General features: G+C 34.9%; 37 protein-coding genes, 2 long non-coding RNA genes and 1 pseudogene across 50 annotated transcripts; 20 read left to right on the top strand and 20 right to left on the bottom strand.

Annotated features, from left to right (window-relative positions):
* Positions 1–2005: 2005 nt before the first annotated feature.
* Positions 2006–2826, bottom strand: LOC125224552 (BON1-associated protein 2-like). The gene has a single exon (XM_048127971.1). The coding sequence runs from the start codon at positions 2772–2774 to the stop codon at positions 2274–2276; it is 501 nt and encodes a 166-aa protein (XP_047983928.1). The 5' UTR covers positions 2775–2826; the 3' UTR covers positions 2006–2273.
* Positions 2827–6615: 3789 nt separating this feature from the next.
* Positions 6616–9333, top strand: LOC125220089 (transcription factor MYB3R-5-like). Its single transcript, XM_048122225.1, has 7 exons — positions 6616–7077; positions 7268–7331; positions 7446–7503; positions 7640–7734; positions 7836–7939; positions 8030–8158; positions 8329–9333. The coding sequence occupies exons 1-7, from the start codon at positions 7040–7042 to the stop codon at positions 9068–9070; spliced, it is 1230 nt and encodes a 409-aa protein (XP_047978182.1). The 5' UTR covers positions 6616–7039; the 3' UTR covers positions 9071–9333.
* A 367-nt stretch (positions 9334–9700) lies between these two features.
* LOC125224293 (elicitor-responsive protein 3-like) lies at positions 9701–10954 on the top strand. The gene is made up of 5 exons (XM_048127672.1): positions 9701–9862; positions 10087–10152; positions 10264–10390; positions 10480–10594; positions 10691–10954. Exons 1-5 carry the CDS (start codon positions 9796–9798, stop codon positions 10757–10759), a joined length of 444 nt encoding a protein of 147 aa, XP_047983629.1. The 5' UTR covers positions 9701–9795; the 3' UTR covers positions 10760–10954.
* Positions 10955–11156: 202 nt separating this feature from the next.
* On the bottom strand, positions 11157–14530 carry LOC125224292 (digalactosyldiacylglycerol synthase 2, chloroplastic-like). Of its 2 annotated transcripts, XM_048127670.1 has the most exons (6): positions 14343–14530; positions 14178–14247; positions 13498–13879; positions 13011–13277; positions 12385–12734; positions 11157–11955 (listed from the first exon to the last, which is right to left on the bottom strand). In XM_048127670.1, the coding sequence occupies exons 3-6, from the start codon at positions 13777–13779 to the stop codon at positions 11466–11468; spliced, it is 1389 nt and encodes a 462-aa protein (XP_047983627.1). In that variant the 5' UTR covers positions 13780–13879; positions 14178–14247; positions 14343–14530; the 3' UTR covers positions 11157–11465. The 2 variants fall into 2 exon arrangements, with proteins under 2 accessions (XP_047983627.1, XP_047983628.1); XM_048127671.1 differs by lacking the exon at positions 14178–14247.
* A 3666-nt stretch (positions 14531–18196) lies between these two features.
* LOC125218283 (NAD-dependent malic enzyme 59 kDa isoform, mitochondrial-like) lies at positions 18197–24476 on the top strand. The gene is made up of 20 exons (XM_048119920.1): positions 18197–18337; positions 18474–18695; positions 19268–19364; positions 19857–19975; positions 20058–20225; positions 20305–20433; positions 20782–20842; positions 21081–21184; positions 21268–21351; positions 21465–21571; positions 21688–21781; positions 22050–22163; positions 22334–22399; positions 22934–23006; positions 23091–23177; positions 23337–23391; positions 23476–23547; positions 23676–23738; positions 23833–23947; positions 24146–24476. The coding sequence occupies exons 2-20, from the start codon at positions 18564–18566 to the stop codon at positions 24230–24232; spliced, it is 1827 nt and encodes a 608-aa protein (XP_047975877.1). The 5' UTR covers positions 18197–18337; positions 18474–18563; the 3' UTR covers positions 24233–24476.
* Positions 24477–27928: 3452 nt separating this feature from the next.
* Positions 27929–29837, top strand: LOC125218284 ((-)-isopiperitenone reductase-like). Its single transcript, XM_048119921.1, has 5 exons — positions 27929–28042; positions 28175–28412; positions 28491–28589; positions 28877–29059; positions 29346–29837. The coding sequence occupies exons 1-5, from the start codon at positions 28008–28010 to the stop codon at positions 29724–29726; spliced, it is 936 nt and encodes a 311-aa protein (XP_047975878.1). The 5' UTR covers positions 27929–28007; the 3' UTR covers positions 29727–29837.
* Positions 29838–30252: 415 nt separating this feature from the next.
* LOC125224368 ((-)-isopiperitenone reductase-like) lies at positions 30253–32025 on the top strand. The gene is made up of 5 exons (XM_048127761.1): positions 30253–30332; positions 30549–30786; positions 30870–30971; positions 31228–31407; positions 31514–32025. The coding sequence occupies exons 1-5, from the start codon at positions 30298–30300 to the stop codon at positions 31889–31891; spliced, it is 933 nt and encodes a 310-aa protein (XP_047983718.1). The 5' UTR covers positions 30253–30297; the 3' UTR covers positions 31892–32025.
* A 5046-nt stretch (positions 32026–37071) lies between these two features.
* On the top strand, positions 37072–38422 carry LOC125223518 ((-)-isopiperitenone reductase-like). The gene is made up of 4 exons (XM_048126696.1): positions 37072–37376; positions 37439–37540; positions 37655–37834; positions 37941–38422. The coding sequence occupies exons 1-4, from the start codon at positions 37116–37118 to the stop codon at positions 38316–38318; spliced, it is 921 nt and encodes a 306-aa protein (XP_047982653.1). The 5' UTR covers positions 37072–37115; the 3' UTR covers positions 38319–38422.
* A 2438-nt stretch (positions 38423–40860) lies between these two features.
* LOC125185332 lies at positions 40861–42903 on the top strand (annotated as a pseudogene).
* Positions 42904–43145: 242 nt separating this feature from the next.
* LOC125217908 (bifunctional protein FolD 4, chloroplastic-like) lies at positions 43146–45797 on the bottom strand. 3 transcript variants are annotated; one of them, XM_048119478.1, is made up of 6 exons: positions 45454–45797; positions 45063–45101; positions 44649–44974; positions 44001–44237; positions 43740–43907; positions 43146–43654 (listed from the first exon to the last, which is right to left on the bottom strand). In XM_048119478.1, exons 1-6 carry the CDS (start codon positions 45644–45646, stop codon positions 43484–43486), a joined length of 1134 nt encoding a protein of 377 aa, XP_047975435.1. In that variant the 5' UTR covers positions 45647–45797; the 3' UTR covers positions 43146–43483. The 3 variants fall into 3 exon arrangements, with proteins under 3 accessions (XP_047975435.1, XP_047975438.1, XP_047975437.1); XM_048119481.1 differs by lacking the exon at positions 45454–45797 and adding an exon at positions 45178–45223; XM_048119480.1 differs by lacking the exon at positions 45063–45101 and having other exon boundaries at positions 45454–45795.
* Positions 45798–47459: 1662 nt separating this feature from the next.
* Positions 47460–49261, bottom strand: LOC125224501 (LIM domain-containing protein PLIM2b-like). The gene is made up of 5 exons (XM_048127909.1): positions 49074–49261; positions 48858–48957; positions 48732–48751; positions 48131–48220; positions 47460–48044 (listed from the first exon to the last, which is right to left on the bottom strand). The coding sequence occupies exons 1-5, from the start codon at positions 49212–49214 to the stop codon at positions 47655–47657; spliced, it is 741 nt and encodes a 246-aa protein (XP_047983866.1). The 5' UTR covers positions 49215–49261; the 3' UTR covers positions 47460–47654.
* Positions 49262–54181: 4920 nt separating this feature from the next.
* Positions 54182–56466, bottom strand: LOC125218323 (protein kish-like). Of its 3 annotated transcripts, none has more exons than XM_048119971.1 (5): positions 56335–56466; positions 55561–55608; positions 55343–55449; positions 54875–54909; positions 54182–54428 (listed from the first exon to the last, which is right to left on the bottom strand). In XM_048119971.1, the coding sequence occupies exons 2-5, from the start codon at positions 55561–55563 to the stop codon at positions 54361–54363; spliced, it is 213 nt and encodes a 70-aa protein (XP_047975928.1). In that variant the 5' UTR covers positions 55564–55608; positions 56335–56466; the 3' UTR covers positions 54182–54360. The 3 variants fall into 3 exon arrangements, with proteins under 3 accessions (XP_047975928.1, XP_047975927.1, XP_047975929.1); XM_048119970.1 differs by having other exon boundaries at positions 55561–55634; positions 56335–56422; XM_048119972.1 differs by having other exon boundaries at positions 55561–55630; positions 56335–56422.
* A 445-nt stretch (positions 56467–56911) lies between these two features.
* LOC125222552 (acetyl-coenzyme A carboxylase carboxyl transferase subunit alpha, chloroplastic-like) lies at positions 56912–60607 on the top strand. 2 transcript variants are annotated; one of them, XM_048125221.1, is made up of 11 exons: positions 56912–57142; positions 57391–57753; positions 57878–57952; positions 58050–58157; positions 58244–58404; positions 58471–58585; positions 58659–58813; positions 58961–59012; positions 59097–59165; positions 59260–59337; positions 59411–60607. In XM_048125221.1, the coding sequence occupies exons 2-11, from the start codon at positions 57406–57408 to the stop codon at positions 60434–60436; spliced, it is 2187 nt and encodes a 728-aa protein (XP_047981178.1). In that variant the 5' UTR covers positions 56912–57142; positions 57391–57405; the 3' UTR covers positions 60437–60607. The 2 variants fall into 2 exon arrangements, with proteins under 2 accessions (XP_047981178.1, XP_047981177.1); XM_048125220.1 differs by having other exon boundaries at positions 56913–57142; positions 57388–57753.
* A 304-nt stretch (positions 60608–60911) lies between these two features.
* On the top strand, positions 60912–65481 carry LOC125222553 (DEAD-box ATP-dependent RNA helicase 6-like). Its single transcript, XM_048125222.1, has 10 exons — positions 60912–61464; positions 61785–61845; positions 62443–62677; positions 63154–63392; positions 63882–64133; positions 64243–64423; positions 64652–64740; positions 64820–64893; positions 64983–65108; positions 65225–65481. The coding sequence occupies exons 1-9, from the start codon at positions 61160–61162 to the stop codon at positions 65059–65061; spliced, it is 1515 nt and encodes a 504-aa protein (XP_047981179.1). The 5' UTR covers positions 60912–61159; the 3' UTR covers positions 65062–65108; positions 65225–65481.
* A 460-nt stretch (positions 65482–65941) lies between these two features.
* Positions 65942–67279, bottom strand: LOC125222554 (universal stress protein PHOS32-like). The gene is made up of 4 exons (XM_048125223.1): positions 67029–67279; positions 66834–66943; positions 66610–66728; positions 65942–66126 (listed from the first exon to the last, which is right to left on the bottom strand). Exons 1-4 carry the CDS (start codon positions 67201–67203, stop codon positions 66036–66038), a joined length of 495 nt encoding a protein of 164 aa, XP_047981180.1. The 5' UTR covers positions 67204–67279; the 3' UTR covers positions 65942–66035.
* A 12922-nt stretch (positions 67280–80201) lies between these two features.
* On the top strand, positions 80202–80922 carry LOC125221382. Its single transcript, XM_048123499.1, has 2 exons — positions 80202–80665; positions 80748–80922. The coding sequence occupies exons 1-2, from the start codon at positions 80202–80204 to the stop codon at positions 80920–80922; spliced, it is 639 nt and encodes a 212-aa protein (XP_047979456.1).
* Positions 80923–84175: 3253 nt separating this feature from the next.
* Positions 84176–86085, top strand: LOC125185115. 2 transcript variants are annotated; one of them, XM_048081601.1, is made up of 5 exons: positions 84176–84611; positions 84688–85020; positions 85102–85348; positions 85438–85557; positions 85649–86085. In XM_048081601.1, the coding sequence occupies exons 1-5, from the start codon at positions 84348–84350 to the stop codon at positions 85759–85761; spliced, it is 1077 nt and encodes a 358-aa protein (XP_047937558.1). In that variant the 5' UTR covers positions 84176–84347; the 3' UTR covers positions 85762–86085. The 2 variants fall into 2 exon arrangements, with proteins under 2 accessions (XP_047937558.1, XP_047937557.1); XM_048081600.1 differs by having other exon boundaries at positions 84177–84611; positions 84679–85020.
* Positions 86086–89083: 2998 nt separating this feature from the next.
* On the bottom strand, positions 89084–90088 carry LOC125221381. Its single transcript, XM_048123498.1, has 3 exons — positions 89797–90088; positions 89416–89658; positions 89084–89298 (listed from the first exon to the last, which is right to left on the bottom strand). The coding sequence occupies exons 1-3, from the start codon at positions 90086–90088 to the stop codon at positions 89084–89086; spliced, it is 750 nt and encodes a 249-aa protein (XP_047979455.1).
* Positions 90089–92157: 2069 nt separating this feature from the next.
* Positions 92158–92717, bottom strand: LOC125185166 (copper transporter 2-like). Its single transcript, XM_048081662.1, has one exon. The coding sequence runs from the start codon at positions 92666–92668 to the stop codon at positions 92225–92227; it is 444 nt and encodes a 147-aa protein (XP_047937619.1). The 5' UTR covers positions 92669–92717; the 3' UTR covers positions 92158–92224.
* A 1808-nt stretch (positions 92718–94525) lies between these two features.
* LOC125223852 (18.1 kDa class I heat shock protein-like) lies at positions 94526–95198 on the bottom strand. Its single transcript, XM_048127153.1, has one exon. It carries the CDS (start codon positions 95137–95139, stop codon positions 94657–94659), a length of 483 nt encoding a protein of 160 aa, XP_047983110.1. The 5' UTR covers positions 95140–95198; the 3' UTR covers positions 94526–94656.
* A 6526-nt stretch (positions 95199–101724) lies between these two features.
* On the bottom strand, positions 101725–102513 carry LOC125219212. Its single transcript, XR_007176090.1, has 2 exons — positions 102382–102513; positions 101725–101921 (listed from the first exon to the last, which is right to left on the bottom strand). It is a non-coding gene; the product is annotated as an uncharacterized LOC125219212 (long non-coding RNA).
* Positions 102514–105010: 2497 nt separating this feature from the next.
* On the top strand, positions 105011–108321 carry LOC125219211 (phosphatidylinositol:ceramide inositolphosphotransferase 1-like). Of its 2 annotated transcripts, none has more exons than XM_048121124.1 (12): positions 105011–105313; positions 105400–105467; positions 106380–106466; positions 106550–106618; positions 106713–106793; positions 106890–106961; positions 107038–107098; positions 107196–107298; positions 107381–107476; positions 107570–107616; positions 107714–107832; positions 108022–108321. In XM_048121124.1, the coding sequence occupies exons 1-12, from the start codon at positions 105247–105249 to the stop codon at positions 108091–108093; spliced, it is 942 nt and encodes a 313-aa protein (XP_047977081.1). In that variant the 5' UTR covers positions 105011–105246; the 3' UTR covers positions 108094–108321. The 2 variants fall into 2 exon arrangements, with proteins under 2 accessions (XP_047977081.1, XP_047977082.1); XM_048121125.1 differs by having other exon boundaries at positions 105013–105313; positions 105378–105467.
* Positions 108322–117496: 9175 nt separating this feature from the next.
* LOC125224339 (serine/threonine-protein kinase BSK6-like) lies at positions 117497–120927 on the top strand. The gene is made up of 10 exons (XM_048127721.1): positions 117497–117822; positions 117902–118113; positions 118608–118743; positions 118916–119049; positions 119126–119231; positions 119340–119425; positions 119755–119943; positions 120045–120209; positions 120296–120409; positions 120500–120927. Exons 1-10 carry the CDS (start codon positions 117741–117743, stop codon positions 120740–120742), a joined length of 1467 nt encoding a protein of 488 aa, XP_047983678.1. The 5' UTR covers positions 117497–117740; the 3' UTR covers positions 120743–120927.
* A 930-nt stretch (positions 120928–121857) lies between these two features.
* LOC125224340 lies at positions 121858–123058 on the bottom strand. The gene is made up of 3 exons (XM_048127722.1): positions 122898–123058; positions 122446–122781; positions 121858–122223 (listed from the first exon to the last, which is right to left on the bottom strand). The coding sequence occupies exons 1-3, from the start codon at positions 122965–122967 to the stop codon at positions 122072–122074; spliced, it is 558 nt and encodes a 185-aa protein (XP_047983679.1). The 5' UTR covers positions 122968–123058; the 3' UTR covers positions 121858–122071.
* Positions 123059–127950: 4892 nt separating this feature from the next.
* On the bottom strand, positions 127951–131172 carry LOC125223648 (O-fucosyltransferase 19-like). Its single transcript, XM_048126893.1, has 7 exons — positions 130547–131172; positions 129896–129968; positions 129754–129824; positions 129563–129651; positions 129366–129498; positions 128426–129141; positions 127951–128312 (listed from the first exon to the last, which is right to left on the bottom strand). Exons 1-7 carry the CDS (start codon positions 130958–130960, stop codon positions 128114–128116), a joined length of 1695 nt encoding a protein of 564 aa, XP_047982850.1. The 5' UTR covers positions 130961–131172; the 3' UTR covers positions 127951–128113.
* A 4819-nt stretch (positions 131173–135991) lies between these two features.
* LOC125217777 (60S ribosomal protein L35a-3-like) lies at positions 135992–137815 on the top strand. The gene is made up of 5 exons (XM_048119311.1): positions 135992–136130; positions 136219–136254; positions 136368–136596; positions 137150–137192; positions 137574–137815. Exons 1-4 carry the CDS (start codon positions 136099–136101, stop codon positions 137189–137191), a joined length of 339 nt encoding a protein of 112 aa, XP_047975268.1. The 5' UTR covers positions 135992–136098; the 3' UTR covers position 137192; positions 137574–137815.
* A 1442-nt stretch (positions 137816–139257) lies between these two features.
* Positions 139258–142207, top strand: LOC125218259 (mitochondrial uncoupling protein 1). The gene is made up of 9 exons (XM_048119895.1): positions 139258–139559; positions 140039–140251; positions 140337–140415; positions 140586–140719; positions 140814–140912; positions 141022–141126; positions 141281–141355; positions 141742–141828; positions 141926–142207. Exons 1-9 carry the CDS (start codon positions 139476–139478, stop codon positions 141959–141961), a joined length of 912 nt encoding a protein of 303 aa, XP_047975852.1. The 5' UTR covers positions 139258–139475; the 3' UTR covers positions 141962–142207.
* Positions 142208–142607: 400 nt separating this feature from the next.
* On the bottom strand, positions 142608–145343 carry LOC125223096 (ataxin-3 homolog). Its single transcript, XM_048126069.1, has 2 exons — positions 144978–145343; positions 142608–143338 (listed from the first exon to the last, which is right to left on the bottom strand). The coding sequence occupies exons 1-2, from the start codon at positions 145239–145241 to the stop codon at positions 142724–142726; spliced, it is 879 nt and encodes a 292-aa protein (XP_047982026.1). The 5' UTR covers positions 145242–145343; the 3' UTR covers positions 142608–142723.
* Positions 145344–150232: 4889 nt separating this feature from the next.
* LOC125221379 lies at positions 150233–155913 on the top strand. Its single transcript, XM_048123497.1, has 9 exons — positions 150233–150389; positions 151040–151686; positions 151879–151980; positions 152060–152215; positions 152294–152446; positions 152546–154141; positions 154206–154481; positions 154571–155116; positions 155427–155913. The coding sequence occupies exons 1-9, from the start codon at positions 150233–150235 to the stop codon at positions 155769–155771; spliced, it is 3978 nt and encodes a 1325-aa protein (XP_047979454.1). The 3' UTR covers positions 155772–155913.
* A 350-nt stretch (positions 155914–156263) lies between these two features.
* LOC125224485 lies at positions 156264–157190 on the bottom strand. Its single transcript, XR_007176879.1, has 2 exons — positions 157073–157190; positions 156264–156884 (listed from the first exon to the last, which is right to left on the bottom strand). It is a non-coding gene; the product is annotated as an uncharacterized LOC125224485 (long non-coding RNA).
* A 364-nt stretch (positions 157191–157554) lies between these two features.
* Positions 157555–162711, top strand: LOC125222188 (acetyl-coenzyme A carboxylase carboxyl transferase subunit alpha, chloroplastic). Its single transcript, XM_048124680.1, has 12 exons — positions 157555–157837; positions 158484–158829; positions 159141–159215; positions 159426–159533; positions 159679–159839; positions 160019–160133; positions 160219–160373; positions 160525–160576; positions 160661–160729; positions 161061–161138; positions 161217–162312; positions 162405–162711. Exons 2-11 carry the CDS (start codon positions 158488–158490, stop codon positions 162309–162311), a joined length of 2250 nt encoding a protein of 749 aa, XP_047980637.1. The 5' UTR covers positions 157555–157837; positions 158484–158487; the 3' UTR covers position 162312; positions 162405–162711.
* A 1351-nt stretch (positions 162712–164062) lies between these two features.
* LOC125222779 (mRNA-capping enzyme-like) lies at positions 164063–173989 on the top strand. Of its 3 annotated transcripts, none has more exons than XM_048125586.1 (18): positions 164063–164311; positions 165739–165916; positions 166461–166593; positions 167031–167185; positions 167399–167482; positions 167586–167648; positions 168422–168553; positions 168637–168849; positions 169031–169147; positions 169232–169281; positions 169949–170111; positions 170216–170359; positions 171307–171429; positions 171553–171651; positions 172041–172130; positions 172233–172311; positions 173289–173419; positions 173512–173989. In XM_048125586.1, the coding sequence occupies exons 2-18, from the start codon at positions 165740–165742 to the stop codon at positions 173644–173646; spliced, it is 2088 nt and encodes a 695-aa protein (XP_047981543.1). In that variant the 5' UTR covers positions 164063–164311; position 165739; the 3' UTR covers positions 173647–173989. The 3 variants fall into 3 exon arrangements, with proteins under 3 accessions (XP_047981543.1, XP_047981541.1, XP_047981542.1); XM_048125584.1 differs by having other exon boundaries at positions 165678–165916; XM_048125585.1 differs by lacking the exon at positions 164063–164311 and adding an exon at positions 165608–165633.
* Positions 173990–174602: 613 nt separating this feature from the next.
* Positions 174603–175679, bottom strand: LOC125218843. The gene has a single exon (XM_048120621.1). The coding sequence runs from the start codon at positions 175024–175026 to the stop codon at positions 174688–174690; it is 339 nt and encodes a 112-aa protein (XP_047976578.1). The 5' UTR covers positions 175027–175679; the 3' UTR covers positions 174603–174687.
* Positions 175680–176163: 484 nt separating this feature from the next.
* LOC125220011 (probable anion transporter 3, chloroplastic) lies at positions 176164–178676 on the bottom strand. The gene is made up of 7 exons (XM_048122119.1): positions 178291–178676; positions 177621–177847; positions 177190–177538; positions 177046–177090; positions 176818–176964; positions 176485–176622; positions 176164–176390 (listed from the first exon to the last, which is right to left on the bottom strand). Exons 1-7 carry the CDS (start codon positions 178432–178434, stop codon positions 176187–176189), a joined length of 1254 nt encoding a protein of 417 aa, XP_047978076.1. The 5' UTR covers positions 178435–178676; the 3' UTR covers positions 176164–176186.
* An 11392-nt stretch (positions 178677–190068) lies between these two features.
* Positions 190069–192192, top strand: LOC125223902 (protein OCTOPUS-like). Its single transcript, XM_048127210.1, has one exon. It carries the CDS (start codon positions 190069–190071, stop codon positions 192013–192015), a length of 1947 nt encoding a protein of 648 aa, XP_047983167.1. The 3' UTR covers positions 192016–192192.
* Positions 192193–192304: 112 nt separating this feature from the next.
* LOC125223903 (protein NRT1/ PTR FAMILY 8.1-like) lies at positions 192305–194975 on the bottom strand. Its single transcript, XM_048127211.1, has 5 exons — positions 194857–194975; positions 194462–194573; positions 194154–194371; positions 193515–194071; positions 192305–193186 (listed from the first exon to the last, which is right to left on the bottom strand). Exons 2-5 carry the CDS (start codon positions 194565–194567, stop codon positions 192337–192339), a joined length of 1731 nt encoding a protein of 576 aa, XP_047983168.1. The 5' UTR covers positions 194568–194573; positions 194857–194975; the 3' UTR covers positions 192305–192336.
* Positions 194976–200326: 5351 nt separating this feature from the next.
* On the top strand, positions 200327–203068 carry LOC125220068 (laccase-4-like). Its single transcript, XM_048122190.1, has 6 exons — positions 200327–200491; positions 200955–201106; positions 201184–201428; positions 201539–201667; positions 201751–202680; positions 202792–203068. The coding sequence occupies exons 1-6, from the start codon at positions 200402–200404 to the stop codon at positions 202920–202922; spliced, it is 1677 nt and encodes a 558-aa protein (XP_047978147.1). The 5' UTR covers positions 200327–200401; the 3' UTR covers positions 202923–203068.
* An 86-nt stretch (positions 203069–203154) lies between these two features.
* LOC125220069 (sulfoquinovosyl transferase SQD2-like) lies at positions 203155–207117 on the bottom strand. The gene is made up of 11 exons (XM_048122191.1): positions 206624–207117; positions 206007–206073; positions 205692–205762; positions 205415–205532; positions 205231–205304; positions 204578–204633; positions 204406–204489; positions 204199–204286; positions 204033–204110; positions 203899–203955; positions 203155–203825 (listed from the first exon to the last, which is right to left on the bottom strand). The coding sequence occupies exons 1-11, from the start codon at positions 206962–206964 to the stop codon at positions 203333–203335; spliced, it is 1527 nt and encodes a 508-aa protein (XP_047978148.1). The 5' UTR covers positions 206965–207117; the 3' UTR covers positions 203155–203332.
* A 4916-nt stretch (positions 207118–212033) lies between these two features.
* On the bottom strand, positions 212034–217667 carry LOC125218314 (putative tRNA (cytidine(32)/guanosine(34)-2'-O)-methyltransferase). Of its 2 annotated transcripts, none has more exons than XM_048119958.1 (12): positions 217549–217667; positions 217138–217243; positions 216931–217024; positions 216754–216803; positions 216109–216158; positions 215762–215870; positions 215091–215151; positions 214931–214983; positions 213425–213517; positions 213067–213130; positions 212876–212983; positions 212034–212439 (listed from the first exon to the last, which is right to left on the bottom strand). In XM_048119958.1, exons 2-12 carry the CDS (start codon positions 217162–217164, stop codon positions 212198–212200), a joined length of 951 nt encoding a protein of 316 aa, XP_047975915.1. In that variant the 5' UTR covers positions 217165–217243; positions 217549–217667; the 3' UTR covers positions 212034–212197. The 2 variants fall into 2 exon arrangements, with proteins under 2 accessions (XP_047975915.1, XP_047975917.1); XM_048119960.1 differs by lacking the exon at positions 217549–217667 and adding an exon at positions 217328–217348.
* Positions 217668–221253: 3586 nt separating this feature from the next.
* On the bottom strand, positions 221254–223779 carry LOC125217815 (glycerol-3-phosphate 2-O-acyltransferase 6-like). Its single transcript, XM_048119353.1, has 2 exons — positions 223067–223779; positions 221254–222339 (listed from the first exon to the last, which is right to left on the bottom strand). The coding sequence occupies exons 1-2, from the start codon at positions 223682–223684 to the stop codon at positions 221452–221454; spliced, it is 1506 nt and encodes a 501-aa protein (XP_047975310.1). The 5' UTR covers positions 223685–223779; the 3' UTR covers positions 221254–221451.
* Positions 223780–248148: the final 24369 nt, after the last annotated feature.

Raw genomic sequence — 248148 nt, 5'->3', positions numbered from 1 at the left:
GGAAAGAGAGAGAAACAAATCCTTGGAGTTGGAGTTACGCCACTACGCCAAAGAAAGTCCGGGGAAGTTCGTCTCCTCCTTCCTCAATCGCTTCCGCTATGGATCGCCAAGGTATGTTTCGATCCTATTATGTTTATGGTTTGCGTGAAATACATGTTGTTCGAAGATCTTACTTTATTTATATTCAATTATGTATTCTTGAATATATGATGATAAATAATGTCCAATAGTATCATTATTATGAAAAAATGATGAAAGTAAAAAAATGTAAAATGAGACGGAAAGTAGCTAGTGTAATAGTAGTATAACATTATTTTATTCTACAGATTATATATATATCGTTTAATTTGAAAATGATCTGATATTGTCACACAAGTAAATAATCAAAGTATTGTCCAAGTCATGTTACTTTGAAAATATTAATTGATTGCATAATATGAATAAATTAATCAATGATTCTGTAATTTATAGGAATAAATTCGAATTTGATATAGAAAATCATAAATTTTATGCAATTTATTAATTACAAATTAAACTCCTAAAAAATCGACTAATGACTTGCCATGATTAATAGTGGAAGTGCGGCGGTGAATATTAAATTATTTTAATACTAGAAATCTTTATCTGTCATCGAGCATATACATGTTTTTTTCCATAATACTTGGGACAATCATTTTATAATAAGATAAAATTATGAAAATGACATTCTCTACTATGGACAATTTGACCCTTAAACAACATTGCAAGGAATCTTCCAAATTCCAGATACATCAGCACTCACTGCAGTATCGTCAATGTGGATAATTACTTAGAAACATCCATTCTTTGTTGAAAAAAAAAATGAATTTTGGTAAAATTCTCTTACAATTTAAAAAATTGGCACTAAATATTCTAACTTTTAATATTTGATTTATTTTTTCATGATAAATATTTTGATTTTCTATTTGTAATAAGTTACTGAATTAGCACATGCATGTTTTAAATTAATAAACTATTCTGAATTGGAATTGTACTCAGACATGGTTGAGTTATTTGGTGAGGTAGATAACTTTAAGACAATGAAGTATTCTAATCAAAAATCATATTTTGCCTAATCCCAACTTTCTTATCAAATGGCTATTAAGCTTGTTGGAAAAAATGATAAATTTATGGGCGTAGTTGATGCGACCCAACGTGTAGGACCCATAACAAGGTCCATGGCAAGGCGGCTAAGGGAGGGGCTTTCCACTTTCATTCACAAGATCATGCGGGAGGAGTCCATGAAGGCGGAGAAGCCGGCGATGAGGATCATGTTGAAGAATGAAGGCCGACCGGACAAAGGAACGTCGAGGCAGAAGGAACGCCCGGTCGTGCGTTTTGTCCTCCGGGCGAAGCGACGACGCATTCCAGAAAGAACGCGGGGGCGGGCGTTTCTTACCTTGAAATTGCCCGACTGGGCGAAACAACGGTGCATTCCAGAAAGAACGCCCGGCCGGGCGTTTTGGGGTTACAATTCGCCCGACCGGGCGAATTGCACGGACTTAGATTTTGTGGGCCATTTCATTGAATTTTTGGCCTAGACTATAAATAGCACTTTTTATCATTTTATTCTTTAGATTGTGATTGAATTAAAGTTATCTCCCTAGTGAGTTCCTATTTGAGGATTGTATCCAAATTCCTTCATTAAAGGTTGTTTGTCTCTTTTCTTTGATTGATTCAAGTATAGGTATGCATCAATGGGAGAGTATCCATTGAGTAGTGGAACCAAGGGGTGATTAGAGTTGATAAAAAATGCCTAGAGTTGTTTCTATTATTTTGGTCAAGGTCATATGGTTCTAACTCTAATTCCTCGTCATATACGCAATCTCTCATCTGTTATCTTCCCTGGATCTCGATTTTGGATTTAGTTTTTGGACCTAGATCCACCCTATCTTTGTTATTTTTGTGTTTTGTTATTAGATCTACACTTGATCTAATCAATGAAGATCCTTAGCAGAAGTACATAAAGAACATTTCATATGCTACATTAGATATAATTTCACTTTGATTAGGCTTCTTGGAAAATTGAAAAAATGATTAACATCCATGCTATTTATAAACTACGTTTTAGAGTTACACGCACAAATCAAAATTTAACTAAGTTCCCAACCATATTCTTGATCATCATAATAATCACAATAACAAAAACTAAACAAACGCACCATTGTCCAAGTTATATACTCCACATCATTTCATTCCTAATGAATTAATTATAGATAATCCCAATAACTTTTTTAGGATATATCTATCTTGATTTACACATGATTAATTTTTCCAACCGGAATGCCCGTCACAACCCCGGCCTTCCCATCGGCCGCCACGGGAACCCCGGGCCACGGCTCCGTGGAGCCACTGGGCCCGGGGCGGCGGCTGACCCTAACCGACAAATTGAGTATCCCGTTCTTCCCGCCACGAGCATCCCTGAGCCTATAACTCAAGAAGCTCAAGTGGTTGAGGGGCAGGAAGGCGGCGGCGAAGTCGGAGACGGGTATGTTGGCGGCCCCGACGAGGCTGCTGCCCGAATGCGCCTCGACCGTGAGGAAACGGGCAGTGGCGGGCAGCTCCATCTGCAGCTTCTCGTTCCATGCAGGGTAGCTCCCGCCTTCGCGATCCGTACCCGTTCTCCGGGTGTTGAACGGGTCGGATCTTACGACGACGTACGAGTTCTTTTTCACGGGCTGGTTTCGGCTGAGGCGCAAACCCTCCGCCGAAATGACGGTTACCTCAATCTCGTATGGCGAAGCCTTCTTTGCCATCTTTTTATTTCACACAGTGTGTGTGTATGTGTGTGTGTTTGTGCAAAGTAAAATTGGAGAATGTTTGTTTGTTTGTGGAAGTGAAGTTTATATGCATTTGGAGAGAGGGAGAGAAAGGGAGATGGAGGGAAGGTTGAGAGAAGGGTGGAAGAAAGGGGAAGGGTATTTCGGCGAATTAGACATGGTAACAAATTGTTACCTATTTTTCTAATTTGGCGTGTGCCTTATTTAATATTTGCCCTCCCTCTTTACTTAGATGACCATTCAAATATTTTGAAATTTCTAAATTTGTGTAATTGTCATTTATATATGATTGTAAGGTGCTTACGTTTTTACAAAAGTATATTCTTATTACTTGGACGTAGGAGTGAGAAAAAAAAAACTCAAGAACTAATATTTGATTCGAACGAAATCGAAATTTAAATTAAGTTTGGTTGTTTTTGAAATTCGGTTTGTTCGAGTTAATTATTTTGGCAGATTTTAATTTTTTGATTCGGTTTGTTCGGATGTATGAAAACTGAAAAATCGAATTTATTTTGAATATTATATTATACCTAAAACAAACTCAATTTGTATTGGTTAATATTTGTAAATGTTATAAACTTAGATTTTATGAATATTGTAACCATTTGATTTTGTTAATTGGTCGATACGATATTATTATGATAATTAAAGAAAATTAATTTTATTTTTTGTTTTGTTTTGTTTTGGTATATATTCGTGCAAATTCAGTTTTTTGGGTTCAGATTTTGATTTCTCGGGTTTTTTAGATATATTTGTGTTTGATTTTTTGCTTTATATTGATTTTCAGTAGCTCGGATTTCAATTTTCCAGGTTTGAATTTTCGATATTTCTATTCTATTTGACTTGAATTTTCACAACATTTTGATTTTTTGATATGATTCGGTTTGACAAAAATAAATGAACTGAAAATTGAATACTCACCCATACTTGAGCGATCATGAGACTACAAATAACTAGTACTCCCTCCGTCCCAGAGAAGTTGGCATATTTTGAAAATGACACGGGATTTTAGGAGGTTTTGTTTTGTGTGTTAAATGGAAAGAGAAAATATAATTTTTATATTCATGTGAGAGAGAACTTTTTCCAAAAAGGGAAATGTGACATCTTTTGTGGGACAAACTAAAAAGGAAAGTGTGCCAACTTCTCTGGGACGGAGGGAGTACTTTCTTTGTCCATATAAATAAAATTGTTTTGTCGTTCTCTCTATTTGTAATAGTACTAAGTATTATATACTCCTGTTACTTAATCGGTTAGCTGCAATATATATTTTGAATTATTAATATTCGAATTTATTTTAATAAAACTCCTGTGGCAGCTGATTATACTCGTTTATTTATTTGGACGGAGAGGGAGTAGTATATTGACCTAATTAAGAGAGGTCAACCTTGTAAAAGTCGCTGCACATTAAACGTGAACTTGCGTCGAATACATTATGCAGTTGTTGGTCTAACTATTTATTCAACTTTTCCAACTTTCAAATCACGTTGCCATAGAAACTCTTTCGTGTTTTTCATCATTTATTTATTTAGTCTCAATTTCTTCTTCATTTTACTGTTATCATGCTAATCAGCGTTTTTAATGTGGGCTATAAGAATTTATTTTCTCATAAAAATAAAGAATTATTTTTAGTTTTTCGATCATATAGATTATACTTACTTTTTTTGTCAAACTACAATCCGGTCTCTCCCTATATATTACTACTCCGTATTAATTATTTAGATATTGTATTTGCTATAATTTACATTAATTTTTAATGTATAAAAATATTTATTTTAATCAGAAATATAAAAATATTTATTTTAATCAGAAAAGAGCTAGAAGGTTAATGCTTTTATAAGACATCCTTAGATATTAGCCAGATATGGATATATACATGAGAGATCGGGAGATCGACCGACCTCAATGCCGACGACAAGTGCCGCCAGGAAATACAATTAATCAATTCGTTGATCCTATGACAACTTTGGGACTTGGATCCCCTATTGTGGCAAAATGCACAACAGGGGATGTTGTGCTCATCATCACCCTCCATTTGTTTTTATGAAGTTATATAATTTTCTTTTATTCACAAATCAATGGTGGTGATGTGCACAGTATCCCTTGTTGTGCATTTTGCCACAGCAGGGGATCCAAATCCACAACTTTGAGGTCTCAAAGGGCAAAAATATTCTCCCTCCGTCCATCAATATAAGGGCAAACTTGATCGTACACGGGTTTTAATAAATGTAGTAGAAAATGAGTTGAAAAGGTTGATAAAACGTGAGTTCTACTTTTATATACTTATTAGTTTTATAATGAAATGCAAGTGAGATAAAATTAGTAGAATGTGGGGTCTATTTTCAAAAGTCGTAAAATAGTAAATGAGAAGTTTATTGGTGAACGGACAAAAATAACAGCACGAGAACTTTATTGGTGGATGGAGCCAGAAGGGAGTAATATTTGGAAAAACTTAGGAAAATTTTGAAAATAAATATTTAGTGATTAAATAATGTATTTTATGTATATGTGAAAGTATGCGTAAAAGTTTGAGTGCCCACCTGCCAATAAACTTGGCTCGACCAACCTTTGTCTTTATGTACACAACAATGTTTGATCACCGAATTAATGATGAACAAGAGAGAAATCGGAAATCAAATGAAGTGGTTAAAGCTTAATTTTGAAAGTTTCTTTTTAATAAAGTCTTCATATATATTTATCTAAATTTTGTATAAATTATTATGAAAAAGTCCATATCAATAAGCTGATTCACTTAATATATTTGAAGAGAATATTATGTAATTGTTAGGCTTAGCCATAAGAAATTACATTGCAAATTCAATTTGGCACTCTGTTAATATTAAGTTATTATTAACTAATCTTGGGCGTGTTTCTTATACGGAGCACTTTATAAAAATGATTAATAGTTGAAATTTGACAATTTGTGCCTATAGTGATTATTTGACTCCGCGTTTTGCACGTCAATAATTAATAAATAAATCTATAACAAACAATTAAATGTCAACTATATATACGCCCCGGATGTATAGATTGAATTCGAATATATTTCTAAACTTTTAAAAGCATTATATGATTAAGCTAATAATAAGAACAATTAGAAACACATTAAATAAAAGTTTATTGTGTATAGTAAAATATTACAGTTGCTTCCAAATACTTACTATATCTTGTTTACTAATATGATTTGAGCTAAATTTGCTGGATTTGTATCCGTTATTATAATGAGATTGGAGAAGACAAAATAAGTCAATTTTAAATGATTTAAACTACACCGAATATTAATATTGGTATATATTGGACAAAATCAATAGAATATTTCTATATTTTCCATGGAAGTTGGGTCCCCCATAATAGAAGTGACATTACTTTTAGAGACATTTGCACCTTACAATAAAACGTCAAAGAATTTCAATTAACTCGGCTGTAAATTGATGATCATATATATAATAGAAGTTATCGTTACTTTCGAATTTACTAAATTATCTTCATTTTAATAATATCTTATTATACTTTGTAAATTATTTATTTAATATTATAAAATAGAAAAAAAGATCCGTAGCTCCGAAATTCACTGAGAATCTTGGTATGCCAGTGTTGTAGCTCTACATGATCCATTAACTTTTCTCTCTCTTCAATCTCTCTCGGATTTGGATCCCCTGTTATGGCTGATAGCAAACAAGGATGCTATTCCAGTTAATTATTAAATTATAATATTAACATGTTAAATTTGTTTATTACTCCATAAAACAATTCCTTAAATGTGGGAGCATATTTGGCACAGCCCCTGTGCACAGGGAATCTTGGCCCATCTCTCTCACTCCCGCGAAATTTTCACCGCCTTTTTTATCTCTCTCCTCACCAGTGATAGTCACTCTCTCACTTCCCAGAATATCCGTACTTTCCAATATCCAACAAAATTCTATTGATTTCAAACTCTTAAAGTTGTAATCTTGTGCATATATCCTCTTTCCTTCCATGGACTCTCTCTTCTTCTCGCTCCCTTTTTTCTAGCCGTTGAGCCCTTTCTTTAATTACACAACATGCTGCTAATCTTACCTTAATTATGCTTCATGTTTTTTAACAATCCATTTCAAAATTTGTTCTGCATATTGCATATATATAGCTTCTTGACCGTTGGGCACTAAAAATTTCCAATCTTTTTTATAAAAATTCGATCTTGATCATTGATTAAATCGTGTGTTTTGTTTTTCTGCTAATCAGTTTGATCAACTGTGTGCTTAGAAATGGAAGAAGAAGTGGGTGCCAGAAATGATGATGATAAGTATGTTTCCTTTCATGGGTTTTCTGTTTTTCTTCCTTTTTAATTTTTAATTTTTTTTACAATTTGGAATTCATTTGTTACATTTGCTGATATTGTTGGTGATTTTGCCAGTGATAAACTGCAGCTATATTGTGTCTGTGATTGATTGATTATAAGCCTTTTATGATGTTCATTTTCATGTTTATGATAGTCACTCAAGAAAATTGTCTGGTCCAACAAGGAGATCATCCAAGGCAAACTGGACAGAGGAAGAGGTGATTGATTAGTTTGTTTGATGTGTTCGTACGATGTTCGTTTCTGATCTTCATATTGTACTGGTCTGAAACCTTGTTGATTCACAACTATAATGTCTTGTTTTTGGGAAATAGGATAGCATTTTGCAAGATGCAGTTCAAAAATATGAAGGGAAGTCGTGGAAGAAAATAGGCAAGTTTTGATGGTTTCCATATAAATTGATCTTTGAGTTGAATACAATGATACTATAAATGAAACTGATGCTGCTTCCCTAGTTGAGATTATTGGCTCAATGAGTTTGATTTTATAAAGCGAATTTGTTTTGCAGCTGGATGCCTCCCTGGTCGAACGGATGTGCAGTGCTTGCATCGTTGGCAGAAAGTTATAAATCCCGGCCTGGTTAAAGGGCCATGGAGTAAGGAGGTCATACCATATACCTATATTCTATGCAAAAAAATAATGGAAGGAGTTCTGTCGTTATGTCTTCAAAAGTGTGACATTATCTTGTTGTTTGACTTCTACAGGAAGATGCTATTCTCATTGAGTTGGTTGAGAGGTCCGGTGAGAAGAAATGGTCTGAAATTGCGGAACAGCTTCCAGGCCGGATGGGAAAGCAATGCCGGGAAAGGTTATCTAGTTGCAGCTTTGCACATGCCCTTGATGTGTTAAGATACTCATTTGTTTTATGAGAAATGTAACATTCATGTGATTTATTTAGGTGGTGCAACCATTTGAAGCCGGAGATAATTAAGGCACCGTGGACAGACGAGGAGGAAAGGACTCTGATCAATGCTCATGCTGAATATGGGAACAAATGGTCCATATTAGCCAAGCTTTTACCTGGCAGGTACTTTTTCTTTCAAGAATCTCAAGAATTTAGCTTATGTCCGTTCGATCTTTGGTTATGATGCTTGTGAAATTTTTTTGTAACGCGTTTTGTGGAATGGTTTTGATGAATCTTGGATCCAAACTAGGACTATAAATGTATTTGATTGATTTGTTCTCTGAATCTACTAGGACTGAGAACTCGGTTAAAAACCACTGGAACTGCTCTCTGAAGAAGAGACTCTGTTGCAATCCAGCCTTTAGCTCCGTTGCAAATCATCCTCGATTATATGTACCTCCTCTGCAAGCCAATACTAAACGAGTTGCTCGCGATTCAACAGAAGCAAACCAAACTTCAAGCAGCACTAATTTGGATAGTGGGAGCAACATAGAATTGAGTTCCATGGATTTGTTTCATGTAAACCATAGCAATTTATCATTTGCTTCGGGAAATGCAGTGCCATCAACTTCCAGCAAGACTGTGATCATGGATGACATGTCAAAGGCCTTGAATCATGGTACTAGAAAGACTGAAATACGAGGTTTTACTTCACTATGTGAAGACTATCCGTGTCACATGCCTTCTCTCGTATGTGATAATGGTGATCGAATTGGGCCAAGAGGAGACAGTGATGATAACCCTGCGAGTTCATCGGAGGGGTCATACACGGGCTTATGCTATGAGCCAATTCAGCGGGCGGATTTGGATATCTTCTTGTCGACTGGTAGGTTTCCAAGCACTGAGAGCTACATACGCCAACAGCCAAGACGGGATGAAAAGGAACTGCCAGGTGATGCATACAGCAGAGCTAGGGCCATACTGAGGAGTGCAGCTATGAGCTACCATAATGTGCCGTCTATTATTAGAAAACGCGCTATTCAGATATTGTACGGATGCGTTCCTGCACTGGAGGTAATCAAGTCCCAGAATTAGATGATGACGATGATGTTCATACTTGCACTTTTCTCTCTCAAAGCTTGAGAAGCTTGCAGCCGTTGAATCTGTGGGGATTTGAAACAGAATTTGGCGATGCATGAGATTGAAATGATCTTTTATCAAGAGGGATTGAGAGGGTTTCTGTGATCAGATTTGATGAGAATCCGGCTTTGTGTAGCTCTTGATATTAGCTAATGCTGCAAAACAATGTGATGCTTGCTGCCGCATTATGATTTTTAAGATATAAGTATTTTTCAACATATGATTATGGTGGTTGTGTTTATCAGTTTATGTTTATCAGAAACTTCCAAGTAATGAAGGAGTACCTAACTTACAATAATGTAGGAGATTGACAGCTGAATATTAATGTTTACACCAATAAATTTTGGTGTGTTTAATGAAGATGATTCCTGAAAATGGTGGTTTTTGCATTAACTACTACTAGTTTTCATGTTTTTAGACTTATCACAACCAGCATCTCTCTCTCTCATAGTAGAAGTTATTATGCCAAAAGGAACTTTCATGAGAGTAATTAATAAAAGTATTATTGTTTGGAAATCAAAATTATAAAGTTTCCATTTTTGGTCAGAACAATGTAATTTTAGGATATTCAATAAATATAAAACTGAGAGGGATCCAACAACCTCTCAACCGTATTTTCAAATTCATCTTGCATCTCTCTTTCTCTCCTCTCTCTGTGTATCATATCTGCAGAGTCCAAAATGCCGCAGGGAACGCTTGAAGTTGTTCTTATCGACGCCAGTGGTTTGGAGAAAACAGATTTTTTATGTATGTGAGATCTCTTTGACGTTCATTTGTGATGGTGTTTTGTAAGATTTATTGATCTGATAAAAAAAATATCATTTGGTGATCTATCTATCTTTGATCATCTTTTCTTGTTTTTGCACGGTAATCATGATTTTGATATTACAACAATTTTGACAATAACAACATTGTTCTAACAAAAATATCTCATGCACTAAATTTATTCGTTTGCTTTTGGTGCCTGGCAGCCACCACTGATGCTTATGCCATAATCAAATGCGAAGATCAAGAGAAAACGAGCAAAGTTGCATCAGGTGCATTTTCATTCTCATTCTTGACCTGTGTATACTTATTATTCATTCATGCATTTTTTAAGCTGATGATGAATGAAAACTGTTTGATACACCCAAAATCTTGGCTTGCAGTTGAAGGATCATCCCCCACGTGGAACGAGACCTTCATGTTTTCCATCTCTAGGGATGTTAAGGAACTAAAGATCACGATAATGGATAAAGACACTCTTAGTGCTGATGACATTGTTGGTGAAGTGACGTATGTTTATCGCCTAATTTATCTGCTTCTATATACGTACAAACTCTCGTTCTCCAATGTGGTTTTTCACTCTTTTCTCGGATTCTCAGAATTCCTCTTGGGCCGGTGTTTGAATCGGAAAGAGTGCCATCAACTATGTACAATGTAGTCAAAGATGGGACATTATGTGGCGGGCTAAATGTCAGCCTCAAGTTCAATCAACAGGTTGAATATATAACCATGTAGTCTTAATTGGTTTTTCTTGAAAAGGATATATGATTTTACCATTCTTGTTTGATTTTACCATGTCTGTTGTTGCAGACAACACGGAGCAGGGGATTTTCAAATGAGGATCTGGGAGGGTGGAAGTCATCATCAGCAATGGATTGATTTGTTCAATGATGCGAAGTTTCTGTTTCTACAGCTTGATCAAGATCCTTGTATTGTATTTGAATTTCATTGTAGCAACTGCATTGTTTTAGATTTTTTTTATCAAACCTCAGATTTGAGGAGACCAATGTCATTGCCTCTTAGCTTGTGGCAGATTTAGAGTTTTCAATAAAGTGTTAGAAGTTGTTTGATCAATTTGGTTAATGTTAATAGTTTGACAAATTTTCTTGCATGGTATGGTTTTTAGCTGAGGATTTGCTGTATGATACATATATTTTCATGTTGCTGGGGAAACATAGGTTTATATCGTGGTACATTTCTGAGTTCTGACTGCTTTTTCAGACATCAACCCTGGCCAAACAAATGAAACATATTTCATTACAAGAACACGAGATGATGATTCTGCAGGTCATTATCTGCAAGATGATAATTACAAAAGAAAGAGAGGAGAGATTACAAGTACAGGTCTTTATCTGCATTGACTTGTTATTATAAATAAAATGGAAAACTATCATCCCTTCCAAGGAACATCAACAAAATAAGACATGAAGAGAGAAAGGAAACTTCATACAAGAAATCAGTTTTGTCAACTATCCCTAGATTATGCAATCTTTGTTAACAGTTAAAGCTGAAATCTTGCCAAATCTTAAGTAGAGCAAACTAAGCAGATTGTCAAGGCAGCAAGAACTTCGACATACACGGGCAATCAGAAAGCCCATTTTCTTGAAGGATATGACTTTTCCTTTGAAGGAACTGGCAAGCCAACCTGTTTACTTTGCTCTTCGTCGGGTTCCTTACTCACGAGTGCAGTACCAACATAATGAAGCAATGCAGAAGCATCTTCAAGATTATCCTTCAAACTGAAGGATGTTGACATATAAAGCTTTGAGGGTTTCTTCTCCAATTTTTTTACTGTCTTTTCAAGCTCTGCAGATTCTAGGAACCTTTCTGTAGCTGCATCCCAAGAGAGCTCGTGTTTTTGAGCATCAGTCAGTGGAGCAGGCTGGTCTTGCAATGCTTTGTGTGTTTCCTTCACAAAGCCCTCACTATCATCATACATTCGGCAATTTGGAAATTGCTTGAAAAAATCATTTGAGGGGTGATTTGCGCACACAACTATTTTGCCCATGGCCAATGCTTCAGCTGTTGTTGTGCAGACTACATCCGTTGTGCTAGGATTTAAGAACACCTTGTAGCTGAATATGGGAAAATTTCAGGACATCAGTAGCTAATAGTGTATCCTATTATGGAAGTAGAGACAAAGCTAGTGAACCGGACAACCTACGCATGCAATGGCATTTCACTTAATGGATAAAAATACCATGAAGGATTTAAGACTAAATGGGCTAGCAATATAGACAGAAATAAGGCATCAGAAGCAAGTATGTAAAAGTGCATGGTTTTCTTTGGATACATATACTTAAGCACACTCAAAAGCAATATTCTGGAAAAATTGGAAACAGATAAACATCATCAAATCCCAGATTTAGCAGGCCATAGTCAGTGTACTCCTAGTTCCAGTACTGTATTCTAATTGACCAGTAAGATAGGGACTTTTTTCACTTTTTCAAAAATTAAAAATAAAAAAGTCAGGCAAATTTATATCCAAATAGTTAAATACTTACTCGTGAAACAAGGGATCAGCATGATCACGCCCAGGGTTAACCGTGACTGTTATTTCCAGTTTTTTTGCAGCTTCTTCAACTTGATCAGAGTCCTCCCCGCTGCCGTACAAATCAACTTCAATGTCCGTTAATTCATTCTGGTTATCAGATAGGAGTGTGAGAAGCTCCTTGTAGCCTTTGTGCCAGACCATCTTTCCAATGTAATATGCACCTTTGGTGAAGGGTTGGGTCTCATTCTGTTGTTGCTCTCTCTTTTTCATGCCAATTTCAAGGAACTTTGGATTTACTCCGTGGACATTGCAAATAACAGATCTTGGAAGCTCTTGAGTAGCAGCTGACAGTCGGATCACCTACCATTATGAACCAGACGTGTAATGTAAGCAATTAGCAGTCAGGCTATATTAATTGTCAACAATCAGAATCGTGCCGGATGTTTACTGTCATATACAAACATAGCTTTCATAGCAAAATTATATGATTAGCTAATCGGTATTCAACTGGGTACAAACTTTAAATATCTAAATTGGAAAATTCAAGTATGTATTAGCTGGTAGAAACTACAATAGAAACTATTTCTCCATAAAAGAAAAAAAGGAAAAAAATAAAGCAGTTATGGAGAGGCTTACCCTGTGACAGTATATGTCGACAACCCAATTGTTCATATATTTCAGCAAAAAAGCTTGGAGCTGCCCATTCTTCTCTCTCTTCACATATTCGAGATAATTTGTATGAACAACTCCTACAACCAGTCGAAATTTTATTTTCCATCTCTTCCCATGATGATACCATGTCAGGTGCTCAGGCTCCTCAAGAACTGCAACATCTGCCTCTTCATCAGGAATTACTTCAGTAATGTCTCCTAGAGCGATGATGCTCCTTTTATGTAGGGAAAACTGCAGCATGAGATTAACTTGTGTAAGAATATAAGTTTTCCCGGTGGAATTTGGTGACAGCAGTTAGTTGCAAATCATGCAGTGAAAAAACATGGTGTTGAACTTAAGACTTCTCAATATCTGTGCAGACATCAAAACTATGCAGAATGTGGAACTTTATAATCCACGCTCTTCATGATGAACCAGTACAACCTTATCCACACATTATAGTTTGACTTACTCTTCCTGGGTAAAACCGTATTGAAAAATTTGAGCTGAATCCAGTCCTTTCATCAAGCCACTGGCGCACGTAAGTTTCTTGTTCTGAAGCTGATTCAAATGTGATATTATTGGAATACACGTGCTTTTGGTCCTCCAGTTTCAACCATGGGATAACCAAAGTAACTTTCCACCCACTATCTTTTGAAAGATATGCTGCACGAAACAGAGGGTTGACAGCAGTCCCGGTTAGCCATGGAAGGCTTGCCGTAGTAAATATTGCGATATGTTGCTTCTTATCCATGCATTTATCAGATTTAGCCCCAATAGACTCTTGGAAGATAGGTCACATCCCACAAAAACTGGAAGAGCAAACTTAAATAGGATAAATAGCGACCCCCTATCTGCAATGATATCATAAAACGATATCAATTTTCTAAAGAGTCGATCACCATGTTCTATCTATGACAGCACAAGGGTCCAACAAATTGCCATCAATCAATTTCCATCATACAGCAAGCCGTCACATAATTACAAGACACATTGAAGCCTCATGCAAATCAGAAACTCAACGTGAGATTCCAACAGAGAATATTAAAAATCTAATTTTAAAAAAAAATAAAAATTGGAAGGATAATCATGATCCAACAACAATAAGCAACTATGCTACAATTTTCGTTAACAGCAATACCCAAAACTTACCATATTCCTTCTACGACATCCAAAAAGCGTATAACATAGGCAAAGATATAAAGAAATTTGAGCGTGAAACCTGAACCTCCGGAAAAGGCGAATTAATACCGATTAAAATAGCAATATGAAAAAATTGCTCAACCTCTCTTAAAAGCAAAAATTTCCGTTTCTTACCTCAATAATCGCGTGCCAGGAAACGAGGAACTGTCGATTCCGCTACCTTATGAAATTCCTTGAACAAGGAAACCAGCAATTAGGTTAACAATATAAGGATTAGAGCTGGAAATTAGGGGAAGATTCGAACGATGGAATAGAAATAGAAGAAATTACGGAGGGATGTGATTGGTCAGTTGGTTGGTTAAAGAGGAATATTCCATGGGAGAGGAAACACTTGACGATTAAAATAGCCTTATTTTATGTCCTTGAAAAGGTTATTTTTATTTTTTAACTAAGTTTATGAAACAAAAGAAAATACTACTCCTAGGCAATTATTTTTGTTTTAGGGATCATTTTGTTAATTTCACTTTTTGTTTGTGTTTTTTGCAGTGACGATTTAAATATTAAGATAATAAAATAAAATTGATTTCCATAAATATAATCAAATGGGTACTTATTAAATTAATGCTTCCAGCTTAAATAAATTTCACATCCTTCACCCTTTATAAACAGGCTTGGTCCAAATCATTATGTATTCTACATTGCTAAAATCCTGAGCTAAATGATAGGCTCAATACATTTTGCATTAAATGAGCCCAATCCAAAACTAATCTAATTGACACGTTCTTATGATAACTTATACGTATATTGGTGATATTTGGATGAGGGATAAGGTTTGTAGGTTGTTTCAAACTATTACGGTGGAGAACAATACTAATTCGATTTGGTCGAGTTAAGGGATGTTTATAGAGTGGATTTAGATATAAAAGAATGTATGTATAAACTCGAGTAAGAACTTGATGAACACGTTGAACGTTGGTTCCTCATTTTGGTTACTGCGGTGCTGCTAAAGTGTTTGAGAATTTTGGGTTCTTTGATTGTGGTTCAAAACAATTCGTTAACCTTTAAGGACTTGTTCAATTTCCTTGGTACGAGAAGAGTATAAATAAAACATGGGTTGCAACCTAGTATGAGATCTCTAGCAACTTCGAATTTGTTATACACAAGTGTCAAAGTATGGAAGATATCTTTGTTGTCCGTAAGACTAACTAAGTAGGTTCACGCTAGCTCTTAGACCTAGTTGTTCACGACGAGTTAACTTCCTCTAAGTATAATTCATACTTTGATAACTAGTTCCCTTATGGATTCCTATCAACTAAAACGTGTTAGTTCCTAATACATGGTTAATTATAGAAATTTTGATATCAAAATACTTGAATGATTTCTTGTGATAGTAATTATACTCCTTTTGTCTTACAATAAAATAATTATGTCATAATTATTTTTGAATGTCACAATGTAAATGAATCATTTCCATTTTAGCAATAAAATCAGCTTCTTAATCACTCAGATCCTTTTTATTTATCTCTAATTGTTTTTTCTTCACTGACTATCTATCATCATTGCTAATTCTGATGAAAAAAAAATCTTGTAATGTCACCATAGAATATCTTATAGATATTTCAATCGTTAAGTCGAAGGAGTGTGAGAATTATTTATGTGGCTGAGTGATTATTAATATTTCGATAAAGGTTTGACATTTTATTAAATACTAGTCTACTGTATAGTATTTTAATTTCTAAATTACTTCTATAAAGTATTTTCCATCATAAATATGCATTGCTGAAATAAATTTGAATCGTTCTGATGTGTTCACGTATTCGCTAGGTGAAAAGTCCAACATTTCAATCTCATCAATTTAATTTTGTATGGTAGGCCACCATACATATTATATAATGGATCAAAATAATGGAAATATTAAGTAGTACTTATGATTTTGTTGAATCTTCAACCCTTTTATTCGTATTGAATTTTATTTTATCGGATCACCTTTACGAACAATTGCACACACAATAGAATGTAAAATATGTACAAATTCGAGGGGTCGAATATATTTGAATCCAGAGGTGTAATGTAATGACTCTAAATATTGTACAAACTATAAATTATAATATGAACTGTTAGAAAATATTAATAAATGGTAAAATAACAGCAACTGAAAATGTCAATATAGTGTCAACGGCTGACGCTGTGTTAACATTAAAATTTTGAAATTTTACACTATGTTGACATTGTATTAATAATGTGTTAACACTTTGTTGAAAAGTTTAAAATTTATATAATATATAGAGTTTGCATTTTATCAATATCATTTAAATTTATCTATTAAATAAAAACCCAGCAAGTGAACAAAACATATCTAATTAGTTTTGTGGCTGAAAATGCCCTTTCCACTTAACATGAAAATTTATAGATGACTAGTAAACATTGTAGCTTGCAATAAAATATGTTTTCAATTATTGAAATTGTAATACGATTCGACGTTAAGTAAATTAGATCGCGAGTACACATCCAAGATATTACTCTTTCGATCATTATATACTATGTTAGATACTACTCTTTCAATCTAGTATAAAATAATATCTCATTCTATTATTTTGAAATATTCATAATTTAAAGTCTCAGGTTATTATCTTCGCATTTCTTAAAATTAGACTGAGGATGTCATGATTATTAAAAAAAAAAGGATATAATGTAATTGTAAATATAGATCGATGGGAGGTTATGTTACCTTTGACAATTAACCCTTAGTCATCCTATATAAAAAGAAAATACGCCTATCTAAAATAAAATTGGTGACTAATTATAGCTTGTAGCTTAAATCGCCCAAATTTTATAAAATACTATACATAAAAGCCATAAGTTAGTAAAGATGATTGAAAATTTTGAAGCAAGTTTGTGTGGTTGCTATATATTCCTCGTAAGAGTGTGTTCATTTGGGAACTATTTGCTAATTTTAATTCGATCATATTTAGACAAAGAGGACGGAATACGAACTTATTTTCTATTCACAGACCAATTATATTTGGAAGAGCTCACGATTTTTTAGACTTTTTTTTTTGAACGCTTGTGCCATTTTTACTATTTTAATGAAAATTTAATCTATTTCTTTTATATTTTCATACAAATTGAGCTCATTTACGTTAGAATTTCATGTCATCTTTAATAACTAGTTACAAATTTTGGATCATATACGATATAGTTAATCTTATTTAACTACTATCATGTTCTCCAAAATTAAAAAAAAAAAAATTCCCATTTTCAAGTATGATACTAAGATACTCCCTAGGGATCGCTAAATATGCCGAAATACCGCACTTATCGTACCGAAAAATACCAGAAATGTGGTACGGTATGATACCTTACCGATAAATTTCGGTACGGTAAAGGTATAGATTTTCCTGTACCGCAATATACCACATTTATGATATTTGCCAAAAATTCGATATATATGTTGTATTTAAAATTTATATAAAAAATAGTTAATATGTTAAAATCCCTAACCTTACTTCCATATTTTAGTTCAGCCGCCCCCAACCCCAAAAATACTCACGCAAAGATGCAAATCAAGTCCAATGTATAAATTTGATTGTGGTGTAGTTTTATTTTTGGACATTATTTAAATAGGTGAAATATTATTTTAAATATTTGGCTATAATAGAATTTTTTTGGTATGAAACACATGTATAACGGTATGTATATACCGATATTCTATATGTCATACCTTATTTCGGTATAATGTAAAAGTACGGTATACCGCAATACGATATGGCATACCGCATAGACGGTATGGCAACGGTATGAGAAATAATTATAATGACATTTTCTCATATTGCAATTTGCGGTACGGTATACGGTATGACATTCTCGGTGCGGTACCATACCAGCCCTACTCCCTACTGATCTTACTTCATTTATAGAAGGGTAGTACCGTCATTTAAGAGGATCATTGGCCTAGACGCGGCAGCCCGTATTCAATGAGAGGGCAGCACTTGTAAACTGTACAACTCAGTCTAACTCACTTGGCTTGTCGAGCACAGCACATTCCTTCTCACTCCTGCCCGTTTTCCTCGGGCAGATGCTGAAGTTCGCTTCGCGTCTCATTCTTCACTCTCAACCAACAGAGTTTTCAATTGTCCTTCGCAATCTCCTTTTTCAATCTCCAGCAAAAGGTTCAATTCCAAAATTCTCAAATCTAAATATGCACATGTATTATGCACATTAATATTCTGATACGACTTGACTCAGTCGTTTGAGTGTGTGTTACGTGTGTATATATATAGTATATCTAACTATATATGATTGCAGGGCACACATTGTTGGCAATTTGTGAACGTCTGGAGACTCAGTTCGTTTAGACTTTAGATTTCTGCGATTGTGGATTTCAGGAACGTGAGAATGTGGAGAGTGGCGCGATCTGCTGCGTCGAGCCTCCGCCAGTCGCGGCGACGGATGTCGACAGAGATACCGGGGCCGTGTATTGTGCACAAGCGCGGCGCTGATATTCTACACGATCCTTGGTATAACAAGGTTCGTCTTATCTGTTTCATTTTGTTTTCTAGCTTCATTTTTTCGGTTGCTGACGTCGTTTGATCCTATTGGACGTGGTGGAAATTGGCATGTCTACGCGCTGTTTCAGTCGTTCAAAGAGTGTTTATCGATTTGAGATCTATTTGTTTCGTTTGTTCGTCCTGTGTAATTTTGTGTTCATTGTTTTAGATTATGCTTGAACTTTTCGTGTTGTTGTGAGTCTCTCTGTGGAATATTAGTGAATGCAGTTTTACGTTTTTAATTTATTGTGTTGATTGTATTCTGTTTTAAGAATCAGTTCATCATGGAACATAGTATAAGGTATTGTAAGCTCTAGAGTAGACAAATACAATTGTTTGCTATATATTTGAATTCTGCTGCTATTGGCAGATAAGATGTGGTATTTCCGCAGTGAAATACTAATACCCTATGTAAGTTGATATATCCCTGGTTAAGGAGCATGATCAATCCCATGATGAGGCAAAGAACTAAACATTAAGAAGTCATATATGAATTGAAACCTTTCCCTAGTGATTAATTATATAGTAACTGTTAAAATTTCAAACAATCAGGACACAGGTTTCCCTTTGACGGAAAGAGATAGGCTTGGACTACGTGGTCTACTTCCACCACGAGTGATATCATTTGAGCAACAATATGACCGTTTCAGTAAGTTCTAATTCTGTGCCTCTATTAAATTGGTAGATTTTGACTGCTTGTTCTTCATTTTCATTTTCTGTTGCTGCAGTTGCCTCCACCAATGCTTCTAAATGAAAATTTAACTGATGTAGTTTTTGTTCTTTTATATTAGGACATAGTGTAGTAATGATTCTAATGAATGTTATCTGAACTTTTTTTACTCATAAGTACATTTAATTTTATCATGAATGAAAAGGATTAGAAGTCTTGTGATATTTACATATGCAGTATCCATAGCAACCTTATTGTCTGGGATAAATAATCATATTGGGAAATTTGTGTGGCTGAATTGAATTATGGTTTTCTGGTTTATGAGTTGTTTCTGTATAGGTGTTATTTGTTCAATGTATGCAGTTTGGGGTGATTGATTTTCCATGTAATCTTTGGCTAGTTTTGCTTCGGACTACAGGGGTTTTGACTCTTTAAATTTTTGTTCTCTTCTTTCTTTTCTGGTATTATTAGTGGATTCATATAGATCCCTTGAAAGAAATACCCAAGGTCAACCAGATAATTTTGTTTCCCTTGCAAAATGGAGAATTTTGAACAGGCTTCATGACAGAAATGAAACATTATACTACCGAGTAAGTTTGCGGACCCACAGCTTCTATGGATGATAAAAGTATGGTAAATCATTTCTTGGATGGTCTTCATTCTACCTTGCAGGTACTGATTGACAACATCAAGAACTTTGCTCCGACTATATATACTCCCACAGTAGGATTGGTATGTCAAAACTATTCAGGATTATTTCGGCGTCCACGTGGAATGTATTTCAGTGCCAAAGATAAGGGGGAGATGATGTCAATGATCTATAATTGGCCTGCGCAGCAAGTATCATGTCAAACTTAGATACAATCTTGCTTATGTTATTGTGTAAGTACAGAGTAATCTTAACATGATTTTTATGCAGGTTGATATGATTGTGCTGACAGATGGTAGTCGTATTCTTGGTCTTGGTGATCTTGGAGTTCAGGGAATCGGTATTCCAATTGGGAAACTTGACATGTATGTTGCCGCTGCTGGTATCAACCCTCAAAAGGTATGTCCAACATGCTTTCTGTTTCCATGTGTAAATGGATGACAGAAGACTTAAGTTCACATGCATAGTTGCATACCCAGTGGTTCTGCAAAATTATCATACAGTATTTAGTTATACTATCAAGTAAACTATTATGCAGGATCCTTTTTTATACATATTTTAATTATTAGTGTTTACCTGCATATGTGTTTATCAATTTGTAGGTACTTCTTAGCTATAAATATTTTTTTCATGTTACAGAAGTCAGCATATACTTAAATAAACAATATTAATATCATTAACTGTATGCTTGTTGTATCTTCTGTTATTTGTAATCTTACACTTCTTCTTAATTATATTTGCTTTCAGATATTGCCAGTTATGCTTGATGTGGGCACGAACAATGAGAAGCTACTTGCTGACAGACTCTGTGAGTTTACTTATTTTAAGCTCACTTATATTTCTGTTTTATTTACTTAATTAGTTATATGATTTCCTCTTTTTTTGTTCGGAAGTAATTTTTATCTTCAATGTACTCCATGTCTAAATGTAATTTCCTTACTATGCTTCCAAATGATTATCTCATTTTCAGAAAAGATGCATCAAGACAAGTTAAAGTTTTGTAATATCGAGAGTTTCATTTTAGTTTACCTGAAGATATTTGACAGATTTAGGACTCAGACAACATAGACTGGAAGGAGATGAATATTTGGCGATTGTTGATGAGTTCATGGAAGCTGTTCATGCACGTTGGCCAAAGGCAATTGTGCAGGTATTTGTATTCAAAACATTTGTTTCAAAGATAATCTGGGTCAAATGCACACTTACACTTTATTATTGGAACTTACTTCACAGTTTGAGGATTTTCAAATGAAGTGGGCTTTTGAGACACTAGAACGTTACCGCAAGAGATTTTGCATGTTCAATGATGACGTACAGGTAAACTGCAACCAAATCCACTTTATATAACCACATGAAAATTATATTAAAGAAGATGTTCCCCAAAGAGAAGCTTGAATATATGTTCGTATGCCTGGCTTCAAAAACTACAGGGAACAGCTGGTGTTGCTTTGGCTGGGCTACTTGGTTCAGTTAGGGCACAAGGACGACCTTTGACAGATTTTGCAAACCAAAAAATCATCGTGGTCGGGGCTGGAAGGTAGCTTATGGTATTTGGTTTAATAGATCATCTGCCTGTCTACATACATGTTCCAGAAACTCTATGATTTATTGGCAGGTTTTTCTTTATTTCTTATTCCAAACTCGGAATTGCAGTGCAGGACTTGGTGTTCTTAATATGGCATTACGGGCTGTATCCAGAATGGCTGGACCCGATGCAAATCCTCAATTTTTCCTTCTTGACAAAGATGTATTGACTAAGATCTTTAAGACATGATGAGTTATTGTTATCTCCACTGAAAAAATTATAAGTTTAAATGTTTTGTTGTTGGGGGGGGGGGTGAAAAATGATAGGGGTATCTATATTGTAAAATTGACTGTTAAAAGTAGCGATTACTGGTTAGGGAAATAGTCAACACAAAGAGGGGGGGGGGGGGGGGTTGAATATCTTTATTATGTGAAGTCTGGCCTAAATATTTTCTTTTTTCTTTCATAATTTTCACTATGTACATTTGAAGGGTCTCATAACAAAAGAAAGAGCATGCATTGACCCTGCAGCTGCCCCATTTGCGAAATCTCAAGGAGAAACTAAGGAGCTTGGACTTTGTGAGGGTTCCAGTCTGCTTGAAGTAGTAAGTCTTCTCTGAAATTTTCAGAAAATTTCTAACCTTTATATCCTCTAGAGAAGATTGATGACTTGTTAAAGCTAGTAGCTAGAATAACTACTCTTTATTCTTTTTATGTTTCACCTGCAAATATTTTTGCATCTATTTATAATTGAAGCATTCTGATGATGGTGCAGATTAGAAAGGTTAAACCACATGTGCTTCTTGGTTTATCTGGAGTTGGTGGTGTCTTCAGTGAAGAGGTTGATTCTCAATTCCTAGAATCGTCTACCTATGTGTTTCATCACCTTGGATTGTTTATGTGCCTAGTGCGTTTCATGCACCTCAGATTGTCTACCTGTCTCTGAAATTTACAACTTCGGTGTTCTCCTCGGGACCACTTAGTCGATCTTTATTTGACAAAATGATCTGAAAAGTGATAATGCATCTGCTGTTTGGTTCCAAAAAAACCTGAAAAATTAGCATTATAAGTCACAAATCCTTCTGTTTCACTCATATACCATTACTTCATGGTATCATTTGGCGGCATATGACCACTCCCCATTCAAAGCCATTTAGCTTTTTTGACATATGCTATAATCCACCTCCCCAATACTGATTCATCTCCCGCTTTAATATTTCTCACTTTATCCGTCCAACTTTGTTTCTGCCTGCCCTTTTGATGTTCCTTGTTCGGAAGGATTGATTCTGTCCTTATTAAAGTTAATTAATCCAGCCATTTATATGTTTCGAAAGTAATTGGATTCTTTTTTTTATTTTGTTGATCTTGTAATCAGATTCTACAGGCAATGAAAAGTTCAGACTCCATTAAACCTGCTATTTTTGCAATGTCTAATCCTACATCAAATGGTTTGGTTTTGCTACTTTAAATCTTTCTTATACTCATAATATGTGCATGAAGAGATAAATAGTAGTATTTGCTTTATGGCACAGCTGAATGCACGGCTGAGGAGGCTTTCAAACATGCTGGCGAAAATATTGTCTTCGCAAGTGGAAGCCCTTTCGATAATGTTGATCTAGGTATTAACTTTTGAAATGTATTTAAATCTTTGAGCTAGTTCCTCAACCCCTATGATAGTTGGTTGCACTAGTTTCTTTCCATTGTCTTTCAGGGCTGGTGTAGTAATAATCACTATTTAGAAGTATTGTGATTAGTGCCAATTTGTTCCGATTTTGCAGGGAATGGGAAGACAGGGCATGTGAACCAAGCAAATAACATGTACCTCTTTCCAGGGTATGATCATGTCAGGAAATATGCCTCATATTTTACTGTTTATGAGTTCTAATTCCTAACTTTGTGGTTCTACTACATATCTAGAATTGGCTTGGGAAGTCTGCTCTGTGGTGCTCGTATAATAACTGACAATATGCTGCAAGCAGCTGCTGAGTGGTAAGCTTAGGGACTTGGATCGTTTTTCATTAATTTGGCCCCCTATTGATTTCATATGCAAAATTCTTAATCAGAACAAATGGGATACTGTCTTCAGCCAAATATCTTAATCGAGGTTGTTCTTGCAGCCTTGCTTCATACATCACAGACGAAGAAATTCAGATGGGCATTCTGTATCCGTCCATTGATAGGTGCGCAAGTGTATCAACTTCATTCTATATGCTATATACCAGGGGGGTGTTTCTTTCCACAACTGTTTCTGAATCTATAGTTTTGTGTGGTCAGTATAAGGGATATCACAGCTGAGGTTGGAGCTGCAGTTGTGAGGGCAGCCGTGGCTGAACATGTCGCAGATGGGCGCGGCATGGTGGGCCCCAAAGATTTGAAATACATGTCAGAGGTGTGTGGGGATGAGCCAAAATTTCAACTTGATAATTTTTCTTGATTCAAATTTCTATTTCCTCAACTCACTTTACTGGAGTAAAACTCATCATCCCTACCCAGATGAGATGTACAAGATTAGATATGATTTACTATGATTCAGTCATAAATCAGTGGTCATAATATCTAACGTCGATATAATTTATGTGGGATGCAGGAACAGATAATCAAGTATGTGAAGGACAACATGTGGTTCCCTGTGTATAGCCCTCTTGTGCACAAAAAGTGTGAGATATATGCATAAGTAGCCCAGCCCAAATGAGAAGTCAGCCCAAGAAGAAGAAAAGAAGAGGCAAATTCAAATCTTATGAACTAGCCGTTGAGAGAGTTGTTGAACAGTTAGCTTGTTTTTCTTTTTCTTGTTTCAGCCGTTCGAGGCAGTTATGAAGGGAGGTGTATAAAGTGTATTTCTTCAGCTTGTTTAGAAGAGAGATCACTCTGTAATTCCAGTTCTTGTTGAATAATAAATCATACACATTTTCCCTCAACTCTTCTCTAAGTTCTTAGCCTAAAGTTCCTATCTCTTCTTCGTATATTCTTACCCAAATTATAACAAAAAGTGATGTGTTCCTTTTTCTTTTAGTTTTTAGATGATTATTTGTGCAGCACTAGTGAGAAAATTGACAGCAAATTAGTAGTAGTATCTTATGCATCCATACCAAAAGCCCACAAAACCGTATATATATATACAGTCCGTATCTTACAATAAACACCAAGAACAATGAGTTTATAAATCATATCATACCTTAAATACTAGTGGTCTCAGAACTTACTTCTTAAATCATCATCTTGTGCGCGTTATGTGTACATGTATGCTTGCTTTAATTAATTTAAAAGTATGATTGTGGTTGTGGATGTCCTAAGCATTTACCAAGTGTTATACTAGTAACTTATAATAACACATACTTAGAGCATCTGCAATGGTGCTTAGGCTAGCAATAGGCCAGCCATTCTCTCCCCTGCCACGTCAGCAACACTAAAAAATCCATTTGCCACATCAGATTTAGGCCAGCCATAGGCCAGCCGCAATAAAAATAATTCAAAATATACTACATTTACGGAATTAAAATTACGATTAAAATACGGAATTAAATTTACGAGACATATACGGAAAATTCATTAATTTTATTTAAATAAAAAAAAGTACATTAACTAAAAATCATAAAAATAACATAATAAAAAAAAATTCGGACTTCCACACACGAGCCACCTTGAATCTGTTATAGTTTGCCGCTAGCCGAACGGGGGTCTCGTTGTCCATCGCTAGATGTTGGGCTAGTTGTTGTTGTCCATCGCTAGATGTTGCTCTTGTACAGAAATTTAGAGATAGAGAAAATCGTGTTTATATAGTTTTTCAAAAATTAAAAAAAAAAGAATTTAAAAAAAAAAAAAATTCGGCGTTGGCCGATCGGCTGGCCGATCGGGCCGTCACAATGGCGGTCAGCGCATCGGCCAGCCCACGCCGATCGGCTCGCCGATTTTGCCGCTGGCCGCCTCCAATGGTTCGGCTAGCCGGTCGCTAGCCGACCATTGGAGATGCTCTTAGCTTTTGTGTATAATTTCATAACAAAATGAATTCCAAAAGCTTACATGTAATGTAAGTAAAACCTTTGACAAGTAAATACTTTATGAGTGCAAGATCAAGAAATCGGCTGAAAAATAGTAAGAAAGGAAAAACAAGACAAGTTACGTTCAAAGAATTTTACAAACTATTACTATCTCCGTCCTCCAAAATTTGCTACACTTTGATCCGACACGTATTTTGAGAAATGTAATAGAAAGTGAGTTGAAAAAGTTGATGGGATGTGAGTCCTACTTTTAAAGCATTAGTTTTATAATAAAATGTGAGTAGCAATGAATTAGTGTGAATATGAGGTCCCCTACCAAAAATAGTAAAAGTGAAGTGTATTAAATTTTTAGGGACGAACCAAAATAGTAAACTGTATTAAATTTTCAGGGACAGAGGTAGTACTAAATTACCATTTGCCAACCACCAAGTTGGAATCTGAACATATTAAGCAAAGACAAGTAATGAGAGTTCCAATTCTCATTCCAATTTGACTGAACGGATAAAATTTGATATTTAAAGTACTACAGTAATATTTATCCTAAAATTTTAATACCAGTTGTCACAAATCTAGTGACTTAAATGTGAGTGTTTGTATAATGGAAGCATGGCAGAGTTTTGGAAAATTGTAGAAGCATGGCAGTGTTTTGGATCTGATAAGCAAAGCATGGCAGAGTTTTGGAAAATTGCGACTTCCTCTTTTTAGGAAGAAAAAAATGAGACTTTTGCAAGCTAAGAATTACTTAGCACAAATTGATTGAACCAATAAAATGATTTGTAATTGAAGTTTTAATAATATCAAAATATATTTAAATTGTTTCCTTGATACTAGTACTCTCTTTGTTCCACCGTAATAAAGGCATTTCATTTTGCGCACTCATTTTGAAAAAATAATTATAAATAATTAAAATGAAGAAAAAGTAAAGTAAGAGAGAGAATATTGTAGATAAGACTCTTCTCTGCATTATCATTTCTCTTACTCTACTATCTCTTCATTTTAACTATTTAATACTCCCCCGTCCCACAAAGATTGTCCCATTTTGACTGGGGACGAGTTTTAAGAAATGTAATGAAAAGTGAGTTGAAAAATTAGTGGAATGTGGATCCTACTTTTATATATTAGTTTTATACTCCCTCCGTCCCATTAAGATGGACACGTTTTCCTTTTTAGTTTGTCCCCAACCAAGATGACACATTTCCTTATTTGGAAACTTTCTCTCTCCAATTAATACACTCAACCACTTTTTCTCACCCATATTAAAGTATTCACCTTTCTTTCTCTCTCTATTTTAATACTTCCACCCACCTTTTCTCTCTCCAATTAAACACATTAACCAATTACTCCTAAAACCCCGTGTCGGCTAAGGAATGTGTCATCTTAGCCGGGACGGAGGGAGTAATAAAATGTGAGTAGGAATGAGTTAGTGGAATATGAGGTCCATTACCAAAAATGGTAAAAAGTGAAATGAGACAAATTTTGTGGGACGAACGAAAATCGAAAAATGGGACAATCTTTGTGGGACGGAGGGAGTATCATTTTTTCAAAACAAATGCAGAAAATGAAATGCCTTTATTACTGTGGAACGGAGGAGTACTATTTAATTTTACAAATATAGTAATATTTTAAAATTTAAATTACTAAAGTGATCATGTCCCAAACAAACATGACACTAGTTAGACAAAGAATACTGCATATCAGACATTTCATCAACACAAATACACAATAGTAGTATACAGATTTTTACACAATTCACACACCCGCGTATACTCGCAAAAACTATTCAAAATATACAGAAAAATGTAAAGTATATATTTTAAAATTATATTCGATAACAATTAAGACCAATTTTAGTTAATTTTTGACCGACTAAGAGAAATTTAGAATTAAAATGCAATTTTATGTTAAATTTTCTAATTTTATCTAACAAAGTATTAAATTCCATATAATTTCAATTGCATGTACTCCCTCCATCCACAAAAAATAGAGCACATTTAAAAAGAAAGTTTTCAAAAAATTCTCTTTTACTTTTTTTCCCCTTCTCTCTTACTAATAATACAATCTCACATTTTTCACTAATAACACTATTTTTCTCTTTTTTTTTCCTTGTCTGCAACTTTATTAATTCCATATTAAAACGTGGGTCATTCACAACGCGTTCTACTCCATTTTTTATGCACTGAGGGAGTAGTGATCCGCTCCGACCAATTACTAGTATCACTTTTTCGCATTTTTTTCGGTCACCATAAACTTGTTCCTTTTTTCTCTCTTTTTTTATTGGGACCATGCATACATTATACATAGCATAGGCTGTACAACTTATAATTAGAAACAGCTATGCATATGTCCCGATCACCCCCCAGGCCCCCCTTCCTTGGTCTCATCTATAAAACAAAACCACATATTCTTTCTTGTATCCATAAACAGTATTCCACTTGTAAAAAATTCGAAACAATGGCAGATGCAGTTGACCACCTCGCACCACGACGGTAATAGTAAAATGTTTATGTTGGATTTAAATTAATTAACTAGTAGTAGTAGGAGGAGTATTTAATTTTATTGTTGATGATTGATGAAGTACTACCAATTTTTCCTTTTACAATATTTGACTACTATTTCAGATATGCTTTGGTTAGTGGCGCCAACAGAGGAATTGGATTGGAAATATGCAGGCAGTTAGCATCGAAAGGAATAGTGGTGATATTAGCAGCAAGAGATGAAAAGAGAGGCATTGAAGCAAGAGAAAGTCTCAAGGAATTTGGTAATGTGTTTTTTCATCAACTAGATGTTGCCGATGCTGATAGTGTTGCTGCTGTTGCTGATTTCGTAAGGAATCAATTCGGAAGGCTTGATATTCTGGTATATATGGAATTCGGAAATCCATCATAAATATTCAGATATCGATTTATTGAGACGATCGATTTCGTGTTGATACAGGTGAATAATGCTGCAAGTTTAGGACTAAAGATTGATGGAGATGTGTTGGTTCTTCATGAGCAAATAGAAGCAGATGTTGCTACAGTTTCATCTGGACAGGTTATATTACACTTTATATAGATGTACTCAATTGTAGGAGTGAAAAATTCTCTTGTTTACCATGAATCCATATTTAATTATATTATTTTATTGGGATTTGTCGGAATCTTAAATATATAAAATATAAAATTTAGTGTATTCATTTGTTCATGTCCGAGTAAAAATGAATGAACAAATAATACTAGTACTCCATTAGTATGTTACTGCTTCAAATATTCTTCTAGTACACTATTAAATGTCACATTGTAATTTTGTGTTTACCGTTAAATATCTTATTTGAGTTGCAGCTACAAGAATTGGTGCATCCGAAAGCAAAGGGAACACTTATCGAGACATTCGAGTCGGCACAAGAATGCATCAACACAAACTACTATGGTTTAAAAAGAGTAACCCAAGCCCTCATTCCTCTCTTACAGCTATCTGAATCACCAACAATTGTCAATGTCTCCTCCACATTAGGGAGCTTAGTGGTACACTTTCAAACTCCATTTTTGGTCTAATTCATCATATATATTTGATTTCTGTTGAGTATGAAGCATGAAAATATAATCAGTCCATTATTTTCTAGTATGTAGTAGTAGTATATATTTTAGATTCAATGTTTCCTGGTATAACTATAATTTGTTTAATTATGGTATATTTCCTTATATGGATATAGTATATTTCCTAGTTTGAAGAGCTGATGTAGATGTACATTATATCGAACTGTTCCGTCTCTTTTATATTCGTGATCATTTGTGTTTTATTTCACAACAGCTTCAGCCCAATGAATGGGTAAAAGGGGTTTTGAGCAGTGAAGATGGGCTGAAGGAAGAGAGAATAGATGAAGTTGTGCAAGAATATCTCAAAAACTTCAAGGAGGGTACATTGAGAGACAACAAGTGGCCTCTTCACATTTCAGCCTACAAAGTGTCCAAGGCAGCTGTGAATGCCTACACTCGGCTTATGGCCAAAAAACACGACACTTTCTACATCAATTCCGTGTGCCCTGGTTACACGAGAACGGAACTCACCCACAATCTTGGTGTACTTACTGATGCCGAAGGTGCAGAGGCTCCGGTGAAGCTGGCCCTAGCGCCAGAAGGAGGCCCCTCCGGCTCCATCTTCTTCCGGGCGGAAGTCTTGTCATTGTTCTAGACGTACTAGTCTCTTATTGTTATTGTTATTGTTATTGTTATTGTTATTGTTATTATACTTTGAGTATGTGTGTATGAAAATAAAAGGAGTAACACTTTGAGTGTTATGTTATTATACTCTGAAATAACTACGATGAAGAGCGACTTAATTAGTATAATAGGAGTAACACTTTGATTGCTATGTTATTGTTATTACGGTATTATTTTTTCAAGAATTTGCTTAAATTATTAGAATTTGACTAAAAATTGTAACTATCATATATTTTTTTTTATATTATTGCCACATATCTAGTTAATTAAAAACAATTGTTGTGTATAGGACTGTAGGTAGTGGGCGTGTATCCCTCTATCACATAACACAAGTTGGACCAAATAGTCATAGCAGAGCTATGAAAAATTGTGACTTTGTTTTTTCTCTAGGATATAAATTGCTACTAAAGATCGAAGACTTTTTCATCTCTGGTGGCGTGTTGTAATCTATTAATATCATCACAATATAAAGATAGCACATCTTGTTTGAACTATCACAATTGCATACTCTCATTTCATACACAAAACAAAAAGGAAAAACAATGGCAGATGCAGTTGTCCAACCTGCAAAGCAAAGGTAATTAAGATTTTATTCAATGAAAATTATAAATTATGAGTAAAGTCTGTCTTTTTTGGCCTGTCCATATAGTGCCAAAATTACATTAGAGATCTTATCATCTCACTTGTATCACGTGACTAATTTAATCCTAGAAAAACCTTATAGTATGATTTATCACATATTACATCTTACTATTATCTTATCTATCGAACTGAACGTTACCATAATATACAGGTATGCATTGATCACAGGAGCAAACAAAGGAATTGGGTTCGAAATATGCAGGAAGTTAGCTTCGCAAGGGATGGTGGTGATTTTAGCAGCAAGAGATGAAAGGAGAGGCATTGAAGCAAGAGAAAGGCTTAAAGAATTCGATAATGTGGTCCTTCATCAGCTCGATGTTGCTGATCCTGCTAGCGTTGCTGCTGTTTTCAAGTTCATCAAATCAAAATTCGGAAGGCTCGATATTTTGGTACCCACAACGGTCCAATCAATATGATCATTGCTAATGTCGTTGATTTTTTTTAAGTATGATAATAGATTAATGATGTGCAGGTGAATAATGCAGGAAATCGTGGGGTAGATGTTGATGGTGATGTATCACTTCTTGAAGAGTATATTGCGGCTGACTGCGCCTTTCTCGTTGCTGGTGGACAGGTTAGTAGTTGTCGGAAAAGTAAGGATAATAGACGTTTAAATCACGAATTCTGACCGCATCAATAAGATTTGAAAACAGAATATAAATAAATCACAAATTAAAGTTCATTTAGTCTATATACTTCATATCAATTGTTCTCACAACCGATATGGGAATTGAGTCCGTAGCAATTTGTTACTCCTTGTTAGTGATGTTGAAACTACGTGATTTAATATTATGAAGGTTATGATTTAAATGTGTATTATTGATGTGCAGGCGGAGCCGTTTCATCCCAAAGCAGAGGGAAAGATTGTGGAGACATTAAAGGGAGCGGAAGAATGTATTGAGACAAACTACTATGGTGCAAAAAGAGTGATAAAAGCACTGATTCCACTTCTGCAACTCTCTGATTCACCAAGAATCGTTAATGTCTCCTCCACTTTAGGTTGCATAGTGGTAATCTTCTTCACACTTGATAATAACTGTTTCTTATTGATGATATATTGCTCGTATATTCATAATAGTACATTTTACTATGTACTTATATGTGTATGTAATTCAGCTTCAGCCGAATGAATGGGCAAAAGGGGTGTTGAGCAGCAAAGAGGGGTTAAGTGAAGAGAGAGTAGACGAAGTTGTGCAAGAATTCCTCAACGATTTGAAAGAGAATAAAGTAAAAGAGAAGCAGTGGCCTCCTCACCTTGCAGCCTACAAAGTGTCGAAAGCAGCTCTCAACGCTTATACTTGGGTTGCAGCTCAACGACACCCGCGCTTCCTCATCAATGCTGTGTGTCCTGGTTTTGCTAGGACGGATATTACATACAATCATGGCCCGCTGAGTGAAGCCGAAGCCGCTGAGGCTCCGGTGAAGATGGCGTTGCTGCCCGATGGAGGGCCGTCGGGCAGCTTCTTCCATCGATCGGAGGCCTTGTCTTTGTGATCTCTATCTTGTGTTGATTTAATATACTATACTTGTATCACTTAGAACTTATTACACTATTTTCTTTCTACAGTAAAATTATTATCATACATGTTACATGAAATAACGTAACAATTGATATGGGTTTTTGTACATTGTCAATAGTGTTATTAGTACATCCGCTTACACGTGTTCCCTTTTTCTATTTCGATCTATCTAGTTACAGAGAGCATATTCAAATAACCTTTTACTATATATATTTAGTTAGTTAATATAGTACTATCTCATAGTTTACTAATTTATTTGATTTATATTATTATTATTATAAATTGATATAAAGCTGAATTCGCATTCAACTAATTTTTTACATGGTTCATCGAATAACTTGGAATTTCTCATTAATTGATAAAATGACGGAAGCTGAATAGGGGTGAGCATTCGGATTTCGGTTCGGTTTTGTTATTCTCATAGTTAATTCATTAACTAGGTAGTAATTAATTATAATATTTTTTTTTATTTTTTCACACTAAATTTTTTGTTTATTTTTTCATTATATGTGTAAATATTATTAGTATAAGAATCCTTAATTTAAAAATTGTATTCTTTAAGTATTTCAACATCGACATTGTCATTATATATGTCTCTCGCAACTGCATAATGTGTCGGGTTGTTTTTGAGGTCGTCGACACTAAATATATGCAATAATCGCTAATAATAATTTGGAATTTTGGACCCCCCAATATAAAAATTCTGTGTCCGCCACTGTCTTCATTGATATAGAAATTCACGGAGATTAAAAAAAGTTGTGTTAGGTGAGTTAATAAATAAAGAATAAAGTAGGAAATGAAAAAGGTAGAGAGATGTAGAGAGATCAAAGTAAGAGAGAATAAAGTAAGAGAGAGTAAAGTAGGTGGGAACAAATGTGTTGACTTTTACTAAAAAAGGAAATGACTCTATGTTAGGATCCTAAATTCCTAACGAACTGATTAAACGGAAAATAACAAGATAAGAAAATCCGGCGCCCGTGAGGGTCGGCGGGGATAAGGATCTGGGCGGCTGTGCGTGGGTTCCAACCCGTCGGGCAACGACTACATATCAGATATACGTTTCTGGCTGTGCGCGGAGAGATTCCGTCGGGCAGCCGGTGGCGTATGGAATTTAGGATTCAACTTATCACACATGGAACTTGACCAAAATAATATATTCATTGAATGATTAAAATGATAATAACATCTCCTATTTATAATACTCTAATACTACTACCCTAACTTATTGAGCAAGAAATAAAATATATGGAAGATACTATGAATCAAAGATAACTAACTAAAAGATATGGAAGATATGGTGAATCAAAATATACTAATTAATTGGGGAAACCTAAGATATGGAGATCGTAACAACTCCCCCACGGTTGAAATCCACCTTGAGGACAAGGTGGGAACCACGAAGCAACGAAGAGAGTTGAAATCAGAAGCTTTGGCGAGACGTCTCCTCCGGGATCAAACGCAAAAGATAGTTGTTTTGTACCCCAATAACCAACTATCATATGCTCAATGTAAACATATCTGAGATCGAACGTCCTCTTCATTACATCAGTAAATGACATGTCTGACAAACCATTAACCATTTTTCTCCGAGCATCCTGGAGCTCAACAATATACAAATTCTGGAGTTTCTCTGTTTTCATTGAAGGATACATGAGGAAAAAATGCATCTGCTCCAGTGGCGGATCTAGGATTAAAAAATGGTGGGGGCGGAATAAAATAATAAAATAGTAAAATATTAAATATAATACTTCAATATGTTTTTTTAGCAAGATGAAAGTCTATTACAATTCAAGTAACTCTAGCATCTGTTAACCGAGACAACTGATTTCTACGGGTATCCATATCTTGAAAACGTTTCAAGATTCCTTCATTAGAAACACTAGCAAAAATGGATCTTTCATTGTATACTACCAAACTGTCATTCAACCACTCATCTCCCATCCTATTCCGCAAGTCAGTCTTGACAAATTTCATTGCTGAAAATACTCTTTCAACAGATGCAGTCACTACGGGTAAAATCAATACCAACTCAATCAGACGATAACCAACAAAAAAACTTTATCTTTCTTGGTTCAACAATCTTTTGAGATAGGGTACCCAAATCTTCAATACCATTCAATCGTGCATCTCTTCTCACAACATCAACAAAAGTTTCAAGTTGTTTAAACAATTGAGTATGTTCAATCGATGTGAAGTCCTTTGGGTAAAGAGTAGCAAGATGAACAAGCTTATTAACATTAAAAGCAGCGAAATCATTTTTTGGATCGAGGCATGCCATACAACTTAGCAAGTCTGTGGATGCGGATGCCTCAGAGAAACGATTTTCCATCTCTTGTGCAAGTAAGTCGATGACCTAATTGACACAAGAAAGATTAAATACCAAGATGATTCTAATTTAGTAAATGAATAAGGCGATAATGGTTATTTTTTTCGGTCAACAGGCCGACGTCGGAGGCAACGGTGGGGGCGGATGTGGAAAATATACATCCGGGATAAGAGAAAATTAGTCGCATGGTGGGAGCGACCGCCCCCACCTGCCCCCACCTGGATCCGCCACTGATCTGCTCCTACTCTCTTCCCATATGTCATTGCAAGACCTCCATCAAACTCAAAGGTTGCAATTGTACTTGAATCAAGAAGACCACCAACCTTATTAATTTTATTTAACTCTGTAGCACTTACTTCTTCATCTACCAATTTCTTCTCGATGAGCAGCAAGTCAACTTAATTTAACACTTCAGAATCACCTTCAACTCCCAAGTATTTCTCTTCACAAGAAACAAGCTTCGTAGCCGAGTGGAAGCTCGGTCGATGCAGGCAGGAAGGTGGGCGTTGGAGCAGGGGCTGCTGCACAGTAGTGGGCAATTTGAGGCAGGCCTCGGCTTGACGGAGGTGAGTCGTAGCATGGCAGCAGGATGGTGATCGATGTTGATCCACGTGTAGCGGTGGGGGCGGTGCAGCAGCAGGGGCGGGTGGCGCTGCTGCGCGGCGGTGACTTGGTTGTGGTTGTTGGTCGAGCAGGTGCTGCAGCGGTGGCTTCTGGTCGAGCACGAGTTGCGGTTGTGATGGTGTATAGCTGTGGTTCGAGATGGTGGTAAGCGGATGGTTAGGCGTGGCTGAATCAGCAGGAGGAAAGCCTCGGGGCCAGAAAGAGGAGCGCGTCGTGTGTTCTGACGCGTAGGTATCTGATGTTCCACACGGTGGCGGACCGTACAGATCAGATATACGTTTCTGGCTGTGTGCGGAGAGATTCCGTCGGGCAGCCGGTGGCGTATGGAATTTAGGATTCAACTTATCACACGTGGAACTTGGCCAAAATAATGTATTCATTGAATGATTAAAATGATAATAACATCTCCTATTTATAATACTCTAATACTACTACCTTAACTTATTGGGCAAGAAATAAAATATATGGAAGATACTATGAATCAAAGATAACTAACTAAAAGATATGGAAGATATGGTGAATCAAAATATACTAATTAATTGGGGAAACTTAAGATATGAAGATCGTAACACTCTACTACTATGGAACAGAGGGAGTACTAGTACTCGTGTTCACTTTGCTTTATACTCCGTTCATCCTAAAAAAAATATGCACTTTGAGATCGATACGAGTTTTAATATAAAATTGATAAAGTAAGAAAGATAGAAAGAAAAGGTAATTAAAGTGGAGAATGAGTTTTACCTTATTAGAGAGAGAAAAGTTTTTTATAACTAGAAAGTGCATATTCTTATAAATAAATAAAAAAAAGGTGTATATTCGAACGAAGAGAGTATGGGTTTATTTAAAATGAGGCCCGGTAAGAATTGAGCCATACTGGCCCATGTTTTGAGAATTTGAAAATTTATGTCCATTTAAACAAAAACTACTTTTTCCATGTTCTTGGGACAACTTTCCATGTTCGATGCAGCTTTCAGTATTACCCATTTCAAAAGATTTCAAATTTGCTCATTTCAGCATCCAACAGTACGGGCCGACTACCACTTGTAGGGCCTGCTATATTTGAAACTACGTACACCCACTTGTAGCTAGAAATAGGCCCAATTCTGACTACGTATGTGGCAGCTATTAATTTTTCATTTTGGTTTGTTGGACTTACTATCAACTTTACAATTTGGATTCTGATCGATTTCTTTCTTGTTTTTTTGATAAAAAGTAGTAACACAACTCTTGCCTTATTTACTCTCTTTCTTTTTATTATTATCTCTTTATTACTTTTTTATTTCTTACGATTTTTATATCTCACTTTTTTTCTCTTATATACTCCCTCCGTCCACGATTAAGAGTCTCATTTCTAAATGGCGCGGGTTTTAAAAAATGTTAAGAAAAATGGGTGAAAGAAAGTTAGTGGAATAGGAGTCTCACTTGTATATATTAGTTTTAAATGATATGTGAGTGGAATGAATTAGTGAAATGTGTGGTCTCTTTACCATTTATGGTAATTATGAACCGGAACTCTTATTCGTGGACGGACCAAAATGGAAAAACGGGACTCTTATTCGTGGACGGAGGGAGTACTTTATTTTCTCTACTTAACTTAGTAAATAGTACTCCATACGTCCGCAGATAGTTGTGTCGTTTCTTTTTTGCACTCGTTTCAAAAAAATATAACAATAAATAGTTAGTGTGGAGAGAGAGTAAAGTAAGAAAGAATAATATGGATAAGAGTCTTACGTATAGTATTATATTATCTCTATTATATTACTTTCTCTCCACTTTAACATTAAGTACTATCATTTTTTTAAATGAGTGCGTAAAAGAAATGATGCAATTATCTTTGGGAAAAATAAAAGATTATCATTTTTCTAAATCTCTGCCCAAAAGAAACTCTTTATTTATAATGGGAAGGAAGGAGTAGTATATAATTCAATATCGATAGTTCGAAATAATTTGATAGGAGTATTTAAAGTACATTATCCTCAAATTTAAAAACAAGTGGGAATGGGCGATGCATATGGAAACGTTTTGGAAATTGTGAATTTTCATTCTATTAGGAAGAAAAATCAAACTTTTCTAGTTAGGTTGCGTGTAGCGAAAAATCATACACTAATATTTGTATTTTCTCCGTATTTTCCAAAAATACGACACGAAAAAAATCAATATATAAGGCAGCAGCGCTAGAATAAATTTGAAACAACAAACTGGCAATTACAAAGTCTGATTTGAGAGAGAAAACCAAAGGGAAAACACAATGGCAGATACCGCAAAAGAAAGGTATGCATTGATCACAGGAGCTAACAAAGGGATTGGATTGGAAATATGCAGGCAGTTAGCTTCGAAAGGAATAGTGGTGATTTTAGCATCAAGAGATGAAAAGAGAGGCATTGAAGCAAGACAAAAGCTTAAAGAATTTGATAATGTGGTTTTCCAGCAGCTGGATGTTGCTAATCCTGCTAGCGTTGCTGCTGTTTTTGAGTTCATCAAATCAAGATTTGGAAGGCTCGACATTTTGGTATTCAATTATTGTCATTATTCTTGATTTAATTAAACTAGTACTAATTGATTGGTGTGCAGGTGAATAATGCAGGAAATCGTGGTTTGGATGTGGATGGTGATGCTTCGCTTCTTGCAGAGTATATTTTGGCTGACTGCACCTTTTTCGAGGCCGGTGGACAGGTTAGTTATTGTTGGAATCATAGGGATAATAGACGTTTAAATCACGAATAATATTGACTTTAATAAGATTTGAAATTTGACTAAACTTTGTGATTTAAATTATTCTATGTACAGACGGAGCCATTTCACCCGAAAGCAGAGGGAAAGCTTGTGGTGACATTGAAGGGCGCGGAAGAATGCATGGAAACAAACTACTACGGTGCAAAAAGAGTAACAGAAGCCCTCATTCCTCTTCTACAACTCTCTGATTCGCCAAGAATTGTTAATGTCTCCTCCACTTTAGGGTGTTTAGTGGTAATCTTCTTCACACTTGATAATAACTGTTTCTTATTGATGATGTATTGCTCGTATATTCATAATAGTACATTTTACTATATACTTATATGTGTATGTAATTCAGCTTCAGCCGAATGAATGGGCAAAAGGGGTGTTGAGCAGCAAAGAGGGGTTAAGTGAAGAGAGAGTAGACGAAGTTGTGCAAGAATTCCTCAACGATTTGAAAGAGAATAAAGTAAAAGAGAAGCAGTGGCCTCCTCACCTTGCAGCCTACAAAGTGTCGAAAGCAGCTCTCAACGCTTATACTTGGGTTGCAGCTCAACGACACCCACGCTTCCTCATCAATGCTGTGTGTCCTGGTTTTGCTAGGACGGATATTACATACAATCATGGCCCGCTGAGTGAAGCCGAAGCTGCTGAAGCTCCAGTGAAGATGGCGTTGCTGCCCGATGGAGGACCGTCGGGCAGCTTCTTCCATCGATCTGAGGCCTTGTCTTTGTGATTTCTTTCTTTTGTTGATTTCATAAAGTATTACCAAACTACAATCTTTCTGTTCTAGACATGAATATTTGGGTTTTGAATTGATATTTACTACTCCTTCCGTGATGCAGAGCATACAAACTCAAAATAAAATTAATACTCAATATGTCTTTTTAGTCTAACAATAAGGTCTTTATATAAGCAAAAGCAAATCTAAACTTATGGAAAAATAAAATTAAAAAGAAATAACTAAAATGAAATAAATAAAAAAGGAAACACTAATTTGGTAGAAGGATAAACAATTACAGGAATATTTTTCTACAAGACTTGTATTTTAGAACTGCATCACAAATATATTCTACTCTCCACGAAGGGGGCGGATATACTATTTTCAGCTCAATTCAATGAAATATTTAGACTCTCCGAATGGCCAGGACCGAGCCGTCCCCTAGATCCGCCAGTGCTTTGATCTGCCATGAAGCGCAAGCGCGCTTGTGGGGCGGCCGCTTGAAATTCTAATAAAATTTTACTATATATCCTCTAAACTAAATTAGTGCTTTAATATATTTTCATATTTCAATAATTTTAATATATTTTTTCTCAAAACTAATTTAATGCTTCAATATATTATTTATATTCCAACAAACTTTAATACATTTTCTCCAAATTAAATTAGTGTATCAATATATATTCCATATTTTAATAAATTTTAATATATTTCCTCCAAATTAATTTAGTGCTCTATTATAGTGTTTAGTAGTACTACTTAGTAGAGGGATAGAGAGACCATTAGTTGTAGAATGAAAAAAATATTTAATTTTTTCTTATCAAATACCACGACACATATTGACTCGACTTATTTTAACACAATTGATACCCGCAAGTGTACGGGGCTAGTGTAGCAATTAGCAAGTAAGAGTATCGTATCCCACAGAGACTAATTTGTATCAACTTAACTACCACGAACAAATGTTGACTACTATCTAGAGAATCGAGAAAGGTTTGGTTTTGTTCTAACACTACGAAAAACATATAATGAACAAATAAATAAATAAAAGCAAGTAAACACAGAGTGAAAAGATATATGGAGAAAATTGTAGAATTCAAGGATCCGATGCACAATTCCAAGCTCTTATCCAATCAAATTGCCTTACCTTTTGGTGTCTCTAGAGTTACTAAGTCGACCTCAATTATAGATTAAACCCCCTCCCGATGTGAGAAACCTGCAGATTAGGTGTTAGGATTGAAGTCTCATTCTAATCCTAAAACCCCTAACTCCCAAAAGTTCGATTAGGTCAAAGACCTCACTCAAAACCTCAACTCTCCCAAGTTTTATCATAAGGTGTGAATTATTCTTATTTCCAGATTAATTATTTCATCTCCCGATTTATCTAATTAATCCTACACAATAAAGTGGTGATCAAGCAATTGAAAGGAATAAACCCAAGAATAATCAAATAACTACAAGAGCAAGGTAAGAACGAAATTAATTGGATAAAAACTATGAAATTAGTGCATCTTCACCAAGAATTCTCCAAGTAATGTTTAGCTACTCATGTTCTTCACAAAAACCATGTTTGAAACAAAAGATTCTATGAAATACATGGAGAAAAGATTAAGATACTCGTGTGAGAATGAATATATGGAATGACAACTTCAATCTTCCGATTGGAAGTCTTCAATCTTCAATTCTCTCTCTCCAAGTGTTCTTGGGGGTGTGTGTGAGTGTTGGAGGCGGTAAGTGTTGAATGATATGAACCCTAGGCGTTTTCCCTTTAATCTCCCATCAAAAATCGCGTTTTTGGCAAGAGAATACGCCAAAATAGCGTACCCGGCCGGGTGGAATTATAAAGAGCAAAATTCACCCGCCGGGTGGTCATTTTCGACCACTTTCTGACCCTTTTCGCGCAGAATCGGTGTACCCGGCCGGGTGAAAGTTTCTGGACAGCGCAGTGTTCTTGTAACGGCCATAACTTCTTCTACCGAACTCCGATTGAGGTGTGCGAGATACCCACACGAAGCTCTTTCGAAGATAAAGAGATTGATATGCATTAGGGGCTGATTGGACTTCAAAATCTCCAGTAAATATTGTCTCAAACCAAGGCTGCTGCACATCCACATATTTTGTGTCTTTTCTACACATTCTTAACAAAATGGTTAACATACCAACATAATAGAGAAGTAGATATAAACATGTCCAATAATAGACAAAATATGACCAAATTCACACATAACCACACTCTAAAACCATGTAAAATCCAAGTATGTCACATATATTTATAATATACTACTCCTAAAAAGATATCCTAACTAAAATAAATCAAATCAAATCAAACTAAATCAAATTAAATAAAAATGAGAGAAAAGTATGGGGACTAAAATAATTTTGTCTACGAAAAAAAAAATACTCTTATGGTGTGGTGTTGCGATCTAAACTTCTGACTTTGTGTATTTCTAAAGGATGGAGAATAAGACATGCCATGTAGTGGCGTATTGCACTCTACTATAAAGGTCTTGCTCTTGCAAAGTCTCATTTCAAACAGAAAAACAAAAGGGAAAAAAGAATGGCAGATGCAGCAAAACAAAGGTATGCATTGATCACAGGAGCAAACAAAGGAATAATGTGGTTTTTCATCAGCTCGATGTTGCTGATCCTGCTAGCGTTGCTGCTGTTTTCGAGTTCATCAAATCAAGATTCGGAAGGCTCGACATTTTGGTACCAAATAATATTATGATCATTTTTAATATTCTTGATCTAATTATATTGGTGATGTGCAGGTGAATAATGCAGGAGTTCTTGGGGTGGATGTTGTTGGTGATGTTTCAGTTCTTGAAGAATATGTTGAGGCTGACATCTCCTTTTTCTTTGCTGGTGGGAAGGTTAGTTATACTTACAAAAAGAATGTCTTTGTGGTGGTGTTATTTTAGTAAAACTTGCATGGTGATTTACTATTTCATTTCAATATGCAGGCGGAGGAGCCGTTCCATCCGAAAGCAGAGGGAAAGCTTGTGGAGACATTGAAGGGAGCAGAAGAATGCATTGCCACAAACTAATATGGTGCAAAGAGAGTGACAAAAGCCTTCATTCCTCTTCTGCAACTCTCTAATTCACCAAGAATTGTTAATGTCTCCTCCACTTTAGGGTGTTCAATGGTAATATTCTTCTCATGACTTCGTAAGTAGTAACTGTTTCTGACTGATGACAACATTATATGTATATTAGTATATGGATAGAGTGAGTGTTCTAATCCAGATATATGACTTATCATTACTCATATAAGATTGAATATTCCGTACACACAGTTTTTCCTGATTGCATATGAAACAATGATATTGTATTAGTATTACATAATTGACATGATACGATCAATGAAGCCGTGCGTCAAGGATTTCAACTACAGCTGGATTCAACCAGAAACCGTCCTATCGAGATGATATCCGAAAGCTATAAAACTACTACCATCGTCTTCGTCTTGGAAACAGCTTCGCGAGGGTATCTTGCACATCTCAATCGGAGTCCGAATGAGAGAGTTATGACGGTTTTACAGAAGTCGCGCAGAACTGGCGAGGGAGTCCAGAGAGAACACCCGGGCGGGTGTTTTGCACCCTGCAATTCACCCGAGACTTAGTTTTTGAGGGCATTTTTCCACATTTTGGACCCTTAGTATAAATACTTTTTGGTGTCATTTTTCATTCAAGATAAGATTGTGATGAAGTTATCTCCCTAGTGAGTTTTTCCTCTTTGAGGAATATATCCAATTCCTTCCTTGAAGGTTGTTTGTCTCAATTTCATAGATTGATTCAAGTAGAGGTATGCATCAGTGGGGTGTATCCATTGAGTAGTGAAGCCAAGGGGTGATAGAGCTATTGAAAGTTGCCTAGGGTTGTTTCCATTCTTTTGGTCAAGGTCCTATGGTCATAACTCTTTTATCTCATCATTATACACATGCTTTCCATTCCTAATCTTCCATCAATTCTTGTTTAGATTCAATTTTTGTTGGTTGGATCTTTTATTATCTTTTGTTTTGTGTTGGGAAATTGAAAATAGCATCACAAAAATAGCTTAGGTCAGACATCAAAGGGTAAATTCTTGGGTGATGGATCATAAAATATATGGATCCTTATCATGACACGATGATATTCATCTGCTTCAGTATCAGCCGAACGAATGGGCAAAAGGGGTGTTGAGCAACAAAGAGGAATTGAGTGAAGAGAGAGTAGAGGAAGTTGTGCAAGAATTCATCAACGATTTGAAAGAGAATAAAGTAGAAGAGAAGCAATGGCCTCCTCACCTTGCAGCCTACAAAGTGTCGAAAGCAGCTCTCAATGCTTATACTTGGCTTGCAGCTCAACAGCAGCCAGGGTTCCTCATCAATTCTGTGTGTCCCGGTTTCGCTAGGACGGATATTACATTCAATCGCGGCCCACTGAGTGAAGTCGAAGCTGCTGAAGCTCCGGTGAAGATGGCGTTGCTGCCCGATGGAGGGCCGTCAGGAAGCTTCTTCCATCGATGGGAAGCATTGTCTTTGTGATTTATTTCATATAATTGCTAAACGCTTATTTTACACTATTTATTCCTTCTATGGGAAGCTACATGAATAAATGGATTTGAGTTGATATTTCCATCTGAAGTATAGGAGAGGTTTCCAATTTATTGTGTTATGCTATTCGATGATATAGATGTTCCGACAATCATTGTAAACAAAAAAAAGTTTTACCCCTTTCGTCCCGGATTAAGAAAAGATGTTTAGTTAGTTAAATTGGATGAAAATAAAGTACTACAAGAGAGAAGAGACTTAATTTTTCCCCCATAAAAAAGGAAATGAGTCGATTAATATGGGACGTTTTGTAAAGGAAGATGAATCAATCTGTATGTAATTTGGTAAAACTGTTATAATCATACACAATGGAGGCGATCTGAGTCTTCATGTCAGCACGGGCTTTTCACGTGTCATCGGAAGGCGCTTGTCAGGCAGCCACTTTGCTTCTGCAGAGATCTGATTCAGTAGCCTATAATCTTCACTTGCCTTTCCAAATTCAGTTCGAAGAAATGCGATAATTTGGAACACGGAAAACGCATTACTACTAAATAAGCAGCATTACATCTTTCAATTTAAGAGGAAATACTAAAGCGAGGTAAAGTTCAACCCAAAATTTTGCTCCTTATTCTCCATAGCTGAGACAATGTCATTCCAAATTGTAAGCTCGCTTAGCTGCAGAAAGAGTGTTGGAGAGAAGCATTGCTATGGTCATAGGCCCAACTCCCCCAGGAACCGGAGTGATGGCTGAAGCAATCTTGCTAGCCTCCTCATAACATACGTCTCCAACGAGCCGATATCCACGACTGCAGCTCGTGTCCTGTTGTGCAAAAAAACATGAATTTAGAACGCTAGGAAAAACTAGGTGGCAACGAGGAAAGGGATTCCATGAAATGAAGGCAAACCTCGACTGGATTGATTCCAACATCGATGACAACAGCACCAGGCTTGATCCAGCTACCTCTGACCATGTTTGGCTGTCCCACCGCAGTGATTACAATGTCTGCTTCTCTAGTGATAGCCTCAGGATTCTTTGTTCTTGAGTGGACAACTGTAACAGTGGCATCTTCTCTCTGCAGAGCAAGAAAACATTAGAGTGAAGTCAAGTTTCATCGATTTGGTGGTAAGGTAGTTTTTTTCAGGTTCTGAGTAGAGTATCATGTTACTTGCAAGAGAAGAGCAGCTGGCATTCCAACAATATTACTCCTGCCTATTACAACGGCCCTCTTTCCCTTGATTGGAACACCATATCTATGCAACAACTCTATGCATCCTTTGGGCGTACACGGAACAAATAGTGGTTCTCTATCTCTCATAGCCAGGCGGCCAATATTCAGTGGGCTAAATCCATCAACATCTTTCTCAATGCAGACAGCATTCAAGATATTTTGCTCATTCATATGCTGGCAGAAGACACAAGAGATCATTAGTATAGTGATATTTCATAATCAGGAGGCAATAATGAAGAAAATTTATAAACTCTTCTACATATAGAGCAATCGGAGGAAATGGTTGCTGAGGTTATACTTCATTCACTCATACGAAAGGGGTGTCAAATAAGCTTACTGAATTGCACGTGCCATCAGGAACATCACTAAACATCACTAATTCATCTGAGCCAAATCCACTAGAAGAATTCAATGAGTACTTAGTTGCTATTATACCAATCATATATTCTCTAACTCGGTTGTTTATTATCCAATAGACACACACATGAACCCTCTATGACTCTATGTAAGCAATTTGCATATTTAATGAGGCAAATCAGAGTACAATTCCACAGTAAACATAATTATTCAAATTTGGAGGCTTACGGAAGGTAGAGGCAACTGAACAAGGATACCATTAACTGCGGGATCATCATTGAAGGCTGAGATATGCTCAAGGACTTCTTGTTCTGAGCAATCTTCAGCTAAGTGTACTTCGTATGACTTGATCCCAACTGCTTCACACGCTTTTTTCTTGTTCCGTACATAAGTTGCAGAATCCTTCCTCTCTCCAACAAGAATAACAGCCAGTCCAGGAACAACACCGCTAGATTCCTTCATTTTTGATATTTCAGCAGCTATTTCCTCTCTGATCTCTTTCGCAGTGGCTTTTCCATCAATAACCTTAGCAGATGCCTCAGTGACCAATGCAGCTGTATACCATCCAATGTGAAATAAGAATGCATTCAAAAAAACAACTACTACAGTTACAAGAAGAAACGCAATGCAGTGAATACTCCCCAATTGACAACTTCATATGCCATCTCCCCAATTGAGGTTCTGAAACACAAATAAGCTATGGCTTTACCATCAAGTCTCCAAGAAGAAATTAAGCTATCAACTTTGTTTTATTTACCAGCACCCCTCTCCCCAATTGACAACTTCATATGCCAAAAAATGCTCCCCCAACGAAACCAGAAAATTCAGTGCCGAGAGTTTTTCATAAGGAATATTCGATAAATGATCATAAATCGGTCACACGATCACTTCTGAACACAACACAACACACATGCATAAAGCTCATCCATATGCAAACTCCAATCCAGGCGCAGATGTAATTGAGCACAACCAATTCAAAAACTAACCAATACGCAAAAATTGAGCAAATATGAGCAGAAAAGCATGCGCTCACCATTTACAACGGACGAATTGCTGCAGGAGGCGTAAGTTTTGATAGCTCTACTCGTTCTAAGGAAGGCCGGAGAACTCTGCGAGGCGCGCACCTGGACAGTGGTCGTAACGAAAACTCGGCGTGAGCAGCCATCTGAGGCGGCGGCGGATCCGAACATAGTGGCGGTGGAGGAGGTGGCGGCGGCGGATGCCATCTTGAGACGGAGGAATTGGAGCCGGAATCTCAGCCCTATGCTTGCTCTCCTGCTTTTGCTTTGATTTATGAATGAATGAATGTGTGAATTAGGGTTTAGAAGTGATTTAACCGGGAAATTGCAAGAGTAGGGTACTCTGTCTCTGAGGTTCCTTTGACAGAGGTCAAGAAAGAAGATTTTGAAGAAAACGGCGCCGTTTCATGTCTTTAATTCGTAGCACCAAATTTTAATCTTGGGAGTAATAGATGTGTTCAAGAAATAAAATTACTATACTATACTAGGATTACCCGAATAGCCCTCTAAAATTTATGGGTTAGGACTGTAATTTTGTAATCCGAATACAAAACGTATTCGGAAATGGGTTACCCCGAATGGATTGGCGGGTTAAACAGGTTGTCCGAACGGGTTGCAACTTTTAGTTAAAAAATTTTAAGTTTTAGGGGTTTTCTTTTATATTTTTTAATTTCATGTAGCACGATGATTACTCTTCTTAAATCTTCATTCTACAATTTTTCACTCGATCTCACACTATCAATTTTCAAGTTCCACCTCGATTCTTTGTTCCATCGTCATCTGCCACTGCCAAAATCGATTAAGACAAAATTAAGAACTAACCCTTTAAAATCTTAATATATTTATCATTTTATATGATTCTAAAACTAAGAATAAAAAAATATCTAAAACTTAAAATTATTTTATAGATGAAATTTTTGATACTAGAGATTATTTCCAAAAGTTATTAGGCCCGATTAGCCCGGTGGATTAGCCCAAAACCCGGCGAGGTAGTGTTAGGGCTGAAAATTTATGACCCAAAAAATGCATAACCGAATAGCGCGCATCCAAATAGTCCGGCAACTCAAGTGAGTTGGCCCGTTAGCCCAATTGACATCTCTAATTACTAGTAGTAGTCTAGTGTACTATGATAGATAGATTGCAAAGAACTTCAAAAACCTTATTTGAAAATATTATTCCCTCTGTCCTATTCAAGATATTCATCTTTCTTTTTAGTTTATCTCATTCAAAATGTCTATTTTCTATATTTGTAAATAAATTTCTCTCTCTTCTCTCCTCATTAAAATATTCAACTATCTTTTTCTCTCTATTTACTCCGCCTAACAATTACTCCTAAAATCTCTTGTCGCTCAAGAATTGGACATCTTGAGTGGGACGGATGGAGTATTTCCTTCATCCATAAAAATAGTCTCATTTATGGATGACACGGATTTTAATGATAAATTGGTAAAGTAAAAAAGATGAGGAGAAAAGATAGGTAGAGAAGATATAAACTTTTCATTTTCATAAATGAGTTTTTTTATTGCACAATCCAAAATGATAAAATGAGACTATTTTTTATAGACGGATGGAGTAGTCATGTATAGTTTACTAAACAAAATGCACGACTCAACTTAATATATTTGACACAATATTATAGCTTTGAGATGAAATGGTAAATAGCAATGTTTACACTTTAATTATAATACATACGTGAACTACTTATGTTTTTGTCTCTCCCTCATATTTCAACTAGTAGTTCTTGATTCAAATTAATCGAGTGTATAACACAATATTATTACTACTCTCGCTAAATTATTAACGTATAATGTGTACATATCGATATTCCTCGTAATCGTAGTGAATAATGGAGTAATACAAACTACAAGCTCATTGGACCCTAATCAATTAACAAAAAAAAAGATACCACTAGTATTATTTTAAAATGAAAACTGAGTTTCTTGTTGTATGGGGGATACTGGATACATATATTTTACCACTCACTAAATTATAAAAATAAATAAAAATACAGTGATACATATATAGAATTGAATTTGCGTTATGAATAAGACATACACAATTACATTCCTGGAAAATCCCCCACACAAAGTGAGTGTAATTAATTCGAATTACAACAAATCAAACAACATAACTTGAAAACCTAAACCAAAAAATCTTAGGTGTATAGTTAATTAATTAACCAACCAAAAAAAGAGAGAAGAGCATATCTCTATAACTAGTCTTCCGCCTTCTCCTCCTCAGCCTTCTCCTCCTCAGCCTTCTCCTCAGCCTTCTCCTCAGCCTCAGCCTCGGCCTCGGCCTCATCTGGATCCGCCTTTGCCTCCCCTCCATCCTCCTCCTCACCCCCTTCCTCCGCCGCTGCCGCGTCAGCAGCTGCAGCGGCGGCCGCAGCTGCTGCGCGGTGCTCTTCGTCGTTCTCGGCGGAGCTCTTCCTGCCAGCCTCGATCACGTGCTGGTAGTTTCCCTTCTCCATGAAGAGCTGGTGGAAGTGGTGCTTGCAGTAGAGGATCCCGTCGAGAGCCGCGTAGGACGAGTGCGTCAGCGCGCACCCGCCGTGCGCGCACTTGAAGCACGATTTGTGGAACGACTCTCCCTCCAGCGATATCTGCATTTCCATGAAACAAAACAAAAAAAATTAGGGTTTCCAAAGAGGGGAAATTAAATAAGCCCTACAAATGGAATTAAGATCACCTTCTCGAGTGGATACACAGTTTTGCTGCATGCAGGGCATTTATCTTGGGTCCCACAGAACATACTAGACATTTTGCTTGGTGCCCTTGTCTGCATATTGTCACATATAATTCATGACATCCTTATTCATGATTTTCGATTTGGGGTTAGCATCAAATATTACTATAGCGACTCTAAGTATAAATTTGAGTGAAAATGAATTGAAATGGTAAAAAATAGACTCCTATTGCATGATAGAATGGTAGTTCATGATTATAACATTATATATGGATAAAAGTATATGGGTTGCGTTACTTTGCTAACTAATTTACAGTAATAAGTTACTAATAGTATCTTTCAATTCTGTGAATTAAAATTATCAGCAAAAGACATAATTATATTAATACAACATATAATTTAAATATCAACACAAAGACATAAGCTTATCAACACAAGTAGATTAATAAATTTATGTCTTTCAGTTGATATTTTTAACATACAAGATTGATATTAGTTAATACTTATTACTCTAACTTAGTTAGTATTTGATCACACACCTAATATTTGATAAATATATAATCAGAACATGGAATAACAAAATCAAACATTTTGAGGTACTTACCAGGTCCTTCTCATGTTTTCCTGTTTCACATTCATTACAACAGACAGAAAGGGGAAAATTATCAATAAAAAGGGATATAATCCATAGACAATCCAATATCTATATATATAGAAACTGAATTATCACCTGGTTGAAAATTCTTGCTAAAATTTCCAGACTCCTTAAAAAGCTGTTCAAAATGGGTCTTGCAGTAGAGAACTCCATCCATGGAAGAGTAGTTGCTCATCTACCATCAAAAATTCAAAATTATGATTAACTATTTGTGTAAATATATTAACAAAAATAATCACAACATATGCACATTGAATAAACCCATAATCCTTTTTTTCTCTAATTAATTACCACAAGAGTGCCTTTGCAATGGCTGCATTTGAAGCATGATTTGTGATAAGTTTGTCCATCAGCAGACAACAAATCCACAAAATAAACAGTCTTGTCGCAAGCACTGCATTTGTCCTGAGTTCCTGTGAATGATGATGCCATTCTCTCTCTTTCTCTATCTTCTTCTAAGCCTTGATCAAATTATCGAATCGCAATATTTCTCACTTTTTAATTTCATGCTGTGAAATGGAAAAGATTTCATCCTATTATTGAACTGACACGTGATTGGATATCCAGTCTTTTGAATTCAATGGAGGATTATGATACAAAATAAATTGATGGATAATCCGACCAAATTGGAGGGAAAATAGGGTTAATGTTTTTTTACTTTGTGTCCATAATTAGATAGTTAGTACGCAGTATATATGAATTGAGGGCCACAGTTTTTGGGAGGTAAGTATATTCATTTTTTCCATTTTTTTTGTATTTCATGGTAGTTGTGGTAGTTACAAACTTACATATAGAGTACGCGACTTAACGTAATTTTCCATTTTTCCTCCTATTTTTTATGCAATAAACTCTTAATAATTCTTTGAAAAAAATGGGCTAGGAAATTATTTGTTTCACTGAATTAGATCTCTACATACATGTCTCATTAAAAAAAATTATTTCATGACTTCAATTCCACAGAATTAAACTTGCTAGATTAGTTATAATATAGCTCCAAGATAAATAGTGGAGGTGATATAAAATAAAAATATTGTTACTATAAAACGCCTGCATTCAACGTATAAAAAAATGCATTCTTATTTAAAATCAAATGCATTGGAAAAATGAATTTTCCGTTTAGATTTGAATTTGGGTTTATACTCAGTGGCGAAGCTAGGATTTTCGCATTAGGGGGCCCAAATTATTGTTAACGTTTGTGGTTATTTTTGGTGTCGTCATTGTTAGAATTATCTCGAACAAAAGAAAGATGGATAATAAGGGAAAAATATTGAAGTATAATACTATTATTTTGCTTAAAATTTCTAATTAATTTTCATCATAGATTAAACCAATGTAAATGATAAACAAATAAATAAAAATATAGAATAGATCTTTAAATTGAGTTTACTACAGTAATATACATATATTTACATTTACAAATCTAAAGAATTAATTTTTATTATTGTATAACAAAGATAGTTACTCTGTATTTTTAAATTATACTGGTACTATGTATTACTTAAAGTATGAAACAAAGACAACAATAAATATAAAATGGAACTTAAAAAAAGGAAGCATCCACACGATGGGAGTCGAAACCCTGGGCTAGATTTGAGAAGACAAAACTTGAGACCATCTAAGCTATTGACATAAATAGTTTAAATGTATGTATAATGAATAATACTAAACGGAAAAATTCATGGGAGGACCATGGGCCCCCCTGGCCCATATGTGGCTTCGCTACTGCATGATGTAGAACCAATTTGATTGCTATGTAGTTTTTTGGCGATTGTACGGTTTTTTCAACACATTACTATCGCAATTCTTGGATTATGATATCATTGCTGACCGATTCAATAAGTACTAGCCTTATATAAAACGTACTACTACTCTCTATTTAGGTAAATATTGATCTACATTATTCTTGTATATTGCAAATATAGCTAATATATTGGATGTGTATGTGCAGGCGACGATCTTATCAAGTAGTTATATCACTAAATGCATGATGTAGAATCAATTTGATTGCTAGTTTTTTTTGCTATAGTGCATTCTTTTCAAATCAATTCTATCGTGAATTCTTGGATTATGATATCATTGGTGATAGATTTAAGAAGTACTAGCCTTATATAAAACGTACTGTTTTATGTAAATTTTGATTATCTGTATTATACTTATGTAGTTGCATATATAGCTAATATATCGGATATGTATGTGCAATCGGCGATCTCATCAAGTAGTTATATCAATATATGATAGTACTTATATAGTATTGCATATATAGCTAATATATCAGATGTATATGTGCAGTCGGCAATCTTATTAAGTAGTTGTATCACACTACATGGTATTTTGCCGATTGTGATTTTTTTTTTCAAAACATTACTATCTCAATATCAAACTATCCAAAACATGATGCTTCTTCTCTTGTTTTTGCTTCTCCTAATAATTATCATCTTCTACTTCCAAGCACAAATATATAGCTAATACATATGATGTGTATGTGCAGTCGGCAATCTTATCAAGCAGTTGTATCACTATACGCATACTTAATGATTAAGGGAGACAAGAATAGTAAAAGAAGCGTAATCATTTCTTAAGGTTGTTTTATCAAGCGGTATTTAATTTATTGATATTCATATTATAAATTTAATTGAAAAGTTACAATAGTAAGTTTCTTTTCTTGTGTGCCTTAATTGCGAGAGATATGACTGTACTCATCAAATAAATTTTTCATGAATCGATTATTGAACAAAGTTTTTAATCACTCATATATATATACACGGAAAGAAACGAGGATGTGCCAGTTATGAAGTGGAATTGTGGAAATACATGACACTCACTGAATAACAACCAACAAACTGACGCATGTAGTTTAACTAATGTAATTATATCAATGGAGTACAAAATTGTTATCGTTTTGTAATTAGGATTACAATTGCCATTACGAGGCCTGTAAAATTATAAACCCTATTTACCTCGATGATCGCAAAATGTATTCTTCTAATCATTATTTCGTTGGTCAATATCATAAAGCATGCAGTCATTCAAAGATATAAAGCAATCACATATTTATACTAGTGCTTGTTGAAAGTTACTCAGAAATCAATAAAGTAAAGGAGGTACTTATCTATGTGTTCTTTATTACGGAATAAAATATGATTATAAATTATAGTACTAATATATTTGAGAGAATCACTAATGATAGTTTTACATTTTTGTATTTCCAGATAATCCTGCACCATACATCTCAAAAGTACTTTCAAGAATCGAGCTTTCCTCATAAATATGATTCTTACCTCATAACATAATTCGAGAGTAGTAACTTAGTTGATAAAGATGAATCAACACCTTTTTTTATTTCATGCGTATTCAACAGTTGTCATTCAAACCGAAATTTTTTGAGTCATTCAAATATGATAGTACCAAATCCCCCAAACACCTTGTAAGGGGCAGCCAAAGTTGCAAGTTATGGTGTATCTAGAATTTTCAGTTTGTTGGTGTGACATAACAACTTAGTAAATAAGACATTTCTCCTCCAATAAATATGAGGTTCGAATCATCATGAAATTAAGTAGATAGAAAACAAATAATCAATCAACATCGTTTCTTTCCTTTTCACACTATCTTGATTAATGTCTCACTATATTTTCTTTTCAAATATTCATATATTGAGTTTAACTTGCGTAGCAAAACAAAAGTCAAAAACTCAAATAACAAAATAAAAAAATTTAATTAAATGGACCGACTATGCAAAAAAATTGACTTTTAATTAGTTTTCGGAATACATAATTAGATAACTTGCTGCAATAATAAATACTTAATAATACTAAAAAAATGAGGATGCAATTGTACTCTCTAATTGTTCCCAATCACTACTTGCGACCGCGAGTGGCAAACATAAAAGAAAAAACAAGAAAAAAAAAACATATAGGTTTAATTCTTTAAATACCTCAGATAAGACAACAAAACACCATTAAAGAAAAAGGAAAATGGAAAAGGAGGTATATCCATGAAAGTAATAGAAAATACCTTTAAGTAAACAAGATCAGTAAATTGGACAGACCCCAAGATTCCAAAATAGCACAATCATGGCACTTAGTAACAAAAATGAAACAAATTAAAATATAGTATTACCTAGGAAGTCCAGCAGCATAAAATGCACCATCTTTGCTTGTCATGCGCTGCGACAAAGCAATTATTGCTAAAGTATTCACCCCTCAAATCGATTCTGCTGCGCATAAAAGAAACGACAATCGCACTATAATAAACAAAACTACATAGTTTAACACAATTAGAAACTCAAAAGGGATTGTTAATTTAGTATTTTGTGTAATCTTTTGTCCCTGTCCCCAGAAGAAATGCAGCGCACACACACACACATTGCACCAAAACACCTATAAAAGAGAGTGTCCTGAGTAGGTAAAAACAGATATCAAAGGCATGGAGGGAGATGGGCTGAGAGCAAAAAGTTTCAGGGACGAAGACTACAACACAAGAAGGGTGTTCCTGAGGAGTTATCCGCTTCACTGGGGCACGGAATCTGAGGCTGAACAAAGCGTTGAAGCAGCAGCAACTAAGCGCAGCAAAGAAGAACCTGCAAAAGTCACAAAAAGAGTAAACGGGGAAAAACCAATTAAGAAGATAGTCCTTGCAGTGGTCCGATGGGGAGAACAGAGGATTCTAGTATTCCGAAGGTTCAAGCATAAGATCACTATTTATGTTGTTAACTGTGTGCCTGTCAATTCAAAGTACCTGCTGTACTGATATCAGTTAAATGAATCAATTGCTGAAATAGCTGATGTTTTTACATATGATCTTGAGCCTTGTGTACTTGCATATATAGAGTGCTAATCTTTATACAACATGTCCAAATATATCAACTTGCAAGGAATCATCCCTTGTCTAGAGCTCATTCTATAAGAAAAAAACAAGCACTTCTAAACCCGAAGTTGTAAGTATCATTGTCTGTATTCTCATCACACAGGGAACTATAATAATTGATGGACTGTGCACTTACTCAAATGAGAATCAGCCAACCTTATGAATTAGAGGAGGATGACAATCAGGTCTATGCCCAACAAATCAACTTAGGCAAAAATATAAAAACAACAAGCCCATGTAGTTATATAAAGTTTCAATCGTTAACCATTGTAAGAATGATTTTAAAGGAGCTGGATGGCGAGGATGGGAAGGAATGGAACTCTCAATTACTATTCATACTGTAAAGATGGTTAAATGAACTTCCAATTTCCTCTGCAAACCAAGGTATAGGCTAACCACAGGCAATTAACACCATGATGTTCCCACAAAACATCGCGCATCATGCTGGCTGATATTTTTTTAAGTACCCAATAAACTCAAATTACACACAAAAAAAGAAGAAGCATCTACTCTTAGAAAAGTACAGTTTTGGAAGAAACACCAGAAAAAAGTACTATGCTACATCTTCCATTCAATTATCATACAAATAGTATCGTAATCCAACTCAAAGTAGTAGAAAATACACCATCCAGAACCAAAAATTCCAAGGCGAATCTCATACCATTCAGCTACATGATAGAATCAGTAATAATGTTTAACATACAGTGATGTCTGTTTAGAAGAAAATTATTGAAACTCCCATTGCGAAGCTCCCCACGGCTACCCAAGGACTGAGTCTCTCACCTGTAAATAGGATCAATTATCGCTTGTTCAGAGCCCGAGTACATTTGAGCCTTTGACATGCATAAAATCTCAAGTTATGAACCATAGTTATTAACCTAATAATAGACCAGGTAGTGGAATTCTTAGTTCAGCAGAGTATAACTTTCACCGGTAATAATTAAAAAACAGAATATGATTTTTAGAATCGATCTATTACTCCTATTATATTAGTTTCACACTAGATATACCCTCAAAAAGACATTACATCCCTCAGAAACCAATATCCTCAAATGATCCAAGGTCTTGGGTTCATAAGAAAGCAAATGCTGGGCTTTTGTGTTTAAAACTTGTAGTGGCATTATCAACTTTATAAAAATTTCAGTCCGAGTGATTTTCCACAACACGCTTTTCTGAATAAACGAGTCCTACAACTCAATCAGCATTGGAAATTATTTATTAGAGGATACCTATTCTAGCAGCTTTCCAGAAAACGCCTCGAAACCTGCCATAACAACAAAAAATCAGAATGGAAGCAGCATCATGTTTTCAGAGACATGACATATAACCAGCCCAGATAGCCAATTAAAAAGTATGATGGCATAAAGGTCCAAAAGATGGTGGACCGGATTTAAAACAATACAATCACAATTTTCTCACTTGCCATTTGATTGTACAGATAACAAGCATTTATCTGGAGTCTAGACTAGATCACCAAAGTCAAAATAACTTTTGCACAGAGAGCAGTCAAATAGCAACAATAAAATCAAAATTTCAAGTTTCTAAACCCTGCTGCAGCAATTGGCCTAACATTACATGTGACAAGTTACTATTGTGTGAAGGTGGATAAATAAATAAGAGCAGCTAACTGGACCAAGTCCAACGGAAACCGCTGACCATTTTATTTGAAACTAGCAGTGAACGTGAAAAAAACTTACCCAGTTCTCTGTTCAAGAAGTGCAGGAAACTGCATCTTCACATATGTGCAGGCACAGATGCCTAACAATACTACTGTCAGGAATGAATGGAAATTGAAGAGAGCCGACTGAAAATTCATTAAGCATAACATCAGAACCCAATATTTATGTAGCTATGAGAATGCAAACAAAGAGTGGTACACAAATATCATATCGTCTTCCAGAAATAAGAAACTCACCATGTTTGTACTATCCTTGCTCAGTTATTTCTCTGCCACCCCGTATATCTAAGGAAGGATGTATAAGACACTCACAGACATAAAGAAATTTCAAAAGGCACACATCAATAGCTAAATAAGAACAAATATGAATATGATATACTATAATTTAGATTTCTAATTCTTAAAGAATCACTAAACAAGTCTGCATATCTCAAACGTTTCATCTGTTGAAAATAAGCATCAATTCGAAATTAAAAATTGGATGTCATTGAAATCATAAATGCGTCCCTTAATTTGTACATGTACATATATATGGAAATCATAAACTATAACGCAACGCTTGCTGATACAAGAAACAATGTGATTGAACACTGACATATATCATGGCAAGATGAGTAAACAGAATAAGAACATTCCAATAAGCGCACCATATAAAGTAAAATCTCAGCAAATGTGGATAATATATATAGATCACACGGCACAACTGCTAAACAGGGAAAGAGATACGCAATCAAATTCTAATAAATAAACCACTAATACAATTGATCAGCACTAGATGCACTTTACCACCAAGGATTTTATTCAAATTTATTAGAGCGCAGGCCGAAAATCTCACATCTTCAAATCAAATATTAACAGAAGGCGAAAAGATCTTAAAGCTATTTGGGGGGAGGGGGGAGAAGAATACCAAATTCTAAACTTTATGAATAGTTAAATTAGATAAAAGTTCGTAACAATATTCAGATTGAAATCACTCCAATTCTCCAAATTCGAACTGAAGCTTCCACTTACCACGAAAATCTGACGCTTGCTCCCGAGCTAAGCACCGGAGACGGGTTTTCTGTATTGTGTGTGTGTGAGTGAGAGAGAGAGAGAGAGACGAGAGACGAGAGGGTGTAGTATAGTACGTCATCTAGCGAATTAGGTCTTGCCACGTCAACGGAGAGTAATTTTTATTCTGATTGGAGGCGCAGAAGATTATAAACTCGCCAGCCCAAAAGGTGGCCCAAATATCCCATTTCGGGCCCTTGGTGGAAATCCCGGCTGTTTCTCTCGATTTGGGCCCTAGCTCAAGCATTTCCCAGAAAACAATAAATGAATAGAAAAGAAGAATAATTACGTGGACCAATCAACGTGAAGAAGTCGTGATTGGCCGGTAGTTTGTGGTTTATCCATACCATTTCCATTTCCATATTGATCACATGACAAATTTTGGATTTAATCGTAGATTGATAACAGTATTTCAGTACGACTTTTCAATAATTAGTGGGAGAAATTCTATAATTTGATATAATAAGCATTGGTTTTGCTTAATTATTCAGACGAATAATGTAGAAAGGCCTCAAAAAGCAGAACTTTATCCAAAGGGAAAAAAAAAGGAATTTAATTACTGCAATCATATTATTTTTTGTTTTTTTGCAGTTTAAAATATAAAAATATCAGAATCGGTTACTGGGCTCTCAAACTACCCTGTCTCTGCTCTGTTCTTCTCTGTTGTTCTATGTTCTTATTTGTTCCTGCGAAATAGGAAATAAAAAGTTACTGAAATTATTACTGACTACTGTAGATAAATTTTGCATTTCTTTGGTGCACTCATCTGGTAAGTTTCAGCTCATGTTCTGTTCATGATTTTATTTGCTTATTGCAGCATAATTTCTTAGATAGATTTCGAAGTTTAATTTTGCCTTGCTTCGTTTGCCCCCATTTGCAAACTCTGATTTTTTTCACCTGATTATATCTATTGTTGAGTTCTTTCAGCGGCAATTGTGTTGAGTTTCTTGAGTTCTAAATCACCTACTATTAGAGAAGCTGAAATTTCCTCATTTTCCCCTAAATTATACTCAGCAGATGTGAACATTTAACATGGCTACGCTATCTCTAATATCTGGCAACTGTGGGAGGGGAAGGGGAGATGGCAATGGCTTGATTTGGCATTTCTCGAATAAGTTTTTGGCTGGTGATGTTCATGGAAGGCTGAGACTGCGGAATTTCGAAGCTCCGAGGTTAGGATATCATGGGAGGAATTTTCGAGTGGTGGCTGGTGTTAGGAAGGGGAAGAAGCACGACTATCCGTGGCCGGATAACATTGATCCGAATAGCAACGCGCCGCTCACATATCTCTCCCACTTCAAGCCTTTGGAGGAGAAGCCTAAACCTGTCACTCTTGCCTTTGAGAAGCCATTGATAGATTTGGAGCAGAAGATCATTGAGGTTGTTGTTGTTGCATTCTTGTAGTGACTCTATAGCTAGAATTCTGGTTTTAGTCCTATGTTTTTAAGGTTGGTTTTGGGAGTGATGATGATAGTGATTATTTTGTTTCTTGATTTGTATGTAGGTTCAAAGAATGGCTAGTGATACTGGATTAGACTTCACTGACCAAATCAAAGCTTTGGAAATGAAGTATGAACAGGCAGGTTTTGAATGTGAACTGACTGATTTGGATTCTGTGTTTTAGTTTCTGGACTCTGGACTCAATTGATGTTGTGTTTTCTGCCCTTTTTTTGCAGGCTTTGAAGGATTTATACACACATTTGACTCCGATCCAGCGCCTGAGCATTGCTCGACACCCCAACAGGCCCACCGTGCTTGATCACATCTTGAACATCACAGAGAAGGTGCATTTCTAGATCATTAATTTCCTTGCATTGAAAGTGTGCTGATGTAAAAAATGGAGACTTAACTGGATATGTTGTTGAAAAAGTGGGTGGAGCTCCATGGGGATCGCGCAGGTTATGATGATCCAGCCATTGTGGCCGGTATAGGGAGCATAGAGGGCCGGAGCTACATGTTCATCGGGCACCAGAAGGGACGGAACACCAAGGAGAACATCATGCGCAACTTTGCCATGCCAACCCCCCATGGGTGAGTTCAGATACCACCTTGTTTCTCCTTAAAACTCGGCTACTTACACACCACACAACAATGCAGTTATAGGAAGGCTTTGAGAATGATGAGATATGCTGATCATCACGGATTTCCCATTATCACATTTGTTGACACCCCGGGGGCCTTTGCTGATCTGAAATCTGAGGAGCTAGGACAGGTCTTTGACGTGTATTCATGTATTTATCTGAATGCGTTTTCTGCTAGCGATACTGATTAGATTCTTGGTGCAGGGTGAAGCAATAGCCTACAATTTGAGGACAATGTTTGGCCTTAAAGTTCCAATCATCACAGTAGTGACCGGTGAGGGTGGCTCAGGTGGCGCCCTTGCAATCGCGTGTGCCAACAAGTTGTTGATGCTTGAAAACTCAGCATTCTATGTTGCAAGGTCATAATCATGAATTCTGTTGCACTAATTTCTGCTACTTTCTATTAGATTAATAATTGTGACCTAATTGTGACCTTTGCTACTCATAAGTGTCATCTTCTCTCGCTCTAAACCGTCCTCTCATTCTCGTTCTCTCCCATCTGCCAGTCCGGAAGCTTGTGCAGCTATATTATGGAAGTCATCCAAGGCAGCTCCTAAGGTATATGTTGATGTAAATGACTAAATATCTATCTTGGGCTAAACTTTTTCACAATTATTATCTGAGTAAAATAAAATTAATTAGGCAGCTGAGAAGCTGAGGATTACTGCTCAAGAACATTATAAGCTCAAGATAGCAGATGCAATCATTCCGGTAAGCAACATAGTTCCTATTGCATACTCTCCGGAAAAAAAAAATAATAAGAGAAGATAGAAAAGTGACTAAAATTAAGCAACCAAAATTTCAGGAACCTCTAGGTGGTGCACATGCTGATCCTTTGTGGTCATCTCTGAGGATCAAAGATGCCATTCTCCAGGAAATGGAGGTACCAAAAATAAACCTTTGTATTTTGGCAGTTTAACTGCTCCAAACGCCTTTCTTGAGCTCGTTGGATGCAGGAGCTGACAAAGATGACGACAGAGGAGCTGCTTGAGCACCGGAGGCTCAAGTTCCGGGTCATTGGAGCAGGAGGGTTCAAGGAAGACCCTGATCTGGAGCCTGAGAGGAAGCGAAATATGAAGGTATCTGAGGTGGGTGCACCGAGGTTCAAAGACATAGAATCCGAGATTGATGATCTCAAGAATACCATACTCGAGGCAAAGGGGCCGTCTGATCCAATCACGGTTCAGAAGCTGGAGAAGCTCGAAGAAGATCTTGACAATGAGATGACAAAGGCATTCATCTCAATGGGGTTGGCTGATAAAATTGAGTCCCTCAACTTGGAGTTAGCTAGGTCTCCGAATCCTGATAAGGCCCTGAATGAAGATTTGAAGGAGAGGGCAGATGAGATAGTGCAGGAGATCAAGAGGAATCTGGCGCGCCCTGGCGCATATCTTGTCCTAAAGGGGAAGCTCCAAACACTCGAAATCGCTAACAAGCTCCTTGAGGCGAAAGCAAGCAGTGAGAAATTGAAGATTGAGCTTAACCAGAAGCTTTCACCAGAGATCAAGCAAAAATTTGAGGCTTTGAAGAAGGCTAGGGAGAATCTAGCACGCGGTGATGCATTGGACGAGGATCTTGCATCAGAGGTTGAGGAGGCGAAGGAAGAGCTTGAGGAGGTTCTGAGATCGGCCAAGTTGGAGGTTGTTGGAACGACGAAAAGGGAGGCCTTGAATCCACTTCATGAAGTGAGAGAGGAGATGGCAAGGCTCGACAGAGAGATAAAGGAGGAAATCAAGAATGTGATTGATAAAAAGGGGCTTGGTTTGAAGATTGATGAGCTGAGAGAAGAAGCTGTGAAGGATCCTAATTCGGAGAAAGTGAAGAAGATGGAAGCAGAGATAAGGGAAGAGATTGCAGCTGCACTTGTTGGAAGCCCTCTTAGGGAGAGGCTTGAGAGTTTGAGGAGGTTGCAAGGAGAGTCACCCGACACGGGCGCCGTGCAGGAGCACGTTGCCCACAACAATGGGACTGCTTGGGTCTAGTTGATGGAGTGAACGATCTTAGTTATGAATACGTGCATTGTTGTTGTTGTTGTGTGTGATTCGGGGATGTTGCCGTTTCTTGGAAATTTTGTATCAGCATGAGTATTTATGTTTTACTAAAAAGTTACTCCATATTATGAGAAATTAATTAAACTCGAATGTTTAAAGTTCCTCAGCCTTTTTATTTAAAATGATAATAGAATGCATATTTGTGCCTTTTTGATACATGTTAATCCAATATTCCAATCAATTAAATTTTATTCAAATTTGATTACACTTAATGATAAATAGATTGAATCATTTTGAAAAAGAAAAACACTTTTTGATGCTTTATGTTTTCATATTTAAACTTAAAATACCTAAAAAGCTTAATTTATAAAGTGTAGGGCATCGTGTTTAATAATCTCAAAGTGTAGACCCATTTCAGCAAATAAAAAAATATCTATCTCGCCCTAGAGTGGTCACATCTGTGTAGACTTCGCATTACTCTCTTTCAACGCTCGTTTTCTAAGCCCTAGCTTCAAAAATCTCAAGATTAATTCCTCAATTTAACCTGCAATTTACATTTTGGTAGTTTTTAGAACCTTTTGTAACGTAGATCGTTCTGTAGGTTGAGCTTCTGTACAAATTTCTTAGCAATTCGTAGATTTGTACGTAAATTTTGCCGATTTATTTTGTCGTGTGGTTAAATTTCTATCCATTAGCTACAACTAGGTCCGTGCGATGAGTTCACGAGCGAGGTACCCGCCGCCGGGTATGGGAGGAGGCAGAGGAGGCTCCGGCGGAGGTGGAATGAACCAGTACGGTGGAGGTGGGAGTGGGATGAACCAGTACGGCGGTGCAAACCCTAATTTTCAACCTAGATTTTACAATCAACAGTATGTGCAGAGGAGTCAAACGCAGAACTTTCAGAATAATCAATCGATGCAAAACCCTCAGCCGCAGCAATGGCTGCGAAGGACGCCGCCAGCGGACTCCTCCGCTGATGAGGTTGAGAAGACTGTACAGACAGAAGCTATTGATTCGAGGTCAAAATAAAATTTCGTATTAGTTTCGCTTGAGATTTTGAATGATAATCAGCTGATACTAAACATATGCCAGTGTAGAGGATTGTTGTTAATGATGTGTAGGAAATTAGGCATTGTTAATTCAAGGTAGTATTTTAACTAAGAATAATCTCGGAAGATCGACTTGCTAGAGATGCTCATATGATCCGTAGCGTGTGTTTGGTCTCATATCTTTTTTTGCTCGGGTCATTTACTTGGTTTTTCCCACATTTCTATATGTTGGTATTCTTCTAATGCATAGTTTTATTTAAGTTGCATTACTGGCTTTTTTTCTGAATCAGTTCGCAAGATTGGAAAGAACGATTGAAATTACCCCCACCAGACACCCGATATAGGACTGAGGTAAGGTTTCTGGAATTGCATTGTATGGTTAATGTATTGTTGGAATTGGTAATGTTTCTTCCGCATGAGGCTCTCACAGAGCAAGACTCATGTGTGCGTGCTTACTCCCATTTTACAATAGGTTTATTTATAAAGTTGGTTGTTTTCTACTGGGACTTTTATGATGTCACAGCTGATTCAATCCTGTCGAGTAATAACACTATGCAGGTTGGCTTAGACTAAGACTAGTTATGGGCTCGATCATGACATGATTATAAACCTATAACACTACCTTAATGATTTCCTCACTCTTTTACACAATTTACCTGGTGTTGCCATCTTTTCAAATTATATAGCTTGTCTGTTTGGAGATATCACTTGCTGCCACTTCTATCCTGGCTGAGTGTAATTTAAAAATAGAAGTATGTTGGCTGGACAGAAAAACTTGTACTGTATATCTTTAACTGAACAAGTTTGAGATGAATGTTGTTGTTTAGTTTTAGGTTCTAGGTGATGGCTTATATGCAATTATGCATATATTTTGCCATTTATTTCAGCATTTTGGTACTGTAGTGCTGCATAACTAGTACCCTTATTGCTTTTTTTTTTGTCTTTCAGGATGTTACAGCTACCAAAGGAAATGAATTTGAGGACTACTTTTTGAAGCGTGAGCTACTAATGGGAATATATGAGAAGGGTTTTGAAAGACCATCTCCTGTCCAAGAGGAGAGTATCCCTATTGCTCTCACGGGAAGTGATATATTGGCCAGGGCCAAAAATGGAACTGGGAAAACGGCTGCCTTTTGCATTCCTGCTTTGGAGAAAATTGATCAAGATAAGAACTGTATTCAAGGTTTGACTCGCACTGTTTGGTTTCCTGCAAATGTATATGGCCTTGTCTCTATGACCACAAGTATTTAACTTTGTGCTTTCTAACTGAGCACAAGAGAAATGTGGTGTATGGATTTATAATTTGTATTTTCCTGTAATGTATAAGTTGTTGCAAATGAAATGTTAAGATGCATGAAGATGGATAGTGAATATGTGCAATTTCTTTTTAAGTCTTTGACTCTTTGTTAATACTGGATGTGTCATTCATGGAATCATTGGCTACACTAGATCCCTATTTTAGCAGCTAATTCTTGCATAAGACCATTTTGACATTTCAATTTTCCTTTATTAATGCATATACTATCTTCCAATATATATACTATGTCGTGCCAATTTCCATACGCATAATCAATCTTCAGTAAGCTTTAGTTATATTTTCTCAATATTTGGTTTTAAGCTGTTTTTTACTCTGTTCTTGTTTGTTGTTCTTGTTTGCAGCTGTTATTCTTGTCCCAACCAGAGAATTGGCTCTTCAAACGTCACAAGTATGTAAAGAACTTGGGAAGCACTTACAAATTGAAGTCATGGCTACTACCGGTGGAACTAGCCTAAAGGATGACATAATGCGGCTGTATCAGCCAGTTCATTTACTTGTTGGGACTCCTGGAAGAATTCTTGATCTTTCTAGAAAGGGGGTTTGCCACTTGGATGAGTGCAATATGCTTATAATGGATGAGGTGAGTATTCTAGGAATATTTTTTAACTGTTATTTGCTCATGCATTTTGAATTGGAATACTATTTATTATCCTCTTGGTTTTGGGTTTTGTTGCTACATTTTCACTGCTAAGAGCATCTCCATCCATTTATATCAAACTCAAACCCATTTCAGCGTAAACGTCACATCAAATAGTATTTTACTCCAACCATTTATACACCAAAACTCAAACTTAAAAAGAATATTCTCTATCCACTCACTTTTTAGATTCACAAAATCTCATAAGTGATTTGGGTATGTTATAGTGTAAACCCAAAAATAGGTATACTTATTTGTCAAAAACCCAAAATGAGATGGGTTTTGAGGCACCATTGGAGCTATTTTCTTACTATATTTTGGGTTTAGGAGTATCATTGGAGGTATTATGATCTGTCATTGTAACATTTCAAGCATTTGATTATCAGCATGTATAAAGTGGGTCACTCTTACCCTTGTGCTAATATCTTTCAGGCAGATAAGCTTTTGTCTCCGGAGTTTCAGCCTTCTATCGAGGAGTTAATTAGCTTCTTGCCTACAAATCGTCAGATCCTTATGTTCTCCGCCACATTCCCTGTCACTGTAAAAAACTTCAAAGATCGATACCTACGTAGGCCCTATATCATCAACCTCATGGACGAGCTAACCCTGAAGGGTATAACCCAATTTTATGCGTTTGTGGAAGAAAGGCAGAAAGTTCACTGCCTCAACACACTCTTTTCTAAGGTTCTAATCTCATTTATGTATGCACATATACATATATTACATAGTTATAAAGACATGTTTATAATTACATGTTTCTTGAACTTGACTAGTTTATCATTTTTGCAAACAGCTTCAAATTAACCAGTCAATCATTTTCTGCAATTCCGTGAATAGAGTTGAGCTTCTTGCCAAGAAAATCACTGAACTTGGGTATTCATGTTTCTATATTCATGCTAAAATGCTCCAAGATCATCGCAACAGGGTATTCCATGACTTCCGTAATGGTGCCTGCAGAAATCTAGTTTGCACTGGTTTGTTTTTTAGACCTCAGTTTTCTGAATTCTTCTTAGTCAGTTTTGTTTTGCCTGAAATCATGTTTACCTTTATCTATTCCACTGATGATCATGTCAAAGTACTATTTTTGCTCTCTAACTTTTTTTCATCTTGTAATTTAACCTTATTACTGATTCAATATTTTTTTTATGGAATAACATATTGCGAATGTGCTTAGAATATTAATACTTTTTCTCTTTGTGTAGATTTATTTACAAGAGGTATAGATATTCAAGCAGTTAATGTTGTCATCAATTTTGACTTCCCTAAGAATTCTGAAACGTATTTACACAGGGTATGTTGATTCTTTTAGTTTATCCTCACAAATATGTTTCTGTATTGATTATCTTATTGCTATTATTGCTATATGCCAGGTTGGTCGATCTGGAAGGTTCGGGCACCTTGGTTTAGCTGTGAATCTGATCACATACGAGGATCGATTCAACCTGTATGATTCATTTTTCAGTTCCCTTGAACTAGTTTACCAGGTCATGTTTTTGGAGAGGGCTTTCTCTTAATTATTCCATCACTTTTCAGGTATAGAATTGAGCAAGAACTAGGGACTGAGATAAAGCAGATACCTCCACATATAGATCAAGCTATATACTGTATGTGAGATGTGGTTGTGTCATCGGCTATCATGGTTGGAATGGGGTAAAGCTGGTGAGTTTTCAATCAAACCCATGTCATAGTTTTCTACTTGAGATTATCTGCAAATGTCTGTACTTACGCAAACTTATCTGTCCTATTTATTGATTGCCGTCGTCTTTGTGTGGCAGCGACATTTGTCGTCTTTCTATAGCAGCGACGTTTGTCCCACTATGGAACTTGCGCGTTCAATCAATTGCCCATCGGAGATTTATCCTAAATCGTATCTTATTATTTGTCACAGAAGACTTGCTTAAAAGTTTGAGCTCTATGTCAGGACCTGCTTTTCTGTATGTTCAATCCCTAATAAAAATATTTACTTCGTCTCTGTTAACAACGTTACTGGTTATTTTTCTTAATCAGCAGTATCTCTTTTCTTGTTTTTCCATATTTTTTGTGAGTTCAGATTATCTTTTCCATATTATCAGTTTTTGTTTGATTTTTTGTACTATGGTTATCTGCCAACAAAAATACTACGTTGTCTCGGTGCATCCGTGCATATTTATATCCACTTTATTCAGAGTTGAGTGTTGTTAGATTTAAGGGATGGGAGATGCAAAGAAGAAGAAGAATTGAACATGAATTAGAATGGAAAAAAAGTGCTGTAGTTTAGATTTGATGTTTAGATAGAAATATTTATTTAAATACTATTACATTACTTTTTTTATTTTAAGATATACTGATTTAAGTTAAATTAAAAGGAAAAAATGGTAATGAGGCGTAGGACCACAAATTAAGCAGAGTGCTTTAATAACTAATCAAATTATATAATGGTGCAAAAGGAATAAGAGTGAACAATTAAAATCGAACATGAATGAGACTTAGATTTTGATGATGACAAAGAGATATACCCCATATAAAGTCATAAGCCACATCTTATTAGCAAAAGCGAAAGAGGATGATGAGTTGTTGAATTATTACAATCACAAATATCTCAAAAAATCACTTCTTGTGGAAGTCGGAGTCCTTTACTATAGTGACTGGGCAGGTTGCAGTTGAAATCACGTAGTTCGTCACGCTTCCAAGAATTATCCTATCCATCCACAATTAAACAATAAATCCAACGATAAAGAAATCTATTCCATTCAATCCTTCAAGAATACTATGAGAATAATGTTAGCTTAGGTTAGGTGTATTACAAACATTCCCTCCTTTATTATGGTGGAGTATAGTATTATTATTAAATGCGTGCATTCATTTATTTTATTTGAAAAGAAAATTGTTTGCAATTTGGTAACGATTGGAGTGACGGTGACCTAACAATTTGAAAATCATACAAAGTTACAAACTAGAAAAATCGTGTAATTCCACTTTGTTTCGGCCTAATTTTGTAATTATCTGCCTAAAATATCCAAATTTTGACTTCTACCTACTAAAGAGATACGTAAAGTAATAACCACCGATGCAAGTTCATCAATAGATTAATTTTAATTGAGCTAAAATGTGATAAATCAGAATAATTTTATGAAAATTTCCAAAGCTAAAACATAGGAGTAGTAAATAAAAAGAAAAATACCTCTTGATGGTGCTGAGGCCCCTGCTGCCCATAACCAATGAATCGAGCTTCATATCTTCAGCAGCTTCGCAGATCTTCTCTCTCGCGTCTCCCCAAAACAACTTCGTCACCACAGTTATCTAATCAATTCATCAAACACATTTCATTATCAAAAATCAAGTATTGAAAACTTCAAAACAAAAAAAAATCTCTAAATAGAGAGAGATAAGAGAGAGAGTGATAACCTCTTTTTGCCTAGTAGCAGTGTCCAGCATATCGAGAAGTTCGATATCAGTAGGCACATCGTACTTCTTCATCACCTCAGGCACACGAAACTCCGACAACGGAATCAGAGCTACAATTTCACCGAATTAATGAGGAAAAGAGTCGAAATCGAAGCATATATACGATCTAAGATCGGAGAATGGAAGGAAGCTTACGAGAACCGGATTCCGCCCAGAGCTTGTTGCGCGATTCATCGGAGGAGTGAGATTTGATGTGGATGATGTAGAATGTGTCGCCTTTGTCGGCGAGATTGTCGATCGACCACTGCAGCGCCGCCTTGCTGCTCTTGGAGAAATCCATCGCCACTCCGATTTTCCTGTCTTTCACCATTTTTCTCTCTCTAGATTTGGATTTTGGATGGAATGAAATGAGGGAGGGAAGAGCACAACAATTGCGTGAGCAAACAAAAAAGCTAAATAAACAGATTTATAAGTGTGGACTCGACTTTTCAGTAGGGAATACCGTGTGCTAAGCTCATTGTAATTACTCTCTAATAAATGTCATTATCATTAATATTAAATGCAGATAAGGAGGCATCTATCTAAATGGAGACCGTGTGGGGCCAGTTTTAAGAATTCTTGAAGGATATTTTAATAATTGTATAACATAATTGTATACAGTAGTATTTTTAAATATGATTATTTGATTAGCGAAATTTGATAAATTGGAATTTGTCTCATGGTGAATAACTGATAATCTCACAATTAATTCATTTGTGTTTATAAAATATAATAAATATAATAACATAAGTAAATATTGTTACAATTTTTTATTTTCAAATGAAACTTCCATAAGAAAATTGTGGTTATAAGCCAATACAAATACGTTGAAAAATACACCTTCCATTAAATACTCCTTCCATCCCAGTATTGTTCTGGCTCGAATCCGTTTGATCTCAGTATTGCTTATGGGTCGGATCATGTAATATTTTATTTTGTTGCACTTTCGGTCAAAAAATTTCATGTGACAATGTATTTCAGTTAATCTTCAAGTGCTAAAATTTGGATTCTTAAATTTTGAAATCTATTTTTTCTTATTTTACTTTAACGATGTGAATAAAATTTGGAGGTCAGAAGTCAGAAGTGGGAGAAACCTTTCTAACATAATGAACAGAACTAAGCAAATTGGTTGACACATATTCGAAGATAAAGTAAACGAAGCTTCCTTGCTTCTTCCTTTGTCCATTCCAATTTCTAACTTAATAAACACAATTACACATGCCAAAGAATTTGATCAAGTTTTAGATATTTTATTGTAATGAATAATTAACAATATTATCAACAGATTTAGCTTGATCATGATTACAATATTTAACTATAATTTCATATTATATTCCTATTCGATAAGAATAGGTCTATCCGTCTATAGGATTGGTGAACTAAGAAATTGTTCCTAATAATTTCGCAAGAACGTACGGATAATTGATTGATTTATATTTTTTTTTATGTTGAGATTATATGATTGAAATTAAATGCAAGACCTTACTCGAAATTAATTTGTAGACTCAAGTGAAGAATGTTGTGGGCCGAATAAATTTTTATATAAATGAATGGGCCTTTTGAATTGAACTGGATGCTGTGAAGATTGTGAAGGCTAGCCTTGAATCGATCCAACTACTAGCCCAATACGTAATTAGAGTAATATTTATATTCTATATGTCCCTATCCAATTAATGACAAACATACTAGATAGTAACAAAGGTTAGTGACTATATAATTTGTCAAAGATAATCAATATTTTTAACTATATAGAATAGAGGCAACATCTTTTTTTTTAATAAATTTTGTCAAAGGATCATTTTAGGTCCATGAACTTTGAAAATATCATTTGAGGTCCATTATTTATGGATTAATATCATTTGAAGTACCTTTTTACTATTTTCAAGTTTTTTTTGGATGAAAATACCCTCAATACCTTAAATGGTACTCCTTCCGTCCCACTTAAAATGCAACATTTGAAAATCGGCACGGGATTTTATGTAGTGTTGTTTTGTGAGTTAATGAAGAGAGAGTAAAGTAAGAGAGATGAAAAAGTAGAGATAGAGTTGTTTCCATTTAAGGAAACGTTTCATTTTTAATGGGACAACCAAAAAAGGAAAACTTTGCATTTTTAATGGGACAGAGGGAGTATATATTCTTAGAGCATCCACATCCGTGCTCTTAGCTAAGAGCACGGAAGTGGGCCCGGACCCACTTTTAATCCTTGTCCTTAGCTAAGAGCACAACACCCACATCCGTGCTCTTAGCTAAGGACAAGCTCAAGCCCACCGTTCTATTATTCAATTTAAATAAAAACATTTTCACAATATTAAATTACATTAAAAATTTAAAATTACATAATTAAAATCCTAAAATATAAAAATTACATAATTAAAATCTTAAAAAATAAAAATACATAATTAAAATCCTAGAAAATAAGAAAATACATAATTAAAATCCTACAAATAAAAAATTACACACGTGGAAACTAGTCTTCAAACCCCTATTGCATCTTGAGACCCCGGATCATTTGCTCATGTGTTGCAAGTTAATCCGGAGTCATCTTAGACGTATCGTTCAAATAGAGTTGACCCAAGAGGGTCCACAACTTGTTGCTCGGGGGTGGAGGAGGTACAAAGGGAGAAGGGGCGGGGGCGGATGGAGTCGAGGCGCGGCGGCGGGTGGTTGTCGCCTTCTTCTTTCCCTACGGCCGGCGGGAACTGCTCGGGCCAGCGTCGGGGCTACCCAAGTTAGCTCCGGCAAGCTGGGTAGCCACATCATCGAAGGCGCCGTCGGATTGGGCTACCGACCTTGACCGTTTGCTGGAGGAGCTAGAGGAGAATGATACTACGCCGCCCCTATACTTCGGATGTTGGCGCCCCTCCTGCCAACAATCGAGGTACTTGAACTCCATGCGTTGGTAGGTCGCCAAGGCGGCAGTGAAGATGTCGAGATGGGTGATCGCCGAAGCCGGACATTGTGTAGTGTGGTGGGAATTTAGATAAGAGAATATGAGAAAAAAGTTGAGAGAATGTAAATGATAGAATAGATGAGAATGTGATTTTTTTGTGTTGAAGTGGGGGTATTTATAGATGAAAATGTGAATTTTGGGGAAAAAAATTGAAAAATAAATTAAAAGTGGGTAGAAAACGGATATAATTTTTTGGGAAGTGGGAAAATATATATTTTTATTTAAAAACATTTTTTAAAATAAATTTCGAATTTTTTTAAAAAAAATTAAAAAATTGAATATGCCAACGGCTATGCCGTTGACCAATTAGAAGACGCCACGTAGGGCTACTCAGCGGCACGGACGTGCTATTAGCTAAGGGCAGCGTCGTGCCGCTGGCACGGACGGACAGCTCGCAGCGGTGGACGAGGTCGTCCTTGGCGCTGGCACGGACGGACGACGTTTTGAGCACCGCTGCAGATGCTCTTAATAAACTTATCATATACTCATATTTTTTTTAAATATCTTTACAATATATTTTTGACGAATTTTCTAAATGTGATTTGATCTTCAATATTATCACTTAATTTTGTGACATGCAAGTAAAATTGCTTCTTCAATTTTTTATATTAAAGAATTTTAAAATTGAATAAAGAACTTTTTTTAATAATAAAAAATTAAATAAGGATATTTTCTTGCATGTCACAAAATTAAGTGATAATATTAAAGGTTGAATAAAGAACTTTTTTTTAATAATAAAAAATTGAATTAAGATATTTTCTTGCATGTCACAAAATTAAGTAATAATATTGAAGGTCAAATTACATTTAGAAATTCATCAAAAATATATAGTAAAGATATTTATAAAAAATATGAGTATATGATAAGTTTATTAAAAATATATACCCTTAAAGATATTGAGGGTATTTTCGTCCAGAAAAACTTAGAAATAGTAAAAAAATACTTCAAATGATATTAACTCATAGTTGATGGACCTCAAATGATATTTTCAAAGTTCACGGACCTAAAATGATACTTTGACAAAGTTCGTGGAACAAAAAAAATGTTCCCTCTATAGAATAATAGTAATTATTTTAATAATATATACAGAGTATATCTATATACTTCTTCCGTCCCAAAAAAATATGAACATTTGGGATGACATGAAAATTAAAGCATAATTTGTAAAGTAAAAGAGACGAGAAGAAGGGTAATTAAAATAATGTTAGTGGATAGTGAGATCCACGTTATTATTACTGGTTAATGATGGAGTCTAGTAGTATAAGTTGTAAATAAATTGATGTACATGAGTAATGAGTTTGAGAGAACATTCCATAAATGAAAATGAAATATTTCACTTTTATCATAATGGGTAAGTTGACCCCACATTCCATCAATTTATTTCATTCACATTATTATTAGTTTATTACTATAAAACTAATAGCGGGACTCATATTCCACTTAACTTATTCAAGTCATTTTTCTTCGGTATTTCTTAAAATCAGTACCATTTAACTAAATAAAAATCCTATTGGAGGACGGATGGTGTACTACTTAGTCGTTCGTCCACAAAAAGGAGTTATATTATAGATTTGATTTCATTATTCAGATACTCTTGTACTGATAATATTTCCACTCTTTTTTATCTATCATTTTCATAGTCTGGTTACACATACATGTAATGTAACCACGCTCCCACACTCCCACTTCTCTTTGTTAGCAGAAATATTTTGTTGGTTCAGATCTAACAGAATGGATGGAATTCCATGTGCAATTTCCCATTTAAACCAACAAATGTTTGGCACTTTTTGTAGATTTGTTTGACAAGAATTCATTCCTTCATTCATATAGTATAAGCATACAACGTGGGATGGAGTAAACATTCATAAAACCAACGTGGCAGGTGCAACCACTTCCATTTTCACTATCCAAGAAGATGATGCATGAATTAATGTTTCCATTTATGAAACATTAGTGCTTTGGCAATTCCAATTCCAACTATTGTGCCTCCGAATCCCATCTCCATATATATCATACTTGTATATATAATATGTATATGTATCCTTCCACAATCAATGGTATATTCATGAGTGAGTGTGTATGATATTTCGATCAATTTGAGTTTACATTCTATAAAAAATTATAATTTGGAATCCACTTGGATTGGACAAGAATACGGTCCGATGTATAAATACTATAATCAATTAATCAGTGAAATGGTCTAATTACCTTTCAATTATAAAAATTAAATGCTTTAAAAGTAATTACTCAGTAGCATCTTTTATATTCCAATTGAAGTTTTGCCAGAAAAAAGTTTTATTACTCTCATACCAGCACATCTTTATCGGTGCAAGAAATTATTGTCTCAAAACATCATCGTCAGTTACACACTTAGACTAACATATAGGCAATTATTATTCACATCTTAAAAACCAATAATCAAGGACAATTTAATTATAACTAAGACTATAGTAAACGACATAAATATGAAAAAATATGTAGTTTAGTATTTCCATCACATAAAAATAATAATGGCTCGCTTCAAAAGTTTGTAGATGCCATAAGAAAACGGGATGGGGGCTTTTTTAAAAATCAATTTTACAAATTAATTAATATTATTTGAGCATTGAAGGTCACTTCTAATTTTGAGCACAACAATGAGAACTATACAAAATCCAAATTATAATTTTGCGGCAAAATTCGTTTTGACGAATAAATTAGTGGCACTAATCTTGCAGCCATGCATGTGATTAATGGTCCCTGCAAAATGATAATTAAGGGTGACAAGAGTAATTACATCATGGACAGAATAGAACATTTCGAATCATAACATATGTATTATTGTTTATTACAAATCTAAAAATAGTGTAGCATGGCATAATTAGTGCTTCAAATCATTACAGGGATTAATTTTGTGGGACAACTTAGCTAGCTCTTGACATGGCATAAATATCATTGGAACCCCCACTATACAACATAAGATATGACTCATCAAATATCTTTATCCATTTCAAGTTAATATCTGTCACGTCATGACTAGTTCACATGAAAAATTAGTACTACCAAATTATGGGTTGTCTGGTGCTAAATGGAGTTTATTATATAAGCAAATTAGAGTTACTAATTGGTTGTCTGGTGCTAAATATTACTCCCCAACCATATAAACAAAGCTAGTAGACTAAAAATATAGATACAATCTACACTACTAAACATGTTTGCTTCCCGTGGATAGGTTCTTATTTATAAGGTTATATATTTATAAAAAAATGTAAATTCTAATTAAATTCTAGTCGATAGTAAAAATTAAAATACCATTATTTTTACCATTCTAAAAAAATATTAAAACGCATAAAAATGACATGAATTTTAATGTGCAGTTAATAAGTCAAAGATATAGAAGAAAAAGTGAATGCAAATTATTAGTGAAGATTGAGACACGCATCTTTAAAAAGAAAAGTATTTTCTATAATATAAATTGTTATTTTTATTGGACATCCTAAAATGATAAAAGTGGTCTATTTTTATCAGGATTGAGTATCATTTTTATCAATTTTACTAGATAAAATATTTTAATCTTATATTTGTTATTGTTAATTTGGTGTGTTTGTGTCAAACTAATGACATAATTGAGTTATTTGCTAAATATGTTTGACAAAAATGATAAAATTTGCTAACAATAGTTTCAATGTCACATTAGATGCAACTTCATCCAAAGTAGACCACGCTAGAAAAATGAAAAAATGATTAAATTTTACTCATTTTACGATTAATTTTTAAAATTGAACAATGATAAACTAGAAATTATATTTTTCTGATAATTTACCGGTATTATTTCCAAACCCAGTGTAAACAATTAATATATTATATTATATAATAAAAAAAAATGCCAACCTAGTTTTTTATCAATTGAAATGGATTAGCATTTACAAAGTAAAAGGTGTGCGAAATGATGCAACGGCGGATAATCATAATTCTATTGAATTGGTTGGGAAAAAAATTGTGTTTGCATTATTTCAAATTTTGAAATCATATTGAATCCACGAAGATTATTCAATTCTTGAAATCATAGTGAATCTATGAAGATAGAAATATGGAATCAAATCAAAAATAGTGACCTAACAACCAATATTATTAGGTATTAGTATTACCCTTATCTTGATTTTATTCTACCTTTGCTTTCCTTGATAAGTGCAATTTGCACTTATCCTCTCAGTATAATAATATTTTAAACAAAAATGGACCCGCTTTTTATTAATTAAATCCATAATGTCGTGCAATTTGTCAAGAGAAAAGAAAAAGAAAAACGACATACCAAACTAAGATTAATAAGGAATGTCTCCAATTTGGTCAAAAGTTTAGCATTCATTTTATCACTGAAGATTAGCATAGATTTATGTGAATCTTTTAATCATTGCGAAATATTTTTGTCGTCCACGCTCAAGAAACTCAATTTATTTGCTTATTAATTACTCCATTATAATATTATCCCTTGATAGAGAATCAACATTCACTGCTTGGTGCGTATTTCTTAATCTTAATAAATAGTACAAGTAATAAAATAAAGATTACTGCTGACTTGATTTAATACACAAATATGAGAAAATCTGATTTGCAGGATTACATTTAGTATACATATTAGTGGTATTTTACATAATGACTACATGCACTATAATATTTTATTGATAATGGTTGACCATTTTGATTTAGGATAACTATGATCGATGATTTTCGCTGGGTTAAGATATAAGTAGGAGATTTATAATTAATAATCATCATAGTCGGAAATCGAATCAAAGCTATATAGTTAAGTTATAAGCAATAAAATTATATTTTGCCTCCAACTTATCAAAATTAGAGTTTTTGGATGTGAGGGTGGAGTGTGTAAAATGTAAATTATGACACAAAAAATATAAATATAGAAATTTTTAAAAATGGCTCAATATCACTATTCTCCCATATTGATTGGTAGTGTAAACTTTTATTGGTTCTATATATCACTCCATGATTAACTGCGAATTATATTCGAAGCCAAACTGCTGAAAACTCATATCCTAATTGTATGTGCGATTATTTAGTGTTTAAATATTTAAGAATCAAACAATTCACAAATAACTCAACACATTATATGTTGTAATAATAGTTCACATAAATAATCCTCAGACATCAAGTACTCCTAGTTCCCAATTATATTCTTTTCATAAGTACGTTTTTTATATTCGAAATTTCTGGAAAAGTAAATTGTTGATTGATAGTAATTGTTTTTTTTTCTTTTTAATGATTAATTAGTATTCCAAAGTCAACTGCTGGTGGGTCCCACACTTTGGATGTGGTAGTTTTGTGGCGGTCCATTCTTAACCAAAATTGTGTAGTAAGTTTTCAGTCCGACTTCAATAAAAATCTTATTTTGAAATTTCTAGCCTTAACAATTAAGCAAAAGGGATTTTGGGAATTTGTTGTGGTGAAATTTATAGCCTTAGAAGAAATTTCCAAGAAATAAGACTTAATCGGTGAATGGATAATTTATTTCCAAGCAAAAGTAATCGATATAATTTAACATCGAAATTAACCATGCACGTGAGTTTGTTGTGTCTGCAGAGATCAATACACGAACAACAATTAATAATTTTCATGTAATATATGACCTCATTTTACCTCAAAATACACATAAATCAAATAGTTTTCTATACGATGTACCGCTAGTCCATCTTTACGAATAATACAAAATAATATTTAGAGTTGTCAAAATCATCGAGTTGGTAAGATATTTTTGCCTAATTCAAACACTTATCATCGAGTTGTGTATACTTTCTATTCTCTAACACAAAAGTAGTGAAGGTTAGGTTATTATATGATTTTAAGTGAATACTAGTACTACTACTATATCGTGAGTGGACTCAGAGATGATAGTTATGTATAACTAAGATGTAAATAAGTGGATAACGTATGAATAAATAATACTCCCTTCATTTTTGATTAATTGTCACTCTTTTTTATTTCGATCCGTCCCTTAATAATTGTCATATTTCATTTTTACTATAAATGGTAAGTAGGTCTCACATTCCACTAACTCATTTCACTCACATTTTATTATAAAACCAATATAAAATAGTGGATCTCACATTTCATTAATTTTTTCAACCAGCTTTTTTTTATATTTCTTAAAACTCGTGTTCGATTAAAGGTTAACAATTAATTGGGGAATGAGGGAGTATAAATCATTTGTGAAAAAACAAATAAGTAGAGTATTAATTTATTTGTTAGTAGTTGATTCAAAATGGAAAAGTGTGTACTGTATTCGAAACGTAAGATATTAGTATTATACTACTCCCTATTTTATTGAGTTTAGGCCAACTGAGCCGCACAAGCACATAAATCACAAAGGACCTAAACTGGGTCATGCTGTATGAATACAAAAAAATGATATTTTTTCCTAAACAATTGAAGTTTCGTTAATTTTACATAATTTACATTTTATGTTAAATGACTTTCCAATTTTGAATCATAATACAGTTTCATAAATACTTAAACACCGTTAACTACTCTCTTCGTTCCATAGTAATAGAGTCATTTTGCCATTTTGGTACGTTCTATAATAATAGAGTCATTTCTCTTTTTAGTAAAAGTCAACACATTTTTTCACACATACTTTAGTCTCTCTTATTTTTTTCTCTCTTCACCTCTCTACTTTTTCTATTTTCACTTTATTTTCCCTTTTACTTAACTCATCTAAAATAATTTTTCTTAATCTCCGTGTCGAAAAGAAACGCCTCTATTACTATAGAACGGAGGGAGTATTGAAGTTTGAAAATTCACTTATTTTCGTGTCAATCAATTGGGCTCTCGGGCTATTTTCGGGTTGACCATGTCGGGAATTTTGTTTCTAATCATTTGAGTGTGATTTAATTTTTAAGTTATGAATATTCCACTTTAGTGCATTAGATTGTTACTAATTTATTTAAGATCTACTCCTATAAATGTTGAATAAAATTGACATCTTATCTTAATTATGTAGAGAGGAGGTGGAAAGTTTCTCACAACTTTTTTATTTCAATTTCGTTGCCTTTTTATTTTCCATTTCCATACTGAAATATTATCCCTTCCCCACAACTTTAATATTGTCACGCGGTGTAGCCTATGGCGTGTTTTGTTTTGCCATACTTTGATTAAGCACAAATAAATTAGTAAAATTAATTGTTGTTATATACCCGACAGCATTAAATAAAAAGGCAGAATTAAATTCATTTAATATGGGGTGTTGGCGTCCGCGATGAAAAAGGCGGGAAATCTGGCGCCGACTGACGACGGCAATAAACGACGAGCCGTAAACCATCAAAGGGCGATTGAAAACGACGGGCCGTTAAAACAGACGGAAAAGCAGATTCGCCAGATATAGGTAAGACAGTTGAGCTGCCAGATCCACTGTTGCCGCGTCATCACTTAATTAGAGACAAATTCACTTTTTAGTTGCTGCACTTATTTATAATTTTGATTTTCACATACATTTATTACTAGCAGTATGGACTATGGAGTGTACCATACTAGGTTTTTCTTTTGAACATGAATATGTAGGAGTACAAAATGGATATTACTACCTCCTCTCATTATAGAAGTCAAGTTCAATGTAGACACGAGTTTTAAGAAATCGAAAAAAAAAGTTAATTTTATAATAACATGTGAGTGGAATAAGTCAAAAAAGTTAGTTTTATAATAACATGTGAGTGGAATAAGTCGGTGGAATGTGACATCTACTTACCATTTATGGTACTTCCTCCGTCCGCCATTAGTAATCTCATTTATGACTACACGTGTTTTAAGAAATGTTAAGAAAAGTGAGTGGAAAAAAGTTACTGGAATAGAGGGTCTCACTTGTTTATATTAGTTTTAAATGAAATGTGACTGGAATGAGTTAGTGGAAGGTGGAATCCTATTACCATTTATGGTAAAAGTGAACCAGGACTCCTATTCGCGAACAGACTAAAATGAAAAAACGGAACTCCTATTCGCGGACAAAGGGAGTAAAAGTGAAATGTGACTATTATTGGGGATGGACCGAAATAACAAATTGTAACTCTTATTGTAAAAACGGAAAGTAGAGTAAAAAAAATATACTCCCTCCGTCCCGGCTAAGGTGACACATTACTTAGCCGGCACGGGATTTTAGGAGTTATTGGTTAAAGTGTTTAATTGGAGAGAGAAAAGGTGGGTGTAAGTATTAAAGTAGAGAGATAAAGAAAGATGAATACTTTAATAGTAGTGAAAAAAAGTGGTTGAGTGTATTAATTGGAGAGAGAAAGTTTTCAAAAAATGAAATGTGTCATCTTAATTGGGACAAACTAAAAATAAAAACGTGTCATCTTACACGGGATGGAGGGAATAGCAAGAACTTCTTAATTGAAGAAAATAAAATAAAATAATGAAAAACTAATTGTGTACATTTATAACGAAACAAGTCTCTCTTATGATGTAATGATGTAATTTTTTATGAATTTTTTTTTCAAAATACATCAAACTTCCAAAAAATATTGGCTATGTGAATTTTTATTGACTTGTATTCTATTTTGGATCTTCTAATAAATTGAGTCATTTTTGTTTGATGCATTTTTAATTGCATTTTCTTTTACTATCTATTAGTAGTATATCATTTTTTCATTTTATTCTCCTTTTTATTCATTAGAGCATCCATAATGGATGCCCTAGTGAAAGTCCTAGTAGTTGCCACGTCAGCATGCTCTATCTTTCTGCAATGGTGGAGTCCTAGTGCATGCCCTATCTATTATCCATTTCTCATTTCAATTTTATTTTCATTTTTTTATGTTTACCAATTATAAATAGCAAAATTACACTACAAATTAAAGAACTAGCAAAAAACATACTTTACTTAATTTTTTTTAAAAAAATTACAACGAAAGAGGTACAATTTCAACGACCACTACGTGTCCAAACTTCTTCAATCATGTCATTCATGAGTTGTAGATGAGCTTGCAATCTCTCGCTGACTCCATAGGGTAAACCTCGAATGACCGGCGGGGTTGCATGTCTGCCGTAGTGTCGTACGCCAACTGACAAAGCGCAACCGTGCACTTCGTCAGCGGGGATAGACCCTTTCTGTGTTCCGCATCTTCCCGCTGCTGGAAGTACTCGTCGCGCGCCTCCATCCCGTGAACAATCTGGAGGGTCGCGCGCCTCCATCGCCGCATCCTAAACCGTCGGTGAAAAACCGCCGGTCCCCACCGGGGCTCATCGGCGAAGTAGTCCTCGAACGGACGTTGATGAGCTAGGCCATGCTCTCGACGGATGGGCCTCGGGACCTGCTCTTGGGCCTGCTGTTCGACTTGCTCTTGCTCTTGTATGGCACAAATGCCTACGAGAATTTGGTTCCCGAAAGCAAACATTGCGCATTACATAGACCGACGCATATATTCTCCGAGAAACATTTTGGAAAAGTGAGTGAAAGAGAGATATTGCAATGGAGAGAGATTTGAGAGAGATGTGTGAGAGTTGTGTGAAAAATTTAAGGTATATTTATAGATTTGAAAAAAAAAATAATAATAAAAAAAATGCGTCATCGGGCGCGACGCTGCAATGGGCGCCCGATCTCACGCCCGATGGATCGGGCGAGAGATCGGTCGCAACCAACAGTTGCAATGGATGCCCAACGACGCCCGAGCCTAATCTCGGACAATCGGGCGTGAGATCGGACATCTATTGTGGAAGCTCTTATCTCAATACTTATCTATTTTATTCTCATCCTTATTTTATTCTTATTTTATTTAACAACACCTATCTAAGGTTTCTCCAACATTTTTTTCCCTAATGTTTTTGTTAACCAACTAAGGATGAGGTTTTATTCCTACCAAAAATTTAATAACATAGCAATTAAACAAATTACTAAAAACTAATGTGATAAGAGCATCCAATATAGGGGAGCCACGGTCGGGCCACGCCAGAGCCGCGGCTCCCTATAGTGACAAGGATGGGCGGCCGTGGCGGGGGGAGAGGGGGATGCCCATGGGAGCGCCACGCTTGTGGCCGGGCCGCGGCTCAGCTGCTGCTCCCCTTTTTCGATTTTTTTTATATTAATTCTATAAATATACCCATTTTTTCCCAATTTTTTACACCATTCCAATCTCCACTCTTTTCATTTTATCACCAATTCTACTTTTGAAAAATGAGTTCCGACGATGAGTTCCAACAATTGGTGGATAGGGAGTTCTATAAACTCGTTCAAGAGGTACAACGGGAAGTAGAAGAGGAGGCGGCGGCGGCGGCGTTCGTTCGCCCGTTCTATCATCGGCGGACCATCTGCCGTGACCATGTCGGGGCAGACCAACGGTTGATGGAAGACTACTTTGGTGATAACCCCTTGTTATCCAGCAGAGATTTTCCGTCGCCGCTTTAGAATGTCACAACGGTTATTCATCCGTATAGCGACTACATTGGCGCAGCGGTACATGTGCTTCACATTGCGCAGTGATGCTAGCGGCCGACCCGGGTTGTCAACATATCTGAAGTGTACCGCTGCAATTAGGCAGCTTGCCTATGCCGGACCCGCTGATATGTTCGACGAATACCTACAGTTGGGTGAAACAACTGCCCTAACGACGCTGAGGCAGTTTTGTAATTGTATCCAGGCCATCTTCGGTCCGGAGTATCTACGGAAGCCAAATGCCGATGAGTGCCAGAGGTTGATAGATATGCACGGGAGAGTGCATAATTTTTCGGGGATGTTGGGCGGCATCGATTGCATGCACTGGGAGTGGAGGAACTGCCCGGTTGCTTGGAAGGGGCAGTTCACATCTGGATTCAAAGGGAGACACCCAACAATGATACTGGAAGCTGTTGCTGACTACCGATTGCGAATCTGGCATGCATATTTTGGTGTCGCAAGATCAAACAACGACATCAACGTACTGGATTCGTCTCATCTCTTCAATGATGAGTGTCAGGGTGAGGGAGACACCCAACAAGGCATACTACTTAGCCGATGGGATATACCCTCGTTGGCCCATGTTTGTCAAGACGATCCGGCAGCCGGTTGGGCCGAAACAATCCTATTTCGCGGCCAAACAAAAGAGTGCTAGGAAGGATGTTGAGCGTGCTTCTGGTGTCCTCCAAGCGTGATGGGTCATTCTACGGTGCCCCTCAACAATGGCACGAAAATGATGTCGCCTCCATCATGTATGCATGTATCATATTGCACAATATGATAATAGAGGAGGGTGCAAGTACGAGTCACGGTATTGCAACCGCCCCACTGCAGATGGGTGTACCGCGTAGTAATGCATACTTGATCCAACGGTTCGCCAATATGCGGAGGGAAACATCACATACGACATTGCAGGCTGATATGGTCGAAGAGGTTTGGAATAAGGGGAGGAGGGCGTAGAGCGTGATATGCGTTGGGAATGTAGTTTATGAGAAGTCGAAAATTTTCGTTGTATAATTTTACCCCTTTGTATAATACAACGAAGATTTTGTTTTAATTTTAGTTCTTATGCATTTTTTCAATTATTATAGTCCAATAACCTTTATTTTAGTAGAATTAAAATATAAACAAAATAAAAAAGTTTAAACTTTTTGGTGGCTTGGCCATGTCCACTATAGTGGAAAACATAGGCATTGGTGGACCGGCCACGATTTTATAGCCTGACCACACTTTATGGCTTGGCCCGGCCAACTATAGTGGACACCCTAAACATTCTTAATAAATTTGGCGTAATGGTGGACGTGGGGACGAACCCAAGTTTTCTTCATATTTAAGATAAATACATGCACCGACTTAAAGTGAGAACTTTAGACGTGTGTTTGACAGAAATAGAAATTGAACTTTCGGCCATAGGGACAAGATTAATCCAAACTCGGTAAATATAATTATTCTATTACTGCAATATTTTTTTAAAAATGTATCTATTTATCACGAAATGAATGTAATTAATTAGAATGAGATGCATCACCATACAATTACTCATTGTTTTTATGAAGAAAATAAATTACAGTAATTCAAAATATATTGTGTGGTCGGATGTGGTTGCACTACACTCTTTAATTGACGGAAACAACACCATTCACGACCTAACTATAAAAGGTAAAAAAGATATACTACCAACGGTCCACCCACTGCCCCAGTATGTTGGAGTCCTTAGCCTTTCCTCAAAATAAATGAATTATACTCCTATTTTAAAAATTTTAAAACATATAATAGCTTATTATTTCAGTTTATATCAATGCAAAATATTATTAGAACGCAAAATTATTTAAAAATTTTAGAAACTCATTGTCTAATATCCAATGTATATACAATATTTAGCTTGCATTGTACTTTCAATTGCAAAGTGATGGAATCAACCAAGTTCATATAGGAGTACAATAAATAGCGAATGTTCGACAATATATAATCATATACTATATGAGCCGAAAGGTGATATCATAAGTTCCAAAAGCACTACAAAAATTATCCATCCTATGATGAGTAGGAGTAAGATTATAACTTATAAGTAAAGAAACTTATTTTAATGAATCAAACTGATAAAAATAAAATATGAAAAATTACAAATTAAGATGGCTTACTTAACAATAACTATATTGGAATATCACATAGAATATGAATCAATTACAGTGGAACGAATGAAATACTTATGTTTGATTTAGGTTCAATTTTATTATTCCATTTTGTGTAGTGAACTCGGTCAACTATATCGTATACTAATATCTAATTAAAAATGAATTACCCAATTAATTCAATTTAGGGCTTGTGAGTTTACTTTCATTTTATGGTACCCCTCTTATTCAGTCCAACAACTAAATTTACCCTACTTATCCGATGACGTGACGATACCCACTAACTTCACCTCTCTTTTAGCCGCGATGATACTCATTGATTCCAGTTCTCCTTTCGTCTCGTCCAACGACCACCACAAGAGATATCGGGTCTAGTGCGGATATCCACGAATCCATTTCGATGAATCTCATAATTAAGTTACAATTTTACAGCCTCTTCACAACTCACACAATCCACAAAAAGTCCACTAATCTCTATCAAAAACTTAATTAATTAATACGTCGACTTTAGAAAACTCAAAACATATAATGTTTTAAAAATAGTATACCCAACTTATAGTAAATACGTCGACTAGTTTTGTTCCAGCACTACATCACTTCGCCAACAAAAAGGCGCACGTCGTCGCCAGCTCTGCAGAAAACATTTCCCTTAATCTCTATCAAAAACTGAATTAATTAATAATTAACCCCCAATTATAGTCATTAGGCAGGCCCACAACTGGTTCACATGCAAACCGCGTGAGGTGGTGTCAGACCTGACCCCACCACGCCCCTCTTCTTTTCCACTCATTTCCATCAAATTTTCCATCCCAAAATTCCATCCAAATAATTCCATTCTTCATAAACTTCTATAAATAAAAATCGCCAAATATTTACTGTACTTCATTTATATCATGATAGTTACAGTTTTTTTTTATTTTTATTTTTTAGATACGAGATTTAATGAATTGATGTGATAAAAATTAAAATAGGGAAAATAAAATTAAAAATAATAAAATAAAAAAGACAAAGAGACCGTAAATATTACTTATTATAAAAAAAATATATTTTTTGAAAATAATTAAACTACAACTCAAATGAAATATGGCTAAACTACTTTGGGACATAAAGAATATTAGATTAATGAACTGGGAGTATAAGGAAGTACTGCTAAGTATTACTCCCTCCGTTTCACTATAGTTCAGGCAGAATTTTTGGGTTCGGAATCTAAGAAAGAGATGTTGAATATGTTAAATAAATAGATAAAAAAGTAAGAGAGAGAAAAAGATAGAGAGAATAAAGTATATAGTGAATAAAGTAGAGAGAATAAAATAAGAGAGAGTGAAGTAAGAAAGAAAAAAAAGTTACTATATAATGAAATGACTCAACTATGAAGAAACTTTTCGAAATAAAAAAATGACTCAAATATAATAAAACAGAGGGAGTAATACAATTTGAGCCATCCCTCCATTCGTTAAAAATAGATTAAATTTGGCATTTTGGAATGCCCTTTAAAAATAGACAAATTTTATTTAAGTACTTCCTCCGCCTCACATAATTTTACATACTTTGACTTGACACAAATTTTAAGAAAATAGAAAGTGACTTAAAATAGTATTTAATCAAGATGTTAATTTATTCCACGATTTTATGAAAAAAAAAAAAACTTAGAAACCAATTTATTATTCCACCCGCTTCCAACTTCCCAGCAATCTGAAAATTCTCTCTCCTTAAACGACCATCCATCACTCTCTCTCTTGTGTGCTGGGCCCACAGGGCTATTTCCCACCATTTTAGTGGTCGCTATAATTAAACCTTCATGAGGCAGCAATGCAATTCATAATAATCCCCTGTATCTCTCCCTCTCTCTCTCTTCCGTAATCCCCGCCTTTGATATTTTCCACCCTTCCATAATCGATATATATACACACACACTCACACGCGAAGCCACAGAGAGAAAGAGACAGGATAGTTTGCTTCTTTCTTTTCTCTCTTTTTTGTGAAAAAAAATGGCGCGAGAATTGGACGAATTGGGATTCTGGCTTCCGTCGGAGATTCTCACCGACGACGACCTTCTCACCGACTTCAAACCCGACCGCCTCAAAACCGCGAGGCTCGACGATTTCCCCTACGGATTTGGCGGTTTCAACTCGGATCTGAGTTCACCCGCCGAGTTGGTCACGGAGACAGAGAGCGAGGACGACGACTTACTCCTCTCCCACTTGACTCGGAAGCTTTCTCAGTCTTCGCTACTCACCGACTATGCTTCAAAGGTATGCTTTAATTTAACTCTTTTACTTGCTTTGATTTTTTTTTGATTTTGAATCGTGAAATTTTTAGGGGTGGAAGGTGTGTGGTTCGCCGCAATCGACTCTGTGCGGGTGCAAGCCCAGCCCGGCTGTCAGCCCGAACTCGGTGCACGGCTTCTGCTCGCCTCCGGAAGCGGAGGACTACATGCGCCAGGATTTCCTCCACGCGGCTGCGGAGGAGGTGGCGAGGATGCGGATGGTTGAGGAAACGGCGGCGTTTTACTCGTCCAAGCACTTCCCTGCGCAGGTCAAACCCCGCACCGCCGCCACCCCTGCCCCTCAGATTTTCCCCAATTCCGCCTCTGGTTTCTTCTACCCGAATAAAGCTGGATCCCAACCTTATCTCTCCTCTCAGCTACTCCAAGCACCCAAGGTCTGCGCGGCAACTTTTAAGCCTCTGTTTATTTCCAGAGATTCATTTTTTTTTGGTTTCTGATTTTAATGTTTTAAGCAGATGAAGAAGAGTGAAGAATACATGAGCGGAATTGGCGAGTTTCAGCTTCGGAACGGAAGGGGAAATGTCGGAGATGGAAGGACTCAAGTTACGCCCATGGCGACTTGGCCGGGTTTGCAGCAAACCGGTTCTGGTATGCGGCCGGCTTACCGCGCCGAACCCGGTCTAAAGAAGGAACGGACGGGAACCGGCGTTTTCCTGCCTCAGAGATTCGGTTCACTCCCTGCTGAAAATCGCAAGAAATCAGGTAATTTGGGGATTTTGGAATTTTCACCTCCCGATTTTTTTTCCTGTTTGAACATTTTCTGATTCTTCGGCTGTATTTTTGGATTGCAGTTCCTACAAATGTTTTGGTGCCAGAAAAAGTGTTCCACGCGTTGAACATCAACGTGGACGCCATTGATGCCCAGCTCCACCGCAACGCAAGTGATTACGGATCTTCGAATTTCGATCTCGGTAATTTTTTCGTTTCCTTTTATGTATCACAATCTCTCCAGAGCTCAGTTTACGCAAGATCTAATTTCTTCATTTGATTCGATTTTGACAGACGCCGCATTGAAGCACAGGAAAAATCTGATGATGGCTCAACAGAGAAGAATTCTCGCGGCGCAGCCTGCCATGAATCAACAACTTAGGCTGCCTCGAGATTGGACTTACTGAATCTTCAATTATCGCGGCGGAATTTGGGGGTTAGGGTTAGCAGCAGTAGTAGGTGAAATTCAGCAGTGAAGTAGATGATGATGATGAAAGGGAAATAAAGTGGTTGAAATAAAATTTAAAAATCTGAATTAATAGGTGATATTTTGTAGGTTTATTTTGTGGTGGTTGCTTGCCGCCGGCGAGATTGGCGGTGGAGTATGACCGGTGAGCTGGAGTCTGGTTTTGGTTGTTACTCCACTCTCTAGCTGTGTTTTTCTGTTACTAATTGAAAACTTCAAATATGAATGATAATTATGATATCAAAGATTATTATTATTGAGTTTACACTATTTTTTTCTCTTCCTAAACAAGAAATAATATAGTAATATTAATAAAAGTTTGATTCTTTTGGTAAATTTTTTTAATTATTTTTCTTATTGAAGGTATTGGTAAAATTGACTCTTTTGTGGCTATCTCTATTTCCAAAAGAGAAAAGGTCATAATATTATCTTTGTTTTTATCCTTTCAAAGAGATAAAGTTTGATTCAGTTTTTGCTTAGATAACTATATTAATATTAATAAGTTTAACAGGTACTCCGATTTTGACAAGAATTAAAAATCGGCTTTCGAGGTCAAGTTCAAATTAGGTATGTAATGAAGTACAAAAGGAACAAACTAAGGTTAAAAATATAATTTTATTTACATTGCAAACAAAAATTGAATAATTTTTAAAGCATGTTGCATAACTTACAATTTAACTCGGGAAGCCTAATCTTCGACGTTTTTAAGGGTCAATAGTATTTCCAAAATATATGAAAGCAACATGAAGACTTTGGTTATACATCCAAATGTTGGAAATTCCATGATTTTTTAATATTGGAATTGAATTGTTCTATATCTTCCATTAAATTACTTCTAGCCGTCTAGGTCTTTGGATTTCGATTGTTATAATCGTTGTCCACAAATAAAAACCGTCGTTTCAGAAAGGAAATTAAGAAATACCACTGCTATTATTTAGTTATGATTATTATAAACCTATACAAAAATGGATTGAAGTAAAAACGTAAATATAAAGAGAAACAATAGATATGATAAATTAAATTTTGTTAGAGTTAAGTTCATACTTTAGGAAGTATAATTGAACAAGTTTATATGCATTTATGCAAAAATAAAAATTCTACCATAATATTCATTCCACGACATGACAATTACACCTATCTAGTGTTGGAACAAATCATTCTTTAAATGCATATAACAATGGGTAAAATAATAGTAGTATAATTTTTGCGAAATAAGAAAAGGAAAATAAGGTTTATAAGTTTATTAACGTCGGCAAAAAGAGAAATACTCTAATATGATTCATAATCTAAGTGGATAAATCTACTTGTATGCCTTAAACTAATCATATTTGAAATACTTTTTGACATGTTGGGCTCAATCTCAAACATGGGTCAATTTTATTTTAATTGGGCTGAAAATATTTTTGTTTGTTTGTAGGCCTAATTTATCACCATAAGATTGTGAATGAGAATGTTATCCACATTCTCCATCTTTATTACTAAATAAAGTACTTTATTTAAATAAGAGTGAACTACGTAGATATACATTATATTGCAGTTTCACACATAAATGATACATGATCTTTATTTTATATCGTTTTTAGTACTCAGTGATAAAAATAATCCTAGGTACCAAATATGTGATTTTTTTTTCATGGAGGATATTTTTGAAAATTTCAATTAAATAGTACCAAATATGTGATTATTTTTTCTTCCTTTCTTATTTCTCTTTTTCTTATTTAGTTTCTCTTTTTAGTATTTTATCTTCCTTTCTTTTTTCTTTTTTCTCCTTAGTTTATGTTTCTCCTTCCTTCTTTTTTCTTCTTTTCTTCTTTCTTTTTAGTGTTTCGTACATACATCTAATTGCATTCATAATATAAATAAAAAATTAAATATTTAATTAAATTAATTATTTAAAGTAATTAAATTAATTGAATATTTTTTATGAAATTATTTTATACTCATTTTAAGGTTGAAACACCTAACTAAAAATATTCAATTTTTTATATCATTACAATTTACAATGTTAAGTTTTTATTAAAGCTATATTGATTAGTTACTAATTTAAGGTTAAATTTTTTATTAAAGCTATACTGATATATATATATATATTATTACTATTTGATTCATAATTTATATAATTATATTATAATTATTTATTAATTACTATCAGTTTTTAGTAACATAATAATAATATTATTATAATAATTAAATATAATTATAACTATAAGTATATTTAAGTATATTTGAATGATATTAAAAATAAAATAATTATTAGTTTATAACATCAAAATAATATTATTAATATTGATTAATAATAATATCATAGAGAATGAGGAGAATGAAAGAAGATATTATAATATCACTTTTGATACTAATTTTATGTATGCCCAAAATACCCTCTATGACATAAATGGGAAAATATATTTGTTTAAATGACATTTTGGGAAGAAAATTGCATCAGGTACCAAAAATGTGATTTATAGGTACCAAAAACGATATAAAATAAAGATCAAGTACCATTCACGTGCGAAAGTGAAAGATCAAATACCATTTATGTAGTTCACTCTTTAAATAAAAGCAGCATGAAACTATTTTCTTGCACCTTTAGTTCACCCCCACTCAATGCCTAGCAAAAATATGGAGTAGATAATTTAATTGAACTTATAGAAAATGACAAAAAAACCGCAGAGTACAAAAGCAAATGCATTAAAGAGAGGGAGAGGCTTTTAAGCCCATATATGTATTCTTTTCTATTTTTGAAATTATTGGTAATTATCAGAATATGTCTTTAGCCCTTATCAAGATAATCAATCGAAGACTAAAATGTTTGAAGTTGGATAATAGATTAGTGAGTAAAGGAAAAAGACTATACCAAAAAAGATGAATGAAGAAAAAGTTTAGGAAGAAGAAGAGAGATTTTGAATAAGAAGACTGCAAATTTGATAGTACATCGTTCAATACATATTTTGCATGTAAGAAAAATACTCCATGAGTTAGAGCATCTCCAGTGCACGGATGTTCCATTCGAACATCCACTAGGACTTTCCAAAAACACCTCCTGCCACGTCACTAGGACTTCTCATTCCACTGTCACGTCACTAGGACTTCCCCTGCACAATCCGCCCTTCCCATGCGGACTTCCCGCAATAAAAAAAATTCACAAATTCACAAATAAAGCAATTAACGTTTACGGAAATAAAATTTCGACACGAATACGAACGGAAAAAATTAACAACTTCATTAAAAAAAAACATACATGATTAAAAAAAAAATTAACCACATCAACGTCCACCCCTTCGCGTCCAAACCTCTTCGATGATATCGTGCTGAAGTCGAACATGGGCATCTGTTTGCCGCATGTCGGTAAATGCGCGCATCCGCTCGACCTCTCCATGAGGTACCCCCATATTTACATTCGCGGTGGCCACGTCGTGGCTTGGACCGGCACCCGTATCATTTTTATTGGTCCACTGAGTCAGTTCCGCAGCTTCCTTTTCTACAATCATGTTGTGCATTATGATACATGCGCACATGACATCTCGAATGTTGGGAATATACCACTGCCGTGAAGACCCTTCACTACCGCCCATCGACTATGGAGCACACCAAATGCCTGCTCCACATCCTTGCGCTGCCTCCTGACGGCTCGCAAAGTATGTCTTCTTTTGTCCGAGCGGATGCTTGATCGTCTTCACAAAGACGGGCCAGTTTGGGTATCTCCCATCCGCCAAATAATATCCCATATTGTGCTGGTTGCCGTTGGCGACGAAACTGATGGCGGGACCAACGCCATTGCACTGATCGTTGAACAGGGGCGACGACTGGAGAACGTTGATATCGTTGTTCGACCCGGTGACTCCAAAATAAGCATGCCATATCCACAGCCGGTAGTCAGCTACAACTTCAAGGATCATCGTGGGATGCTTGGCTTTGAAGCCGATAGTGTGCATCCCCTTCAAGGCGGTGAGACAGTTCTTCCACTCCTAATGCATACATTCTATGCTGCCCAACATCCCAGGGAACCCGTGCACATACCCATGCATATCTATCAGCCTCTGGCAGTCTTCGGGGCTCGGACTCCAAAGATAAACCTCCCCGAATATCGCTCTAACGCCCGCGCAAAAATTCTGCAGGCACTCGACGGCTGTCGACTCGCCAATGTGAAGGTACTCGTCGAACATGTCGGCCGCGCCTCCGTACGCCAGTTGCCTGATTGCAACAGTGCACTTCTGTAAGGGCGTGAGACCGGGTTTGCCAACCGCATCCTCCCTAATACTGAAATACATGTATCTTCTCTCTAAAGCACCCACAATATGCATAAACAGCGGACGATGCATCCTAAAACGCCGCCGGAATAAGGTATCCCCAAAACACGGCTACGGAGCGAAGTAGTCCTGATACAATCGAATATGTGCAGCAATGTGGTCATGGGGTATTGTAGTTCGACGACGGATCGGCCGAGGTACCGCCGCTGGGCCCTCTACTGTAGCAGTCGATCTATCTCCCCTTCCACAGTGACCTCCAATTCATCCTCGCTATCACTGTCACTAGCGCCCCCACCACTACCACCCGCACGACTACTAGCCATTTTAGATATAATTGAAAATAGAGATTTAGAGAGAGAATCTTGTTAGCACAAGTGATGCGAATGAAATGAAATTTAAGGAGTCGTATATGTAGAGTTTTTTTTTAAAAAAAATAAAAAATAAAATAAAATTAAACTCGGATGTCCTCGGCGGACGTCCGCCCGCCCGTCGCCAGGATATCCGAGGACGTCCGATGTCCTCACGGGACGTCCGTGTCCGACTTATTTTGTTCCAATGGCGGACGTCCCGGTCACCCGTCGCGGATGTCCAACCGGACGTCCGCCGTTGGAGATGCTCTTAGCAGAATCTCTATTAATATAGTATTCCTTCCTCCGTTCCTTGTTAGTTGAGTTGTTTTTCTGTTTGGAATGTTATAATATAATTCAATCATATTTATTTTTGAGAAAAAGTAACTTTATCTTACTTTATTCTTTTTACATTTATCTTAATTTATTCACTATCCACACATTATTTCTTAATTTTTATGTAAAAAAAGTGTCTCAATTAACTAGGAACAAAAAGAGTATTAATATTTTTTTCTATATCGGCCACTGTTCAAGCCACACACACAATGCATGTGACTATGTGAGTGTGGCGTATGTGAGTCGTAACTCAAAAAACAAAACAAAAAAAGTGATAATTTATCAAATGCACAAATATTCCTCATAGTTTAAATAAATTAAAACTATGTTAAGATGTAGAGATGAAAACGAAATGGCATAATAAAAACACTGGCAAATAGCATCACTAGAAAATCCAACTTTCAATCGCCACTCCCAATCTCATCAGATAAATTTTATTCTAACAAGATAAAAATGATTTCTTCATGAAAACGACACAAATATTCTCCACAAAATATTCTAGGCTAAACTCCCCAATATATTACGATCTTCAATAATCTATCATGAAATGATATTTCTATTTCATTATTCGCACTATATTCATACATAGGTAGATCAAACATGAAGTAATTAGTTAGGGTAGTGATAAAATGCAAACTCATAAAATTTCAACACAGCGTCAATACAACTTCAACACAATGTCAATACAGTGTAAAATTTCAAGATTTTGATGTTAACACAATATCCACACAATGTCAACACGGTGTCAACCGTTGACACTGTGTTGATATTTTCTGTTGCTAAAATTTTATAATTTGTTGACAATTTTTAACGGTACAGATCATAGTTTGGAGTTTGTACAACATTTAAAATTTGCATATGATTACATTCCTAATTAATTAATACTATCCCCTCTCATGAAAAATAGTACGCACTATGTTCCGTAATAATTGTCTATTTTGATTCCGACAGACGTCTAACAAATATAATGAAAAGTGGGTTAGAAAAGTTAGTGGAATATGACTATATGAGTTTTACTTTTAAATAATTAGTTTTATAATAAAATGTGAGTGAAATGAATTAGTGGAATGTGATACTTACATATCATTTATTGTAAAGAGTAAAAGTGGACAATTAACGAGGAGACAGAGGAAGTATAATCTATACAATTTTTAATAGAAAATTCTCAAAATAAAAGAAAGACACAGATAAAAAAAATGATTGAAGACTAATTGTATTGAACAGACAAAAATTTACGATCGAGAAATCTTGATTAATCGTCAATCAATATTTATATAACGAGGTTGATATTTAGATAACTATCATTTATCATAAAAATTTATTTGATCCTTTCACGTAGATAGTCACATTAAATACATTTAAATTTAAATTGTGACCAAAACAATAAATTAAAAATTGACACGAGAATGAGAATTATTCTTAAAATAAATTAAAAGATAATACAAACCGAAGCCGGCCATTTTCCACAAATAAATCAGGGGCCGTCCACCGCACGCGCCACCGCTGCTAGCGCTCTGTATTTAACGGCGAAACTGCCGGCGACGTGGCCGGCCACCGCCACCACTAAAACTCCGACGTTGAATGACATGACGGCGAGCATAACAAAGTAAGCTAGAGTCATCCGAACGCCGTACACGGCCGCGAGTACGGCCGCTGCGGCGGCCGGGCGGACGCCCCGTGGCTTGAAATTCGGAGGCACGGAGAAAACCTCGGCGGCGACCGCCAACAGGAACACCACGGCCAGGGCTAGAATGTACATTCCGAGGCGGCCGGAGCCCGGCCAGCCGGAGAAAAGGACCTCCACGTCTTTGCCCCAGAAGAAGCTCATCTGCATCATGGGCATGTACATGATGCTTTGGTTGTTGTACGGTGACGGCATCGGCATCGGCATCGACATGTTTCCACTGTCATTTGCCATTTCTTTTTTGATACTTGGGAAAATATGTGCGTTTAGAATAATAGTATATGTAGGAAAATGAAGATGATAGTAATAATATTTTGGAATTTTTAAAGATTCTATTTAAAAAGATTTTTTTGAGGAGTTAAAATCAAGGACCCTTCGGATTGGCCTAGGCCAGTTAGCCAGTGTGCGTATTCTTTCTTCCTTTTCTTTTAATTGTAAGAATTGTTTTCTTTGTCAAATGCACTTTGGTTATGTCGCAATGGAAACGTAGTCACGGGGTGAGATAAAGAGTAGTACTATAAAAATTAAAAATTGACGAGCTGGAAATGTCGTATCACCTAGATTTTTCACTTCAGTGTTAATAAGAGAAAATCGATTTTGTGGGTAAGAGCGAATAATCCTTCGTTGGCATAATCTATTGACAAAATTATTTAGCGACAACTTAATTACCAACGTCTGTAATCTGTTGGTAACACTGTTTACCCACAAATTTTTTATAATTCGTGATGGATTTGTCCATCGTAAACAGCAACTCTTTTGTAGTGTATAATGTCAAAGTTCAAGCTTTTATAAAAGATGTTTTTAAGTTTGTCGGAGATAACCGACTATCATTAGTGATTTAAGGTCGGGGTGATAACTCATCTAGTGATAGAATTTTATGAACAAAAATGTTTGTGCTCATACATAATAAAGTATAAGGGTACAATATTTTTGTAATTGCAAAGTTGAAATATGTATAATACATGATCAAAATTCAAATCTTTTGCAAATGACGTTCATAATAAATTAAGGGTTTCCAAATCAATCAAACATACAAATTAATGAGCTTTATTTTGATGATGATCTCACATTGATGCAAAAATATTAGAACTCTTGATTTGCAAAGTTTGGATTGGCAATTTAATCGCCATGCATGTGTAAAGGGAGGCAAGCAATTAAATCTTTTTAATTCTAATTAACAAAAATTAATCCACGAAACACTAATCGACGCACTACTACGAACTAATCAAGAAAATTAAACTTAAAAAAGAAATATTTCAAATGAAAGTACATCCAAATCTAGTAGTCATCTTCCTCCACCGCCGCCAGCACTCTGTACGCAGCGAGCGCTATTATGTACATGCCGAGGCAGCCGGAGCCCAGCGCCCCAGCCAGCCGGCAAAAAGGACCATCACGTCCTTGTCCTAGAAGAAGCTCGGTACAAGTCGTGCGTGTACGTCATGCTTCCGGTGTTGCACGTTGGATGGCAGCGGCGACATGTTTTCGTGATCATTCCACATTTGGTCAATTACTAAAATACTCCCTCCGTCCCACGAGAATATGTATTTTTTAATTTTGGAAAATATTTTCTTTCTAATGAGGTATGACTCATTCTCCACTAAAAATACTTTAATTACTTCTTATTTCTATATCTCTCTTACTTTAACAATTTTACATTAAAACTCGTGTCAAACCCAAGATGCATGTTTTTTGGGACGGAGGGAGCACTTATTTGTTTTGTAACTGTAGAGGTAAAAAAAATGCCATTAAAAATGAGATAAAAATAGTTATTGCAAAGGTAAAACAATATCATTATAATAGTAGGATACAAAATATAGTTGGTTTACCTTTAAAATCTTAATTCATAAAGTATTATCCATTATCGATCAGGAAGCTTCGTTGTTGAAAATTGTAAATTTATAGCTAGTACTCTAGTACTAATAAAGTATATACTATAATAATTAAAGGAGTACTTATTATGATTGTGAAGTGTAATAGAATTAATTCACTACTAACTAAAATGATTTTGCTTAGGATTGATAATAGTGAATTAGGTATCTATACTGCTATACAAATTATGCTCAATAATCTAAAAAATTATAGATCCAATAGTAATTAATAATGATATATTTCCATTATGCAAGGTACAATCATATAACACCAGAAAAAAAATAGTAATACATAATACAAAAATCTATTAGGAATAACACGAGAAACAAGTCATTAACAAACCCTAAACAATCTCAACCTTTAATTTCAAAGTCCTTGACAACAAGAGATTTCTTAGCATCCCTCTTAGGAACCGTAATGGTGAGAATCGCATTATCAAAATGCGATTTCACGCTATCGCTTTTCGAATCCTCCGGTAGGGTGAAAACCCTAGAAAATTTGCCTTTACTACGCTCAACGTGGTGCCAATTCTCGTGCCTATCTTCCCTCTCCACTTTCTTCTTTCCACTAATTTTCAAGAATTTGCCCTCTTTCACCTTCACCTTCACTTCCTCTTTCTTGAGCCCGGGAAGCTCAGCCCTGAGCACGTGAGCTTCCGGGGTCTCACTCCACTCCACTCTCACTCCACTGAGAGGAGGGGCGGTGTTGCCATGAAGTCGCGGGCGTTGTGCTAAGATGGCTTCGTGGCGGTGGTGGAAGTCTTTGAAGGAATCCCACATATCCATGGTGGATGGATGGTGGAGATGGCTTCTAGGGAAAATGGGCAAATTAGACATTGTTGTTGCTTTGTAGTGAAATGAAAGATGTTTTGCTTAGTTTAACAAGTGTTGGAAGATAGCATTAGCTTTATAGAGGGAGAAAGAGAGGGGAATCGGCTTTAGTGAAGATGGGGAATTTAGGATGAAGATAGTTACATGGAATTTGTGCTCAATTTGGACAAGCGTCGATGTAGATTGACGATTCTCAATTGGTGCATGTCTAGGTGGATGATAATGGCATCCACTGCAGCATGCTTAATAGATGCCTTAAGCACGCGCCGTCGAAAATTAAGAGATGAAATGTACTTTTATGTACACCGGTTTGAGCCTTTTATTTATTAAAAAAAATGTATTTTTACGTACACTATATTTTCTAGTTTAAATTATATTTTTCATTCTTTACATTTTGTTTTTTTATGTAAGTTGTTTTCACTTCATGTTGTATGTCCTTAACTCTTTATATATAAACGAACACAATCATGTCCTTCCAAAAATATGTTTTAAATCCGCCGCTAGACGCATCAGCGACACAATTTAGAGCAAAAGCGGGGCCCAATTTTAAAGAGTCGGATTTGCGGCGACGGAAAGCAAAGCCACGGAGCGGTGACCGCACATGGAGCTGGCGGTGACACAGGCGGGGGGCGGGGGCAGTGGTTTTTTCGAGTGGCCTATGCTCTTTTGGGCTTTCCGATGGGCCCTTTGACTGAAATGGGCTTTTGTAAAATTTTCATCTACAAGCAATCCATCCTATACTACTACTACTTTTGTTTAGTTTGAAATATTGGCATTTACTATGTTAAGATTTCGAAGATAGTGCTTTTCAAAACACTTTTGCTTTTTCTATCTCTTAAGTTTTCTTTTTTTTTAGTTATTTATTTTTCCAAGCTCTAGATGACTAATTTCTTGGCTCACTACTCTTTGCAATAAATAAGATATAGACATTTATTTTGATAGTTCTTGTTGGGGTCAAGCATTGATTCGAGTCTGCAGAAAACAAAAATTTACAGTAGTATATTCTTGAAAAACAATTTTCTAATAAAATTGGTGAATTTGAAATAATACTATCATAGTGAAGATAATGTGGTAATCACTCACGTGTAATTACAATTGGTGGTTTAGGTACGTCCGTAGGATTATAAATTCGTTAGAATCCTTGATTAGGTAAATGGGATAAGGATTAAAATCTACTTTAATATTTCTTACAATTTTTAACCTAACTACATTAACTAGTATTTCTAGAAGTCTATGTTTTTCTTGTTTATTAGAATAAACAATGCGTAGAGACAAATATTAAATACTAATAAAAATACAAGATATCATTCCCCCATCTTGTTATTCTCAACTTAAATTTTGTGGGCACGTGTATTAAAGAGAGTTGAAAAGTGTTGTAAAATTGTATTGGAGTTTTAAATATATCTGACCAATAAATTAATATGTTAAAGAAGGAAAATTATTTATGTATGCCGACTTAAAATGAGAAAATACATTATAAATGTTACGACCTAAAATGGGAAAGTAGACTATAAATATTGGAGGTCGCCCCTTTGATGAGTTGGAGTCCGTGATTCTGAACGATTGGAGTGTTTGCTGGCTTGCACTCTAACATCCCTGTTTCTGCTGGAAGATCAAGAACATACTTCTGTTGGCTAATAAAGATTTCTTTTCCTGATCTAAGTACTTCAATGCCGAGAAAATATTTGAGATCGCCAAGATTCTTCATCTCAAGATCTGTAGCCAGGTGTTCCTTGAGTTGTATTTCCTCAACATTGTCCCCGATAATGATCATGTCATCTACATAGATTATCAGACACGTGATCTTCTCTCCTTCCCGTTTGATGAAGAGAATGTGGTCGGAATTGCTTTGTGTTCTTCATTACTTCTGTAAATCTTCCGAACCAGGCCCTTGGAGATTGTTTCAGCCCGTACAGTGTTTTCTTCAATTTGCACACTCTCCCTTGCCCAAACTCTTCTGAGAATCTTGGTGGAGTTTCCATATAGATGGGATCTTTCAACTCTCCATGAAGAAAAGCGTTGGTCACATCATACTGATGAAGTGGCCAATCCCTATTTGCCGCAATAGAGAGGAGGACTCTCACGGTGTTCATCTTTGCAACGGGAGAGAATGTATCAGAGTAGTCGATTCCTTGAGTTTGAGTGTACCCCTTTGCTACCAGTCGAGCTTTGTATCGCTCAATGCTTCCATCTGGTCTTCGTTTAATTGTGAAGACCCAGCGGCACCCAACTGTATGTTTTCCATCGGGCAACGGACTGATCTCCCAAGTACCATTCCTTTTTAATGCCTTCATCTCAACTAGCATTGTCTCCCTCCAATGTTTGATTTTGACTGCTTCTTCAAATGTTCGAGGTATCTCTTCATCATACAATGCAGCATGGAACGCTGATAAGGCTAATTTCATGCATCGGTATGTGCAAAGTAATGTTATAATTTGCTGGGTCTAACACGTTTCCTAAGCCAGGTGTGTGAAGAAAATGGCTAGATCGAGGAAGTTATGGAGGAGATGGTCTAGCAGGAGAATGGAACGAAATGAGCAGGAATTACGAGGAAATTGGCGTGATAAAGGGAGTCTACAGCTGAGGGCAACAAAGTCATTATCAATACCTCGCTGGACCCACTAAAACGCCTATAAATAGAGAGGAGCATGCAGCGCAATGATATATAGTTTTTACTCTTCTTAGCTCATACATTTACACACACACTTGGGAAAAATTCTGGGGATAATCGTGATAGGGGGGGTACTTTCTAATGATCTCGAGTTTGGTAACACCGTCCTAGTGAGGGCGAAGATACAATTGTTTTAATTTCAGCTGTTTTTTTTGCTAGTTTCCACCGTCGAACTTCACTTTTGGGAGTCGACTTTGATGTTGATGATGTTTAACTGCTTATCGCTCATGGATCTGAGTTTAGCTGTTTAATTTCAAGTTATTTTGCTTATATCTCTCTGCTGTTAGCGTAATTCTTAAATTGCTATGTCAATCTCTGCTTATTTCGTTATTGAGGTGTTTGATGTGGAATTTGGTGACAGATCTGTGGTTGATTGAGTGTTCGGAGCTTAAATTTGTAAATCTGACGTGATGGAGAATTTCTTCTGTTTGGAATCCGTGTCGGACGCTTGGATCCGGAGTGGATTTAGCGTCTGAAGTTGGTTTTGGCGTGTGAAAGAAACAGTAGTTGATAGACTTGTTTTATTTCCTTTGTTTTCTATTTCACTTCGTCTAGGTATGCAGATCTGTTAAGTTCTTCGTTATTTATGCATAGATTTGATTTCAAGTTAGTAGCCCTGTTTTTGATTTGCTTATGTGTTTTCTCAAGAAGTTTTATGCGAATTTGGTTGTAGAAGACGATGTCACTGTCAGTTAGTACGAGAGTTAGTTATTCTGCCACTTTCCAGTCGTACTCTGCTTTTTCTTAGATGTGGTCCCACCATAGAATTATCTCCTAGGTCTAGCTGTTAGGTTAAGTTTCTTTCTAATATTCCCAAGTCAAGTTAATTTTAATTTTCCTCAACCCAAGAAAATGCGTGGCAGCAGCCAACACCAAAAATACTCCCAAATCCTTGATTACGAGTCTTACGCATCCTTCTCTGTGGGATCGATCCCTACTTCCCTATACTAGGTTTAGTAAAGTGGTTGAGGGTTTTTGAAGCGGGGAAGTACTTGTGTGTCCGACGACCGGGATTCCGCACAACCTACGAGTTCCTAGACCAAGTGATCTAGTGGACTTGCTGGATCTGGGGAACCTGCCTTATTTGAATATCGCAACACTGCACACACACTACACTTGTACTGTCACATCTCAAGTAGCTTCAAACGCCTTAGCCATTTTGGAGATGTTGGCCTCGACGAATTTTGCTACAAAGTATCTGCTTTTCCGGCTTATTTTTTCAGAAGAGTATCTTTTTGGAGGAATTCCTCTAGTGCTCCTATAGGGAAATATATACTGCCCAGTATCTTGATCAATCGAAGTATCCTCTTTCTCTATCTCAGGGGGATCAGAAATAATAGCTGAACTTTCAAGTGGTGAGCCAGAAATTACCTCGGATTCCGTAATGGCTGGATCATCGGAACACGGCGGAAGCGTCGTTGGGTTCGTTTCGGTAGATAAGGTCGGCTCATGAATAGTGCCAACTTGCTCTGTTGGTCCCACATCAAAGTGACTTGGCACATACTGTTGGGACTACCGCAGCGGAAGACACGGAAAACAAACAGGTCCTTAACGGATCTATTTAGGTGATTATGCATTCGACTCCAATTTCATGCAATAAACATAGATCTATAGATATAACATCAAATAAACACATAATTATGCATATTCGATGTAGATTCGATTGTTACCTCATAATCCATCATTGGATTGACGTTGCTAGCTGCACCACCCGGAGATCCTTGGTTTATCGACCACGAATCTTCCGTACTATTCCCTTGTCCTTGATTCTCCATCCGTGTGGGCGGATCTTAGATTATCAATTAAATAACTTTGAATGGATCTAGGGAAACCCAATACAAACACCAAATCGTCTAGATCTAATCCTATAAATTAGGATAGATTAAGAACAATAATCAAAACCCTAATTCTCCCACGTGCTAGGCACGAAAATCGAGACCAAGTGAGAGAGAAGAGGGAGGCGCCTATTTGCCTCCTAGGGTTAGGGTTTTGTGTTGTCTTGGATTGTGTGCTAGGGTTTCCCTTTCATTCATTATTTATAGTGGACCTTATTGGGCTAGTAAGGGGATCCATGGAATGACTTAAGTGTTGGGCTTACCCATTAGATAAATTACTAATTAAATCAAATGACCCATGATTTAATATATTATCAATGGAATATTATTTTGTTCCACTAAAGAATAATATTGCACTCCCACTTAAATCACCAAATTACAAATAACTTGGGTCCAATTTATTTTATAATATTTCCCGCGTTTAAGATTATCTTGATCCGTCAATTTAATTCTTTTGTTTGCTATGTGACTAGAATTAAATTAATTCTCCAAAGAGTTTTTCTAGTTTGAAACTTTATTTATTATTCGTGGAATAAATTCCAACTGCGCAGTTTTCTGAATAATAAATTCCTTTTTCAAACACCTCTTGGTGATCACCCCTTAGGGATTTAATCATACCACACTAGGCACGCGAAATCTATGAAATAATATTCCAATACCTTCATGTTATTCAATTACTACCACCCAAGATATCATGAACTTGAGTTACGTACAAACTCTCACATATTGATAAGTCAAAGTGGCGTTTGATTGAATAAACAATATTGATATTAATATCATAGACTAGAAAATACTAAACTTTCTGAAATATATTCTTTCAGTAGATAGCAATAAAGAATACATTTCGGATTAGATCCTTTCAGTGCTTTACCACACCGGTGTTACTAATCTCTTCTTAGGTAAGAGAGAATTATCACAAACACCGCAACCGTACCAATAGGTAGCCAAAGCCTATCTAGGTTGTGAATACGTTTTTCTTCTTACTAGATCTGGCCAAGTCCCCTACTGGAAAACTCATGAGGAGATTCATCGAATTTCCCTACTTGACCTTCTTAGTAAAAAGTCTTAGACTTGTTTATTATATTTCAATAATAAACCGTTATATTATATTATTTATTCTCATAAATAGGTAAACAAGTGGACGTGGCATTTCTCGTATACATGCACAAGCTGACTGTACAAAGGCATGTACGCTCGAAGCATCTTTTAGTATACAAACCCCAACACATACCACCGAAGAGAGTCGTTTTCTTGGGTCTCCCCCTGTCTTTCACTCTCCCCCTGAGTCCCAAGGTGGTAAAAGAATTTTGTTTCGAGAAAGTTGCAATTCATGGTGGTGATTACCCGTCTGGTTTTTGGATCGTAGCATCGATAACCCTTTTAATTAATTCCATACCCCATGAACACACACTTAATCGCACACGGGGAAAATTTGGTTCTTTCGTGTTTCGGGATGTGTACATAGACAGTATAACCAAAGATTTTTGGTGGAATGGATAAAGCTGAGGGAACTTGGGTCATAGTAGCTAAGTGATCTAGGGGTGTTTTTTGGTTGAGTATTTTGGTAGGGAGACGGTTAAGAAGGTATACAGAAGTGGCTATGGCTTCAGGCCAGAAGGTCGGCGGGACTTTTGAATCAAAAAGGAGGGCTCGGGTCATTTCAAGGATTATTCGATTTTTTCGTTCGGCTACCCCATTTTGTTCGGGTGTATGAGGGCAGGAGGTCTGGTGAATCAACCCATTATCTCTAAAAAATTGAGCCATAGAATTGTTTACAAATTCCCCCCCGTTATCTGACCGCAAGATTTTAATAGATGCTTGAAATTGGGTTTGGACCATTTTATAGAAAGAAACGAATTTTTCAACAACCTCGGATTTTTGTTTCATAAAATATACCCATGTGGCCCTACTGCAATCATCGACAAATATCACAAAATATTTAAAACCAAAACTGGTTCCAACAGGTGCGGGACCCCACACATCAGAATGTACTAATGAAAAAACAGTGTCAACACGAGTATCATTGGGTTTAAAAGAGTTACGGTGGCTCTTGTCCAAAACACAAGCTTCACACGAGAAATCTTAGGAACAAAAAGTTTAGGAAATAAAGATTTTAGATAACCCGGAGAAGTGTGACCCATTCTTCGGTGCCAGAGCCAAGTCTCCTGAGTGGTGGGTCCGTGAGCAAGCATCGCCGCACCATCTTGTCGAGAAATCTCATCTACAAAATAGAGCCCACGGCGTTCAGTGCCACGTCCAATAATCTTCCCCGTCCGGATATCCTGTAATAGGCAGAAATTTGGCTGCATCAGTAGAGTACAATTTAAATCCTTAGTCACATGACTAATCGACATCAACTTCTGAGATAAGTTCGGAACATAGAGGCAATTTGAAATCTGCACATTCGGGAATAATTCTATAGTCCCTGCTCCTTCAACCGGTGTCACCCCCCCATTTGCAGTTTGTATATGTGACTTAGGGGTCTCATGAAATTTCACAAAATCCATCCCGTATCATCAAAGTCATTACAATCCCGGGCCTCAAAAGCACATGATAAATTTGCTAAGGGGGCAAAAGAATTTCTGCAAATAATGGGGTTGAGTTCGAAATTTCTCCTAAGTTTGGGGGCTGATTTCTGTATATCATCTGAATGGGGTTCTTTGTCATATTTATCAAAATATAGGGACTTAATAGAAATAGTGGTAGAATCAGGGTTAGGTTTTTTATTTCCTAACCCTTTACCTCCATCCTCCGCGCCGTCAAGTTTGAGAGAAGCGACCATTGCCTCGGCTGGTTTCCCGCCGCCGTTGTCGCTGCGCCGGCCACCGCCGGTCTCGAGACCGCTGGATTCCGGCCTCCGTTCTTGAAATTGAGCCGCTTCGCGGTTCCCTTCCCCTGTTAGACTGATTCCTTCTTCCTTCGGCTCCGATGGCTACCTTAGCCTTCGCTGCCTTCTCCTCTCCCCACCAGTCGGGATATCCGACCAATTGAAAGCAGGTCTCCTTCGTGTGTTTGTGCATTCCACAGTGGGAACACCAAAGTTTTGATTTTTCCGGTTTAGAGTTTCCCCGGCGATTGGCGGCTGGGCGCGGCGGCGGTGGTTGACCCTTGTTCTGCGGCTGAGACGGGCGATACTCCCTTGCTCCAAATCCGTACCCACCTCCCGATGATGAATCATTTCCGACGGTGTTGGTGGTTAAATCGGACGCCGGTGGCATGATCTTGTGTCGAGCCGCCTCCCGTTTCACCCATCCATACGCCTCATCGACTGAGGGATATGGGTCCTCTTTGAGTATCTCGCGTCTAACCCAGTCGTATTTTTCATTCAATCCCGTGAGGAATTTGAATAATCGTAACTCCGATTTGATGCTCCGGTATTGCGCGACGCCCTTATCGCAACAATCGATCGTCTTGTGTGGACACCGATCGATGTCCATCCACAGTCCATGAAGCCGACTCTAGTAGGCTTCCAAGCTTAACTCCCCTTGTGTGATTCGGCTGGCCTTTTCTCGCAGGTCGTATATGAGATACGAATCGGCCGAACTTGCAAAAGTTACTCCGAGTGTATCCCACGGTGATTTTGCCGTCTGATGATGTGCGAAATCTGCTATAAGGTGGGTTTCTATGTTGTCGATGATCCACGAGAAGACGATTAAATCAATCTCCTCCCAATCGGTATATCCCTAGTCTCCTGGTTGCGGTGGAGTCGGGACATCGCTGATATGTCGGTAGACTCCTCGGCCTCCGATCGCCACTTTCATTAATCGTGCCCAAAGTGAGTAGTTCGAGCCATTCAACTTGAAGGCTACGGTAACACTCTTGCTGGATCTGATTTTCTCGGCAGCAATTGATTCAATATCTTCTTTGTTCTCTGTCATTTTTGGTTGGGTTGGTTTCTCGCCGTTTCGGTCGAGAAAGGGTTTATAGGGCTATGATGATTTTTCTGAGCCTAACCTGCTCGGATGCCATGTAGAATTAGGGTAAATCTTTGTTATGTTATTCACAATAAAATGATACATCATATATAGGCTAGAATAATGCTATACTCCGTACAAGGTAAGATTTTCCTCAATCATATCTCCCTAATTCTCGGTCATAATATTGTATAATCTTGGCTGATTTTGTGCAATCTTCTTTGTCTTGCAGAACAATCCAGATCTTCCAACAAAAACGAATATTACCTTATTACTCTAAATCTCTTAATAAATACTAAGATTTAGAGATGCCAAATATAAGTACTTTATCTATGAATTAATATATATATATATATATATGCATTAGTATATTTGATTAATTTTCAACCATTAAAAATGCGATAAATTGTAGTAGTTGGAAGTAGCTTATGTAACATAACTTACGTATATTCTTACATAGCATGCGGAGTACATACTATTATCTATGAACTAAAAACGATAAATCATCCATAAAGTCTTCAATTTCATAGAAAAGTTAAAGGATCTTATGTAAAAATTAAATAAATTTATCTATAATTTTAATAGGTATTTAGTATTTTTACCTATTAGTAAAATAATGAATGCACTCATTCAATTTTTATATATAATCTCTAACTACGTATAAATTTGAAGATAACAATTTATAACAAACTATGTCCACATTATGCCCATAACACTAAAATAAAAAATACTATAAAATATTAGGCGATGAATTGATTGCGAAACGACACTGGACAATTCCATATCCTTTAAAATATTTATGTCACTTACTACTATTTATCTTATTTTGTACTCCATATTCTACTACTATCATCTTATTCTAATAGAATGCAATTAGAGAAAAATAAACATTATGAGTGCTTTTCATGGGCACTGATGACATTAGTTAATACCGATATTGACATTTCATAGTTGATCATGCCAAGTAAATAAATTAAAGACGACCCTAGTTCTTAACGTGTAATGCCTATTTTGACATTTCATAGTTGATCATGCTAAGCAAACGGAAAAATTAATGCTAATACTCTAGCTGATTAGAATAACTTCACAATTCCTCACATATAAATATTCTAGAAATAGATACATTCAATAAATATTCTGAGAAAGATGCTTCTTAATTTATTAATTTGAGAAATAAATAATTTCAAGCGAAGAATTCGAGACGAAAGCTTCAAGATTGGTAAATAGCTTGATCTCATTGCAAGCAAATCTATTTATTGGTAGAAATTTTCGATATTTATTAGAAAAAATAGTACTATTTCACCAAATATATTTGCTAATTTATACACACAATAAGTACAAATCCTAGTATTTATGGTTTTAAATATCAATTTATTTTTATTATGGTTTTAAAACTGAATTTTATTTTAAACCCACTTTATGTAATTCCAAGTCTGCCCCTCAGATTCTCAACTGTTCTCCGTCTTCAACTGAATTTGAGGGGAGAGAGATGAAAACACATTCCCCACGAACCAGTTTTGTAGAGAGAGGAAATTTCAATCGTGATCATCCAAATCCCTTCACCGATTGCCAAGTGACCAAAATCCGCCATTATCTCTTCGCAAACTGGCTGTCGATTTCTATGAGCGCTTCCTATCGCATTTGTTGGTGATGAAGAATGTTGATCGGAAAAAGGGTTTGCTTTTGATGTGACATGGCGCTTCTGCTGGCCGTCGTTAATACCCAAGATGTCGCTTTACATTGGTCGCGAGGCTTCAAAGGTTCGCTTTTCTTCATTTTTTATTAATTATTAATTTTATTAATTTTGGGATTTTGGACGTGTAGTTATGGAAGAGAATTTGTACAGAGGCCTCAACAGAAATCGCTCTTCTCGGTGAAAATTGGAAGTATATTTTAGGTGGACTCATATTTCAGGTCTCTTCTTCACCTATTGTTTGTGTTTTTATGATCTGATCATATGTTAATAATTACCTTGCAGTTTTATTGGTTGAATTAATTACTTGTTTTTCCATGAATTTGTTGTTTTTTTCCTGAGCTGTCAACTGGTTTTAATGAATTTCAATTAGCTTAGTAAGTCGTTTTTTCCAAATTTGCCACCTTAATGTGTGAGTTGTATGCAGGGGCTGATGCTGAAAAAAAAAATCGACAGGGCTTTATTTTTTTTAATTTCGAATTTAAGATTTTTAGAATGTGATGTTCCTATGGTTCCATTTGATGATAGTAGTTTTATTTTTGGCTAAAAAATTCTTACAGGGTTGTTTTGAAGGACATAAAACTGACGTTTTTTCTAATCTTATGCAAGAGTTGTTCTAAGCCCTGTTTAAGTATCGTAGTGCATGTAGTATTCGATTATATAGGAGAAAACGTTCTGCTCTAGATATATGGGAAGTTAGAGTTTCTTGTCCAAATTGCTATGAATGTGCAGCAAACCAGTATTTATTAGCTTTGTTGGTTTGGATTTGGCTATTCATTGTATATTGTGTTATAAATGAATTGGTAGTGATATGTTAGGTAACAAGCTGGCATCATTGAGTATCTTTAAGCTGTCAGTTGACGAGTAGTTAAGCTGTTAGTATTTACTTCCATGAACAATTTGTGGCTTAATATGGCATCATTGGACCTAGGGGCCTTTTGAAGTGAAACGGAGTATATTCAGCTTTCTGTTGTATTATGTGAACCTTGCTAATGAAACTACATAGACTTCTGGACTCATACCTAAATTGAGAGTTTATTTTTTGAAAGAAATTCAATATATTAGGCCTAAATTGTTTTCATTCAAGTCTGTGATAAGTAAAATCTAACATTTCTCGTGACTCCATATACCAGTACATCCATGGACTGGCAGCTCGAGGAGTTCATTATTTACATAGGCCTGGTCCGACACTTCAAGATCTAGGCTTCTTTCTTCTTCCAGTGAGTGTAGATTGTTTCGATCTCTTGTTGCTCTGCTGATTTCTAGGAATCATCTCTTATGCTACAAACTTCTCTGACTGTAGGAGCTTGGGCCGGAGAAAGCTTACATGAGTGAAACTGTATTTAGCATTATTTTTTTGTCTTTCATCTTGGTGAGTTTTCCAGCAATTACTTATAATTCTTCATGGAAAACTTTATTTATTGGTGCAAATATATTGATCCTGTTATTTGCAATGCTGCACTCAGTGGACTTTTCATCCTTTCTTCTCAAAGAGCAAGAAAATCTTTACTGTTTTGATATGGTGCAGGGTACTAGCGTTCTTAGTTGTAAGTCGTCAACTTCTTTATTGTTTGTAATGATCAATCATATACTCAAAGCTCAACACGTTTTTCAAAGTGTTTAGTTTCCATGCTTTGCTGCAGGCTTGTCAAACCCTGAGGATAATAACTTTTTATTCGACACAGCTACCCGGTCCAAATTATCACTGCCGAGAAGTGAGATTTTCTTCATTTTCTCTCTCATTTGACTATACCTAGAATTTGTACGTAAAGTTTGTGCTGAATGTTGTAGGGCTCGAAGCTTGCTAGGCTGCCTCGCCCTGATAATATTTTAGAAGTTCTATTAATTAATTGTAGGTGCCGGTTTCCTTTCTGTTTCCTATATGGCAATATGATTATCAACGGCGTCTATGATTGTTCGTTTGCTGAGAAACTGTTTGGGTTATACAGTTCCTCGCGGAGTGCTTTATGGCTGTGGCGATCTAATATTTTCATCCCACATGATATTCTCTCTCGTCTTTGTGCGCACATTCCATAAATATGGCATTCATAGGTGAATTACGAGTTGTTGTAGGAGTAGTTTCCACGAACTGCCCTAAAACGGCTATGGCTCCTTACAATATATCTTTATGCAGATTTGTAAAGAATTGTGCTTGGTTGACTGTGGTGGCTCAGAGCTTATTGATTATTGCTTCGCGTAAGCATTACACCGTTGATGTTGTTGTAGCATGGTAATGTATGCTACTTTTGCTAGGTTTCTGACATATGATGTGTCAACTCCTATACCCGTCTCATGGATTTTGGCCCGCGTGATTTTGCTTCAGGTACACCGTGAATTTGGTGGTGTTCTTCGTAGACAAGAAATTGCCAGGTTTGGCCTTTTCTTATTCCTATACTTTCATGGTATGATTTATTACTGCTTATAGATGCTGATGTCTTGATCCTGACCTCGTTCCTCTCCCCTGAAGAACTGCCCGATCGCTCGAGTAGCTCCATGTCGCAGTTGCTTCCACTGAGCAAAGACACAAGGATAAGAGACGAGCACCATAGACCCTTGAGTGGTAGCTCTGGGGATTCCTCCGACTGGGTACAGAAACACCCGCCCCCCTCCCCCACCCCGTCTCTTGTTATTGAAAAACTCATATTTGTAATTTGTTGTGTTTGGATCCGGATGGCAGTCCGTCTCGTGGATCTTGACCCGTCAGACAGTCTTAAACGAGACACCCTGCCTGCCCCCGTCTTGATATCTCTAACACCATACTTTTCTTGTATTCAGAGACCGCGGACACAAATAAATGGAAAGAATACGGAAGAAGGATACAATGAATCAGATCTAAGCAGTGCATAGTCAACGAACGAGACATTGTTGCAACTGTCCATTTCCTCCATTGGTCCGATTGTCTCATGGAAAGTCACCATAGCTATTCCTCGAGGCCCGATAGCATCACCTGTAATCTTATAGATCATGTATTCTTGGTTAGATTTACAAAGTTTACATAGTCATAGTCACTCAGAGTGCTATCAATTTCACTTGCAGTAACCATAATGCATCAAGCAATTTCAAAGTTTTGATTTTGATCTAAACTTTTTTTTTTCCATTTATCATTTCGTTATCTCAAAGTTTCTATATACGTTACTTTTTCAAAAAACATACTCAAATGCACATTAAGCGACTCAACCCAAACCTATTAGTAATAAGGATGAGTGTTTAACGAATTAAGATGTGATTTGTCATCAATTTTGTTAGACAATGTGGGGTATAATATCGACATTGCCATACTATTAATATTCCTTTTAATTAGTTTATGAAATTGCAGAATGTTTTTGGAAATGGGCTGTACACAGCTAGTTTTGCTAGCCATGTGACATGATCCTTTCTGGATGTGCATCTTTCTTGATACTATTGTTTGGATATTTGTCCCTTAATTATTAGTGTAACAAAATGAATAATCAAAGAACAGTTTTTGATGCATGTCCCACTTCAAAAACCTGCATCACTACCTACGTTGATAATTTTAGCATCCGAATCAATAATATATGGAGTAATTTATTTATGGAAGTATTTATAGTTGTTACATGTTAGTATACTATAAAACAATCGCAATTTCAAACCTACATTTAAAATTTTTAAAATTTAGAGAGAGTGTAATGATTAGAATACAGTAGGTGTGAGAGATAAAGCATTTTCCCTTTTGCATGCTTAGCTTTACCCTTTGTTAAAAAGAGGTCCGTTTCTTGGTCACTAAATGCGGTGATGCAAATAATTACTATCCCCACATAAAAAAATTTAAAAAAATATTAAGAGTATAGTTTACTTTGATGAAAAGGTATTCTATGTACTATATTGTGTGTGTGTGTGTGTGTGTGTGATTTGAATGGTCATCTAATCTTACTAGGAGTATATATTTAAGCATATATTATTACCATTATTTAAGTTGCAGTGATTAAAATAAGTTAATTAAGGATATGGTGGTGATTGGTGGGTTAACTATTTTTATGTTTTGTTTTCATATTTCACATACAATAGAAATATCTAGTTCTTGATATCATATAATATAATCAATTAATTTTATTTTATGGTAAATGATATTTTTTGCATTGTATTGGATATACTTAATTAAGAGCCTCATGTTACGATACTTAATTATATTTAATTAAAGTTTAATATTGCTGTCAAGGTAAGGAATGATATCTTTCGTAAAACTTACATTTAAGCTAGTGAAAAAAGGAATAATAATGATAATTATTAATTAATACTACTATTATTATCAATATCTTTTCAAAGAGTGAAAAATTGTGCCACACACTATTTTCGAGATATGATCATATGACTAACTATTTTAAATTAGAAAGTACCAAACTTACTTTGTTGATTTTGTTTTTTCGAACTCTTTGCATCTACGCATTAACCGAGAAGACTAATACTTAAATAATTTTCAAAACAAATTTGTGTGTCCATATAAAATACATGGAGTATATTGAAATTGAAGGGACATGGCTCCAAAATCTTCATTATTAAACAGGGACCATTTTCTTTTAACATGAGTGCTACTCATTTCATATTATTACACACAGTTCTTATTTTGAGTAGGGTTCAAAATAAATTGATTAATATGTTTTTTATGTTAAAACATAAAGGGAAAAGATAAACGTACAAAATTTCTACATACATAATACCCTTACCTTTTAAATAGGACAAAATCAGTTTTATTTCAATTATTTTTGTTATTAATTATATTGTTTATTTACTAAATTATCCCTATTATAAATCTACCTATAACAAATCAATTATTCAATCTTATGAACGTACAAATTAAAATCTTGAAGCAATGGAATGGGAAATGATGTTTTGTAATTTTATATTATATACGTATTTTATTTTTAATTAAATTTCTAAGTTGTTCATATACCTTATTATTTACTCCTACATTCATAAAACAATTTATTTGTTTATAAGAGTACTAATTTTGGAACGTTAACTATATACGTTTACTTTCAAAAATAAAAATTGTAAATATATCTTAATTTCCAAAATACATGGAGTAGTATTTCAATAAGGTATATACCTTTATTTTTCAAATTTCAATTTATTTTTAAAAAGATAGTAAAATATTAGTTATATATATAAAATGTTAGTTAAATGAATTAAAAAAGTATTTGATTATTTTTTATCGGGGTTCAAAGTAAAGTTCCAAAAAAAAAGAATTCAAATAATTTTAAATTTGATACATATTATATATTATTTATTAATGAAGTTTACAATTTTGATTTTAAGAATTTTATAATTTTGATTTAATTCTTTACATTTTTCTTTTATGTAAATTCATAATTTTTAGGACATTACGTTAACCTCAACTAAAAAAAATTATCAACATTCTTAACTCATCTATCAAATTATCTTAAGATATATAGTTAATATTTCAATTTTTGTTATTCTTAACCCAATTCAATATAACATGTAACAAGTTAAAATTTAATATAAAATATATTAATACTAATTGAGGTTATGATTATTATATTTAAGAATTTCATACTTTTGATAGTCATTTTTTATTTTTCAAATTTTAATTTCTTTGAATTCTAAATTTTCAAATGTTGCAATTGTACCCAAAAAAAAAATCACATATTCTTAATTCGTCTCTTCCATATTAATTTAAAGCTATATGTTAATATTTTATCTTTTACTTTATAAAATATTATAGGTCCTAGCTCAATTCACTACTATATCATGCAGCAAACTGAAATTTGAGATATATTAATATTTAATACTTACTATTTGATTTTAAGAATTTTAATTTTAACTCTTTACTTTCAAATTTTTCATTTTTCAACTTCTTAATTTTTACAAAACGTTGAACCTCAGTCGAAAATATGTTCTTAACTCTTCTATTTAATATTTTCTCTTTTTTTTTATAAAGTATTAGGTTAGTATTAGGTTTCTTAGTTCAATTTACTATAATATGCAAAAAAATTAAAATTTAATACTACTAACTGAGTTTACAATTTTAATTTTTTTTAAAATTTTGTGATTCTGATTTGAATGCGTTACTTTCCAAAAGATTAATTTCTACAAATTATCAATTTTTGAAACGTTACAGTCGAACATCGATAAAAAAAATAACCATATGTTCATAACTCATCTATTTAATATAGTATTTTAAAGTTATATAGTTAGTATTTTAACTTTTTCTTCATAAAATATTAGAGTTCAAGCTCGAACTACTATATGAAGTAACACATTAAAATTTGAGATATGTTATTGAAATCCTAATTGAATATACCATTCTATTTTAAATATTTTCATACACTTTCATGTTATACCTTTATCTTTTAAAATTTTAATTTCATTAAATTATTAATATTTGGGATGCTATAGTTGAACCCTGATAAAAAAAAATCATATATTTTAACTCTTTTATTTTATATTTGAAGCTAAGTATTTAATTATTTATCCTATAATTACTATACCATACTAAATAAACCATACCCTGGCTATTTCTGACTTTATTTAATTTTAATACTTTATTTTTCAATTTTAATATTATTCAATTCTTATTTTTTAGAATTTTACAGGCAAATTCTGTTAGAAAATAATTACATGTTCCTAACTTGTCCAATTATTATTTTAAAAATAAATATTAAATATCTTTTTATTTAAATACCTTAGCTCAATTTACTTGACATTCCAAATTTCAGTTTTCTAACTAAACTCTTAATTTTTGGCATAGCTTTAATATTTTAAATTTATATTTTTAATATTTCTCTGTTTCTTTGTAAAAATATTAGACTTCCTAACTCATTTTAGTTTATCATAGAAGAAATTAAAATTGGAAAATTATGATTTAAAGATACCAACAATTGAGTTTACAATTTTGATTTAAGAATTTCATAATTTTGTTTTAACTTTTCACTTTCCAAATTTTTAGCTCCATTAAATTCTTAATTTTAAGAACGTTACAGTGAAATTTTGATAAAATAATAATAACACGTTCCGGACTTATGTATTTAATATTTTAAAGCTATATAGAGTATTTTATAATTTGCCTCCACTCATCCTAAGGTAAGTGACACATTTTTTTTGCAAGTGTTTTGAAAAATTAATATAAGTAGTTAAATGATGAAAAAACAAAGTAAGTGGGAGAATAATGTACTTTAGTTATTTATTATCATTTTCTCAAAATACACGTGAGGAAAAGAATTGTACTCCTTCTGTTCCATACTACTCACACTTTTCACTTTAACAGCGTAAATTTGAACACGAGTAATTAGTGTAATTTAATTAAAATTTTAAGTGCAATAAGACAACATTTGATAAAGAAAACACGAACTAACTCGAATATCTTAATTAAATACCATAATTTTTTTTAACTAAAATATAAATAGTGCAAGTAGTTTGGGGACAGTCTGAAAATGAAATGTGCAAGTAGCATGGGACGGAGGGAGTATCACTTACTAGAGATGGAGGGAATAAATGAAAATTTGATAGTGTATGAATATTGATTGAGTTTTCGATTTTGATTATAAGAATTATAGTACTCCGTATAATTTTTAATTTTTTGGACTAATTTTAATATTTTAAAGCTATATCAACAATATTTTTTTCTTTTTCTTTGTACAACTATATGACTAACATTTAATTGACGGAAATGCTTTGAAGGAATCTATTTGTAAGATTCATAATGATTTGCATTTGATTTAGATATAATTAAATAGATATACATTAGAAAAGCAAATCTTTTTCCAAATCTATAATCTTTAATTTGAAAATTTAAATTTTTCGGATGTATTATATTAAAGGACAGATATGTAATATAGTAATCTACTTTAAAACAATTAAAAATAATAAACTGATTTTGAAGTGAAAATACCTAAAATATCCAATTATGTATGTAGAAATTCTCTACGTTTATCACTGCTCAAACATAAAATAGATACTAATTAATTCATGAAAATCGTAATTTTGTGGTGCCCTACAAAATTTGGACTTCCGACAATACCTATATAGTTAATTGTCTTTTACGTGCCTATTCGGTTGACAAGATTATATCTCGATATTAAATATTGTATTTGGTCAATGAGATTGATTCCCACAACTCAATCTTAGATAGATAATCATGTGACAATTAGTCATAGGCAACATCTCACAACTCAATCTTAGATTTTATCTTGGTACTATTTTATCTAGGAAACCGAACACCAGGGATGTGATCAAATGAAAACTCTAAATATTATAAAAACTCAAAACTATGATTTGAACCATTGAAAAATGTCAACAGATCACAAAAAAAGCATCAACGGGAAAATGTCAACAGAATTTCAACGGTAGTCAATGATTGATGTTGCGTTGATATTATGTTGATACTGTGTTGACATTAAAATCTTGAAATTTTACACTGTGTTGATATTGTATTGAAATTGTGTTAAAGTTGTGTTGAAGAGTTTTGAGTTTGTACAATATATATGTTCGCATTTTATCACTATTAGAACTAATATTATTCATATATTACTAGATTGAGTTATATTTTCGGTAATAGTACTATTTTCCATGCATAATAATACATACGTTCATAGGGTTGCGCTAGTGCGCTAACTAATTTATAGTAATAACTAATACCTTTCAATTCTGTGTATTAAAAATATCAATACAAAGACATAATTATATCAATACAACATGTAAAATTTAAATATCAACACAAAGACATAAGTTTATCAGTACAAGAAGATTGATAAATTTATGTCTCTGTGTTGATATTTTTAACATACAACATTAATATTAGTTATTAGTTATTACTGTAAATTAGTTAGTATTTGATCACACACCTACGTTCATATACATAAATGAAGTCATTAAGATGGAATATTAATCGCATTGATATAAATTAAATATGTAGAAAAATATCATCTTGCCATCGGTGGGCACCGTTTTCATATAGTAGTTCACATTGACCTTGTTTACTTTGTTTATCTGGGGGCACCATTTTCGTATAGTAGTTGGATTCTAAACAATAGATATGTTCAAGATTAATGTTTATATTAGTATAATATTCTTTCTATATACAATGGTTTAAACGAAAACGCTTAATTTTTGTGAAAATATGATATAATTATATATTTTTATATATTCATGAGTTTATTGTTCATTCGATCATATATAAGAACCAATACTTATATGGAGTATAAGGTAAGGAAGGATTATGCTATAAACTTATTTCAAACTGTACTGCAATTTTGATTTAAATGTATAAAAATCATAATTTTCATCATCTATAAGATTTGAACCTATAACCACGAATCCATACAATATAATGTACTATATAATTTGTAAATGAATAAAGATTATAAGTATAAACTAACTAATACATCCGAAACATAAAGCACAAAATTCAAACAACCTTTTTTGAAAGAGATATTCAAACAACTTTTACTTACGATGTAAAAATTAAGTACTCCATTATGTACATAAAAAGAATTAAAAATACACAGTGGGAATTGACTAATTAGGTTGGTCATATGCTTTTATAAGAAATATAGTGATTTTGGCACTCTCTATTCGCATTTTTTTGAAATTAATTTTATTTCCGATCTCTAATTACGTGTATGATATTTACTGATAAAGTAATTCGATTCATATCAAGATTGAGTACATTCGTGATGTGTTAAAAGCCAAAATTAAAGAGCAACTAAGTAATAGTATAAGATCAATTTAAAATATATAGAAATAATCACAAAGGAAAATGAAATTATTTTATTAAAAAAAAAACACTCTATCACGCGGATACATTTAGTAGGTGATAATTCCACTAAGCACATTCTATACTATTATTTATTAATGGTTGAGTATGTGACGGTGTTTGTGAATAATAAAATAGAGGTGGATTAAAAAATTAAACAAATAAAACTTTGGAATTGGTCTTCCACGTCTGACGAAGAAAACAGCGTAGTCAAATAATCTTACAATAGAATATGAGTATACAGATTATAAAGTACAAATAAAAAGGGACAACAAAAATCTTGAAACCTTAACTTTATTTGGTCACTAACAAGTTTTAGATAGAATTAAGAATATTAATGTAGGATTAATTAATTAATCTAGGTTTCGTGAATCTTTAACTAAGATCGAAAGAGGATTCCGGTTAGTGATTGACCAACACACATGGAATAAGATATTTCTAAAAAGAAAAAATGTTATTTAAATTATAATTTTTTGCTTAACTTCTAGTTAATCTCATAACTTAGTAGTTAATTAAATCATAGTTTTTTTTTCATTTCTCAATTGTCCCATGCAATTAAAATTCTGATGAAATTTATTATAACTTTTGTACTTGTCATTATATATTCACCAACTAATTAATAATCATCTAAACTGACCATCATAATATAGAATAATTCTAATTTATCCAGAAGTTAATAAAAAATTATGATTTGAATAACAAATTTCATCAAAAATTTTAATTGCATGGGATAATCGAAAAAATGTACACAAGTTGTGATTTAATTAGCTAGTTTTATAAGTTATGAGTTGACTAGAAGTCAATCAAAATGTGCGATTTAAATAACAAATTTTTACTTTTGAGAAAATGTAATGTTTTATTTGTTTTTAAAAAATTATGAATTGAGAAAGTACCATTTATTTGCTCTAGAGTTATTTGCCAAATATTTTTTAGGTTACGGATATTTCGTTAAAGAAATACTCCATTCATTAACAAACTAGCCTTGATTGAAGGTATTGTCTCCTCTTATTGCAGGCGAAACATGCCAAAAAACCTCAATGTCGAGTCAATCTATTTAATTTTTTTGTTTTATAGTAGGCAAAAACAATCACATGGTGTGCTTTTGGGGGGGAAATATGATTATATATTTTTATTTAAGAAATATTATAAAATGCTCTTAATTTCAAATGGAAAAATCTCATATTTACAGTTTTGTGACTGCATTATTAGATTTAGAATCCCCTATACTTTATTGGAAGTGAGACTCATTTATTGACTTTTTATGGAGGTAAATTGGCATCATTATAATATTTTATGTAGAACATTATGCATTATTAGAACAAAATTAGACAACATATCCATAAAATATTCAATTATTGCGTGACTGCGTTATTAGATTTAGAATTTCTGATACTTTATTCGAAGGGAGATTCATAAAATTATATTTCAGTGACTTTTTATAGAGGTTAAATGTCATTTTTATAATATTGAATGTATTTTGTATATGTAGAATATTACGCATTAATAGAATAAAATTGGAAAATATCATTATATAAAATGTTCAACTATTGTGTTTTCATATTTCTAACCGCCCGTTTTTGTGACTGCATTATTAGATTTATAATGATCCCCAGTAATTTATTGGAAGTGAGATCCATAAAGTCACAATTTAATGACTTTTGGTGAAGGTAAAATGTTATTAATACAATATTATATGTAGAATATTAGTATGCATTATTAGAATTAAATTTGATAAAATATACCTACGTAAAACTGGATAACATATGCGTAAAATAAAAGTACTCCATATAAACTAAAAATGGATAATCAAGAATGTTTTATAGTTTATGCACCTAATTACTTGAGCAAATAATCAAGCATGTTCATTGTTCATCGCACGTAAATTAAGGCATACTATTAATCTTGATTTTCTTTTACAATGCAGTGTACTGTAGTACCTAATTACTCCCTCTGAATGAATTCACTTTGTTACTTTCATTTTATTAATTTATTTTGTACTATGGAATGAAAGAGTGAGTGGAATGAAAACTAAAACATTTTTTCATATTCATTAATTTATTTTGTACTATGGAATAAAAGAGTGAGTAGAAATCACATTTCATTTTATTCCATTAAATAAATTTCTCTAGCTCAATACAAATTTCATGAAAAGTAAACTAAAAGACTATTTTTGTGAACGTCCTAAAATACTAAAATAAGACTATTTTTTTAAACAAACGGATGAAATATAAATTCCATGAAAAGTAAACTAAAAGACTCTTTCTTAATTTCAATCATACAGGAAAAATAATTCAATGCAGTTTTACCTATATCAAAAAATAAAACCACTAACCTTTCCAACTTCCAAATTACTAAAATTTAACTCAAAATTAATAAAATCAATACTCCATAATTAAATCCTCATTAAACAAACTCAAAAAAATCCGCCAACTAATGCAGAGAACAAGGAAGAAAGGGGGAATGATGAAGAAATTGAAAGACAGCATAAAGCAAGAAAAGCTAAACCTTGGTGCCAAATATTAAAAAAAGAAAACACCTTTTTGAGAAAACACACACACACACACACACCATTCACAAAAACCGACCCCCAAAAAACCATAGCTTGTCTCTAATCCAGACTCCCCAACGCTTATAATGCATGCTTCTCAAATGTGAATTGGCGAAACCCGCGTTGCAATCACGTTTCTTGGATCCATAAACCCCTAAAAATCTCATCTTTTGAAGATATCAACACTCACATTCTTGCGCAGAAGAAGATCTTCAAATGGGTGGGCGCTGCTCCAAGTTTTCACAGTGTTGGTGGCCTTCCCATCTCAAGCCTGCAGCTCTCCAACCATCTGATCCGGGTTAGTGTGATGATCTTTGATTTGTTGTGGGGTTGTGTTAAAAATGACTTCTTTTTTAATTTTTGGTGGATTTTTGCAGAAAATGGGGAGAAGGATTCGCTGCCGAGCTTCAGGGAGTTCAAATGGGACGAGCTGAAGGCTGCAACTGATGGGTTCTGTTCCGACAATATTGTTTCAGAGCATGGGGAGAAGGCTCCCAACGTTGTGTACAAAGGCTTTCTTGAGAATGAGGGGTGGGTTGCTGTAAAGCGCTTCAATAAATCTGCTTGGCCTGACTCTCGTCAGTTCTTGGTTAGTTTTGCTTCTTCATTTCATCTGCTGCAGTTTTGCCTTTTCTCTTCTTTTTTTTTTTTGCTCAAGTGGAGTTGTGATTTGTGTATTGTTTGATCGGATTAGCTGTTTCTGATTGCATATAGTGTGCGTTTGTGTGTGTGAGAGAGTCTTGATCAGGATTAGTTTCATAAGTTTAGAAGAAGTGAAGGTTTGTTCACTTTCCAGTTTATCTAGTGTTCTTTGATGTTGTTTGATCTTCTGTGTGTGTTTGTGTTTGTGGATTAAGATCAGTTTCTCAAGTAAGGAAACTAGGAGAAGGCTTGTTTGAAATTCCATTTCCCTAAGTTCTCTGATTTTGCTCAATCGTATTGTATATGCTTGTTTTTTGAGGATCATGATCGGTCTCTCAATAATACGAAAACGGAATAGGTTTAAAAAAAATTGTTGAAGGTTTGTTCGTTTTCCGTAAAGCTCTGTGATTTTATTTGATCTTGTGTTTGTGTGTGCTGAAGGATGAGGCAAAGGCAGTGGGGAGCCTCAGAAGTGAGCGGCTGGCGAATCTGGTTGGATGTTGCATCGAAGGGGAAGAGAGATTGCTGGTGGCAGAGTTTATGCCTAATGAGACGCTGGCTAAGCATCTTTTTCATTGTGAGTTCCCTTCATTTAGTTCATTCAGGAAATCGTGTCTAAAAAGCGTAGCTTCCTTCATATAATTGTTGATCCACCGTATAACTTTGGTAGATATCGTAGATAATTAGGAATTTAGATTTGATCTTTGAAACTTAACACAACTTTGCTCCTGTTTGGTGAATCGGAACAGGGGAGGACCAGCCTATGAAATGGGCGATGAGGTTAAGAGTGGCCTTGTATTTGGCCCAAGCTTTGGAGTACTGCTCCAATAAGGGACGAGCGTTGTACCATGATCTCAATGCTTACAGAGTCTTGTTTGATCAGGTGAGGAAACGCAATCTCTAGACTTGAGAGAATTGTCAAACTATGTGTTCTTATAGGTCCCGTTGCTTGTGCACAGGATGGCAATCCGAGGTTGTCTTGCTTCGGGCTGATGAAAAATAGTAGGGATGGCAAGAGTTACAGCACGAACTTAGCCTTCACTCCTCCCGAGTACTTGAGAACTGGTAATATGCTTTATGAGCTAGTAATCTTTGTTAGTGATGTTTCTTGATACCTTTCCCCTCTGCTCCGTCTATTTTCTTTGGATTTGACTTTGATACGTTCCTCTGCAGGAAGAGTGACTGCGGAGAGTGTGGTTTACAGCTTCGGGACCATGCTGCTAGACCTTCTAAGTGGCAAGCATATACCTCCGAGCCATGTAAGTCTCCACGCTCGATTTAGAACCATCTAAATCTACATTATCTCCTCACTCTTTGCTTGTGATTCAATCTCTCAATGCATAGTGAGAATAAGATTATGATAGATTGCATTCAAAACTGAAACTTTTAGAGTTTGGAGTTCGATCAATTACGAACATGGTTCTTTCAACTATGTGCCTTATGTGTCTGCTAAATGATCAGGATTAGCCATTTTGACAATTCGGCTTGTTCCACTGTGTTCACATTTCTATAAATGGAATCCGAGAATGAATCTTGAATTATACTTTTTACACTGAAGTATGTTTCCGATTCTCGTGTCATTGTTTAGGCGCTTGATCTCATCCGAGGAAAGAATTTTCTGATGCTGATGGATTCTTGTTTGGAGGGCCACTTCTCCAACGATGATGGAACTGAGTTGGTTAGATTAGCTACCCGCTGTTTGCAATACGAAGCACGAGAGAGGCCAAATGCTAAGTCTCTCGTCACTTCTCTTGTGTCTCTTCAGAAAGAAGATGAGGTATGGATTTATGCTATTCATAACATTTTGTCAATCTGCATCCAAAGGTAAAAATAATGGATTTTGAATTTAAACGTACGGTTTTCATTTGAAAAATGCAGGTTCCTTCGTACGTTCTACTCGGAGTTCCCCAAGGGACCTCAAACAGTACTCCACAACTGCAGCTGAGCCCCATGGGTGAAGCATGCTTGAGAATGGATCTCACTGCCATACATGAAATCTTGGATAAAATCGGGTACAAAGACGACGAAGGGATTGCCAACGAGGTTTGTATTATTTTTTCGTGTTATCTATAGCACTGTGTTCTTCAATCTGTGGAAAGGCCTCAATAATTGTCGTTGTTTCCACGCAGCTCTCTTTCCAAATGTGGACAAATCAAATGCAGGAGACTCTGAATTCAAAGAAGCACGGTGATGCTGCTTTCCGAGCTAAGGATTTCACAACTGCCATCGATTGCTACACACAAGTAAGCCGTTAGAGTACATTGACAGTATATATGATTTAGTATACCCGAAAAAAATTCGATCAAACAAGTTTGAATGGTGGTTGTGTACAGTTCATAGATGGAGGGACAATGGTGTCACCAACGGCCTATGCTCGTCGGTGTTTATCGTACCTTATGAGCGAGATGGCCAATGAAGCCCTTGCTGATGCAATGCAGGCGTTGGTGGTGTCACCGGATTGGCCGACTGCGCTGTACCTTCAAACGGCTTCGCTGTTTGCACTTGGAATGGAGAATGATGCTCAAGAATCACTCAAAGAGGCAACAAAGCTGGAATCGAAAAGAAACAGACAGTAAAGAATTGTATAGAGATCTCTACTTGCAGATGATTTGATGTATTTAGCAACACTTTGAACACCAAGTGATCAATCATATGATATTGATTTCTTACTATCTTTTGTGTGTAATGAAAACTTTAGCTGGTTGTTTATACAGACAGCTTTTTTAATTTTATGGAATGAAAATTGCAATTTTTTTTGAAACTTTGCTACTACTATCTAACAATACATCAAATTGACAAATATTATTACCAGATATATCCTTATTCCAGTTTCATGATTTTTAATCATACAAAATTTCTGAGTTGTCACATGTAATTTGCATAATTCATCATGTAATTCCTTTATTGACTTATATTTTAGTATTAACTTCAAATTAAAAATAAAAATAAAAATAAAACCATATAAATTGGGAAAACAGCCTATTGCAAAGTTGAATTTTTAACTATATATTTTTATTATCAAAGCTTCGTGATTTATAGATTATAACCTCGATACTTGTTTTTTTTTTCTTTTTAATAAGAGGATCAACAATAGTTGATCATCTACCCCGTGATGACTCGAACCAATAGATTATAACCTCCAACCAATAGGTTGGAGGAGAAGCGTTTTACCAACTGAGTTGCACTTCGTTGTCATATACCTCAATACTTGTTTTCAGAGGATCAACAATGGTTGATCATCTACCCCCGTGACGACTCAAACCTCCAACCAAGAAGCGCCTTAGTAACTGAGTTGCACTTCGTTGTCATATACCTCGATACTCGTTGTCTTGGGTGAATTTGTACTTAAATATTTATCAAAACTAATAAGGTAAGTATGAAGTTTGGTATAATTACACAACTATCGAATGATGCATATATCTTTCCAGTATATTTGAAGCGATGATATTTAATTGCCTGGAGCTAGTATGTTAATTTAATTTGGTGTAATTTAAGTATTATATTCAATATATATGTGAAGAAGTAATGAAAAAGTCATAACATTGAAAGTTATAAGAGACTACATTCACTTTTATCGAATAAATTTTTATGAAATGGAGTAGTTAATGAGGCGTCATATTGGATAGGAATAAAAGTACAAATTGGCTGAAAATAAGCATATAAGAATTATTTCGGAAACAAAAGCTTAGACTTATTGTAATAAAAAGATATTAATAAATATTAATAATTGGTAACATTACAAAACCACACAAAAACATGAAAAAAAACCAATACAGCCCTCAATATATAATATCTCCTTCACCAATTACATGCTTGGCTTCTCACATCTTTCTCTCATTAATTTATGAATTATAAGTTCAAAATTATACTTATATAATTATATAAATAATATATATTTGTATATATTAGTAGTAATAAGATGATAGAGCCGGAGCTGGAGCCGGAGCAAAGGAATCATCCACCGTAGAAGGGGCCGCGCCGCCACTGCTAAGAAGCTCCAACATCGCACGGTGTGGGTTCGATCTCTGCTTCTCACATAGTGCCGGCAAAAACACACCTACAAAATTTAAAAACAAGAAATTTGACACTCAACATAACTATTTCATGCTAAGTGAAAATTGAGCATATTGGAGTATTAAATTTATCATTTTGGTCCGTCACAATTTAAAATAATTAAGTCTCAAAATCTACTAACTAAGTAGTACTAATATTTATGTGATGTTAAATTGAAACTGCCATGTAAGTCGAGACGGAGAGAGTATTAATTTAATGAAAATACCTTCACCCGCGGCAAGGTTAAAATAGAGGTCGACGATGTTGGGGCAGTTTTGGTAGCACGACGGCGAGCAGAGGCTGGAGATGAACTCTGGCGCCATGAAGGCGTCGGAGGAAATCCCGACGCTGCTGCGGTCAACGCCGCAGGCGGCCACGCACTGGTCGGACTCAATGCGTCCGGCCAGTCTCTCGGCCACCACCACCTCGGAAGCCATGCACGTGTACTCCACGACACCTCCGGCTCCCTCGTCCTTGTAGCTCTCGAGCGCGCATCGCTTCCCCGACGTCGCCACCGCGAAGGCGCACAGATTCTCCGGCAGATTCTCGCAGATCACATCAGCTGCGTGTTTTTAAAAAAAAAAATTATTACAATGCACGTTTAGTGTGTGTGGATTTATGTGAAATTTTGCAAAATTAATTATAAAGCGTGACTAATTGGAAAAGAAGAATTGTTACCAAAAGCTGCGTGAATGGAAATGGAGAAGGCGAGGGAAAGAAGCAAACACGATTTCATTGAAGAAGCCATTTGATGGTGTGAGGGTATTTTTGTAACTTTGGCTTCTTGAGATCTCTTGGAGATGGAATTAAGTGAATTATGGTTTGATATGGAAGATTGTGATGGGAGATTCTTCTTTATATAAGGTGGAGACTGGAGTGAGATAGAAATATGAGGGTTTGGTTGCATGCATTCTCAACTATATTAGTTTGGTAATTTGGGTGATAACATTTCTACCTAACTAATTTTGTAATTTGAGTGATTTTTCTTAGTAGTCTCGTCCATATACTCCCTCCATCCCAAAAGAATATGCATTTTGGATTCAGCACGTGTTTTAATGCAAAATTATTAAAATAAGAGAGAGGTAGCGAGAACAAAAAGTATTGTTAGTGAGAATGAGTTTCATCTCATTAGAGCTAAAAGAGTTTCCAAAAAATTAGAAAGTGCATATTCTTATGGGACAGACGAGTGCACACCCTAGCAATTTTTTGGGATGCTCAAAATGATTTTAATTGATAAAATAAAAAGGGAAAAAGGAAATAAAAAGCTGAGGCATCTTTGTGTACACAAATGAGAAAATTAAAAAAATTTGAAGCTCGTTGAGATTGGTAGACTTTGTCCAAATTTATGATTTAAATCATCATTATTCATTTTTATGCTGTAATATATAATCAATCTTGATTTTATAGAGGCATAAATGCTCTTAAATCGGCTAATTTTGTTTATTAACCTTCTTTTGGTCATGTGAACGAGTTACTCATATGTATCAAAGCCACATAATTATCCAAAAGAATTGTAAAAGTACTATAGTAAAAGTATGTTTGTGAAGGCAGTTTTATTTTAACTGAATAATTGAAATAATAGTATTGTATAGACGTGTGAGGATGTCATCTCAGCATGTTTAGTTGAAAGTTTCCGATTTAGGTATGCTGAATATATACTTGCTTATAGATTTTTTGATTTTCTCTTGCATTATTAGGTCGTCACGTTAATTGATTTTTATACACGCTTACCACTAATTTAGAGGGCTTGCGACAAATATATTGTAAAGCAAAGCCATCCAACCATCTTCATAAAGTGGGATGCTCCCAACAATAAAATACTATTAAAAAGCTTATGTTTTAAAAATCGAATCGGTCTGACTAGTTCGATTAGAAACTTATACATTGTTCAATCCACTGCAAAAACGCCAGTTAAGTGTCGAACAACAACTTTATATTTGAGTTAGGACACACAATATATAATTTTTCACAATGTTCTAAACCGAATATTATCAAATCGACCCGATTGTTCGAATCATGAAATGGTAATTTTATTGATTTACATGCCTACTCGTTTTTAAAATATTATTATATAAGACATTGAAAAAAGAAAAGGCAATCAATCGTATCCTTGAGATTCTTGTAATTTAAACGGTCTACTTTATATTATAATTATATATTCCTTTAATTTTTATAGTGTTTACGATATAGATTACATGATTACGAAAGAATAAAATTTATTAGGTAGCGATGTATGTAGAAGTAGAACCATAAAATGCCTCCCACGTCTCCGCATAATTCAAGTATGTACATAAATGGAAAAACAATATAAAAATAATTAGATCCGCTTCTTTAATTTTCGTGCTTGGTTGTCGTTAATTAGGTCGTATTTAGTTAATTATTTGTTTTTAAACCCTATCATTTGTCTTGTGGAGTGGAGTACTATTTAATTGTTTAATTTCGTGTACAAATTCAAAATAAGAAGTGTAGTTTCTCGACCTCCAAATTCAACATATAAATTGCTCTCAAAACTAAAGTAATGCTCTTTTTTGCGCTTATTTTACATTGTACTTAAAACATGTCTCAAAATACTTAATTTTAGAATCACTTTGCTGAAATAAATAAAGGGGTATTTGTTAGTAATTTCTAAAATTTTAATATATTCTAATTTTTCATACTAACTTTAAAATTTATATATAAATTAACAAATTATTGATTTGTCTTGCAAAATATTTTAATTGGTGGGATCGTGAGGAAATCGAACGGTAAAAGCGCAGATTTAATTAATTAAAATAATTTTTTCCAATTTAATAAAGGTTTACTATAAATGAGTTACAAAATAAGGATATATTTTTGTAATTGGAACTCAATGATAGGTTTGGCAATTGGGGATGTGACTTCTCGTTTTTTTCAAATCCTTGAGATTGTTTTGGTCATCGAATCATAATGTTGAAAATAATAAATTCGAGTTTTCTAGCCCTTGCCAAACTAGAACGTGCAATTAATTCATGGGACTCTGATGATACGTGATTTAAAATTTTGTTGAGTAGTATTATTTGATGGTTCATAATATTTCTAAGTACTATTTATCCATAAAAAATTTGGTTCATTTTAAACTTATAGATCTTTATTTTTGTATTTTTAAAACATTACTCGTGGTGTGTTGGATTTCTGTATCGCATGATTATTGCCTGAATTTCCCAAATTTAACATTTCAATGCAGCTTGATGAGTCAATTAACTCACACTATACATAGAAATATTTGAACGGACCAGATTGCATAACCCAAAATTATGGGCTTATGTGAAAATTGCTTTTCCAACGTGCATTGATTCAAATGTATGGGTTGTCGTTTGTTAATGGTAATTTGTACTGTTCTTAAATCAATAGTAGGAATTTTGTGTCGTTTAGTGTGTTTCAATTGACTGTATTTCATAGAAACTTCAATCATAAATGTGAAATATTTGGAATATTAATGATCATAGGTTGAGTTCTTGTACAAGTTGTTGGCTTGTTGCTATTAAGGTATGGAAAAAGATAAAAAGTTTACAAGACCATCATATATTAACTTTAAGGCTCTTAACTAGGGCAGGGAGAGGTTTGGTTCCTAACCGAACCGATCGGTCGGTCAACCGATGCTCAAAATTGACAAAATCAAGAACCATAACTGACACCGAATAAGGTTCGGTTCTCGATTACCTGGCCAGGAACCGAAATAACATTAAAAAAAGGTGAAAAATGTTTTTAGAATCCTTATCTCTTATTAAAAATAATATAGCTTCTCTATCTCCATCAGTGTCTTTAACTCTTCGAATATATAAGAAAAACAAATAAAGAGCAAGAGTAATTGTGAATAAGAGAAAAAGAGGAAAAAAAGAAATAAAAGGAAAAAAGTTACTATACAATATTAATTATAGTAAGTTAATAAAATATATTATTAAATCGTTTCCGTGGTTATAACTTCCCGCCCTTGAAACTGGAACCGGGACTGAACCAAACCCGATTAGGTCAGTTAACGGTTACCCAAGAACCAAATTTTTTGGTTCAATTCTTGACCGAATAACCGAAAATTGTTTACCCAACTCTACACTTAGGTTTGATGAAATGACAATAATCCCTTTTCTTTTTGAGAAAATGATAATACACCTTGATATTATTGCCTATATTCTTAAGAAAGGAAAAGCCCAAGTGTACAACAAATTTTCAATTTGTAGTTGTGATGAAACATGATTGGGCTAACAGTAGTTGGGCCAACTTGGATTATAATGGTAATTAATAATAGTCCACTAAGCGAGCAAAACCAATAATTATCTTTATCAAAAAAATTACTAGGGAGACTTTATTTGAGTGATAGATAGATTGATAAAAAATGAGGTAAATTAATATACCATTTACTTTAATGTATTGATTAAATTTAAGCACGTTTAACCATCTTATCCTTTGAATACTCAATCCTTGTTACGCATAATGGACGCTCAAACAAATGTTACTTCAATGTGTATTAAGCAGCTGTTAAAATTAGCATTCTGTGTAAATTATTGTCCACTTAGGTTTCTTTAATCATCAAATTAGCATCTCACTCTATGTTTAATTACTGGGATAAGCTCACTTCTTGAATGCTTAAGTTGTACACTTTCACACTAATTGTTCTTCTTCACCACATGGCTTCCAGCCTAATTTCCTTAAGAACTGTTGTTTAAACAGCAAATCAGTTGATTATTTTACATATTAGACCATGCTTTGATTAATTAGAAACTCCCTAAACTGAGTAGACAAAGTGCTCCTTAAGCTAATACCTAAATAATGTCTTAAGAAATACTACACCATACTTCTTTGACTCTGGTAACCCCCCATCCCATGAGTTAATATAGAGTACTATAAATTTTGTGAATTTGATATTTTGCCCGGATGTGTTGTGACTAACATAAACCTAATTTTGTGAATGCGACTAACCAAAACCAATGGTTAATTCCTCTGTATTTTTGTATAGAAATAAATCTCTTTGCTCCAAAGATTAACATCAACAATTTGTAATTAAACGACGTTTCAAGGGTTTTACAAAATTTATGGTAGGTTTGAGTTTCATATGTGTACCGATTTTTTTAGCGAAAAAGCTCACAAAATAGCATAATCTTAAATTGGACTTCCAACGTGAAATGTCTAGCTCTGTCAATATATTGCCCAAAGAATAGCAACATGTTACTCATAACATGAAATGTCTAGCTCTGTCAATATATTGCACGGAGAATAGCAACATGTTACTCATTTGTTATGTTTCTTGACCAAAGTTACGTTCATGAACATCCTCATCGATTAAACGTGGCGATAAAATCAATTACTTATATTTACTTGTCTAAATGAAAGGTGTTGTATCTAACCTGAACCCATGGCTAGTTCCTCTGTTTTTTTGTATACATTCCTCTTTGAAGTTTGAACCAAGATTAACATCAAGAATATCTGAATATGTAATAAAAGTAGGACTTTTCATAAGTGTGATAATAAAATCAACGTATAATCTACTTGTATAAATGACTAAGTGCTGTATTCCTCTATATTTTTTTTATATATTCCCATTTCCTTCAAGATTAACATCAAAAAATTGCAGTAATAAAAGTAGATTTTCTTTAAAAAAATTATGCTAACTTTAGTTTGAATTTGTTTATAAATTTCAACAGAAACAGTATCGACAAAATTTGCAAAACATCTTGTTGCTCCCTCCAACATAAAATATCTCTGCATAAGTATGTAGTTCTTCTTGTTAGAACGTGTTACTCATTTCTTTTCTCTGCAATGTTTCTCGACAAAAGTTACATTCCTCAACATTTCTGATCGATCAAAGCGTAACAATAAAATCAAATAATCTCTACTCATCTAAATGAAAAACAAAAAAAAGAATAAGCCATATTTCCCCTGCTTCAGTTTAGATACCTATCACATATGCAACCGGGATAAGGATTAGCGTAAAAATTCTCCTCTAATCTCGGCGTCGGCCCTGCTTCTCTCTGGTACGGCGCCCCCACTCTCTTCTCGTGCATTTTCTTCACCTTCCCCGCAAATTCCTCCCACGAAATCTCCCCACTGTCCATTCTATCCATCAGTTTCACAAAACTCATCCTGTCAACGTAACAAACCAAATTAGATCAAACAGCAGAACTCATCCTATATTAAAATAAAAATAAAAAAAGGGTGTGTCGGGAGAACTTATCCCAAAAGACCAGTTTACCCACCTATTAGGATTAATAGTCCTTTTGAACCCTTCGAACCTCCGGTGCCCCTGCACCGCCTTGGCCATGTTCCCGTCGTACGTGTACACAAACACGTCGCTCTCCTGCGCCACAATGTAGTCGAGCGCAGCCAGCCGGTTCTGGTAACCCACAAACGGCCTGAGCTCCTCAGGCGTGGCCAGGGTCGAGTGCGAGTACACGTTGGGGTACTCACGGCGGAGCGCGTCCATGCTCCCTTCGCCGTAGATCTCTCCGGCGACGATGTAGACGCGGGTGGCGGAGGGGTAGCCCATGGCCTTGAGGAAGACGGCGGCCTCCCTGGGGGCCAGGGGGCAGCCCCCGCGGGCGCGCTTGTCGCGGCTGTCGATCTCCTTCTCCTTCCAGTGCTTGGTGGCGTAGCGCATGCGGCGGAGCTCGTTGGATTCGGCGGCGGTGAGGTTGTGGCTGCAGCCGGTGAAGGCGAGCATGTCCTTCTCGTAGCGGAGGTGGAGGGCGATGTAGGGGGAGTAGTCCTCTTCTTGGTCTCGGAGGCGAGCCACGAGCTTGCGGCCGAGGTCTTCGATGGGCGGGGCGTAGCGGAGGGCCTCGTAGTTTGTGCGGCACCGGAGCTTCTGGATGGACGGGGCTAGGCCGTTGTTGGCGAGGCGTGAGTCTGTGTGAGTGAATCTTATCACTCTTTTCTTTTTCAGCAATGTTCCCATGTCTCTGTAGTACCCTGCCTGCACCCAACAAATTCAACAATCCTCATGTTAGGTCTAATTCATGATTTTGATCACTCAATATAGTTTACTAGTAGTAGTAATTAGTTGGTTTCTCATAGGTACACTTCAATAGATGACATTGTATATATCTAGATTTAGGCCTAATTCACACATGATCTAACAAATTTTAGGCCTAATTCACACCCACACAATCAATTGTAGCTTGTAAACTCATTGATTACCTTAGACCAAGAGATGGGAGCTTTGTTGACAGCCTTCACTCTTGCATACTTTTCCGGCAGCTTGTCGACGATCTCAATGTCAAGACTTAGAACCTCAATAAAATGCTTCCAATCGAAGATATCCTTGAAATCACTGCTCCATAAATACATCATCAAAGTAAATCCAAAAATCGATCAATCAGTTTATATATATATACCTAGGATCTGTCCAGAAGCTTGAGTGATCGAGCGAAGGAAGCACAAGAGTCGCATTCATGATCTTCACTATCGCCACCATGTCGCATATCTATTGCAATTCATACTTACTCTTAGATTCCTTTAATATAGTACTAATATAGAAAAAAAAAATTGAAGATTCAATCTTGATTTTGTATAGATGGAGACTCACTCCTGTTCTCATCTGATTCAGTCCCCCGTTTGCTTGAACCAAAACATACCCATTCGTTGCATTTGATGTCTCTGAAATCCAAATTGTAAAGATTCAATCTTGATTTTTGAAAGAGAGAGAATGAGGGGAAAATTTTACGTACTGATGCGATTCTTTGGCCGTACAGTGCAAGGGTATAGATCGCCACTGTAGGGTTTTCTCCATATTTCTGAAATCTGGAGGGAAAATTGAATATTAGTACATGCAACACAAAAAAAGAGACTTTTTAAAAAGATGAATTATGTTTTATTTCTGTTTGTTTAAAAATTAAAATAAAGAAAGAGCGCAACGTTCGGTTAATCATTAGAATTCAACGTTTAAGAGTGATTTGAGTGAGAAAAATAAAATGTGATTATTTTCAACCGTTATTTGATCACACCCACTAAACACCATCGTGGCCAACTACTAACATAGCTCCGATTAATGCTAAATCGTTATTTTCAATAAGCAAAAATACCAAAATAGTACAATATCGTTCGTACAAATTGAATGATCATACACAAATTCATAACCAAATTTCTTGACCAAATGAAGTTATTAGTGGCCGGAATTTAATTTCAGGTTAAGTTTGATTATTCATGTCGCCGTTAATTAATTTAATGCCGCGGCCCACTAGTAGTAGTAAACGTAGTATAGAAAAAAAAAATAGATTAAATATGATTGATTACTAATTTATTGGTAATTAAGTATATTGAACTCGAAGAAAGTAAATTTGAAATCAATTTAACAAAATTGGCCGCAACTTTCGACTCACCGGAATTTTCTTTTTGCGGCGTCGGCGGCGTCTCTCCGCCGCGGGATGCGAGCGGAGCTCCGTCTCGAAAAGCGCCTTGTGCGCGGAGGAGGAGAGATCGGTCTTGAAGAAGCGGACGATCATGGTGTCCCTATCCGCCACCGCCCCGCCGCCGCGGAGCAAGAGGAAGAATCGGAGATAGGCGGAGAGCGCCACCATCAAGAGGAGGATCACGAAAACCGTGCGGCAGCGGCGCTTCCTCGGCGCCAGAGATTTCAAGAACCACCGCGGCGGAGGGCGGAGATTCTGCCTGCCTTCCATGTTGGTCAATTCGTCCGCCTCCGTTTCTGATTCCGATGGATTCTCGTCGGTGGCGCGGCGGCGGTGGTGAGTATAATAGGTGGAGGTGGTGGCGGTTGCACCGCCGGTTGACATGGAACGAGGGAGGTGAAATTTCAAAGAAGTGAGAGAAAGTTGGATGGTGTGGGAGAGAGGGAAGAAGGCATGGATGGAAAAACCGTTTCTTTCTGTTAATTTTGCTAAAATAGACTTTTATTAAATTGTGGGGTTTTAATTTTTTGGGGGGTTTTTTCACAGGAAATTGATTTAAGCGTAATGTTAGGGGCAAAGAAAAGTAGTGAGAGAAAGGAGAGGGAGAGAAAGCACGTTTAATTTCTTGCAAATCGTCTATGCTTTGATCATTATATATAGATAGTATAGGCCAAGGTGGAACAAAGTAGTTGCTCAAACTGTGAAATTAATAAATAGTATACTCCTTACTACAATTGAAAGAAGGAATATTTATATTTATATACTCCATGTATAATAGTGCAAAATTCAAGTGGATAAATGGTCGATTTTGTTCCATTTTCATCTCCTAAAATGAAACGATTCATAGGTACTAATTTTAATCATCTAAACGGTGGAATATTTTTGTATAATTGATATAATGATAAGGCAAAATCAGTCCTTTATCCAAAATGAAAGTATGAAATCTTGCATAATGTCGATATTAACGTCTAAAACATCTAGACAAGAAGATATGACGTTAAAGATCAAAATTTATAAATGAGTATATAACAAAGTGAAATTAACATGATGTGTTTATGTGGCTCTGACACATGTAGTAAGTGAGTAGATTAATATACTAGGATGGGTTAGTAGTTTGATATCCTATATACTATTCATTTTGGCAGAAGTCTCACAAGTTATAATCTGCTACTTTTCAACTTTTTTACTCCCTACATTCCATAAATATATGGACAATGAATATCGCACAGGAATTTAAACAAAATTGATGAAGTAAGAGAAATGAGGAGAATGATAGTGAAAGTAGTGTTAATGGATCGGATAGTGAGACCTACGTAATAAATAAAAATTGATATAACTTTCCAAAAATGGAATGCACATACATTTCGTTCATTAAACTTCCATCTCATTAATTATTAATCGTTTATAGAATGAATTTTACTTCCCTTGCCTAAACTACTCTTTAACAGTTTGTAACATTTATGTGCAACTAATATTAATTGTAATACATAATTTTTGTTTCATCATAACTCACTTACGTATGAGTAATTACTGTCGAAAACGATACATGATCAGAAAATACCTTGTTATTTTTGAAGTTGAAACGATTATGCATCTAACTGGTTATTTTTATTTTTTTATTACTGTTTAATGTGTGTATGTGTAGTGTTGATAAATATCTCAACATTTGTAAAATTAATTGGACCAAAATATATTTCCTACTTTCACGTTCACGTTCCTGAAGGGTGAAAAATTTAGTAACAAATTCCAGAATTTTCTGCCGTATCGTCTTGATCATGGGAATTTCATTTTTCAAAGAATTTTCAACACTTTATTTTTCTATTATAAAAAGGTCAGTTTTTTGGGGAAAATAATTCTGAAACGTTTCACTCAACCTTGAGATTATTTCTGTGATAATATTTTCGTAGCTGAATTGATGTAATAGAAATAGAATGAAAAGAATTTCAAACTTATAATGTATGCCACATAAACTAATAATGCAATGAATATCATTTAAAGTCACGAATTTATATGTTTTTACTTCGTGAATATATAGATAAATTAAATATGTCCCAAAAAACATAAAGAGTGAATTATGATCCGTGTACATTTCATATTTCTCTGGACGTGACATGAAAAAAACAACATTACGACTAATAAGACTGCTTGATTACTGAAGTAGACTTCTTCAAAATTGACAATACATGATAAAAACTGTGATGTTTGTATGTTACTTCACCATAAAAACATATTCAAATAGTGTAATCAATTAAATGCACAAATCTACGACTTAAAGACGTTTTTCTTAATTTGTGTCCTAAATTTTAGCCATTAATAAAAAAAATCCAATTAATTAGATGAATTGGTTGTAGTGCGCATATTATTGCTTATGTGAACATCATCGCCGAATAGTCGAATTATTCTTATTTATTTTATTTTATACTCCATGTATTTATTTTGATTATAATTTTAGACATCATTAACTTTAAAAAAATCATATAATAATCAATCATCAATTTGCATTTTGTATAACTTCAAAAATAATGATGCTAATGTGAAATACATAGCACAGTACTTATGTAATAAGTATTTAATATTATGTTAACATATGTTAATATCGTATTTATATTAATCCTATGCTATATGATTATATAGTTTATTTTAAAAATATAAGCCAGTTTCGCATATACTTCTTCTTTTGTCGGGGAGGCAGGGTCAACTTTGCAAATCATAGAATGATGATAAACAAATTTCATAAAAAGTCCAACACGCTCTCAAAATAAATACCATACTACTATTTTATATAATAATTGCAGGACTTCTTTTCTAGGAATTTGGTTGCATTCCAATTAGGGGTGATATGATTCGAGCCACCTACGACATGTCATCGAATTGGTCCAAGTTTTAATGGAATGATTTAGTTGGTGGTCTAGCAACTAAAAGATTATAGATTAAAAAATATCATCAACACATCATCATATTTAGTTGAGGGAACTAAATTTTCAGTCATTTCACTGATATCAATTTCTAGTTGTTCTTATACTTTAAAACATATTACCATGCGTTTATGAGCATCGATAAATATTGTTGGAAGAAATTTTGCATTTTTAAAAACTCTTTCTTGACTCAAATATCATTTGACTATAGAAACGTTTAATTTATGACTATTTTATGAGAACCGCCGCTTCGATTGCATTTGGTTCATTCATTTATAGTGTATTCTCTCAAGAGAAGTCGTAAAAGTACGTGGCAAATAAATCAAAATGGCGGTTCTCATTCTCATGAAAAAAGTACAAAAATAGGAGTAATTTTTATAGCTTCGAAGATATTTTGGTCCAAAAAAATCATTCTAACGGCATTATATCTACGTTCAAGGATATCTGGAATATTTTTAAGAATAGGGATAGCAAATTATATTAGTGCAATAACCATGAACTAAAAATGCAGTATCTTTTTTTTTAATTGAAAATTAAAAAAAAAAAAAATTGGTGAGAGATAGGAAAAAATTAGAATCGTGGGAAGAGTTTTATGGGGTTGGTAATGGGACAATGTCGATTTGTTTCTGCACGTTTTGTGTAGCTCAGTGCACGACTGTTTTGCAATATTATTATTCTATATTCATTTACAAGATGTCAAAAAATTAGAGGTCTATCAATTAGTGATGCTACATGAACATATTGCAACCTAACACAACTTTATTATTCTCTTTGCTTTTCGTTTTCTTCTTCTTTTGAGGTATATATTCTCTCTCCAATTTGGCAATTCATTATTCTTGATGTTCTAAAACATTGTCGCTGTGATATAATGACTTTGTTTCGACTAAAATGATATACTGACAAAAGCTCTAATATAATGGAGTATATGTAAAAAAAAACTGATCAATTACTTATTGATTTATTTTATTTCCCTTCCCTCCTTGTATTGTCAAAGTTATATGATCAAATAATTGAATAATAAGACGATGTAACACATTCAAAGTGTTAATCAATTCACCAGAACATTGGATCATAATTCGCCAGGATTATTTTTAATTACAAGGCAAATCCAAAAAATCCATGGGGTATGATAAAGACATATTTATTTTAAGCGAAAGTAATTAAAGCAAATTCTTTTTTCATTTTGATTAATTAATTTATCAGTTAATTAATTAATTAATTAATTAATTAATTAATATTGAGTTTATTTTATCATCTTTTACGAACCCATTAGAGCATCTCCAAGGGAGAAGGTATATAGAAAATGTATATCATCTATACGTCTACTCAAAAAGTGAAATATATCATTTTAAAAAAGAAACATACTCCAAAGAAAAAAGTATATAGAAAGGTAAATGATTTTATATAAAATAATATTAGTACAAAATGCATTAAAAAAATATAAAGTGTGATACCTTCTCAAATACCTTCTCCCTTGGAGAATGGTTTTTCATGAAAAGAAGGCAAATATGGTAGCTATAAAATTTACCTCTTCAAAATGGAAAAAGGTATAATACCTTCTCAAATACCTATCCCATTGGAGAATGATTTTTCATAAAAAAAAAAGATAATATGGTAGTTATATTAATTTACCTCTCCTCTTAAAGATGCTCTTTTAGTACTCCATCTATCAGAGCATCTCTAACAAGGAAGGATAAATAAAAGAGGTATATCATTTATATATCTTCTCAAAAAGTGAAATATACCATTTCAAAAAGAAACATACTCCAAAGGAATAAGGTATATAGAAAGGTAAATAATTTTTTAAACATAAAATAATAGTACAAAATGCATTAAAAAATATAAAGTATGATACCTTCTCAAATACTTTCTCCCTTGGAGAATGGTTTTTCATGAAAAGAAGGCAAATATGGTAGTTATAAAATTTTACCTCTCCATAAAGATACCTCTTCAAAATGGGAAAAGGTATAATACATTATCAAATACATCTCCCATTGGAGAATGATTTTTTATGAAAAAAAGGTAAATATGGTAGTTATATAAGTTTACATGTCCATTTACCTCTCCAAACTCCAAAGGGAGATGCTCTCAGTATAGATCCGAAGTAACAAAGTAAAGCTGAAATCTTCAAGAAATCTTCAGGAAATTTAATAACACTGGGTATAGTTCCAAAAGAAAAGGAAAAGTTAAATGATAAATTATTTAGTAAAATTAATATGTGGGTTATTAAGGGTAAAATATAAAATTCATACTACTACATTATTGCTCACTTCATTCCTTAAAAATAAAAACTTTATATTTAAGGAAATTTATTTATCTCCAATAAGATAAAGACTTATTTTCCAGTAACACAGTTTTCTTTTTACCTCTTTCTCACTTATAAATTTAACATTAAGAATCACAGTTATGAACTAAGCAGAAAGTCCAATTTCAATTGGGTATGAGCAACGGCCCACTAAAATGAAGGTTTTTACGTAAGCCCATATCATAGCCCATTTCATCCCCACAGAACCACACCTAAAACCCATATAAAGGCAAGAATTAGGGTTTCCGTCAGTCGTCTTCGTCTTCAGCTCAAATCGATCGAGACCTCTGCAGCCGGCGAAAATGGTGAAAGGAAGACAGGGAGAGAGAGTGAGGTTAGATTTCACGGTTCCGTCTTCTTTGTATGTACAGCTGCTCGATCCTACGACAATTTCTGATTTTAATTTTATTTTTTTTGTTCAGATTGTACGTTCGTGGAACAATCCTCGGCTACAAAAGGTATGAAAACAGATCGCGCTTGCTCTGTCTTTTGGTTAACTGTGTGAGTGTGCGTTTTTATGGGAGGAAAATGTGATGATTTTGCGGATTTACTTATTGATTGTTGATAATAGGTCGAAGTCGAATCAGTACCCAAACACTTCACTGATACAGATTGAGGGAGTGAACACGCAGGAGGAAGTAGCGTGGTACCGCGGGAAGAAGATGGCGTACATTTACAAGGCCAAGGTGAAGAAGAACGGCTCCCATTACCGATGCATTTGGGGAAAGGTCACGCGCCCCCATGGCAACAGCGGCGTCGTTCGCGCCAAGTTCAAGTCGAACCTTCCCCCCAAATCCATGGTATGTTCCACACCAGCCTCGGTTTATGTCTATATATTGGTTTTGACAAACTCATGAATCAGTCGAAATTGTTGGTGGTTCATCTCATTGTGTTTTACTATAAGATCTATAAGTGGCTTAGAACTGAATTGCTGCATAGTTCGCTTAATACTAACTAGGGATGAACTGAGCTAATGCACTAGTGAACCAATCTTTTTTTGACTGCTTATTGTTGTGTTAGCTCCAGTTCTTGTTAGTTCTAGTTTTTGATGAATTGAAAAATCCCCATCTCTTATGGGTATACCTGGAGAAGCCTTTGTATTACAATAATTATTTTGTTATAAACTTTTGGTATGTCTTTAGTGGGAAATCCAGAACTTGTGATGGTTGTTTATGCCGTAATCATAATTTCAGTATACTTCATTACAATGATTCTGAATGGTTTTATGTTTTGTGCACATTATCTGCATTTCATTTAAAAGCTTTCATGGAATATTCAAGCTTTCATTGAATATTCAAGCTTTATTGAAGTGGATTTACTAATAGCTTATTCGTCATACACTTTGTGAAACAGGGAGCTAGGGTAAGGGTGATGATGTACCCGAGCAACATTTGAGGTAAAATTCCAAATTCAAGTCAAGTTGCTTTCTTTCTATATGCATCAATTTATTGAAGTTGGTCCTGTGATTGAAATATGCTTTCTTCAGTATATTGATGTAAATCATCTGAGGTTTATCATTTATGAAATCCAATTTTTTTTTAGAAAATCACATTACATCTACAGAGGGAAAAAATCAGTCTTGCGTCTCTTTTTCTGGTTTTAGGATTGAGTTTCACATATTCTGTCCTCCTTAGTTTATGCTTTGTAGTATAATGATTTGTTTACTCCATATGTTTATGTGTTTGAACTTCAATCTGTTTCATGTAGTTTATAACTGCATCTCTTTGCTTGCTTTGGTTTCTTGGTTCTTTTCTGAATTCATTTGTTATTTCTGCAGTGGTTCGTGACTTGTAGATCACTTGTTGGAGCATTAGGTGACTACAGCCCAGCACTACTCATAAGGATTTTATTTATAGTTTTTTTTTATCTAGGCTTATATTCTGTCTCGTCCCATTTTCTGTTTTTTTGCACTCTGAATTCAAGAATCGATCGTTTTGATTTACAGACATTTGTGTCTACATGCACATTTGCTATTTTCTTATTTCTTTGATGATACGTCTGGAATTTTTGTTTCTTCAATCCTTTCACTTGTTTGCAAATTTATTGGCTTATTGCTTACATGAGTTTAATGAAAAAAATTCTAAGAACTAATCTAATCAATCCGCTTTTGTAAGTTTTACACGATTAAGTTGTATGAATGTTGTTCATTTGGTGGATTTGTTCCAGTGTTTAATCTCGAGGGATTTCACTTCAATTTAATTTTAAATTACTGAATACTCTTCTCATTGTAGTGTTTAAATATCATAAAAGGGAAAATAGGGCTTTGATTGATTTCATTTTGGGATTGTCCGTTTAAAAATGGGACGACTTAAAATACAAAATGTGCCATAATTTACAGTGCAATGAACTTGGGCTGTTGCCTGGACAGATAATTTGCTATTGTGGTTGGTATGTTGGAAGAAATTCTCCTGTATGCCTATAAATGAAATAAATGTGCTCTATACATATAAATGAAAATAATAGTAGTAGTAAGTCAAAAGTGAGCAGCATAGCTATAAAATAAAGTCTCCACTTAAAAAGTACTGGTTACTGTTTTTAATTGAGGTGGAATTTGATTAAACACTTACCAATGATTATAGACAAATGGATCAAAAAAATATAATAAGAATGAATTATTACTTTATTCATGTATAAATGTGAATAATTTGTTTCACTATTATTTCTTGTTATAAAAGTTTTCAGTCGCATCGCGTTTTGTCATTGCTTCATTCACATTAGTACAAAATGCATCATTATTTTGCATTATGTTGTGAAAGAGTGAGTATAAACAAGATGACATTGTATTACTATTATTTATAAATTTTAAACTTTATATATCATTATAAAATAGGGATATTGACACCTAATATCACGAAACTTTCAAAAAGTTGGGTTTTTCCCACGAACTTTAAAGTTGACAAATAATATCATAAACTTTATCCCGGGTTTGTTTTTTTCCACGAATGAAAAAATTCATGTTATTTTAATAGATTGAAGAACAATTTTGGAGGGTGTGCTTCAAGAAAAACTATCTTCAAAGATTGAAAAACTTGAAGATCTCAAAATTGTTGTCGAGAAATTACGAAAAAAAATCCGTATTATAATATTATTTGTGAGAATTTTTTTATTCGTGGGAAAAAATAAACCCGGGATAAAGTTCGTGATATTATTTACCAATTTTAAAGTTTGTGGAAAAAATCCAACTTTTTGAAGGTTTCGTGATATTAGATGTCAGTATTCCTATAAAATAAGATTTGAAATACTTATTTTGTTTTAAAGGTGTAATTACCAAAAATAAGAAGGGTGGAATATTAATCAGTGAATGTGATTGCACTGGAAAAAGCTATATTTATCAATATGACATAACATTAACAATATTTTGGGTGAAAATTTGAATTACCAAAAATAAGAATAGTGGAATATTAAAAAGTGAGTGTGATAGCACTGTAAAAGGCAATAAATTCCGAAATAAATATGGAGGTGACGACTGACAATGGAAGCAGAGGCTCACCAATTTGCATTCCCTAATTCGCGATTCGCTGCCTCTCCTTCGCTTTTCCCGAGATTCTTCTTTGGCAGTTACGCATCGGGCGCATTTTTGCTTTAATCTCTCTATCTCCGCCGCCAGCTATCACTTTTCACCATCTTCGGCCGTGTGATAAGAATTTCTGTTCCGTTTGAGGTTTATTGCTGTTCGGAGATGGTGGGGCACGGCACAGCCAAATCGGACATCTCGTTCGCTGGAACCTTTGCCAGTAGCGCTTTTGCGGCTTGCTTCGCTGAGGTATACACCTTTTTTTTTGTTCCTTTTTTTTTGCTGGTGTGATTCGGTGCGGTGTTGTTGGTTGTTTGATCTGATTGTCTTCCTGAGCTGTTGATTTTAGGAAATCGCTTTTTTAGGCTTCAATGTGTTTGCGATCTTCTGTTTGTAGTGGATTAAATTGAGTTTGAATGTTGAAGTTGCTTAGGTCGATGTGATTAGCTGTTGAATTGTTTGATCCGTAATTTTAGTATTGGATGATTGTATAATGCTCGAAGATTTTTTGAATTTTTTGGATGGATTATTTTTGTATCGAGTTTGATGTCAGTGGATTTAAGATTTTGATTTAAAATTGATGTTTTTCTTATGCCTGGTTGATTTTATACTCAAATTTGTTGACTTGAGTGCTGTGTTCATTTGTGTTTAAGCTAATTTATCTTAGAGAGGCAATAAATTTGGCCACTGATATTTGTGTTTGAGCTAATTTATCTGTCTGTGAATAGATTTGTACTATTCCATTGGACACTGCCAAGGTCCGGCTTCAACTGCAAAAGAAAGCTGTGGCGGGGGAGGCTTTGCCGAAATATAAGGGAATGCTAGGAACTGTAGGAACTATTGCAAGAGAAGAGGGGTTAGCTTCTCTGTGGAAGGGAATTGTGCCGGGTCTGCATCGTCAGTTCTTGTTTGGAGGTCTAAGGATTGGCTTGTACGAACCTGTACGTTTTTCCTTGAGTTTTGTATTAATTTTGCTTTATCTGCTTCGATTTTTTTTTTTTTTACTTTTGTGCCTATGTTTGACAGGTTAGGAACTTATATGTTGGGAAAGATCATGTTGGGGATGTGCCATTATCAAAGAAAATACTTGCTGGTATTACAACAGGTGAGAACACACTGCAGATGATATTCCATTTTTTGTTATGCGTTTCGTTTATAGTTTCAACATATAAAGTGGAGTATTTTTATCCTGTTAAATGCTTTATTGTGGATGCTCATGGTCTTGGATTAATATTTGCTTTTGAAATATTAACTGAAAGTTTCAAACATTATCAGGCGCCTTAGGTATAATGATTGCCAATCCTACTGATCTTGTTAAAGTACGACTTCAGTCTGAGGGAAAGCTGCCTCCTGGTGTCCCTAGGCGTTACTCTGGAGCTGTCAGTGCATATTCTACGATCGTGAAACAGGTTACAATCACTAAATCCATGTCTTTGTACCTGCTCCCTGCAAAATCCATATCCAACTTGGTGCCTCATGGTTATACTGTTGTTGAAAATATAGGAAGGAGTTAAAGCTTTGTGGACTGGACTTGGACCCAACGTTGCCCGCAATGCTATCATAAATGCTGCTGAATTAGCCAGTTATGATCAAGTGAAGGAGGTATTTTCATACTTAATCATCTTCCTGTTTAACATTTTATCATCTTTAGCTACAAACCGGTTGGTGTCTTGCGTTGTTGACTTGTTGTCTAATTTTGTATTTTTTACAGACAATTCTGAAAATCCCAGGTTTCACAGACAATGTTGTCACCCATATTCTTTCTGGTTTAGGAGCTGGATTCTTTGCAGTTTGCATCGGCTCTCCCGTTGACGTGGTAACTTAATACACCTGTTTAATATAACATTTTGTACTATTGCAGAGATTATTTGATTGCTTCTCTCCTGGAAGGAGAACTATCCGTGGTAAAGAGCTTTTTTGCATCTTGAGTGAGGCCTGCTAATTGTGACTCAACTGGCTTTCTCTGATAGGTGAAGTCTAGAATGATGGGAGATTCTTCATACAAAAGCACATTGGACTGCTTTGTCAAGACTCTGAAGAATGATGTAAGTTCATTTTCTTAACCACCAAAAGTGTTGCTAATAGTCCATGGATTGAGGATTATTTGGTTAGCTCAAGAATGAATCAGCCATTTCCTGCCATTCATATAGTTGTCTTAGATTTGTCATTGTCCACTGCCTTTTAAATGTTCACAGCCTAAATTGACTTAGAAACCTTCTTAAGTCAGTTGTCTCTGAAATCTGAATAGATTTTTATGACCTTACTTCTCTTTGTCAAATCTCCACATATTTCCCATGGTTTTACTTTCTATACTCTCGAAGAAGAGATATCTGCAGTTTCAACTGATATACATGAAATGGAATAGTATTTGCTTGCATGCTACTAGCTGTTTGATAAATCGATCCATTGTAATCAATGTTATGATCCACAGGGACCTTTGGCATTCTACAAAGGCTTCATCCCCAACTTTGGACGGCTCGGATCATGGAATGTATTGATGTTTTTGACATTGGAGCAGGTAAATACTGCATCAATATGACCTTGTGACTTGTGAGCATCTGCAACATATATAATGCATACATTAAACTAATTCCCTGCTAATTGTTTGATTTCAGGCTAAAAAGTTCGTCAGAAGTTTGGAGTCGTCTTAAAAGCCAGAGAAACTAGAGAGGTGAGAGAGCCATCAGATGCTTCAAGCGCCATTCTTTTCAATAAATGAGACTGAACTACTCACTGGGAAAGAGTTGGAATGCACAACTCTTGTCTCAATTCATTTCTGACTGTCATAAAAATTAAGTTGGATGAAACTTCTTGAGAACTCTCTTGGCCTCTCTCTTCTTCAATATCCTGTACTAATTCTTAAAAAATTATTATTCCATTCTCTAGAGTTTAGTTTATGAATTACGTGCCCGAAATAAATGTGTTGACACATTCATTGTTTATGTAAAAGTCTACAAGATTATTACATTCGCAAGCTTGTGAACATTTATTTATGGATTACAAGAACTAGATGATAAAATTATTGTCTTAATATACGAGTATTTGTTTAAAAATCAAATTTCACTCACTAATATGATGTCATAAACAAAAAATAATTGTTCATTCGTAATGAAAAACTGATAGTGATATGCTAGGAAACCATGAATTAATTATTGAAAATGTTCAGCAATGATAAAAACAGTAACCGTTATAGACTTGTACCATTTCGTCATAAGCAATCACTCAAAATTTTAGCAAAAAAAGCTAATGAATTATTTTTGAAAATGTTTATGGCATGTTAGTCTCCAGCCAGCCACAAAGAATATAATCAAACATATATTGATTGTTTTGATAGATAAAGTTTCTACAGTTCCCTTTAAAACAAACATAGAATGCACGCAAGACATTCAACAATGATGAGGATCTCGCCTCTCTCATTCTTCCTTCTTTTCCTCACTGATCTTGTTCTCATTTTCCGAGGAGCCTGGTTGCGTTTCACTAGCAGTAGTCGCTGCTGCTGGCTGAGAGGATTCCATCAGGCTGGCAGCTATTGCAGCTTTCAAATCCTCATCTTCATCATCAAATAACATTTGTCCATCATCATACTGAATGTAGGGATCAGAGAGCTGCTGCTGCTGCTGCTGCTGCTGACCAACTCCCTTCTGTGTTCTTGATGCAATGTTGCACGATTTGGTAATCCTCTCTGCGTCTTCGGGTAAAAGCCACTGCCCGAACCCGTTGGAGGCCTCAGAGGATGCAACGGACCACTCCTTTGGGAAATTTCCTCTCACCAGAAAAATGCTCCACCCGGAGTCCTTCAGTGAGTCAAGGTAGGCTGAAAGGTAAAACTTCGAGAGGTGCTCTGGCGCTGGATAGAGGCTGTCGAAATTGTACCACTCGCCGTTAACTTTCCTGATACAGAACCAATGGTCCTGCAAGTGACAGATAAAGGCATTTTCCTTCTCTGGGTCAATCTGAGCTGGCTCCGCAGCAGGGCTATCGAGGGGGATGACTTGCAAATCCCACACTTCCAAAGCTTTTTGTAGAACCTACAAGCAGAGAAGGCCATATACACAAAGAAAGTAATCATTATATTTGCAATTCTTGTACATAACTTATATACTACTCCCTCCGTCCCGCTTAAGATGACACGTTTTCCTTTTTAGTTTGTCCTAACTAAGATGACACATTTCCTTTTTTAGTAACTTTCTCTCTCCAATTAATACACTCAACCACTTTTTCTCACTCCTATTAAAATATCCATCTTTCTTCATCTTTCTACTTTAATACCTACACTCACCTTCTCTCTCTCCAATTAAACACTTTAACCAATAACTCCTAAAATACCGTGCCGGCTAAGCAATGTGTCATCTTAGCCGGGACGGAGGGAGTACTATCTTGCTTTTGAAAATTGGCTAGGACAAATAAGCAATTCTAGCATCTATGAACAAAAAAATATTCTATACAAGTCTAAAGCCTAAAGTTATTTGGTTGGCTCCTTATCTATCTTCTTGGGGTCTAAGGTCAGATATTCTAGTTTGGCATGAAAGAAACATTCACTTATGGTTCATTGCTGGCAACACTTTTGTAACTGATTGTTTGAAACAATGGACAGTTTAAATTTATAACTAAGTACAAAGCAGAAAACAAATCAGGCAGCTGGCTAAGAACGTGGGTAGCGCATATACCAAATCCAGGGCGTTATATTTACTAGTCAGCAAATCATTTACATAAGATCAGCTACAAGGGCGTACCACTCAACTCTATATCTTCATCACTCTCGTAATTAAAGAATAAAGATACAAACAAACAAAATGTGCATAGAAAGTGACATAAAAAACGCCACATCCCACTAGAAAAGTGGATTTCCAAATTAGAAATGGAAACTATAACAGCTAAAGTGCCAAATATCACCCCAGATTGTCATAATCACTCATCTAAAGATTAAAACAAGATTAGAGTTCCAAATACTACTGTCCCATTATTAACTTAAAGCTTATTCATCATCACAAGAGTGTACCATTCAATTCTATCTCTTCATCACTCTAGGAGATTAAAGAAAGAAAGAACAAACAAAAAGTGACGTAGAAAACGTGACATTGCACTACAAATGTGGTTTTCCAAATTAGCAACCTTAACAATTAGAGTGCCAAATATCACCCGAGCTTGTCATAATTAGTCATATGAAACAAGCGACACGTGTATGAAACTGAAAAACGGAGCATACGTGGTCAGAACGGGAAGCTGCAATTCCACAGCTTCATTAATGAAAATGGCTTTTTTAAATAAATCTCATAACCCCATTTCAAAAAGAATGAATAAAATGTAGAAGTTCCTAAAACATCAGCATTACCTAAAAAACAGTAGGATAGTGCAAATTAAGTAGAACTATAATCTCACAAGATAGGAGGATAGAAACCCTATAACTCAAAATTAGATAAACAATCTATACAGGCAAACAAGGAAAGCATTTCACATCGTGCTAATTGTTCGGTTCAATAAACAATCTCAGCTAAAACCTTCATATATCACCCAATATAAAATTACGAATCAGAAGCTAAAAAAATCCAATCTTTAACCTAAAACCGATCAAAAGTAAATTGAATTTCTTCTCCCGCAAAGAGAATAACGTGTTTTCGCCCAATCAAAAACAGAAATATGCAGATTCGAAGTTTGGAGAAATCAGACCTGGATGCTGAAGTCACCATCGAGAGAGACGTTGTGAGAGAGCTCAGGGACAAAATCTCCGGTGACGGAGGAGCCGAGCATCATCTGGCGCTCCGTGCGATCCAGATCGGATGCCAAGGCCGCCAAATCGAACTCCGAGAAGAAAGGGCCCTGCAGCACCGTGTTCACGCAATGCACCGCGCACAGCTTCGACTCTTGTACCTCGTGGTACAACAATCCTCCATTGCTGGCCCCTCCCCCTCCGACTTCTGCGTTGCTACTCATCTTCTCTCTCTCTAAATCTCCAATTTCCGTTTCGAACCTATAAAGATATTGCGGCGATGGAGTTCAGTTTCCATTTTATTTTGAATCGTGGCAAACATGGAAGGTGACACAAATGATACCATACCCTAACTTATGCTCTTGTAAATGTGACTAATATTAACCACAAAAAAAAAAAATTATATTAATTGTACATATAATTGCCACTAAAGTTACAATCTTTGGTTTCTGTTTGTGTTTGTGCTCTTCATCCATCATTTCCAGCTTTTCCCTTTCTGAATTTTTATGGGATTTCTTGAATTGTAATGAAGGCGGCTATCATCCATCGAGCTCGTTTGAAAAATGAATTAAGGGAACAAATAGAAATGTTTTGCAATTTGTGATTTTAAGAAATGTAGAGATGCATCGTAAAAAATTAAAAAATGAAGATCCCCGACTGGAATAGTCGTTCACTTAATATGATTTTTCTAAAGATGAATGTTCTTTCACGTCTCTAAATGTTTTGTACTTACGAAATTGAAGACAAAATAATAACGATAAATTAAAGTAATAGTACCCACTCAACCACTACTTTGGTAACTGACTAACTCGCGTGCATAACATTGTAACCTCCATGCACAATGTATAACAGCGGTAGCACATTCCTTCATTAAATATTTCTATATCGTTGCACACCCTTGAAAATGATATTGTCTTCAAGGTTGGTTCAACAATAAATGTCCCCCGAAGTTCTATAGATCAACATCCTTCAATCCTACGATCTTGATGACGTGTGGACATCACTGAGTTGGCTGGTTTCATCATCGTCGTCCCCAACTAAATCTTGTAAAGTCTCATGTGGACATCGATAAATTGTTCCAAACTTTAATATGCACTTGAAACAAGTCCTTGCATTGACGTGTTTTCAAAACTCTTCATTGACCATTCTGTAGAATGATCGAGGGTCATGAAGTATTGAAGAGAGTTGTACCTTATTATGTTCGCAAATAGTTTGCATCTAGGTTGCTGCCAGGTGTGCTTCTTGTCGTTCGTAGGATGGAACTCAGGTTGGTGTGATGCCATCAACAAATCAACCTATGGGTGTACATAGAGGAGTCGAGAAAGTTAATTATTTTTCTCATTTGGACTACATGTGAATATCTTACGATATTTTGATTTTTTATTTTGTAACCGTAAACAAGGTTTTAGTCCCCCAAAGAAACAAATTATTGTTGATTTGTTAGCTCGATAAGTTGCGTTAGTCTATTCTCAAAAGTTGCAACGTACTCATCCAAAGACCCATCCTCCGTATTGGCACATAATGCTTCATATTCGTTCAAAGCGAAGCTCGTTTCAAACCGCTTGTGGAGTTCACGTGCAAAGTTCTCCCAATTAATCAATGGCACCATATGCACGTCATAAAAGAGTTGACATCTTTAGAAAAGTTAAACCAACACATTTCAGAATTCAGAAAATATCTAAATTACAATGACTCACACAAAATATTACTCCATCTATCTCCCAATAATTATTCATTTTGGTCCAACACGGGTAATAAGAAATGTAAAGGAAAGTGAGTTGAAAAATTACCATTTATGGTAGTTAAAGCGGACAATTAACGGAGAGGACAAAAATGACAAAAGTGGATAATTAATGGAAGACGGAGGAAGTAATTTGATTGAAGTTATCCGACAATGATATATTAGAAAATCTGAAAGCATACGCATTAATATTAAAAAAGAAACTTTACATGGGATATGTATTTACGTGCAATGAGTTGTGATCAATTGCTAACTAGGAGTAATTAGCAATTTCAAATTAAGAGTAAATCTTAGTAATTAGATTATAGTAAAATATAGTGGTTCAAATAATGTCAAGTGGAATATAATTTAAATTAAAAAATTACTAAATAAACTTAAAGGGTATTAATGTCAATTCTTATTATATAGTAGTAAAAACTAACCACTTTCCCTTTCCTCAAAATCATTTTAAAACTTTAAATTTACGTGACTCGTTATATTGGTTGCAGCGCGTTGGCGGGGAAGGTGACGAGCCAGCGCCCCTCTCCCCATGTGGCGCGCTGGCATTTGGGCGTGCCGCCCAATCGCCGACCCGCAAATAGACATCGTTTTTTCGCGATTTAATATTATTACTCCCTTCATCCCTTAAAAATAGAAATTCTTTCATTTTTGGTTCGTCCCCTATAAATAGATACTTTCATTTTCAGGAAATTTCTTTCTCTCTAGTGAGGTGGGACCCGTTTTCCATTAACACACTTTTCTTTCTATCTATCTCTTTTTTTACCAATTTTGCATTAAAATCCATATTGTTTCAAAAGTTTCTATTTTTAAGGAACAAAGAGAGTATTATTTAAAAACAAATCAGAGATTCGAGATTTTTTTTAATTAAATATTTATAAAATTGGTAGTTTTTTAAAAATATTTTATTTTTTAATTCTTCCTCACTTACCTATAAATAACCTCATTTCATCACTTCATTTTTCACTCACGAACACTTTCTTCCCGTATGATGCAAATCCAATTACAATTACACCTTGATGGGATTCAGTTCTTGAGGGCTCAATTGGGTCTCCCCCTGTTTAGACAATGACGCCAGCGTCTCAGGATGATCCGCAGTTGCCGACAGAGTAATTTTGAATGATTTTAATTGTGTATTTTTTTTTATTTTCTAGTATTTTAATTATATACTTTTTTTATTTTCTGGGATTTTAATTATGTTTGTTTTAAATTATGCATTTTTAATTTTTAAGATTTTAATTGGTAACTTTTCAGTTTTTTAATGAAATTTTTTTGATTAAACATTTATTTTTATTAGTTGCATTTAAATTAAAGAACATAAGTAGTACTATGATCCATGAATAGTGAAAGGAGAGATTGATAAAAGATAGAGGGGTTGGAGGTTTTGTTTCTTAATTATGAATTAAGTAAAAAAGTAGTATTGTAGAGCCCATTAATAATGAAAAATAGAGATGAATAATGGATGAATAAGAGATACGATTGTGAATGACCGGGGGCATATTAGTTAAAAATAAATACTCATAGATACTTAGCTGAGGAATAATATCCGGGAAGTGGGTATAAAAACTTTAAATCTAAACACTTACTATACTAATTTACGACAATAGCTGTAAAATAAGTTGAGATGCTATATTTATAGATGACGGTGCAGGAGTGTCAACGATGCTCGGATGTGGGTAGAATAGCATAATCTTCTTGATAAACATCGGCGGCTACACCTCGAAGCAGTGATTCACGACGGGCCGTATAATGTGATCAAGAATTGGAACTATACCGGTTTGGTTGATGCAATCTGCAATGGCAAAGGCAAATGTTGGACTACGAAGGTTGGATGTGAGGAATAACTGATTGAAGCCATTGATAGTGCCATGAGAGCCAATAAAGATTGCTTGTGTTTCATTGAGGTGATGATTCACAAGGATATGATACAAGCAAAGAACTTCTGCAAATGAGTACCATTTGTTCGGCAGCTAATAGTCGCCCATCCAACACACCCTAAAGATCTAATTGACTCCTACGTCCAAACTAATTACTAGTAATACGTATATAGTGGAATATTGTCACTTATGTGAGCATTATTGGCGAACATCTTCCTCATTTAGGATATGTTAACGTTATTTATCTTATTTTATACATTTATTTTAATTTTAATACATCGTAAGTAATTATTGAGGTCATTAATTTTACCAATTAAATAATAATATAAAATCAATTTATTTATTTTCTCAACTTTAGATAAATGAATAAAAGAACAAACTGAACCTTATTTTTATTAATTTATAAAAGTAATGTTGCCAATAATAATTTATATAGTGAATCAAACTATATTTATTAAAAACAATGAGAATATTGAGTAAGCGACATTAATATTCACGGATTGTGTTCATAATATAAGTCACAAAACATGTATAAGAGTTAACTAGATTGCATTTTTCAAAACTCAATCAATTGTGAGTGGTGAATTTAATGTATGTGGAATATGTATAAATTCGGGTGTAAATTTGTGAAATAAAAAAAATGAACTTTTTGTAAATTTGAATTCATGACCATAAATTTATACTCCTATAATAAGATAATGAATCCACCATATGAATTACTACTTAAATTATTACTTGTATATTATATATAATTCAACAAATTTACTAAAAAGTAATAAGACGTACCTATAATTTATCATTTAACTCAATAGTTACCTAGCAATAATTTATCAGAAATGCGACTATTTAATTTAAATGAGCTCAATCAATTTGTTGTTAATATAGTTGTCAACTGCTCCACAATGAAAATAATCAAAGAATAAATCCTACCTAAGTATCACCTAACTCATAATGTGACAACTGACTCATATGCGTGTTGATAAAAATTTCCAAAATAATAATAATAATAACAATAATAATAATATTAATAGTCCAGGTTGATAAAATTGAAGATACACTAATGCACTAGACTTATAATCAAATTAGAGTGAATTACATAAATGGTACCTGATCTTTCACTTTCGCACGAAAACGGTACCTGATCTTTATTTTATATCGTTTATGGTATCTATTAATCACAATTTCGGTACCTAGCATAAATTTCGCCCCAAATTACCCCGTAAGGACAAATTAGGTAGATGGGGGTAATTTTGGAAATAAAAAATGTCTGATTTTTGCAGATATTCAGGGTGTCAGGAGCGAATTTCTGAAGATTTGATGCAAAGTGTTAGGAGCGAATTTTTGATGATTTGATCTCATGCACAGTAACATTATTTTTGTCTTATGTTTTACTTCAATGGATGGTTGACACGTCAACAATTTCATTTTCACTAAACATCCTTCCACCATGCCACTTCATCTCACTTTCTCACTCTCTCACTTAAAACCTCCACCGTTTCATCTACCACTCTCACTCTACCTCCCTTCCACTCAATCTGACGTCCGGCCGACTGAAGAAATCGACCGTCGGTGTTGTGCTATTGACGTTAAACGGTGAGAAATGCCCCCCAAGAAAAGAGGGCGGGCGTCGTCTTCAAAATCGAAAGCTTCTAGCTCCGGGGTTGGCTATGAAGCTCCTCATATAATAGATGTAGACGAGGAGACGTGGGACATCCGTGGTCGTGGACAGAATATATTCAACCCGAAAAATGAATACGGTGAGTTTTTTTGGTTTCATTGCTCGATTTTGCAGTAATCTTAAATTCAACAGTCATAGTAAATATTTGTTTCCCCTTCGGCATTGGTGTTGGCAACAAAGTTAAAGGAGGGCAAAAAAAAAGTTTAGTCCGTAGCTGCAATTGTAAGTGAACAACTATTTTTCTATATCTATATACATATGACTGATTTTTTTGTTATTCTTAAACGGCTTTTTTTTTTTGGTGAGTCTTAAACGGTTTTTTAATTGTTGTTTCTTTTGCTTTTTTGCACCATGAATTTAGCTAATGCTCCAATGTTTGTTTCATCCGCATTTCTTGGGCACTGCGAATTTTTTTTTTTGCACCATGGATTTATGAATGCAAAAAGTTGTCATTTTTTCTTATTTTTCATAGAATCTTGAGCATTTCATGTTTCTGCAATCTGCATTTGGTGATCATATTATTACCCTATATATCAAGAAATCAGTACCGTAGTCATGTGGTTAGAGTAACACATACACATTTTACGTTATTCAAGTTTATTTTATTTTTTATATATAATTCATTGATGAAGGAATGTAGTGGCATCGCCAGCTGCAATTTTTTTTCCATTGAATTGGGGTATTACTTGATTTGTTTGTTAATGATTTTTTACATTCATTGTCACTCAGCTGGAAGGCCTGATAGGTTTAGTTTGGCCGTTCACCATGGGGGTATATTTGTTGGCGAAGAATATGTAGGGGGTATGTTGAATTATGTGGATAATTGTACTATCCGGCAATTCGAATTGTTGGACTTGTCATCCATTGTGCTTAAATTAGGTTATCGCAGAGAATACATTTGTGAGTTCTACTACTGCCATCCTTCCCACAATCAAGCATGTCATGGCACTAAAGTTGGTCATCCTCTCGAACCACTTATTGATGAGGAACACTTGAAGAGATTCAAAAAGTTGGCTAACAAACTAGAGAGAATTGTGCATGTTTATGTTTTGGAGATCACCGAAGTTGAAGCGAGAGCCCGAAAGCATAAGGACCAAGAGGCATATATGAAGGATTATTTCAGTCCTAAGTCGAAGGGTGTAGTGATAGAGGAAATCGACGAGCCCCCTCTGGTTGTGTCGAAACAGAAGCCGCTGAAGAAGGCGAAGGTCAATCCTGGAATACCTTTGCTTGAGTGGTATGAGCAGGATGTAGAGTTCGAAGACTATTTAGTGAGTAGTTTGGCTAAAGCACGTGAAGAATGGAGAAAGAAAGAGGTAGATGAATCAAGAATTTTGAAATTTTTGATGGATGAATTTAGTGCAACTGTGGAACAGGTACTTGAATTTAGGGTACTGCATGTGTTATTATTTTGAACCTAAACTGAAATTTATTTTTTGGGTACTGCATGTGTTATTATTTTTTCGCACTTAAACTGAAATTTATTTTTTGGGTACTGCATGTGTTATTATTTTTGAACTTAAACTGAAATTTATTTTAACTGTCTCTTCTTTTGCATTTTTTTGTAGTTGAGAGATGATCGGCCAACCTTACAGCCCGAAGCAACACTAGTTGATACACCTTCATCTGTGCAAGTTGAGGAGCAAGCCCCACAAGAAACAGTAGTTAAAGTAGTTGATGTTCAGCCAACTGCATTTGATTTTTTTTTTTGAATTTAAGGTGTACTAACTTCATTTGAATTTTTTGTAGCATCGTGTGGCAGCGCATAGAGTAGAGAAAATTACTGATGTTCCATTTGAACCTGCACAGCCGCAACCATATGTGCAAGTTGAGGAGCAAGTTCTACAGGAATCATTTGTTCAGCCTGCATTTGAGGAGCAAGCCCTACAAGAAACCGTAGTTGAAGTAGTTGATGTTCAGCCAACTGCCTTTAAATTTTTTTTGAATTTAGGGTGTACTAACTTCATTTAAATTTTTTTGTAGCATCGTGTGGCAGCGCATAGAGTAGAGAAAATTACTGATGTTCCATTTGAACCTGCACAGTCACAACCAAATGTACAAGTTGAGGAGCAAGTCCTACAGGAATCATTTGTGCAAATTCAACCAGCCCCACAGACTGAAACAGTTGGTTATAAAGTGGGTATCGTATTTAATATTATGAAATTAGTGGTTACTAGGAGTTGATGAGTGTACTAACATTAGGTATCTACTGTGTTGTTACGTTATGTGGTATAGCCTGTTGAAGTATCATCCGATGCACCAGGCAGTGGAGTGGAAAGTTGCTTGGGAACCGAGAATGAAGTGTATAGACCCGATTTGAATAATTTGTGTAATTTGTGTGAACCACATGAGTATTCGTTCATTGATAACTTGGTAGAAAATTGGGAAAATTGGGAGCAATACCTTGAAAATTGGGTTGAAGGTGGAGCAGGGCAACAGATGAAGGAGAATGTTGGCGGAGTTGATGTTCAAGCTTCGCAAAACTTGGCCGATGCAGCTCCTCTAGATGATAACTTGGGCGGGGGCAGACCCCAAGTTGAAGAGGAAAACCTAGCTGCAGCAGGGGAGAACATAGTGGGATTAGAAGCCCAGACGCCTCAAAGTTGGGAAGATTGCCCTCTACACAACGAGGGTAGTGATGAAGATTCAGACGATGATGTTGTCCAGGTCATATCTGTCAACAACATGTGTAGAGACGAGCAGCTCTTTTCTTCGTACTTCGAGGAGCTAGTCCGGGCAAGTACTGATGTTGAAGTAGATACTTCTGCAAACCCAAGCGGTCCCTTAATAGCATCTGGTTCGAATGCCTCCAAAACCACGAGGAAGAGATCATTCTCAGCAAAAATTACTAAAAGGAAGGATGATGGGTGGCAGCTGGCAGAAGAAGCCGACATGCTTAATGATTTGGCGAATACCGATCTACATGACACAACTGATCTTGAAGAAGGTAGGCGTAGGACCAATATTCGTTGTCGCACATTCACTCTCACTGATGGCTTGCCGGACTGGAGTGTTGGGGATGTGTTCGGTGATAGAGAGTACATTAGGGAGACACTCCGACAGTATTCAGTGTTGTCGAAGAGGGATATCCACATCAAGGTCAATAACAGGAAAAGGTTAAGAGCCGTGTGCCTTGGACGTGGCTGTCAGTGGTTCGTTTACTTCAGGAAGAATCCCATTCATAACATGACAGACTATGTTGTACAGACGATGAATAGAAGACATTCGCTCACTTGCTCCAGGGTACAGAATAATCGATGGATCACGTCGAAGTGGTTAGGGCAACGGTTCATAGAAAAGATCAAAGCGAACCCTCACATTCCACTGACAGCTATTCGACAATGTGTAGATGAGCAATTCGGATCAACTATCAGCAGAATGAAGGCAAATCGGGCTAAAGAAACGGCACTGCAAGGCATCTATGGAAAGATTGGGGATCAGTACAAGAGACTTTTTTACTACAAGGAGGAGTTATTGAGGACGCATCCTGGATCAACTGTCCACATACACTACGATGATGAAAGAACGAGCTCGAGCTCTGGCCCTCGGTTCCGTAGGATTTATATTTGTTTAGGGCCATTGAAGGTTGGATGGAAACGCTTTTGTCGACCAATAATCTTCCTTGACGCATGTTTCTTGCGTGGGATGTACAAGGGTCAGCTCTTCACCGCTATCGGCATCGATCCCAACAATGGATGGTGGCCAATAGCTTGGGCAGTTGCCGAGACCGAAAGCTACGAGCAATGGCATTGGTTTCTGGATTTCCTAGACGAGGATCTGGATATATCGGCTAATCCTCCTAGATATGTTTTTATGTCGGACCAACAAAAGGTACAACATTTTCTATTGTATATGAAGTATAAATTTTGTATTTATTTCAATTTACTTTATGCAGGGCTTGGGTATGGTAATTGGTGAAAAATATCCACAAAGCGAACACCGATTTTGCGTACAACATATGTACAACAACTACAAGAAGCGCTTCTCCGGAGACATATTGAAGAAGAGGATGTGGGGGATTTCATCTAGCACAACGGTCGTGGAGTTTGACCAAAATATGGATGCAATGCAAGTGTTCAACACAAATGCACACCAGTATCTGACTAGAGTTGCCCCGAAGGAGAAATGGATTAAGGCCTTCTTCTCTGAGCACACTCTTTGTGATACACAGGTAACCTACTAACTGCAAGTACAGTACAAGGTATTCCTTTATATTGACTTCACATTGTCAATTATTTTAATACGTGACACGTCGTGTAGCTCAACAACATGTGTGAGACGTTTAACTCAAAGATTGTTCTTGCTCGAGAGAAGCCAATAATAACCATGCTGGAGGAGATTCGAACACAGCAGCTGGAGCGCATACAGATCAGAGGTCAGTGGGTGAAGAACTATGATTTCCCGGTACCTCCTGTGATCAAGGAGATTATTGATAAAGCAGCCGCAGAGTCGACCTCGTGGAGATCGTTGTGGAACGGTGAGCATGAATACCAAGTCACTGGCCCTTATGGTCAGTTTGTGGTGAATTTGCAAACAAAGAAATGCACGTGTAGGCTTTGGCAACTCAGAGGTATCCCATGTGTGCATGCGGCAGCCTCCATTTTGAAGATCGGCGATTCCATCACAGATTATGTGTCTGAGTATTACTCACGGATCCGCATGACTGCCCTCTACGAGCATGTCTTGTATCCTATCAACGGGATGGAAAATTGGCCTAGATCGTCGGAAGTTGGTTTCGAGTTGGTTCCCCCTAACACAAAAAGGCAACGTGGCCGCCCACGCAAGGTTAGAAGAGAACAAAATCAGGTATGAGCACTAAGTTACCATAATACAGATACATCTTTGTAGTAATTAAATTAATTAGAAATAAGTGCATGCTTTCTATCCTCTTGCAAATAAGTGAAATCCAAACAAGTTTTGCAATATTATACTCCTATAGCCTTTAACTGATGCCACATCATTGTGATATTCTCACATCTGATTCCACTTTTTTCCAATTTTAAATGAAAGCAAAATCAGTTGATACATTTAATTTGATAAGTAGGTACTTATGTTATGCTACAAAAATCAGGTAATGCCACTAAGTTACCATAATTTTGCTTGTTGGGAAACACAGGTACAATATCGTGAGAATGGGGTCGAAGAACTTATGCGGTCAACCTTGATCACGTGCAGTCGATGCGGTCAGATAGGGCACAACAGGAGAACCTGTCAAAACGACCCTCGACCACCGACACCGACTAGTCAAAGGAGTGGAGCATCTTCTAGCCAGCCGCAATCTGGTGCGGGGCCATCTTCAAGTCGATCAACTGCCGCACCGCGGGTTGCTCCGGCCAGACAAGCACCAGCAGCTGGGAGAGGGCAGCCTACTCGGGGGACAGCAGGAGCGGCAGGTCCACCTCGTCCAATAAGCGTCACCAGGAGGGCTCAGAGGTGTGGCCGTCGCAGAAACGCAGATTAAACTTGTGGGTGTCATTGTGGGATTTTGTTGTGGTGTTGTGTTTCATTTTGTGAAAATCACGTGCAGTCTGCCTTGTTTTGTCATGAACTTTGAACTTTACGGACTTCGATTGAAGCCTAGCATTTCAGGTGGTTTTTGATTTTTTGGACATGGTATCCCCATGGGGATGGCAGACTGGTGATGATTTTTGTCAGGTTTATAGTGAATCTACGATCCAGCTTTCGTTTGTTGTAAGCATAACAATCTACAGTTTATGGTTATGAACTTTGCATAGATATTTTTGTCTTTCATGTTTGATATGTCTTACTTTTCGCAATCATTTTAGGGTGTTGAAATTTAATTCACGTTTTATTATCGCCAATAGTACCAAATATAATTCACATTTTATTATCACCATCAGTACTAAAATAATAACAAATGTAGTACCAAAATATTAACACACCAATAGACATTTTATTATCACCATTATACGAAAATAATAACAATGTAGTATCAAAATAATTAGTCGTAGTTTACTATTACCAAAATAATAACAAATGTAGTGCCAAAATAATAACAACTGCAGTACCAAAACCAATAGTACTAAATAATAACACCATTACTACCAAAATAATAACAAATGTAGTACCAAAATAATAACAAATGTAGTTGTCTTCCCCAAATCAACTGAACATAATTGTATTACACTAAGCTTCCAATAGACGGATCTAATTTACCAAACTAATAACCATAGCAGCAATTGCAACAACTAAAGAACAACAAGCAACACATACAAGAAAAAATTCTTTCCCTTTACATCCAGCTCCCACTGTCCGGCCACACTTTCGATCTTCACAACTTTGTGATTCAACTTCGTCAACGTCTTCTCGACGAATCTGCCCAACAGAATCCTTGTCCATCGACTTTGGATAACACCATTGAAAAAAATGACAACCCCCAACCTTACCTTTCTTCTCGCAAACGAAGTACAACATACCGTAAGATTCTCGTCGTGCGTCAGCCACTATTTTGAGACTTGCTCTTTGGCGACACCAACAATTTTCGTACTCAACTCTAAGCCAACGACACCCGTTTCTTCCTTCACCCGAGTAACTTTCGTAAGTACTTGACAACCTAGACATTGAAGAAACAAAGAAGAAAGAAGGAAATGAGAGAAGAAATAGACAAAAGGGGAGTTGAGTAAAATATATATATAAAAAGGGAAAAAAAAAAGTTTGATATGACTTGGTGCTAAAATTCAAATACAGTAGTGAGGCAATCTGCCACAATAATAATGACATCAATTGGAATTACAAACCTACCCTCTGGGACATGGATGTCATTCTGAATTGGAAAGGGGGTATTTTAGTGACGAGGTACCATAAACGATATAAAATAAAGATCAGGTACCGTTTTCGTGCGAAAGTGAAAGATCAGGTACCATTTATGTAATTCACTCTAAATTTATAAAGTTATGGACCAAACAAATTAGTTAAATCAACTTTTGAACTCAATTAAATGAAAGAGCAATCATATACACTTATAAGCTTTGATTCAATTGAGTAAACTCAATTTGATTTATCTAATATATTTTGTAATGAAACGATTTTGTTTTGATCTAGTTATATAGTTCATGAAAATTTAACCATTTGAATATGGCATTTACATTAAAAGCTTTTTAATCTACTATATATAAATTATAAAGTTTGAGGAAATGATTAGATAATTAATTTCAGTTTGAATGAAATTAGGTTATTTCTTGTAATGTCCGTTGCTAAAAAGAGAAAAAAAAAAAGAAAAAAAAAAGGAAAACGCAGCTAGATTTGGCAGGCATAGAAAACATCGAAAAAAAGGAGATGAATATGTATATGGGTGAAAAAACTGCATCGTTATTTTCAGTGTGAATCTGTGTGTGAATTAGCACAAAGCCAAAGCTCTCGCTGACGATTTGCCCTATGCTTCAGCTGTTCTAATACCATTTCCCCTTCTCTCTCCCTACCTCCCTCTATCTAAAGCGCAGGAGAGCTCACATCCGATACTCGAATCTCTTAATCGGATCTCTCCGATTGCTGCTGCATTCCATCTAGGTTTGTTTCTCGCCTGTTTTCTTTTTGTTTGGATTAGGTCATTTCCTGAAATGCTTGGATGAGCGCGTAATTTGGTGTTTGCGATTGTTTCTCGGAGTGTTTTCCTGTTTTAAATATACAGCTGAGTGCGAGAGGTACCAATCTATGACACAATATTTGTGTTTGTTGTTGAAAAAATAAGGTTGTTGAGGTGCAACTTTCTGATCCTGGATTCCTGGAGCTGGAGATCCGTCTGCTTTTAGCGTTGTTGATTTATTTTTTGTGCATAATTTTTTTGATTTTGTTTGATTTAGCTGCATTTTCCTATCCGTGTATTAATTTGATTTCGAGATGATTACTGAAGTATAGGTCGCTGTGTAAGCTTGGGACTGCAATTTAAGCTTAACTTTTATAAACTGAAAACTATCTGGTACGGTTGTGTTTGGTTCCATTGCTGCAGCTAATACCTTATATGATCTAAATCTTTAAGCCTTCAAACCTATGGGTTCTATGTGATTCATCAATCAGATTTGTTTGAAGTATTTAAATTGTTCATTTTTTGAATTTTGGTTGGTTGCTATTTGGCTCCATCAGTTCTTTTCTTAATACTTTTAGTATCTTTGTGAGTTTTTTATTGACTCACACCTAATTGTTTTTGTTGCACCAGAAACATGGCTAGCATGGCGCAATCTCCAGCGTTATTAGCTGGGAACTTGGCCTCGAAACCTACTGCTTCAGATCTTCTTGGGAGTTTGTGTAATGGCATTTGTGATGTACCCCTCAAGGCCCTTGGAAGATCCCGTCTTGGAGCAAGAAGAAGAGACTTTTCCATAGTGGCAAAGGTTAAGAAAGGGAAGAAGAATGAATATCCTTGGCCAGAAGATCCCGATCTCAGTGTGAAGGGTGGAGTGCTTAGCCACCTCTCACCTTTCAAGCCTTTGAAAGAGAAGCCAAAACCAGTGACTTTGGATTTTGAGAAACCTCTCATGGATTTGCAAAAGAAAATAGTTGATGTATGGCTCTTTTAATCCTCTATAGTACTCCTACTCCATCTACCCTGATTGTTTGATCATTCTATATTCAGTAGTAATTTATAAACGCACTGTAATGTGGTCCTGAAAATTAAAATATTTGAGTACTTGAACTTTTGGGAAATGCTTCATTGACGATTATGATAGCTGATTTGCCTGTAATCATCTATGTGTGCGTCCAACATAGACCAAATAATCACAATGAAGGGAGCATTAGTATTTTCTTCACATGAAACCTAGACACTGAAATTTTGATGTCTTGATTTGATCTTTTATTGCTTTTCTTGGTGTAGGTGCAAAAGATGGCAAATGAAACTGGTCTCGATTTCAGTGATCAGATTATCTCACTGGAGAACAAATACCATCAGGTTTAGCCTGTAGCATCTGGTGTCATTGCCATTTTCTGTTCAATCATGTTTCCACATAATGTTCCATCTTAAGCCACAATTGCATGCCTATCAACTTGTTATGATGAACAGTTTTGGGCCATTTTGAGATTTAGACTGCAATTCTGCGGGCTCTTATTATTTCCAATCAATGTCATTGGTAATTCATCTTATTTCCCACATTGATTGCAGGCTCTGAAAGACCTATACACGCATTTGACTCCTATACAACGTGTGAACATTGCAAGGCATCCGAACAGACCAACATTCCTTGATCATATCTTCAACATCACAGAGACGGTATGACAGCTATTCTGCACCAAGCCTCTAGTCTTTATATGCAATTCTGCATAAAATTATCTTAAATATAAAAGTGGGTAGTTCACACAAAATAAATAATGAAGGGTGATATGGATGCTTAATCTTATCATTTCCATGCGTATAGTTTGTGGAGCTCCATGGTGATCGAGCTGGATATGATGATCCTGCCATTGTCACCGGACTTGGTACAATTAACGGCAGAAGCTACATGTTCATGGGCCATCAGAAGGGCAGGAACACGAAAGAGAATATCCAAAGGAACTTTGGGATGCCCACTCCTCATGGGTATGCATATCGAATTTGGGAAGAGATTATTTTGTGCTATATCATGAGTTTTTTGCTTTGGAAGCTTGTGTAATGCTGTGTCAAACAATTGAGTTTCTATTTTCCAACATTTCAGTAAGATTTAAAATGAGGCAATAATTTTTGTATTAATTTCTAATGGTGGGATATTTTTTCAACAGCTATAGAAAGGCACTGCGGATGATGTACTATGCAGATCATCATGGATTTCCTATTGTCACTTTCATTGACACTCCCGGGGCATATGCTGATCTCAAGTCTGAGGAATTGGGCCAAGTATTGGACCACATCTCTATAGCGAAAATTTATTTTATTGTGAAATGAAGTATTGATTTGCTAATTTCTTACTCTTCATCAACAGGGAGAAGCCATTGCATTTAATTTGAGGACCATGTTTGGTTTGAAAGTACCAATTGTTTCAATTGTCATCGGTGAAGGAGGTTCGGGTGGAGCTCTGGCCATTGGTTGTGCTAACAAGCTTTTAATGCTTGAAAATGCAGTTTTCTATGTCGCCAGGTGCTTTGACTGCAGTTAATGCTTTTGTTATATCATTACATGCTTTTATGGCTTCTTCAGTTACTTTCGTCATGATAGTAATTTGCATATTCATTTAATCCTTGCTTAATTAATCTAATTCTGATCTGTCCTTTCCATTTCCATGCGACAGTCCTGAAGCATGTGCTGCCATCTTATGGAAGACAGCAAAAGCTTCTCCAAAGGTTGGTTCAAGAATGTCAGACCCGGTGTTCAAATAAGGAGTAGATTCCATGATTATAACATTATATGCTTCTGTTTCTTAACAGGCTGCTGAGAAGCTAAAAATTACAGCTACAGAGCTCATTAAGCTACAAATTTGTGATGGTGCCATCCCTGTAATATTTCCTCTTCCTTTGTTTTCTTTTGTAGTTCTTGTCCTTCAATTATTATTTCATTTCATGCTAATAACTAGAAAACATTTGATGAACTGCCAAGCCATCTATAATCCTGTTATTATCTTCTCGGAATTAACTAATTTTGGAAGATATAGAAAGGTCATATATATTCCACATACTGGAATTTGCATCATTTGCAGTTTGGTTTTAAATTAATCACATCAACTATCAAGCTAGGATTTCTTTGGTTTGATAAATTTAAAACCATATACTACTGATTTCTGCACATCTTTGTAATGCATTGCTAAGATCTTTGGCCCATTCCTTGTAGGAACCTCTTGGCGGTGGACATACGGATCCGCATTGGACTTCTCAACAAATTAAAGCTGCAATTATTGAATCAATGGATGTAAGTAGTTCATGATTCTTATCCATTCTAGTAGGTATGCTATACTCATAAGAAACCTCGGATGTTTGGTGTCTGCAGGAACTTGTGAAAATGGATACTGAAACTTTATTAAAGCATCGGGCTCAGAAGTTCCGTAAAATGGGTACACTTGAGGTTGGTGGGTTCCAAGAAGGAATCCCGGTTGATCCAATTAGAAAAGTCAACATGAAAAAGAAGGAAGATCCTATAGTCCCAATCAGCATGACTTCTGAATCAGAGTTGAGGGACGAGGTTGAAAAGCTGAAACATCAGGTATTGGAAGCTAGTAAGTCATCAGGAACAGCACGCCCACAGAGGGGTTTGAAAGAGATGATGGAAAAGTTGGAGATAGAGATCGACTATGAATACGATGAAGCTGTAAAAGCTCTGGGTATGGAGGAGAAGTTTTCGACCCTGAGAGAAGAAGCTGCAAAGGGGAGAAATCTACATGCTTTGGATGAAAAGATTGAACAGCTACAGGGTGAATTTGCCAAAAATCTCCCTTCTGCTCCCAATTACAACAGCCTGATATCGAAGATTGAAATGCTGAAAGAGTTATCCAAGTCCGGCACCAACAAAGATGAACTGAAAATCGAAATTAATAAGAGATTTGGTGAGTTCATGAATCGGCCTGATGTAAAACACAAGGTTGAGACGCTCAAGGCTGAAATCGCAAATTTAGGATTAGGAGCATCAGATCTCGATTCCAGTCCGGAGATAAAGGAGAAGGTCATGCGATTGAATGGAGAATTGGAGTCAGAATTTAAGACTGTTCTTAAATCCCTGGGGCTGCAGGTGGTTCCTAAAAACCAAGACGCCGCCTTGGAAAAGATAAATTCCTTCAATGAAGAAGTCCACATGATTATCGATGATGTTGTCAATTCATCAGATTTGAAAGAAAGGATCGAGCTGCTGAAGGCAGAGGTGGAGATACTTGGAAACTCACCAGACGAAGACTCTAAAGCTAAGATTCTATCTTTGGTTACCGAAATGAAGCAAGCTATCAAGGAGGCCATAGCTTTTCCAGAATTGAAAGAAAAGCACGAAAGACTCACAGCTGAGATATCAGAATCTTCAAATGGGAGTCTTAATCAAGAGGAAGAAGATTCCCAAATAAAAGTCAACCAGGACACCAATCACCGTACCTTCGTCTGATGTAAGTCTACATATCTTTATATTCACCACCATTGTTTCATCCCTAGCTACTAGCAATACGATGTTCGTGAAAATCTTTGTCGACTGATTCAGGCATCATTGAAGCTCATCAAGAATCAAGAAGCCACTTTCTTCGAGCACTCAATGCCATTGGCGAAGGTCATATGTTTCGGTTTTTCAGCTCTGCCGTTGTACTTTCATGGATTCGTCGTTTTTATCACCCCCGGATTATGGTCATTTTTAGTTTAATCTTATTGCTTGTTCCCCATTTTTAAGGAATAGATTATCTTTACTTTGAGTTACTGGGGAAATCAAGCATATTTAATGAGGTCTGTAATAGACTAATGTTGTCTTCAAAACCTTCAATAAATTTTATTAGGTCCACAGTTAATTAGTTATAGATTGCATTTTAAAATGGATCATTTTTCTTTCTTTTGGAATAATTTATTAGTTAGTTCGCTCATTTTATTTTCGAAATAATTTATTTTCGTGTAGCATGAAACGCACCTTGATTCTTATTATTATTTAGTTAAAATGAGAGGTGAAACATTGTCTACATTATCAAAAAATGTTATAGTACTACTAATTTTTTCTGACAACAACTATAAATTTATGGAATACGAATTGAGACACTCCAACCATACCTAGTATAATAGGTTGCGCCATATAGAATTATTTTATCAACAACTTAAATCATACCGTAGATGCCGAATTAGCACACCTTTAAAAAATGAAGGTGGTGTACCTAACAACTAAATATACTGCATTGTGCATATATTAAACATGATATATGCTTATATGGAAAAATTTATATTTATGAGAGCCGGTTGTTTGGTTTGATTAATTAGATTGAATTTCATAACTTAATCTTAAATGAATAATTATATGGTATTTAGTTATATCCATCCCATACAACTAAAATAATTTCACAACTTAATCCTAGATGGATTATCATGTGATAATTAGTCATATTCATCCCATCTAATTAAACTAATCACATAACTTAATCATAAATGGATAATCATGTGATAATTAGTCATATTCACTTCATCCAACTAAAATAATATAACAACTTAATCCTAAATGGGTTATTATATGATACTTAGTTATGAACCGAATGACACCTAAATGAATAGAACTGTGCACTATTATTTGAGGCTCGACTGAAAAAAATGCATTCGAATATCGATTTTGGTAGATAATTGAATTAAATGTTATGAATCACAATAATAAAAATAATTACATAACGACTATTATTATGTACTCGTTTAATAATTTATTAAACAAATGTTGATATAATTATCAATTAATAATTATATTTTAATAGTAGTATTATAATTATTTTTTTCAATAAAAAAACTTATTTTTAGCTAGTATGTTAATTAATCAATTCATTTCTTATATAAATTAGTTAAATAAACTTTAATTAATTAATATAAGTTGAAAATTGTATTAAATTTATTTTATGCACAAATAAATGAGAAGTAATCTATCTTTAATCCAATTCGGAGAAATTAACACGATCCCTAGTGGCTAGAGCTATAATGTTGGGCGAAAATTAACCCACAAAAAATAATTACCAAAGATAACCTAGAATTACAGCATACGCCATGTTTCCTTTAATGTGTTTCTACTTTTAATTTCATTTCGACCCTTCAACTTCACACAATTTACACTTTGAATCAGAATTAATCGCGCAGATTTGACCTGTATATATATTGAAGCTATGCAAATGCAATATACATATCGGTATCAATTTCTCCCAGCGAAATTCTCGCGTAATAACAACCTTTTTCTCGTGCTTGTACCTGTTTCCTCATGGATTGAATTGTACCCTTGTCTGCGATCATTCTCGCTCTAAAACCACGGGCGCTTGTTTCTCTCTCTAGGGTTTTTGGCGGAGTTGTAGTGCGATTCGATTTTGTGCGCTGATTTGTAGGGTTTTAGTCGGGTGGTTCGCGGCCTGCTCCTTTCGATTTTGGTCTGCTTTTATTGTCGAGGTTGGAGCTCGTTTTGTTCTTATGAATGATTTTGATTCCTGACTTTTTTGTTTTAGTTGTTTTTTGGCGGGTGTTTTGTTGATTATTCCAGATTGTGGGATTTGTTAGTTGTTATTTGCGATGAAATTAAGAGCAGAAGTGCTGTATTGGGCCGTATTTGAAGTTGTATGCAGCAACATTCACATTGTTTGTTCAGCACTATAAGAGAGCGAGAGAGAGAGCATGGGACTAGATAGGAATTTTTGGATGATTTTCCTGGGTTCTGTTCTTGAACAGATGATATTACTGAGTGAATTGATAATGAGGTGATACTGGTGGTAAATTTGCAACCTTGGGGAAGTGATTAGACTGCGTAAGTTATACGGCGATCTCTGAGACTGGCTTTATTTGTTAATGGGATTAGAATGTGGTATTGGATTATTAGATGTCTTTTGAGGTGCAATTTCTAATTAATAGGGTTCCTTATGCCCAATCTTCTTCAGATTCTGATTGGGATTGGAAACAAATCCGTTTGTGATTACAAGGGTGGAATGCTTTAGGTTTTTTGTTGTATCTGCTGAGTACAGTGAACAATTTTATACGTTTCACACTTCCACTGCATGCTCGACCACTTTGCATAAACATACATCTGGATAAAGCTACTAAATGTGGATTCCAATTAGTGCACTGACTGTTGTTGTTGAAGATGTGGCACCTTCTCATTGAGTGTTTATTGATTTAAATTTGTTGATATTGCCAAACTCATAATTGGAAGTGCCCTTAATAAGTTATATTTTGTTCCATGATGCTGGGTGCGATTTGGTTTGCATTTTTTGTCAGTTGCACATTATTGTTCACAATGTTGTGAAGAAGTCACACTTACTTCGGTTGGAACTTGAAGGGTTATATTGCATCATCTATTGCGTTGTTTTGCTGCGATTGAATTTTGCTCTCGATATATGTTGTTGGGGCTGATTTGTTAATGCATCTGATTGCTTTCCTTTTCCACTGGAACTGTAGTTTGGTCTCACATGTTAAATCATAGATAGCTCTAATTTATACCAGGAAATAGGATATTTTTTAATTTTTACTAAAAATATAATCTACATCTTTAACAGTAGGTACTTAAGGAGGGAATGGAACTCGTGGGTTAATCTTTTCCTTCTTTATTATTTAGATAATATTTTCCTCCATTTGGTGTTACTTTAGTCATTTGCCAAGGTACTTTGTCCCACAAATTAGACAAATTTCTTATGATAATCTAATACGAGAAGAATGTAGTGGCTGAAAGGACTTTAATCCAGATAACATTTCTGGTTGGCTAGTATCTCAATGTTGTTTAGGTATGGCAATAAGTTCTGAAATGATTTATTTGGCACGATTACAGAAATACAATCTCCAGTGCTGCATTCAGAAATGATTCTGATTGGAACTTGAATGATTGCCAGCATGGACTTAAATGCCTCCCCTGAACCAGAAGACGATGAGGTTTTTCCTGCACCACAGTCAGAAGAAGACGAGATTTTTCCTGCACCACAGTCAGAAGAAGATAGTGCGCAGGAAGAACATATTGAATACAATGAACATGTTGACCAAGAGCAGAGTGGTGCTTCAGTTGCACGCCGGGTATCATTCTGTCTTATTTTGAGCCAGCAAGATAATGTTTTTATTATTTCAGTGTTACTGGCAAAGCCTATGTTTAGATTATGATAAATGCAACTAATAAATCCTGGAAAAATATGCAAATTTAAATATTTGGTGTGTAACGGTATGATTCGAAATCCTTTACTTACTCATAGTCATTGGTCATGAGCTCAGTACTAGCTCTTGTATCGTTGAATCTCAATTTGTTCTCAGAATGGAGCAGATCGTGGTCTGACTCTATGTGACTTCTGCTCATTTTTTAGCTCAAGTGTGGTTGCTTACACAATAAGCAGAAGTAACTGTAATTGTAGTATTATATACTATTCACTGGAAGCTTTAACATACTTAGAATCTGGTAATTGTGATTATCCCATGGATTCACCTTAATGGGTTTTGCATGCTTGCCGATTACCTGGTCCACCTTTATGTTACTAAATGCTGCAGATAAAGATGTGAAGAAACACCGAGGAGATCTCTTAAAATGCTTGCTTCTTATTTCTGAATAATGTGTTTTCTTTTACATCAGGAACGTGAGGAAAGGACCCTAAGGATGCGCAGACAGAATCCCAATGACAGACCATCTTATGGATATCAGTCAAGTCAGCTTGCTGATGGCTATCAAGCTAAAAGGCAGAAACCTAATAGTAGACTTCCTCCAGGTGAACTATATGCTGATTATGTTTTACTAGCTCGTCATGGGGCGTGTTAGCAATACGTTGAGTGCAAATTGAAATTGAAATGATATTAAAGGACGACTCTTGTATTCTTTACTTACTAGTCTTTATTTCTTGGGCCACATTCTCTATATACTATCCTGCCCATGTGGAAAGAACTAATGTTTTTCTGCTGTGCTTGGATTGAAGGATCTTTTATGTTTAATGGGAACTGTTAAATTGTAATCCGGTAATCAATATTTACTTCTTAGGATAAAAGAAAAGGGACCTGAAAGGACTGATATTGCGCTGTCTTTTGTGTCCACGGGATTTTCTTGTACAATACTCCAATTAGAAGCATGCTACAATAGATATAAAAATAGTAGTTCTCTTCCTTCTTGGTAGTGCTATGTTTATTCAGCTAATATAAGTCCCCACTGCAGGTTGGTTAGACTGCCCTGCATATGGACACGAGATATTAGGGTTTCTGATCCCTTCAAAAGTTCCTCTAGGTGAAGCATTCAATGAAGAAATTCCACCTGGTAAAAGATACTCATTTAAGCAGGTGGTCCATCAACAAAGAGTTTTAAATCGAAAGGTGCGTGACTGTATTCCTACTTATTGATATTCTTATTGTATCATCTAATATTTAAGAATAGAACTAGTCTACTCTTGTATATATTTGGCTGGTGGTGGTGGGGAAATTGAGTTCTATAGAAAAATGCCCGAGTAGCAGTTAGAGATTATAATCTCTGCTAGTTTAACCCAAGGAGGACAAAGCAGAATATAATTTTCTACTCTCTATTTCCAGATAGGTTTGGTGATTGATTTGACCAATTCAGATAGATACTATGATCGCAAGAACTGGACTGACGAAGGTATCAAGCATGTCAAGGTGTGTAATTTCCTCTATCAGCGTCCTTGGATGTTTATTTTCTGTTTGAATTACTCCTTAATTTGTTACTCTTTCATCTCTTAATTCATTGTCTTCTCTTTAGATTCGATGCAAGGGGCGTGATTCAGTGCCTGAGAGTGAGGATGTAAATCAGTTTGTTTATGAGGTACCTATATCTTTTAGGACTCATAATGATGTAGAATCTGCTTAAATGTTTTATGTCTCAGTTTCATTTCTTTGCAGCAAGTTTCAGGTGATAGTTTTAAGTTTACTGTTCTTGTCAACTTTAGAGCATCAAACTGGTCTAACTAGATATTGTAGCTATTTGGCATCAAGAAATTGACCTTCAACCTTTAATGCTATGAGAAACCCCATTTTCCCCATTGTAGCTTATCTGTTTTAGATAGTAAAAGAAGTAAAGAACTCTTATGATAAAAAAAATGGATCTCGTGTGTCTGCATTGTCCATTTATGTAGGGCTGCTGTAAGTCTTCAGTTTAGGTTATAAGACAGATTGTATGATCCTGGTGAACTGTGAGATCCTTTACCACAAAGAATAAGTTTTTGACCTTTTAAATAATAGAACCTTGTACTTAGTAATTTCTCTAGTTCCTAGCGTTGGGCTTTTTACAGGCTTTGGAAACTAGTATTAATCTTCTTTGTTTACTTAGAGCCCCATTACAAATTGGAAGTGCTAAGTTGAAGTAGTTCATCAGGATTACAGAACATGTTTTTACTAGTCCAATAATCTGAACATGTTCTTACAGGTGAGATATTCATATGTACTAATTGGTTCAACCATAAAATAGTTCAGAGTCGCCACCTTGAAGTATCACTAGTTATTTTATCCATCAATTTCTTTTTTTTTTTTATGTAGAATTATCTTATCTTTGTATTCTAAAGATATAGACATTTGAAGTTCCTTGCATGCTTTTATTAGGTTCAACAATTTCTGGCTCGGCAAAGGCAACCGAAAAAGCATATTCTTGTTCACTGCACACATGGGCATAATCGTACAGGATATATGATCGCCCACTATCTCATGCGTACAATGCCTATATCCGCTAGTCAGGTCAGATAGTTGTTGATTTGTTCAGAATCTTGAAGCTGGATATGCGTTTGGCTATTGTCTTAACTTTGTTGAATTTTTGGCAGGCAATCAAGACATTTTCTGAAGCGCGTCCACCAGGAATTTACAAACCAGACTACATTGATGCCTTGTATAATTTTTATCATGAGAAGAAACCAGAGATGGTTGTTTGCCCTCCAACCCCAGAGTGGAAAAGATCTTCTGAGCTGGATCTGAATGGTGACGCAATGCCAGATGATGATGATGATGGTGTTGATGGTCCTACAGCTCCTCCAGATGTATGTGCATGTGTTCATTTATATATATATGTATATTCGTTTAAAAATCAAAATTTTCATCTTGTATGAAAACATCAAAGATACATCCGTCACTTTGAAAAACTCAGATTAAGTCCCTCTAGTTTCTTTGTCTTATTTATCAATGTCTTGCTCATCTAACCTTGAGCATGTAAACATATAGGAGACTAATGAGACACGGACACTGACAAATGATGATGTTCTGGGAGATAAAATTCCTATAGACCAAGAAGTAGTGATGAGGCAGTTCGTCTACCAGTCCCTGAAGATGCCTGGATGGGTATGTTCTCCTGGAGTATCACGTTTTTATTTTGTTGTATATGCTACAGTGTTGCTGATAGAAAGTGCTTTTGTTCATCTGCAGGGTAGAGGAGCTTCACGATTTCCTGGTTCACATCCAGTTTCTCTCGACAGGTCTTAGACGCTTTCTAGATAATCTAAGTGCGGTTGTCTGTGTTCTGTAGGGTTCTATATTAAACTGTTTGGTTTGGAGGCAAATATTACATCAGTCACCTTTTTGGCTGTTATTTATCAATCCGTTCTTTAGTAGGTAAATAAGTCCACCAATATATTCTCATTCCCAATCTTGGTTACCTCTTTAAGATTGATGCTACGGTGACATCTTACATTCCACTATTACTACAGTTCTAGCCATTTATTCGAAAATTCTTAGGAGCTTTGCAAAGTGAATAAGAGCCAAACCCTTTGCCCCTCAATTTCGATATTTATTTTGTTAACCTTTATAGTAAACTTAAGAAATGGGATGTTTCACTTGGATTTAACTGCTGAAACGATTTACTAGTGATAATTGCAAATGTGCTTTGGGTTACATAGTTAGAGGAAATGACCGAGTAGAACCTATTTTTATGCTTTACTAACATCAGTGCACAATAGTTCAACATCCATGTAACAAAAAAATCCTATCGCACTTGATTGAAGAAGTAGACATTTACTTGAATTAACCTTGATTCTGTTTTCTAGTTAGCTTGAACATTATCACCCGTCTATTGTGGTAAATTGGTGTTGACATCGACTCATTATTCTGTGAGGTACTGACCTAATTGTTTGTCTATCTAACCAGGGAGAACTTACAACGGTTAAGGCAACGTTACTATTACGCAACATGGAAAGCTGATGGTACAAGATATATGATGCTTATCACTATGGATGGCTGTTATTTGATAGATAGGAATTTTAGCTTTCGCAGAGTCCAAATGCGATTCCCTTGCAGGCACACTAATGAAGTACGTGAATCTACTCCATGTACTTTGAAATAGTGAATATCTCTCTGGCTTTTGTTTATGCAGGAGTAGTATTGTTTTTCACTTGTGCAATTTTATTTCTTCAGAAGGGAGGGGCCGAGAAAATGTACCATCATTTTACTTTACTTGATGGGGAGATGGTAATTGATACGATGCCTGATACACATAAGCAAGAAAGAAGATACCTTGTCTATGATATGATGGTTTGTAATCAGGAATGCATTGTAGAGGTAATCTATGGAAAGCCTACTTATGTACTACATTTCTTGATTTATGTCTTTAATACAATTTTGGCAGTGGGGCACATCTGTATCTTCTGTTTTTACTGGCCAGCATTTAATCTATAATTGTGACTGCAATGACATCTGATATGGGGATCCCCCTAAAACAAACCTTGAATATGGGGATATTTCCTCCAATAAAATCATCAAAATAAGTTTTTGTTCAATTGATGAAAACTGAATCTTCAGCTATTCACTTGAATTATGTCTCTGTTTTAAATGGGAATATGACCATGAATTTATGTTGATGGCTTAGTTCTGATCAAGATGAGGTATGGACTCACTGCTGCACAGATTTGTGGTGACACGTGTGCTTTATATTTACTTAGGTTTCTCCTTTTCTGTATTTGTGGTTTTAGAACTTGCTAACACTGTCTACTTCTAATTTCCCTTCAATTCCAGCATTGGAAGTAACATTTTTTTAATATCAAAATAGCACCTTTTATAAATACCTGGATTTAGTTTGACACATAAGTACTCCATCCATCCCACTCAAGATGTCCACATCTTTTAGTGGCGCGGGATTTTAGGAGGAGTTGTTAGGTAGAGTAAGTAAATTGAAAATGGTAGTTGAATATTTTAGTGAGGAGAGTGGAGAGAAGGATTTATTTTCAAATATAGAAAGTGGACATCTTGTGTTGGACAAACTAAAAAGGAAAGGTGGACATCTTGAATTGGACGGAGGGAGTACTGCAAGTGAATATGGAATTTGATACTTTTTTCATATTGATTTTTTGCAATTAAAAGACTTTGAACGCGTAATCAAAAGACTTGAACGTGCAATCAAAAGACTGGAATATTCTTTTATACAACTGATAGCTTTTCTTTATTTACTTTTTTCATTACGCTTGTTTTAGATGAGTGTACTACTCCTAAATAGATTTGCTTACTTGCAGCTGCCATTTTATGAACGCTGGAAAATGGTCGAGAAGGAAATCATTGAGCCTCGAAATTTTGAGAGGCAACACATATATAAAAGCCAAAACCCCTACTATAGATATGAATTGGAGCCTTTCAGGGTACGTAATCATCTTACTTTTTTATGTTATTCTCCCTCCCTACCCCGCACTAGCTCTGTATGCACTTTGATGCAAATGAATTCCTATATTTATTTTTCTGTGTACTTGTTTGATGGGTGACAGGTAAGGAGGAAAGATTTTTGGCTTCTTTCTACTGTGACAAAACTGTTGAAGGGGTTTATCCCGAATCTCTCTCACGAAGCAGATGGTCTTATTTTCCAGGTGCTTAGAAGAACCCTGTCTAACTTTTGATGTCCTTTTTTATTTGCAGTGATAGTCTTGCTTAAATGTTCACTTCGCTAAAATTCTTGGACTTGAACTCATTTTGATTTTTATATTGATTAATGATGCTCACCTATTAAATTTGTTAGTAAAACTTTAGAAGGATTGAAAATTTCTCATGTGAAGGATGACCGAGTGAGTATCACATTATTAGTGAATATTTGAGAATTGTGATGCGTGTCCTAGTAGTTATGTCTTGGTATACATTACCAGCAACACTTTGGTTGACTAGTCTATTATTAATTCATGTTGGTGCTTTGCACCTAGAGTATTATGCAATGTTCTTTAAGTTAGACTTTAATTTGTTCATTGTTTCCATTTCATGGCAGGGCTGGGATGATCCTTATGTTACACTGACGCACAATGGTCTCTTAAAGTGGAAGTATCCCGAAATGAATTCAGTGGACTTTCTCTTTGAGGTTTTTCTTCTTTAATTTTTCCGTAAAGAATTAATAAGCACCTAGTTTCTATTTCTACGGTCATGTCTAATATTGTTTTGTTATCTTCTTCAACACTTATAGATTGTTGAAAGTCGCCAGCTGCTCTATCTCTATGAGCATGGGAAGAAGAAATTGATGGACAATAGGGTTGTCTTTCCTGGTCAGTAGTTCAATAAAGGCAATTTTGATTAATCGATTATTTATGAAAATTATATTTTCTCAAAAAGGGAGTTTATTTTCAAAAACCCAGAATTTGGATGCATTTTTCTTTTCTTTCTTAGTTGGACAAAAACAACTAGTTTGATCTCAAAAGAAATGGATGTCAAGCTGATTTTTATTACTCAAAAAGATTGAATGAGACATTCTGTGGAACAATAGAAGTTTGTATTTTTGTTCTTGTTCCTTTGTTAGAGTACTGATTGTTCATATATCATTGTCTTAGTGGCTTTGAGTTTGGAATCACTTCCAGGAATTTCACATGAAACTGCTGTTTGACTCGAGAATCATTTCATTTAACCTGGATTGGCTTATTTAAATTTGTTGAGCCATGTGGGGCAATTTTATCTGATGTTTATGATTTGCCTTATTTTTCTGTACAAACCTTTTTTTTGTTCCCATTATGCAAATTACTTCTTCTCCCAAGGAATCGAGTAAATACAGAAAAACTTGCCTCCAATGTGTCCCTCAGCTAAAAAATTACTCCCCCGTCCCTGAAATTTGTCACTTATTTTCATTTTTGGTAATAGACCCCATATTCCACTAACTCATTCCCACTCACATTTTCTTATAAAACTAATATATAAAAGTAGGACTCACATACCACTAACTTTTCCAACCCACTTTCTATTACATTTCTTAAAATCCGTGCCGGGTCAAATGGTGACAAATTATAAGGGACGGATGGAGTATTACTATCATAAATGCCATTCATCAAATGGAAGCTATCAAAATACTCCAGATGTAAAACTAGCATGATCCTTTGCAGCTACCAACTTAATCTGTAGCATGTTTATTTGGTTCTGCTTTTGCTAAACATTCATGGAGCAGAGGATCTTGTTTCTACTCATGTACATTTTCCGTTCTTAATCCTAATGAAGGCTTACATTGGTTGGTTTTTTCTTGCTCTCCATTCCGCAGATGATCCTGATGCATCAGTATATAATGGTAAAATTATTGAGTGTAAGTGGAACTCCGAGGAAAAAGTGTGGGTTTGTATGAGGGTCAGGGTGGACAAAGGGACACCGAATGATTTCAGAACGTACACTAAGGTACATTCCGTATCTCATTTTAATGCCACTTTTTTTTTTTTTTTCAAAACTGTCCCCAGGCCAAAATCATGCTTTTCTAAAACTAAAAACAGGTCATGAAAAGTATCACGGACAACATCACTGAAGATGTATTGTTGAACGAGATCAAAGAGATCATCCGCCTTCCGATGTACTCTGATAGGATACAGAGTGAAAGCCAAGGGCACAATGCATCACGCCGTAGGTGAACAAGTTGTTTGATAAAAGAAGTGCAACTTCTGGAGAAAAACTACTTTTCAACGGCTCCTAATACGAAATGGAACCTCGGGAAGATTCTGCAAGTGAGGATTGTTGGATATAAACCGATCTTTGGGTGCGCCATTTCATGGTTATGTCAAAAATCATCTCCTGTTTTCTTTTATTTTCTTGACAGTCTTTTTAGGTGATAGGAATAGTTGTAGGAAGATGGTCGTTTTGTATATTATTGTTTTCAGCTGCAGTTGCCTTGAATAGTAGTTGGTAAATTTGTTCAAAAGAAGTGTAGATTTTAGGTTAAAAAAATTTAATTCTAAATCAATCTGTTATTGTGAATATCGACTCTAGTCGAACTTGGCTCATCATTGGTCAGATTGTTTGCGTGAGAGTATAAGAGAATTCCTTTACTTGTGCTCAAAAGAAGTAGTAATATATAATTTTCATATAGGTTACTGCAATTTAAATTCCATCTTTATTGTAAAAGTGTCCAACTTTTACAGCGTTTCAATAATTTCTCATTTGTTATTTTCAATTTATAGTAAATTTGTCCACAATTGAAGTCAATTGTTTGGACTATGCCCCCTCTCCCCATTGTCATCAAAATCACGAGACTAATTAACATTGAGAAGAGACATTATATTCAAACTCAACCAATTTCTTCTTTTTCACATCTAGCAAAGTGCTTGTAGCATTCAATTTATTTATCTGAAGGAAATGAATGAATCGTAAAACACCAGAATGAGGAGGATTTCAAGAATAAGCAAGCATGATATTGCATATTCGAGCAAAACTCAAGATGTATGTATCTGTTGCTATTTTCTTTTCTAACGTTCATCTCAAGATATGTTACTTACACTAGTAAGGTTCTATACCAATCATATTCAAACATCTTATTTGCCTACTCTTAGTCTATAAATCCAAAACGATAACATTATCTTGACAACAGAAATGGAAGATAACACCAAGGTATAACCCAATATACAATCCATACACAAAATGAATGCATGTAAAGAAACAAATCAAGAATCTATGTATCAATATGCTTGCAACACAGGCCTTTTACCAAGCCTCTTCATCTCTCTATCCATCTGGCCAGTAAGCATCAGCCCAAACATCTTGAAATCACAAAGCAGAGACCAAATTGGGTGCCTAAATGATGTGGGAAGATTCCCTTCAACAAAGAAATGGCTGTAGCAACTCAACCCATTCCTCAACAAGGGCACAAAAATCAAGAACCACAGATTGAAGAGCAATGAGTATATCAAGCACACAAAGCTGCACACTGTGCCTGCAAAATGCCAGCGCCTTGTTGCTGCTTTTGAGTGCTGGTTCATGTAGAATGGCCAGAATTCTTCCATGCTCCTGAAATTCATGTCTTCTGAGATATTTGAGGTTGGCCCAGATGGGATTGGGGGAGAGAGAGGTTAGTTTGAGCTGATGTTCATGATTTTGGAGAGAGATAAACAGATCCCAGATCAGATTTCCAGCAAAAATTGGGAAATAGAATGGTTTTTGATGGGGCAAGGATTGCCAAGATCAGATTTTTCAGTGAAATTTGGATTCTTGAAGGAAGATAAGATGATTTGACTTTGGTTGAAATTTTTAAAGCAGATATAAGCTGAAGCCCAGATCAGATTCTTCAATAAAATTTGGATTTCTTAATGGAAGAGAGTAAATTTCACCACAAGTACTTTCAAGAAACAAAATCTCAGTAAAAATCGATTCTTGATGAAAAAGACCACAGTTTTCAAGAACAATCCAATACCAGAAAACACGAAATCGAATTCCCGAGTTCTGAGAACTCAGATTTGCATAGGATAGCTCACAGAATCAAGATCTCTGTTTCTGCAAGAAAGCATCAGAGCCCAAATAGAACTATCAAGAAACTAAAGCCATCAAGAAGAATCTCTATGATTAGACTTGATAATTTCAAGAAGAAAAAGGGTCAGATGGAGGCTCCATTATGAAGGAATAAAAGATAATAAATGATGAATTAAATGCTTGAAATTATATTTTGGGGATAGAATTTTGGCATGTGAGTCAGAGATTGGCCACTCACCACTCTTTCTTTAGCTCAAAACATAAAATAAAGTACTGTTACAAGTCCACGTGCCCTGTCTTGGTCAATGATCAGATAAGTGAAAAAAAACGCAGTTATTATAGTTTCTTAAATATTACCAGATAATTACCATTTCATCAATATTTTTTACAAATTAAATATTTCATTAAAATTTTAAATTAGTCTTAAGTTTTAGTCTTCACGTGGCCATTTTATATTAACTTTAAACTTCAATAAACTTTTTATACTAAGATTTTTACATAAGCTTAATTTTTTTTCAATACTAATTAGAAATATTGTTGAAATATTTTGTATGTATGATGTAATTACCCGGTTAATACACAAACTCGAAAAATTGTACTGTATTTTTTTTTTCTCACCAAACAGAATAGTGTTTCATCAGTTTATAGAATATACTTATTTAAATGGCCACATTAGAACAAAGGTCATGTAAGGTTTGTAGAAACAAGAATGCTAAAAGACTCTTTCTCCAGTAGCATAGAGATTCCAAAAGATAGTTGCAGCAAAATAGAGACAAGCAGTTAGAGTTAAGAATGCTTGAAAAGATCCCAGCCACTGCACAAACATTCCTGTTGCTATTGTACTCACTATTGCTGCTACTGTTCCTGCTGAATTTGAAATCCCTTGTAGAAATCCAGCATATTGTGGTGCTATATCCTGACAAAACAATCAATCCAATTAGTACATTATTATTACATTAGGATTGAATCCAAGTAGTACTATATGTTTTGTTTTAAAGTTGTGAACTCACATGCATATTCAGTAAGAACCCAGCTTGACTGAAGGAGCTCAGGCTGAGACCCATTGTCATGAATACGGCCGCGACTGCAGGGCTCGTGGCGTAGTTCAAGCCAAGCAATGCTGTCCCGGGTCCAACGAAACCGATCGACTGGTATGAACAAGCAGTTTTAGCAAAGAAACTGATGAAAATATTCCCAAGATTCTATGTCATGTTTTTAGCACCTAATTCTTTTCTTGTTCATGTCACAACATAAATGTCACTAACAGCACAACCTCAGTTTATTGATTTTGTACATAAATAATGAAAAAGTTGTACTGGAATAATTCAAGATCGGAGATTTACCTGAGTGATTTTCCTGATGGATGTTATTGAGTAACCGGATTTGATTAAATAATCAGACATCGCGCCAGCAATGTAGCCCGAGATGGCCATTGTTCCCCATGGAACTGCGCTAAACCAAGCCGCCTCCTTCAATTTTACACCAAAAACCTAACACATCACCAGTAAACTTGTATTGATGAATTGCCATATCAGAAAAGAGAAGTATGTATGTAACATAATGCCACTCACAGTATTGAAATAAACTGGCATCCACGACAAAAGAACGAAGTAGCCCTGCATCGAAGAGCTTAAAGTGAATAACATACAACGGATTTCAACTTTCATATCAAAGCAAGAATGTGGAAAGCAATTGATTAAGAAGAGAAATCGAACCCAATTATTGGTGATATTAGCAAAAATTATTGCCCAGGTTGGCATTTTTGAGAAAAGAAGGGTTAGAGGTGGAAGCTTGCCCTTGCTCTGGCAAGGATCCGATTTCCCGGCTTGGATCAGCTTCAACTCCGATTTACTGATACAAGTGCTCTCTTGTGGATCGTTCGGGACCCTATATGCCCACGTAACCAACCAGAGAAATCCGAGAAATGTGAAGAGAATGAAAGGACCGGAGATCCCTACAGACGATATGGCCAGAGGTGTTACGACCAATCCAAGGACGTTCCCTAGCTGGAAACCTCCCATTGATATTCCAACTGCAGTGGCTCTTTCATTAGTCGGGAACCATCTGAGAAGCATACAATCAACAAAACATCATTGACTGTAATCTGCTTACTTAACGTTTCTCATCCAACACGGGAAGCTAGTACCTCGAGAGAATATTATTCATTGAGGGTAGAGCTACACCTTCTGCGAGTCCAAAGAAGACACGAACAGCCAAGAGACCAGTCGTGGAGTGAATTGCCGCCCATGGAGTGAGGAGAGTAGCGAGAGACCACAAAGCTGCACCGATTGCTAGAACTTTTCGTCCTCCATGTTTATCCACCAAAGCTCCTCCTATAACTGAGGAACACATATATCCCCACAGAAAGGATGACTATAAAGGAACAACATCATGTGATTAGCAATGTACTAAATAAACATTTTGTTCATAGCAATGTAAGATCATCTTCAACCAAGTTTCAACAGCAATACAGTCAAGAGTGACACATATGCAATCTTTGGGATAAAACATCTATTTTTAGCTTCAATTTTCCTAAAAATAGACATTGAATGCCAGATCATTTGACTAATGTTTTCAGCATTTGACAAAGCAATCTCATATTGCATTTCAAATTTACAATGGTCAATCACCGAACTTTCAAAAATAACCAATGTACATCATAACTTTGATATGGATTTGGGGGGAAATTGTGTATGACCTAGAAGCAATGAAATGAAATCATCCAATTTTGTAACAAATTGGCCAATCAAGCAATGAATCAAAGCTAGTATAACACTAAAATTGAAATACATACACACATATATATAAGCGTGTACCTGGACAATGCCCAAGAAGGAAGTGGTCCAGCCATTTTTGGCGGCAAGGGGGACAACGACGACCGACATGACGACTCTATCTGCGCTGCACAAGCACATGACAGCCGCCACCAGCGCCACCACCTTGAACCTCTCGGCCGCCATGACGATCGCGCTCTATTCCCTTCTTCCTACCATTGCTCTGTGATTCGACAAATTGGGAAAATGGTGTTTTTTTTGAGATTTGGTGCGGAGTTGATTTCTCCCAAATGGGAAGTTGACTAATAGCATTAGCTGTTTTTGCAATTCATTGAATTTAGCTGTAATTGCGATGGCGTAGGTCGTAACGCTTGCCATCAACGTGAAGCCTATGGCTAGGAGAGAGAGAGAGCCAGGAAAATGGAGGTCGCTCTGCTCAGAAAAAAAAAAAAAGAAAAAAGAAAAAAAAAATACTATATATTTATATATTTGGATTTTTTGGTAGTTAATATGGTTCTGTTAGTTATTATTGTCAGAAGGAAAAAAAAAATTATATAAAATGAAAAATGCATTGCCCCCTTAACTTTTTTATTTGATTGTGCACTTCTTTTATGGGATGGTTGATATGTAATTATAACGAAACAAATAAATGGTTTTACTAAATTATCACAACTTCACTAAACTACAAAATGTACAACTTAATTCATAAGATATTTCTTTCCTCACTAAGATTTAGGGCTAAAATAGTACTCCATCAACCCATAAAAAAAAATGTTTCACTTTTCTATTTAGATTGTTCCAAAAAAAATACCTCATTTCCATTTTTTTTTAAAAAAATATCTTTCATATTAATATAAATATTATATTTTCCTTTTTCACTTAATATACAAAACAAAACCTCTTAAATTTCATGTCATTTCATAAGTATGTTGGACAGAGTAAATACATGGAGTGAATGCCAAGCATGTGGACTTTTCGATATATATACTAATACAACTTAGGTCGCTTTGATGATTAAATGAGCTTAATTGGTACAAGACGAATACCTTCCCAATCAATAAATTGGAGTTCGAATCACCTTAAAATAAATGGAAATGTTATTTTTTAAGAGAAAAGATAAGGACTTTGGTCTCCTTACAATATTGAAATGTTTACCAATGTTTGCCAATTTGCCAAAAATTAGAATAACGTTGATTTTTTAAAAAATCCCTTTTATCAACGAATGAAAGACAGACCAATTCTGCTGGGCCAAAGATACAGTTTGCTTTTCATTAACGAGATATATATTGGGTTGAGTTAGGTAGAGCCCAGTTATATTTATTTTGGGTCTTGGTGATTGTTTAATTCTTTGTGACATTCAATATATCAACAGATACTGTAGTAGCCAGGACACCTAACTAAGAAAAGTTATTTTTTAGAGTAAACTTTATCACAAATTAATTTATTTTCTGGCTTTCTGCTATACGACTTCAACTCCAAATTTATTACTATTAGCTTTCATGAATTTTCTCCAACTTTTTTTTACTTGATGGATTTAATTTGCATGTCAAAACTGAGTAACTGAGATTCCTGGTAGGTGATACAAGCCTAGGAATCATTATCTTTTAGGGCATACTTTAGCACATTTTGGCACTGAATTTAATATGTTTTGAAAGATTTTGTGTGCATATTTCAAGAAATTGGGCTTAAAAAGTTGGTCTATTTCAACATGCATATTGGTATTCCCAGCCTGTAAAGCTATTCTTGGGTCCATTAATTATTCAATGCACCACAAAAATAAAATAAAAATAAAAATAAAATAAAAATAAAAATAAACTTGAGGTCGAGCATATTGATGTTTCATTTTTTATTATTACAGATAAAATTTCAATAATTCATCAAAAAATGGGTATGCAATACTAGTATGATTATTTAAAGAAGCATGGCCTAAAGGAGAAATTAAAAAATTTAGTCTTTTTTTTCTACAAATATAGGCTCTTTTTTTCTTTTTTCTTTCCCACACATGGCTTATCTCTTCAATGCATTATTCAAAGAAAAAGTAATGGAGAAAAGCAGAAGATGGCCATTGCTTTTTCTACCACCTTTGAAAATCAAATCTCTCTCTCCAAACACACAAACACACATTTGTAGAAGATCTAAAACCATTCACACTATGATCAGAATATATAGGGTTTGTGGGAATATTTGTCAATCCCCAAGAATTAGTATTATACCTAAAAATTCTGACTGCTGCATAGGTTTTGTCTGGCTTTGATAACATGCCAAAATCCACATTCTTTCTTGGGATTCCTTCACTCAATCTTGGATAATAATCATGCATGGGTTTGGAGATTAACAAAAGCTGTTGAATCATGCCTTTGCTGGATCATCAAATCAAGATTATTAGGGTTTCTGCATGCACAAATTCTTGAAAGGAAGAAAACTCAAACCAAAAATCAATACTTTTTTGGGTTTATAGAATCATTGCATGTGAAAATTGGATCTTTACCCCAATATCTATGCATATTGTTGGAGGTTTGAGGGTTTCAACTTCATAATCAAGGTTTATTTTAATCTTATTAGGTCAAGTTTTTTGAGGATACATGTGGTATTCGAATTCATCTTATCTATCACTATCAATGATATGTCCACTTAAGAAATTTTGTTACAATAATGCAATAGTATATTATGTTGCTTTAGTTTTCATATGTCTTAGGAATAAATTAATGTTAGTCCAAAAATAATGCAACACTAAGATACAATTTCTCTTTTTAGGTTAGCATGAAATATTTGGTTTTTGAATAGGCAAAATTTTGGTCCAAAATGAAGGCTTCTTTTTGTAGATGGTGGGATATCATTCACCACATTATTCTTTATGAGACAAAATGCATTTTTTGTGGGGCTAAGGGGGACCAAATCAAGGGTCCAATATTTCATTGCAATCATGGAACCTCTAGTAGCAATAGTTGAGCCTATAAGTGAAATCAAATCATTGGTAAGTAACTTTAAATTTGGTCTATTTTACCTCTTAACCCGGTTTGTATCACAAATTGTATATTTCTTTCAAGAAGATCTTAGATTATATCTTAGTTGCATTCAAATAACATATAGCATATCTTGTAGGGTGAATTGCGGGAAAAAACCATGAAGTTTAGTCAAATCTTATTTGCCTAACTTTAGCTGAAATTGGATTTGTTCGTAACTATCCATGATAACAATTTTTTTTTTGAAATTTATCTAATATGGAAGCCATGAAAATATTCGTTTGCATCACCTTTTTCACCATGGAATGATTGAGAAAAAAAATCCAAAACGTATAATTTTTTCACATTGATTTCAAACTTATGAAACATACTAGAATTTGACTATATTGTAAGTTATTTTTTTTCTTTGACAATTTGCCCTATATTGTCTGAAATATGTTAAATTTTTTGTCATGGTTTGCTTGATTAATTAGACTCGATTGTGCTCCGTAATCCCGAGGACTAATGACAATAATTGCTCCAATTAATAATATTAAGAAGGATAATAGTATTATACAGTAATAATTTTGAATATTATCATGTTTATGATTATGGTCAATAATTACATATCCCCTCATATAAAACACCATTATTTTTTGGATGATGACTTTCCCGAAATTGGTGGAAGGCCGCGCACGCGTGCATGTGTGTGCCTTTGATTTATTAATTATTTCATTCATGTATTGCAATATGAGTGAATATATTTATAGATATATTTTGTGTCCCTACAAGATCTAGTCGCCACAATATTAATACTAGTATATAGATGTGGACAATGAATTTGAGATAAATATAAATAAAAACAAGAACTTGTATCTCATCATTTCTTTTGAATTTAAATTGAATGTATTGATATGTATATACTTTACTATAATAGTATTTCTCTTCCATAGTGTGTGCATTATCATACGAAAACGAGTTAAATGATATTTTCAAGTGCTCGAATATAGATTTTTAAATGGACTACGAGATACCATTAAATATTAATTAACCCAATTTTGGCTATAGTGAATTTAAAGTAGCATTTTTTAAAAACAATAAGTGATAAAGTTTGATCTCTAAATTTCACTACTTAAAAGAGAAAGCTTTGTCGCTTGGAGTCTTGGAATTACTTAAAAATGACAATTCAAAGTTAGTTTGATTAGGCTGGGATTTGTTGACTTTAAATCTTTAATACTACTATTACCTAATAAGACCACACAATTGTGAATTCTAAGTAGCATTTTTTACAAAAAATAAAAAAAAATCGTGATTAAGTTTGGTCTCTAAATTTCACTACTTAAAAGAGATAGCTTTGTCGCTTGGAGAGTGGAATTAATAAAAAATGACAATTCAAAGTTAGTTCATTTAGGCTTGGGATTTGCGGACTTTAATAGGAGTACTACCTAATAAGAACACACAATTGTATATTGGATAATAACCTTCCTAGCTTATTCACTAATTTTTCTTTCCTTTATTTATTTTGGGTAATTATTATTTCAAGTGGAAACAAAATGAGGCTACGGGGGCTAGACTGGGCCCCGTAAACAGGGAAGAGAATTTTTGTCTAAATCCTACATGAAAAAAGCAAACAAAAAACATGAAATGACAAGCCCTAGAGATAGAAAGACAAATATTTAATACGTTTATTATTTTTACTTAATTAAAAATGAGAAAATTGGCAAAAGTAAAAGCTAAAGACAGAGACCCACTTTACGTCTAATTCCATTCTATCACATAATATTATACATCACCCAAACAATCCACAGTGGGCAGTGTCTTTTCCTATTTCTTTTCTTTTCTTTGGGTAATTTGTATTTTTTGGAATTTAAATAGATTAAAAAACATTAAAGGTGAATAAATGAGGGTGAATGGGCCCTCGTGAATGCACAACTGGAAAAGTGGGCCCTACGGCCCGACTACAAAATCGTCTCGTGAGTCATAGTGCTGAGTCACGGCCCGTGTGATTAACTCTTGTTTTCCTGCACGGTAATAAATAATGTAATTAAAATTCTTGGATTTTAGTTATTTTGTAGCAAAAAATAAAGCGGATAAACAAAAGAATAAATAATGCCTCTGATAAATTCCAATTTTGTGCTTTTTCCCCGGTAATAATATGATTTCGAATAATAGGTTTTGATATTCAATAACTCAATTACAAGATAGGGAAAATTGCCGAAAAAATTACTCTTAGAGTTTGATCAAATTTTGTACGTCTTGTAATTTTTAAAATCAAACCGGAAAAATCACGAAATTTGTTAGCAATTATATATGCCATGTTGAATTTTTTTTCGGTGAAATTAAACTGGTATGAATATGATATCACCAAATATCATATGCATGTGAACATTTATGCATGTAAATTATACGATGTGATTTTTTTAGAAAAAAAATAAAGTGATTGGTTTGAAAAATATAAATAATACTGCATGGAGGTAGTGCCTAGTGGTTAACAAAATATCCGAAAACTAACTATTCATTCTGCACCAAATTAAAAATCTAAAATTTAATTGGCTTTATACCTAAAACAAATCATAGTGCAAAAATTAAGTAGATACATTTGAAATTTGATTACATAAGTATGTTTACTAAAAATAGATATAGATAAATAGTAATAATATCTAATTTTTCTAAACCGTAATAATTATTTACTAAAATACTATAGTTTATGAGTATTTTTTCTGAATATAACCTAAACTATAGTGGCAAACTCTCCGTGTTGGTTGCATATATATTGCGGTGACCCGTGAATCAAAATATGACAATTTGATTGTAATTTTAACTACTATCATTTACAAACTAGTAGTACTAGCCATTAAAAGAAATCATATGGATATATACATATATAGATATAGAGATCACGTCAGAAAATTGGCAGCCATAAACTTAGCAGATTGTAATAATGAAGTACGTGTGACTCATCGTATACACACGTAGATACATACACACACTGACAGTTAACATGCACGCATTTACGTGATTGCTTAATTACACACATGCACTCTCAATAAAATAGTAGTACTCCTAGTATTTCCCTTCAAGCTGAAAAAATTATTTTGTACATATTTTTCTTACCAATTAAACGAATAAAAAAACAATGTGTATGAACTATATATGATTGCATAAAGAAGCATTATCTAATGGAAAAAAATGGAACATATATTCATGTATTACACTTTTTTCTGAATAAAGTAATAATCAATATAAATCTAGTATTATGTTTTATTGTAATTAATCGAATTATCGTTGTAGCTTTGTAGAGGCTGCGACTGATTAATGCATAATTGAATGACTATGCATGTATTGGCGTTGCATTATTAATGTCTATACACAATATAAATTAATTTCTCATCACTACATTAATATTTCCATATTGTTGTACCAACCTGATCGGTATTAAACTATGAATTAGTTTTCGATTTAGGTCAAAATTTAGATGTTTACCTATAGAACTCGTATAAATTGCTCTTTTTCTTGAAGAATTAATTTTACAAAGACTTGAAAATTCCACATTGCTTATGTATACGCATACTATTCATATTATACGTTTTGCGGGTAGCAGGTACCCCATGTCCGACGGTTATCCTATATTGCTACTCTTTTGACGGCCCTATATATGTAGTACCATAACTCAACCTTAATTAGTTACTGTATAAAATAGGAAAAACTTTATTTAATATAGATTTTTGTTTATTTATTTACATGAGATGCGAAAGTGGATCACTGAATCTCCCTCTAGAAACTATATGAAAACATTTGTAATTGACCCCTTTTTATTTTTTTGTAATAGAACCTTTGCACCGCAGAATTTATGAAGTTGAAAATCATGTTTACCTCTTTCCATAAAAGCATGCAATTATTCCCAACTCAAAAGTTGGTTGTATTTACCATTGTTAATGTTGGTTTAATATCATGTATCATTTGATAATCTTCTTATCATGATGGTAATCAGTACCATCATTGTAATGTAAGTACATATATACTGTATATAAATATGTAGTCTATGCCATAATTAAAAGCATTAATCTATTTGGGAATGTTGTTAATTTAAGAGCTATTTTTTGGGGTCATTTTAATTTCTTTTACTAATATGAAAGTACGATGTGGACTCATATGGTCACACATGTGGTGATCATATGTAATATGTACTAACAAAATAATAATTTTGTTTTAATAAATGCAGCCATTATTATTATGTACTACTAGTTGCGAAGCTCGTGCCTATTTATTTAAACAAAAAAATTATTAATCGAATAAATACGATTATATATTTGAATGTAAACTAATAACAATGACGACTATATATTAATTAGATTATGCAAAATAATGAATTGCAGCAAATGAGATGGAGAAAATGCACACGATTTTTTTTCTGAGTTCATGTGTGCATATGACTTACTCCATTAATATACTATAAATGCCATAAAATCCTCTGTGTGAGTGCATTTAGTAGCTTCATTATATTGAAAGTTAGTTGGTAGTTGGAAAATAATAGCAAATATTCTTTACTTTCAATTGAAATTCTAATTTAAATATATCACTTTAATTATTATATCCAAAATTTTACAAACTCCAGCTTGTATAAATCATCATGATCTTATATAGTAGTAGTATTAATTTACAAAAACTCTATTTATTCTTAATCTATACTCTCATGTCATGCAAAAAAAAGAATACTTTATTTGTCTTTATTTATTTGAAGAAATTTAAGATTTGAAAATGTTAGAAGTCTCAATCGGTGATTGAGCCCCAAATTTAGATATGTTTCCATAGTAGGAACAGTGTGTGCATAAAAATCCAAAGGAAAATAAGAAAGAAATAAAAATATGGAAAACAAAATTGCAAAAGCGACGGAAAAAGAAACTCCAAAAACAAAAAGAAACCACAAAACGAGAAAAGGAAAAGTAGAGAGAGATAGCAGAGAAAGGGATTTGAGAATGCAACAAATTCAGAGAGAGAAAGAGAGCGTGGTGGCTTTTTCTTTTTCTCTCCGACAGGAATCTTTTAAATTCCAAAGTGACTTCATAATCCAAATTTCGAAAGAAACTAAATTAATATTTTTAAATACACAAATAGTACTATAATATTTGCCATTATATTTGGAAGTAATGAAGTTGAAAATAAAGAGGTGTTTAAGTCACTTTAAAGCAATTGATGGACAATAGACACTATGTACAGTACAACAAGTTAATAAACAATTAAACTTGGTCTGACGGCAGTAACGTATTCACACATATTAATTAAACATTTAATTTTCGGTAAATTGCTAAAAAAAAGGTTATAGAGTTCGGTTAAATTCTTGTTTGTTTTACAATTTTTTTAAAAAAAATATCCAGAAAAACTATTTTTAAAAATAGTCAGAAAAAACTATGATGATTTATTTCAACTATCCCATAGTGAAATATTCTAGTCTTTTAGTTTACATGCAGTGAAATATTCTAGTCGCATGCGTATGAATACACAACATTGTTTAAATTCATCGATATCGATATCGACATCAAGATTTGATTTTCTATTGCCATATTAGATACTTACAAATTTACCAGGAAATTTCACAATGTGATTATTAAGAACAAAATATATTTTTTTGGAAATTTCACAATGTGATTATTAAGAACAAAACCAATTTTATTTTCAGGAGGATTTTCAAAGTTACGGACATATATGAATTTATGAAAAAATATATATTAATTCTAAAACATAGTATGTAGTATTAGGTAAACAAAGTTTGTGATCAAATAAATATTAATTCAAAAACATACTACGTGATATTAGGTAAACAATGTTTGTGATCAAATATACTCTCACTATCCATGATCTAGGATGTTACTATTACTATGCATGTAATGAAGATTTGCAAACAATGTAATAAAAAAAATCTTTTTGATTATGATAATAAATATGAAAATAGTGTGAATTACTCCATATGTATGTGAAATAATGTCTCATTTTGATATTTTAGGATGTTCGTGATTTAAAGTTTCATTTACCTTTTTTATAATTTTAAGTAAAGGGACCCACCATCCACCTAACTCAATAAACTCATGTACAATGTATTATAAAACCAATTTATAATCTATTTCCCCATTTTTCTTCACAAAAACAAACAATTTTTTAAAACAAGTGTCGAGTCAAAATGAGACTATAAATGACGGATGGAGGGAGGATGAAAGATAAACATAAAATGATGTTAATTATGTTAATCGAATCAAAAATGGCAAAAATAGGTAATGCTGTATTTAAAAATTGTAGTATAACACTATATATTTACCCTTTTACTTTAATTAAAAGAATATATATTGTCACATATTTTTTTAAAGAGTGAAATATTAATTAAACATGATACATTCATTATTTCGGTCACCAAATTAAAGAGTGATAGTATAAATGTATAATAGTAGTAATTCGTTATATATGTAATAAAATTTGATTATTATTCCATTATATCTCTCTTTCTATATAGAGAGACGATATACACATAGAATTACATTTCATGTTACAATTGATGTTTATTTGTAAATTTCATTTGCACAATATTTAATCTTATGTATGCATCATTCTCCATTTACACTAATATGATTCAAACCAGATGTTTATCCGTGAATCATTTACGTAAAATTTAATGTCCTGTAAAGAAACCGTTCTCAATTCTTATATATATGTAATATTCGTTTAGGTTACATTGAAACCATAATTATAGTTTTCAAGAATACAGTGACAAACAACGAAGCACACACCATTATTATAACAAACGCGTTACAAAAATTGTTCAAAGCAATTTACTATTTTCTTATTTTTTTTTAATCTTTCTCTCATATTTTATTAACTTCATCTATTCATCCATCTTACATTACTTACTTTACCTATTTGTCTATCAATAAAATTATAAAACTAGTGTACTACTTCTTCCGTCGCATTTTAGAGTCCCGGATTGAAATATTTCATAAATTATATTAGGTCTCATATTTCACTAACTTTTTTTCATCCACATTTTATTACTATAAAACTAATATAAAAAAAAATAAGACTCACGTTCCACTATTTTTTTTTACCAACTTTCTTTTACATTTCTTAAAATTCGTATCAAATTCAACTGAGACTTCTAAAGTGGGACAAGAGAGTATTTTTTACGGCGGAAGAGACTACTTCTTTAATTTATGTAATTATCGAGCACAACAAAGCACACTTTTAAATCGAAGTGTCATACAAATTGTTCAATGCAATTTGAATATTACATAGTACTACTACTTATTAATTAATGAGTTAATTATATATTGATATCGGAATATAAGTCAATTCATGTCACGTTGTCGCATGCTTGATTAATGATTTATAGAATGGTCGGCGCCTAATAATAAATTACGACAAATCTAAGTATGCACACACGATTATGGACAAATTGATGATAGATGCTAAATTAAATATTTGTGTCATATTCAATTTTTTTGAAGGCTAATAACATCGTCATCCGACTCATCCGTTACTCAATAAAAGTGATAAATAACTAAATACTATACAATTAAAGATTAAAAGTTTAAAACAGATAAATTCAATTCAGTGTTTCGTCAAAAATATAGAGTTAAATTGTCCGTTCTCTTCATAAAATCTCCATTTTATAAAAAATTTGATTTATGTTTATATGACACAAGATATACTTAACAAAAAATAGTATCAATTGAACAATTATGCCAAAATAAGGCCGAAATACTACATCGGCCGGCCACTAAATAAGATTGTTGATATTGTCCTTTTTCTTCACAAAATCTCTATTTTATATATAAGGTATATTTGATTTATGTTTATACGACACAAGATATATATATACTTAACAAAAAATATTAATTAAACATGATACATTCATTATTTCGGTCACCAAATTACGCCAAATAAGGCCGAAATACTACATCGGCCACTAATAATTAATTAAGATTGTTGATAGGAGTATTATGGACAAAATAATTTAATGTAAAATTGATAGAATAAGAAAAATATAAAATATTATAATTGAAATATTATTGGTAGAAATTGAGGTACACCCGTGAGAAAATTAGGTGAAGAATTAAAAAAAATAAAAATTAACCGTGATCATGGGCGAAGTATCATTTTTTTGCAAATTTAATAAGTACTCGTTTTTTAGATGGCAACGTAGACGAGGTAAACTAGATCCATCAACTAGTAATGGGATGGAGATCATCTGCTGTGCTATTTAGCTCAACAGTCCATGCTGCTACACACACCATGCTAATTAGCACATCAGATGATCCCACCCCCTACTAATGAATTATACGGAGTACTATTTTTTTTTCTTTTTTACTCATATAACCCATAACTTTTCAGATTATTATTCTATTTTATTTATCCACCTATATATAATAGACTGATAGTAATAATTATGTAATTAATTTTCTTTTAATTCTACCTTTATTAAATTTTATATTAAACTTCATGTAATCCATTAAAGAGTGTGAATGAGGTATGATTTTATGGAGAAAGCTACACAAAACATAATTAACCAAATTTTCTTTGTTATAAATATGCAGTCAATGAATCAAATGCAAGAATTACTAATATAAATGAGTGGAATTAATAAATCCAACAACACATGCATCGGAAAATTCAACCATGGAAGGGCAAAACGGTACTTTCGAGTGTGCCAACGGAAAAAAGTGGAAAAGTGGGAATTTAAAAAGAAAGAGAAGTAAAAAACATTTCTCCTTCCCTTCGTCTTCTTTAATTCCTGTCTCCTCAATTTCTCTCTCTCTTTCACACACACACACACACTCACCGATGAAGAAAGCTTCACATTGCGGAGCGCAATGTTGTTAATTGGCGGGGACACATGCTTCCAACGGTTATGAATCAGCCCACTTCCGTAGACCCAACAGCGCCGCCGCCGCAGCCGCCGTCGCAGCCGCCGCGATCCTCCTTCAGCTGCGACCGCCACCCCGCCGAGAACTTCACCGGCTTCTGCCCCATCTGCCTCTGCGAGCGCCTCACCACTCTCGACAGCAACTCCTCCGCCAACACCCCTTCCTCCTCCCGCCGCCCCTCCTCCGCCTCCGCCGCCATCAAAGCCCTCTTCTCCTCCACCGCCGCTGCGAAACCCACCACCACCACCGCCACCACCAGCAGCAGCTTCTTCCCGCCGCCGAAGCCTGCGAAAGCATCCTTTTTCCCCGAGCTCCGCCGCACAAAGTCATTCTCGGCGTCCAAGAACGAAGCTTTGAGCCAATTCTTCGAGCCCCAGAGGAAATCTTGCGATGTTAGAGGTAGAAACACTCTCTGGTCTCTCTTCTCCCTCGACGACGGCGGCGCCTCCTCCAGCCAAAACCCCCCAAACGGCAAAAAAATCGGATCTTTAGCGGCGGAGAGGCCCGTTTTCGAGGAGACCGAGAACGACGACGATTTCCGTGACCCAGAAAATGTAGAAATTGACGAAATTGAAGAATCCCATTTGGAGAATTCAAGAAACGAAGTTGAATTCGAGGTAAATGAAGGCGAAATAGTTGAAGAAGAGAGTAATGTGAAGAAGATAAAGGAACACATTGATCTCCACAGCCAAGAGAAGAAGAGCTCCGGCGGAGGCGGGTTTTGGGCGGCGGCCTCTGTTTTCAGCAAGAAATGGCACAAATGGCGGCGAAAGCAGAAGATGAAGAAGGAAAACAATCCCACATTGCCTGTGGAGAAGCCCATTTCTCGGCAGTATAGAGAGACACAGTCTGAGATTGCTGACTACGGCTTCGGCCGGAGATCCTGCGACACCGATCCCCGATTCTCCCTCGATGCCGGGAGGATGAGCTTCGATGATGCAAGATACTCCTTCGATGAGCCCCGAGCTTCATGGGATGGTTACTTGATTGGAAGAAGCTTCCCAAGAATGGCACCAATGGTCTCTGTGATGGAGGATGCTCCGGCCGTGCCTGTTTCACGGCAGGATATGCAGATTCCGGTGGAGGAGCCACCGGTGGTGCATTCTGTGAATGAGGGTACTGAGGTTGTTCCTGGTGGGACAGTGCAGACTAGGGAGTATTACTCGGATTCGTCCTCTCGGAGGAGGAAGAGTCTTGATAGGTCGAGTTCGATTAGGAAGGCTGCAGCCTCTGCTGTGGCTGATATTGATGAGCTTAAGATGATGTCCTATGCCAAAGTCTCTCCCACAACTGCAGATTGCTCTCATCCTGCCAAAGTTGTGGAGAGGGAGAGAGACTTGCTAAAAGACTCGAGTTTGCAGCATTTTGATGGTGTAGAGAGTAGTGAATTGGGTAGTGGTTATAGGGATTGTAGCAATTCTTTGATAGGGGGTGAGAGGAAGGAAGTGAAGAAGTCGTCGTCTAGGAGGTGGAGTTGGAGGATTTGGGGGTTCATACATAGGCGTGGTGGAGGCACGAGCAAGGATGGGGACGAGGAGGACAAGTATAGCAGGGTTAACGGGGTGGAGAGGTCGTTGTCTGTGTCGTGGCAGGACTTGAGGGGAGTGGAGAACAGAGATGTCGGGGGCCGGTTGAATATAAACATGTTTAGGAGCAATAGCAGTGTGAGTATGAGGAATAGTGGATCGCTTGGTGCGAGCATGAGGAAGCCTTCGGGAAGGAGTGGCAGGGATGGGTTTTCGTTTGAGAGGAACCGGAGTGTTAGGGGTTCACCTCCTAGCCATGTGGATAATGGCCTCTTGCGTTTCTACTTAACCCCTATGAGGAGGCGAGGGGGCGGAGGTGCGGGTGGTCTTGGTAAAATCAAGGCCAACGGCTCAAGCTCCGTTGCAAGGAGCGTGCTGAGGTTGTATTGAGGGTGTAAGGTGTTTGGTCTTAACTTTGCTGCATTTGTTGCTTGATCACATCTGCAACTATCTGCAACTGCTGGGTTTAGTTCTTGTATTGCAATGCATTTGTATCTTTTCATTGGGGTATACTGTTATTGGCATTTCAATAATGAGAAATTTCTTTTCATGTTTTCAATAATTCAATTGATGAATGTTTGTCACATCCCCTCCCTATTTGCAAGAATGTTAGGCACAAATTTTGTAGATAAATAAGGTCACATGATGTTCAAACAGTCTGCTATTAAGAAATGCATTACTACAATAGGCTAAGAACAAGAGAGAAAAGGGTCACTGCTGCAGAGCCGGCGACGGCGGTCCGGCCACCTTCTTGTAAGTGTACCACCTCGCAACCACCAGATAGGCCAAGAAATTCACAAAGCTAAGGAGTGCTAGCAGCCAGAAGAAGTAATCGAGATGACCCCGGTTCAGATTATCCGGGATCCATCCCAGTCGGCCATCTCGGGTGGTCACCTCAGTCACCACCGTGACTAAAAACGTACACAGATAGTTCCCGAGGGCTGTGGTGGTGAGGCACAGAGCGGAGCACAAGCTTCTCATCGCATCGGGGGCTTGGTCATAGTAGAATTCGAGTTGCCCTACGAACGTGAAGACTTCGGCACATCCAACGAGGAAATACTGAGGAACCTGCCAGAAGATCGAGATAGGAATGGTCTCTTGGTCGTAAAGGCCGTGGATCCTCACGTAGCGTAGCCGGTAGACCTCGAGTCCACCGGCCACGACCATTGCGAGGATTGAGATCATGAGCCCAATTCCCATCCTCTGGAGCTGCGTGAACCCCCTCTCGTGCTTTGTGTAGCGCCTGACAGCGCGTACGAGGACGAGATCGTAGGCGAGGGTGCAGACTATCACACTGATTGTGTCGAATAGAGAAAGTGACGCTGAAGGGATCTTGAAATTAGGCCCCATGTGTTGATCCATTGTGTTCCCTTGTAACACAAACATTGTGCTCATTTGGCTGTAAACCGCTGAAAAAACGATGCCCGTGGCCCACACCGGTAGTAGTCGGACTAGTGACTTGAGCTCCTCGACCTGTGTGATCGTGCAGAGATGCCACACAGCCGAGCCCTCTTTCTGGTCTACATCTTCTTTCGTCTTCACAGCCGCCTTGTCAAAGAACCTGTCAAAGGTTCATGTAACATATTACTCCCTCCGTCCCACAAGAATATACACTCTTTTCTTTTTAGTCCGCCCCACAAGAATATGCACTTTCTAATTTTGGAAATTCTTTTCTCTCTAATGAGGTGGGGCGTGAGACCCGTTCTCCACTAACAATACTTTAATTACATTCTCTTTCTACCTCTCTCTTGCTTTACCAATTTCATAAAAACTCGTGTCAAACCCAAAGTATATATTCTTTTGGGACGAAATATAATCGGTAATCATGTAATAGCATAAAATGAAAATTAAATGGATATGGTGAAATGAAATAAAAATAAAATATTTACTTGAATTTGTTGGTATGTTGGAGTTTCCTACTCCCCTTGATGTTTGACTCTTCCAAGTCAGATGTCTCGTGGAGGAGTGACACATCAGACGGGACCTTGACGCGGAATTTTCTGATGGACGCGATCAAAACCTGCGCGATACGGACGAGGGGGCTTCCCCCGGCCCTTTGGACCCGGTAAAGGCGGCTGCCGACGAAGAATGCGGCAACGGCAAGGGCCATAGCAGCGGCGGGTATCCCGAAACCCCAACCCCACCCCACATTCATTTGTATCCAAACAAGGACCGACGAAGCAATTAGGGCGCCAACGTTTATCGAGAGATAGAACCAATTGAAGAAGGAGCTCTTCCTCTTCTTCTCGTTCTCATCGTTCTCGTCGAATTGGTCGGCCCCAAACGAGGAGACACACGGCTTGATCCCACCGGTACCGAACGCGATCAAGTACAATGCCACAAAGAAAGTGGCGGATTGCGCCTGCGTCGGGTGGCAGACACCCGACGCGTCGCACTCAGGCTTTAAACCGCCGACCGAGGCGGATAAAGTCAAGAGTGCCATTCCCTACACAAATAAAAAACCATAATACATTTTTTTTAAAAATGAATGTAGTAAAATAAAGGGAAGAAAATTTGTAAGAACTTACAAGGACATAGATGGAGCTAAAGGTGGCAATGGTGTAGTATCTGCCGAGGCAAGAATCGGCGAGGAAGGCGCCGATTAGCGGCGTAATGTAGCAAGTTCCCGACCAATTTGTGACGTTGTTCGACGCGGTAACGTTGTCTTGGTTAAGACGAATTTTCAGATAGTTCACCAAATTGGTGCTCATGCCATAGTAGGCCAATCGCTCACAACACTCAGTTACTGCAAAATTTGATATAATTAAATTGAATGAAACAAATTTACTTAGACAAAAATGGTTCAATTTAATATAGGAGAATAAATATAAATCACCAAGAATAAAGCGGCAAGCCTTCCAATTTCCAGTTTTCTCTTTGTTAGCAGGCCTTTTGTAGATATCCCTTGTTCCATCGCTCGTGTATGTGCTATCTTCATCCATCTCTTACTGATAAAGGGTGAAATTCGAAAAATTAATAAATTCAATTTCGTTTAAATATCAAATTTAACATCGAAAGAGCAATACAAAAAAAAAAAAAAAAAAATCAACTAACCAACAACAAAAAGGAACTCACTTATCTCGTTTAGTAGAGATGTTGATCAGTAAACAACACAATTTCCTTCAACTTAACAATGGAAGAGGAATCTAATCGAATAAACATAAATAGCAAAATAACCAAAAGTCTTAAAATGCAATTGTAAAATCAATCAAAATAATGATGATGGCAAACCTGATTGACTGATGATAGCGAATTGTAATCACAAAGCAAAAACAAATGTAAAGAAAAATAAACCTTAAAAAAGGGTGATTTTGAAACAGAACAGAATATCCCAGTTCAGCACGACCTAGAATATGATTCGATAGAATCTAGTATTTAGGAACAACAATATATATTTCTAATAAATTTCATGGCCCAAGCCCATCAGATTATCATTATTACTAGTATTATCCAACATTAATACAAATTCCTTTTTGTATAAAGGTTAATATATTAAATACTAATTTCACAATAATTTGTTTGGTCCTAATCATAGATTAAATCGGAATAGTATTATTAAGTTTAGAATAATTTTGGATACGGTTAACCGTATCGAATTCGACTTGATAAGCAGCCTACAAATAAGGAATGTCAACGATATGTCAAATTAAGGCCGATTTATTCATTTATTTATTTTTTCCTAGCACTATTCTCCAATTTTATTTTTTCCTTTAATTCATCTTTCATCTGAAAATAATCAATTTCCTTCGACCTCTACATCACAATCTTCATCATTTCCGGCTAATTCTCACACAGTGTTGGCGACCAGTTTCAAAACGAAATCATTAATGTACAAATCATTAACATGACTGGACATGAAGTACCACCACATTCCAGCTGATGCTCTATTGAATTAGTAAATAACTTTAATTTCTTTTAATTTGTATTTTTTTTTCAAATATGAAATGGGAAAAATGAATAGTAGAAGTGTAGTGTGTATCACAGATTCATAGAATTTAGTTATAGTGTTTAAATGTAATTGTGAAACTTATAAAATAAGGTAAAACGAGTAGCTCTTGAAAATTTTTTTTTGCAAAAATTATACTCCCTCCTCCGTCAGCTAAAAATAGAAACATTTGAAATACACGAATTTAATACAAAATTGGTAAAATATGTGAGAAATAGAAAAAAAAAAAAAGTGTGTTAGAGGGAAAATGATCTCACCTCATTATATTGAAAGAAATTTTTAAAAAATAAAAATTTTATTTTTGAGAGATGGACAAAAAAAAGAAAATACTTTCTATTTTAGGGAATGGATGGAGCCCTCCATTCTTCTGAGAGTTGGTGTCTTCAAATTATAAGTTTGCACGTAGCTTAAGGTATGACCACACTGTTGGAGAATTGCTGAATCCAATTTAATATACGTCCTAAGCCCAAAGCCTTTAAATAGAAATGGTTTAGCCCATTAACATGGGATGGTAGTACATAATTTTATTAGAATTTCTCCAACAGTAATGTATGCTTCTAATTTTCGCCAATATTTAACTTGTGAAAAATTATAATAATAAATATAATTTTCTAATAATCTTGTGCAAAAAAAAATTGTCCTGATTAACTTGAGACTGGATAAAGTACAAAAGATTTGTAATAATTAAAACAATGAACTTCTAATAAAACAAAAGATTTTCGCCAATGTCTCGATAAGGAACTTCTTTTTTTGTCCTTTGAACTTAGTGTCATCCAATCAATAAATACAGTTTTAAATCTACAATTTGGCTCGTGGTCAATATTGGGATCCCTTGACAAACTCAATAGGTATAGCTGAAAGTTTGAAATTTTTGAATAACGTTCAATGTACATAACATGCACTAGTAAAATTAAAAGAAATATGGGATCGGAAAGAATGAGATGGATAACCTAAACAAACACCCACGTTGAGACACCTAATTTTTTTTGCTTACACATAATATTTCTTTGAAAGCTACCAAAAATTAAGTTCCATCGAAACTAGAAAGTGGGAAGGTGCACCCAAATTTTCAACAGTGAAGCTAATTGGTTGTAACCATCACGAAATAAAGTAACGCCTCGCTTTGGATGATTTAATTTACATTCATTTTTCTATTTTAAAACATATACCATTTCACTAATGCGTATATAGTTTTTTCTCAATTATAGTTACTAACCGACAATTTATCATATTATAGTTTTGAGGCTATTCAAATTTCAAACTATAATGTAAATTCTTGCAAAACTCAGTAGGCTTGGCCTACATTTTTGTAAACTCTTAAATTCATGAATCATGAGATTGTATTAATTACAAGTTGGAATTTGCATAATTGTTTTAACATATTATAGTACACACATAGTGGTATAAAATAAAAAGATGCATCATTATATACGCGCGTGTACATGTATATGCATAAATCATGGAATTTAATTAATATATATATATAGACCATATTAATTAGTTAGGATAAATTGATAAATAAATTACTAAAAAGATTGTAAAATTCTGCTTCATCTCACACTTTCAATAATTGAATTATAAATCATGAAGTTATTAATTTTTGCAATTATTCAATCTATCACTTTTCCGAAAAAATATATGATGATGTGACAACCAGTTGAATTATAAATCACGAAGTTTGTAATTTTTTTCAGTTATTCCATTTACTAATTTCCCGGTGAAACATATGATGATGTAACAACCAATCGGATTATAAATCGCAAGTTTGTAATTTTTACAATTACTCCACTTATCATTTTTCTGGCAAAATATATTATGATGTGACAATCACTTCTAAATACATGGAAATTAATGTTATGGCTATGTTAGAAATGTTACTCCGTATTTCTTTTCCACAGGATGAAGTAGTACTAATTACATTTGACTGAAAAAGTGATGGATGAAATAATTGCAAACTTCAGGATCCATGATTCAGTTTTTGAAAAGCATGGACAATAAAAAAAAGTTTGACTATTTCTTTTATAATTTTTTTGACAAATTTCTCTGTCAATACAATTTTATATACTAGGGCTGGTTAGGTATATATAAAATTATTAATTATATATAGGGTGGCATATGCTATACACCCATGCATAAAATATCAATTAGAGTGGCATTGAATTCTAGAATGTTTATCACGGGTGGACCAAGAATTAGGACAAATGTATGTTTTTTGACGGTAGGAAGGAGTGTTTTCCAAATTAGCTGAAAACAATGTAGCAAGACTTGTAATTAAGACTAAGTTGTTCGTTACCAAATGGAACCACAATTTGGCATGATAGAGCTTTACTCCTTTTTTAGCTATTCAAATATACGCGAAAGGAATCTTCCAACTACGCTTTCTTCTAAGCAAACTTTGATAGCACTCTCTATTTATTATATACTCCTATTGCTTCGTAAATTAACATTATATTTTATAGTGTGTGACACTGACACGAGTTTTATAAAAATTAGTATAATACAAAAAGAAAAAAAAAATGTTCCAAAATGAAAAAGAGAAGTATTGTTACTTTCATCAATATTCTATGCATCTTACATTATATTATAATCACATTCCATCTTGAATGAAGCCTATATATATAAACAATGATGTGTAGTACCTCATTCTACATTTAATTTGGTTAATTGATTAATTAGTCTGCAAAATAAATAAGTACTAGCAGTTTTCATTACATTAATCTACTTGTCTACTTGTCGTAGTTTTTTTTTCCCTAGCTTTGATTGGGAAGGAGTTTGTTGCTCCCTTTCTTGCTGTTTTGTTGTTGTTTTGTTTTTATTTGTACTCCACATCTCGCTGCTCCAGCCATTTGAAATAATAAAAAAATATTTTTTTGTAATATTAGGTTGGCTGATAATTAAATTTGTTTTGAATAGAGAGATGAGATGTGTTGCGTTTTTGTACGGAAGGAATATTAGTATTTAACATTACTCTATTCAAAATAGATATACACTCGATAAATTTTGTCGAATATACAATAACAATAAAGAGACAACAAAATTCCAAAAAAAATGGCTATATGCACATTTAGCCATTTTCAGCATGCGCAGCTGTCATATCAGTTGAATTGATAATCCACAATTAATAATTATACTAAATTTCAAAACCTCAGTCATTATTAATTTACAAAACCATTTTTCAGTTGTCTAAGATAACTATATTAAGTAATGACTAGAAAATAGCATATTGCATAGATCATGAAATTTTATGTATATCAAATGTTAAATATCACAAATTCACACATGTAATTTGTTTCTTGGGTTAAATTGTTGGCAACAACGCTTAAGTTTCCAATTTTGATAACAAAAATAAAGACGTTGCATTTGCAATATTAATTTATGTATATATTTCCAATTACCAGATTCCCAAATTAATTTAGTTAAACTTTGCATATCTTGTGAGTACATTTTAAAAGTACCATTTTCCCAATGAAACGATTACAAAAATATTTGTCCTATTTTCTACAACTAATATTTCTGTATTTTCTTCAAGTATTTGGTTGTGTGTGTTCGGCCTGTAACTTAATTAATTTCGAGATAGTGTTATGCATGATAATTTTTTTTATTTTTTGAGGTCTTCCTCTGTGACAAATTTATTCTTGGATTACGTACCTTAGAACCAACTCAATCTTACAAATAATCTCAAATCAGTTTAATGTTGAGTAATAGAATATGTATGTGTATACTTGATGTACGTATTCAAGAAGAAATGGGATCCATATATAATTTTTTCTTTAAATTGAAAATTAAAAAAGTTATACACCCTAACTATAGATTGATTAATTAATTAACCTAAATGTCAATTATTAATTGAAAATTGCTGAACCGATAAAAATTATAGCTCTGATGATTAGGAAACCGTAATTAAAACAATCATAGACTGCATAAAATATTTAAATTCGTTGTACGATCCGCTGACTACCCATCAAATCAAAACTAACTAAATTGGTTGTTAATGTTTTTTTGAAGTAAGTCCTCCGTCCCACATTGACATGAGTATGTATTTTTTCTTTTTTAATCCGTCTCACAATAGCAGAGATGCTTTGGTAGGAGGTACAATACAAAGTAATATTGACATCGCAGAAATTGAGGAGATATTTGAATTTGAGGTCGATGATGATGATGTATTAGGGTATTTTGCCCATAAATAAATTTAGGAAGTGTGATGTTATTGTGATTTTCGTCCATTATTAAGAACATAACAATCTATATATCTCTTATATTTTGTTATTACCTCATTCACACCCGATATTTAAATTTTTTTAAAAATCTATCCTATCTTCCACGTTACACTATTTTTTTACTTGACAAATGAACATAAATTTAAAAATTGCACATAATATAAATCAAATTCTTGTCACTGCCCTTTTTTTCTTCTAGGCTACACTCTTAATTCGTAGATAGAGGGGTTTTGAAATAAATAATTAGTAAATATTTCAATTTTAATATATCTGTTCATATATTTTTATCTTTGGACATGTTTTTTTCTTTTAACTTTTCTTCTTCCTTGTTCTTGGTTTTCACATATCTGGTACAGAATGTATGTATAGTGTGTGTGAGAGAGGGAGAGAATAACTTAGAATTGGGAAAGAAAGGCTTATGAGTGAAGGATTTATGGTTTCACCTAACGAAGTAACAAGGACGTCATGGCTGCAACTGAGCTTTCTCATCACCTATATATTTCCTCCTCCTCTTTTCTCATTCCCTATCCCACTACCATCTTCTTTCCCACTTTCAACTCATCAACAAATCTTCACTTCACTTTCACACACACTCAGTGTGTGAAACAAAACAATGGATTCTTGGATGATTAGGGTTTTCATCCTCCTATCTTGCTTCTCTCCTATGATGGTTGAATCCAGAGTTCGTCATTACAAGTTCAATGTAAGCCTTCCACTTCAAGAAACTATTTTTTGAAAATGTTACTGCAAAGTTATTTCATATTGTCTTGTAACCACTGTCAAAGAAACAGTCAAATTGCTAAGGACGTTAATTTGTGCTTCTAAATGTATTACTCACGTGTCAAAAAAAGGTCATTATTCTTAGGAATTTGATCACTTTTCTAAGATGGAATAATTTCTTATATCTTCGAATTAATCATATGACGAAATTAGCAGCATGTAGTCTCTAAATCTGGACAATGATTACATTCCTAATCGCTATCAAATTAATTCCAGTTGTTGGCCTACTTTTCAAGCTAATTTTGGTAACTAGTCAAATTACAAACCAATGGAAGGTTCCACCATATATACTGTAACGTAATCTATCAATAAACGACTATATTTTGATTAATTAACAAAATACTAAGTACTATAATAAAGATGTTAATTAGTCGTTTATGTGACAGGTGGTCATGAAAAACACAAGTCGCTTGTGCTCAACGAAACCAATTGTTACTGTAAATGGAAACTTTCCAGGGCCAACTCTATATGCTAGAGAAGACGACACCGTTTTGGTCAAGGTTGTCAACCATGTCAAGTACAATGTCTCCATCCACTGGTAAGCCACTTGAACTAAATTTTTGTTTACTATACTATAATATGAACAATTAATTATTGTTGGCGATGATGAATTAGGCACGGAATCCGGCAGCTTCGCACCGGGTGGGCTGACGGTCCAGCATATATCACCCAGTGTCCGATCCAGCCGGAGCAGAGTTATGTCTACAACTTCACCCTCACGGGCCAGAGAGGCACACTCTGGTGGCATGCTCACATTTTGTGGCTGAGGGCCACCGTGCACGGTGCCATCGTCATCTTGCCTAAGCTCGGTGTCCCTTACCCTTTCCCCAAACCCGACCACGAACGAGTCATCATTCTAGGTTAGCTCGCAATTTAATTATTATATACTAATACTATAATGAGGTAGTCACACTTTCTATTAGAATAATTTAATCATTTTTTAAAATTAAAACTCGTGTCGTTTCATTAGCTGAATGGTGGAAATCCGACACTGAAAATGTGATCAACGAGGCGTTGAAGTCCGGCCTCGCCCCAAACGTCTCCGATGCCCACACGATCAACGGGTACCCGGGACAAATCCCTAATTGTTCCACCACAGGTAACAACTTACATGTGGACCTATTATAACAAGATGAGATTGAATTTATCTTTAACATAATAATAATGCTTTGGTACAAATAGATGGCTACCAACTAAATGTGACACCGGGAAAATCATACCTAGTCCGCCTAATCAACGCTGCCCTCAATGAAGAACTCTTCTTCAAGATCGCCGGCCACAAATTCACCGTGGTCGAGGTCGACGCCACCTACGTGAAGCCCTTCACGACCGACACGGTCGTGATCGCCCCGGGCCAAACCACCAACGTCGTCCTAACGGCTAGCAAGCGCGCCGGGAAGTTCGCCATCGCGGCCTCCACCTTCATGGACACCCCCGTGGTGGCGATCGACAACCTCACCGCCACCGCCACGCTCCACTACTCCGGCACGCTGTCCGCCGCCCCCACCGCCGTCGCCGCCGTCCCCGCGCGCAACGCCACCCCGGTGGCGGACACCTTCTCCAACTCCCTCCGCAGCCTCAACTCGAAGACCTACCCGGCCAAGGTCCCGAAAACGGTTGACCGGTCGCTGTTCTTTGCAGTCGGGCTCGGGATCAACCCGTGCCCGACGTGCAAAGCAGCGAACGGGAGCCGGGTAGTGGCGAGCGTGAACAACATCACATTCGTGATGCCGACGACCGCCTTGCTACAAGCGCACTTCTTCAACATCAAAGGAGTCTACACCACCGACTTCCCGGGGAACCCGCCGACGCCGTTCAACTACACCGGAGCTCCGCCGCAGAACATGGCGACGGTATCCGCGACGAAGGTGTACCGGCTGCCGTACAACGCCACGGTGCAGGTGGTCTTGCAGGACACCGGGATAATCGCGCCGGAGAACCACCCGGTTCATCTCCACGGTTTCAATTTCTTCATTGTCGGAAAAGGATCCGGCAATTTCAACCCCAAAACGGATCCCAAAAGCTTCAACCTCGTCGATCCGGTCGAGAGGAACACGGTTGGCGTGCCGTCCGGTGGGTGGGTCGCAATCCGGTTCATCGCCGACAATCCCGGTAAATTTTTCAATCTTTGGGATGCACACTGATGAATAAATATATACGTCAATTATTAGTTATTACTGTAACTTAGTTAGTATTTGATCACACACGATTGAAATTGAACAGGTGTGTGGTTCATGCATTGCCACTTGGAAGTTCACACGACTTGGGGGCTGAAGATGGCGTTCCAAGTGGACGACGGAAAGGGAAAAAATCAGTCAGTTTTGCCGCCGCCAAAAGATTTGCCCAAGTGCTGAAAATTTTGAGCTGCCAATTCGAGAGTGATTTCTTCTGCTGAAGCTTGGAGAGAATGTATTATATTTGTTTGTTTCTCGAGTGAAAATAATTTGCTCGACTTATTTGTATCCTCAATAATTATCTATACTTTCATTTTCTATTGTCATATTCTTTTCATTCCAATTTTTTAATATGAACAACCTTTTTATCTTCTTATCTATGATACTTGTAACAAACTTTAACACAGAATAATAGACGAAAGATGATTCTATTAACTAATCCATTATCTTACACACAACATATGCTATACAGTTAAGCTACCTTTGTCTACACAACACAACCTTTCTGCAATCTTCATATATCTATCATCAGATCAAAATCAGACAGACAGGCATTGTAATTTGTAGGATTAGGTTTCAAAAGTGCAGGCTTACGTTTGGACGGCGGGAGAGCGAAGCCGCCGTCGGAGCAGCCACTGGAAAGGTCGCAAGAACTGCGCTCTCTTCTTCCTCCAGAACCAGATCGCAGCGGTGTATTGCTCGTTTCTGACTTTCCGAGTCGCAGCCCTCCAGTCATACTTCTCCATCTCCGCACGCGCTGCTTTGCCGATGGTTTCCCGGAGTTGTTGGTCGTGCAGAAGAGGTTCAAGTTTGCTCAAGCAGTCGTCAATGTCTCCGGGGTTGTACAGGTAGCCTGTGCTTCCCTGTTGCTCTTGGGAGATGATGTCCGGGATTCCTCCGGCACGAGCAGCCACGACGGGAAGCCCGGACGACATGGCCTCCAAGACGACGAACCCCAGAGTCTCTGACTCAGAGGGCATGACGAAGATATCTCCGCTAGCATATGCTTGTGAGAGCTCTTCTCCTTGTAGCATCCCTGTGAATATTGCAGGCATACCGTGGAAAATCTGCTCCAGCTCCGCCCTACATATGTCAAATTAATCATCAAAATCGGACGGCAAATCGAATCCATCGTGTACTTGTGTCTGACACTCACCTGTATGGTCCGTCCCCGACGAAGGCTATACGAGCTTCTGGCAGCCGGTCCATGACACTGTTTCAAGAACGAGATCTCTAATGTCAACACAAGGCACCTTCAAAAACAATTCTGTCACAAAACAAGAAACGTACCTTTTCAAGAAATCCAAATTCTTCTCGACTCCAAGACGCCCTACATGAACTATCAACGGTCGGTCTGGTTCTCCATTGCTAGTTTATAAAGAATAAACAACCAATCATCACGATTCAAACTGACTAAGATTAATTAAGATCATAGTCATAGACGGAGTAGAGATACCTCAATCTTAGTCTCATTTCATGGGAGCGAAAGCGAGGGTTGAAGCTCTCGGAATCAACACCCTTGTTCCAGAGCCGTATTCTGTTAGCTGATAGTTTTCAAAGTCAAGAAACGAAGTTTTACTTCAAAAACGGAGATGAGAGTGACAAAAGATCCGAATCTCAACTAGGAGATTTATCAGTTCGACTGAAAGATGACAAACCGCACCTGCTGTCACTCTTGCTGCTTCTAGATCATTTGCAATAGCAACTGAAGGCACCAGTGTAAGATCAGCAGCCCGATGCAGAAATTCTTGCAACAAATTATCCAATCGTTATTATGATCCACAAACAACATGACAAAATCGAGGGAGGTAATAGTGTAGATTGAATTAACGTACTTAAAACCAACCACATTGGTTTTACCAACCAACTGAAAGTGTATCTTGGGATATATCTGCACTATACAAACTTTCAATTAGCACAGCTTCCACATTTCATGAACGTGAACAGATATTAAAAAAAAGATGAAACCAAATGATATCGTGATTATATTTATATCTACACATTATAACATCCATTTATCAAATATATAGTACACCAATATGGCTATTTTTGCAGTACTACACTGATTAACACATATCACCAAACAGTTCAAAAAAGTGTAGTACATAAAATTTAATGTACTGCATATTAAAAAATACTAACGCTCAGCTATATTACAATGTAATTTAAAATTGTTCAGATATTCACATCAATAAACTATATTTTCTCTATAATAAGTATAACTTGTAAATGGTTGTGATGTACTTATATGTGTATTTGACCGATGGCTGTGGTTACTATTTGAAATAAGCCGTATATAACTGAACTGCTGCAGTGCTGCCTATTGGAGAACGGCGTTATATTGTAAATATAGCTTTGATTTACTAAAAATATGGTTGGAGTTTTGACATAGATCACCATGAAGCCAAACAGCCAAATTCTACCAACATAAAACATAACGAAGAGAAAAAAAGATGAGAAAGAGATCCGAGACATAAATAAATCATACACAGGAATATGGGTGTGATACGACATCACTATTGGTACGGATAGTAATTTCGCAATGAGGAGAGCACCGAACACCTGCAGTGGAAACAATTCCATGCAGGTTATGTATCTTAAGATGTCTCAACAGCAAAACGCAGAACCTTGAGTACAAAAGAGGGGTAAAACAACAAGGTTGTTGAATATACCATAATTCCAGGGGATGACGCGTGTATGATGTCAGGCTTGAATCTTGCAACCGCTGAGATTATTCTTGGGCTAAGTGCCAGTGACAAAGGCACATTCCGGTACCAGGGAAGAGGAAAGCTGCCCGGACATCGTTCAATCAGATCAAGGCACTCAAAACCAGAATGTTTTTTTTTTCTTTTTTTGTCAAAATGAGACGAGTTGAGACTTGAGAATAATTTATGTATGACAATTATTAATTTCGTATTATTACTGAAAAAGAAAGAACCAAAAGCTCACCTTCTTGATCCAATCAATTTAGCTCCATAAAACTCTTCAGGCAGTCCTCCATGGGTCGTTACAACCATGACCTGTGTGTCGAGCACCAAAATCGTGGAAATTCAGAAGCAATCATTTTGCAACCACATATACGGCCTTCTATTTTTTATTTTTATTTTTAATTCAAAGTCCACTCAGTTTATCAGCCTGATTATGTAGGGTAATGACTCCTAAAATATATCAATATAGAATTTGCCTCATTTTGGAGAACTTAATGGACACAAATTTTCATCACAACTCGAGTTCTGAAATTGATCAAAATGAATAGCAACATACCTCATCACCCATTTCGCGCAAGTATTTAATGAAATTCTGGAACCTATTTTTATATCCAGAGACATAACTGCATATAATCATGAGTAAGTAATTGATCATCAAAGAAGTATATAGTTTGGCAACACTTCCAAAATAATTGGACTTTGATCAAACTAATATGTGGTTTTCAGAACAGATGTTAAAAGCCAAAACCCTTACAATGGCAGCATAGCTTACATAGCTTTAGCTGGAAGTAATCAATCTTACGTATGCAAAGACCGATCAGATAAGTTTGTGAAGTTAGAACACTCGTATCTTGCAGCATGAACTTTAATCTAAGTGAGATTACCTATTCAGCATGAAGGTATAACCAAAACGACGAATGCATTCAGCTAGTAAATAACAAGCATCTTAAACTCATAACATCTAAACAGAAAGCAAACTGCCAAAAAGAGTTCAAAAAATCAAGCTATTAGCACTGTTTTCGTATTTTCAGGATATGAAACAACAAGTTGAAAAGGTAATTCATCACAATGCATGGAAATTTCCCAATTTCATCAGCCAGTTAGACATTTCATCGAACAGATTGAATGCATCACAAATTGGCACAATCAAGAAACAAGCACTTAATCACCCACGAAAATGGAGATGGCTCAACAAAGAGGGCGATGCGCCTAGGCCTCGAATTGGCCTCTTGCTCAGGCGGAGTAGGAGATTTATCCTCTTCCTCTCCTACATTATGCTCCGTAATTGTTACATTGCTGCTGCTACCTTCATTATTAGACGATCTCACTCTCATAATTCTCAATTCAGCACTACTCCTAAGCCTCCCCTGCTGCAAAGATCGAGCATTTACACAATTTAGAGTGATGGGATTTCTTTTCCTGGATGCACAAGAGCGAGAAACTCCGGAATTGAAGAGTGGAGGTAGGAGCGAGTAAGAAGTGGAAGTGGCGAGGGAGAGAGAAGAATTGGGCATGGTGAGATTAAATTATTTGGGGTTCTTTGTTGATGTGCTCTTTGTAGTCAATCAGGGAGAGGGGAGCTTGGATATTTTCAGTGCGTGTTTGAGAGTGAGAGAGAGAGGGGAATGTGAGACATCTCAAGGCATATTCTTTGCTCTGAGGTGCTGAGTATATCCGGAAGATAACTGTTTTTCTATTCAACGGTTTTTGGGGACGTTTTCGAGAATATTCAAAATATTGGGGTCTATATGACATGGGAGTATATTCTTTTATGATTTTCACTATTTTTATTTTTTTAATGGAAAATATACAAACTTCTTTTACTAGTTTTCTATCCGGTGTTTCATTGTTTTCATATATAATTCACAGTTAAAATTTGATTTTCTTAGTACAGTAATAATTTTATATCCAAAGTTTGAACTGATTTCATTTTCAAATCTAGAGTCTGTCTATTTTATTGGACACATATTTTCAACGTGATAATATGGGCCTCTGCCACTCAAACTAAATCGGCCTGTATTTTGTTTTGTCCAATTCCAATAAATGTCTTATTGGAAGAATGTATAATTTCTTTTCTTTTACATAATTTACTCAGAATATATTATATTTCCAAAATCAATAGCTCATAATCTTAATCCTCTATTTCTCATGTTTAAACCCAAGCAAAAGCTAACAACCTCTAAGCCAATGAACAAAAATATCTCTCCGTTTACCATTTAAATAACCATTTTGAATCGGCGCAGATTTTAAAAAATTGGTTGACTTTGTAAAGAAAAATATATGGAGAAAGTAAGTTGAATGTGTGACTCATTTTTAGTAGTATTAGTAATAGATTGTGTGTGCACAAAATTAGTGGAATGTAGGGTTTGCATTTTAAAAGTGGATAAAGAATAGTAAATGATTCTTTAAATCGTGGACAACTCAAAATGACAAAATTAACTCTTTAAAAAGAGGACAAACGGTAGACGGAGTATCATTTATCACAACAAGGCTATTTAAAAGTGCAATAACTCCAAAGCAGCAAAGGGTTACATGAATTCAATCTGAATACCAAAATAGATAACATCACACAAAGAGAAAGAGAGCAGCGAGGAACATGTTCATAGCCTTCAAATCAGCCTCTGATATTACTAAAATCTTGTGCAGATGAAGTGATGAGTTGAGAATGGGAAATTGAGACACCAGCTTATAATTCACAACTTCACTTTACAATTTACATTAGCTAGACTTTTAAATATCACTAAATTTAATGACATGCTAGCCATGCATTTATAATGTGTCACTATTTTATTTGATGGCATTTCTAATTTTTCAAAAATTATGTCACAATTGGACCTTTTTTTGTTACAGTGGTCAGTTTTTTATTGGGTTATTGAACTACAAAGTACAAAATCTGCATTTGGCTGAATCAAATTCAGCTCAATCACTTCATGAAAAAAATGGTAAGATTCTGCATTTAAAAGATATACTCCAATTAAGAAAAATGGAAAGATGACTTGATTTCTATTTTCTCAATTCTTCTCTATTGAATGTTCTTTTCAGTGACCTTCAAATTACTGATAAAAATATTATACCACTATTATACAAGATGAAGATCATATGTTGACATATAATTCAGCACTATCGACATAAAATAATACCAAAATAAATAAATTCATGATAATGTCTACCTATGTCATGATAATGTCCCTTTAGTGTTATGACCTACACCATTGAAAAAAAATAAATTTAAAAAGGATTTATTTCCTTTATTTTTCACTGTCTAAAACTGCACAACCATAATGAAGTTGCAGTTATCATCCTGTTCAACCAAATGTTAAATGAGGCAGAAAATTCCAGTCAAAAAGGAAATTTCCCATTCAAACATAAACATTAATTCCAATGCAGAGGAGAGCTTTAATGTTTGTGATTCAAGGTAGATAAAGGTAACAAAAGATGAAATATGGGCACACATAAAGTTGCTGAATCATGGTCCCAAAATTTCAAAATGAATACTACTACCAACAAAAGACAATATATACTTAATTTTTTATCACATATTTCGTTTGCTCATATTATTAATATGTTATATTTTGATAGTAATTAATAATGCAAATAAATAAATTGATTCTCTCGCACCTGATTTTTCAAGTACTGTAGTATATTTCTTTCGTCGGCTCAGTTTCTTTGTGAATAGACTACACCATTTAAAGTGATGGCGATGATGCCCACACATGATTTTTCGGCTACCATATCACATATATAGTACAATTTTACAAAAATAATCTACCTACGATAATTGAGAACAAATCCAAACTCTACAATATACAAATATATATATTTCTCTACCGTTTTCCCTAATTTAAAACAACAAGAAAATAAGATTATGATACATGAGATGAGACAGAAAGAAGGGTATCTCTTGGCTTTCACCCAAATCCCATTAATCACTTTTTTGGGCTATTGTGATGGTAATATGGTGAAATAAAGGTAACATACTTAATGTATTGTTGCTCTCAGTGGCCCCTCCATATTCTCTTTTCTTTTGACCACAAAAACTAGCATATTACAAAAGATTTCTTGATCTCTTGTGAGTAAAATTTGTACTAGTACATTTGTATTTATAGGTAAGAAAACAATGTATGTATGAAAACGTAGCACCAACTAAGGTAAAATATAAACTATCTTTACATGGAGTTACTTCTACTCTAAACCTAATCGTATGCTAGTGACTGAAGTAAAAGTACCTCTTTCATATCCTACGACAGTTTGTGAAGCAAGTAGTACTACTTAATTTTAAACTCAATAACACATTCAAAAAAACTAGGGATCTCGAAAAATATCAAAAAATTGATATAGTAGTAACGAAAAATGGAGTAAAAGATACTGAATTTTAGGTATACCAGAATTTATGCAAGAAAGTATAATATTTTTCTGATAAATACCATATGCCAAAAAAAGTGGCATATACAGTGCAACCAAAGTGTTAGACATTTAGAACATACCAAAATATCGATATATACTAGTACTTCGCATAATCGGTATATATTTATATTATAGATGTTAAAATTCTACTAATATTTTTATTTATATATAATGACTAACTTTCAATATAAGATTACTTTAAATGTCTAAAATGATCAAATAAAATGCAATGAGATGTCAAATTGTTAAATTCAAAAAAAATTATTTGATCTGCTAAGTCATTTTCTATAATCATGACAATTACAAAAATAAGATCCATTACTCTAGAATGTTATTATGCATACGTTTAAAATTATTAAGTAAAAGTTTTCTATACAAATTTAATAATTTCAGTATCATTGCACATCGGTATGTCGATAGTTTTGGTCTGTTGTAAAATTACAATATATCAAAAAAAGAAGGTATCGAAACTAAGATAGTAGTATATTGAAATGAAAGTAACAATATGAAATTTATGTATAAGTTAGATATAGATAAGGTAAGGTATGGTGATTTTAGAAGTTCAAGGAGTACTTTTCTAGTCAACAACCTTAATCCACCCTTTGTCTTTATTTCTAATTTACCTTTTCATTTAGTGATTATTTTTCCTCACTCACATATTTTCGCCAATAAATACCACTCCCTATTTCGCCATCGTCTCCTCTTCTCATCTCTCTCTCTTTCTCTTCACACAAAGTCCAAATTAAAGACAAGATGATGATGAGTAGAAGAGTGTGTCTGAACCACGGTGGCAAAGTTGGAGAAGAAAAGAAGAAGGTGATGATGAAGACATGGGCGTTTAAAGGGTTGTTCAAGTTCATCGGAGAAAAGGTTTCGAGAGCCATGCCGGCGGCTTCGGGGAGGCGGAGATGCTCGTGCAAAGTGTCGTCGTCGGCGAGTTTGGGAAGGTCTCGATCATATGCGGAAACGCTTGATGATTCGAGGAGAGCTGAAGCCATTGAAGACTGCATCGAGTTCTTCAACTCTTCTTCTTCTTCTTCTTTGCAAAGATCTAATTCACTTTCCAGCTCTTGCTAGATATACGTACGCTCCTTATGTAACAAAATCGAATAATACTCATACTAGTATTATGATGTTTGATATTTTGTTTTTTCTTTAGAATTTGCTCAAGATCATGTATTTGTGCTTTGATTAGGCATGGAAAGGTTAACTTCTAGTTTTCTTCTTTGATAGCCTCAAATAATTGATGAAATATTGTTTCATGATTTTTCCAAAATGAAATGAATGAATTAAGTTGAAATTAACAAAACTATTTGACTATGACCGATCATAATAAATACTAGTAGTAATCCCTACTTCTTAAGATAGTTGAGTTAGTACTAGTATATTTTTGGGTTGATTCAAGGTTGAGTTTTTTTTTTTTTTTTGCCAAAAACTTTATCTTCTCTGTACTTTAAATTCTTTTCACTTAACATATCAATTTCTGTGCTCAAATAAAATGCCTCAACTATCTTGGGAGGAAGGAATTACTATATAATAGAGTGATGTTAATTGTAAAACTATTTTTCGAATTGATGGTCATTGTCAGTCCATAATATTTGAAAAATAAATGTTTCTCGACCATAATATGGTCAAAAAATAAATAGTGGAGTACTCATTTTTTATTGGTCCGGGCCGGGAGCTATTAATTTAATTAGACAAGCTTGTGTTGGGATATCAGAACATCATGTTTTATTATTAATTAATTAACTAATAAGTGGTACTTACTATTATTTTATTGGAAGAAGTAATACCCCCCCCCAAAAAAAAAGGTGGTAATTCGATTTACTAATCTATAATTTGAGTACGGCCGTCCACAATTCGGTATGTGCTCCACTAATTTATCATTGAAAAATCACAATTATTTCTCGACTTCAATAAGGTTTGCATTATTTCTTTTATCTTTTTAGTCGATGGGAATCCACAGGCACTACCTTAACTAAGCTCTGATCCCTTCAGAGATATTATCTAATAAAATTGATACAATATAAGAAGATTAGCATGGCTCTTGAGTCTTGCGCACGGATGTCATGCATAAACTGAAAAATGATGAACATAGTAGAAATTAGCATGACTCATTAAGTTAATTACTTCTCTATCGTAAGGTTGTTTATCCACCATCAAGAGGCCATCCCCAAGGGGCTAAAATCTTGAAAAGATTGACAATACTAATAAGTTACATGTGATGGTACAAAATTTCCAGAAAATATCAAGAATCACCGCCTAATAATTTAAATCCATCATACAGCAACCACTTGTATTTGCATCATTGCATGTATATTTTCATCTAACAAAGAAGGTTTCTCATGGATCAAGGGAAAGTTTTTCAAGACCTTGAACTCCATGGCTGGAAGCCTTCTTCATCTCCAGAGCTCGCTTGTACGGGGGCGCAATAGGAGGTTGTACAGGATCTAAGCTCTGGTACGACCCATCTGCACGCTTGGGAAGTGGATATGAACGATCTGAGTCGAACCCATTGAGGTCACCACACGCCAAAAATGGGATATACACCTTGTTAGGCCCTTCAAGCCACCCGCTGCTGCAATCTGTTAGCAAAACTTATGGTCAGAGAATACAGTAGAGGAAAAAACAAAATACTCCATGAAACTACTCTTTGAGGTGCTGGCTTTTCGCACTTATTATATGCATCTTCTTTTTCAATTTAGAAAGGGTTGATCATAGTTTGTATCCTCAACCAGCGGTTCTCAAAAAAAGTTATCAAACCTTTTCAATTAAAAAACCCCCAATATTGAAAAAGTTCCAGCATTATACAATCCAGTGATGAAATGATGAACCACTTCACTAGATTCTTAGGAGGATTCTTAAATAACAGCAACAAAAGTTCGCGTATGCAACACCTAAGAATCCGGCGAGGTATTCATCGTTCTGCCACCGGATTCAGTAATAGAGGGTATAAATCATAAAAGACTGAAAGTTGGGACACAAACTATGATCAACCCAAAAAAATGGCATCAGAATTACCTAGATCGTCAGCACCAGAAGGACTACCAATTTTCTCCAGGAGAAGATGCAAATCTTTGTGGTTGAATCCATCAGGAGGCGAGTAATTCTCACATACCACAAAAGCCTCTGTACAAGGAAACGAAAAAAGCATTTAAATAGCACGAAGATGCACGAATTATGCTTATGCTTATGGAGTCGAATTCAATTACCTATGCTTGAATTGCGGCTGCTTTTTGGCTTTGCAAATGTTACTTCCGTGAAAAATAATTTCAACTGTCAGGAAGGAGCAAACAGAGGAGAATTATTTAGCATGCCGCAAGGTTTTCATAGACAATAGTTATGTTGGACATTATTATTCTCTGAAATGTTAACAATTCAAGATTTATAATGACAATTGATAGGAAGGTCAGAGTAGTGCTGAAAAATATGAAAAAGAAAATAAACTGAGGGCATTTACGCTGCAGCCAAATCAGAAGAAGAATCGGACGTCAGTAAAGGAATCAGGAGAATAGATTACTAGTAATAATCTAACACAATAGATTTGTGAGCTATACAAGTATAACCCACCTGACAGTAAAGGAGACTAGTATCTTTCCCTCGAAATACTTTTGCGATAAACTTTCCACCTCTCTTAAGAATGTGGGTAACTATTGTCAACGCCTGCGAGTATGTTTGGGAATCCTCACATCAGAGTGAGGCTTGAAAATGAAAATCTTATGTAGAGAAGAGTTTATGAGCAAAAAGACAATAATGAACTTGCATACACCATATTATAGTGAACATGTAGAATACATTGCAAGTGAAAAGGAAAACTGACTAAACGAGTGCATTTGTTCCATTCTTTTTCATGATTACTATTCAAATTAAGCTTCCCATCACAAATATTGTTCATATTTACTAACAATAAAAGAGTAAAGTCCTTTTTTGGTCCTTAACATATGGCGATTTTATGATTTTGGTCCAGAACATTATGTTTTGAATTATTTGGTCCTGAACAAATAAAAATGGTCCGGATTTAGTCCATTATGGACGGAACTGTCAAAATTTGACGGCCAACACTAATTAAGTGAGTTTTGACGGATTAACAATTTTTTATTAGAATATTTAAATTATTTAGAAAATAAATAATTTAGAAAATAGATTAATAAATAAATAAAATAGAAAATTAATGTGTGTTTGCCTGTGTCGATTCTACTGGGTTTCCCCGGGGATGGAATGAGCGCAACCGAAGGTGAAATTGAGGAGATTTAAGGAGGGGGGGAGGAGAGGGTGTCATGGTATAGCTTAGCGACGAAGCTGCCGCTGTCGTAGGCATATTCGGAGGGGCCGGAAACTTGTGGCAAGTGCAGATTTTGATGGTTTCGAGGGGGAAGTTAGCGACAGCGCAGAGGTGGGAGGATGGGAGGGAAGAGTGTGCGGCGGAACAGAAAGGGGGAGTGGCAGGGAATGGGGTTGCGCCACCATAGCTGGTGAAGAGGAAGCCGCCGACGTAGTGAATGTTTGTCTGACCTGCTTCGAACCGGAAACCAAATTGGAAATGAGACTTCTCCATGTATTTGAAATGAAATGAAATGAGAGAACTAGGGTTCGTGAAGTATTCTTGGGTTGAATGATTTGGATTGTTAAGTGTTCTTGGTGCAATGAGGAAGAAGAAAGAGAGATTTGGATTGTTGAGTGTTCTTGGTGTAACGAGGAAGAAGACACGTTCTTTTGGGTTAATTATTTAGAAATGATGAAAATTCTAATTCATTTGGGATTATTATACTAATTAGGTCAAAAATGAGTTAATTGTGTTTGACTGTTAGTTTTGTGACGACGGCGTTAAAAAAGGACCATTTCCGGACCATTTTTATTTGTTCAGGACCAAATAATTCAAAAGATAATGTTCTGGACCAAAATCATAAAATCACCATATGTTAAGGACCAAAAAGAGACTTTACTCACAATAAAATTCATAGGATTTCAATTTGCAAATAAACACAAATACTGCTGTTTTAGAAATAAATGCATACAAAAATCTCCAGTAGCATACAAAAATCTCCAGTATAGCAAACAAAAGATAATAATACTAACCGCCAATATGAGTTGGGACTGGACAAATTCATCCATGTCATGTAGGCCAGTTACTGAAATATGGAGAGGAAACAGGTTTAGAGATGGATGATAATCATAATAACAGAATATGTGTACTATAGAGTAGAAGGAAGTCTAAGTTGAGGATTATTCGACCAACCATCAGGTGCTCCATCACACACGACAAGATCGGCCTTGCCTCCATCAAAATGTCTGATGACCTAAGATTGAGAAACAATGGAATGTTGGAATGAGGTCCTAAAAGAATGCGATGTGATAGATAAACTAAGAATCTGAATGCTATAATGGAGATATTAATACGAGAAAAATACAATTCAAATAGAACTTCAGATTTTGGGTTTTAGGACCCATACACATAGACCAAGTAAATTCATATTGTTCAGGTGATAGCAGAAATGAACAAGAAAAACAATGAATAAGTGCATTAAGTTTCTATGCTTCTCAAGGACTTAGAAGGCTTGACGAATGACAATCAGCATAAGCAGGAATATTTGAAATAACATCTACATGGATGATAATAAATTGAAAAAAGTAAGATTTATAAATTATGTGGGTGTGGCCATTGCACAAGACTGCTTTGACTGGTAGTTCCAACTTCTTGCTTAATCAGACCTTGCAATTATTTGTGATTCCCCAAATTCCAATTTGCATTTTGTAATTAGTTAGGAAAGTGAAATTTAAAAGTCGAATCCCAAAACTATTCATGCTTCAAAGTAAGGAATAACCTATGGATGGCCTCGAGATTAAAGATTAATCACATGCACAAGCTCAACAACATATAGTCTGATAGATCAGGAAGAAAATGCACACCGTTTCAGCAGTGCGAGCATTGGTAATATCCCCTTGAACTTGAATAACACCTTCTATTGGAGCCATAGGCTGGAGATCGATTGCAACAATAAGTGGTAGATCACTATCACTGCAAGTTATCAAGACGACAAAATACTCATTGTTAGACACCGTCACACAAGTTAAAGCAGCTGATTAGATATTCGAATTACATATTAAGAGTTGAATCAAGGATCAGTGGACCACAAACACGGAGGGTGAGTCTTATGAGCACATTGTCTATACAGCACCAATGTGTAAAATATAGATTAAATCATCCCAACACAGAAATGAGCGCAATAGTAAGAAAATACACTGTTCAGGCATACTTGGAATTAGGTGAGAGCTTTGCTGGGAGATAGAGGTTTCGACTCAAAACCTGGATAGAAGACAAGGCACACAAGGTTCAGTGAAAGGAAATAAAAATGCAAGAATCGCCCAGAAAAAAAGGTAAGTAAAGCAACTATAAGATCTACTGAAGTGTAAATCGTTGATAGATAGTGCTTAGGAAAGTATAGTTTTGATAGAATACAATAGCCTTGAGAAGTTGGGGAAGAAGGAAGCTTTTGAAGTTGTATTGAATAAGTACGAAAAATAAAAGATATCGCATCAGCATAACTTCAGAACACAAATATTTGTGATGCTGTTACATCTGTTTCAAAAGTTGTTCAAATGGTGATGTATCAGAGGCTTAAAGTTCAAACTATTTGTTCTGGAACTACATAACTCCCAAGGGTATGGATGAGTTTACTCTGAATGGGAATGCTTTGATATAGAATTTGTTTGTGTGTGTGCCTTTGTTGTTCATGTCTTTGATATGATATGTACTATGTTCTTTGAAATTTGTCACTTTCTTTAATATATGAACGTCTTTATATTTTCTCTCAACATATATGAGTGCTTCCAGCAATAAGAAATCCATATATCCCATCAACATCTAACTTTTAATAAACTCATCACCAAATTACAGATACCTGACTCCAGCTCCCTGGTGCTGCACACAAATCTACTACTCGCTTCACCCCTGTATATTAACATCACATTATCATTTACTTTTTATATAACATAATAATGAAACTGCACCATTTAATCAAATAAAGATAAAGTGAACACGCTGAATGTATTGAAGGATCAATCCAGTGCCTACAAACCTTCGAATATGTTAAATTCCTCATCAATCTGTAGCAGTTTGAAGGCGCTCCGAGCACGCCATCCTTCCTCTTTGGCTTTCCTATAGTAAATATCCTGAAAAAATCAATCAAACAAAATCCCAGATAGGAAACACATCACTAATATTATAGTATTAAAAAAGAAAAAGGAGAAACTTTAGCAAGAAAATGGAGAGGAGCTGAAGTTACTCTTTTATCTCTCGACGCTTTCCCCATTGCTCTCAATTAAACTATTTCCTGGCAGCCAAACTTCCTGAATAAAAGATGAAAACTTCACTCCTGAAACTGGGATTTCCTGAGAAAAACCAGAAAATCAAAAATAAATCAAAATTGAAGCGTTTTTAAGTCAGTAATTTCTTCAAACAGTTTATGCGCATACAGAACAAGCTCATTCAGCTACGTTACTCTCAGCTCAAAATCCACGTATGCCTTCCAGATCAACTACAAATATACCCAACAAACCTAAATCTCATTGCAAGTAAAACTCAATGGCTTTGTAGTATCATAAAATTGTCATTGACATCTAATATACAGGTACCCAAATTGGAAAAAAAAAAAAACTTCTAACGAGAAGTTATCAATCGTCAAGTCGCAGAAAACCTAGAAGTTTTGGACGGCGACGGCGGCGAGAAATTCCGGGCGACGGAGATGGGATGGAGGAGAGAGAAACAGCCTTAATGATAGTACTCCATATTGTAATATTATTCATGGGCCAAAAGTTTTAGGCCCAGTATGAAATGAAAATGGGCCTTATTTTTGGGCCATTAAATATGTGATCAATTTTAGGATGATAACATTTTGGGTAATTACACAACTAATACAAAATATTTTATAAGTATTTATACGATACAAAAAATTTATTTCGTGTTTTATTTTAATAAATTTTTTGTTTATGCTTAAAAAGAAATACAACTCAACTTAGTTGAGACGGAGGAATTCTATTATATTATTTTATTTTAATTACACAATTTTCCTCATTATTTCAGGTTAGTACGCCTATATAGATAAAAGCTTAATGTCAAAACACATAGAATGGCATAATATATTGAATTGAAATTGTGGATGAACTTTTTTGTAATGCAAACTTTAAACATTTAGTACAAATGGAGTATGAAAGAAATGTGAAACATTTTATATAAATAAATTATATAAAATAATACTTAGATTTTGAGTAGTATTAGTATTTGTTAACAAGTACTTCATCCGTCCACTAAAAATAGTTTTGTTGGTGGAAGAAAGAGATAAATTGTGTAAAATAGGAAAAAGAAAAAGAAAATTGAACCTGTGCAGAACTTAATTAGAACTTTTAATCGCGGACGAAGAAATAATAAATTATAAATAACTTTATATTTTTATTAAGGAATTAATTTTGGTGGATGGATAAAAAAATAAAAACTAAAAAAATGAGATTATTTTATATGCATAAATGGAATTATGTTTAAGGACCAAGCCTCATTATTTCACTTTTCTAAAGACTTAGATTTTTTTTTCTTCACGTTTATTCTGTTCTTTTTTTTAATAATTTAAATCCAAAGTATCTATTAGCGGTCCAATAACTAATCTTTTCGGCGATTTAGTGATTCAAAGTGATTGAACCTATTATCGTTGATTTAAGTATAGAGTCATTGTCACTCAATTAAATTACATCTCTTGTGTTTCTTCACATTTATTAGTTGCATTTAATAGTTGCACATGCCTAAGCCCGAGTGCTTGGACTAGGATTTTCGTAGCATAATCAAAAGATATTCTCTCATTTGATTTATGTTGAACTTAATAAAAAAATTCATTTTTCATAAAAAAACATTATATTTGAAATTTCATCCTACCACGCCCGTGAATCCTAACGTGCTTCATACGACCGAGGATAATGACTCGGATCCAAATATAATAAAACACAGGAATAGTTATAAAAGATAAAGTTTAGTTACAAAAATTACAAAGATCAAATATTCGGATTCAATAAAAGTACAAATGAATTTCCAATTTGTCGTCGGATTTGATATGAACTTAAATCGGAATGCCTGACCTGTTTAGTACTGCATCTTATATGTGAATGTATGCTCTGTTTGACGTATGATTGGTCATCCAGCTCACAATACAAGTCAGATTCTCATGAATTCATGGTTTTTATTTCATTTAATTGAAGAAGAAGCTTTGAGGCTGGAAAAGAAAGAAGAAAATGTATGGTTGAAATCAGGCAATCAATTCGTCGAACAGTTGGCGGACCACGTGGGATTCATTAATAACCTATGTAAATAATTCATTTTTCTAGATTTTTTTCGATTGGTTGAGCGATACATTAATATCAATAATTTGTTCAAAGTATTTACCAACGTTTATTCAAAAAATCTTAGTTTTTTTTTTATATTTTATTATTGGAGAGTGTTTGTTTTTTTAAGAATGGATGGTCATTAAGAACTATAAAAAAGTTTTTGAATTATCGACGTAGATCAGTTAATAACTAAATAATGGATTAGCAAATACAGTATTATGTTGTTTATTAAAATTATAAATCAAGACTTTTAAAGTTTTTGTCTAATTATTTTTAGTTTATTCTTGATGTTTTCACCACATGAATGATTCGCCCCCGTTTTGATTAAAAAGATATTATTTCAATTATTAGTCTCCAAAATTGATAACATCTCACATTCAACTATTGAACCGAATCAATAAAGAACATCTCAAAATAGATTAATTGATCATACATGTGACAAATAAATGTAATACTTAATTTATGGAGACATAAATGCTCACACCCCGGAATTTGTTGCAACTAACTATTCATTCTGGTGTTTATTAGTGAGAGCATTGTAATGAATAATTGTAGAAAAGTTAATACCTATATTTCATGAAAATAATACAAAATTCTCATGAATTATAAAAAAAGAAAAGAAAGGCGATTAAACTCATGGACAGACAATTTGTAAAAAATGTAATATTTAAACTTCAAAAAAATACTTCACCTAAATATATTCTATACTTTAACCAATAGTTCTAGCTTCTTCTTTTTTTTGTTAAATCGGAATTATTGTAATTTAAAATAAATTTTATAAATCAAAGCATTTTATTCAAACAAAATAATTTGAAATTTACAATAATATTATCTGCATCACTATATGAATACACATCAATATGTGGTAGTGGACATAGATCAGAACCAAATCGTCAAACTATAAACACATATGTGTGTATGTCACGAAGATATGAAACATTGCAAGATCATTAATCCATCTTGATCGGGTATAATTGTATAAATGATATTAATTAACAAGCAATAATTAAGTAGGTTTAAATTTTTTCTATAGTAGGTTTAAGTTTAACACTATACAAAGTGCAATTATGGAATTTTTCGTTTTAAATTGGTACACTAATTGTACATTGCGAAACTAATGTGGATAAATAAATTGCGAGAGATCACTATTACGTAATTAATTGCAGTAACGCCTACAACGCGTGACAGCCTCAATTTTAGTCGATACAATAAAATTATATTAGCATTTATACCAAGTCGAACAACCCCTACTATTGGAAAAGTCATAAATAATTTAAGACATGGTATTCGAAGTTGATCTACTCCATTATTAAGTATAAGTTGGTACTTAGCGTCTACCCAAAGCATGACTCTGCGTACTAAGCGTCAACGCATGGTCCGTCGACGAGTAGTGACGTACTTACGCACAACGGCCTTAAATGGCTAGTCGGATTTTTTTTATTAAATTCATTTCTTATGCATAAATATATCCACTTCACACACGTTCATCTGCACTTCCTCATTTCGTTTTTAATCTTTCTTTCTTTACTTTCTTTAAAAAAAAATCAAAGATTACGCAATCTATCATTTGTTCCATCTTCCCTTTCAATACATTTTCAAACGTAGCACAACTATTTTCTAGGAATTTGATCGAATTTATAAATAGTAAACCTAATGAATATAAATTGTGTTAAGTACTTATGCTTTTCACATGACATAGATGCAGTGAATAGAGATAAATTGATAATGGAGTACTTGGACAATTAAATAATTTTGAAAAAAAAATCATGCACCGAGATGACATTTCTCTTATAAATATAAGTTAGAGTAATAAGTGTCGCAAACGGACAATAATGTAGCTGAGAGAGTTGTTGAGGAAGTTGAATACTATTCATTTAATAAATCAATCAAAATTTTTATAACAAATTATTTTTTCTATGTTGCTAATGTATAGGGAGTACCTATTATTACAATTGTAACTCTATGGGCTCTTTATAATTAATTCTTTATATAGAAGTATAAAAGTGTAATTTACAATATACACATGGAGCATATACACGAATATTATTGAAATATATAAAGTAAATTAAACAAATTACAACAAACTTTGCTTAGAACCTCAAGCTCGAACATCCATTTGCATATTTTTCAATTTATCGTATTTTGTCATGGAATTCGATTCGAGTACATGATTCTTTAAATAATAAAGTAAGAAACTCCACAACTAATTAAACAATTCAAATACATATAGTTCACTTATTTTCTTTCAAATCTTTTTCCTTGTCGGAACGGACCCTCCCGTCCGTTCCGGCCATCATCAAATACTTATCCTTTCGGGTCAAACTGGTGCACTCGAACCCGAGTGCACCGCCCAAAACCCTTTGAATATAATTCGCAACCTCAATCGCAGACCTCCCGCCTCTAATTGTGAGCTCCGGAGGCAATTGGTTCAAAAACGTGATCTCAAAACTAGGCCTCGGGTTCATGTACACGAAATACGGGTCAAGTAACTTGAATCCCCGGGTCGTCGTCCCGTAAAACACGCTTTGCTTCACGTTAATTGCAACGGGCACGATTCGGTCACTCAATTCGGCAAACAGTGCGCTGAACCGCAAGAGGAAAGATTCTCTACAAGTGGTCCCCTCGGGGCAAATGACCAAATCGCCCTCCTCCAACAAACGCTTTATGTTGTCGGCGTCCTTTTGGCGCTCTCGCGACAATGCGACTGCTTTGATGGGTGAAATGAACTCGGAGAACTTACTTATGCTGTAAGTTACACAACTAATCTTACGACCAAGTGCCACTGCAACGACCACTGGATCAAGGATGGTCCGGTGGTTGCAGACAAAAAGGACCCCACCACCGCTACCTGGTGTGGGTGGCGGAGGTGGGTTTCCCTTCACGATTAGCTTGATACCTAATAGTTTGTAGATGTACCATACAATTTTTTCGGGAAGAGGGATTGTGAGATAAACTCTCATAAGAGACAAAACGAAGCTAATCGGCAACCATAGGAATGTGACAAGTGCGACAAGTGGCGTTGGCCGTTGGACTAGGCGGCCCTCGTGAAAAATGACCGGAGATAGAAGCTTCTCTCTTGGTAGGGGTTCGGTTCTAGCCTTTGGCACCATGTATGCCTCCTGCATAATTAACACTAGGATTGAGTAACGAAATTATTAAATAGAAATTGAAATGTTACAAGATATTTTGTTACATTTCTATAACAAATCTTTTATTTACAATGCCTATGCACATCGAAAAATATACACATGGACATGGCTTAAATCTTTTAATGATACGAAAATGAATTGAATCTACACTACTTTGGTGTACAATTAATGAATATGGGTCCCAATTACGTGGGTTATAGGGATGATATTACTTCTGGATAAAAAGTTGAAGTAAATATGATTGGTGTCTATTAATTACATACCATCCCTTTTTTAGCCAAAGATATAAATACAATATAGTAATAATTTGCCACTAGGTATTGACAGCAAGGAGGATTTAAATGGAACTAAAATCAAATACTTTTCAACCACTAGCCTAACTTCTCGATACATATAGTTAGAATAGCCAATTTATCAAATTCAAATAAACATTAGTTTATAGGAGTATCACATATAAATATACATCGAACACATTTTTTACGTGTTACAAAATGCTTAACCCAAATAAATAGAGTAGCAAAATATCAGCCTATAAGCAGTTAAAAAAATAGAAATAGTTGTAAACAACAATCACAAAATACACGATAAAGTATTCACCGCAAAGGTAAAATCACACAAAAACAACGAACATACACGAATGATCGGAAAACCAATCTACACATGCAAATAATATAGAAAATGAAGTGATTATTGGTACCTTGCATTTGGACATGAAATGGTGATCACTCTCCCCATCTCCAAGTCCCAAATCAGGCAAAATTGAACCAAATTCTTGGACAAGAGCCATTTCCTTAAATTTTCCAATAATAACTCCCGGTTTCTTAACAAATCCCGAGGCACGCCCCCATTTTGTGACGTCCAACTCTGTTCCAACAACCTTATCTGCCCCAAAATAGTTCTTGCAAAAGTGTTCAGCCATGATTCTTGGAGTGGATGCAATGATGTACCTCTTTCCAAAAGAATTGAACACCTCCCACGTCTCCGGATTCACGTCCCCCGCGTAGAATTTGGGGAGGACGGACTTGGAAACGAGCTCAACGTCTCGGATCCTCAGCCCCGCGAACGAGATGAAGATGAAGATGCGGATGGCAAGCGATTCGGAGATGAAGAGATTGACGAGGTAGACAATTGGGACGGATGCGAGGAGGATTAGGGCGCGGAGGAGGCTCCCGGCCTCAAGGGCCATGAGCATGAAGTACGGGAAGGCATCCCTAGACCGCAGGAGGGTGCCGTCTAGGGTTGCCACCACGGTGTCGTTTGATCGATCCTTCGTCGTGTATTTCGACGTTGAGTCGAAATGCCGACGAGCATGCATTTTTTTTATTTTTTTTATAATTTTTTTTTGGTGGGGAGAGTGTGGTTGAGGAGTTTGATTGTTTGGATCAATATGTGTGAGGTTGTTGTGTAACTAAGGAGGGATTTAAATAGAGTTGGGCAACATGGGCTCACTAAAGTAGTTGGTGGCATTAAGACTAGGGTTTGGTATGTGGTTGAGAGAGAGAATCTAAAATAAAGTTTTTTTTTCTATTTTTATGCATATTATGAATATGTAAATTTCTTCCTATTTTTAACCCTTTTGGGTGATTTATCGATGTTTAAATGCATGATTTACCGTGGTTCACTGTTAAAAAATTACAAGTTACCAAGAGACAGATTCGTCGATGGACCATGTTATCGACCGATTACCAATGTATTTCATCCACCAACGAAAAATAAAAATATTACCGACGGATATCGACGTTAGCACGGACAGAAATTTAATAATAGTGAGCCAATATTTTGATTTGTAATTAACACAATATTAAGTTGTTGTTCATTCCGTCAATAAAGCATGTTCTTAAAAAAAATTAATGATAGTGAGTCAATATTTTGATTTGTAGTAGGCTAAATATTTTTGGAGATCGAGAAACATGGCTTTGATTCTAGAAACTAAAGTCTACAAAGCCATAATTGTAATTAATTTTAAGGTCATAATTCAAAAACTCAAGAAAAAACAGTAAATATGTTAAATGCGAAAAAAGGGGTAAATTTATTGGCATCGATTAATAATGTTATGTTGCACAATATAAATTCATTGGCACAGCTCATGTTGTCTCCTATTTCTGTTGCTACCAATTAAAAGCTTCACCAAAAAAGAATGAAAAGTCTGACAAGTCACAGTAATTTTACAATTCACATAAGTTAAAATTTATGTCTGTGAGTCTGGGAGTTTTGTTGCATAGTATATCATCTACGGTAGTTTAACTATATTAATGTAACTCATATTGGTAGTATAAGTTGAATACAATGGGTACAGACAGATGTCTGCTGCATACATTTTTTTTTCAATAATTAAATGTATTCACTTCTTTTATCTTTGTATTTAGTGCATACATTTTTATTAGCTATTTCAAACTCAACAAAAGATTGATAGTAGCACGTTATTTATTTCCTTTTCCCTCAAAATTTATAATTTATTGTACTTGTTAAAGGTGCAATAAATTTATTTCCATGATACCATGGTACGTACCTAATATTATTAGAGTGCTTGGACTTTAATATTATGATGAATTATTTGAATTGGGCCAAACTTTTTCCTACAATATGAATTATTTGAACTGTACCAAACTTTTTCCTAAGAGAATCTCAACTTTATTGAGTTCAATTTGGGCTCCTTTTGCAAAGTTATTTAATTTGGAATGGCTTATTTAACGTCAAGTTTTTATTAAATATATTTGGGCCACTAAATTATATTTTGATCTAGTTTGTCTAATAACGGACCCTTATAATGGTTCAACTTCAAAAATGTTTAGAAAAAATCCCTACCTTTTAAAATAATTGAAAATGTATTCCAAATATCGCACAAGCTAAAATTTAGAGTGGTACAAGACTGTACATGTGCTGAGCCTGAGCCTAGTTTCCCCACAAGCTAGAGATCTCACTTTGCAAAACTATATGTACGAGCTCGAGCTTGGGTCGCCAGTTGAGTGTTGGGCTTGAGCACACACATAAAACATGCACCACACTCACGTGAAAGTAAAACTCACATAGGCCTCTCCCCCAAATTTAAATTTTAGCCTCTTTTTTTGGCTTTTCATTTTTCATTTCAATGATATATTATATATTTAGTGTTACTTTTCACTTTTCAAATTTACAATTATAAATTTATATCAATTATTTAATTATGTGGAACAAAAGATTTAAACGGAATTTGACTATTATAATTTCAAATTAAATTAAATATTGTAATTATAACACAATAGCAAATTTATTGTACCAAACACACCCTCATACTCAATTCAAGTAGTTCAATTCAAAGCGACTCAATTAGGCTTACATTCTCCACCATGTGCACTACACTCTTCAAACCTAGTAATTTGAACCCAGACAATATTTAGATCGAACTTACAAAATTTTTGTGAACATAATTAAAATGGGACCCACTGAAGTGATATTGGGCCTGGGCTTGGGCCCTTACAGGTAAGCAAAATTAAAATAATACAGAAAGACATGGGTAGTTAAGTTGTGGGGTTGGGGAACACTTACTCCAAAATCTAAATGGGCCCACAAATTGCTTAAGCCCATTGTCTCTGCATGTGTGCCTGATTCTTTGATTGAAAACTCTTAGTATAATTTTTTTAGTACAAAACGAGCTAAATAATAAATATAGATCAAACATCCCTGACAACAAAATATCTAACCATCTATCCGTTTTACAATTATATGAAGCCTAGTATTTAATCTTGGTCCAGTTATAATCGACGAAGCTGGAGATGTCAACGTCTCGGAATGACTTGAAACCCACATCTAACTTGGAAAAACAGACTGAGAAATCGAACAAAGCACTCTAATATCTTTAGGTTCGATGAGGCTTTGTATAAATAGTGAAAACTGTGTTTTTTTCAGTTAGTATAAGCTCGTACGACATCAGTTGGTATTTCATTTGATTAATCATTACTTATGTTTACGTGCATTTTTGGAATACATTTGGATTTGGCAAGGGATCTAATGAAATATATTAGTAGTACTAAATAACTAAGTAACTTACAAGTATTATTACACAAAATAAAAGGGGGAAATAAGCAAGTTGTAACTTAAACAAAAATAAATAAAAATCGGAAGACAAAATCTGATCACTCAAAATCTACGTTTCCACATCAAATATATAAGACTATTGGAAATTGAGTTAAAGACTCAATTTTTTTTGAATATTTGGTGTTGTTTGGCCTATTGATGGCTTCAGGATTCAGATAACTATCATAGTATTACATTTACGATTAACTTTTCGATTATGAATAATTGCTCAAATTCAAATTTTAGTGATGAGTAGGAGAGTTCGACATACTCAGTAACATTATCATATTTATGATTTTACTTTTTTAGACGTAAAAGAAAATGATCAAAGCTAAAAAAAGTGACACGCAGGAGAGTTCGACAAGTGTGCATACACATAACTATTGCATAAAAAATTAAAATGAATAAATATATGTGTTAATTTTTTTTAATAAAATACTATGTGTTAATGACCGAGTAAAATGTGAAACTAGAAATTATTATAGCATAAACTTAATTTTTCAATAAAAGAAAGAGTCAAACCATTGAAAAGACAGTGTAAATGAGTACACAATTTAAAATAAACAAAATAAAATCACCAAAACAAAAAAAGTACTAATACACAAAGCAAACACAACCAGCGTAACCTAGTAAACACAATTAAACAAACAAATCCAAGAAGAGTACCCAACAAACCAAAGAAAGGCTCAAAATATTCATAAACCATTTTTACGTTAAATAATAATGAAAATTCAGATACCACTCTTTAATTTATAAACTAAGCTTTAAAGAATGAGTTCTCGACGTCCCTATTGGTTTTATGAGCAACCAGATTGACCACGAGATCACATAGAACAAAAGACGGAGCTCCAAATTTCATCATAAACTTCTTAAAATGAAAATTTATTTATTTGAAAATAAAATTGTTGTCATCTCCTAGTATGATACTTGATGTGGACATAGTGGATTTCATAATAAGAAAATAATGAGTTGGGAAATTTCTCAAAATCCAAAAATAATTACGCAATTTTATTTATATTGTTCAAAATTACAGATGAATACATTGTATCGATGCAGATTTAAAGCTAGTTAGGGCATATTTATCTAATGCTTATTCATCGAAGATTCTTCATATGTTTAGGCATTTTTAGCTCTAGTTTTTTTAATACCTACAAAAATCACCCGTAGATATTTCATTATTTTAAAGTTAGTACCATTCTTTATTTAGATGCAACTTTATTTAACTAATATGTATAAAGTTTTAACAAGAGAGAGAAGACAACAAGTAATTACCATCATAAAGACAAAGCAACAATTGATTGATGTACGTAGATTCTCTACTAAATTCAATGTATGTTTTACTTTTTTTGTCTAACTCGAATTTGAATGATTATATATTAAGTATTGTTTTGTTTTATCTTATACAGAAAGAAATGGAAAATATTTATTCAATTATAATGAATCGTCATATAATGTATCCTCATTATTTTTTGTAGTCGAATTACTATTAAAAAATAGTATTACCCTTTGTAGATGCTATAATATTCGATCAAGCCACAATTGACACGTTAAAAACATAGGTGTTAGAAATCATATGGAATAATTACAAGAAATACTATAATGACACACACAAGGATGTAGCTAGGGGGACACTACTTAATTTCTTATAACTGATCTCGATGGGATTACCTAATTCTTGATTTTAATATGAAATAAAAATTAAATCTAGGACACTCAAGATTATTATTCGAGCATGCAAAAATGCCATAGTGGCTTGCAATAATATTCTTGGTCGCCTTGATTACAAGTTTTCATTATTCTACAATAAAATAGTCTACTAGAGACGCATCAATTTAGTGACACCAAGACGTGATGTGAATTTGATAATTTTTTTGTAATAAAATGTAGTTACATCTATATGATTTTGTTACTTGTAAATATTAAGACGCCCTCAAATTAAAAATATCACTTTAATTTGTGATACATAATAGGAATAATTGCTAGAAATCCAATAAAGTTTGGTGAAATTATAGTATGTTATGCAAATTTTAAAATCATCCATAAAAATTACTACAAAGTTTGATCAAATCAATAATTCTTTCAGCAATTTGTCGTAATAATATGCGAAATATCTTCAATTAAAGAATATTACTACAGACTAGGAGTATATTTTAAATTTCTAGAGAGTTTAGTGTTGAGAGGCTAGATTTGGATTAGAATATGGATTTCTTCCAATTGGGAAAATACGTAAATTGGTATTTTTGAGATTCTTGATAAACTTGGTGGTTGACGCCGACAAGATCGGTGGCGCCGCCGCGGTTGGTGGCACTGTTCCCAACTCTTAATTAATTACCAAATATTACTCCTTAAGCATCCCTTATTAATATTTTATGCTTCCCATGACTTGATAATTTGTAACGGCAAAATCTAATGTCAGACAATTATATAGTTATATCGGATCTCAATACTTAATGTTAAAAAATTAATACTGCTAGAATAACGAATTGTTGGATAAAGTCATAAAACTGTTCCAATTTGTGACTTCAAATGAACCCAAAATATACTCCTATAGATGATAATTAAACCAGAAAAAAAGATAAAGATAAATAACGCAAAATCAATTATTTAAATCTCATTAATTCTAGCTTATATTATACGATGATATTAACTCGCATATTTTTCCTTCCACATTAAATAAAGTTGTTAAGTTGTCTGTTCATTTTGGGCACTAGGTGTAAAAGAAGTTTGTAGTTTTTGATTAGTTCAATTCGAAAATCTAGCTGGAAAAGAAGAAGAATATGACATGTGGTTCGATATTCTATAGTTGATGTACATGGAATTTGTGGAAGTAATTCTAATAGTCGTTTGAATTTGTTGCGTAATCTCATTCCTCGTTCTGATTTGCACGCACCTTAATGGATGGCACATATGACCTAAAGATTTAAAGCAGCTCATACATAAAGAGTATGAGATCAATCATCTGATCATTTGAATAATGATGAACGTGTCTCATGCTACTTAACCACACCCATTGAGTTATGATTAATGTACTTATTATATATTTAATATTTTATTTAAATTTGGAGACAAATAAGAACTAAGAATTGAATCAGAGACATCTCTCTACGTAATGTGAATCACAACAAAAGAACAAATAGTTAATCTATATATAATATATTTATATTGTCGACATAATGTGAATCACATTGATATGATGTTATGATCATAGCACATAGCTTATATATATTATTTTATGACAATAAATTTTGTGTGAGAATTTTTTATGTTGATTGACATTTTATTCTCCATGATCTTGACAAAAGAGATCAATTTTTAAATGATGATTGAATGAAATAGTAGCACATATAGATTCTTCTTGATTTTTCCGAACACGATGACCAACTACTTTGATCTATTAAAGCAAACTGATTTTTTAGATAATACTATTCACAATCAGTAATAAAATAAGAAGAGGCATCTCATCTTTCAGTTGAGAGCAGCTTTAACTTTCTAAAATAAGTGTATTATTTTTGAATTATTAGTTTTACTTGTTTCCATTCTTTAGATTTAATTATTCTACTAGTACTTCTCATTGACGATCGCCTAGTTGAATTGGTGTTTGATTGGAATTTGGAACAATTATGTTGAATGATTGGAAGTTAGTTTAATGTATTAAAAAAAAAATCGGTTTTGAGTTTAATGTATTAAATTTATAATACGATGATAATATTATTCTACAAATTTAAGATTGCTTTCATTATGTTATTAAATGCGATTGTTGTTTATATTGTCAAATAATTATGGAAATACACGTGTGATATACATGCAATTATACGAATTCTAATGTGAAATTAGTAAAATGAGAGAAATGGAAAAAAAAAAAAAATTGAAGTATTATTAGTGAAATATGAGACTCGTCTCTTTAAACAAAAAAACAGCCAAAAGTAGATAGATTCGTAGTAGTTTTAATTTTGGTGAACGAATTAAAATGAAAAAATATAACTAAATGGAAGTAATATTATTTATGAGAATCAATTTAATTAATGGAAAGTGATCGTGTCTAAAAAATCGACCAACCTTATTGAATCCTCGTATTTTTAAATCTCCGGTCCATCCAATCTTTTAGTCAAATAATTATTTGTATCGTGATCGATTTTGAATTGATTGCTATTGATACGTACCATCCATATGAATGATTTATATCTAAACTTATTGATATTTTTAAATAATAACAAAATCAATGTCTGTTTCAGTTTTGAATTTTTAAAATAATAATTTTGAAGTTTTTTTGGGTTATTTGCTCCATCTATCATGATTTTCATAGCCAGCTGCCCCAGGCTGGTTTTTGTTTACTCTCCAAAATTGTGAACCAATTATTTTTGGTCTCCTTTTGTAGCTCTAAAGAGGAAGATATTAGAGAATTCGAACAACAACGGTGGCTCCACAAAGCAGATACAGCGGTTGGATGGCGAAGAGTGAGATTTCATCCCAAAACGACATATAATACTATATGTTTTCGGAGAAATTGATGACGTATAGGTTAAAAGTTAAAATGACGCAATTGTAAATACAATCATTCAAGTTTTATTAGAAATGAGCCACTCACCTCTTAAAAGGGGTTATAAGGGAGAGGGTTATCACCAAGCCGATGTGGGACAAGATATTAAAATTTTAACACGTCCCCTTACGTGTGGGCCGGAATGACACATCAGACTTCCATCACGTGGGTAGGCAAGAGAAGAATTAAAGAGATAAATCTATCGTCGGCTTGGGCCCGCTCTGATACCATATTAGAAATGAGCCACTCAACCCTTAATAGGCCTCATAAGGGGGAGGGTTATCCAAACTTATATAGATGAGCTAGGATCGTTACCAAATCGATGTGAGACAAAATATTAAAATATTAACACAAGTCAAGAATTAACTAGCTAAAATATCTAACTCAAACACTAAAATAAAGATAACAATCATACTACTGTCAAATAACGGTTTTAGATTCTCGTCATTGGGTATCATTACAAATTTTTCGCAGGTGTGAACGTGGATGTCCCATTTCAAATCTCAATACAATATGTTGTAGTAATTTACTCATACAATAAATTACATAATCTTTGAATATATGTCTTCCTAGGGTGCCTAGTTACTAAAGTGCTCAATAATTTAAGTTTGTTTAAGTGTTTAACACATCAATGAGAAGACAAGTCTATCTAAATGAGATGAATCAAACACAACCAACTATTAAAATGAATCTATGACTCTATCCAAATCGGGCATCGGAACTGAAATTCGATTCCATCAACAATATTGAAGAATAATACTCCTATTAAAGAGGAGAATAAAATTGAGAGAATTTTATGAAAGAAGATTAGTGGCATCAAATATATTGGGTTATGTTGCAAATTGCAATATAGGGCTTGATTGATACGGATCCTACATAGTAGGGTCCGAATTCGACAGTTTGGTAAATATTCGGATCCGCTTGGAAGGTCCATTTCATATGTGAGGGGTCCAAATCCACCACTTATCCCAAATCTCATCATCCGACTTGTCATTTGTCACAATAATAGTCCAACTCCTCTAATAGGAGTATTCTTTTTCCCCAATTTTAAATACTATTTTTTTTTAAAAAATGAGTTATTCTATTAAAATACTCAAGCTAAAATAGAATTATATCAGTTAATCAATGATTAGGAAGCAATTAATGAAATTTGAACGAGAGGGAAAAATATGTACGTAGTAGTACTAGGGCTGACAAATCGTGCGTGTCGGGTAGTTATCGTGTCGACACGATAACGACACGAACACGATAACAACAAACACGAACACAACCCGTTAAGAAAACCTCAAACACGAACACGAATACGACCCGCTACCTTCAAACACGAACACGACACGAACCCATTAACGACACGAACCACTTCGGGTCAACACGACACGATAACAACACGTATTGAAAAATGAGATTGTAAGAGTCATTTAATAAGTATTGAAAAATGAAAATAATAAGAATTAATAATATTAAAATATGGAGTATTTGTTAACGGATAACACGAACACGACACGAACACGCATTGTTAACGGATAACACGAACCCGACACGAAATTTCCGTGTCCTTAATGGGTCGATCCGATAAGGACACGAAACCAATAAGCTCTGACCCAAACCCATTAATTTCATGTCGTTTCGTGTCGTGTTATCGTGTCGTGTCAAAATTGTCAGCCCTAAGTAGTACTCTCCCAGTCTCATGTTACTCGCACGTTTCCTTTTTTATCGTAAATTTGGGATTAATTTTTTAGTATAACTAAATTAGTATTTTGAGTGTAATGACAGATCACTTAATAAGAAAACATTTAATTAACTTTAATATATTAATTAAATATTTTAAATTTTATTTAAAATATAAATAGTGTTAATAGACCGAGTCGTAATAAAACTGTACGAATAATATGAGACAGAGTGATTACTTTTTTGGACGAGGATATTGGGTTAAATTTGATTTCCATAACTATAGGGAGTAGAATAGTATTAGAGCATCCGCAATGGTCGGCTAGCGACCGGCTAGCCGATTCTTCGCTCTGGCCGGTCGGCTAGCCGAACCATTGTAGGCGGCCAGCGGTATACCGGCCAGCCGATCGGCGTGGGCTGGCCGATTGGTGGGCCCCCTATTCAAAAGGCAGGGCCCGGAATCGGCCTCCACGGGGGCGCGGCGACATGTGGGATGAGTACCTCCACATGGGTGAGTCGTCCCCCCAAAACCAAGGATTTCCCGTGAGGGCGTGATAAGCCCCGGGACCCAGTTTTTCCCAAGCCCTCCCCCCGAAGATTGTCGACTCGATGCTTTTTAGGGGGGAGGGGCACGGTTCCCCGGATTTTAACAAAAAGGGTTGATGCTTTTGGGAGGGGGAAAAACCCGTCCACCGCCCGGGGGGGGCCTACACGCCCGGGTTTACAAGTCAAAAAACCCCCACAAAATCCTCGGGCCGTACCGAAAAACCCCGGATCCGATGTGTATTTTTGGGAGTCGTCGAACAACGACCCCAACGTCCCGAACTCGCTTCCCCCCTTTAACGAGAAGGCCGTGGCGTCGGTCCAGCCTGCCTCATTTGTGGCCAACCAACCGGCATGATATGAGCTAATTTAAATTGGGGGATGGGATATGCTCTTATATGATTTGAAAGAGGGGGAATCTTGAGATTGTGACGCACTAATAAAAACAAAACAACCTTGATTTTCTAATTTTTTTACGCTACTATAGTGTTAACTAAATGCCATGTTGAAATATTAACGTGACGTCATGTTAAAGTTTTTGGCTGAACAAACCTTCACAACTTTTATAATTACTCTATTTTAAAACTTTAATTTACTTTTCTTTTACGTTATTTTAGTGTTAAATGCCATGTGAACGTAATATCGTATTAAGATTAAGAGGCTTGCTGCGTGTGAGTTGACCAAAAGGTAGAAATGATAATGCTCAAGATTAAAGGTTTTAGGTTCGAGTCCTCCGTGGACACGGCCTTTAAATTTAAATCATTTACCATTAAAAAAAATTAAGAACCTTCACAACTTTTATATTTATATTATAAAATTTAATTTACATTGTTTAATTGAGTATTGAATATGAATTGTTTAGATGATTATATGATTTTTGGGTTTTGATTTGGTTCTCCATTAACCCTATTGTTATAGTAACTCTAATTCATGATTTATGGATTGAAGCGAAGTGTTTTATCTGTTAAATTGGCTAAAATATTATGAATAGAAAGTTATGTAATTCTATTTTATTTGTTTTGAGTTGTACTCCATACTTTATTTATGATTGAACAATGAATATTCTTTAATTGGCTATAACATGTGCAAGTTGATGCATATATCAATAAAGGGTGAAGAGAAAAAAAAGCAATCCCCATAAAAAAAGGAATTAGAATAGAATTAGTTTCTTTTGTGATGGTTAATCATTGATTTTGATGATTGCTTGAGCTTGTTTAGATACTGCTAATCATGTTCTTGACCTTCAGAGGTATCAAGCAGCCAAATACAGGTTCCAATTCCATATTGTTAAAAAAATGTACTTTTAAATTGGATAAAGACATAGTAGTATTTATGAAGTTTTTTCAATGGAAGTATATCAACGTATATATATGTATGGAGCATTTACAAGGTACACTTTTTCAATCTAGTTATGCTTGGAAATTCGGTTGGAGACGTATATCTCGATTACACACAGAGATGTGTGATACTATCACAATCTTAGACGTCGCTTTACTAAATCGGTTATATCATGCTTGCTTTTAAATTAGATGTTTACTTGCACAACATAAGAGGCACATTTCAATTCTAGAAAATTATCCATTGATGCAATTTAAAGTTGTAGTTTAATTTTTATCCGTCCTCTTAAATTTCTTCATATGTTTGGAAAGGCGATTCCTCATACTTATAGTATGATCTACCATGTTTCGATAAGCAGTGTTCAATATGTAGATCCAGAATAAAATAAAAGTTGTTGATGAAGACCAAACACTGGCCGTGCTTATGTTAAACATATTTCTTAAATTTCATAGTGTAAAAACTACTACTATGATTTTATTCACTCGAGCAGTTCAAAGTAAAAAAACTTTTGAATAAAATGTCATCACCTATGAAAGTTAGGTCCTCCATCTCAACAGTAGGTGAGTTAATAATGTCTAGCTTAAAGAGAAAATGATGCAGATGAGGTGGAATAAGAATCAAATGCTTTTGACTATTAATTTTTATAAATGTGGCATATATTTGTCAATTTTCCATATGCACTTTAAAATCATAAGCACATATATTGCCCAAATCTAATGCTCTTCTTACTTTGGTTTGGCTCATAATTTAGAACCATATATTGTTCCATTTAAGAGAAGTGTACCATGTTAAGTTGTTGTCCAAGGATACTTTCAATTTATTCTTGGTCTTAAAGAAAAATTCTAATTCTTGCAATTATTGGGAGAAAATGATAAATATATTCAGTTGTTTTGGAGTTTAAAAATCAAAGTGTTTTAACCGAGAATGAGAAAGTTAGTAGGACTTACTACTACTGTATAATAGTATGATACTCTCATAAGTGATAGAGTATTCGTTGAGATGCACTTCATTGTCACCCGGCCATATGTCTAGTCCAACCCGACCCATAACTCTATTCGAATCAAATCTAATTTTCATATTTGAAGTGTCATTTTTTTACAACAAATTTATGTGACCAAATTTTGTACAACCAAATACTAGTTTATTTTAAAAAAATAGGTTTAAGATTTATTTATGCATTTAATTAAAATATATGGATGCATATATAGTACATGGATAGTGCATAATATTGTGGTCATTTATTTATAATTTGTATATAATTTTTTTTTACTTTTTTAGAACCATAAATATAATTAGTACATACCTTAATTCAAATTTTAAAAACAATAGAAAGGAGATTCAAATATAAAAATAAAATATGAGGTTAAAGGTTAATAACTCTTTTTAACTTGTCCACTTACTACATATTATTTTAATATACAATTAATACATCAAATTATTAATATAACTATATTTTAATTGTACAAATCTTAGTTGTTTATATCACTTTTTTTTTTATTAACATCTCACTTTTGTTGAGAATAACTATAACTTTTATAAAGAATAGTAATCATTTTTATTTGTAACTATAATCATATATATTAAATTCCACAACAGGCCTTCAAATCATAAGAGTTGACACTTTTATATGCGAGCTATAGCATTTAACTGAGTGATGAGTAGTGGGGTCGTTCAGTGCAACTACAATGGGTCAATGCAACAATGCGTGGCATCATAAAAATCACTAGGGTCCGTTCAGTGTACAGAATAGAAATTGAATTGGAATTGAATTAGATGGATAAAATTAAAAGCAAAATGTGACAAAAAAATCAGCAGAATAATTTCCTTCTCTATGCACATAGTGAATCGTTACTGCATCAAACTCTAGGAATAACCCACAAACCTTTTGCATTATGGAGCGGCAGTTAATAGACCCTTCATTCAATCCCATAATCATAGAGACTCCGATAAAACTATCACTCTCCACCTCTAACTTCTGATATCCTAGCTCCTTAGCTAGCTTGAGCCCATAAAATATGCATCATATTTCTGCAGCCAGAATGGAACAACTTCCATTGTTAGCTACAAAACCAGCTCTACAATTTCCCAATACATCACGAAATAAACCTCCACCAAATGCATGATTTGAACTTTCCTCCAAAGAGGCATCCGTGTTTAGCTTGATAGTATCCATCAAAGGCGGTCTCCAGCCCACCAGAGTAGGCACATGACTCTCATTCCCACACCGTTCATAAATCGAGCCTCTTCTGCCCCCTCTGCAGAGTTAAATATTTGAGCTATGATTCTTTCGGGGCTCACCCTAACACCTTAAAGATAAATCCACATCTCTTCTTCCATATATACCAACATCCAATCCCAAAAAGTGAATACCATTTGATACCACTCCCAATTAATCGATTGGAGCTAATATTCCGATCTAACCAATCAGTCAAAGTCAATGAACTATCAAAGAAATCATCATCATCTCAAAAAAATATTGCTTTTAATGAAACACATCGTTCTGAACATTATGTGCAACATTTTGTATATATAATTGGGACAATTGAGAGGGAGAAAAAAGGTTTGTGATTTAATATTTCAATGTTGAACTTCGTGAGAAGAATTTTATCAAATTTCATGTTTAAAATAGTTATTAAAAACCAAACATTTCTTCAAATGTAATGATATCTTAATTCTTTGTTCTAAAATATTAATATCTTAACTCTTGATTATATTTTGGCAACATTATGTACCGAGTCATTCTTAAACTATCAAGAAAATGCAAAAAATAATGAGAACAAGAAGTGAAATTATTCGAATCACATCAAAACACCCAACAAATCCTTCCACGAAACTCGAAACACACTAGTAATGATGATTAGCCAAATATGCAACAATTAAATAATTTCTTGAAAAACAATAATCACGAGAAAATGGGAGGCATGGGAAAAGGAAAGCCATTATCTTGGTAGATGAAATGAAGTGAAAGTAAAAATAATATTGGGAGTGGGGGGCCATTAGAGTAGCAACTAAGGAAACACAATTCCGAAGTTTGATCCACCCTCCCTCGTGCCCTAAAATTCATTTCCTTAAATCATTACACCTCCCACTAATCCCATTCAATACCATTTAAACATTTTCTAGTGGGCTTACCTATTATATATATTTTATGTCTCTTATGTGAGGTTTGCATGCACAAATCATATTTGGTGGATGTTTAATTAAGATTACGAGTTATGTCTCTTCATTTTTGAGTAGATATGTTTTCTATGATTCTCAACATCCGTATCTAGACGTGCACGATTAAAACCGGACCGACGATTAATCGTTGGTTTCAGATCGGAACCGGAACTTAGTTCAACCATAATTATGATCTAGATTTACCTGGACCAGTTATAGTTCAATGTGGTGTCAAATCGAACCCGAAAATTTTGAATTGACAGTTCTGACGATTAACTACCAATTTGGTGTTCGATGTAGGGTCAATAGGAATTGCTTGCAAAAGCGGTAAGATTTTAGTCAAAACTGATACTTTTGGATAAAAACCGGAACCTTCGATTGATAGTTCAAAAGCCAGAATCGTTGTTTCTCTTCCGGGCTGGTTACGTTTCCAAAACCGTGGGTACACCCAATCATGGCATGAATAATGAATTCATTTTTAGAACAAGAATACAAAAAGAAATTTTTGATTTTTTTTTTAACATAACATTGAAGTTTTAACCAATTATACACGGCAGACCACGAATTTTTGAAATTGGTCCGATCATAAATTTTTAAAACTTCGTGTATCTTATGTTGAGATTTCATATTAAGGGGAAGGCAGAGATGTTGTAGGGTCGGACACCGATTAATGAAGTTTTCTTACTATTGAATTAACGACCAATGGTTGCGTCAGTCCATCCCGTTCAACCTTACCTAAGAGTTTCTAATTTCAATCAATGCGTGGAGGATTCAAGTCGAATGCAATTCATGGGAGTAATTGTAAACACTATGTATTATGTCTAGTTGACACAATATATGATGAAGTATTTTTTTTATTTAATCATTAATATTTATTCACTAAAAAATAATCAAGTACGTATTTTAAAAGGTGGGGAGCGGTGTGAGTGACCATTTTCGGCCGACATATCCCATTTATCCGGCGATGCAGTCGTGGTTGATAATTTCTAAAAGTTATATTTTCCATATTTCTCTATAAAAAACTACCAACTTTTTTCACTCCCGAGATACGTTCGTGCTATTCTGCCCATCTATAGTGGCGGCGCCGCCACTATCTCCACCACCAAGGGTGGCCCCTCGCGACGGTGTCAACAAATCACACACTCTCGCTCCCTATTTACTATACATATAGTATTATGGAGTAGTATATATTTATAAATTATAGTAGTAGTACAACTATGTAAAATTGGTCAAAGTCAATATTCACCGCAAGAACACTTATTCACATTTCGAAATAAAATAATCCCATTTATTTATTTAAATAAATCCTATTTATCTGATATACTACTATGTCAGTTGTCACCATCTATCAAAATTCACAAACACAATATATATGTTTAATTGATGCACTCTTTTAATTTTTTATACATAAGAAATTAAAATAGGAAGTTACTACTACTTTCCCTTTTGAAGTCGCATATATAAGCATCTATCAAAATTCACGGACACAATATAGGAAGTTACTACTACTTTTGTAATATCTCGATTTTCTGAACCCTAATTTTAGAGCCTTAGAATTTATTTTGATGACGTGGAGACGTGAAATATTTATGAATGCATTTATTGCATGAGATGCTATGGCCGAGTCGAATCTAGGGTTTGCGTTGGAAGTTTGAAAAGTCAAACTTGTTGACTAGATGATGTGGCATGTGATTTATTAATTTATGAGATGAATTATTTGTTTAAGGGTGAGTGAGAATATTAGAGAAAATTTTCATAAATACTAGCCACCCAATTCTTGAGAATTTCGACCCCCTTGATTTTTTTGGAGAAGGAATTCTATTTTTCCGGATTTAATTTAATTCTTGGAATATTTATCCAAATTAAATCCAAGACCCAATTATTCCTTATATTGAAGAGAGAAAAATCGCCCCCTTGTTTCCTAGGTGATTTTCGAAAATCACCTATGTTGGGAAGGAAATATTATTTTTCTTGTTTAATTGATTCCTTACTTGATTTCCTTTCATACCTAGAATTTAAATATTCTACCAAATCTTTCCATACCTCAAGAGATCTTGTCTTATCTTATATTAGTTATTATTAAAAATCCATGCCTTATTTAAAAGGCATAGGGAACGGAACGCCTATTTCCAACCCCAAGTTGGGAGAATTCTTATTTTTATTTTGCTCCGTGATATTTTATTCTACTCCGTAAAATATACCAAAACAAAATCTTGGCTAATTGGGAGCCATATGTTTCGAAAATTTCAAGCCTTGATACCCTAGTCTATTTTTGTTAATTCTTCTTCCCTACTTCACAATATTTATTTATATAATTGTGGAGAATGAGATCTTACCAAATATTCTATTTTATTTACCTAAAGATTTTATTGAACTCTATAAATAAGAAGCCAAAAACCTAACCCTAGCCATCACAAATTTTCGCCCCCTACCCCATAAATTTCGTCCCCTCTCTTCTCTCCACACCCTCCCAATTTTCTTCTACTTCACTCCATTAATCATTCATCCCTTGTGAAGAATTGAAGTTTGATCCAAGAATCTTGAAGAACCAAGTCTAATACTTAATTTCTACCGTTCGTTTTTCTCTTAAGGTATTTTTATATCCATCTTCTTCGTTTCTACTCGATTCCTCTTCTTTCTAACCGATTAATCGGTATTCTTGAACCCTCATGCATCTTGTTTGAGTGAAAGTGGGATAGAAAGGATATGTAAATATGTATGCATGTGGTGTGTGTGTGCGGCGTGTGCGTGGTGTGTGTGTGCGCCGCGTGTGTGTATGCGCCGCGTGTGTGTGTTGTGTGTTGGCAAAACACCCTTGTGCGATATATGTTGATGTTAGATTTAGAGTTGAGATACGAATGAAAGTCATATGATGAACATAATCTTTGTTTGGTAATTATAAGATAAATCGATGGGAAAAGGGAAAGTGTAGAGACATGCATGAGTTAGGAGTTTGTGTTGAATCTGATTTGTGATATGTGCCTATGTGATTAAAAAGGTGAAACCTCAGTTGCGAAGCCGGATAACAAAGGAAAGAACATACTTGAAACCTAAGCAATCGAGGTGGGCTTTACTCTTAAACTCTTTTATGTGCAAATATATGAATGTGGAGAAATAAGGGTGGTTTAACTGTTATGCCATGCCTATGTCTGTTTTGTTGTGATATTATGCGCCTGATGCCCAGTTTGAGAGTTCGCTCCATTGGGCTATAGGGCTATGGATATGTTAAACGAATTCGGGTCTGAGTATGGGCCGCAAACCCTACCAGGCTGTGTACACGAGGGGATCGGGAGCCGTCCTTGCTAGTCGGCCGGTCTCGTGGGCGAAAAGTGTGGCCACACTTTCGTCGCACCATGGAATGATTGTGATTATTGAATTGTTGAGGAAAAATGGGGAGTTATTTTGACTGGCCAGTCTATGGAAAATACATTTTTGTGACACTCGTGATATTCTCTTATAACTGCTTAAAACTCAAGTTCACTTTGTAAGGGTGGCATAACTTACAAAATGTTTTGGCAATGAGCCCACTGGGTATTTCAAAATACTCAGCCCCGCATGTGTTTTCGTTATGTGCAGGTTGAACGATGACGAGCGGTGGCGGGTGTTGAGCGTAGTTGTGTCTTCGTACATAGCTATTCTTTCTCTTGGTCGCTTTCCGCTGAGTTTTGATACACTTATGTTTATTTTGAATATTTTGCACTCTCCTTTCGGTTTAGAGGCCTTAGACTATCTTGTGGTTTTTATCTTGGAAACTATGTCATACTCTTGAGATTCTTGAATGCCATTTATTATACCTTCCTTTTTCTTATTCAAGTTTCTAGGTGAAGTTGTTGTTTTAAATACTCTGATACTTCTTCCTAATCTTTTGGTCAACACTCTTTAAATGAAACCCTAGCCTTTGTTCGTTTCTTCGAGTCCGTTTGGTAGCAGTTGCCGCATTTATTGTACCCTAGGAGGGCGGGCTGTTACAACTTTCCCTTTTGAAGTCGCGTATATAAGCATCTATCAAAATTCACAGACACAATATATATGTTTAATTGATGCATTCTTTTAATTTCTTATACATAAGAAATTAAAATAGGAAGTTACTACTACTTTCCCTTTTGAAGTCGCGTAAATTATATACTCCTTCTGTGCTACTTAAGATGTCCACATTCTTGAGTGACACAAGATTTTTGAAGAAGTTATTAGATGGAATAAGCAGAAAGAAAAAATATAGTTGAATATTTTAATAAGAAGAGTGGAGAGATGGAAGTATTTCCGAATATAGAAGGTGGACATCTTGAATAAGACAGAAGAAGTAATACGTAAACTTGATTGTTGCACGGTGGTTTATGATACATAGGAGAAAAACAAGATGAAAAAAAATGCTAACATGAACTTCTAATTATGCTAAAAAAAATTAGGTTCCACATTTTGGTCGGGCCATCCACAGAGGGAGGAGGGGCCGGACCGCACCTGGGGTTCGGCCCCAGGCTCGTGGCATTAGAGGTGGCATGGGCGAGGGTGGGCCGCAACTAGGACGGTGGAGGGGACGCGCATGTTTGCGCCCGTCCCGGCGTTGTGGGCGCATGTGTCGGACCATAAGTCCTTTTTTTATATATAAAATTCAAATTTTTGCATATAAATATCCCGCAACATTTTCCTTTCTATTCTACATTCCTATCCCTCTCCATTCCTCTCAAGTTGCACAGTGAAATGATTGACTACAATCGCTCAAGTATGAGGAAGAACAAGTAAATTTTTTTTCCCTTAATTTTTAGGAATTGAAAAGTTTGAACATTTAGAGCATCCACAGTGGGGCGCCCTAAAGCCCGTCCTATGCATCAGGCGCGCCTTAGGGCGTCACTACAGCACCCCGCCCTATGTGATTTCCTTAGTTCGCGCCCTATGCAACGTCCATGGACTAGTCCGGCCTATCGTCCGCCCCATTGCAGGGGGTAAGGACGATAGTCCGGACTATGTACGCATTTTTCATTTTTTTTATAATTTTTTTTTGTATTTCCTTCTATATATATCACCAATTTTTTTACTTCATTTCACACCTTTCACTCCACTCTCTTCCTCATCTCAATTTCTCTCTAAATTCAATAATGAATTCCGACGATTTTCATATTTGCAAGCATAAAATATAAAAAAATAAAAAATAAATACTGACAATAGGATATGCCGTTAATTTGTGGTGTTTTTATATTTTCAATCTTGCTAGTTGATATATTTGCAAACATAAAAAATAAAAAACAAATACAAAATAAAAGTTAAAATTATAGGGCGTCCCACTGCAGGTGAATGGGTTGGAGGATAAAATGCTGATGTGGCGGAAGATAGGGCGCCCTAATAGGGCGGGCTATAGGGACTTGTAATTTTTAATTTCTGAATGAACAATCAATTTTTCGTATTGAAATTGTTCAACGTTTTCAATTTTACGACAAAAATAGTTAGTAGTTGTAATTAATGCAATTTAATGTTTGTGGCCCGAATAAGGTTGAGGGTTGTGGGAGTTAGGGCATCCGCAACGCATCTCGTCGCCGTCTCGATCTCGTCTCTCCGAGATGAGACGGCATCGAGACAGCGTTGCAGCTCCCGTCTCGTCCATATCTCGTCTCTATCTCGTCCCGTGTCTTGCCCGGAAGAGCAACTTCGCGAGCTGTCTCGCCACGCGCCTTGGCGACGTGGCACACTCCCATTCGTCCGTAACGCCCACTCGCCGACCCGCGAGTGGGTGTCGTTTATATCCGTTAAAATTGTTTTTTTTGTTTTTTTTTTAAATTCAGAAAAAGTTCAAAAACTAAAATATTTTTTTTTAAAATCCCAAAAATTATACTAGCCGTTTTATTCAAATTTTTAATTTATTTGCCTCCATTTGGGCAAAATTTGGCAACTGTTTGGATAAAATTTGGCAACCGTTAGATGATCGTCAGTAGAGAACTCCTTCTTCTGCTTCTTTGCCTCCACTTTTTTATTATTTGAGTTTTGAGATTTTGAGTTTAAGTGTTTTTAATTTCTAGTATTTTAAATTATGTCTTTTTTTATTTTTTTAGGATTTTAAATTATAATTTTCTTTCATTTAATAAAGTGTGTTTTTATTAATTGAATTTGTTGGAAATAAAAATAAAAAATGAAATTGAATGAATAGTTAAAGGATGAGATGGTTAAGAGATGGAGGAATGCATATGTTGTCTCTTAGTTAAGAGATGATGTGAAAAGTACAGTGGGTCCCATGAATAGTGAAGAGATGAGATGGTTAAGAGATGGATAAGATATAGGGATATGGATGACCTTACGATTTGAAGCAGAAAAGGTGGATGATGATGTGATAAGGAGTTGGGGCCTGGCCCCGAGATGGGGTTGTGGATGCCCTCACACACAATTTTGAAATTTTCAAATTTAAAAGAACTTGTCATACAAAATTAATAATTAAATCACAAACTAAACTTATTATATACTCACTTCGTCCTACAAGAATATGCACTCTTTCCATTTTAATCCCTCCCACGAGAATATGCACTCTTTTCTTTTTAATTCATCCCACAAAAATATGCACTTTTTTGATTTTGAAAAATATTTTATCTCTAATAATGAGGTGGGGCTCATTCTCCACTAATAATGCTCTAATTACTTTTTCTTTTTATCTCTTACTTTACTAATTTTACACAACTCAAAGTACATATTCTTTGAAGACGGAGGGAGTAATAAATAATAAATTTTCAATTATTAAATTGTAGTTCTAATAGATATAAATTTAACCCATAATAATATTTATTTTTTACTAATTTAAAAGCAAAAGGTTAAAAAATTTATGTTACAAAGTCATGGTTTCTATTTTAATGCTTGGTATCCTTAATTTAAAATTTTCTCTATCTAACGTCTCTTTGATTGGTTAGAAAGCCACAGAGAAGGATCTTAGTATCTTAAATTTTTCGAATATTTAGTTAAGATGGAAACAATTGCAAGAATACATGTCACTTTTGTTGTAGCTTATCTGAACAAAATACTTAAGATTTTTCACCCTTAACCAAAAATACTTTATTCACATTTTACATGGCACCATATAAAGCATCCAATAAAATTTGGTCACTATAATAATTATCCTTACTATTTGTCATTTGATAAAAGTAACTACGTATCAATGTAAAACACCCTTACACACCAATATTTGCATGTTCTAACAAACTAAAGCATATTTGCGTGTGTAGAGTGGCAAACATATTGTTTGGTAAAACCAACTAAAGTGACATTTGCGACATTGTTTCAATTCTTTTCTCGTGAATCTGCGATTTTAATCAATTGTATAAAGTTATAAATTCTGGAATATTAGTTTTACATTTTTCCGTAATTCAAGCTACTTTATCCTATGAAAACACAGCTTAGAACATTTCCAATCATTTATACCAAATTTAAATTTATTTTTAAGTATATGTTATATCAAAAAATAGTTTTATTCCAAACATTTACACCATTTTAAGTATATGTCTCACAAAATTCCAGTAACATCATATTTGGTATTCCATAGCAAATCCAAAAATGAGTTTGGATTTGGGATATGGTTGAAAAATTTTTCTATAAAAAAACTTATTTTTGGTGTATGGTTGGAGATGATATTAAACACCGATTAACACCCAAATATAGAACAAATTTTACTATTTGGATAATAAAATACTCAATTTAGGACCTATGATGATTAATTTAGTAGTCTAAGTGATAATTGTTAAAATCTCTTTAAATCTTATCTTACATCGATTTGGTGATGATCATGTCTCATTTATTTACGTGGATAACCTTCCCCTGATAAGCCTTTTAAGGAGGTGATATGGTAATAGAGCAAGCTCAAGGTGTTGGTGAATATTGTTTATCTTTTATACTTGTCTTATCTACCTTATGTGTGGAAGTCCGATTGTGCATTTTGGCCTATATGTGCAGGGGTGTCTTAGAAAATATCTTTAAATTTTATTACATATTGACTTAGTGATAATCCTGTGTCTCACGTTAAGGTCTTTTGAGAGAGTGAAGTGGCTTGTTTCTGATTAATAATAATTAATTTGAATATTAGCTAAAAAGTAGTAATATTTATTCAAATTTATCTTTATCAATTGGATGTTGAATTGACTGTCGACAAGCTATTATTGGAGTTAGGTCTGTCAAATCAGGTATCTGTGGATATCCGATCCGAAAATTTCGGGTATCCGATATATCAAATAAAAAACATATAATTCACGAAACACATGCTCTTACGAACATATAACACAAAATCGAAACACAAAACCTCATATATAGCTCGAATTGGTGCAACATCAACAAGAATCTTTCTAGCTGGCAAAAATGAAAAGGAGAGATGAGCCTTTTTCCAACGGCAAGAAAAATTGAGTAGCAAAAATGACGAGGATTGCAATAATCGACACAAAATGCTTTTCTTTATTTTCCTAATTGATAGAATTGCCTCCCGACATTTGAGACAAACTCAAGTAAGTCACATAATCATTTGACAAATTAAATGATTGTGAAGGCATGTTTGTTCCTTCATGAGGTGAAACTATTAAACCTTTGACCATTCATTGCTTTTTACATATGTCTCATCTTCACTTTTGAATGTGTAACTTTTGGGGGGATAAATTTTTTTGGGGAGCAAAAGAAAATGTAGGTTTGACATTTTAATTTGAATGATGGTGCTTGTGGTTTAATGGATACAATAAGTGTGACACTATGATAGATTTTGTGCACTTCTCATTTGATTATGTTGGCTGTCATGCACAATGACAAATGTATTACATACCTTATGTTTTGGTTTATGTAAATGTGATTTAATTGAATCTAGTAAATTCACTAATTTTCAATTAAGGTAAAATAGACTGTTAATTTATAAAAAAAAATTGTCAATATCTTTAAGCGCAGATTATTTTTTTTCGTGGAAGTATATGGTTCTTGGTTTGTTAAATAATACTCCAAAACAATTAATACATAATATGAAAATAATCCCTCGAGTGTGTGAGTAGTGTAAAATTAATAAAAATGGGAATATTAATTTTAACTCCAAGCTTTCTAAGAGTATAAATTATTTAATAAAAAATTATAATTATATTTTTTGGTGCATTAGGAGTAGTAATTTAACTAGAATCAACAAGACAAACCACCCAATTACTATCTTTCAAACGTATGACTACAAATCGATATCATCATAAAGAAATGATTTTAAAAGGAATTTCAAGTATATAATAAAAAGTTTTCAGAACTAATTTCATAGTAGTAAGTATAAGTACATAATGCGCTAAATATAATTATATTATTGTGTACAGCAATAAAATTAATATTATGAAATTAATCCTGAAATAATGCTATAATAAAGTACTCCTAGTCCTTGGCTACTTTTCTAAATCAAAACATGCATGTTTAATAATTTACAAATTAATATCAACCTATTTTCCGTAATTTTATATGGTTTGAGTTTTTTCTTTAGTTATTCCATTTTTCCATTAGAATTTTGAGAATATGTCATGATCGGGGTACTAATCACCAACTAATAGTAGAATTATTTGATATACTGTATAAAATAATTTTTACTTCAAATTCAAATTTTGAAATTGGAATTGTCAATATATCCAATAATTTTCGAAAATTATGTAAAATGATATAATTGTCCTGATTTTGTTATTTCATCATGTATGCTAATTTATCTCCATTTTGGTTATGTATATATTTGGTCTTCTATACTTGGTTTTCATCAGACGAAACAATCAAACAAACGCGTACAAATTCAGAAATGAATTAAAATCTGCCAGATTTTAAGGGTAGCAAAAATTCATGGAAATTGGATCTTTTCCACGTATAGAAGGTAATAACACTTTTCATATCTAATTTCGTTGGACATAAAGAGTAGGATGGTTAAAAATGCTGAAATACCATTATACCACACTTATCGTACCAAAAAATACTGAATTTTCAGTATAGCATAACTTTCAGCACGATAACGGTATGAATATTCCTATACTGTGGTAAATGAATCGAAATATATCGAAAGAACGGTATATATCGATATGTGTGGCATACCGGTATAAGTTGTTTTGTTTGGTTGGGTACCGTGGTATACCAATATCAATATTAATCAGTATTAATATAGGAGTACATGATATAAATCGATTTTCAAATTACTATATTTTTGGTATACAAGAATAGGAAACAAACGGTGTAGCATATTGAAATTCGGTACACCAGAATACTGAATTCTGTTATGATATACCGTTAAATTAGTACGGTAACGGTTCAAATGATTCTATACTAAAATTTCTATATACAAAAAAATTTGATACGATCGATGTAATATTTTCTCATATTGATATTTTACTGTTTGCGTATAACCATTTTTCTATATGTAACTAAATAGTTACTACTTGACAAAACACAAGATAAGGATTATGGGGTATACTAAGAAAAATAGATAATTATATTTTTATTTTTATACCACTATTTGTGGTTCCAAACTTTTAAAA

The sequence above is a fragment of the Salvia hispanica genome, chromosome 4 (genome assembly GCF_023119035.1).
Source record: "Salvia hispanica cultivar TCC Black 2014 chromosome 4, UniMelb_Shisp_WGS_1.0, whole genome shotgun sequence".
NCBI classification, from domain to species: Eukaryota; Viridiplantae; Streptophyta; class Magnoliopsida; order Lamiales; family Lamiaceae; genus Salvia; species Salvia hispanica.
Note: the sequence above shows the minus strand (reverse complement) of the source record. Positions and strands in the feature narration are given on the sequence as shown.

Excerpts from the sequence above, each read along its gene's own strand:
- LOC125224552 (XM_048127971.1), bottom strand. The coding sequence starts at position 2,774 with ATGGCAAAGAAGGCTTCGCCATACGAGATTGAGGTAACCGTCATTTCG.
- LOC125220089 (XM_048122225.1), top strand. The coding sequence starts at position 7,040 with ATGGAAGAAGAAGTGGGTGCCAGAAATGATGATGATAA. Across the intron at positions 7,735-7,835 it reads AAGGGCCATGGAGTAAGGAG|GAAGATGCTATTCTCATTGA; the intron begins GTCATACCATAT and ends TGACTTCTACAG. Across the intron at positions 8,159-8,328 it reads GCCAAGCTTTTACCTGGCAG|GACTGAGAACTCGGTTAAAA; the intron begins GTACTTTTTCTT and ends TGAATCTACTAG.
- LOC125224293 (XM_048127672.1), top strand. The coding sequence starts at position 9,796 with ATGCCGCAGGGAACGCTTGAAGTTGTTCTTATCGACGCCAGTGGTTTG. Across the intron at positions 9,863-10,086 it reads GGAGAAAACAGATTTTTTAT|CCACCACTGATGCTTATGCC; the intron begins GTATGTGAGATC and ends GGTGCCTGGCAG. Across the intron at positions 10,153-10,263 it reads AACGAGCAAAGTTGCATCAG|TTGAAGGATCATCCCCCACG; the intron begins GTGCATTTTCAT and ends CTTGGCTTGCAG.
- LOC125224292 (XM_048127670.1), bottom strand. The coding sequence starts at position 13,779 with ATGGATAAGAAGCAACATATCGCAATATTTACTACGGCAAGCCTTCCA. Across the intron at positions 13,278-13,497 it reads TACGGTTTTACCCAGGAAGA|TTTTCCCTACATAAAAGGAG; the intron begins GTAAGTCAAACT and ends CTCATGCTGCAG. Across the intron at positions 12,735-13,010 it reads TCGACATATACTGTCACAGG|GTGATCCGACTGTCAGCTGC; the intron begins GTAAGCCTCTCC and ends TCATAATGGTAG.
- LOC125218283 (XM_048119920.1), top strand. The coding sequence starts at position 18,564 with ATGTGGAGAGTGGCGCGATCTGCTGCGTCGAGCCTCCGCCAGTCGCGG. Across the intron at positions 23,739-23,832 it reads CTGTATCCGTCCATTGATAG|TATAAGGGATATCACAGCTG; the intron begins GTGCGCAAGTGT and ends TTGTGTGGTCAG. Across the intron at positions 23,948-24,145 it reads ATTTGAAATACATGTCAGAG|GAACAGATAATCAAGTATGT; the intron begins GTGTGTGGGGAT and ends TGTGGGATGCAG.
- LOC125218284 (XM_048119921.1), top strand. The coding sequence starts at position 28,008 with ATGGCAGATGCAGTTGACCACCTCGCACCACGACG. Across the intron at positions 28,590-28,876 it reads CTACAGTTTCATCTGGACAG|CTACAAGAATTGGTGCATCC; the intron begins GTTATATTACAC and ends TTTGAGTTGCAG. Across the intron at positions 29,060-29,345 it reads CCACATTAGGGAGCTTAGTG|CTTCAGCCCAATGAATGGGT; the intron begins GTACACTTTCAA and ends ATTTCACAACAG.
- LOC125224368 (XM_048127761.1), top strand. The coding sequence starts at position 30,298 with ATGGCAGATGCAGTTGTCCAACCTGCAAAGCAAAG. Across the intron at positions 30,787-30,869 it reads TCGGAAGGCTCGATATTTTG|GTGAATAATGCAGGAAATCG; the intron begins GTACCCACAACG and ends AATGATGTGCAG. Across the intron at positions 31,408-31,513 it reads CCACTTTAGGTTGCATAGTG|CTTCAGCCGAATGAATGGGC; the intron begins GTAATCTTCTTC and ends TATGTAATTCAG.
- LOC125223518 (XM_048126696.1), top strand. The coding sequence starts at position 37,116 with ATGGCAGATACCGCAAAAGAAAGGTATGCATTGATCACAGGAGCTAAC. Across the intron at positions 37,541-37,654 it reads TTTTCGAGGCCGGTGGACAG|ACGGAGCCATTTCACCCGAA; the intron begins GTTAGTTATTGT and ends TTCTATGTACAG. Across the intron at positions 37,835-37,940 it reads CCACTTTAGGGTGTTTAGTG|CTTCAGCCGAATGAATGGGC; the intron begins GTAATCTTCTTC and ends TATGTAATTCAG.
- LOC125217908 (XM_048119478.1), bottom strand. The coding sequence starts at position 45,646 with ATGGCATCCGCCGCCGCCACCTCCTCCACCGCCACTATGTTCGGATCC. Across the intron at positions 45,102-45,453 it reads CAATTCGTCCGTTGTAAATG|AACCTCAATTGGGGAGATGG; the intron begins GTGAGCGCATGC and ends TTTGTGTTTCAG. Across the intron at positions 43,908-44,000 it reads CAGCTGCTCTTCTCTTGCAA|AGAGAAGATGCCACTGTTAC; the intron begins GTAACATGATAC and ends CTTGCTCTGCAG.
- LOC125224501 (XM_048127909.1), bottom strand. The coding sequence starts at position 49,214 with ATGGCATCATCATTCACAGGAACTCAGGACAAATGCAGTGCTTGCGAC. Across the intron at positions 48,958-49,073 it reads ATTGCAAAGGCACTCTTGTG|ATGAGCAACTACTCTTCCAT; the intron begins GTAATTAATTAG and ends TTTTGATGGTAG. Across the intron at positions 48,752-48,857 it reads TAGCAAGAATTTTCAACCAG|GAAAACATGAGAAGGACCTG; the intron begins GTGATAATTCAG and ends AATGTGAAACAG.
- LOC125218323 (XM_048119971.1), bottom strand. Across the intron at positions 54,910-55,342 it reads CTTCTTGAACAGAGAACTGG|GTTTCGAGGCGTTTTCTGGA; the intron begins GTAAGTTTTTTT and ends TTGTTATGGCAG. Across the intron at positions 54,429-54,874 it reads CTGGAAAGCTGCTAGAATAG|GTGAGAGACTCAGTCCTTGG; the intron begins GTATCCTCTAAT and ends TCCTATTTACAG.
- LOC125222552 (XM_048125221.1), top strand. The coding sequence starts at position 57,406 with ATGGCTACGCTATCTCTAATATCTGGCAACTGTGGGAGGGGAAGGGGA. Across the intron at positions 58,405-58,470 it reads GCCATGCCAACCCCCCATGG|TTATAGGAAGGCTTTGAGAA; the intron begins GTGAGTTCAGAT and ends ACAACAATGCAG. Across the intron at positions 59,013-59,096 it reads CATCCAAGGCAGCTCCTAAG|GCAGCTGAGAAGCTGAGGAT; the intron begins GTATATGTTGAT and ends AAAATTAATTAG.
- LOC125222553 (XM_048125222.1), top strand. The coding sequence starts at position 61,160 with ATGAGTTCACGAGCGAGGTACCCGCCGCCGGGTATGGGAGGAGGCAGA. Across the intron at positions 64,424-64,651 it reads CAGAAATCTAGTTTGCACTG|ATTTATTTACAAGAGGTATA; the intron begins GTTTGTTTTTTA and ends CTCTTTGTGTAG. Across the intron at positions 64,741-64,819 it reads CTGAAACGTATTTACACAGG|GTTGGTCGATCTGGAAGGTT; the intron begins GTATGTTGATTC and ends GCTATATGCCAG.
- LOC125222554 (XM_048125223.1), bottom strand. The coding sequence starts at position 67,203 with ATGGTGAAAGACAGGAAAATCGGAGTGGCGATGGATTTCTCCAAGAGC. Across the intron at positions 66,944-67,028 it reads CTGGGCGGAATCCGGTTCTC|CTCTGATTCCGTTGTCGGAG; the intron begins GTAAGCTTCCTT and ends GTGAAATTGTAG. Across the intron at positions 66,127-66,609 it reads GGCCTCAGCACCATCAAGAG|GATAATTCTTGGAAGCGTGA; the intron begins GTATTTTTCTTT and ends GTGGATGGATAG.
- LOC125221382 (XM_048123499.1), top strand. The coding sequence starts at position 80,202 with ATGTCACAACGGTTATTCATCCGTATAGCGACTACATTGGCGCAGCGG. Across the intron at positions 80,666-80,747 it reads GACTACCGATTGCGAATCTG|GGTGAGGGAGACACCCAACA; the intron begins GCATGCATATTT and ends GATGAGTGTCAG.
- LOC125185115 (XM_048081600.1), top strand. The coding sequence starts at position 84,348 with ATGGCGCGAGAATTGGACGAATTGGGATTCTGGCTTCCGTCGGAGATT. Across the intron at positions 84,612-84,678 it reads TCACCGACTATGCTTCAAAG|GGGTGGAAGGTGTGTGGTTC; the intron begins GTATGCTTTAAT and ends TGAAATTTTTAG. Across the intron at positions 85,021-85,101 it reads AGCTACTCCAAGCACCCAAG|ATGAAGAAGAGTGAAGAATA; the intron begins GTCTGCGCGGCA and ends TGTTTTAAGCAG.
- LOC125221381 (XM_048123498.1), bottom strand. The coding sequence starts at position 90,088 with ATGTATTTCAGTATTAGGGAGGATGCGGTTGGCAAACCCGGTCTCACG. Across the intron at positions 89,659-89,796 it reads GATGTTGGGCAGCATAGAAT|TCACCGGGTCGAACAACGAT; the intron begins GTATGCATTAGG and ends CTTATTTTGGAG. Across the intron at positions 89,299-89,415 it reads AGCGCAAGGATGTGGAGCAG|AAAAGGAAGCTGCGGAACTG; the intron begins GCATTTGGTGTG and ends ACATGATTGTAG.
- LOC125185166 (XM_048081662.1), bottom strand. The coding sequence starts at position 92,668 with ATGGCAAATGACAGTGGAAACATGTCGATGCCGATGCCGATGCCGTCA.
- LOC125223852 (XM_048127153.1), bottom strand. The coding sequence starts at position 95,139 with ATGTCTAATTTGCCCATTTTCCCTAGAAGCCATCTCCACCATCCATCC.
- LOC125219211 (XM_048121124.1), top strand. The coding sequence starts at position 105,247 with ATGGCGCTTCTGCTGGCCGTCGTTAATACCCAAGATGTCGCTTTACAT. Across the intron at positions 106,467-106,549 it reads TAGGCTTCTTTCTTCTTCCA|GAGCTTGGGCCGGAGAAAGC; the intron begins GTGAGTGTAGAT and ends CTCTGACTGTAG. Across the intron at positions 107,617-107,713 it reads CGTAGACAAGAAATTGCCAG|AACTGCCCGATCGCTCGAGT; the intron begins GTTTGGCCTTTT and ends TCTCCCCTGAAG.
- LOC125224339 (XM_048127721.1), top strand. The coding sequence starts at position 117,741 with ATGGGTGGGCGCTGCTCCAAGTTTTCACAGTGTTGGTGGCCTTCCCAT. Across the intron at positions 118,114-118,607 it reads CTGACTCTCGTCAGTTCTTG|GATGAGGCAAAGGCAGTGGG; the intron begins GTTAGTTTTGCT and ends TGTGTGCTGAAG. Across the intron at positions 120,210-120,295 it reads ACGAAGGGATTGCCAACGAG|CTCTCTTTCCAAATGTGGAC; the intron begins GTTTGTATTATT and ends GTTTCCACGCAG.
- LOC125224340 (XM_048127722.1), bottom strand. The coding sequence starts at position 122,967 with ATGGCTTCTTCAATGAAATCGTGTTTGCTTCTTTCCCTCGCCTTCTCC. Across the intron at positions 122,782-122,897 it reads TTCCATTCACGCAGCTTTTG|CTGATGTGATCTGCGAGAAT; the intron begins GTAACAATTCTT and ends AAAAACACGCAG. Across the intron at positions 122,224-122,445 it reads TAACCTTGCCGCGGGTGAAG|GTGTGTTTTTGCCGGCACTA; the intron begins GTATTTTCATTA and ends TAAATTTTGTAG.
- LOC125223648 (XM_048126893.1), bottom strand. The coding sequence starts at position 130,960 with ATGTCAACCGGCGGTGCAACCGCCACCACCTCCACCTATTATACTCAC. Across the intron at positions 129,499-129,562 it reads AGCTTCTGGACAGATCCTAG|TGATTTCAAGGATATCTTCG; the intron begins GTATATATATAT and ends TTTATGGAGCAG. Across the intron at positions 128,313-128,425 it reads AGGACTATTAATCCTAATAG|GATGAGTTTTGTGAAACTGA; the intron begins GTGGGTAAACTG and ends TTACGTTGACAG.
- LOC125217777 (XM_048119311.1), top strand. The coding sequence starts at position 136,099 with ATGGTGAAAGGAAGACAGGGAGAGAGAGTGAG. Across the intron at positions 136,131-136,218 it reads AGACAGGGAGAGAGAGTGAG|ATTGTACGTTCGTGGAACAA; the intron begins GTTAGATTTCAC and ends TTTTTTGTTCAG. Across the intron at positions 136,255-136,367 it reads ACAATCCTCGGCTACAAAAG|GTCGAAGTCGAATCAGTACC; the intron begins GTATGAAAACAG and ends TGTTGATAATAG.
- LOC125218259 (XM_048119895.1), top strand. The coding sequence starts at position 139,476 with ATGGTGGGGCACGGCACAGCCAAATCGGACATCTCGTTCGCTGGAACC. Across the intron at positions 140,720-140,813 it reads ATTCTACGATCGTGAAACAG|GAAGGAGTTAAAGCTTTGTG; the intron begins GTTACAATCACT and ends TTGAAAATATAG. Across the intron at positions 141,127-141,280 it reads TCGGCTCTCCCGTTGACGTG|GTGAAGTCTAGAATGATGGG; the intron begins GTAACTTAATAC and ends TTTCTCTGATAG.
- LOC125223096 (XM_048126069.1), bottom strand. The coding sequence starts at position 145,241 with ATGAGTAGCAACGCAGAAGTCGGAGGGGGAGGGGCCAGCAATGGAGGA. Across the intron at positions 143,339-144,977 it reads ATGGTGACTTCAGCATCCAG|GTTCTACAAAAAGCTTTGGA; the intron begins GTCTGATTTCTC and ends CTCTGCTTGTAG.
- LOC125221379 (XM_048123497.1), top strand. The coding sequence starts at position 150,233 with ATGCCCCCCAAGAAAAGAGGGCGGGCGTCGTCTTCAAAATCGAAAGCT. Across the intron at positions 152,216-152,293 it reads TACAAGAAACCGTAGTTGAA|CATCGTGTGGCAGCGCATAG; the intron begins GTAGTTGATGTT and ends ATTTTTTTGTAG. Across the intron at positions 154,142-154,205 it reads TTATGTCGGACCAACAAAAG|GGCTTGGGTATGGTAATTGG; the intron begins GTACAACATTTT and ends TACTTTATGCAG.
- LOC125222188 (XM_048124680.1), top strand. The coding sequence starts at position 158,488 with ATGGCTAGCATGGCGCAATCTCCAGCGTTATTAGCTGGGAACTTGGCC. Across the intron at positions 159,840-160,018 it reads GGGATGCCCACTCCTCATGG|CTATAGAAAGGCACTGCGGA; the intron begins GTATGCATATCG and ends TTTTTTCAACAG. Across the intron at positions 160,577-160,660 it reads CAGCAAAAGCTTCTCCAAAG|GCTGCTGAGAAGCTAAAAAT; the intron begins GTTGGTTCAAGA and ends GTTTCTTAACAG.
- LOC125222779 (XM_048125584.1), top strand. The coding sequence starts at position 165,728 with ATGATTGCCAGCATGGACTTAAATGCCTCCCCTGAACCAGAAGACGAT. Across the intron at positions 167,483-167,585 it reads AAGGTATCAAGCATGTCAAG|ATTCGATGCAAGGGGCGTGA; the intron begins GTGTGTAATTTC and ends TCTTCTCTTTAG. Across the intron at positions 172,131-172,232 it reads CAGTGGACTTTCTCTTTGAG|ATTGTTGAAAGTCGCCAGCT; the intron begins GTTTTTCTTCTT and ends CAACACTTATAG.
- LOC125218843 (XM_048120621.1), bottom strand. The coding sequence starts at position 175,026 with ATGAATTTCAGGAGCATGGAAGAATTCTGGCCATTCTACATGAACCAG.
- LOC125220011 (XM_048122119.1), bottom strand. The coding sequence starts at position 178,434 with ATGGCGGCCGAGAGGTTCAAGGTGGTGGCGCTGGTGGCGGCTGTCATG. Across the intron at positions 177,848-178,290 it reads CCTTCTTGGGCATTGTCCAG|TCATCCTTTCTGTGGGGATA; the intron begins GTACACGCTTAT and ends GTTCCTTTATAG. Across the intron at positions 176,965-177,045 it reads TGCCAGTTTATTTCAATACT|GTTTTTGGTGTAAAATTGAA; the intron begins GTGAGTGGCATT and ends GTGATGTGTTAG.
- LOC125223902 (XM_048127210.1), top strand. The coding sequence starts at position 190,069 with ATGCTTCCAACGGTTATGAATCAGCCCACTTCCGTAGACCCAACAGCG.
- LOC125223903 (XM_048127211.1), bottom strand. The coding sequence starts at position 194,567 with ATGGATGAAGATAGCACATACACGAGCGATGGAACAAGGGATATCTAC. Across the intron at positions 194,372-194,461 it reads GGCTTGCCGCTTTATTCTTG|TAACTGAGTGTTGTGAGCGA; the intron begins GTGATTTATATT and ends CAAATTTTGCAG. Across the intron at positions 193,187-193,514 it reads CAACATACCAACAAATTCAA|GTTCTTTGACAAGGCGGCTG; the intron begins GTAAATATTTTA and ends AACCTTTGACAG.
- LOC125220068 (XM_048122190.1), top strand. The coding sequence starts at position 200,402 with ATGGATTCTTGGATGATTAGGGTTTTCATCCTCCTATCTTGCTTCTCT. Across the intron at positions 201,107-201,183 it reads TACAATGTCTCCATCCACTG|GCACGGAATCCGGCAGCTTC; the intron begins GTAAGCCACTTG and ends ATGATGAATTAG. Across the intron at positions 202,681-202,791 it reads GTTCATCGCCGACAATCCCG|GTGTGTGGTTCATGCATTGC; the intron begins GTAAATTTTTCA and ends GAAATTGAACAG.
- LOC125220069 (XM_048122191.1), bottom strand. The coding sequence starts at position 206,964 with ATGCCCAATTCTTCTCTCTCCCTCGCCACTTCCACTTCTTACTCGCTC. Across the intron at positions 204,111-204,198 it reads GAAATGAGACTAAGATTGAG|CAATGGAGAACCAGACCGAC; the intron begins GTATCTCTACTC and ends TTTATAAACTAG. Across the intron at positions 203,956-204,032 it reads AATTTGGATTTCTTGAAAAG|TGTCATGGACCGGCTGCCAG; the intron begins GTACGTTTCTTG and ends TTCTTGAAACAG.
- LOC125218314 (XM_048119958.1), bottom strand. The coding sequence starts at position 217,164 with ATGGGGAAAGCGTCGAGAGATAAAAGA. Across the intron at positions 216,159-216,753 it reads CACCAGGGAGCTGGAGTCAG|GTTTTGAGTCGAAACCTCTA; the intron begins GTATCTGTAATT and ends TCTTCTATCCAG. Across the intron at positions 214,984-215,090 it reads GTGTGATGGAGCACCTGATG|TAACTGGCCTACATGACATG; the intron begins GTTGGTCGAATA and ends TCCATATTTCAG.
- LOC125217815 (XM_048119353.1), bottom strand. The coding sequence starts at position 223,684 with ATGCATGCTCGTCGGCATTTCGACTCAACGTCGAAATACACGACGAAG. Across the intron at positions 222,340-223,066 it reads ATTTCATGTCCAAATGCAAG|GAGGCATACATGGTGCCAAA; the intron begins GTACCAATAATC and ends TTAATTATGCAG.